At 40.9% G+C, this 288,358-nt stretch overlaps 4 protein-coding genes and 4 long non-coding RNA genes across 10 annotated transcripts; 5 read left to right on the top strand and 3 right to left on the bottom strand.

Annotated features, from left to right (window-relative positions):
• Positions 1-6,536: 6,536 nt before the first annotated feature.
• MAP10 (microtubule associated protein 10) lies at positions 6,537-9,103 on the top strand (the record flags this gene model as incomplete). Its single annotated transcript, XM_084512156.1, has 1 exon — positions 6,537-9,103. The coding sequence occupies one exon, from the start codon at positions 6,537-6,539 to the stop codon at positions 8,931-8,933; it is 2,397 nt and encodes a 798-aa protein (XP_084368282.1). The 3' UTR covers positions 8,934-9,103.
• A 7,333-nt stretch (positions 9,104-16,436) lies between these two features.
• Positions 16,437-24,789, bottom strand: LOC311434191. Its single transcript, XR_014691310.1, has 4 exons — positions 24,675-24,789; positions 24,428-24,488; positions 16,814-16,907; positions 16,437-16,659 (listed from the first exon to the last, which is right to left on the bottom strand). It is a non-coding gene; the product is annotated as an uncharacterized lncRNA (long non-coding RNA).
• Positions 24,790-48,944: 24,155 nt separating this feature from the next.
• Positions 48,945-61,418, bottom strand: LOC311435154. Its single transcript, XR_014691965.1, has 4 exons — positions 60,804-61,418; positions 60,240-60,434; positions 51,086-51,160; positions 48,945-49,911 (listed from the first exon to the last, which is right to left on the bottom strand). It is a non-coding gene; the product is annotated as an uncharacterized lncRNA (long non-coding RNA).
• Positions 61,411-73,199, top strand: NTPCR (nucleoside-triphosphatase, cancer-related). Its single transcript, XM_084515827.1, has 5 exons — positions 61,411-61,559; positions 63,857-64,019; positions 64,936-65,032; positions 67,940-68,149; positions 72,619-73,199. Exons 1-5 carry the CDS (start codon positions 61,526-61,528, stop codon positions 72,685-72,687), a joined length of 573 nt encoding a protein of 190 aa, XP_084371953.1. The 5' UTR covers positions 61,411-61,525; the 3' UTR covers positions 72,688-73,199.
• A 238-nt stretch (positions 73,200-73,437) lies between these two features.
• On the bottom strand, positions 73,438-231,885 carry PCNX2 (pecanex 2). 2 transcript variants are annotated; one of them, XM_084515825.1, is made up of 34 exons: positions 231,698-231,885; positions 225,522-225,727; positions 223,603-223,720; positions 221,356-221,392; positions 218,998-220,287; positions 210,541-210,688; positions 210,227-210,372; positions 208,811-208,904; positions 194,955-195,090; positions 191,509-191,651; positions 190,027-190,180; positions 189,901-189,933; positions 182,963-183,134; positions 177,436-177,546; positions 175,751-175,842; positions 165,998-166,107; positions 163,774-163,870; positions 157,871-157,963; positions 157,237-157,387; positions 153,702-153,843; positions 147,973-148,150; positions 134,196-134,304; positions 129,435-129,564; positions 117,871-117,929; positions 115,459-115,674; positions 104,150-104,403; positions 99,789-100,022; positions 97,496-97,599; positions 91,004-91,148; positions 89,530-89,760; positions 88,943-89,217; positions 88,255-88,436; positions 83,427-83,875; positions 73,438-81,375 (listed from the first exon to the last, which is right to left on the bottom strand). In XM_084515825.1, exons 1-34 carry the CDS (start codon positions 231,848-231,850, stop codon positions 81,202-81,204), a joined length of 6,366 nt encoding a protein of 2,121 aa, XP_084371951.1. In that variant the 5' UTR covers positions 231,851-231,885; the 3' UTR covers positions 73,438-81,201. The 2 variants fall into 2 exon arrangements, with proteins under 2 accessions (XP_084371951.1, XP_084371952.1); XM_084515826.1 differs by having other exon boundaries at positions 73,438-81,372.
• Positions 207,370-213,650, top strand: LOC311435153. Of its 2 annotated transcripts, none has more exons than XR_014691963.1 (5): positions 207,370-207,461; positions 209,128-209,219; positions 210,700-210,761; positions 212,437-212,573; positions 213,009-213,650. It is a non-coding gene; the product is annotated as an uncharacterized lncRNA (long non-coding RNA). The 2 variants fall into 2 exon arrangements; XR_014691964.1 differs by having other exon boundaries at positions 210,861-212,573.
• A 599-nt stretch (positions 231,886-232,484) lies between the features above and the next one.
• Positions 232,485-234,002, top strand: LOC311435150. Its single transcript, XR_014691962.1, has 2 exons — positions 232,485-233,102; positions 233,623-234,002. It is a non-coding gene; the product is annotated as an uncharacterized lncRNA (long non-coding RNA).
• A 343-nt stretch (positions 234,003-234,345) lies between these two features.
• Positions 234,346-274,802, top strand: MAP3K21 (mitogen-activated protein kinase kinase kinase 21; the record flags this gene model as incomplete). Its single annotated transcript, XM_084512155.1, has 11 exons — positions 234,346-235,171; positions 252,378-252,558; positions 257,724-257,872; positions 258,629-258,804; positions 263,839-264,079; positions 265,932-266,054; positions 268,560-268,676; positions 269,235-269,385; positions 270,428-270,522; positions 272,252-273,037; positions 274,109-274,802. The coding sequence occupies 11 exons, from the start codon at positions 234,346-234,348 to the stop codon at positions 274,531-274,533; spliced, it is 3,270 nt and encodes a 1,089-aa protein (XP_084368281.1). The 3' UTR covers positions 274,534-274,802.
• Positions 274,803-288,358: the final 13,556 nt, after the last annotated feature.

Below are 288,358 nucleotides of genomic sequence, written 5' to 3'. Positions count from 1 at the left end.
CTTTGAGCTGCTCAGGACACTGGTTGGCAGAGTCCCTTGGGAGGCGTTTCTGAAGGGCAGAGGAGTCCAGGAAGGCTGGGTGCTCTTCAAGAGGGAAATCTTAATGGCGCAGGAACGGTCTGTCCCCACGTGCCCAAAGACGAGCCGGTTTGGAAGAAGACCGGCCTGGCTCAACAGAGAATTGTGGCTTGATCTTAGGAGAAAAAAGAGGGTTTATAATCTTTGGAAAAGAGGGCAGGCCACTAGGGAGGACTTTAAGGATGTAGCGATGCTGTGCAGGGACAAAATTAGGAAGGCCAAAGCTCATCTGGAGCTCAATCTGGCTACTGCCGTTAAAGATAACAAAAAACGTTTCTATAAATACATCAGCACAAAAAGGAGGACTAAGGAGAATCTCCATCCTTTACTGGATGCGGGGGGAAACCTAGTTACAAGAGATGAGGAAAAGGTGGAGGTGCTCAATGCCTTCTTTGCCTCAGTCTTTAGCGGCAATACCGGTTGTTCTGTGGATACCCAGAACCCTGAGCTGGCGGAAGGGGATGGGGAGCAGGATGTGGCCCTCACTATCCATGAGGAAATGGTTGGCGACCTGGTACGGCACTTGGATGTGCACAAGTCGATGGGGCCGGATGGGATCCACCCAAGGGTACTGAGGGAACTGGCAGAGGAGCTGGCCAAGCCACTGTCCATCATTTATCAGCAGTCCTGGCTATCGGGGGAGGTCCCAGTTGACTGGCGGCTAGCAAACGTGACGCCCATCTACAAGAAGGGCCGGAGGACTGACCTGGGGAACTACAGGCCTGTCAGTTTGACCTCAGTGCCAGGGAAGCTCATGGAGCAGATCCTCTTGAGAGTCATCACGCAGCACTTGCAGGGGAAGCAGGCGATCAGGCCCAGTCAGCATGGGTTTATGAAAGGCAGGTCCTGCTTGACGAACCTGATCTCCTATGACAAAGTGACGCGCTGGGTGGATGAGGGAAAGGCTGTGGATGTGGTCTACCTTGACTTCAGCAAGGCTTTTGACACCGTCTCCCACAGCATTCTCCTCAAGAAACTGGCTGCTCTTGGCTTGGACTGGCGCACACTTCGTTGGGTTAGAAACTGGCTGGATAGCCGGGCCCAAAGAGTCGTGGTGAATGGAGTCAAGTCCAGTTGGAGGCCAGTCACTAGTGGCGTCCCCCAGGGCTCGGTGCTGGGGCTGGTCCTCTTTAATATCTTCATCGATGATCTGGACGAGGGCATCGAGTGCACCCTCAGTAAGTTCGCAGATGACACCAAGTTAGGTGCATGTGTCGATCTGCTTGAGGGTAGGAAAGCTCTGCAGGAGGATCTGGATAGGCTGCACCGATGGGCTGAGGTCAACTGCATGAAATTCAACAAGGCCAAGTGCCGGGTCCTGCACCTGGGGCGCAATAACCCCAAGCAGAGCTACAGGCTGGGAGAGGAATGGTTGGAGAGCTGCCAGGCAGAGAAGGACCCGGGAGTGATGGTGGATAGTCAGCTGAATATGAGCCAGCAGTGTGCTCAGGCGGCCAAGAAGGCCAACAGCATCCTGGCTTGTACAAGAAGCAGTGTGACCAGCAGGGCTAGGGAGGTGATCGTCCCCCTGTACTCAGCTCTGGTGAGGCCGCACCTCGAGTACTGTGTTCAGTTTTGGGCCCCTCGCTACAAGAAGGACATGGAGGTGCTTGAGCGGGTACAGAGAAGGGCGACGAAGCTGGTGAGGGGCCTGGAGAACAAGTCCTACGAGGAGCGGCTGAGGGAGCTGGGCTTGTTCAGCCTGGAGAAGAGGACGCTCAGGGGCGACCTTATCGCTCTCTATAGGTACCTCAAGGGAGGCTGTAGCGAGGTGGGGGTTGGCCTGTTCTCCCATGTGCCTGGTGACAGGACGAGGGGGAATGGGCTTAAATTGCACCAGGGGAGTTTTAGGTTGGATGTTAGGAAGAACTTCTTTACTGAAAGGGTTGTGAGGCATTGGAACAGGCTGCCCAGGGAAGTGGTGGAGTCACCATCCCTGGAAGTCTTCAAAAGACGTTTAGATGTAGAGCTTAGGGGTATGGTTTAGTGGGGACTGTTAGTGTTAGGTCAGAGGTTAGACTCGATGATCTTGAGGTCTCTTCCAACCTAGAAATTCTGTGATTCTGTAATAATACTTACACCAATTTTAGTTTAACACGCTCTGGTCAGATCTGCCATTATCTCAACCTTTCGAGCCCCACATTGGGCGCCAAGAAGGCTGTCGTGGTTTAACCTGGCTGGCAGCTAAACACCACGCAGCTGTTCGCTCACCCTCCCCCTCCCTCTCTGGGACGGGGAAGAGAAATGGAAAGTGAAGCCCGTGAGTTGAGATAAAGACAGTTTAATAAGACAGGAAAATAATAATAATAATAATAATAATAATAATACAATGGTGATAATAGTACTACTACTAATAATATGTACAAACAAGTGATGCACAATGCAATTGCTCGCCACCCGCTGACCGATGCCCAGCCTAACCCCGAGCAGTCCGGCCCCCTCCCCCCGGCTAGCCACCCCTATATATTGTTTAGCATGACGTCAGATGGTATGGAATACCCCTTTGGCTAGTTTGGGTCACCTGTCCTGGGTCTGTCCCTTCACAGCTCTTACTGCACCCCCAGCCTGCCTGTTGGCAGGACAGAGTGAAAGGCTGAGATGTCCTTGGCTTGGTATAAGCACTGCTCTGCAACAATTAAACCATCGGGGTGTTATCAGCACTCTTCTCATCCTAAGCCAAAACAGAGCATTCCACCAGCTACTAGGAAGAAAATTAATTCTGTTCTAACTGAAACCAGGACACAGGACTAGAGGGAATGGCCTCAAGTTGTGCCAGGGGAGGTTCAGGTTGAAGTGAGGAGACATTTCTTCTCAGAAAGAGCAGTCAGGCACTGGGACGGGTTGCCCAGGGCGGTGGTGGCGTCACGAACCCTCTGGGGGGTTTTAAGGAAAGGTTGAACGTGGTGCTTAGGGACATGATTTAGTGGGTGACAATGGTAGTAGGGGGGTGGTTGGAGCAGATCATCTTGGAGACGTTTTCCAACTTTAATGATTCTACAATTTTATTCAACCAACAGCCATTTTGGGGCTTTCTTCTTGATAGGGGCTTCCGCTCTGCCCCCAAGAGGGTTTTGAGGAGAACTGTGCCACGGCTGCCGAGCCTGGATGTGGCTCTGCCCACGGCTCCCTCTCACTGAGAAATCCAGGGCACAGTCCCAAACACGGGGGGGCTCAGGCCCACCGCCCCGCTGGTCAGACAGACCCCCTCTGCAGACTGCAGTGGCAGCAGCAGGCTTCGAAGCCCAGCTGCCCGCGTCCTCCCCGGCCTCGCCAAGGCCTTTGTTGCCTGCCCGTCTCCAGGCGACAGGCCCTGTGACCTCAGACAGGGCTGGGTATAAAAGCAGGCTGCGGCTGGGCACCGCTGCTAGTGCTGTTGGTCACTGCCGCTAGTGCTGCTGGTGATTGCCACTGGTGCTGTTGGTCACTGCCTCTAGTGCTGTTGGCCACTGCTACTAGTGCTGGTAGTCACTGCCGCTAGTGCTGTTGGTCTCTGCTGCTAGCGCTGGTGGTCACTGCTGGAGCTCTGCTCAGCGTGACAGCCATCCCAGTGTCGATTTGTGTTCATCAGGAGAGAGCAGCATGAAGTTCATCCTGGCTCTCCTCCTGGTCACGGCTCTGGCCGTGGCTGTGTTCCAGGCATGTGGCCTTGGCCTCTGCGGCCACCACTGCTGGGAAAGGGTCAGGGTCAGCCGGAGCCTAGGCGCCAAGCACCAGGTCTCCAACTGGCCCTGCAGCCTCGGCCTTTCCAGCTGCCCCAGCTGGATCCGGCTCAGGCTGAACTCCGTGGACCCTTCAGAGGGCCCAAAGCTACGTCCCGTCGGCACCGAGCGCCAGCCCTCCGACCTGCCCTACCCCCTGCTCCACTTCTGGGAACACCTTGCCCTGGGCGGGAGAGTCTGGCTGCTGTGCACTCACTGGGACACCATCTGCTTCCTTGGCGTGGGGCTGCTTGCCCACAGCCTCTGGAGAAGAGTAAAGAGACGCCTCAGACAGGTGAGTGCTGGAGACGCCGCGTGCAGGAAAGGGCCAGCTGTTGTGAGCCCCCACGGCTGCCCGGAGCAGTCCTAGGAGGCTGGAAGCTCCGGAGGAAGCCGAGCCCAGCAGGACAATTCGCCACCTCGTGAGCCCTCATCCCTGCCCTTCACTGTGCCACTTCTCTTGTTGCTTCCAGGGCACGGGCCGGCGGGCCTCAGTTTCCTTTTGGACAGACCGCCGGGGAAAGGACGCTCTGGATGATGGAGCCTTGCTCTGCCGGATGGAGGCCAACGCTGCCATCATGGTGAGGTGCCTGAAGCGCCTCTACCAGCTCCGCCTGCAACAGCTTGGGCTGCCACGTCGGAGGAAGAAGGCGCAAAACAAGCACGGGAGAAGAACAGCCCCCGTGTGTGCCCTCTGCAAATTCATCTAGAGCGTGCGTCCCGTGTACCGGTGACAGGAAAGGCAGCGCGGCAAGTGAGTGCTGCTGGCCATGGGTTTGGGGAGGCTGATGCTCCAGGAGAAGGGGGGAGAGGAGCTCGGGACCCGTGGCTGGGGGTTGCCCCATAGGAGGAGCCCATGACCCAGGGAAAGGGGCGCGTGGCCCGGCCACCACCCACGGCCCTGTAAGATGGCAGTGGCCAGGGAATGCCCATGACCTGCTGGGGTAGCCCTTGGGCTTAGGACCTTCAGGCCCGTGAGAGGGTAGGCATCGCACTGGGAAAAGGGGCAGGTGGAAGGAAGTGCCTGGCTAATAATCGTGGCACAGCATTTTCAGCCACCTGACGGTCAATTCTCTTCAGATTGACAGCGAGCCGGTGAGGCAGGACACACCTCAGCCCTCCGAAGGCTCTCGCTGCGCTGAAGGCATCTCCCCTGACAACTGGATGCCGACATCGCCCTGAACACCTCCTCCCTGCGTGGGCACCACCGACAATGCCAGCTGTCCCCTGCTGGGCTGCCCACGCCCAGCCAGAACAACAGCCAGCGGGGACTCGCCATTCATCTCATGAGGACCTCTGAGGAGAAGTCTCCTTTTCCATCCTCCCTGAGGTGCTGCTGGCATCCCAAAGGACGTGGCTCTGCTTTGTTGCTCCACAGAGGACAGCAGGAGCACGCGTGTGCAGCAGAGCTGGCTGGGAGACTCTGGAAAATTTCTGTTGGTAGCAGACCACTTCTCCCAGCTCAATAAAGATCATCCCTACACAACCTGTGTCCGTCCTTTTGGTACCAAGGGGCTTGGGGCAGCAGCCACATGGGAGGCAGTGGGGCAAGTGAGGGCTGCTGGGTGTGCGTTGTAGAGAACACACCTGCAGAGGAATGAGGGAGCTGGGCCGGGAGAGAAGAGCTGTGAGGTGCCGCCCAGGCGCCCACGGCCCAGGAGGAGAGACCACATCCTGGCAGGGTGCCTGTGTCCCACTGAGGTTTCCTGGGGGTGCCCATGGCCCTGGGAGGTGGCAGTGGCTGGTGAGTGCCCAGGACCCCGAGAGTCATGGCCCTGGGGACTAATTCCAGACTAACTCCACTCCTACTTCACAACACTGTACATTTGGAGGCTCTGCATAAGGACCTGGAAAGTTTGGATCAATGGCAGAGGCCAAGGGGATGAGGTTCAACATGGCTAAGGGCCGGGTCCTCTGCTTTGGCCACAACAACCCCATGCAGCGCTACAGGCTTGGGACAGAGTGACTCGAAAGCTGAGCAGAGGAAAGGGATCGGGGAGGGTCGATGCTCATCTGAACATGAGCCGGCAGTGAGCCCAGGTAGCCAGAAAGACATCCAGCATGCCTGGCTTGTATCAGGCATGGTGCAGCCAGCAGGAGCATGGAGGTGATCGTCCCCCTGTGCTCTGCTCTGGTGAGGCCACACCTCAAGTGCTGTGTTCAGCTTTGGGCCCCCCACTACAAGAAGGACATTGAGGCCCTGGAGTGTGTTCAGAGAAGGGCTACGAAGCTGGCAAAGGGCCTGGAGCACAAGGCCTGTGAGGAGCGGCTGAGGGAGCTGGGGGTGTTTAGTCTGGAGAAGAAGAGGCTCAGGGCAGACCTCATTGCTCTCTGCAACTGCCTGAAAGGAAGGTGTGAGGAGCTGGGGGCCGGCCTCTTCTCACAGATAACTAGTGACAGGACTAGAGGGAATGGCCTCAGGTTGCGCCAGGGGAGGTTCAGGTTGAAGTGAGGAGACATTTCTTCTCAGAAAGCAGTCAGGCACTGGGACGGGTTGCCCAGGGAGGTGGTGGCGTCACGAACCCTCTGGGGGTTTTAAGGAAAGGCTGGACGTGGTGCTTAGGGACATGATGTAGTGGGTGACAATGGTAGTAGGGGGTGGTTGGAGGAGGTGATCTCGGAGCGCCTTTCCACCCCTGAGGGCTCCGTGGTTCCGTGACAGGCCCGTGCCCAGGACTACAGCTCCCAGCGCGCCTTGCAGGGGCGCGTTGCTGGCGGTAACAGCCGGCGGCGCGGAGGAGCCGCGGGACGGGGGCGGCCATGCCGGGGTGCGGCGGGCAGGGTCTGTACCGCCTGGAGCTGCTGGTGGCGGCCGTGCGGCTGGCGGCGCCGGGCCCCGCGCTGCGCCCGGCGGTGGCGCTGCGCTTCCTCGACTTCCCCCCGCTGCTGCTGCTGCCCCCGGCCGCCTCCTCCCCGCGCCGGCCGCCGCTGCCGGGCCGCCCCTTCCTCTTCCCCTTCGGCCGCGGCAAGCGCTGCCTGTTCCGCTGGCACCGGGGCTCGCTGCGCGCCGCGCTCCGCCGCCAGCCCCTGCGCGCCCTGGTCCTGGCGCTGCCCGGCCCGCGGCCCGCCCGCCTGCTGGGCTCCTGCCGCCTCTCGCTCGCCCCCGCCGCCGCCCGGCTGCAGGGCTCCCCCGGGCCGGGCTCCTGCTGGGGCCGCCGCGGCCGCTTCCCGCTGCGGGACGCCGCCGGCCGCCCCGTCGGGGAGCTGGCGCTGGGTGTGCGCCTCAGCAGGCTGCGGGACGGCGGGGAGGGGAGCCCGGCCGCCCCCCCTGCTGCATCCCCGCACCTCTCCTCTTCCTCCTCTGAGGAGGAAGAAGAGGAAGAGGCAGGGGGCAACATCATCTGCCCGCCCGTGCTCTACTACCGCTGCAAGCCGGCCCGGCCGCGTCCCCCAGCAGCAGCGGCGGGGCCAGAGGAGCGTGTGGTGGTGCACAGCCCGCAGGAGCACGGCGAAGCACAGAGCCCCCCGCAGCCCAGCGCTGGGCCCTCGCTGCTGCACCCCTGGCAGCCCCCTGCCACCCTGGGGCAGCTGCCGCTGCTCAGCGCCTTGCTGGCAGAGCTGTCGCTGCTCACCGGCCACACAGCACCTGCTGCCGGCCACCCAAATCTGGCCTCGCTCTACCAGGCCCCAAAGGACAGCAGCACCCATCCGCAGCCCCCCGGCTGCTCCCCTGTCTGCAAAGCTGCAGAGGAACCTGTGAGATCCCAGGGGAACAGCAGAGCTGCCAGCGTTCCCTTCAAGCAAGGCCAGCAGGCAGCTACCACCCAGGAGTCTGCACAGGCTGTGAGAAGACCTAAGCAAGCTGCACCCCAGGGAGAGACGGGATCTGAAAGGAACTGCGAGACTAAGGAGAACCGAGCTCCCAGGAGGAAACTGCTGTATGGGCTGACAAACACGCTGAGGCTACGGCTGCAGCAGACCAACCCCGATAAGCTGATACAGCTTGAACGGAGAGAGCAGTACAGAAAAAAGCAAGTGGAGATGTTGAAGGAGAGGAGCCCTTCATCCAAAAGAAAGCTGCTCAGAAATGCTGGAGAAAAACACCGGGTTCCTTACAAGCACTGTAGCAATGCAGACAGTTCAAAGCAGGATGGTCATTTGGATGAAATTGTTGAGACTTCGTTACAAAACAGCACTCTCAAAGAGGACTTCAGCAGCACAGGAGATGTTTCCCCTGACCTGCAGAAGCAGGCTGTTGAAAGGCTGTTGAGGAAGAATGAGATTGCAAATGAAGAACATACACGCAAAGTAACTGCAGCCCCCTTACTGGGAGAAACCATATTAAAGTCTGCTTGCAAGGAGAGGGAATTGAAAGTCCATCTCCCAGCAGCTGTCCCATCAGATGCTAATGGGAAGGGAAGTAATGGTAATGAGGAAGAAATACACTTACGTCATCGTAAAACCACAGAGCACGATGATGTTTTTGTTGTAAGTGATCACAAACCAAGCCCCAGCACAAGTGTTGAGAAGAACTCTGAACTCATATACTCAGACGACTTTGTTGTTAGTCCTGACAACACAGCCTATTCAGAAGATTTCACCAGTGCTGAGTGTACAGGCAGAGACTTGGAAGCTTTTGACAGCAGTCCTGAACCCCTTTGGCTTGAAAGCCCAAAGCAACCTTGGTCAGATACAGAACCAGAATCCATCAGGTCCAGAGGTTCAAAGGCAAGTCAAAGAGCTGAAAGTACATCAGATCTTACTCCAGTGCAGTCAGCTTCATCCCCAGTCCACTCTTTGAAGAGAAACCGCAAGTTAATAAACAGCAAAAGAACTAGTGGTGAATCTGTTGATGTACTTAATGATGCCTCCATTCAGGCAAGGTTATTAGATGAAGAGCAGGAAGCCGAATGGATCAATAAGGACAAGAACAGAGTTGATCAGCATATTAAACAAGCATCTACACCGAGAAGCAAGCAAGTTAGCACTGATACTGATCAGAATGCAGGAAAGGGGCAGGCCTCCACAGAAGAAAGCCAGTCACTAACTCAAGTTAGCTCTTACTTGCCACCCGACTTGTCTGATCTTGAACTTCATGTACTGGAAAACAGTTTGTCAGACAAAGACGGTGATTTCTTGGGACAACTGCATGTTCCTAATCAGTATAAAGACATCAGTGAACTTGTAATAAACAATCTTCCAGGATATACAATGTAATCACACTTTGTCACTGCCTGGATTAAAATATGATATTTAAACTATTTGTATGAAGTGCTACATGTAGCTACAAGTAATACAAGCTAATTTAAGACCACATCATGCACATTTAATATATTGGTGAATTTACTTAAGAGCTTTTCAAATAAACTACTAGAATCTCTTAACAAGTGGATCTTGGTTGGTATTTAGAGCCCGGCATCAACATCAGTATCCTAACACAAAAGTAATCTGAACAGCACAGGAAAAAAAAAACTTGCTGTCAAAAGCAGAAAAGAAAACAGAAGCAGCAAATGCAGCACTCATAAAACTTGTCCAGGGTAGAAGTAATGTGTTACAGAAACAGCCAAGTACAAAATGCATTCCTAGCTGAACATTAAGTTTTTCTCCCTCATGAAAATAGCTCCATGCTTCATTACAAATAGTTGCTCAAAACAGTCACAGCCAATAGCAGCACATACTTTTATCAGCTAATTGGTATAACGAGGCATTTGTTTCACTGTTCTGTCACTAAATATAGTGATCAGAACTAGGTGAGCCCTTTTTCCATTATTGTAAGTTGAAGTTTCTCATTTAAGTTAGATTTTCGTGATTATAAAATAGTTTAAGAATTATTGATGACTGTAAATCTATATTATCTGGGAGAGCTTCGAGGAGTTGATGGAAGCTACTTGACCTTGAAGAGTAAGGGTGTGCAAAGAGTAGGAAAGAGAGGGCAGTAAATTTTCCACGCTTCACAACTCCCTGATTGCATTCTCTGACAGTGGAGAAGGAGTGGAGGGGCTGGACCCACAGTCAAGAAACTTTGAACAAATGAGCATATTACATCTTGATTTAAAGATTCATGATAATGAAGAATTTGCCACCTCTTTTTCTGTTCTGTTGGCTGAACTGCTGTATGCCACATCCCCTTTTCTATTACAACGGCTGAACTACCACCTGATGCTAGCTTTTGATTTCTGGTTTGGTTTTTGAGTTCCTGTTTAATCACTGGACTTATGTCTTATCTGCTGTTTTACTACTGAGTTTTTATTTATTTTAGAGTCTGTCCGTATCCCTGTTACAAATTTCAGAGACAGTCTTTGACTTGAATCTGATGAGAGCTCAAGCTTGCTGCCTTTGCTTTTACATCTCTTTCGTTGCCTCTTGCCACTCCTTGACGTGTTCACTTCCTTATCCTACTTTACATTCCCAACTAACTCACCATTTATGACATTTATCCTCAAGACTGTAAATGACGGACTTACTTTTTCCCCTGCCATTTACAATCTGACTTCTTTCCCTGGCTTTTTTGTTTCTCACGGTGCCTTCCTAATGTGACAATGAGTACTCCATGGACTTATCTCAAGAATCTGTTTACACTTGAACATTTCTGAGGGATTTTTTTTTATTTCCATCCTACTATGTATTTATTTTGTAGCAATGACAGTACCTTTCCTACATGTATTTAAATTACTAACATCTGTGAGGATTATTCAAGTATTTGGTGTTGACTTCTGAGAACACTACCAGTATATTTAATCTAAAGGTAAGCAGCTGAAAATACCTCTACATCAAAGCAATCTCTATGCACAGCAGTTCTGAAATGTTTGTCTGGATGCCTCTGCTTCATCAACTCCACTTCCAGACAAAAAATTAACTTTTAATGCCATGGACCTCTGATACACATTAACTCAGACTGTCATTTATACACATACATGGCAATAATTCTGATTTTATTGATAAGATCCATGCCGTTCCCATGCCACTGAAATACAATGCTGCCCAGCCATTTTTACTGCTTGGCTATTCAGATGAGTTGCTAACACTAAGAACCCAAGATTTGAAGATTGTTACTTCAGAAAAGTTTATTTTAAAGAGATTTGTCAACCCCAAACAGCTTGAAATTCAAGGGCAAATTCCCAGTCCCCTTCTATCTCCTATCCCACCTTCATTTTTCAAGTTCCAGTAGTAAATACGTTAGGAACAATATTTTGTTAGTTTAAATAACAGAAGTATCCGATCTATTTTCATCTGATTTTATCTGGGATAATTTTGTGAAGTTTATTCTGCAATAGCATTTATAATTTCATTAGGAAAATGTTGAAAAGTGACAGAAAATGTGTACTAGTTTTCTGACACAAGAGCAGAATGTCAGCATAATGCTCATGTGCTTTAGTAGGTTTTTGTCTTTTCAAATACAGACTCAAGGTAGTTGCTATTGCACAGAGAGGCTCCTACCCTCTAGAATAATAATCTTTTCAAATATTATCTATGTTGTTATGAGAGAAAACTATTTTATTTAATATACAAACAATTCCCAGTCAATAAAAACGGGAAGGAACTTCATGTCATTGATTTATCACTGAAAAGTCACAAACCAATGTATTTGCAAGAAGTACCTGTTAACGACAAGAAGATTCAATATCTCAGCCCAGCAGCACAAAACAGAAATGTTTACTATTGGTATAAAGTATGGAAGAAAAAAAAAGCCAGCAACAAATTCCCTTTTGTACAAATCCTATAATAATCTACACTCAACTACATTAGCCAGACAATTTTGTCATTATGACTTGCTTCCTGTACCCCTGTGATCAAGTTGTTAACATCAGAGGTTTAATAAGATTTCCCTACCTTAATGGAAGTACTCAACCAATTTTTCATAAAGACATCAGTTGTGAATTGTAGGTGCCAAATTGCATGGATTACAATTGTGCAGTGGACATGACAATATGGTGGGAAAGGCAAGTAATAGTAGCACGTCCCCTGCCGAACCAGAGCCGTAGAGCTGGGGTGTCCAAGTGAAGCAGTGGGATCAAAGACAAGTGCTGATACTCCTGCACTTCTGCACTACTTCTCTGCCCTAAAAGGTCTGATTTAGTCCTAGGAATGTCAGTGCATTGGAAAACTGCTTTCCCAGAAACATCTCAACCCTAGAACTGCTCCCTAGAGACTGCTACACAGTCTAGAAAAGGAGCAGAGAGGTAAAGAAGCAAATCCTGTCCCACTGCACGCCAAGAACATGATTTGAAAACTCAGCTTTTTGAGCCAGAATAACTAATTTTTCCACATGCATTCAATCCACAGTTCTTTGTCACTGTTCCTGGAAAAATTATTAATTAGTACTCATTACAGCAGGGGCACTTGCCCACTGGGAGACAGACGTAAAAACAAGCTGCTGTCTTGGAGGCCCCCAGCTATCTGCTCAGAGGAGCTTTAAATAGTTAATCAACATCGAGCAATCCCCACAACCACACAGTCTCCTTTACCGATGTGGTATGTGCTTGAACAGCTAGTCACCAGGTAAAGCATGACAAGAACAAGATATTTACTAAAAGCTACTGATTTCCCACTTTCTGATAGCCCTGAAATGTGGCACACACAGTATTTTGACTGAATTTGCTGTAGTTTTCACTTCAATCCAGTAATTATAAAAAGTTCCTTGCTCTACAGTATTAAACACTATACTACACTATAGTTACTTCAAAATCAAATTTCATAGTTTAGTTACACTTTAAACTTTACTACAGTGAAATTAAAATGTTAATATTAATTACATAAATTATAGTTTATCACTACAGAAAGCCATCTAGGTTTTTGCTTTTGACTTGCTACTTTAACAACTGATCTTTGAATTTGCACTGTATTCTAGGAATAGCACAGATGGGTGTTCAAAACCATACTCTGATTGCTTAAAAGCGGTTCAATCAGCTAAGATAAAATTGAACTTAATATTTCACTCCAAGTCCCAAACTGAGAAACAAACTCATAGATACATACATTTCTTTCTTTCAAAATTTATGACCCTAAAGCAATAGTTACTATGACTGTCTTTTAGACATCATTTTCACCATACTGTATTTATTCAAATAAATGTAAATAAGCCAGCATTATATAGCCTTTGGGGCCATGGGGAGAGCAGGATAACAGAGTGACAGCTTGGGTCACTCTTTTACCTCTTCTACTGTGAAGTTTTCCTGCTGTAGGGTAGTTCTGGTCAGTCCTCCACCCTTTGTGCTGTCAGTGGCTAAAAACATTTTTTATTGTTAAAGACCCAGCCAAGCATCGATTTCCTCCACTTCATTTTTTATTCCTCAGCTCTCAACACCCTGATTAGATGATGCTGTTTCTTTTCTGTTTGTGATGTTTTTTTTTTTTGACATAGTTCCTATTACTTATTTCATAATTTGTAATCCCTTCATTACATTGGAGCTCCTTTTCTTCTATTTTCTAAAGCTACATCTAGCCTTGGTAACTGCACAATTAACTTTTTTGACTGGGTAACTAATTCTCAGTACTTTAAATTTTCTGTGTCCCAGTATTTTATGATGCCTGCAATTGTAATCATTTGGTTTCTTTTTTTTTTTTTTTTGTGCAAGTGCTACTCAGAGTTAAATGCTAGTCATCATCTGGAAACCTTTGGGATTCTGCTTTCCTTTTCTCAGCATTTGTCACCAGCAGCTCCTTTCCTGCTTGCTCAGCTTTGGCTGTCTAGAAGCAAGTCAAATCATTGAATCTTACATTCACATCCTTAACAGGTTGTGTTGACTTTTAAATGCTCACTAGCTTCTTTAAACGCTTCACTAGCTCCTGTGAAATATAACCCTGCTCATTCAGAGCTGCAGGACAGTCATCCACAATCCCGTGGTTGAACATTTACCCACGGTTATCAGACACCAGGTTTCTCTACCTCTCCCAAACAACCCTATCTTTGATTCTAACTTTTTAATTTCCCTCCTAAAATCAAACATTTTAGATGACCAAGGTGATCCCTGTGAGAATGTATTCTGGCTTTAATTTCCCACCAATTTCAAACTAATGGCAACACAACTGCTCTTGCTGATGTTTGCTACCTGCTAGCTGCTTCCACTTTCCATCCTTTTAGGCAGTACACTGCTGGATTTTAATTTCAGTTTTGTTCAGATTCTTCTCATTTTAAATTCCTTTTATGTATGCAGTTCTGTTATGTTGAAGTCACCCTGATGAGCTACAGCTTCACTGCCTTTTTCTTGTTTGGCATCGACACTCACCCGCATTAAATTGTTTTTGTTTTGTTCTTATGATTTCACTGAATCGCTTAAATTCTTGCATGAATTTTATATCACAATTTAACGTAGACCTGCCCTGACTTTACAGGCTAGCTTACATCTTCCCGGAAGGGCAGTCAGTTCTCTATTGGTTTCTAGAGGATGAATTTGGATGTCTCGTGCTGTAGAAGCTGGTATTAATCTTCAGTTCTGCAGAGACCTCTGCAAGCGATTCACATACCAGTTGTTTAAAATAACATGGCTTGGCAGAGGAAATGTTTAAATAACATCTGAGATACACATTACTCCTAACTAAATTAGCATTTAAAGCTTGAGTCAGTTACAGTTAATTACTAAAATACCTTGAAAATATTAAGTGAAAAAAAACAGATGTCTATTATATATATTTATTCTAATCACAGACTTTGAAATGTTTTGAGTGATAGCCTAGGAGGTTTCCTTTATGCACTGCAGTATCTGAGCTACATCAGGTAGGAATTTGGCTCTTTGTATCCATTAACAGAAGGCAGCAAGTTTTCAGAAGGAAGTGCAGGTATTTACATGGTCAAATCCCCTGAAATTCCATGGGAATTAGTCACCTGAAAAAAGTCAGAGAATGGAAAGGCGTGCGGAGGGCTCTAACAGCATTATCTCGTGGAATGCAAAAATGTTTTTGAAAGAAGATAACTCATGCTTCAACAAATATTTTCAGAGCCATTTGGAAAGTTGAGTGGTATCATGACTGAAAGAAACTCCCTTAGTGTCAAGGAAATTCCACTTCTTTTTCTCCTGTCTTTAATTGTTGGCAGATTCAATATTTTTCCTGTCCCTGAGGCTTATGTACTAAGAGTAACCTTTGACTTTCCCCTAAATTTCAATGCCTCCATGCAGTCCTGCCTGTTTTTCCTCACAGTATCTCCAGAACCTCATTGCAGAGTTGTTGAGCAACAAATCCTTGTTGTTCCCTTGACCATGATGTCTTGGCTGTTCCAGCTTTTCCTCAGGACATACCTCATGCCATCTCTAGACCTCAGCTTGCCCATAAAGTGCTATGGTAGTGAAGGAAACCCTTCACAAAACAGTCAGATCTTGCAAACCTAAAACACAATGTAAGGAAAGCTCTGACATACCATGGGACGCAGTTTTAATTTGTTTATACACAACTCTAACAAGATTCAGCCACAGAATCACTGTACGTAAGAAAATATGCTTTCTGATTCGTCACCACAATTCACATCCATTGCTGTCCTCTTCTGAAGCAGTTACAGCCTTCTGATTGTTGCAGGTCTCTTATCTCCTGCTCCCATAGTCCTGCCTTACAGCACTCCTTGCATTGTCCAGTTGCTTTTGCAAAGTGGAACAGATACCTAAGGGTTTTGTTCAAAACAAGAATCTAACCGCTTGCTCAGGGTCCTTCAGGACAAAGCTAAGAACCCAGAAAGCAAGGTACTTCAGTACATTTCCTATACGCCCATTTCTAATAGCAAAACATTGGAGCAGTTTCACTGCTATCAAAACCTTTATCAACGTGAAAATTGGTTGTTTCAATGAGCAGCATATTTGCCAACCCACTCCTCCATCACTGTTTTAACACCACGTTTTAACTACATCCTTTTTCCACATTTAATCAACAATTAATGTTGATTAAACTCTGCCAAATTACACATGTGCTGTTTCAGTTCAGTTTGGGTTGATGCAGTCAAGGGCTATATCAAGGAAAGCACTAACAGTAACAGAGTCCTAGCTGAAATTTGCTTTCTGTTTTTGCAAAACTTTACAGCTATATATAAAAACAGGAGTCAGGCAAAGAAACATCCCTTGTCTGCTGCTGGCATCACGTTTTTATGTCTAGAAAAGTGAGTCCTGGGCAAACTTAGAGAAGTTTGATGTGAAACAGGGGACTAGGTTCCAAATGTTCCTCTGAAACTTTGCTTCTTTTCATTTTCTAAAGCAGAACAGATATTTTATTTGCCAGCCTCTGCGATTTTTAACAAACCCAGAACTAATCTTCTAGAAAGTGTGCATCTTCTTAATCACACAGCAAGCCTATGCACAGGAAAGGTATTCAAGGAATGTTTACAGAACCCATTTGAGAAGTATTTTGAAGCACTTTCCCATTCCACTTAACATCCCAAATAATTTGAGAACAGCTTCCCTTGCTGTATTTATTACTTCTACTTCTGATCCCAATAGGAAGAACTGTGGAGATATGCATTTTGTTTTTGTTTGAGTTTAGCAATAGTTTAGATCCCAGCAGTCCTGCTTTTACTGGAGCCACCTCACACAGGCCTGCCAACAGTTCAGCAAGCGGAGTAAATACCAAAGCTATGGATCAGATGGACAACATAAAGCAAAATAAAGCTGTATTGATGCAATACTGACAACAGGAGTTTGCTCCCCACACACCAGGTCAAAGAAAGAATGTCTTTCTGGGGACGGCCCTGCAGGCCTTGCGTTTTGACCAGTGGGACATTAAAATGAAGTCAAGAACAGGAAGGAAAGTCTAAGTGACAGCTCCCACTTGAAACCGCAGAGCCTCTAAACTGTCCAAATAAAGAGAAGGATGTCACCCAGCTAATGGGTTGGATCACGGTGCTCGGTTACATACTTTGTGAATAACGTGCTCCCTTCCCGGGTTCTTGGGCACAAATCGCTCGTGCAGTTGGATTTCTGAGAAGAGCTGGCCATATGGCAGGTAAATTGGGAAGCACTGCAATGTACTGAGAACAAGGCAATACAATCAAGGAGTCAATCATCTCCCAGGTTTGACAAGCAAGGATTGCATCTCGTGCAAAATAAGAAAAGCCCAGCTGGAAAGCTGTACTCCAGCAGTAAGACTATGCCGGTTAACACTGCAACTGTGTTTGGATTTACCTGCAGCTGTGAAACAGAACTGAGCAAGTCTTCTCTCCTACCCCAAAAGCTCACCTTCCTGTCAGACAGTCATTCAGATGGTTGTCTTCAGGATCTCAGAAAAAAAAAAAAACAGCCTATCAGCACATTTCAAAAGAGATTATTAATGGTACAGCAAGGACTATAAAAGACTCGCAGTCTTTTAGCTATGAAATACATTCCCACACTGGATGAACAAGCCCTAGATATCCTGTCCTTTCTCAGCCATTGCTAGGATTGCTATCTTTAATATTTAGTGTATAATACTAGGGGTCTTACAAAAAGTATCCATCTCCTCATCCAAAAAGCTTCACCTTTTCCACATTACGGTTTAATTATAATTCTAAAGAAATAGACTCTGCAGCTACCGACCCATGAAAGTTATTACAGATTTCAATTTTATAGTCAAGAATCCGACCTGTGGTACTACCACAGCGCCTGGAAAAGATCTGCTCTGTTTCATCCAGTCTCCAGTTCTCTAAACTAGGATCAGAACTTAAAAATAAAAAAACTTATATATCCAGATTGTGACTCACTGCACTTCGAGCTCATTCAGGAAATCCTCCACAGACCCCAACCTCTGGAGAGGGTTGCAGTCTCCAGCTCTGGACAATTTCTCCAGCATACATTCACAGATATGGGGATACACTTGACTTTGCAACGTTACCCATTAGCCTCAAAATATCTGCCAGTTTAAGAAGGAAAGCAGAGGATTTCTATCCGTTCATTTTTAAGTTTCAGAATTCTTTTAGCAAAAGGGACTGCACAGCTATCACTGCCACCAATAATACTGGTTGTTGTTTATATTTATGCTTTTTGAGCACTTCACATGAATTGAAACATGTCTCCCTCCTAATACAGTTTCTCGCAGGCCCTGTTTTCAGTAAGGCAGCGAGCTTCGTGCAGACAGAAACTATTAATGGCGCTGAAAAACCCTAACAGAAGTTGACGCTACTGAGGCAAAACATCAGTAGCATAATCCTATTCTGAGAGCAAGCTCTGCTTGGAAACTAAATGGCCAAAGTGCTCCCAAGGGCAGCAATTAGTATTTTAGCCAGTGGATTCATTTGGGGAGACTCTTGTAAATTTAATGAATTCCCCCGTAGTCACTCCATCATCATCGCTAATATGCTGGCAGTGCTGCTACAGATAATGCTGCCAGTACATTACAAGCCCTCCCTTACTGCCTGAAATTTTAATTCAATGGCTTCTGCATGCAACCTCCTCTACGATGGAGCTGCTTGGTGTTAATGCCATCACAGATGGGCCTCTTGGGAGCACAACAAGGCTGAGCCTGGTACATGGGGCAGGACATTTCGCACCCAGGCTCCTGTTCTTTATCCCTCCCCTCCCTAATACTTGTGCCTCTAAACTAGACCATAATTAGACCTATCCCTCCTGGGCTTCATTTTCCAAATTAGAGAGAAGTAGAGGGGAGAGGCCTGAGAGACCTCAGGCTCCCTGTGTACTCAGCCAGAGCTTAGACATGAATATGGAAGTGCTGAATTCAGCAGCGACACGCAGCTACAGAAAACAGCGCTCGGAGGACTCGAGGCTTCAGCTAACACATCCCCATCCCCTTAGGCAGAAATCAGCTCGTAGCCACGTCATTGCTGACAGATCTTGGTCTCTCTCCTTCTTAGAAACCCCCGTACGAGAGATCACGCACCTTCCCCAGGCAACATGTTCCAGTGCTTCATTGTCCCGAATGGTAAAAGTTTTTTCCAGAGTCAGACATTAGTGGCTCGTGGTGCTATTTAAGTCCCTCATTTCCCAGCCTCTACACTACAGAGAGAACAAGTTATTCCCTTCCTTGCTAAGGCAGCTTTCTGTGTGCTTAAGATTTGCCTTTCATCCTGGTTTCTCTTCCCTGGACTAAGCAAGCACAGGTCTTTCAGCCTTCACAGAAGGGCTGAGGTGGGAGGGGACCTCTGGAGCCCATCTGGTCCAAGCCCCTGCTCCAGCATGAGAGAGCTTTCCCTCTCAGACCAATACTCTCTGGTCCTTCTTGTTGCTTTCCAATTTCATCTTTAATTCAAACAAGAAGTGTAAATTACCTTGACCTATGTACAATCACACCAGTGGAAATTCTCCTAGGATCTAGTAGCCAGAAAGAACTACCTCACACACCTTCCAGTCTCTCTCTGTTTAACATTATCTGCAAGTTTAATACACATCCTTCCTCTTCCATCAATTAATTGTTAATGAAAATATTGACTATGCCCAGAGTCACTACAGACCCTTACGATGCCTCGCTGCCAACTTATTTCCATTTTGACAGTGACCCATGGAGAAATACTTGCTGAGGACACAAAGCCAACCACATCAGAAAATCCACATCCAGAGCACGTTCCCCAGCTTATCTGCAGGGATGTCAGAGCATCCTAATGTCAGGACACATGACATCATCTGCCTCTTCCCTACCCAAACAGCCTGTTACACTGTCACAGAAAATAATAGATTAGTCTGATACGATTTGTTCATGACAAATCCATGCTGGCTATTACTCATTTCCTTGTTATCTTCCAAGCATTTACAGAATGTTTACATGATTATTTGCTACGGTATTTTTCCTCTTGGATTTCAAAAGGAAAACATTCAGGCACCATGCAGGTAATCAGTAGTAAGGACAGTCTGTACAGAAAAACAAATGACGAGGAAGTGAGCACAATATACCTCAGTGGCTTATGTCTGTAAGCAACCAAAACTCTAATAGATCAAAGTGCAATTGAATAGGGGAAAAAAAAAAATAAAAAGCCTGTGAAGCAAGGTTAAAGAAACCCTTTATGCTCCTTACTCATCTTTACTCACTGGTTAGGCAGATCCACCAGAATCTGCAGAAACCTAACGACGACAGCATTAAAGCACAGTGATATGAGCAGACTCATTCAGCCCCTTGACTTGCCAGGATGAGTTGACTGCTACAAAACCACACGAACAAGAAAAGCAGTTCAAGGTGTTCTGAAGAGGAGTATTTACATGAATTGGAATAGAAGTTGTGTTTCTGATGCATTGCATTACTATATAGGCTGGAAATGACTTATGGTCTAGACTTCTTGTGATCGGTGCTTGGAAGAAGCTTCCCTCCAGGTGTAACCAAGCAGAGGATAAGACCTTCCGTGAAGCATCGGGCACTGCAACTTGCTGGAGAGAGAAGAGCCCAAATCACGAAGAAAGTCAAATGCTTTTGTGGATGTTGTACTCTGGCTACATCGAAAATAATAAACTGGGCAAGGCCGTAGCACAGGCCTACGCCCCGGTAAATGAACAACCACGCTGTTTAACAGCCCACACATCACCTCTTGGGCTTCACTTGCATCCAGTAGCCTGATCCCAAGTATGCAACCTTCCTTGGAGGACATCACAGGCTGAGGCAGTTCCCAAGAAACAGACTTGATAAGACCTCTGTCTTGAAGGGAAAGAATTTGATGATCTCAAAATGACCAAGGCTCTGCCACATGGTGATAGGCTGGAAGATAGACTGTGGGCTGTTGTATTTACAATATACACAAAGCCCTGGAGAGCAGCCTGGAAACAAAAAGGTTTCCCAGAGTGGAGTAAAGAACCTTCATGGGAATCTGTGACAAGCTCCAAGCTTGTCTCTGCCCAATCCTTCATCACCATATCAATGTCATAGTTGTGGCTTAAGCTGGTGAGCAGCTCTCTACTCAGCACACTGAGAGACCAGGCTCTGCCCAAATCCCTAAAGCACAAACCTTAACCCTAGACACTAGTGCATGCTTGAGTTGAGAAACACAGCTCCCTTTTCTCCCCACGCAAGAACATTATGAACCTGCTCATACCTTGGCAGATCCCTGTTTGCAATTCAGGAGAGAAAGGTATAACCCCTTTTCCCTAAGGAGGAGCATTATGTAGAAGTGACCTCCTTGTTCCCAGAAGGACAGGACCCCCCCATATCCCAGCTTTTATGGTAGACAGTCTTGAATGTGGTTGGAAGGGCAGAGATATTTCAGAACTTCACAAACTTCAAAAGTAAAAGAGAAGGAAATGCTGAAATGTACTTTAAGGATTAAGGAACCAATTCCCTTAATCATTCTTTAAACCTCTCTTCACCATTCCTTCCATTCAAGTATCCTTATTTGCATTTTACCTTCCCACCAGCAATTAAGCATTTTCTTTTTAAATTTGTAAAAGCTCTTTCTGAATTTTAACAGCTGGACTCGGACCACATTTCCTCCAAACAAAAAAGCTGCAGCATCCCTTCCTCCCCTCATTTTCAGTACTGCTTGGATTTAAGCCTGCACTGAGTTGTGCACTTCATGCAAACAACGACAGCTTTGCAAAACTTTTGAGCTTTTGATTCATTCATCTTGACCATTTAATCTGCACTTTCACACTTAAATCTTTTAAAGAAATTATTTTCAGTTTATTGTTATCTGATAAACTACAGTGTATTGAGCACCAGAAGGAATAAAGTTGAATGACAGACAGCTTGAGCAAAGGCAAAATTTAATCTTCACGCCTCAGCAAAGACTGGTGGAATCTGTAAAATCTAAAAAGACTCTTTTGAGTGCTACAGGAAAGTATCTCAAGAACCTTTTGTTTAAATAACCTCAACTTGAAACAATAATATTGTTCAGGAAAGCGACCATGGCATATCACTGATGGACCAAAATTTAACTAAGATAGATCATTAAAGGAAAGCAAAAACATAACTGGACAGGAGTAGCTTTAAAAAAGTTAAGATCAATACTACGAGCAGAATTAGCAAATCCAGAAGAGAGCTACAACATGCCTTGCTTCATTGCTTATGCATGACTGCAGCTTTAGTGTGCTCAACAAATCATTCTGAGCCTGGTATTCACACTGGCTTTTTAGGAAGATCTATCAAACAGGTAATTCTTTAACTTTTGTATTTGGAATTAATTTTGCTTTAGCCAACCAAAACGTATCCTTTAAATACAAACTTAAATATGCAACTACCAGGGTAGGAACTGTCACTTTTAATTATAAATTTGCCTCCAAATCCTATTAGTTCATTTCTATTCTATTCCAAAAGGGTAAAAAGAAAAGAGACACTACCACCCATAAATCTACTTTTAATTTGCTGGTTCAGTTTGATTTCACTGCTCACGGATAAACATTAGATGTGATACAAGAGGTTAATGTGGCTTTTCTTAACACTTTTCCTGCAGAAAGCTATGTCACAGCAACTGGGGCAGCACAGGAGATGTTTGTGTGTCATGCTCGTTTTTCGCTTAGTCCATGATAAAAAAGTAAATTTTGACTCTAAATTTGGTTTCTGTTCTCAAAGTACAGCCAAATCAAAAGTGGATTTGCTCCATAGTTCAGGATTTCAGTAAAAATAGTTGTAAGTATATGGGGCTTTTAACACTGTAACTTCTACATTTTTCAGTCTTAAGTTTTTTACCAGAAGAGTGAATTTGTAAACAAAAGAGCAAGAATTTCTTTACTGAGTCAGATTTCCCAAGGACTTGGGCTGTAGGCTTCCTGGCAACAGTTAGAGCTTTGCCCTGGGTCACTCTCCCTTAGACAGACTAGATGAGCAGCATGCTTTACAGTGCGGAGATGCACTCAATTCATGTTGAATTTTACCTGGAACTTACCATATTTAACAACTAAGACGTCTTTGAACACCAGGAGTAAATCTTTACTCAACGCAAGCAGTGAGGGAAGGAGGTGCAGATTTCACTTACAGACTGGGAGCAACATGGCAAAACTATCACCTTCCCAAATACATTTGATAACCTTCATTTTTGAGTCAGCTGTTGTTAGATTAAGGCTGTAATTTGCTTTGGATGTACCATATTTAAAGGTCTTTACCCTCAGAGCATAAAAATTCAGGAGTAAGAGCTCCCTTCAACAGAGGGCAAACTGGGAGAATTTGTAACAGAGCCAGAGTGCAATAAAGCCCTGTCTTCCAAAGATAAGCTGAAAAGACCTTTCCGCTGGGAACTAACCACTTAGTTAAATAATGTTATGCCAAGTTTTAAAAGCTGCTTTATCTCGGACTTTACAGAGTGGCTGTACAGGGTATAACTAAAGGGGCAGTAAAAAGTATAAGAGAAGGGCACACGTACAGCAGCTCCTCTCACTATACTCTCCGTGTTTGCTAGTATGTAGAACCAGTGATGCAGCCCTCACAAAATGTTGCTGAGTCCCTGGTGCTAAAGCAATTGCTTCAGCCAGCTGCATCTGAGACATCCTTGCTCCATCCTTTTATTCCTGTGGGAAAGCATGCAAGGGCTCTCTCAGATCTGTCTGACTTCCAAGGGTGTGCGGTGGCAACATAACCCTTCTTCCAGAAGGGAGAAAGCAAAGGATGATAGATCACTACAGGCACCTTATAATTTTTTTAAAAAAAGGAAACAGATCAGGCTAAGTAAATTTGTAACACTGGAGATAATTTAGGCTGACTTGATGGTCAAGATACCCCAGATCAACTAGGAAGAATCATCAAACTGAAATTAGGTTCTGTTAAGTGATAGTTATTGTCCTCAGGATTCCTTGCATACCATTAGTCAGTTTTTATTTCCAGTGCCACTGCAGTGAACTTTGGAGCTTGAGACTTTGTGCTCGTCCAGCATTCATTCCTATAATGAATGGACAAGCACAAAGGTAAGCTGAGAGCCTAAGCAGCATCTCTTCTGCACCTCTCAGCTGATCAGCCCACCCATCTCTGGGGCACCAAAAGCACCGGGCACTCCAACCTTAGCATTATTTCTAAAAGACTGATTCTCATCATAGCCCCTATTCTGGCATTAGCAAAGACAAACAAGGCAAAAACCAAATTGTTTTCCCAGGCTCCCCTGAGCATGCACTCCTGAAAGCAGGAGGAGGCTGTCTATATGCATAAACCAAGGAAATCAGGAGCTGGAGTTGCTGTCAGCCTGCTGGAAGAGCTCTGGTTTTAGGTGGGCTGCTGGTAAGGGGAAGGCTCACCCATCAGCTCTTCCCATCCCTAGGTTCCCCTGTGCCCTGTCCTACCATGGGGTCATGCAAGGCTGTGAGGTGTTACAAGACTAGCTGAAGGGGAAAACAGATCACTGGGATTTTAAGATGTCTGTGCTTTTCTCCAGGCTTTGTTCTCCAGCACTGTTTCTCCAGAGGAGCTGACTACGTGGCTTTACCAGGCTCTTGTAGCCCCCTGAGAGTCCCTCAGGCGCAAAAAAGAGGACATTTATTTTTCCCATAGATGCCTCCGAATTCAGAAGTAACGCAGGCTATTCATCAGTGTCAAGTTTTGAGCTTCTTCATAAATCTCTTCACAACAGATTTTTCAGATAATAAATATTTATCGACCTGGAAAATCTGACTTTTTGCAGACTTCCTCACTCATAGCAACCCAAGTAAGTACCGCATTTTCATACAGATACTCTCCACCTGCAAATGTCTGCTCTCCTTGAAAAATGCTAGGGGTGACATTGATAATAACGCAGAAGTGGCCCCCAAAATAATCCATGCACACCCCACATAACCCACAACAAACCACAACAGAAGGGTTATTGTGGGAAAGGAAGCAGACTAGGAGAGACCAAGAACAGGACGACAGGATAAGCCTCCCTTGGGTAAACATCCCAAATGGTTACTGAGTCACAAGGGTTTCATACTTACTCATAAAAGATACTCGGAAAAACACAGAATTACACAGGGTAAGTAGCCATCTAGGTAAGTGCTCTAAACAAAAAACAGACTTTTCGATAGCTTGTTTTCAAACCCCACTCATCCTAGCAGTATGGAAGGATCAGCTCTAGCCTAGCTCCCTCCAGGCTCCTCCAGTGCCCTCAACACATGGAAGCAACTAGCCTAAGACCTACAGAAACACCCACTAACCCTCCAGTCCGGTTACCGCCTGCCCTACCTTCACTGAAAGCAGCAACTTCTTTGCTGGGCTTGGACTGTCACCACAAGGAGAAGTTGGGATGCACCCAATCCTGCTCAGCAGGGCCGCCACCAAGGCAGATCCACGAAGAACTGGAGAGCAACCCTGCTGCAGCGTCAGCAGAAAAAGGACTGCTGGGCCAGGGGGCTGGGCTGTGGGCAAAGTGGTCTCAGGTGAGGCTCATCAGGGCCATTAAGGCCTAGCAGAGGCCCCAGGGCCCTGACACTCTTCCCAAATACCTTTATCCAGGGCAGTGTGGATCGTAACCCTGCAGGCACAATGGCGTGATGTTCACAGACAGACTTTGGTGGAGGTCTTACCTCTCACCTTTGAAGGGTGACCCCCCCCCAAGAGGTCTCAGCGCCATGTACCCACACACACAGCTCTCCTACCATGAGAGGCCCTCAGCCAGGTGATGGGGAGCAGCAGCAGGTCATTCATCCCTATCCAGACCCACCTGTGGGTGCATTCACTCCTGCCCTTTCCTTGGGTATGGTGCTGGCACACAAATCCCCCTCCGCTCCTTCCCTGTAGCCTGAGTTGGGGTTTGATGCAGTGTCCAGAGGCACCACTCGGCAACACATCTGCAATTTAAACATTGCTGCCTGCCACCTAACATGAGCTGGGCTACAAAACCCTGCAGCAGAACAATGCAGCTCACCAGTGCTGACCCTTGAAATATCTGAGCACTGACCCTCTCTGCATCACTGCAGCACTCGGTGCATTTTATCAGCGCTTGCTTTCTCTACAGCTTCCTGCAGTCCCAAGCAGGGGAACAGCTGAGGCAGTAGCCATTTGCCACCTAAGGGCACAGGGGGACTTCCCACAAACACAGTTTACCCAAGTGCCATCTGCTCTCCCACACAGTCAGGAATGTTTTTCTTGTGTAAGGAGTTTTCCTGATCTCATTTATACAACTCTCTGAGGCACATTAAGCCCAAAGCCTAATTTTTTTCGAGCTGAAGACATATTTAGACAGGCAGGGTCTAAAATCATGCGTTCTGAAATCTAGTTGTGGTTAATTGCCAAAAACAGAGCAAGGACTAAAATATTCTCTGCTTTCCTCTTGCCTTAGCCTCTGTCTGAACTCCTCCAGTTTGTTTTTGCTAGCTGTCTTGTTTACAGCCAAGGCGAGGCTCACACTGCGTCGTCCCAAGATGCACGAACAATTTCAAAGTACTTTGTTCTTCTGCAGATTCCTCACCCTTGCTGGAAGAGCATTATTAATCACCTAACCATCCCCCGGGCCTCCAAACCAAAGAGCCCATCGCTCCCTGCAGAAGCATCTTCCCAAAGCCTCCCGGCTGAGCCCGCCCGTTCCCCTGCTCCTTCTTCTGCTGACCCCCCGAGTACGTACGGATTGTGCTGACTTTTGAAAAGAAATGACTGCAGGTGCCTAGCACTTTGTTTATTCTGGCAAGGCTGAAAATAGCAACCGCTAACAAATATTTTGCCCTTCACAAGACTCCTCGCAGAGATGCAGCTGTTATCTCATCTAGTAAAAGTGCCAGCCCTGAGGGGAAAACAGACACTTAATTAGGTTAGGATAAGCTTCAAAAAGGTGACTATCTAAAATTAATACCCATAATGCTGTGTGGGCTTGGATCCTCGAACTGAATCCTCGGTTGTGTGGTAGGGAACAATTATTTTCAGCTTTGTGTTTCCCGTGCCTGTCTCTCACGGCCTGATGATTCTGTTTAATCATCAAAACCAGCGTGGAAGAGGAAAAAGCGTGGCTTTGGCAAGGTGGACAGACCCCCGGGACATAAAGTTGGACTTCTAGGGAATATGTCACCCTCTGGACTCCTGAATTTACCAATCTGCCAAGGCACAGAGCATCCACAAAGAGTCCGTTCGGGTTTTACAGTGAGACCGATGCGTTACGCAGAACTTTGGGATTTTTGTCTGTGCCCTGTGAAAATCCCCGCAACAAATGGTGGAAGTTGAGACACCTTTTCCCCATCAAACTTTAGCACCTTAACACAAGAAGCGTCCTGTATTAGGGACATAGTGCCAAAGAACAAGTCCAGGCCACATTAAATTATTATTATTCATTCCAAAATAAAAAGGGTTTTGGACAAAAAAACCTCCAAAGTGAGATAAGGAACTATTTTGAGCCTCTACCATCCATACAAAAAGGAAAAGTTGTTCAAGCACACTGCCTTTTTCATAAAACAGCAATTACAACAATCATAATACAAAACACATTTTTTGGGGGGGGAAATTGAGCCACAGGAGAGCCTCACCAAGGCATTTCTATCTCCCAGCCCACTGCAAGAGCGTCACTGAAAGAGCTCCAACAGAGAGGCTGCGCAACAGGTCACACTTGGACATTTATAGTGGCTCAGTCTGGAGGGTCGCAAAACTCCAGGTACAATCCATTAATCCATTTTTTTGCAACACCCCATCATCCCTTTTTATTGAAATTCAAGTAGAAAGACATAAATCATGGGCCTTCCTACTTCTTTTTTTTTTTTTTTTTTACATTAAGCCTGCTCTGAAGGCTTGAAAGTTTGCCTCAAACGTTTATGAGGACAACCAGGGCGGTCTGTCAAGGCTGTTTCCCTGCTCATGTATATAAAACTATTTTTAAAATTATGGGGTAGTACAGTCTGGTTAAGAGGCAGAAGGGATTAAGCCTGATTTAAAACACTTGAGGCTAAACAATGTTTGATATTTAAACAAAAATACCTTCCTGGGATTTCGTACAGGGCATGTCAAGTTATATCTGCAGCTTCCCACAAGCACAGAGCCACACTCAGGAACTCACTGCGATTAAAAATAAATAAGCCATGTCCTTGCATCAAGCCTTGAGAAAGTAAATGTAAAGGAGACTGGAGCCAAGAAGTTCTGGGACGGTAAAACATTATTTTTAACAGCTTTGACTATGAATGCACAGGTAGAGAGAAGATCAGAAAGCCCCAAACCTGCAGCAGATAAGAAGTGACACCTCACAGTTAAGCTTCCAGTGTAGATGACCATCCAGTTTTTCCTCAAACTTGCAAATTTCTCTGCCCCATTGCTCATGAGGCAAACGGCTGTTGTAAGAAAGATGGAAATATTTCACTGCCCCACGCAGTAAGGAAATAAAAGAAATCGCCTTCATTTCTCTGGATGGATTCCAGCCTCTGTACATTTTGATAGTTAAAACAACAATAAACATTCAGACCCATCCATAAAATGAATCATTAAAATTCCACCGTTTCTCCCGTCTCACCAGGGGAAGAAAATCAGCCTGAAATAGGCATTGTTGTGGAAGACTCCAGGGTAAGTACAGCAGCTTCTCTTCCAGAGAATTTTCTGCACATGCCCTGGGCCATGGCTCTGCTTTTCCCATGAAAAGCATGCAACGTGAAACGCGTGGACAAGCCAGGATCCGGGGCCACGAGCTACAGAAGGGTGACATCCATCACTGCTATCCCTTTTGTAACGCTCCAGCTCAGACAGCAGCAACAAGGGCTGGAAGCAGCTTCGGCTCAGAGCTCCCTCAGGCCAAAAGCAACACCTTGTGGGCTGCTCTACAAACTTACCTCACGCTGGATGATGGCTCATGGATAGGAGCTGGCTGGCCCAGTCTGTATTGCTCGTGCAGACAGCAACCCACAAGTGCTTCAGTTGCTCCAGCTTGTTCTCCGTACTTCATTTCTCAGTTCATGAGCGGATGGCACCCGAGGCTCCCAGCTGTAAGGTGGTACAAAATCACAAGCAGGGGCTGTTTCGGTGAGCTCACCCTGGCAGAGCAAGAGCAAGTTCAAGAGCAAGAACAAAGCTCCAGGCATGGCCCGTGGTGAGCACACTTCACGAAGCTCCTGCAGCTGCTGTGCACGAGGACAGACAGGTCCAGGTCTTGACATCACGAAACCCCAGAGAACCAGGCAGGACACATCTCCTGCAGTTTCCAAGGATTTACCTTGAAGAAGTCACCGTGTCACAGAATTTGAGAAATTCAATAGCAAATATGAAGTCGGAAGCACTTATATTTACTTTAGTCAAGGAAAGGAGCTGAGGGAAAGTAAAGACCTTGAAGTCTTATGCAAAAAGTAAACGCTGCTGGATCTTGTCTGTAAACGCATTGCTGAGACCACAAACCTTTCTGAACCTTTCCCAAAACTGTATTGAGTTTCGGACTTCAGGACGAGTCTAGCTGAACTTTCCCTGATTTCTAAATTTTGGCAGAGCTGTTGGAGTTCTGATTATCAGTTGCCAAATAATCATCCTTTTGAGATAAAGGGTAACTCGAGTCATAATCATTCATGTTGCAAAACTACAGAAGTAGCTGGAGTTACACGGGGGAGCAGCCTGACCCACCATCTTCCAACACTAAATGAATTACAGGAGGAAATTTGGCATTTTTGTATTTTACTTTTACAGGTCATTAAATACCAATGTAATTGCTGTGCTGTTTCATTTCTCGAACATGAATTCTAATTAATAGCATTGCAGTCAGTTAATTTAATATGGTAATAGCTCCAGAATAGCTTAATTGTTGTCATTACGGAGCACCTGCAGATGTTCAGCCCATCAGCCCATTCATTACCTGACCACTCTCATGTATCCCTACGGAGAGAAACCTCTGCCTGCAGGAAAGGTAATAAAATGCTTCCAGCACCACTGCTGGAAAAAGCTTTGTCTTTTCCAAGGGTGAAAGGTCTAAGGGGAAGGAGGTAGTTGTAGTTAGGCAGGAGATCTTTTTTTGACATCACTAGCATTGTAGAGAATGGAAGTCTCTCTCTGAATGTCTGTAACCAGAAGGTGCTGTCCTGCACTGCCTTTCGCTTGCAGGGCTGTTTAATTCAGCCTCACGTTGCAAATGCCCACGAGCTCTGTATAAGTCAACACTGATCCGTTTCTATGTCATTTAAAGCAAATCCTCATGTAGACATGATTGGGAAAAACCAGGTGGCACTATTCTCACTGCACTTCATGGCACCCATCTAGATGAGAAGAAAAAATCCCATATTCCTGGAGACCTGGGAGAAGGGGAAAATTGACAAACATACTTTATAATTTCAGCTCTTCTCACCAAGAAACTTTTTTTTTTTTTTTTTTTTTTTTTTTTTTTTTTAGGGTGTACATTTTGATTATACCTGGGCAAGAAAGAAAACTGCTACAGCAGTGCCTTGCCTTTGCCTTCCTGAAGACTCACGTTTTCTTTATGACTTCCGTACCTCTGTGTGCACCCTGAAATCTTAAAAACCACAATGAAAACGGAGGGCAGAACCTTCATGGAAATAAAGTACTACTTCCAATCTGAAGGTAAAGAAAGAAGGGCAAACACAGCGAAGTGCCTTTCCACAGCCACATCAGTTAAACAACGTGTAACAACCTGGAATCACAGAAAAACAGAGGAGGGTCAGGACCAGCTCCACGCAGGGGCACCTTGAAGGAGAGAGCAAGTTGCAGAGGGCCCCCTACAGACAAATTTTGTATATCTCCAAGGATGGAGACCCTACATCTTCCCAGGGCCATGTGTCCCCGTACTGCACACTCTCCCCGTGACATTTCTGACCCTGTACTGAGCTGGCATCTGCCTCGCTGCAGGGTGAGACCTCTGCCCCTGTGTGCTCTGCAGCTCTGGGAAGAGCCCGGCTCCATCTCCTCAACCCCCCCAGCTGGTGGCAGCAACCAGATCCCCCGAGTTTTCTGTGGACTGAGCAGCCCAGGCCCCTTCATCCCTCTGCACGCTGCCGTTGCTTGCAGCCAGAAGGCAGCGTGCCTTTACTCAGGGCGTGAGCCGCAGAGATGTGCCTGTCCTTGTTCCCACGTCAGGGGCGGTAGCTCTTCACGGCTGGCATGCGAGGCTGTACTTCGCCTTCCTAAATTAGAGACTCTGCGTGCTGGTGGGAAGCCAGCAAGAGATGCTGCTTCTTCGGCGGGTAGGACGGTGCCAACCTGCCTGCAAGGAGCGCTGGGCCTCGGCGTGAACGAGAGGCTCCTGGCAAGTGTAGGTCCTGGGGCTCCTCTCGTTCCCAAATGCTGCGGGCCCCACCTCTCTTCTCTGCTTGGAAATCCGCCTGCAGTTCATGCAGCCCGAGCTATCTTGGTCGTCATGACTCAGATAGATGTAACCTTGTTCCCAAAGCATGCTGCGGGACGTAGAGCAGGGAAGAACTGCTCATCTCCTTGTGAAAGGCAGTTCTCTGCAATTTATTCAGGCTCTTACTCTGCAAGTTGAAATGTACAACGTTAATAGAGGCTCAGTCCTGACAGCCTTTAAAAAAGGAGGAGGACAGACGACCTCTGTGGCGTGCGCTGTAGGTTTCCATAGCACAAGAAACGTTACAGCATCATTGTCAGGAGAGGAGAGAAATTTCTGGCAGAGGAGCAAGCCTGAGCGAAACAAGCTGAACTGGCCCTGCCATGCCTCCCCTCAGTAGCAGAGATCTGCCTTTGCTCTGAGACTTGTTCAAACACAGCGAAGTAGCAGCAGATTTCAGCAGAGAACAGAGCCTTAATTCACAGCTCGGTAAATGCGCCCTTTATTCTGCTTCAGCACAGCTCATCCTTATCTATATATGTGACATCCAGGTTCACCAAGTCCAGGGACCATTGTGAAGCAGAACTATAAAAGAACATTCGTTCTGATTTAGGTTTGTAATTAAGCTGAGGTCCCTGGGTCTAATTCAAGGCCATTTCAATCTCCAAGCTTTCTAGAAGAGTTGTTCCGATTTTGTACCAGCATGTGTTAAAGAAAATACTGGCCTCTTTTCCTGGAGCTGGACTTGCACAATGCTCACATTTAAAAATAATCCCACTGAGACCCCCATAGCTGCTTTGATTGCAAAAAGCCAAATGTTCCTATCCACTGCGCAGTGAGGAAAGGAGCAAAGGGCTTTGCGAACTGGAAGAAAGGACGAGACAAAAGCGCAGATGAGATGGGAGAGAGCTTTGCCCCATATTCCTGCGAGTTTGCAGAATCCCTCCCACATAAATATTGAAAAGTTTGCTATCTGCAAGTTTCGGAGAAGCCAGCGAGCAGTCCCTGGAAAGGGCATCACCCCTAACAACCAGCAGGTTTTTCAGGCAAAGTTAATGCTGCAACCTTAGCAGGAGCTCGGCGCAGCACAGAGCACGGGCGAGGCAGCTCTGGCAGCAGGGATTTGGGGGATTTTTGAGGGCAGTGGGACAGGGACGCTGCCCTGCTGAGTCTGGCTGGAGCAGGGCCCCTCTGCTGGCTGCAGGGGGGTGCAGGTGAAGTCTCCTGAGCACTGCCCACCCTGGCGCGCACCCCAGCCTTTCCTCTCTCACTGCAGGGAAGCCTCAGTTGTGCAGCATGCACAGGCTGCTCGTGGAGGTCCTCACAAACCGCTTCCCTGTCCAAGAAGGTGCTTTGGGTTTCTGTCTCAGCTTGCTGACAGTTTCAGCTAGTTTTCCCTTTCTAACGAGGGTAGGAAGGCAGGAGGCATTTGGCCAAGATGAGCGGGAACTAGCACAGAAGCAGAGAAATGACTCCCCGCAGTTTCACGGGTGCTGAAGTCTGATCAGCGTTTGGCTGACAAGTAGGAAAAAAATGAAAGAGATGTGCTATCTTTGCCTTCTTTTGCTCTCAAGAAAGACCTTGAAAGGTTGAACATCACTGAGACTGGGAACCTGAAGAAGAGAGACATGGGAGGCAGAAAAGAGCTGACCCCAAGCTGACTCCTCACTCTCTCCTCTGTGATTCACTGCAACTCACCCACCTGACCTGCGGACAACTCCCTCCAGGAAGAGAAAATAATCTCTTTAAAGGACATTCTTCTCTGAATAGAGAATGCTCAGTCATCTACAGTTTCCTCTCTCAGCGTGTGAGAGATTGCAGTCTAGAGTGGAAACAGGAGGCCTGTCACGGCAGGGAAGGTGAGTAAGGTAAGTTATCTGCTGCTGAAACAAATGGTGTCTCAAAAAGAAGGAGAAAAAAGAAACCCACAAAAACTAAGAAACGAAAAAAGAGAGGGAGAATCATCCAGATCGAAGATGAACAAAAGAGCCATTACCTCGCTGAGAAAAGTTACCTGTGTTCTGCCTGCTATCTCGGCAATGCCACCGAACTATTTCAAAGGGAGAGGAGTGTGAGAATACAAACAAGAAAAGCAGTGAGAAAACACGGTGCAGTTTTGTTCGAGAGAAATCAGAAACTCTGAGATGTTTGTGCCAAAGCTCTAGTGAGTCCTTTGCAACAGCCCTGCTTGACATCAGTACCCAGGTGGGGTCTGTCCTGTATGCGTTCACCACTAGCTGGCCATGGAAAAGATGTCAGAGATGTCAGACTGATGGCTGGACAAATGTACCTTCACTGGCCTTCTCAGAAGTGGCTGGAGCTGGAAGGAAATGCATGGAAATAGAACTGCTTCTCCTTTTATTGCAAAAAAATTAAGCAAATAGGGAGGTGTTTCTCTTCCTCTGCTTTTCCTGGATCTGGGAGGGCAGAAAGGTAAAATAAATCTGGTTCAAAAGGATAACAGATTTTCAGCTCCAGGGAGTTATCACTATCACAAATGTCATTATTTTTACTTAATGATGTAAGATTTACATCTTACACGCATAACACACATAGACAAACCGTGTGCAGGTTAGCTTCTGTCGGGAAGTGAAGAACAATGTAACCAGTCTTCCTTAAATTTAGACATTTTGGATTTAGAAAACCTTGCAACTCTGTTCTGAGCTTATACGTGCAAGCTTTAAAATTTACTGTAGCATACTGTATTTTGCTCCTTCTTAACACAGTTGTGCCAGTCAGCAAAGAGTTTTTTCACAGATCTTCCTAGTTACGATTTTTCCAAAGGAAATTTATTTTCCAGGGTGGTTTTAAAAATATATTCTATTCCAAGCTGCTGGAGGAGTGTTTTCCTTTGAACGGATTTCCCTCTTTGTGCTCCAGCTGGCAGCCCACTCGCACGGGGTATTTCCAAGACTCACTGCTCACATGCGAGATCCCAGCGATGGTGCAGAAGCCACCACTGAAGACGTGTGATGTTGGGTCAGCTCCCCAGCAGGCTGATTTAACCTCCACAGACGTGTTGATGAAAGCCAGCTACTTCCATCCCCCAGCTAGCAACACAGGAGGAAAAATAATCCGGAGGGCTCTCCACTGTACTCTCTGGGGTCATTTGACCAGTTCCTATTTGCAGTAACACTCAAGTGACTATGGGAAGATGTGAACACAGCTTAGGTAATTGCTCAAGTGCTAAGACTGTTTTTTTCTCATTCTGCAGCCGATTCTCAGCCCCCCGTAGCTGGTGAGAATGCAGTTGGCTCTTGAGATCTAGAATTATGCCATATGCCACAGCTTCAGCTAAAAATGCCTTAGCTGCTGGACATCACACAAAGCACATGGCAGTTCCCTGAACCACTGCTCAACCCTTAGACAGACCATTCCTTTTTCTAACCATGATAACTGACTGTCGGTAGGGCTTCAAGTGGAGAGTAGCAAATACCGTGTCATGGCAGCGAGGCAAGCTAAATCTGTTCAACCCTTGGCTGAATTTGTCCCTTTCTGCTATCAGGCAAGGGTGACAGATGAGACATTGCCTTAACCTGATGTAATTAAAAGATAGACCTGGGGGGAGACAATACAAGCGACAGCTGTCAAAACAAAGTCCAGGAACAATATTCAAACACCTCTTATCGCTGTTTATTCATTCAAAGGCTGTAGTAACACAGAAAAGCTTGTACAGCTGCACATGCATGTCTGTACTTGGGAAGACAAGCAGTCCTTGCAGGCTTTGCCTGGAGCTGTGCACCACTTTGGGGATGGTTGTTAGCAGACCAGTACTGTGGACCTGTGCCTACCACCAGACGGTGTTTCACATTTGCAGCAGGTGGAGCCCAGAGATTCCTTGCTTGATGGTCCTTTTTCTCCATCCCAGGGATACTCAATGGGCATAAGTCAACTGAAATTGTGCCTTTGGTTTAGGCCGTTTCTGGCTTGGCAGTGCTGCCTTTGTAGTTAAATGTGAGTACTATAAATGAAGAGTGTCTGGCTAGATTTCACTCCCTGCAGCAGGGGTGGCCAGAAAAACCACTGCCCTATCTCCACTGCCCTATCTTACCCTGGTAGCTTGGCTGCTTCCTTGGCAGCGTTCAGCTGGCTGGATCCATCTCACCTCCTTCAAGCACAGTTGGCACCTGAGGAGTCCCACAGGATCCCACCCAAACTGAAAACAGGTCTTCCACACGTCAGTCTGAAGAGACAAATTCTGGTGTCCAAGCCGTTTTACTGGTCCTGCTCACAGGGACTGCTCCCAGGTGCCCTACAGAGCCCCATGCAGGGAAGCTGTACCTGATCCACCTGTAAACGGCACGTGGCTCCACAACCACAGGTTTGTCACTGCTGTCACAGTACCGCGCTGTCACAGAAAAGCCAAAGGTCATCCTTAGATGGATGAATCCAAATGCCACTCTAAGCTGTATAAACAGGAATACAAGTAGAGCCTAAAAGACATTTATAAAATAAGAAGCTCGTATTCAGTGGTAAGGCATGGTCTGGATTACTGCATCCAGCGTTGGTGGCCCACTTCAAGGAAGAGATTCAGCGAAAGCGCGCAGCATGGAATGATCAAAGGGACTGGAAAGATTTAATCTGGAAACGAGAAGGCAGAGGAGAGACCGGGGAGCTTCATGTACACAAAATGCTGCTGCAAAGCAGGGAACTGGCTCTTCCCAACGCCTGTTGCAATAGGCCAGAATTAATGGCTTCGGTTGCACAAGGGAGATGCAAATGTGACATTAGGAAAGCTTTCCAGTGGGAAGGTTTGGTTAGCACTCAGAGACTGCCTGGGGAGGCTGTGAAGTCTCCATCAGTGGAGGATTTTAAGAAGAGGTTAGACAATCAGCTGGTCAGAACAGTTAGGGGAGTGGATTCAGGGAACTCTCATACTCTTTCCCAGTCCCATTTTTATAGTCCTATAGCAGATTTTTTGGATTGTTTTAGCTGTAACTGTCCTTTACAGACTCACGCTGGCAGGGGCGACATTTGAGAAAAGTGATGGGTGAAAGACTTCAGATGGTGTTTCTACATTTGCTTTGCATACTACCACGCTCACTGAAACTCCCCAAACTTTAATGAGTTAATCCATCAAAACAGTTGTTTCCAAACCTGTAAGATTTTAGTGGGAGTAGGGGTGGGTATTAAGCATAATGAAACCTTAATCCGAGGAGCTCCTGCGTGGTTTGCCTTTGATTTTGTGGTCGTGGTAAGGTTTAGACACACACGCATGTAATGCATGACAGAATAACTTAATGGCATGATTTTATAGCATGGCAAGTTCACTCGATCACAAAGCATTCATGGTTCTCCTCACAAAGATCTCGGTTCCTCAGGCCTCACTCCTGCAGGTAATTCCCTTGAAACAAAAGGTACAGAACCCACGAAGGAGGCAGCACAGCTCATAAAAACCAGAGCCAGGACTATGAGATTTTCAAGGCCAAGGCACCAGTTCATACCAGTTAGCTATTACTCTCGCATGACATCCTTGTAACTACTGGCAGCTGGGAAAAGGAAGATGTTATCTGTAATGAAAATCAGAGATTAGGCTAAATTTATATTCCTGCTGCCAGTAAAAACACCAACACAGGAGGCCAGATTTTAAAAAAGAACATGTGTCAATATGCGAATATGCATGTGTTATCTTTTAACACTGGGTGTTCCCCGCTGCTGTATGTAATTTAAAGATCTGTTGCCATCAATAACTTCTGTATCCAGCCTTGTTTGAGCTTCACTGTTACATCTTACCGTTCCTATTTTCTAGCACAATTCAAGATTTTGATATATATTTTTAAAGGGAAGCTGTAATTTTTCCCTAGTGTTTTATTTTCTTCTGAATTTTTGACCTAACTATAAACAGATCTTAGGTTTCCACATTTCATGCATGTATCAAGACAAAGTCTCACTTGAACCTTCCTCCCATCCCTTTCTCACACCTTTCCCTCTAGGCTTTACCTGAGATTTCAGGGTTCACATTTTTGTATAATACAAAGTGAGTCACTTTTTGGAAACTCTTCTTGCAGCGGTATGGGAGTTCTTGTGGCAGCGTGATGTGCCTTCACAAAGCACAGGCCAGGGGAATTTCTGTTCTGTGTTTTGTGTTTGCCCACGTGAGACACATTTCAGTGCACATTTCATGCTGAGCCAGGGATCCTCTGGTCTTCGAGTTCAATTCCCACTCATAGCTGTGGGCATTAAATGAAGTTAACAGGTGACAAGTTCAAAGCAAACAAGAGATTCTTGATGACACAACACATGGTTAAACTGCAAAACACCTTAGCGCATGAATACATGTAAAAAATGCGTGTATGTTCAAAAAAGGGCAAATTCACATGAAAAATCATTTAAGGACTCTTGAATCCAAAGGTTCTGCCACTGAGCCTAAAATCCCTGGATCTCTGGAGCATTCTGGGGAGGGAGCACTGCAGGCTTGCTTTGCTCTTAAACTTTTCTCCAGGCTTCCCCATTTGGCTATCACTGGAGACAGGACACTGGTTAGGTGAACTTTTGGTTCTGAACCTGGGTGGCTCTCTCGTTTCTTCCACAGAAATGCCTGTACATGATGTGGGGTGGCTCTGCCCTGTAATTCCTAGTTTCACACTGGCAGGTGTGTCTCAGCTGCAAAGCTGGTGCTATAACGCAGACCCCAGCAAATCTCAGGTGCCGAGCACAGGACCTACTCTTTGCCAAGAGCACAGCCTCTCACATGGTTGCAGTGCAGAGCCACGTTGTGCTCAGGGCAGACACATCCACTCACCCTCAAGGGCAAAGGACACCGGGATGCTGCTCTGCAGGGTGGGAGGCGTCTTGGCAGGGGACGCTGCCCAGGAAAGCACACAGCACTCAAAGGCATGCTCCCAGCTGCAGCCTAGCACGTGTCCCCACCTCATCATATAGTCTGGTGTAATAGTTCCCTGTGGTCCAGAATCTGTGCCTTATTTTCTCCTGAAAGTAACATAGGTATGAATTAGTGGTACCACTGGTCCAGCTTGATACCCTTTCAAAGACACTCAGAAAGACAAAAACCAAAAACCCTTGCCATAGCAACTACCCTGTTGCTAACCCAAAGTTGAGGCTGTTGAAATCTGTAGTCCTTGATATTCCACTCCTGCTTTAAAAATGCTCTGATTCCTACTGAAACCAACCACATCCCTTCGTTCCAGGTCATGTGCAGACCAAGCATGGTGGGTGGAAAGTACAAAGAGATCAAGGTCTCCACAAAGGAAAGCAGAAAACTTTCCTTCGGCAAGCTGCAATGGGTCTGTATCAAACAGCAAAACTGCAGAGGGACAGACAGGTCTCTCCAGATCTGTTTAAAAAATGCTACAGAGAAAAAAAGCTAGTGCTCTCAATTAGCTGCCTGCCCTGCTGGTGCTTGTCTTTTTCTCAGCTGCCTTCTCCACTGTTATGCAACAAATGCTGTGGAACAAAAAGTGGAAGCAAAGCAAACATCAACTTAGACCGAGAGTTTGACCTAGCAGAGTCACAAGCTAGGCTCCCAAATTCACAGCAAACTTCTCCCAGATTTGCAGAAGCACCGCTGGGTTGGCTGCTGGCTCAGCTTACAAACAGGGAACTGCACTCCACGCCACCAAGAGTTAGGAGGCCAGCCCTGAGATGAGGAACCAGGTGCCCGTCGCTGGGGCTGTGCTGCATCATTTCCATGGGAGATCTGCAGCACAGGGCAGGCACCCACCTCGTGAGCATCTGATGGCTTTTACTAGAGAATATACATGAGCCCCAGATTGTTAACTCCAGAGACAGACAGTGAGAACAGATAATGTAAGCCTCTGCTCCAAAGTCCAAAGCATAAGTTGCCTTCATCACTTCAGGGGAGTTAATTATTCAGGGGATACGGCGTCAGGCTGTACTGAGACCCGGAGCCCTGAGCTCCTAGCCAAAGTGTGCTATTTGGGAAAGCCAATTTCAAACCATTTCCTAAAGAACGGACTCTGATTTGTGCGTACTTGCCCAATCAGACTTAAAATGAATCCCCAAGTCTTTGCAGCCTTCACACAGTTCATCAATTTCTCATGATCAGTCTAGGGAGGTGCAGGGGAAGGCTCATGGTACTTTCATGTTTTCTCATTAAAAAACACCTATTGTTACATTAATAAGACAAGAGCATCTCAGCAGGACATAGAGCTATGTGACATTTCAAGGCTTTTGAAGAAAATGCACAGAGAGGAAGTGAACCCCAGCAGCTACAGCCAGCAAGAAAACAAGTAAATGAGCTTTTGGTGTGGAGAACAAAGAGGAGGGAGCCAGGGAATAGATGAAGAACGTGGAAACAACAGAGAAGGAGAGATGGTTCTGCCTGGAAGCCTCATTAGTATCAACAGCCATGAAAGAGCGAAAGACTTCAGAGGTCAGACTGCTCTCATGTGTCCGCCTCACTGAGGCTGGGATAAAAGGAATTGTCCCGTTCCTTCCAGCGCATCACACCCTGCACTGAGCCCCGCTCTGAATGCACTAAACAAACTGGCTACATTTGCTGAGTGTATGTATTACAGCCTATTTATTTCTCTTTTATTTTTCCTTTGGAGGAGCCCGCAGAGCAGGACAAGGATGCAGAGAACCATGCCTTATCATGGGGCCCTGGGAACCAGGACTCCTAGATTTAGTTACAGTAAAGCCAACGTATCTCATCATTTTTGCAAGCACGCCTCTCCATTTGGGCTCCTTCACCTTCACGTGTTTCTCCTTCCCTCCTTCCAAACAAACTGCGTCTGAGACCATGCAAACCGCGCCTTACAGGGGAGCAATAAATCCTCCCTTTGATGCTGCTGCCACGCCGCCCAGCGCCTCTCCGCTGGGAGCAGCAGTTCGGCCCCGCCAGACTGAGGGAGTGAAAAGCATCTGCACATCCTGGCTGCGCGTCTCAGCACCGACTCCCCTGCGCTGGAGCATGAGCAGCTGTTGGCAACAAAAGCAAGTCAATGTATGCTTTACAGAAATATTAGCAGTGAAGAGCTGTTTTTAAAAGTTAGGGTTTTTTTCCTAACTGTGTGAGGTTGCCTTTCCGTGAGTCCCTATTTTAGTGTGTACCTGGCTTAAAGCATTTCCCACCACACGGAAACCACTCCACCTTTATGGTAAGGGTATCTCCCTTTACAAGAGGAAGGCATAAACCTTTTATGTACTGACTTCAGTAGATTTCACTTATCCCTGTGTGTTTGAGAAGCTGTCCTTCCAAGTAGCCTCCACACCGCACTGCGTTATTCCCCCCTCACAGTTTGCTGAGCTCTCCCCACATCCCTTCGCTTTGGCCAAGCAATTCAACTTTTCTGGTCTAAGACAGAGAAAACCTTAACATCATCATATATCCTCAGGCCTTTTAGATATATTTGCATACTTCTGGATTATAATTTAGGGGAAAGTCTCCATAAAATGCATAATATTCTTGCTTTTAAAACATTTTTCTAAATTATATTTTTGAGGGTAGGAATGAAATACTTTCACAGAGATGCCACATAGCATAATGAAATCTTCCAATTTATTGTATTGTTTTGGAAATTTTCCTTCAGCAAACCAGACAGTGTCTGTTTTAGCTGTCTTAGAAATATGGAAGTTTATACATTTCCAAAACATTTTCCTCCTGATCTAAAAATACCCAGTCTCTGACAAAGGACAGTGTCATTTTATTTGCAAGATTTGGTCAAACTGCCTTCAGGTTTTAAAAATGTTAAAAAAAAAAAATCATGCTGCAGTGTTGTGGTCTTATAAAATATAACAAACTCCCAAGTAAGTTGATACATTTCTTCCATATGAAGGAAATCCGAAATTGAAGTGGCTTGAACTCACCATAAAACAAAACAACAAACAGTGGTAAAAGGTAAAATACAGAACTTTTAATTAAAAGATCTGTTTTTCCCCTTAAAGAAAATCCCTACATAATTTTGGGATTTGTGACCTTTTAGGGTTGTTTGATTTTCATAAGAATCAAGCATTTTCATTTATCAGAATCTTTTCACAAGGAAAATAAGCAATTCCCTGACCAGTTCGTTGAAGCATCTTGGATTATCTTCCCATATTTGTCACGTGCAAGAAAAGAATAAAAAATATCCCACAGGTGGCATCTTCCAAACTGACTCTAATATTAGTAGGCAGATGCAAAAATTTAATTTATGAGCTGGCATTTATCGTCATTTCAAGGTGATTAGGAACACGTGTGTGAAGTGATGGATCTCAGCAATAAGGAGCAGTTCTGCCTAAGCACAGCACTCACCTCCGTAAGCCCAGAAACAACCAGCAGAAATAAGTACCATGAACAGGAGGCGTTCTTAAATAGTATGCCTCAAAATTAAGCTGGTGGAATATATACAGTCTGGAGGAATAAACAGTGTCTTTTATTCCTGTATGACATTAAGAAGCAAAGGAGTTTTGTTAATATCTAAGTGCTTCAAGCTGACCCTTTGGTATTTAACTGCAAATAAACTTTGAGTAAGAACCCCACAACTTTAGTTTAGCAACAGTTTACAGTTCATTAGGCTGGTAGACCAGAATTACAGATAACAAAGCATATTTCCAGCACAACTATAACACGTAAAAACAATTGTTTAGGTAGTACTTTTGTTTTTCTCACATGCACAATCAGAAAAGATTCTTTATGAAGCCAACTCTTAGAGAAAAAGTACTCACAATTTTCTTCCTAAAAGTCATGCTAATAAGGAGATGTTATGATTAATAACTTTCTTCTAACAAGATGCTGCATTGTCACCAGAAATTTTGTATACGTACCAAACATGAAACTTGTTTTAATGAGTAATCAAATTTAAAAGTTCACTAATTTATTTTCTTTCTATTAAAGAAGTGAATTCCACGATAACTTAAGGAAGTTAAAAGTCCCTTTCTACTTGACCACTACAACACAAAAAGCCTCTGCACCTCTGATAAGTGGTGATAAGCCCGGGAAAGACTTCTGTTCCTAAGCAAAGACTGAATGAAGAGATTGTCTACAAGGCTGCCAAGCTGTGCAGGAGCGTCTGATAGTTTGGATATTTGACCTAACACTTCCAAACTGTTTCACATTACCCCAAGATGACATTTTTTAGATAATATATTGGAATCCAAACCACCTGTACTGTCCTTACATGGCTTGAGATTTTTTGCCAAAATTGGCCATGATTTCCTGTGGAAAGGCCACACCAAAACCCATGATCCAAATACCCTCAATTTATCCTTGCGGCAATTTGAAATGGCTGCAGAAGAAGCCCAGAGCAGAGAATTAATGAAGTTTGCTAAAAAGAAGGAAGGAAAGCACTGCTGAGCATCACACAACCTGCTCTGGAGAGCAGCCGCTCTGGGAGGAGCTCCATCAGGCCAATGCTGCAAGCTGAAATAGGGGGATGGGGCTGTCCCAGAGGGGGAAGAGATCAAACAGCAAGAAAAAAAAATGGGCACAAAAACATATTGGTCTCAACCACCGTGTGCAGCTGAGAGTACCACAAAACCACACCCTTCTGAAGAATTGTTGTATGCTTATTTCCCTCTGTTGATTTAGTTTTTGACTGTTGACACACTGCAAGTTTGCACTCTCCACAGCCAGTTTCAAACCAGCCACCTGGCTTACCTGCTGAGTTACCTTTTCTGTGCATGTCAGTTTGTCCTCAACCTCTCTTTTCAATGTCTTGGACGGTTTAAACAGAATTTGACAGAGATGCTGACAAACAAAACCAAACAGGTCGCTGAGTAAGGGAGGAAGACCACCAGGAATGTGATGACCAAGGGCAATCCCAGATGCTAATGGACACCAAAGAAGACACACAGCACCCAACAGGACAGAACTAAGAAGAAAGGCAAGAGGCTCTTTGAGACCCTTCTCTAAACCTTAATTCAAAATGTTTTAAGGGGCAAAGGTGACCTCTTTTTACTGCACCACGCTCTTGTGTGATTCCAGGCAGCCTGGGGAAGCTGCCTTACATAGCTCTGAGAACTAACTCATCTCCCTGTGCTGGGGACTCTTCCACAAACAAGCTCCCCCAAGCCAAACCAACAGGAAAAAAACACTGGTTTAATGAAACCCAAGCAAACAAAGCCCTTGCTGTCATAAACCACCAGCAAGTTAGTCCAGCAACCACATTATTAGAGGGTTTATGGTAGTGTAGTCACTCACAGAAGCAGGAAGGCTTACTCCAGCTAAAATTGCAGCTAATGAAATGATTCCCTTGGCGGGCATTTCTCTGTGAGATGGAGCAGGTGCAACCAGACCTTCTACAGCAATGCACCTGCTGCAGTGATGGACACTTGGGTACCTTGAGATGACCAGTTCAAATGAGGTCGCGTTCAGATTGCTTCCTGATCCTACCCGAACTTCCTCCGTGCCCACTGATCTGATGATGCGGGGACTTTCCTGGCAGTTGGCATCGCTTCAGCGCAGCAGGGTTGAAGCAGATGTGCAGTAAAATAAAGAGGAATAAGAGAAAGGTAGGCATTATGAGACACGTTCCCCTTGCAAAATTAAACACGATTTTGATTCTCCCAGAGCTCTCTCTTGGACTGGTGAGATGCGAGACAGGTCGCTTGTATCAGACACAAGGCAGTCTTTGGGAAAGCCACCACACACTGCATTTAGACCAGTGCAACGCAGGCAACAACGGTGTCACAGAGCAGAATGTGCCCCATTGACAGCCATTCTTTTGGGATGAAGGGTGATTACATGTCTTCTCCTCACCACTGCAAATTACGTGTGCTGAAGTAACTGCAGCTCTTTGTCTTTCATTTTGTTGGCAAGTTTAGCAAGATACACACTTTTACACTGGACAGAGGTCCGTTGAAATCTAAAGCTCTGGAAGAAGGAGTTGAAGAACTCCTTAATCAACAGCATCCAATTCCCCTACAGTTGTCCATACAGTTTAAGAGGATTGGATTCAGAGATTTGGTGGCTTGTACTTTCTGTAAAACTGAACCCTGGCACTTCCCGCAGAGCAGGACTGTACCTCAACTGCAAGTAAGTTTAAAGCAGAAAGCACACACATAGCCAGAGCAGATGCCCTCGTCCAACAGTTCCCACGTCACTTTAATAAGCTGTAGTCAAACCTAATTGTATGGAGAAGTGCACAGTCAGATATAAGGTTTTATAAGTGATGAGAAATCCATCATGACTGCTGTGTCCCAGAAGCTAATTACCAGCCCATTTAAAAAATTTGGCACTCTATTTCCAGTGTGAGTTTGTCCAATTCCCCTATTAGAGCTCATTAAAACTGCCCTACAAACCTTCCTGCGTGTATTAAGAGTGATTAAGTCACCTCAAGTCACCTGAATGGATGAATTTCATTCTGAGAGACTTAATGACTTTCTACCTCGCTGTTCTCTCCCGTCCTATCTGTATTAGCACCAGCCCAGGACAAAGAAGCCCAGTAACGTGCCCACTAATGCTGCACAATGGCAGAGGGAGCTTCTCCATCCCTGCTCTGGATTCCCCCAGCTATACTGCCAAGGACGGTGCCAGTTACTCAGCTTTAGTGTAGGACCAGGAATGCATCTTCAACCAATTACCATCAACCTCCACCCTTCCTCGTCCTTTCTGAAGCTTTCTTTCTTGAGACATAGCTTCCAACCTGTAAGTGGGATCTACTTTTTCACTTCTGATGCATGCAGGCTTTCATTTGGCATACATAAATGCACCTAGCTCATCAGGCAATACAGACTGCTCTTCTAAAACGACCTACATGTGCCTTCCTCATTTTTACGGCTCCATGAATTTTTATCATCTGCAAACTTCCATGCAATGGCCTTGTATTTGCCTCATGCTACAGACAAAAAACATGCTAATCCTCTATATGAGATATTGTACTTTGTTAGACTCAAAAAGCTGTAAGCAAGCAGGTTTGTACCTTCCCTGTACACAGGATGGCCAGAGGCTCAAAGCAAATCAATGTTTCTATTGATCCAGACAAGACATGGTTCTAAGATATCAAACACAGTGCAGCAGCCTGTTCCTCCACCCACCCTTCACAGCTCCCATTTTATTTTTTATTTTTAAAGGAACAAATCTAGCTTCACAGTTCTTCCTCTGACTGAGGACATGGCCAAAAACGATGTCTGGTGGCTACAGCCTCCAATAAGCATACAAAATTTACAGCTGATAGTAATTGGAAAGAGCTTAAGTTTTAGAGCTATGCATTCTCTGGTATTTACTAGGACCATATGATATTTAGGAGAGAGGTAAGGGGAGAAAAATGACTACCATCTTTATTGTGCATTATGCCCTGAAATAGCATTTATATAGAGACTTCAAAACCATGAGCTTATAAAAAAGAGGATTGTTACAATTTTATCTCTGTGGGTTTTGTTGTTGTTGTGTGTTTTTTTAACTAACCTACATTTAGCAAATCCTTTTGGCAAACAATTCCACAGGAAAGGCAAAGTTGGTTTCCTAAAATCTGTGTGTTTTCATATAATAGGAAAAAAACAAACAGGCACACAGAATTCACTGTCTCTCTGCCATTATGTTAAGTGTACCTTGCCACCCGCTCCCCTTTTCAGACTGTGTTCCATGACGCATGAAGAAGCCTGGAGCAGCAGATTGGAATAGACTGATTGTCCCCAACACAAAGCTTCACCGATCTGCATTGCTGTAGTCTCACATTTCCCTCTCTATTGAAGTGTGTCCATCAGATTATTTTTCTCAAGTCTGTCTTTCTCCAGATTATTATTTCGCTTACCTGTCTCTTAAATAATTCTTCTCCAGTGCCAAGGACAGCACTCTTTTCTGACAGATCTAGACATTTAGTTAGCAAGTCAGGTGCTCTGTTTGCAGATCTGGATAAATAGTGTGGTTCCTGGTGGCTTGCTGCTTTCCAGCGTTCCTGTGCATTCCTGCACGTGTGCTTGTTCAACACATTCATGCCCAGGTGCAGCTCTAAGGCAGAGCATGAGGCACCACAACAGTTGAGAGGTCCCCTGGCGCATGACCCTAGGTGCTCAGTGTCTCAGCCTGGCACTGGCAAGAAGAGAGAGAAGCTGGGATACAACCTTGTAGGTCCTAAAGCTGTTGCTCCACTTCACGGGACAAAATACACAGAAGAAAGCTTCCTCCTGTTCTGCATGAGTAAAAGGCAGGGAAGAGAAGAGGCCATTCTGTCACCCTGTTGGAATACAGTGAGACCAACTCCCCGCTCTGTTTTACTCCAGAGGCCACAGTCTGCCCCTTATTTTTGGCTGCAAAGCACACAGGCAATTACTAGGTTCAAGAGAAGGAAGCAATTTTTAATCTGACGTTTTGTGAAAGGAAGAAAAATTAAATGAGCCCAAGCACTGAAGTGTTTCTATACCCCGATGGAAGATTAAGGAGCAGAAACAAGGCTGAGAAGGAAAACTGACACCAAAAATAGTTTGCTTGGCTGTTTTCATTTCAGAGTGCATCACCACAAAGACAAAGAAAAGTCAAAGAAACCAACTTCTCACACACACCACAATTCTTCTGGGATTTCACACATACATCCTGTGTACCATCCACTGTAATTGTGGAATAAATGGTAATCCGTGGCTTTGTTCATTGCTAAGCAAGGGAACTTCTCTCCACATGTACCCCCTCCCTTGCCTTTCTCCTGATGTTGGCTGGAAGATATAGCAGAGAAGCAATGAAACACAAGAAGCATAAAAGGAATAAGAAGTCAGAGTTCAGTGGCTCCTACAAGATAATCAGTGCATCGCACTTGCTAGAGACTAAGATCAGAGGATTAAAAAAACCCCAAACCACAGTTTTGAAGTGGGAAGTCATTCAGAAAAAGTGACTTTGTGGAGACTGAAAGCCATTTGAAAAAATTTCCTCCCATGGGTTTTGATGCTGTGTCTAGGTTCAGTAAATTACTGAGAATCTGTATGATAAATGTCAATATATAGAAGAAACGGGGAGATCCATCTGAAACTTCAGCTGCAAAGTTAAAGATTGCACTTTCCAGCAAGGAAAACACAGCAATCCAGTAAGTTTTTACAGTGAAAGGGGTGAAAGACTGTTTATATTAAATGGCACTGGGCTTGTGCACTATTTTAACCTCTTTAATTGTTTAAGCATGTGCAATACTTCCAAGACTATCCCGACAAAAGGGAAAAAGGCTCCCTAACATCTAGAGATTTCATTTTAATTATTCTTTATGTCTAAAATGAATAATGAATATTGCTCAGCACTCTGTGATCTATGCTGGATTCTGCCCCATTTAAATGTCACCATGAATTACTGACACATTGTAACACTAATTTTCTGTGTATGATACAGATAAAACACAACACGCACTTTGCTGACTCATTTTCAAAATTCAATTCATCTTCTTAAATGCTGTCTGCTTCGGAGGAAAAGTGAGGGAGGAAAGAGAACGTACGTCATGATGAGGTTATTTGAGCATGAACGCCACCATTAGGGAAAACAAAGTGGTCAAAATGCATTACACATACCCGTATGAAAGTGGCCATGCAGCTTTGGAACTTGACAAGCTAGAGATACTGTTGCAAGGCTAAAAAATGTTAAATTTGGGGAAATCGTCTAGAATCTGCATTGCTGGCTGAGTCCTGACCTGCAGACCACTGACACTGTGCACTTGATGTCTTGGATGTAAAATTAAACTCTTCATTAGAAAATGGACTTCCCTAGTGCTGACCTGGATAACAAAGGAAGGTTTTAAAGAACTTCTCCCAGGAGGACAGGGGAACTGAATTTTATGCCTCTTTAGTGAGGAGAGACAAAAGAAAGAGTTGATACGTTGCATAGAGTTGATATGTTGTTTTGAGGATTGGCATCTCCACTGCCAGTACTGGGCTGTGGGGCAGATTTATCAGGACACAAGATGCATAGACTGAGCGTTGTTACGAATATGATGTATGGAGTGGAGAGTGCTGAAGCTGTGTCTATTTCATTGCATCTAATTGTATGCTATGACTAGTTAACCATCCATTTTCCACTTCAGGAAAACCCTCCAGTATTCTGATCTGCAACACTCCTAGGTAGATGATGATACTCAGCTAATTACGAAGGTTTTCTCCAGTGACAAGACAATCCTCACCCAGTCAAATCGTCCGTACTGACTCCGCAAGCCAACACAGATATCACATTCATGTCAGCCTTCTTAAGGGGAACAGAAACCTTTCAATTCACTAACTTTTCCATCACCCGTTACCACAGCAAAGCAATTTGAGCCATACACTGCAAATCAGAGTTGAATTAGTTTATAAATGTACTTTAACTTGTAAAGAATATTTTTAAACTGCAAACAGACAGCTGTTTAGATACTGGTGACCATTCATTAGCCCTGGTGTTTGCCAACATCGTGCAGCAGATGTTATTTTCTCGTTGTATATTTTCCTAAGATGCAATCATTGTTTAAGCTTCATTCTAACAAGGACTCAGAGTTAAATGGAAGCAGCTAAATTGAAAATGGAATGTTATTCTCCAATGCGAATTAATTACAATGACACACTGAAGTGAGAAAAACAATTCATGTTCTGCAAATAGCTGCAAAATGATTGCAGTGTTAGCATTTGGCTGATCCTTATGCACAAGTGGAAGTATGAGTACACTGGAAATGCTAGTTGTTGTGTCTCTCAGAGTGTATTTTTATAACAAAGGTATGTGTGAAAATATATATTTGAAAGAAGTATATATATGTACATGCAAAGATACACACAGTCAAGTATTTAAATTCTTGATCTTTGTGCAAACCAACATATTTAGTGGGAAAAGACAAAATAACTTGCAAACAGAAAATCTCTCACTAAACTGAAATCCAGTCCAGTATGTTAAAGACATCTTTGAAAGCTCAGGTAGTTAACTTCCCTTTTCTAATACAAAAAAAAAAAAAATGGGCAAATGTACCGAGGAAAGTTCATACTATTCCAGTTTGGCAGCAGAGAATAGTAAACCTAGGGAAGATATCTTCTCAGATGTGAGATGTTCATATATGTACCTCACAACAAGCTAAAGTTGGATGCTCATTTGCACTGAATGTTAAATCCCTGAAGGCTTATCCATTACCAGCCTACAGTCTGCAGGAACAAGAATGCTACTTACTTTTTATGTTTTAATCTTTGATAAATTACTCTAACTGGAGACTAAGGTGGATAAAAAGAAAGACAGTCTCTTTATCTACAGATAAACTGCCCTACCCCGTCCTCTCAACAAAACTTAAGTCTGAAACTTAAAACCAGCTGCCAGATTCTGACTGCTAACATGTCTTTCATCATCGTGTATTTTACAGATCCCTTGCAGCAGTTTGAAACCCCCTGTTCAGTACTCAAGTAAAAGAGAATAGGTAGAGAAGTCTACAGCGTAGGACAAGATAAAGTTAGTCGGTAGATTAAGTTCTTTTATTGAACCGATAGGTATAGCTGTTGGAAAAAACTGAATAAGCTTTTGGGAATGCAAAGCCTTCTCGGAGTATAAAATACAGAAGAGAAGCAACCTACTTAAAAACTGCATAACAACAGAGAAAACTGAGATCCGTGACAATTACAGTAAAACAACACAAGAACTCCAAAGACACTAAATTTTGGTATCTGAAATCTAGACTATACGAGATAAAGGCAGCAGCCAAGTTAACATGACATCTCTTTCCTCAGAGATCACAGAGGCACTACGATTAACCTACAGTTAAAAGCACATGACTAAACCCCACTGTATGTCCCAGAGTCTGCAACTGTGCTATTCTGTTACTATCTGCGAGACTGGAGGATCAGCTTTCTACCTGTTCCACCAGAGCAGGCTCACACCAATTACATTAATCTGTGTAAAACACATGTACGACTTCAAAGGAAAGAACTGTAAAGTACAAAGGACTGTATAATGAGCAACATTTGAAAGAAAAGCAGGAAGAACGTGTAATGTTAAGGCCAAAGAAACATCCAACCTTCTGTTTTTAGTCTCAGGCTAGAGTTCTGAACAAAACCTTGAGAGAAAACAGAAGTCATGGCTGGCATACTGTGAATGGACTTGAAGACCATTCCGTTTTTTTGAGATCACTGGGTATAGCTGAAACTGCAAGATCTGAGCCAGTGCAGGTAAAAAAGGGAGGAGAGAGACCTAAAGAGGTCAGCAAGTTTATGTATCAGGCTAGGTGGAGGGCGAAGCAGGTTTCAGACTTGCAAGGGCAGGGGCAGCAGCAAGCCTGCTGTCACGCACAGAATGGTGGAATTGCAGTCACCCGGTCTCCAGACTTCGATGCAGGCAGTTTGAGTCTGAGGTGAAGCTCATCCTTTTTTCTGATTCTACTTGCCAGGAAGGAAAAAGTTTCTAGGCAGCTTTACTTCTAAGCAACTAAACTCCTGCAATAAAAATTAAAAAATTCAGAAGAGGGGAAGTAAGATTCAAGAGATAATGGAACAAGTTAGTAGAATGATAGCTTGTAGGATATGTTTGCATTTGTGTGCCTGTACCTCTGCAGTACCAGAGATTCCTGTAAGACTAAGCTGAATGTCAGTACTTGGTTACTGTTGATCATCATTTGAGACATCAGTGACTGGTATCCTCAGAGGACATTTAGCATCCTTGTTCACTAGGCGTGATGCCTAAAAATCATTCCATTCCTTGAGGAATTACATGCCAGAATGAAGAAGTAAAGTACTTTAAAGAGTGGTATATTCTCTGCATGCAGCTTGGGTTGATACAAAATTGTTAACAGCTAGTGGCAACTCCTTGAAAAGCTCTGGGACCAGCTTGTGTTGAATAATGGAGCTGGGATTCTCAGATTATTCTCTTTAAACAAAAACAAAACACCACAAAACATTAAAACTAAAGAAAAGCAAGAAAAGCACTAAAGATCTATCACTACCACCAAGGAAAGAGTGTCAGCAGTACAGTCAGAAGTATGGAACTACACTTTTTAAGACCTAAGACTATACTTCTATACTAAGCAACATTCAGGCTTTTACAAGTGTTTAATGATCTTACAGAGCACCTTTCATTCAGACGGATTCATTTCTGGGCTGCCTGCATACCAGGGGAATAGCTGTCCTCCCTCCTGCCAACTTACACAGTGAAACGCTGCTTACACCTCTGGGGGAGAATGTTGTGCTGCGTGAGTTGTGACACCACAACCAAAATGGACTGGGACAGGCGGTGCCAAGTGCTACAACAGTCAAATACATAACATAGCAGGACATACGAAAGAAACAGAACATAAATAATCCAAACCACGTTCTAGTCAGGCCGCTGAGATTAACAAACTTTCAAAACAGATGGTGGTATTAGTCACTGAACTTCTGCTTTTGGATCTCCTTTGGACCTTTTGGCTCTCACACAGATTTCTACAATGTAGAGTCGTAACAGATGTTCTCTAAAACATTAGCACCCAGCCCAACAGAGCCATTTCTAAAGGCTTAAGTAGTTATATTAGGTACAAAACACAGTAAATATTGAGTTTGATTGCACCCAACATAAAACAAGAAGGATTTAAAATCAAATAGCACAAACAGAAACCATTTATAGAAACTTACTCACATAAGTTGTTCATTGCCATAAAGGTGGAAAAGAACAGGAATGGCCATGGAGGTCACATGAACAAACTTGAGACTCCTGCAACAGAAGGAAGATAACATGAAAGTGGCAATGACTGTGACATTATATTCAAGGCTGGAGTAAACACACTTATCAGCCTGCAGTCAGGCTTTGTGGGGCTGGATATGGGCTGAGGCCAGAGCCCCCAGGGCTGACAGTACATAAAGCAGAGACTGAGCTCCTCGCTCTGTTGCAGGGAAACCAACTTGATGGTAGAATAAGGAGGCTGCAAAAAACCCCAAACCCAGTCCTAGCTCCTTTCTAAGTTTCCAAGAGTGAAAAACATTCCACACTCACTCAACAAGGGGAAAGCAAGACCACATCAAACCTTTTCTGGCCTTTGGTCCAAGCAACCCAGGGCTACATCCTTCCAACCAACTTAGCCACTTCTAAAGGCCCGAGCCTCAGGCTGGGACACGAGGACAAAAAGAACGGTTCCTGCTCTTCTTTCAGCACAACAGTAGTTTACAGTTCAGTCCAGGTAAATAACATGACCATTCCTGTTTTCCTTTAAGAGTGTGGGTCAGGAGACTTCTGACTGGGGAAGAAGAGAGCATCTTCTTGACCTCTTGCTGTGACCCCTGCCCCCACATTTTCTTCCTTTCACAGTTGCCCTAACTAAAAAAGACTACTTACCACATCACCTCCCACTAGCTCAACATACAGAACAGTCAGCTTTTATTTTGACACCGACTGCCCAGGTGATCCTTAAATGCTACTTTCCAAAATGCAGTTTCCAACAATTAAACTTAATACCAGGTGAACATAGAATTAGATTTTTTCCACCGTGGAACAGGAGTAAGACTGAATGGGGAAAAGTTTCCTAGCAGAAGAGTGTTTTATATGAAATTGGAAGGCAGGTGTCTTCCACCACCCCTGGGAACATGCCTACCATGGACCGGCTACAACAACTAGCAGGAGTGAGACTGAATACCAACCTACATGACAGCAGGACAATCTCTGACACAAAAGTCATAAGGCAAGGATCTGTCCTTTATTAAATTTTAAATGGATTGCCTTGTTATGATGCTTCTACCCACATGGTGTTTATCCACTTGCTTCAAAAGATAATCACTCGGGAAGGATTTTTACTTGAAAGCCACCTAAACTACAAATGGATCCGAGCAGCAGTCATGCAGGCAAAGCACGTATTACGAACAAGTAAATAACAGCTTTTCTTCTGGGAAGAAAACAAATCCTCGATTCCTGGCAAGGAGGCAAACCTCTGTTCCTAGCAACCAAGACTCCAGCACGAGAACCTGAACTGATGAATCAGAATTTGTGATGACAGAAACAGAATTATACACAGCCCTCCACAAAGGTTTGTAGGAGAAATTAAACATAACTACATTACCAGTAACATGACAAATGCAGCTAAGCTAGAAAACACATGACAAAAAAATAGTAACTAAAGCAAATGGTAACCATGAAGATGGTTTTATCATTTAAGAAATGAATTCCATCCACCTGATTGTTCGTGTTACCTTTTTCCCAGTGATACTGAACTGCATTGGCTATTCAGCAGCATCAGGGCCATTTACTGCTGGTACCAAAAGTGGGTTTGTTTTTCACATCAGGCAAGAGATGACTGACAGCTGTGCCAGAGTTTGTATAGATTTTAGCACGGGACAGACTGTTGACTCTGTGACTTTCTTCGCTGTGGCTGGGCAAAACCACGGGTGGCACCAAGAGGAATTCAGCAGGAAGAATTTATTTCCTTTGTTCTTTTCTTGGTAGAAAAAGAAGGAGTAGAAAAGTAACTACCAGTGACTGGCTCGCACTAGGAAAACAGGCTTGTTCCTGTAACAAGAGCAGGGGGAGAGGAGAGGATCTCCCTTAAACTGACGACTAATGTGAGGGGGAAGATGTAAAGAGAGAACATTTAGGCATTATTTTCATATCGACACAAATGTAGGCATGCATAATATCAGATTTCCTTCATTAAACAAAGATCTAACAAGACTCACTGGTTGAAAACCAAAGCTAGAAAAATCTGAACAGGGAAGAAAATGAAAATTTTAAATGAAGGTAATTAATTACCGGAATATTTTCTCGAACTGTGTTGGTCGGTTTGCCAGCACCCCACTTGGATAGCTCGCTAAAAGATAAAGCTTCAAACAACCCGAATGCATTACGCTTCACATGGAATAAGAGGGTAATATTTCATGGTGTATGCTATAACATAGATATGAGTGCATGTGCTTAATGGTCTCTTCTGACCTTGAATGACCTAAAGCTTTCACCAAATAGACAGAAGAACAAGAGGAACTTATGGACTCATCTGCCAACTTCATTTACAGTAATAAGTATCGTACTGGATAATAAAATCCAACTGGAATCATTTCAAGATATCACCAGCAAAAGGATGGAAAAAGGCATGTTTGATGGAAATTAGATTTCAGAGTTATACTGTCTCTCTGTTTCTTCAGACTTAGCAACTTTTGAAACTAATAACCAATTTGAAAAACAAATGGGGCATTACATGTCTGAGAAATTAAATTATTGAAGCTGAGGGACCAGGTGTATAATTTGCTGAAAATTTTCAAAAAGGCTTTTGAAAAGGCCACTCACCTAAGGCTCCTGAAGAGGTAAACCACCATGGAATAATCTTGAAGATAAGTAATTGCATAAAATAGAAGAAATAAAATGGAGGGGAAAAAAAAGGGCAATCTTCATAATGATGTTCACCACTGGTTGTCCATCTGGATCTACAGTAGGGCCTATTTTATTCATCATAAGTATACAGAGAAGACAGTAGTCTAAAGTTGCAAGGTTTGCTGGTGATGCTAAATTATTTGGGATAGAGGAATAAAAAATTGAATGGCATGAGTTACAGAAGGACTTCATGTGACAGCAATAAAATGACGGAGAAAATTCAGTGTAAAGTGATGAACTAGAGGAAAACAAGTCAATTTCTTGTAAATACACAGTCACACCAAATCTAGCTTGGTGTAATTTTGCCCCTTATTTCATGAAAGACTGAAGTCGTTTCACAGAGCAAAAGGCAGGATAGACTGCATTCCCTCCTGAAATGCTTTGTGAGGGCAGAGAAAAAGCTTGTCTACTCACCTTATCTGTCAGGTTGTGATTAAAGGCTTGTCACCATACACACGCAGGATCAAAGATGCACACGGCGGAAAGGAGAACCCCAATAACCTCATCAGAGGTCCCTGCCTCCGATGGAAAGGAAGGGATCAAGGTGGTTTGGGGAGGAACAAGCATGGGAAAATAGAGGGATAACAGGATCAAAGGGGCTAGATGTCACACTCATCTGGCCATGTTCTGTACCTGATCATCATAGTCTATCCCACGCTATTGATCTCCAAATTTAAATATTTTCTTTGTGAGGGGACACTGTATTGTCTGTGCAATTGAGCCCAGGGGTCCTCGTGCTACCAGCTGGAGAAACTGGGTGGAGTGAGAGGTCTTAGTGGCAGGAGAGGGTGCCATGAGACATAAGGGCCACTGTGAGTAGGGTGCCAGTGACAGGAGAAAGCAGAGAACGTGGAGGTGAAATTGTCAGCATCTGAAGTGAGGACCACAGGTCAGAGCAGCCCATGTGTCCATGGTGTCAGCAAGCAGAGAGAGCAGAGGCTGTGCATATTGTGTGTGTACACATCAGTGTGATCGCTGACACGAAGCTGCATTACCAGGCAAGGACAGAAAGGCTTGGGAACCGGGTATCAAAGCAGCCACGAGTCTGTGCCAAATACTGGAAAGACCAAAGGATCTGAAACCTGGCTACCAAGGGATCAGCAAGTGCAAGCCAGCTCACGGACAGACTACGAAACGTGGGGGTCAACTAAGAGACCCGTTTGCATGGCAAGTGCAGACGAGAGGACCCAGCTTCTGCATGGATCCATATTGTATGCATGCATGTATGTGTGCATTTATACACGTATATGTGTATATATATATTGTGTGTATATATATGTATATTTATGTATATTTTCCATTAATGGGATCAGACAGAATTAATCCTGATGAGACAGAAAAGGGACGAGGATGAGTCTACTGCTGCTGTTTATATTTGCAAGTGTGTTGTGTTTTCTGCCAGCGCTGATCTGCCTGGCCAACTATTTGTGCATGTATATAGGTGCTCTGCGTGGGTGGGTGTCTGCTGGGAAAACATGCTCGGTCTCGCCAGCGGCTGGAAGGGGGAAAGAGGAGCCTCTCTCAGGCTGCCACACTCAGCAACTTCCACCAGCATCTACATGAGACCGCTCCATATTTGCCCGAAGAGACACGGAGGCTCTCCTTGAACATCTTTGCACCTGTCCAGCAGCACACTGCAGGGCTTACCCCTGCATCCTTTGTGAATAAAGGCTGTTCATCACAAAAGGAGCGTCTCTGAGGAATACAAATCCGAGAACTCAATTCTTCTAAATACATATGTATCTAGCCTGTCAGACTGGCTTAGTTTTGCTTTGTATTCTCTTAACTATTCATGCCTGCTAACTTTGGATTTATTTTTTTTCATGAATTTGAGGAGATTAGACCCCCTGTGGGAGATAATTTGCTTCGCTTTCCTGGGATTTTTGCGTTCACTTCATCCTGTGGTTTCTTTGAACTATCTTCCTGGAATTGCTGCCTGATGCACTTGTATCCTAGCAGCTTGTACCAAGCATTCAGCCAACTGTCACTCGAGGTAGTATAGAAACTCACTTATGTTCACATGCCTATGTAAACCAACAATCAAAAGAATGACATTTGCTTGACAAAAATGTTACACCTTAAAAAACAGCAACTGAGAAATCTGGCAATATGATCAAATCTGTTCCCTGCCGCAGTCAAGTTCCACCTCTAGTACAGCTTATCCCATTGACATCTACCACAAAGCAGAACTCAGCTGAAATCTGAAACTTGCAGGTGAGTATTTAAGTCAAAATAACAGATTAACATAGGAAATCTATTTTCATCATCCCACAGCAAGCTGAGTTGCTTTTTTTTTTTCTCTTTCAGAGTGAATGCTTCTTGCTATTTATACTAAAAATGTAAGAATCTCATGCAACATGTCATGCAGTTTGAAGGAGACTATTTTCTTTTTGAAGAAGTAGGAGGTGGGAGATCACTGAAAAGAGCAAACAAGCAAGCTGTTTCATCAAGAAAGGAAACAGTGAAACCTGGTTTCCTAAAGATTTGTGCTACTGCTTGAACTCTGCGTGGCTCCTCTCCTGCTTAATAAGGATTCTATTTATGCTGCACATTTCCCCTCAGAGCATTCAATGGTCTTTCTGTTACATCCAGACATGCATGTTAAAAAATGTATCTCAACTTATTAGGCTTTTGACTCTTTCCTCTCTGCTAAATTGTTTGCAGTTGTCCAGGAGGTTCAAAGGTTATTAGAGGTGAAGTGACATACATATCCACACAGCATGATCACGTTGGTTTCATTTTCCTAGGACCAGGCCAATATCAAGTATCACAGACAAGTATGCGATGCTTTAATCAAAGAGCAAGAGCTACAACTACGTGATTCAGAGGACCAGACAATCTTAAAGAGCACCCAGGCCACCCATTAGCCTAAATGGCCCTGAGCAGCCTTACCTGGTGCCTCCACTCACCCTTTTCCCTGTGTCCCCTTGAGAGATTTCAGCTTGGCCCTGGACTTTCAGTCCATGCTTGAGATATTTTGTATGGGCATCTGTTCTCCATCCTGTCTCTGGTCCTGCTTTCTGGATGGGCCTCTGACCTGCGCTGTACGTTTGTCTCCTGCCCTGTCTTCTAGACCAGCTGGAGATACTCCAGCTTTGTTGCCAGTCCTGTCTGGCCCTATCTCCTGCTGCTCCTGACTGGACTACCCGGATGAGTCCTGGACCTGACTTGTCCTATCGCCTTGCCTGGGACTGTCCATGGATCCTGGTACCAGCACCTGGCACTACCCCCAGTGTTCAGATACAGTGGGATGGTGGCCTGGACAACAAGGACAATGTCTGGAGTCATTGTCACCCTTGGCTTCTGGTTCTGCTCCACTGGTCCCCTGACAATAAGCTTTTCTACAAGAAGACTGCTAGATGAGAAAGGTGTTTGCATTGGACTAACCCATGCGCACATACCTTGTCTCAGGAAGAAATAAATAATCAGGCCATGCACATGCATGAAAACTATGAAAAAGGACATGCACAAACTATGAAAGAGGAAAATCTTGCATGGACATGTTACCCATGACAGATCTGCATGTTCCCATTTCCAAGGCAACACCTACACTTGATGCTGATCCCAGCCAGAACTAGGCTGTGCTATTTAAGCTTTCCTAGCAAACCAGCTGCCTTGTGTCAGCCCCTTGCTCCTCCTGCCTCTCTCACACTGACTCTTTGGAGCATCACTGTCATGCTGTCATGATGGATGAATTCCTCTCAATGTCACGCCATGCTGACTTTGAGGCAATTAATCACAACCCCAAATTACAGGAGGACACTATATCTGGAAATAGTGATGCATTTTGGTATCAGCTGAAGGAAACATCTTTTAATGGTATAATTTTTGTATCATCAGCGAGGAGAAGTGTATTATTTAAACTTAAATCCTGTAATGAGACATACAGGTGCACCCTGTAGTTTTGAGCAAGCTCCAACAAAATCAGTGGTGTGCAGAGGTTCTCAAGAGTATGCTGCTTTTATTCCTGATCAGTGTGAAATCATCACCCATTTTCCTCCTCAGAAATTCTGTTTGGTTTCTCACCTACAGGGTATGCTTGTACAAATTTGCCTGTTCAGTCCTATCATACGGACAAAACATTTTTATTGGTTTCCCCCTGATTGTCTTTCTTAACACCATACATTTCTCTGAACAGTCTAAGTCTTTATAATCAGAGCAGCTAATCCCCCAAGGTATATGTTGCCAAATACAGATGCATGCATGTAGACATGTGTGCGTGTTTACAGTGGTAAGGAATATAACCATATGGATTGATAGAAAAATACCATTTCTGGTGGATGATGTACTGTGCTGGTAGAAACACAGAACTCTGTTCTTTGAACGCTGGTCTCTACAGTAGCAAATTCATGTAAGTTTATCCATAAGTATTCTCCACTTCTATTTAGAAGGTGTTTATAACATTTGACATGACTTTTTTCTTATGCCTCTATTTTCAGGAAATACTTCAGGAGTTTCTTCTGTTCTGGGGAGCACAACCATTGCTGGAACATAAAGAATTTCTACTTCGTGAACCACACAGGAAAGATTCATGAAGAAATCACTGACACAGAGAGCACCAGTTTTCATCTAGAGGAGGCCCTGCGTGTAGCTAGTGGCTTATCTCTCTGGGAAGTCTGAGATTAAAGACTGGCAGGCCGTAGATGCTCAGTGCTTATTCTCAGGCACCTGCTGACGCCTTGTGTACTCCACAGACAAACTAGAGGCAGTTATAAGAATACTGCCACTAATGTCATTAGACGCCTAGTGGGATACAGCTAGGTCCACAATCTGTGAACAGGAGCATTCTCTGCAAGTGAGAAGAAGGACAAAGTAAAGAACTCTCTAAAATTAAATCCTTTAAAAAATAGCATGTACTCTACCCTGACCTAAGCAAAATGCTGTACAAACTCAGGGCACTATGAATCAAAAAGAAAAGTGCTGGAGGAGAGAAAGAAAAGTGTTTCAACTTAAACTTTCTCTCTTCTCTAAGAAAAGAAAAAAAAAAAAGCATACCAGATATAGGAAGGGCTAGAATTGTAACTGTGTGCTGAGCCTTCCTTGAGGCAGGGTGCTGAAACGTAAACTACTGCCCAACCGGGGGTGCAGGTCAGAGACGGTAGATTACACTCTCATTCCTTCCAGCTTCTGCCCTAGGGAATACCATAAATATCTTAAATGACCTCTTTTCTTAGCCACTGGTCTGGAAACTTGCACTTAATTAATTTTTCCCCGTTCACCATAAAGATCTAGGACTCTATCCAAGTTTTTTTTTTTTAGTGAACATCCAGCAATAAAAGCAGGCTTCCCCAGGCTTAGCAACAGTTCATAACTGTGATTGGCAGCTCCTTCCAAAGTCTCTGCAGGTCACTCGGAACTCAGAATCACAACTAATCACGGGTACTCCAACAGGGGCATTTTCCAGGCACGAGACTTCTGCAAATACTTCTTTCATGGTCTTGCCCAGCCATACAGTTCAACTCAGCAGAAGCTGAATTTAACCGACACCCACATACCAAAAAGTTTAGGTAACTGGACAGGACGATACTTTGAGCCAGCAGACTGTTAATCATTTAGAAATAAATTACTATTAATTAAGCTACCTATTTCAGAACAAAGAGCTGTCTTTTTCTCTCCTCATCCGAAAAGGAGTAAACCCCATATTGTACATTTTCTTTTAGCTACTGACACTACTAGGCTATGTGTTGCTTCTTTTACTTCAGCTAACCACCCCTAGCCAAGAATGCAAAAATCCCCTGATCAGGAGAGCAAGCAGGCTACTCCAGACAACTGGTTATAGCACATAGCTACAAAGAAGACAACTTGCATGCTGCAGTTCATGTTTCTTGAACAGCTTGCGTTCTCTGCAGTGACTAGATTATAGAATAAGTTTATCAAAGGGAGCAGACCTAAACAGTAATTCTTAGAGGAAATGTACATAAAACTTCAAATGCATTTAGCAAATATAAAGTCCCCTCAACAGCAGAACTCTACAAAGGCACAGCCGGCATAACTACCTCCTGTTCTTGGTGCATTTGAAATAACTTCAGCCTAAACAGAGCACCCAGAAGGGGAGAACACTTTATGTCAAAAATACATAAATTATAATGGAAATCTAAGTGGAATGCTAACTAATTTAATCCCTGATATTGCAACTGCTTTACTCACGTTTGTTTGCAAGACCAAGGTCTTAGCCACACAGTGAAGTAACTGTCAAGAGTCCTCTCTCTGAAAACAGGGTGAAATGGTTCTTCGATTACGGTACAAGAAACCAAGGGTTCTGTCAAACAGTAGTGATAGCCCTAAAATTCTCCACATGCACTTCTGAAAATGAAAGGTTGATTTATAAAACCTAGTAAAACTGTATGTTGAACAAAATAACATTGTATGGGTCTCTTTATGTGGCTTGCCTGGGCAACCAGCCAGTAGTCTGAAATAGCTTAATATTATACAGAAAACCTACCTGTAAAATCAATCACAATAAGTTCTGTGCAGGAAGCCCAGGCCAAGGGTGAAGTAGCCAGTTATAAAGCATTGTGCTTGTGTTAATAGTCTAGTCAATATGCAGTTCTTTGCTGTAGTTCTTTCTTTAGATTAAAGGTGCCTGACAAACCCCTGTAGGAAGCTGTAAGTTAACATCATGACAACTTCACTGCTCCTGAGGAAAAAAGAAGAAGAAAAAAAAGTACTGGGATGTAAACTATGAAACTTTATTTTTCATTTTTAGGTGATATGGAAAGCTTTGTTCCCTCTCCACCCTCCTACCCCCCAAGAGGCATGTCAGAGTTTTTTATTTTATTTTTTTTTTAATGAAGTATTGGAGCATGATAATTGATCAGCTTGAATCTGTGGCTGTGCCATGCCTCAGCCTTAACAGGAAAAGCATGTGAATTTGGTTATAAGGGCACTCTCCCGGCAAATGGACAAAATGGATTTCGACTCCCTCAGCTTGAGGCTGCAGTTGAAGAGAATATGCCCTGGTTCTGAAAGCCACCTGAGGGCCAAATACCTGATTTCTCAACCCTACCTCCTCGCAGCACTGTGCCGCAGTGTCTTCTGAAAACGGCGGTGACAATTTCCACCTCACGGAAGTGCTGACCCTTGTGTGTCTGGAGACTGGGCTCCAAAATCCCCTCCCGTGCTCTCCTACAAATCTCCATCTTCAGGGCCTAACGGGTGTTGACGGTATACGTTTTTTTGGGATGTGGTCAGATGTCTGTCAGCATCTTTTTTAACGTGCCAAACACTTTCACTTGTGCCCGAATTCGCTCAGCTTTGTAACAAGCCAGTTGATTAAGCCCCAGTCACCCTTCACTTGGTGTCCACACCGAGGTGTCAGGACAACTTGTTTGTCTTTTTGTTGACCGTTTCCACACATCCTGGACCACGTTGTTTACTGAACTGGATAAAAAAAAAATATCTAGGGAGATATTCAGGGATATCTAGGGAGATATTTCAGAGAAGTAGGTCAAGCTGACTAAAAAAAACGTGTCAGAAATCAGCTTTCTCCCATTTCACCTCTCCCCTAACTTTAAACGACACCCCCCTTCTGGCAAACGCCACGGCAGAGCCAACCCCAGCGCGGGGCAGCGCCAAGCCCCGGCGCCACCCCGGGCCCCGCCATTTCCCGGGCGGCCATCTCAGGGGGCCGGGGCCCGGCCGGCTCCGTGCTGCGGCGGCGGCGGGGCCGAGGCGGGGCGAGGGCGGCGTGAGGGCGGCGTTTCCCGGTGCGGAGCGGGGCCGGCCGCCATGGCCAGGCACGTTTTCCTCACGGGACCCCCAGGTAACGGCGCTGGCAGCCGGAGCAGCGCGGGGCGAGGGCAGGCCCGGGGAGAGCCGCTGGGAGCCGGGGAGCGCCTGCGGGGGGCGGCCGGGGCTGAGCTGTAAGGGTGGTAAATGGCCGGATCTGTTGTTCCGGCTGCCGAGCTCGCTTTAATAAAGCCGTGGGCCTGGTTCTCGTTCTTGTGAGCCTTCTCCTGGTCCTGGTGCTGGCTGTAATTACTCTCAAACGCTGCTGCTGGGCTCAGGTAGCAGCACACGCTCACTCCCCGCTTCGTGCTGCCTCTCCGCCCCCATAAATAAAGGCAGGCGCTGGAGGTTGGGCCGACCCTGGCCTCGCCTCTGTTCATTTAATTGAAATTGAATGTACTCTTCTGATTAGATAAATGTGTAATTTTAAGCTTTCTTAAACTCACTTTGAATCATTTTAGCTTACTTTGGCAATTAACTGAATGAAGGTAACCAAATCAGAGAGATCACATCCACCTAGCTGCATCAGTATCAATTCCCATGCAGAGACAAGGCCTCAGAAAGACGGCGGGTACTGATGGTGCCACTGTTGTTATTTTGTTGTCGTTCAAATGCCAAGGGTCCCTCTGGCCTTCAACTTTAAAAGTTGTGCTTGGCTAAGGTGCCCCTGAAGCCACAGAAGGTTTTGCCTGTGGTGTTTTAGCCTTGAGAAGGCTCCAGGGAGACCTTATAGCGGCCTTCCAGTGCCTGAAGGGGGCTGTAGGAAAGCTGGAGAGGGACTCTTTATCAGGTAGTGTAGGGATAAGACAAGGGGAAATGGCTTTAAGTTAGAAGAGGATAGATTTAGATCAGGTAATAGGAAGAAATCCTTCCCTCAGAGGATGGTGAGGCCCTGGCACAGGCTGCCCAGAGGAGCTGTGGGTGCCCCATCCCTGGAGGTGTTCAAGGCCAGGCTGGATGGGGCTTTGGGCAGCCTGGTCTGGTGGGAGGTGTCCCTGCCCATGGCAGGGGTTGGAACTAGATAATCTTTAAGGGCTCTTCCAACCCAAACCATTCTGTGAGACTGACAGTGAAGTAGTTCTTAAATCTGCTTAAAATCTAGGGAAGGAATTCCCCTATTAAAAAGACTTCTGTTGGCGTCTTTACACATATCACAATCATCTATATTCCTTGTCTCCCGCAATTTAAAGAGTTACTCTGCAGGATAATTTCCATCTTCTAAAGCAGATTTTCATAATAAGAACGATAAAAAATGAAGTGCTAACAATAAATTCTGAGAGGCGACTGGCTTCTTTTATGCTCAGCTTTGTTGAGGGATGTTCTTCTAAAGCAGCAAAGAAGGGAAATGGCTCCTTTGTGAGAACAGAGGGTGCCTGGAAGATGGCCAACATTCACATAAAAGGTACATTAAATTGTGCTAGGAGGCATCAGATGGGAAGGGTCTTAATGATCTTTCTTAGATCTGGGAGAATTGGTTATAGGACCTCAGCATAATTCACACAGGAAGGAAATTCAGGGCCAGCTATGAGACCAGGTTGCTCAAAGCTTTATCCAGTCAGGTTTTGAAAACTCCTGAGAATGAAAACTGCACAACCACACTGCTCAGCCTGTGCCAGGGCTTGATTGTCCTCACGATAAAAAAATAAAAAGCCTTTCCCTCCCCATATCTAGTCGGAACCTCTTTTGCTTCAATTACTGTTGTTGGAAGTATTTTTTTGCCATGTGGGATCTGACATCTTGGGGGTACTGAGTGCTTCCAATTGCTAGGACACGATACAAGTATTGCATGCTTAATCCATTGGAAGTCAGGCTTCTGGTAATAGCAATCAGTTTTGACCTAATCTAAAAAGAGGATGAATTCATCTCTGATCTTAAAAGATAGTGAAGAGCAGTGATAAAGAAAAGGAGATTGATCAGTCAGCCTTGTAGCTGGCTTGGATATCAGTTGTGTAACGGTGTGGCTCCCAGCATGGGCTAATCTCCTGCGTGTTTGCCCATCGTAGGGCAAGCTTCGTGGCCTGTCCAGACACTAAGCGAACAAGTTCAGTGTAGCCTGGGATATTTTTACCATTCTGCTGAGACTTCACTGTAGGCATACTTCTTAAAGACTAATAAAACATGGTGTTGGTACAACGTGGACTTCAAAAGGTGCTTCTGTACTTGCTTTTCCTACCACTTTTTAAGTCTGTAAATTTTTCTTAAAAATAAACACTGGCTATTTATTTATTTATTTATTTGTTCTAAATCACGTCATTGCTGTGGTATTTAAAAAATAGGCTTTTTCCAAAGAAGATTAATCCTGTGTACCTTTTGTTCCCCCTACGGTTTTAGGGATTGGAAAGACTACTTTGATTCAGAAAGTCACTCAGGCACTAAGATCCTCAGACGTTCCCGTTGATGGATTTTACACAGAGGAAGTTAAAGAAGGTGGCAGAAGAAGAGGATTTGATGTTGTCACTTTATCTGGAAAACGAGGTCCTTTATCTAGAGTCAGGTACTGAAGTTTTAATTGTTATAAGCAGCTTGTTGTTTTATGCCTCTCTCATGTGTCAGCATGTTAAATGCTCCTCCAGAAGGTGATTACCATTGCACATATGGCTTTCATGTCAGGTTCTTTGTTCAGTTCTCATGACCTGGCTGATCCTTGCATTGTTGCCTATGTCTATGGCATAGTGAAACATGGAAAATATGCTAGAGAAGGATGGTCTCTTTTAGTGCCCGTTTTACACCAGTAGAGGAAGCAGTGCTCAGCCTTTTCTCACAAGTCCAAGTCTCTTTGGGATACAGTGAATAGCTTGTTGTAGACAGAAAGGAAGATTATTTGTTTCCACAAGCTAATTGATGGGTACAAAATCTGAAAATTGAAGTGAAATTGCATGCAACATCTTTTAAGGAGCCACTGACTGGCCCACAAATCCCACGTGTGAATTTTAAGAAAAAGAATGATGTTTGCATATGTGATGCAGCACGTGGAAACCTTCCAATTATTTTCCCAAAACCATTTAAGCGTTTGGGAGCCCATTCTGAGCCTTGGGCTACTGCTGTGCTGCTGTCTGTAATGTCTCAATACCTAATTCAAAGGTAGCTCACATGCTTCCATGAACTGCAGGTGTTTATTTTCGTTTCAGTGCAGATATATCTGACAGCTTTTATATTCCTTTATTCTTCTATACAGCGTTCAAATTTAAGCTTGCATAGTACTGAAGGTATCCTATGGTATGTTTATTATCTGAATTATGCTATCTGCCGCATGACTTAATGCGTGGCTTACAGAGTTTCTTTCCTTTGAAGAATTAAGAGGAGTTTGACTTAGTGGGGTAACTCTTCTAATAAATGCACTTGAAATGACTGCAGTCAATTCTCATTAAATTTACTACTTAGAATGATCTGTTTATGTCTTTCAAATTCAGTTCTGATTCTTCTGCTTCAAGACGTGAATATCGAGTTGGACAGTATGTTGTAGAGCTCATTTCGTTTGAGCAGTTGGTTCTACCTGTGCTGAGAAATGTGAGTATTACACTAAAGCTGCTGAAAAATGGATGCTTGATGATAATGAGCGTTATCAGAAGGCCCTTGTACAGCCCTAGTTTTTGATGGTAATAAAGGGCCTCTTTCTTGGGTGTCACTGATACTGATCGACTTCAGGATCAGGAAGCTGAAGGGGCTGAGTTCACTTTCCATTTCCTTGATGTGACATCGTCCTGTGACCAGGCTGTCCTTGGGCTGAGGGACAGCCGATAGGAAGTTTCTTCCCATACCACCAGATTCCATGTTGTAAGGTAAACAAAACGTACAGGTGGCTTAACACACAACTGGCAGGAGTTAGAAGGTCCAAGAAAAAGGATTTTCCTGCTGCTCCTCTTATATCTCTTTTTTCCCCTCTCACTGATTCCTTTCTTTTTCCAGTAGAAACATTGTTTCTTGAATCCAGTGATTATTTTTGTTTACAGCTACATAATTACTATTAGGTTTTAAATGTTACAGCAGTCTATAATTTGAGACAGGCTGCTGCACACTGAGTGTTTTGTGGCTTTTCCATATCTTTCTATTATCCTGTTACAACAGTGCAAGCAATATTACGCTTGTGTCCCTTCTTCCTTTTCCTTCTTCTCATCCCAACCTTTCCCCTCTCCAAAATTAAACAAGAACAGACCTGACTTTGGCAATAACATATCATAAGCTGTGCAGCAGCTGCTGAACAGTACTGCTAAAAATCGTGTTGTGATTTTTCTACACTGCCAAATCTCAAGGGGCCAAGGGAGAAGGGACTTCTTAATGAACTTAGGAAAATAAAAAAAAAAAAAAGAAAAATAATAATAATTATAAAAAGTAATAAAACAGAAGGGTGCAAAGGGGCTAAAAAGAGATTGAGGGTCAGATTGCTTTTGTCAAGGAAAGCTAAAGGCTGAGAGGAGGAAAGTAAAGATGTTAGGGGCAAGGAAGAAAGGGAATATGAATAAAATGGGACTTTTAAAATATTTAACTTCACTGTAACTTGATCTACTGGTAGTAAATAGAAGGATAGTTTAAAATAAATAAAAAAGGCTTCATTAAGTCAGTGCTATACTCTGAATCCTTTTACTGCTGTCTTAATATATTTGAAGTTCACGAATGATCTTGCTAGAAGGGTATTAGCAGTGTTCATTTTTTCTGATTGTTTTATAGCTTTCTGGAAGTACAGGAGAGCGAAGAGAGGAAGAAAAGGGGCCAAAGGGGTAGGACAGTGCACGACCCTGTTCTCACTGAAAGCACCATTAATCCGTTTTGTGGGGACGTGGTCATGCATGTACGTGGTACAGAACGGGGAGAGGACAAGAGAGGGCAAGGAAGATCACAGACCTGAGACGAGAAGAGGAAAATGAACAAGGCGTGGTCTGGTTTGATCAAAGAGCAGCAGGGAGTGGGAAGGCGCCTGGTTAGGCTGGCAGGCAGCTTCAGCTCTTATGGTTTGGGTCTTGTTCGCTCCATTGAGAACTGGGATAGATCCTACAGTGGGTGAGCTCTTTGGTTCTGGAAACATTACCGGGCAGGACTGAGGATTGTATCCAAAGCAAAATGTTCTGTTTCTCTGGGGGTGACCTAGAGACTGTTGGCTTTTTAGCTGACTGATCTGTGAAAGCTTTTTAAATAAAACAGCAGCTCAGCAGGGACTTGGCTTGAAAAAGTTTTAGGATGCATGTTACACAGCTCTTCCACTTCTCTGGAAGTAAATAGAGAGAAAAAAGCTGGAAATGTCCTGGTTTAAAGATAGCTTTAAAAAAAAGATAGCTTTTTAAAGATAGCTTTAAAAAAGTTAGTTTTTTTGAGGGAAATGCTGTTTTTTGCCCTTCTTACACTCTTTCTGATTTCAGTTTTATTTGGTGTTTCTTTTAGTTATGTTTTTTTTTTTTCAACTCTAGAGGCTTTCTATCACAATGTGCCTCTGCATTGCTTGCTGTGCTGTGAGGTTCTAATCACAAATCTGATGTTCAAGTCAATTTTGTGGCAAGAGACTATGCCAGAGCAATAGATCAGACAGAAAAGGGAGGCACAATGTGAAGGTGAATGTTACCGTTGCTTCTGGGGAGGTCAGCACAATTCTGTTTGCAGTTTGGCTACTGACTTCTTGTTCTACTTTGGACAAACATTTTTCACCTCTTGAAATTTTACCATGATGCTACAAATTCTGGAGCCAGAGGTAAAGTCCTTGAGACCTGCCTGGGTCTGTCTGTTCGCTTCTCTGCATGCCTGAGTTTGCAGCATTAGGGGCTCAGCTGGCACAGGCAAAACTGCTGCTGTATGATTTGATAATGGAAGAGTAATCTTTATAAAATCTGAAATCTTGCTTACAACTTGGAAACTGAAGATAAGGGTATAAAAATTTGATTTAGCATTTCTTATGCTAAAATAACAAGGAGCAGGCTTCTCAATTTAAAGTTGTTTTTCGAATGGCATCGTGTAGCTACAAGAAGACAAGCTTCCAAATCTAGATTTAATGCAAGTCTTTTTTCAATAATTGTGCGGTGTGGATATTGATCTATTTGAAATGCAGAAGCCAATGTTTTGAGAAACAGGAGTCCCTCAGGTTTAATGAGAGTTGCTAGGTAGGCAAAGTGCAGTTCTGAACTGTCACATAGCTCTTACAGGGCCAATGCTGCTTTGAAGGAAAAACTGATATGAATATTTCCTATTGTAGTTGGTGTTTAGGTATTTACGCTGTCCCTGCATTCTCATCTTCCAACAATCTTTGCTGAAATATAAATGACAAATTTAAAGCCTGTCAGTCACCAACAGCGGCTTTGACTCTTCCACTTCCCCCAGAATTACAATGTAATCGATTTCTTGTGGAGGTAATTTTTATTAGCACAGAAAATGTTTCTGTTGCTGTTTCTAAGCTCTGTGTTGTTTACAGCCTGCCGATGCATTTTTCCACAGATAAACCACGGCAGCGATTCAGAGAAAAAGATCTGCGTCATAGATGAGATTGGTAAGATGGAGCTCTTCAGCCAGGCTTTTATTCGAGCTGTTCGGGAAACGCTGACCGACCCTGGCACCGTGGTACTTGGAACGATTCCAGTACCGAAGGGAAAGCCACTGGATCTTGTTGAAGAAATAAGAAGTAGGAAAGATGTTAAAGTGTTCAACGTGAGTAACGTTAAATGTTCTTAAAGAGCCTTCTGTGCTGGGCTGCTGGTTTGTATTTGGCTCTGTTTAAAAACTAATTGTTACTACCAGTTGATAGCTGTGGGTAGCTTGTATGAAATAAGTTTTTTAGTTTCCATTTGGTTCTTAATGGGCAGGTGTTCACCTTATTAAAAAAAACCCTCGCAGTTGGCACTTACTGTAGCAGTCTCACAGCTGGCTTTGCTTGTGAGGGGCCGTGGAAGTAATGATGTAGTTGTTTTTAAAGGTTTTCTTGCTGTAGTATTATTACCATCTAAGTATTCATTATTCCTGAGAGTTAAACCTTTTAAAGTACAGTCAGATTTTTTTTTTTTTTTTTCAGACTGGTTTGCAGAAATATTACCAGTAATCGTATTCAAGGAAAAAAAAAGCAGCAGTGGGGTTTGCAGAAATGATTTCTAGAAGAAAGACACTTGTAAATGGAGTGTGCTTTCTCTGGAGTCAGTGAAATAACTTTGGAATTCATTATGTTGTTTTACAGACATAATTTTCAGGATATTAGGGCCTCAGAGTGCATTTCTGATCAGTTACAGAGAAATTCTCAAAAACTCACCACAACAGATCAGCCTGTCCACAGGAATACGTGAGAGGTTCCCTTAACATTTCTAAGTGCCCTGGATACATTGCAAAACCAAGCTAAACACAGCCCCCACTTTGATTTGTTTTTTCTGCTCAGTGTTACTGTTTCTAGGAGAGAACTAAGGCATATATCCAAAACTGAACTCTCTGGATCTATAAATTAGGGATACAGTAAGTGGGACTCGCTAGCAGGGGCAGTAAGCTGTAGAGCAGTACGGTGCTGCAGCCTGGTCTGCAGTGGATGCAGGTCACAGTGACAGCGTGTACTTGGTTGTGATTTGTTTTTTCCTTCCTCCTTCACTTGGATCACAACAACCCTGTCCTGAATGATCTTACTTTCTGCAGAGAAAGAAAAACCTCCATTTCCTTTTTTCCTCTTCAAAGTGACATTAACAGAACTGCAGTGCTCAGAAAAGTACCTCGGCTTTCTCCTAGTTGGTGGTCCCCTCCTCATCTTTACTTTCTGCTTTTTGAATTAAAAGCCTGTCTAAGTGCCGAAGCAGCCCGAGGAGCAAAGACAAGAGAATGTTCCTTTCCCCCATAAACATTTGGCTCCTACCTTTCCCTTCAGACACTAAACCCCGTGTTTCCCACCCTGCAGCTGACGTGCTTGCTGTGCTACTGACCAGGGATGCACATGGGTGTGAATTCTCTGTGACTTGCCTTTTGGTGGAAGAACTGAGGGAGAGTTGGTGGCAAATGCCTCACTGAAGCAGCAGTCACTTGCTGCATAGGATGCAGGCACGGTGAGGCTATTCCTTCTTCTCAGGGAAGGAGGCAAAGTGCTAGAAAGCACTGCTTGGCTTTTCAAGGAAGCTTCAGAGCTTTCCACTGTCTCTTCGTGTCAGGTGATGTTCTGAGGACACGTGCTGCTCAGCCCCAGGTGATCTGCCAGCGCGTCTTTCTCTTAAATGTCTACAGCCAGCTGAAGTCTTGCTGTACATTTCAATGGAGCAATGTTTTCTAACACAAAAAAAACTTTACTAAAAAAAAATAAAACGAGCCATCCTGTTTATGATGCTGAGATTAGAACGTGCAGGTTTCTTTGTTTTAGTACAGATTTCTCTGGCGGATCCTTCAGCCAAAAGCAAGAGTGTGAAACGTGGCAGGTTGCAATAGTTCCCCGATGACAAGAGACCTGCTACGCTAAAGTCTTGTGCAGGAGAGCATCTGTCTAGCTCCCGTGACACGCTACATGCTCTTTCCCAGCTAGTTAAAGCGTGTGCATGAGCGGGAGCAGAACCTGCCCTTGGGGAGTCGGATGTGTTACTGCCTGAAGTAAATGTCGGATCACCAGCTACCTCACTGAAGGGCTGTGGCACGGGGAGAGCCTGGAGTGCCCAGAGGGCCCACGGTAGTTTTTTCTTGCTAACTTTTATGATGCCTGGAAGTGTGTAGAAGTAGGTGGCTATCTTCCCAAATAGCTCTGTCTGCTTTGTCACTTAGCGTGGAGTTAAGCTGCATTCAAGTAACTCAGCAGGGTTTTCTGATCCTTCTTTTATTGTCACAGGGATGGTTCTGATGTTTGACACTAAGTGCCTGGACACAGCTGTTTTGGGTTTTACAGCCCCTTCTGTCTTGAAAGCATATTCAGTTGGTGTAAATGGGTCCAGATGCCCTAAAAGCAGTTGAGATTTGGTCCCCAATGTTTAATTTATTTTATCTAGAGCACTTAACGATAGGGGATCTGATATTTAACACATTTTTTTCCATTGTTGCCCAATTCCATTTTGCTGAGAACTAAACTTTCCAGTGAAAGTACAGGGGCTCTTTTTGCACTGCCTGGCTCTGCGTAGTTTTGCAGACGTGGAGTCATAAATAGGATCACTTTATCCCTAGCAGCTGGCATGATTCATTTTCTCCCATTTTCCCTTCTATTAATTTTGCTTCCATGAAACCCATGAGTGAAGTTTGGTTATTTCTGTCCTTTGAGACAGGAAAAAAAGAGTTAAATGGATAGTAGGTGAGGTTCCAGTTGGATGCTCTCTGCTAGCACTGTTTCCTCAACAGTTCCTGAATTGTGAGGGGACGAAAGCTTCTGTCCTTTTGCATGCTTGGAGTTTAGGTGATCATTTCTTCCAGATTACCTAAATGCTTAGTCAAAAGCAGTATCTGCAGTTGCTTTTGCTCCCTAAGAAACTGCCCATCTCTTTGTACATTCAGCACAGATACTGGGAGACTGGTTCTGTCTGGGAAAGCTGCCTGCACAGAACGTCTCCAGATCTGAGAGGAGGCTGGTATCTATCAAGCAGCCTTTGCAAAACACTCGTGAGAATTTCCCAGCACTTGGCACGCGCTCTGGTGCTCTCACTGGACTTCTGGCATGTAGGTATGGAAGAGGGGCAGATAAAATGCAGTATTGTTTTTGTTGGCTGTGAGACAGTGGGAAGAGCTATTAAATGTTCAGAAGGTCCTTTGAAAGTCAGGATGTCAGGACACTTGCTGTGAGATTTAGAGTTTGGCTCGTCTGTGCTCTGTGCCTTGTTTACCTCGGGGTGTCTCAATAGCCTTACTGAAGAGCAATTCCATTCTTTATTGTCTTGCTCTTTGCTGTTGTGGGCCTTTCTTTTTATCTTATAATAGCCTTGGAACAATACTCAATAAAAACAGCAACTTCCAGGCAGATCTTCCCAGTCCTTTCCTGTTGTGTTTTTTTTAACATCGCTTTTTCATCAGTCCCATGTTGATCTGCTCTCTTGAATTCAGGTGCCATAGGTGAGACCGCTGTCTCTAGGTTTATAGGGCAGCTTTCCAGCATTTGGGTAGGATGTCTGTGACTGAATAGCAATAGATGCCTGGGGTTAAATTCTTCATGTAGGACTGTCACCAATTTGTTGTTGATGATGATAATAATAACAGACTTTCTCCTGTTCAGTACTGACCATAGTTCTGGAAGGAATACAGAGCCACATGCTCAGGTATTAAGTGCAGCTACAGGGAATGCAATGAAACCTTGCTGGTGGAGAGCTTCATGCCATCTATACTGGGGTTTCTTGTCTGCACCACCCCAGCCCTCTCCCCAGGTTTTGGTTGGTGATGCTGTGGCCACGCACATACATAATGTGGGTCACCAGGCTCTGCATGAGGGCAGGGTCATTCAGGAAGGGGTAATTTGCACCCCCAGCCCCACCGTTCTGTGCTCTGTCACTGCTGTACCCAGGAGCTGAACTGGCAATGTTTCCTTGGCAATTCACAGCGGTCTGCAGGTGCTGCGACACTGATGGACCCAGAAAAAACGCTGGACTGTGGATTTCCACACGGGCTCTTCTTAATGCCCAGCATTGCCACAGACTATTAAACCAAGGACATGCCTCAGTGCACCACGGAAGCCCCCCAGCTTCTTCAGGTAGTCTGAGTTCTCTTTCAAGGAGCTTCTACCCTGCAGTGCTAAGGTTTCTAAGTACACAGTTGTGCTGTTAAGCCTGTTTTAATTTTTTCACCGAAGATGTTTTTGACTCAGGCTGTCATCCCTGGAAATAAAATCTTCTCAAGCGTAAGAACTCCACTTTATAGTAGAAAAATGATGCTTGGTAATCAAAAAGGATTTCTAGTAATGACAAAAGTACACAGAGCTTCTTTGAGCAATTCTTGTTAGTTATTCAAGCCCTGAATAATACTGTAAAATGCCATGGGTAATTAAATCAAAAAGATCACTGAATATTCAATTACATGTGCAGGTTTGTGGCTTTAGCTTATTGTGTTCTCAGTAGTACAAGAAGACAGGTGTTCGACACTCAACATTCCTCCACCAAGAAAGAAATGCATTTGAATTTCTGCTTTGTTTTTTGGAGTAAACAGTGATGTAGAGGTTATTCATCAAATTACATCAGTTTTAATTTCTCTTTCTCTAGGTTAGTAAGGAAAACAGAAACAGCATTTTGCAAGACATCTTGGCAGCGGTGGAGTCCTGCAGAAAATGAAGATCTTTTCTTGCCCGTAAACACTAAAGCCTTTATTTTTACAAAACATAATGCTTTGTGGATATTTAATCTGCCTTTCCTGCTGAAGCTCCTGGAGGCATTACTAGAGCTTCCAGGGTAAGCAAGGTAAAGCTGGTAATAGTCTAAACTGTGAAAACGAGATGGAAGGGTTCTTGTTCGTCCAGGTCATGAGCTGATCCATTCAAAACTTCGAGAGATCCATAGTTAACATGAAAATCTGACCTGGGTATTTGGAAGTTAGGCAGTCTGACTCCAATCCTAATTACACCATGTAAAAGCAGTTAGCTGCCAAATCTGATAAGAGATCTGAGTCCTTCAGAGCGATGAGGACTGTTCTGGCCAGAGAGCAGTTTGGGGTCTGTAACATCCCATGCAGTAATGCGCATTGAGGAACCAGAACTTAACCCCAGTGTAACAGAATACAACTGTGCCCAAAAAGTGTGTGTGCTCTGCCTGGCTTGAGTGTAAATAAACACTGTTGTTAACTTTGACCTGGTTGAGGTGTGTCAAAATTTCACCAGGGGTGCTGACAATTCATGAGGTGGAAGGAGGGAGTGGATTCCTGCCCCCTATCCAACCGGCACCTCTCTCCTCAACTGCGTGGTAAGAAGGGTTATGGAGAGTTCCAAGGAAGTTTCCTGTAATCCCAAATGCTACATACAGAATTCCATTTCAGGGGGAAACATAACCAACTATACCATTTCTTAAGTGGCCCAGACAGTAGTTATGAGGGCTGCCTTTTGGGTTAATTTTAAAGTTTTAGATGGCGGCCTTGCTTCACACCCCTTTTAAAAAAAAAAAGCTTTAGGTTCATGGAGCTGAGTCAAATCTTGACAGTTTATGAGGTCAGGATTGACTTAATTCTGCATTTGTCTATATGGGTTTTACAAGCCATCATGTTTACTGATACTTTTTTTTTTTTTTGCTTTTTTTTTCCTTATTCAATTGTGTACACACTTAATAGTTGTGATATAAGATGTGTGTGACAGTGTTAGACAATGTCTTTTTCCTCTGAGGTTTGCAAATGAGTTAGGAAAAAGTACTTGCACATAATCTGTTTTTGCATGTTACAAAAACAGAACTCCCTCCCAGGTGCACTCCTGTTCCTTGTACAATTTATAGTCATCTCTGGCTGTAAGATGTTAAGATTTGAGTTGTTCCTTAACTTTTTTCTGTTTGGTTCAACGACTGTTAAAGTGAGCAAACTAAAGGCATTTTCAAACATCGATTTTGTTTCCTATTTCTGTGCAAACTGACACCAACATTTCTAGGGGGCTGGATGGGGACAAGAATTTTTTTACAGGTGCCCTGGAAACAGAAGGGAGCTTGCAGGGAGCGTCTTTTCTTTTTCCTTTGTTGGAATGCTGGTCTGGTACAAACCTTGTCCCTGCCCGGATGGCAGGAGGGACGTGCCATGTTAAAGGACACCGTGGCCCTGTTCCCTGACAGCTCCATGACAGTGCCATCCTGGCCACAGCCATTTGGATAATGGGGTTGCCTTCTTATCTGGGGAAAAGAGAATTCCTCGCAGAGATCCCCTCTGGGAACATACAGCTCCTGCCTGCTTTTCACAAAATAAGACTGAGCCCTGAAGGTATTGTAAATCCACAGTAATTACCCCAGGCATTTTTCTCTGTTGTTAGACAAGATGGATGGATGGCTCCAAACCCTGTCTGTAAAGGACTGGCACTGAGAAATGCAACCTTGTCAATGCAAGATCATGTCTAGCTCTTACCCCAGCATTCACCAGTCATTGCCTGTGGTGGTGGTGGCTGCTGGGTTCTGTGTTTTGGATGTGAAAGGTCCCATCTCACCCATGTGAAAGATCCCATCTTACCTGCTTGAGTCTGGTGACAGCAGTGGTACAGCTCCATTGCGCACCTTGTGTGACAAGGAGCCTGCAGGGTGTTTGTTCTCTCCTTTTTGTAGAGGGCACTCGTTGTGCTTGCCTCTTGGCATGGCAGCAGCTTCTCTGTGTCCAGCTGGAGGCCACTGGCTGAATGAAACCATCGCGTCAGGATTTGCAGTAAGAAGAGCAGAGGCAACTGCGCTGTGCTACCTGAGGGCTACTGCAGGGCACTCAAGAGGAAGCTCAAAACCCAACCTCTTTGCCCTTTCTGCAGCAGCCCCAAAGCGATCTCATGCTGATGAGAAAAGATAAAACCTCTGACTGTTGCCACCCAGAAATCTGAACAAGATCAAGGCCCAGGTGAACCATGAGGCTGGATATTGCTTTTCAGTTTTTGTGCCTTATGCTGGCACAACTCAGGGGGAATTTGCCGTGCTCTGCTGCAGTACTGGTGCTGGGTGGTTTTGTGACTGGCTTTCCCATGCTGCTTGGGCACCTTATCCCACAAACTTGTATTAATATGGGGTTTGTGCAGCTCATTTCATGTGCTTGAGATGCACAGATTTACGCAGTCATCCATATGTGCTCATGTGGGCTTTGTTTCAGATGTCCACAAACTTTTAGGAGGAGTTTGCATCTGCAACTTTACGTGTACGGGAGTAACAGTGCTAAGAGTATGCCTTCTAATGGGTGTGAACACATCACGCTTGAATATACTGAGAATTGTACTGGAAATTGCCTCTCATAGTTAAATTGGGAGGTAAAATGAGAAGGGTTAGAGAAGATCATTATTTGGCCTGGGGAACAATTTGCTCCTGCCTTACTCAGGTAGTTTATTGAACAGCATAAAGCTGAAGAGACCCTTATTTAAGAAAAAATACACTGCCCAGGATTTTGACCTCATGAAATTCTTCTTTCATTTCACTGTGTTGCTTTAGTTTGCTGAACAAGAGGACGCTGACAACTGTGGTTTTATTTTAATATACCACTGTATCTGAAATGAAGTTATTGGAAGGAACCAAGGACCTCATTCAGAAAGGTGACTTACATAGAAGCCATAATCGAGGTATTTCTGAAACAGATATTTAAACCATGAAGCCTGAAAACTCCTGCAGTGGTTGCTTGGTGCTTTTTTGACTGCTTGTTAGTGTTAAATGCAAAGCACTGTTGAGGCACCTTGTTAGAGGTGAAAGATTTGAGACCAAAGCAAACTTTATCAGGGCTACGTGCCATAGGCTTTCAACAATAATTCTTTCTGCTCTTAAAGGCTGGATGTCCCATTACTTCAATCAAAGAAGTTAAGCTGTAAAATATGCTGGAAAACATTTCTTTCAATGTTTACATAATTAGCAAAATTCTAGCAAGCCTTAAGGAAGGACTGACCTTTAAAGCTAAATAAAATGGGGGTATTTGACACTTCCATAGAGGGTGGGAAGGGGTGTTTCTTCAGGAGTGATGGCAGAGCTCAGTTCTCCAAACTCCAGTTGAGACAGTTCACTTTGTCACTGTTAAGTAATGCTAATTCCTCATACAAGGTGTATTGCCCTGCAAATAATGCCGTGATGCCTACTGTGGTTCCATAATTAGACTGGAAAAATCTTCAGTTCTCATAACTTTTGAGCAGTGTGCTGATGGTGCCTTGCACATGGTCTCATGGTACAAGGAATACTTTCTGTAGTTAGGTGAGGGGAGTTAGTCAATGGAACGACTTACCAACACTGGAGGTGGATTTTTCCTTCTCTCAACTGTGAATGAAACATCAGCCCCTTTAAATCAAAGGGTATTTTTTGCCACTGACATCAGGGGCTCTTGCCTTCAGTTACCTGTCTCAAGACGGGTGAGTCTTTATTTTGTTGATCTTACTTTAAGTTCATTTTCTCTCCAAGATACACCATGCTTTTAAGAGAAATAAAGAGACATTTTGTGATCTGTGTTCAGCAGGAATTCCTAGATGATCTTACCAGTCATTTCTGGCCTTTAAATCTGAGACAGGCAAAGAAATGATTTGCCTGTTTCAAATACACACCGAGGGAGAAAGTAATATTTCCAGGTGAAGTTAGTTTTTATGACACCTTGTGTTTACTTTAGAGGTAAAAAATTTATTGTCTGGTCTTGCACTAGTAAAATATTTGGAAAGCCTTGAGAGAACTGTAACAACAAACAGAGCATTCCCAATTCCCCTGATGGGCTAATTTTACTAATAGCACACATTTGGTGAAAATAACCTCTGATGTACCAGCAAGATTCCAGATGACAACATTAGTGCACCTGCAGGTTTTAATTGGTGCAAAAAAGGAGGGAATATGAGGTACCAATTATTCTCTCAGAGCCTGAGAATCAAGGACATTTTTGGCAAGGAGGCTTCTAATCCCAACATAAAATTGCACACAGCATGGCATAAGCAGGGCCTGCATTATTTATCATGCATTAGACCACTTTTGACTTGTAAAACTCTGAGAAGGCTGAATGAGAGGTGAATCTTTAACACTGGACCTACTGCAAAGTTAATTATAAGTAATATGTCTGTCTTGCAGATTTAAGGATGTACAAGCACTAGTGAAAGACTGTAATTAAATACCAGCTCCCAATGCAGGGAGCAATCTAAAAATGGCAATAATTGAGTAGTTTAAAAAAAAAAAAAAAAAAACACACAAAAACACCATGCATTGATGAGAAGATGCTTATTACATGCTGGAGAATTTCACTGGTAATTCTAATCTTCTAAAATGAGCTGCACAGAATTCAGCTAATCCTTAACTTAAATTTCCCAGCAAGAGAAGTGCAGTCACTTGGTGGGCTCGAGCCAAATGCAAGTGACATTTCTTGCTTTATTCTAGTAAATAGCTCTTTAAAAAAGCTGTGAATAGCATTGCAGAGACTCCTAAGAACTTCATAGTTCCAGAATGTTACAGATGGAGAGTACCTGGCCATCTTGGTAGAGAAACAGACTCAGCGGTAAGTGCTCTTGCTAACGTTTGTTGTAATTGCAGTGAAGGTCAAGATTTTCTGTTTGTGGAAACAAGGCGAGACTTTTCAGTGACAGTTCACAGCACACGTGTGTGTATTTATGGATATATATACATAAGTTTGTAAGATGCTTCCAACATAGCTGGTGAGTGCAAGCAGTTGAGCAATCTCTGGTTGGTTTTGGTAAAATGTTACCAAAATCTTTTGACCAGGTCTGGGCATGTTTCACCCTTAGGAGTTTTATTACCTGCTTTTACTGTGCGATGTGAACTAGAGCCTCTCTTTTGTGAAAAGACAGCATAGGAAAACAAAATGAGAGCAGGCAGCGAGTATCCCCCATTTAATGTGAGGGCTGAAGTGCTGTATTTGTGCTCGTTTCACTGTATGCTCATTAACCTCCTGCCTGTAGCCTGCTGTACTGTAGGTGTTCTCCCAGCTCTCCCATTGCGAGGGCCCCATCAAGGCAGCGTGCAGAAAATCATGCCTGGTGTTTCTCTTCAGCAGTGCTGCTGTTACCTGGGGGGGGCTCTGTCTCTTCATCCCTTCTGCCATTTCCGTGAAAGAACCGTGTGGACTGGCTGCTCTTGCGGCTCAGGTGATCTCCTCCAAGGGTGAGTTCAGCCCACCAGCGATGGGAGCATCTCTGCTCTCTGGTATCAGAACCAGAAAGGTTCTGGGCTGGCCGAGTGAGCACCCAGCAGGCTTCTCTCTTAGGACCCTGACAAGCGGCAGCCACTGCCACTGGGAAAACTTAGGCCTAGCACCTGGGATCTTCAAAACTGACACAAACTGGAACTGCTCATAAAAGGTGCTGACATGTTGGCTGTAGCCCTCCTTCTACTGCCACAGCTGCAGTAAGTGATCAAACATGTAGGGTTAGCAAGTTGCTCAACCTGAGCGAACTCAGGGCTGAGTTTTGCAATGGTGTTGGGCACTCCAGAGCTGGTCAGCGCAGCAGCTGACACTGGATATAGCAGTGGTCTTGATAACATTTGACTATCTCCAAAATGATGTAGAAATGGTGGAGGAAAGTTTGTGCTGCCATCTGTTTCTGATTTTATTTAAATGTGATACTGTTAGTAATGGTCCCTCTTGTTCTTCAAGTCACCATTCTATTCAAAGTTATTACTTTGAAGTAATAACTTCAAAGCAAAAGAAAACTTATAGTATGTATGGATACTAAAAGTAAATTACTTGTGTTTAAATCCTCTTCTTTCCTGCTTGTGTGCTGTGCCTGAACAAAGCAAGGTGAGTTAGGACAGGCCTCTCCTGGTGGCCACCCCACGCAGCAGGAGCTGGGGCTCCTTGCACCCTCCTGTCCTCACTGGTGGCTGGAGCTGGCTCAGGAACTGTAGGGTGGCTGCAGTTCTTAGGGCACAGGAACAGAGACCATGGAGATGGGCGAGTCTTTTGAAGTGGTGCAGTCGGAAGGCGTTGTCACTGTTGATGTTAAAGCAGGTGCAGCAATGGAACAATTTGTGTAGCTGTTTCCTGGTCCAGTTTAGTTTGCTTGAGTTGGATTCACAGAATAATTTAGGTTAGTTGGGACTATTGGAATTAGTTATTTTTTATGGAAGTTAATTCAGCTTTAAGTTACAGATTTGAAAATCATAGGCCTATGTGAGGCTAACTTAACAAGGAGGTTTAGTGCTTTCTGCAGCTGTTTGTCCTGCCTCCACACATAGCAGGGTTTAGAAAGACAAAGTGGTGATGGTTTATCTTGGTAGACTGCAGTGCAAAAGCTCCCAAGGCAGAAACAGGGCTGGTGGCTGTCAGCAGGAGCCCCCCACCTATGCCTGTAACCTCCACCTGTCCCACATAAGAAGCACTCCACTCATGGGGTGGTGGGAGGCGAGGCAACATCTGCCAGGAGCAGCTGAATTCAGTTTCCTCTTCCACATCACACCTGGATGCTGGAGGTGATGCTAATGGGGCCTAAGCCACACTGCTGACCCTGTGCCTCAAGGACTTTACATTAATAGTCTGTTTTTCCCCTTGTAAATGTGAGTAGAATTTTGCCTAGATTATGCTGAGCATTATAAATAATCAACTTGTCAAGATCTGAAGTGAAAGAAAAACAAAAGGTTTCTCAACTTCATAAAGCAAGTGAAAATAATTCAATGTAAGAGAACCCCAAAACTGCAGCCACACAAAGCAGACTTGGATGGTTTTCTTTTCACTAGGTGTTATTTAGTTTTACTACGTATAATTTCTAGTGCGGCACAGTAGGAAGCTGAGAATGCAACTGTGCATCATCTAATGGTAATAAGACTTAGCTACAGCAGCCCTTGTTAAATCTTTCCTGTTAATTGGGACAAGCCAGCCTGGCTGCACATTGTGGTGAGGAGAATTAGAAACAATCTATGGTACTTACAGTAAAGAGGAATAGCAAGACACTGATAGCTGCAAATTTTTTAATTAAAAAAAAAAAAACAAAACAAACAATAAAACAAAACGCGCTCGCATGTGTGTTTATGCATTATAGTACAGTAAGGAGTTGTTGTAGCCTTTTGGCTTCCAAAATAGTCATGGATTCCTGTAAATCAGTGTTTCTCAAACTTTGTGAAAGCATGACTTCTCTTTTTGCCTCATCCATCTTTATGCAACTATTAAATTGGCAGCAGCTCAGTTTCTCTGGGGGAGGGAAATCAGAGCGCTCTGTAATTACTGGCTACAAGTGTTTATGGACACTGAGTTGTGTCCAGCAATTAAAGGCATTTAGCTGCTCCCGGCCCACTACAAATGCAGACAATAATTACAGTCTGCTTTGCACTTTGCTGCCTTTGAGGAGAACTCTCCCGGGCCCTTTTGCATCTCCCAAGGGGGCTGTTGCCTGGAATTTGAGAAACACTGCTGTAAACCAAACAGGAGCATGAGATTATACCTAAGAGCAGCTGTTAATACAAAGCTGCTTTCTTTGCAAATAAGGTGCACCATATGCTTTGTGAAGGCTTTCCATGCACTGGCTAGTTTCTTTTCTCACGTTTGACTTCTGTTAATGTTTTTAGCAAGGTTTGTTCACACAATGTTTCAGTATAGCTGCATGCAGTGTATCAGTCTGTGTGATGCTATGTCGCTATTCATAATTAGCACCTGCATAACATGTTGAAGGAAAATAAAGATTTGCTGTTGGGAAAAAAATAATCAGATTTAGCTCTACGGTTACAGTACGTATTGTACTGTCCTTTTATGCATTCATTGCTTCTGTTCAAAGTTGTCCTTTGCTATACATTATAATCAAGTGCCAATTAATTTGCATGCAATCAGCTGTCTAGCTATGGCAGGAAAGATTTCTTGTGTGCTTTTCACTGAATTGTAATAGTATTTCCCATTGTATTCACTCGCGATGCCAGCTGTTATGCTTGCTTTTTCCCACCACAAGCGTGTCAACACCTCTGCAGGGGAAGGAATGTCAAACAGGTTGTGTTTGTTGTTCTAGCATTTACAAGAACCTGAGATGAAGTGGCACCGTGTTTTCTGACATCTTCCAACCCCACCCATGCCAAGGCCTTTAGCTGAAGAACATGTGCCCTGTGTATTCTTGCTTAGAAGTTAGAAAAATAAACATTTGGAGGTTGCTTGTTACATTTGAAAGAACTTAAACCCACCTGCAGCTCCCTGACCTAACTCTGTCTTTAATTCTGAGAAGCGTGTGGCCCTTGCGCTAGCGGTACTCCTCACTGCTCCTCAGAGAGGCTTTGCTGAGAAGCCGTGTCTTCCAGGGCCATGTCTTCTTGGCTGGCCCTTCTGCACTCCAGGGTCTGGCTCATGAAGATGGCATGGGCCGGGCCTTGCTCTCGACGAGGTCTGGATTCTGTAGCTTCCGTCGCATCGCAGGTCTCAGTGAGCTGCTGGAGAGAAAGAAAGGAGGAGTCGAGGAGATTATTCTAAGTAACACTTCAGCTGTTTTTTGAAGTGACAGGTGAAAAAGTTAAAAATTGATTTAGGAATGTCATTCTGTGAGACTGCATGGGATTCTTAACATGCATAATTCACAAGGGACTTCTGAAGAGTGAACAGGTACTTGTAATGCATAAATTTGGAAAGAAAATTAGAGGAGCTAGAGGTTTAGTACCACAAATGTACATGTATAGAGAGCTGTAAAATACTTTGGATTGAAAAGGACTTCTGGAGGTCATCCAATCCAAACCCCTGCTTTAAGCAGGGCTAACTTCTAAGAAGTTAAATAGGTTAGTCTGGGGCTGCTTTTATACACCAAATTTTAAATCCAAGTTACAAAGGCACCTTTGCAGCAGAACTGGAATGCAATTATGAACCTGAAAATGTTATGCACTGTGTCACCCCACTGCAGGATCTCACCAACTATGAAAGCTTTCCAGAACTGTGCTGTGTTAAGGTTTAAGTAAAATGCTTCCTCCTCAGTGCTTTCAATCAAAGAAGCACCTGGACTCCAAGCAGTTACTTTTTGGCCAGAGCTCACCTCACCTACATATAGCAACGCAGTCTAAGTGTATCATCCAGGCTGCCAATGGTTGGCAGGGACTGATGAGTCTTCCAAAGGAAGCTTTCCTCCTGACAGCTCTAAGGATGGACTGGATCGTCCTCTCCTCCAAGTACAGAGGCCACACCAATGGTCTACTGAGACTTCACACCCAAATTTTACATGGCTGAAAGTCAGACAAGGTGAATCCCACCACTGGTACTCACCACTGCAGACTGGCTGAATTCTTGCAAGTTAGACTGTAAACCGTTGGAAGTTGGCGTTATACCTTGTCATCTGATATGTTCAGCTGTACGTATTGTTAAAGCTTATTAGAGTACTAAAGTGTACTAAAGCAGGATTGAACCCAGATGAGTAATGTTCAGTCAAATTCTGTTGAATTTAATGGCAAAGCCTCATAAACTGTACCATAAAGGGCATTTTTGGGTTGACAGCAAAATACACAAAGGCTAAGGAGCTTTTTTCACTTGGGAGTTGGAGAATTTTTTGAAAATTAGGGAATTTATACATAATTTGGAATGATATTAGCCGAAAAGTGTTTTGGACTTTCCATATCCTCAATTTTCCCCTGTTGCCAATTTGATTTCCATTTTGATAGGCCAGATGTGAAAGTCAGTCTTAATTACTTTGCCAGCCTCTAGTTGCAGCCACCCTTTATCTCTAATCCATCTTCTCCCATTACTGCTCTGTAGTGTAAAGGTTTTAAAATACAGGAAAGCCGTAGATGGCAACCAAAGTTAAATACATTTCAGTAGACAATGAAACAGTAGCACTAGTATGTGCACTGAATTTTCCAGGGAAGAATGAAACAGAACTGGAAGCCTACTGGGATGAAGGCTGGAAATTGTTTGTGTGCACTATTTTTCTGTTAGAAAATGCTGATTCAAAGTGCATGCAGGTTTCCTTGAAGGCTTTTTAGTTTCCTTTGGGAAATATTTCCTGCAGCCTTCCTTTGACTAACCCTTTCAGTAATAAGGTTCCAAGGTTCTGGATTGAATTTCAGGTCAAAGGAGGAGACAGAACAAGTACACTGTTAGTGGGCGCCATTCCTCTTTGTACAAATAATCCAGTCCTGAGTGAGCAAGCAAGAAACGTACTATTTAGTCTGCTTATGCTGGTACTTACCACCTGGGCTGCATAAAACAGAGACTTGAGTCCCTAGTCTCAGTAAAAGGAAGAGCAACTTTTTGTCCCTGTTTGCAATTTCAGGTGCATTCTTACCATTACCAATGAATACATCACCCATATACACACAAATACTAAACAGTCTCATCTTCATTGTGATGCAAAATCCAAAACAAATACCAAAATAAAAAAAAATAAAAATAAAATAAAAAAAAAAAAACTAGGAGGGAATTAAGAAACCAGTGGTTCAAGGACCTGACAGGCGAGCAACACGGCAGCTCACGGCCAGTACTGCTGCTCTGGCTTCAGCCTTACCCGCGTTGCCTGACTCGCTGCTCTGGCAGAAGGACCCATGGCGATGTTCATGCTGCTGGATGACTGGGTGTCACTGGTGTTACCTCCATCCGCAGCTGAGAGCCCAGAAATCACCAGAGCACTTGAAAAGCTTCTCTTGCCAAACAGCAGGCTGAGAGTTGAGCTGGTGGACGAGGCCAGGCTGGACCTGAGCAGTGCAGCAGCTCGGTCCTGCACAGTCAGCTGGCCAGCACCGGGAACAGCAGGGGACTGAGAAAACACAGATGTTGCCGAGTTGTGGAGTGACAGCTGGCTACTTGAAAGCCTTTGGGCAATTTCGTGGGCAGATGTAGATGTTTGGATGAAAGGCTGGCGGCTTTCCACAATTGGTCCAGAGTGACTTGAAACAGGGGGCCTTTGGCTTAAAGCAGTGTGTGCCTGGACAGACTGACTCCTGTGTTTTCTCCTGCCTTTAAAAGAAAAAGTAAAATATTTAAGTGCTGTCTTCTGTGGTATCCTAATGAAGTCCATGCTATCGACAGTGTCCTGTGTATACGTGTTACTATGGGTTGTATCAACGTAAGAATCCAAGAATCTCAGACATGAGAAACAGCTAAACCTATGAACCTCTCTATTTTTTCCACCACAATAGTTCTGACTTTTGGTCAGAATTGCTCCAGTGGTTCTGCACTGGGTCAAAAGAGAGGAAAATGAGAAAAGACACGAAGAAAGGTACGCTGATCACAGGCTCTCACCTCTTCTGCCCTGTACGTTTTAACCTGCCCAGTGAATGAGCAGCATTGCTCTAACTCCACTCCCCTTTGACAACCACACTGAAGTAGGGGATGTCGAATATCCACCTTAAAGGGCTTGGTATAACTTAGCTGCGAAAGTAAAGCATAGAATTGTGAATTAAAAACTGCATATAAGGAATGATAATTTGAGGATTCAGCCAAGTGGAAGACAGTAACTCCATCTACAAGACAGTTTTTAAGCCTGACAGTTTGACTGAGATCCAAGACTGGTATTTACAGTACATCACAGATTGAAAAGATAAGAGCACCCCTACTTAAGGTAAGCTGTTGGAGGTTTAAATGAGATTCACGTACAGCTCTTGCCCCATTCTGTGAAGCGTCTCGATGCAGCCTCTGTTGGGTAGAGTGGATGAACTGTTCTGACGGGCCTAGGCAAATTCTGTCTTCCTGTACATATACCCCCTGCTGCTTTTAGCATTTACATCAGCACCTTATGTCATGCCAACAAAACGATTCTGTATTTCTTATGCTTGCATATTTAAATAGCCACAGAATGAAAAATAAAATCAACTTATCAGCCAGTGAACCCTCCAGACACCTGCTTGCGGACTGGCTCTAACCCAGGCCTACGCAGCAAACACCCGGTCATGCGAGTGCCTTGGCTTTTGGCTTTCCAGGAAACTCCAAACACTAACACAAGCCAGCATTTTGTCTAGCTATTGCTATGGGTTAAAGGCAGGTAATCTGTTGAGACCCACCAACACAGAAACAAGTCTGAGGCATTTCCAGGTTGTTGGGGTTGCTGGTATTTTTTTTTTCCCTTGGTTTTTCCCAACACAAGTAGTATGGAGGGGACAGAAGCACTGAAACCCTTCCAAGTATTGAAATGTTGCAGGCATAGAGCAATATAAATCCCACACTGTGGCTCACAAATATGATTGTTTGCTCAATTCACAAGGATTGCATCCAGGAAGGCAGGATTTAATATCCAACCTATTTACATGATATAGCTGAACCATGCTGTTTTACATCCCCAGGCCTGCTTTCTGCAGGCTGGTACCATTAGCCCCATTTTTCAGATGCCGAAGCAAAGAAAATTTAGGAACCTTGGCACAGAGTCAGATGGCAGAGCTGGGCCATAACCTACCTCATTGAAGCCGTTCGGCTGGGCTACAACCTAGGTGGTTTGGCAAGCACTGGATGCTTTTCCACCCCATTTACAATACATCATTATTTCTACTGTTAGAACAATAAAAAAATAATTTTCTTCGGATGGCATGCAGCGCTGCTGCCCTGGCAATAAAAGCCCCGTGATCTCTGAGAGCAACAGGACAGAGGTGCGTGGCTCCACGAGCGTACTCTGCCCTTCAGCGTGATGAGCAGGGAGGACGTGCGCTGCCACTGGGGCCATGCAGGTTCTTCAGACCCAGGGGCTTTGCTTAAGTAAGCGCTGCAGTTTCTGCATCCGATGGTTATTTTAATACATCATGTCTCTAAATAAAAGGCACCGATTCAAATTGGGAACAGAGGGGCTGCGGTGCGTGGGTTTGTGCAGGGGCTACCGCGGCCAAACATCTGTTTGTGATTTCAACTGCCAAGCTGACCGCTGTCCAAAAGTACTTGATACTCATCCCAAAGGCGGAGGTTAGAGCGTTGGACAGGACCACCCATATCTACACAGAAATAAGTCTGTCCATGAAAACAATTAGGAAACAAAGAGTGTTCCCTGAACCGCATCATGAAATAAGGACACTTTGGGGGAAAACCCCACACATTTCCAATGCTCCCGATTTTTGTCACACTTTTATATAGGGTTTTAATTGCATTTTGCAGACTCAGTGGCACCAGGCTGCAAAATGAAATATGAAAGCATTAAATGCACTTGATTCATAGATTATGAGACTAGAAGGATTTGCTGTGATGACCCAGTCTGCCATGCTATATAGCACAGGCCATGGAGCTTCCTGGAATTAACTTCTATGTGGCATTAATTACTACTATTACTTTTAAGAAAGGCATCCAACACCTGCAGTCAGGGAGAATCCATCTTAACCCTTTGCCATTTATTTTGCTATTTATTTACTCTCACTGTTAAAAACGTGTACTTGACTTCAAATTAGAACTTGTTTAGCTTTGTTGTACCGAAGTCTGCTAGAAGCAACTGGCTTTGGTCACCTGTTGTTGCCCGGGTAAGTACATGCAGACTACGATCAAAGAATCTCTTACAATAGAAATTATTTGAAAGCTTTTAATCTTTCTCTACAGGACATTTCCCAGATTTTTGATCTTTTTTTTTTCTTTTTTCTTTTTTTCTCTCCTTTGAACTCCTTCCAAATTACAAAGGTCTTTCTTAAATTAGGGCACAGGGATTGTGCATAGGAGGCCAAAAGAGTACTGACCCACAGACAGACTGACAGACATGTACTAGTCAGGTGACCCTATTCGTTCTTTAACATCTGACATAGTATAAGCTTTTTGCTAGTCCTCTGGTATCACCGTACTGTCCTGATATTTACTGAAGATCAAACAGAGCTTGCTTTTTAAGCAGCTCCTTTAAAAACCTTCTTGAATGAGAGTTATTTGGATTTGCTCAATTAAGCATATAGCTTTGATAGCTGCTCTTTAATGGTCCCCGTAGCCATTAGGATGCAAAGACCTACTTCATGACCAGATCATAGATCATCTGCATCTTTCCCAAGTATAAAATGGATGTGTTCTTTCCCCATTTCTACATTATTGACAACTTAGCCTTTTTATATAGTGATGGATCAAGACTACTGTTAAAATTTCTTGTGCTTCTAATATTCTTAAAAAATAAACAGCAGCAAATCAGCTTTCTTCCTATTGTCCCTAATGGTGCTAGTCAGAAAGTTCTCTTTGTTTCATCTTCTTTCTCTTACCAACTCTCTCTCAGGACTGAATACTGATTTACATTTGCTGGTTTCCATTTTCTTGCATTTGTTGTGCATTTCTTCATTTTACCTCAAAGCCAGGTAGCTTTTCTTAATTAAGCGTGATCTCTCTTGGTTGTGGTTTTCTAGGCACCCAATACATCCTTTTAAACAATTCACAATTAATTTTCATTATTGCATGGCATGCTCAGGATCATTATTTTACAATTAAGTTTGCCATTCAGATTACTGCAGTGTCAAGTTATGAGTATGCACCTGGGGATTAGTCTAAAGCTAGACTCAATTAAAAGCAGTAGTTATTTTATCCTTACAGCCTGATTTACATTCACGGCAAGATTTTCTCCATTCCTGTCCATTATTTTTAATGGTAGGTCAAAATGATCTTAACAGGAAACAAACAAGTGTTGTACCCTCTAGTTATCTGCCTTAATTGATACAGTAGTACCACAACTTGTAATGCAGTCAATTAACTTGACCTTTCAACAAATCCTGGTCCCTTAGTGACAGGTGCCACAGTGACCCACTGGCAAACTTAACGTATATTTCCAATGTGAAGGCCAGTACTTCTACCTTACGAACGCATCTGAAGTACTTTTGAATCCATAATTTAATAAGAAAAAGGCTCAGCTGTTAACTGACAGAGTGACTGGCAACATTTAATTTTCTCCTGGTAACTGATGTATAGACGTAGCGAGTTATTTGTTATTTGTTTATTCTCCACAAGTGCTGATGAACAGCCAAACTAATTCCTCAAATAAATCATCATGCTTCTTCTAAGATAATTAAGATTTTTGCATATTTTTAGTTCTGCTATTCCCAGCCAACAATAAGCACAGGCTCAATGTGTGAACTGAATGGGCATCACACACACAGACTCCCATCTGAATTTCTCATTCTGCCTTTGTTAGTAGTACCTCCTAGTCCAAAAATAACACAGTAAATAGTTTGACAGTGGAACCTTTGGTGAGCCACACGAATCACATTTGTCTTACACTCTCCCTGTAAAAATCTGAAACAATATCAGGAAGCCATCTCCTACACATGCTTGTCCACCAGGAAAGACAAAGGTCCCCCTTTCTAAAATTAGTTTTCCACTGGATATGAGAGAAGCCCAAAAAGCATCTGTCCATGTGGCCCCTCAGGAGAAAACTACAGAAAAAGCCAAGTGATTTGTGCAAATACCTGCACGCTGGTGGACCTCATGTGATGAAGCCTGCAACTGAGGGGTTCCATCTCTGGTGTGCTGCGAGCTACTGCTCTGGCTTGAGTTACCTGCGGAATGGCCACTGGATGACCCCCCTCCATTATCCACTTCTTCAACGTTGCCTCTGTCATGGTGAGCTGCATGACAGTCTTTCCGCATCCTGTTTGCAGGAACAAACACATGGTCAGTCTAAATACACGGAGAACTTGTGCCATCCATGTCAGGAGATGTTGCAATGTGTAATTATTTTTACATGTAATTTGGTCAAGAACAATGATGATCATCATGGGATGATCATCTACATTGCTGAAGCTCTGGAGCATAACCCACCAACATGTTTCCTCATTTTCTGACATGTCACTGAGTTACAGAAAAGAGACCTCTATTTACAAGGACTAAACAGTAAAATTTCTCTGAATAAGGGAAATGTCTCTGCTGACAAGTGATTTGATAATGAATTTTGACTAACATACAGAAAGCTTTGCTTAAAAGCTGCAAATGCATGTGTTTTCTGCCATATCTGTAGGGCTGTTCTATTACACTCTGAGTTGTCTGCAATTAATTTTTTACTCATAGATAACAGTATGCAATTACTCTCTTAACAGAGAATACAGTGGAACTGAGACTGCAGAGTGTCTATCTGCATGACCAAAATTTAACACCTACCTTAACCATTTGGATCTGAACCACTTTTTAATGTTGTCCAAACTGACAGGTCCCCCCCAGATGTTCCTCAGTTGGCTGTGTGTCCCAAGGTACGAGGTGGTTAAAGGGGAAACGTACATTGGATATCCCAGTGGCTGATCGCATGAAGAATTAATTAGGTTCCGCAAGACCTGTTTATTATTCTGGATGCTTCCTCTCTCTGGGTTACGATTGCGCAAGAAAATCAGTTCCTGCTGCTGCCCAGCCCACAGTCCTCTGACACACTCCTTGTTGACCTACAGGTAGGTAAAACACAGTGTGGACCACAGGAAAATATTTGTTACTTAAAATACAGAACTATGTGGTCTAGGTAGAACAGCAGTAGGAGTGTGTAAGTATGCCGTGTCTTTGTACCTACAGGTTTTATGAACTGCATGAGCAGCTACTCCCTGGTTAAGCCTGGGATGTTGCTTTTTATGCACAAAATTAAGGGTGCAAAACAGAAGTGAACTGAACAGCGCTCCCCTTGGGGCCTCCAGTCCCTACTCTGACAAATACAATCAACCTCCTCCTTTTTTACTGCAGTATTAGAAAGATGGTTCATGTACCTTGATAACCTTGAAGCTCAAGTAGCTTTTGTGGAGCATGATAACTTTATATTCATCTGCTCCTTCATCTACCACGTGCCTCAGGGTTAGCAGCTCTTCTCTGTTGGAGAGTACAGCACTGCGCCAGGCAGGGTCCCCTTCATGACAAATCACAACCTTTTCTTCAAAAGATTGGATTGCTTCATACAAAACTGCCGGGTCCTCATACTCATCTGGGCAGGTGAACTGGTCCTGGTAGTACAACAAGTATTGAAAAGGTCAGGTATATTTATGAAAACACAAAAACTATTAACAAAAACCTGTATTTTTTTTTGTTTGTTTATTCCTTTCTTTTTTTTTTTTGACAGTCTGCCAAAATCTGTCCCCCAAAATGACTTGTGTCACAGCATGTGTTGGAGGAGGTAGAACAATAGATTTACCAGTAATACATAAAAGTGTTCTGTTGTAACCTGTTCTGATTTTGTCTCCACTGGACAAAGGCAGAGAACGAGAGCTTATCCAGTTACAAGTTATAATGTGGGAAACCACAGTAGGCAGAGGTTTTGGATAATCTGGAGGGAGATCAGAATTACCTGGGACATTCCACAGTTCTTGTGGAAATCCTTCTTTTCATTCATGTAAAACCACAACAAAGCACAGACTGTGAATCCATCAACAAGTATCACAATATTGTGTTACTTCATTAGCTGTCACAAAGCAATACTTGCCAGGGATTACATTCACAACATTATTTTGTCCAATTCTCTTGCATTAATCAGAGCAGTTCCACTTCAGTTACATTCAGAGCAATTATAAATATCATGCATTATCAAAGTGTATGAGACTAAATAATATGCCAGAGCAAGAACAAAATCAATTCCAAGCTATACAAAGGTTGACCAAAAGAAACTGGAGTGACTTCAATGGAGGTGTGCCAGAGTTTTACAACTGAAAACAGAATGGGGTCAGAAACAGCATGACATAATCAAACACAGCTGTGACACTAAACCCTTCAACCCACTGCTCCTCTCAGCTGTGACTTTTAATATATGGAAGTGTTTTTCATGTATCACCTATCATCAAAGGACTGATAAATTAACAGTGAAATTAGCCTAATCAATTTATTGATTTTTTAAAGTTACTGATCAATTTATTTATTTTCAAGTTAAAAACCATCATTATGGTACCTCTGCAAGTAAAACATGATGTGACCATCAGTTTTGTTCTAATGAAAAATGCAGGGTCAAGCTCTGCAATAAAAATAGTTAAAAAATGGACAGCTGGGGGTACCCCATGTCAACTGAATGTAAAATAAATACATGCTGAGCTTTTCCATTTTGGTTAAGGAAGTTTCTCAGAATAAGGCAACAAGTACTCCACTTCCCTCTCATTTTTAATTTGGACAGTTTCCAAGTCTTCCTTTATTTCCATAAGAAAGCAAATACAACAGAAAAAGATAAAAATTAAAATTAAAAAAAAAAAATAAAGACCTTACCTGATGTAGCTTCAGAGACATTCGGATTGCTGGGGCAACCACCTTGTGCAGCAGATCCATGTCTGCAAAGACCCACTCATCTTTCGCTGCTATCCTGAAGTCTCCTTTGAACAGCGCGTGGAGGCCATAAAGAAAGGAGTCTAAACTGCAGGACAAAGGCAGCAGTCAGTCCCAGAAACCATCTCTGTTCCACCAAGCCAGACCCCAGCCGGCTGCCCACCACAGGGAGAACCAGGACATGGACCTGGGACTGTACACGATGGATTCTTGCGGTTGGTATAAAGCAAAGGCTGCATGTTTCTACTGAAAACCCATTCCTTTGGGTCGGTGTTTTTCCTTCTGCTTGCACTGCAAACATCTGGCCATGAAAGGATCGTGGCACTTGGAAAAGAAGTCCTAAGGATGGGAGAATCACAGGGTGCATCAGGGTGCTGCATGGCCATAGTGCCAGCTGCTCGACAATGCCTAGTCAGGCAGCAAAGGCTGCCCCCTCGTTTGAAAAGGTATTGATCAGCCCTGTCACTGTTAGCAGTTCTGCTCGCAAGGTAAAAATAATAATTAAAATAACAGCTGTAAAATATACATTTAGCAAATCTGAGACTTCTGCCATGAAACTCAAAACCAGACAAACGTTAAACCAGACGTACTGAAAAGAATCCCGAGTTTCACAAGCTGTTCAGCAAACCAGGTGAGAGCATGAATTAAACCTTTGGCATTTCAGACCGAAACAATAAGCCTTAAAGCAACCACAGCTGGGCTTCTTTCTTCATACAGGAGACTAGATGTAACCAGTTCTGCCTGACCTTGGAGGACGGTTTGCCTGGATCTGAGATTGAAGCGAGATGTGAACTGGACAAAATGGAGCAGCTGCTAGAAGATGGTTGCACGAGGGCTTTGTGAAGAGAACCAGTCAGCCTGCAGCTCCAGCCTGCACCATGAATTGTGAGCTCCACACAGCTACACAGCAGCCACTTAGGTAATGTTTATAGGAGGACCACAGACCTAACACTGTTCTGAAGAACTCATCTTGAAATTGAAGAAAACAGAACCATCTGTTAAAAAGCAGGCATCTCTTACAAACCCACAGGACATGGTTTCATCTACCTGCCAAGATTTTACTCACTCTTACAAGAGTTGATTTTTTTAGATTGTAAAGGCTCTGAGGAGAAAAAGCATTAAGATGTTAGAGTTTTTCATTACCATCCACACTTTCTCCAGAGAATGCATCTTTCCACTTAATTGAGCTTTCTTAATTATTTTGGAAAAGAAAAAAATATTTTACATTTTTTTCTCTTCAGAGAGAGGGAAGAGAGAGATTAGGAGGCTGCTTGGCCTACCTTCAAGCTCAAACATTCTAATTTTGCCCACGGTGGGTCGCGTGTTTTAGAAATTAAAACAGAAGGATATATATGTTGTTACTGGAAAAGCAGCTGGATACTGATTTTCTCTGCAAAAGCACCGTGTAATACAAATCAACTGATCAGTGGGACTGAGGCCACTCAGTAAGGCAGGGCTTCTCTCACTGCTGGGAACAGTAGGAGCACAGGGAAGCTCTTGTGAATTCCTACCTCATTTGCATTTATTAGTACTAAGTTGCATATTAAAACATGCCTAGGTTTAAGAGGCAGGCACGTACACTCAGAGCTTCAAAACATTCAAGCACGGGTTTCAATGGGAGTTGTTATGTGTCTTCAAAGAATGAATCCCTGCTGACCCTTGATCAATCATCTCTGGAGTATGGAAGATGATAACGTACCCAAACCCTGCTTAATAGGTAGGAAAGCCCTAGAATAAACCAGATAGAAAAGAAAAAAAAATGGTGGGTGCAGCCCATGCACCCACAAATCATCCTTCCAGTCGCCCCCCCATTAGACAGCATGCAGCATATGTGAATGAATGAATCCCTGCCTGGAAAAAAAAAACACTTCTGTACCTAAATAGATTTTCCAGGATGAAACTGAAAAAAAAGGACCCCAAAACGTGCACCTACTGATGGCTCAGTGGTATAGTTTTTCCCCAAGTAACACTGCCCGTATTTGCTATGACAAGTTGGCTGGGATGAAGGAAGGAGCAGGCAGGAAAGAGAACTGGTTTTTACATCATTAGAGGCTTTCAGACCAAATATGAACGCCAGAGTAGACAAAGAGTTTGCATTCGCATCAAAGTGTCTTACAGGCATCAGCACATGCTAAACAGGCTGCTGTGAACAGCAGCATCTGCTGAAAGCAAGGCCAGCACTAGGACAGCTATGAAAACTGCAGCTGAGCATCAGCAGAGGGAGAGGACGGAAGCACGTACAGCTCCCACTGTGCTCAGTTTGGGAAGACTCAGCCATTTCTCATCCCTCTGCATAATAAGTTCTCTAACCAGCATTTTTAAGAACAAATGTGACTGTTACAAGGAGCAAAGCAGTGGCGGGAGGCTGAGAGACAATTATTTTATGTATTGTATTTCCCACCAGAGAGGTCTGAAGGACATTGCTGCGTTCACAAAACCATTCCCTTTTTTTATTCCTCTGCCAATTGTAATGAGGCTTTTGGACAAGGCTTTCCTACCTATAATGTGACACTAACTCAAGCCTGTAACACACAGCCCTTAATCCACATAAAATACAGCTGTTGTTATTCCTTTCATTGTTATGCTCTCTCCTGAAGACTCTAATGAGATTACAAGGAAGCTATGAGCCAACAGCTTTGATCTCTGCTCTGACTCTAGGTTGTTGCTACTTTCTTGGCCCGGTTTGAACATAGCTCAATTAGTCATCTGCTGCAGTTGCAGGCTCATTCCAAGTGTTTTAAAAACTAGTTAAGGTAAATTCACATGCCAAAGAAACTATGTTAATCAGGAAAAGACACAACTGCTATTTCTGGCAACACTTCCAACTGTCTGAGCTAAGACCTGAAAACTTGCTATCACAACAGCGAGCTGTTTCTAAAAATGCAGGTGTGGGGGATGCAGCTCTGGGATGTGCAGCAAGGAGGGGATGAAGCAGCACCACAAGGACTGGGGGAGGACAACAGAGCCAAAGCAAATGTTCCCCCCTTCTTCACTCCTTACATTGCTCCATCAACTGGAATGAAAAGCATTTGATACAAGCCTCCAAACAGTACAAACAGATGATGGCTAACAAGCTGGTGAATATGTATGTGTATATTTTGTACCCCAAACCCAAACCTCTGTCTGCAGTTTATAGACCCCTCCCAATGTTAACTGTATATTTATTTCAGCAATAAAGACATGTGCATGCCTGTGAATCAGTAATCACCTGTCCATCTTAGCTCACCTCGAAGAAATATCTTCACTGGCAGCCCCTTTCAATTCGATATTTTAAATGTTTGTGGTTGTGTGCTAAGGGTCAAACTTTTCTCCCCTGCTCCTGTTCTGCTCAGCTCTGGCACACACAAAGCTGCACTGCCTGCTCCAGCTCCCACTGGAATGATGAGAGACACTTTATTAAGAGAATTTCCTATTTTTCCAAATTTGAAACATACACTGAACATTTATTTATTAGTAGGTCTAGAGGCTGAATAACATTATTAAGTATTTTATCCATGGATGCACACTGAAACATATCACTCACGTTTGAATAAATGAATGGTAATGTCATGTCATTCTTCAAATTGCATTTTGTGCAGGATGTCTCCTAATAACAGTTTAAAAGAGCATGTGATTTGCATAGCAATGTTCTGCCTTCCTAATGAATGCATTTATAGTATAATCTAGTGTTAATGTTGGGTTTCTACTGACATTTCCATGAACAGGTACACTGAATAATTATTTACATACATTATATAAGAGCATTTAAAACCTTGGTTTACACAGTGACATTTACTGATTAATAGATTACACAAAATCATGTGTAAATGAGTGCAAATTGATAGTTTACATACACAATGTAAACTTGAATCTCAATTCTGTAGCGCACGGCTCAATGTAGCACGTTACCTTTGCATTCCTATTTTTGTGAAGCAGTTGGATGACTGTCACTCCTCAAGACACAGCAAGGGCTAGACTTTGTCCATACAAAGTTTCCTCCTTCCTGCACAGTCACCCCAGAGAACAAAACACGGGCACCAGATCACAGATTCTTGGACTGTTTGCTCACATTGAACATATCTGAAATTCTTCATGGAAATAAGCACGTGGGGAAGAAAATTACAACACCTATCTGCCCATTACATCCCAAACTCATCAAGAAATCTCTAGCAACACTATAGACCAGGTGCTTCACAGCCAGAACTAATAGAAAATCCAAGACAAAGTTCAAGGTCATTTCTAGGTGCCAACCAGATTAACCTAAATAATCATGATACCTTTTAAAGGAAAAGGAGTTAAAAAAAATTACCTAAGAAATGATTCCTCCAACTTCTGATGCTCCAAAGTACATCTCTCCCATCTGCCTTGAATATAGACCTGCAGCAAGCTGAGAGTTGTGGCCAAGGACCAGCAATTATGCTCTAAATTACCCTCTGCAAGTACTGAGTCTCTCCATCAAATACAGAGCGAGAGGAGGGAGACCTGCCTTCACTGCCAAAAGTTAATCTTCGGAAACATTTTCTGGCCTTACGGGTGTTACATGTTTTGGACAAAGTCTCCTCCTTGGTATGCCATGTAATTGTACAACTATCAGAGTCTGGCTGCCTTACTGCTTCTTCATGTTTAAATAAGCTGCGATGATCTCTGTGAAGCAGTATAAGGATGGTAAGAACTGCTCTCTGTCCTCTACTCAGATGAATTTGGGGGATTTTTGTTGATAAAGGTCTTGATGTCTGAGGGCAAAGTACCCACCTTTCTCACTAGGCAATAATTTATATTGAAGTATTCTTGTGAATTAAAATAAATATATAAATTCTTCAGAGACAAAAATAAACAACATTCACCAAGCTCAAGTCATGTTTTGTAGCAATAGCAATTTATAACTTGAATTGTGCTATTCAGATTCCTATTTTTTTTCCAGATATTTCTGACAGTTGAAAGATACTGAAGATATCTTACCCAAGTGGGTAAATGACACAGTTTTTCACAGTGAAACTTCTCTAGCAGAAGCTTTTGTGAAGAAGTGCTGAAAAAGATTCCGACAGAAGCTTCCATTTAATCCCTTTTATGACATAAGGTACATTTTAAAAATACAATGATTCAATACTGCCTTGGAGCACTTTCTTAATAGAAAGGAAAACCAGGACTTAATTAAAGATAAAGGATTATATATAATAGAATCAGAAAAACAGGGATAGAGCTATGCAATGCATATGACTACCACAATTCTTTCCCTTCTACAGACCTTTTCTCTGCAAGAAAAGATGTTTTTAAATACTTGAGTGTCCACTTCCCAAAAGACAGAACCTGATTTGGTTCACTGGTTATGTTCCAGATTTTAAAATGACTTCAATATAGCTGACTCCTGCAATTCTTAAAGTCTTTCCAAATAACTATCCTCAACATTCATACTTTTGAGGTCAAGCTTTGGAAAGTCTCTGATAATATTATCTCTTTGCCTTAGCTACTAACCATGTAAGCCAATAAAAATAGGCGCCATTGTTACTGTACCTGTACTAGTGCCAAATCGTCATAATGAAGATTTTTAAGATCCTGTGGAAAGTACATGCAATGTGTTGACAGTTTTAGGAAGCTTTTGTGATATTTTTAGAAGCATTTCTAGTATCACTGTGACATATCTATTGTGGGCCCAGATCAAAATCACTTTAATCTTTTCTGTAAAAAGACCATAAATGCTCATCAACTTTTCTATCATGTCCCCATACTTGAAAATTTTGATCATCAAAAAATAGGGCACATTTACTAAACACTTCACTAATCTGAATATATAGAAATTAAGGGAAAATAAATTCAACCCAGAATAAAACTAATAGAGAAAGGGAATATGCAAAAACAAGCAGAAAAGAGACGACAAAAGCCACTTGAGAAAGCAGAAAAGAGCAGCACACCAAGAAATAGCCATGTGGGTCATGAACATTTTGCATGACTGACTGAAAAAAGATGTGAAAATAGACATTACAAACGTCTCAAAGGATAATAAAGCTAGAGTGAATGTTTAAAGGTCTGATTTATAACATAAAGTGCATTCAAATTCACACATGCTGCCTTTGTTTACTTGTTAATAAGACAAATTGTCCCTAAGGATTTGCTGATAGAAGGCTAGCTAGCTTTATTCATAATTTTGTGCCAATACAGCAAGGTCACTTAGAGACTCTATATTTACTAAACTTTTCTACTGCTACTAAACTGTGAATACAGGAATTTCAAATACAACTAATAAAAAAAAAATAAAATTAGGTGAGAAGATAGACTTTTTTTTTTTTAAAAAGTAAAGATTATTAATAAAATGCCTTTTTTATGCAATTATTTACTCAGGCTGAACACCTAGAACAGCATAAAAGGTACCTTGATCTAAGGTTCTGCTGAGATTCTACAGTAAGTGAAAAAAACACAAACAGATCTTCATGATGAGGAGAAAGGATTCCCAAAACTTACCTGATGGCCATGTTGTGAGCTGCAGTTCCCAAAGCTCTTCGGCCCAGTATGCACAAGGCAAAGGAAAGCGTTACTAGTGGAGAATCCTCATCGCTGTCCAAGTGCTACAAAGTTTTAAGAGTAGCATGTAATTCTAGACACAAATACGGTCTTGATAAGCATTTCAATACTATAAATAGCAACATTCATAAAATATGTCTGTAGATGGATCTGTACACACAAACACTCTTTGCAATTAAGCAGAACAAGAAGGAAAATCATTGCAATCAGAAGCTTTCCGCAAAATGCAGCTTATTTTGCCCACTGAGTAGAAACTGAACATTTCAATCTCAGGTAGCGAGATCAACAGGGAGGGAGGGAATCTCTGCTGTTTGTTGTATTTGTTTATTTGTTTTGCTTTTACTTCCTCCAGACATGACTTTCAAAAACAGAGCGGATTATATTATTGCTGAGAGACACTGCAATTAGAGGCAGCAAAACCCCTCTGCATGGGACAACAGGTGCATGTGAGGCACCCTGACACATTTCAGAACAATCTATTTAGAAAACTGCAGGGGAAAACACTTCTAGCGAATACCAACATCTATCTAAACTACATGCCATTGATGACACTGACCTCACATTTTATCAAGTAGTCAAAATGTTTAATTTATATTTACTAGGTTAGGAGTGAGTTGTTGTTTTTTTTTTAACTGAAATTTTTGGAAAACAAATGCTTTGCTATCAAGCAGGAGGAAAAACTTAGACTCCCATGAATGTGAATCTTTAGGAGGGTACATATTATTATTTTGGACCATGCAATCAGTGATTCCTTTGACTCTAAAACTGAAGCCAGTTATAACGGAGAATGTAGCTGATACTGATTTTCAGGGCACACGCTGAAGCTTTTTTAAATCTCATCACATAGTTGACCTTTACCTCTACACAGCTGATGAATTACAAAAAAATAAAAAAAATAAAAAAAAAAAAAAGAGGAAAAAGAAAAAGATGTAAAAAATATATATATGAATTGTGCACACAGACATGCACTGGTGCAGGCATTAGTTTGCTCTTTTATCTCTAACTTACAGGATTTTAAAGTTTATTGGACATGCCTAAATCTACCATCTTATTTTGAAAGGTACAGCCACATAACAGGTGAAAAGGTGTCATTTAGCAGAGACTTTCACTGCACTTTGGGATGCTGTGTGTGTCCAAATTTGGGAGCTAAGACCTGGAGATGAGCAAGAAAAGAGATGAAACATTCCCAGCAGGAAGAGCTGGTGATAAGGCTCGAAGGACAGTTCAATGAAAACAACACCAAATATAGTGGCATGCAGAGGAACTTGTGGAACTGTATTCAGGTGCAGAGACATGAGAAGGAACTGAAGTGGTGAAGAAACATTAAGATTCAGTGATGTTACACTGATCAGCTAAGGTCAGTGGTAGCACTTGGGATGTTCTATTAGTGATCCTGAATGAAAAATGCACAAGTAACATTGCATGGTGGCCAGGAAAGATATGCTTTTCATTTTTTCCCCATTGTCAGCAATAATAAGAAAATTAAAACCGAGGAATATGCTTGTCTGCAACTGTATTCCGCCTCTGGGTTATTTTGAGTATTCCACGGAAATACAGTAGGGCATTTTTGCCAAATGACTGCTGACCATCAGTAATCTTATCAGCTGAAAGCATGTGAATGTGTGGCAGCAAACCTGTCTCTGACCTTCTAGAGCCGCAAGGTCATTTCACACGTTTTTCTGGTGTAGTTCACATCTGAATGTCTTGCTCTCAGGGGTGATCTACGCTAGCAGTTAGTTTGCTGTGCACTTCCCTACCGCTTGAGGACTGTATTCAAGCACAGGCAGATGTTTGGAAAGGGCGCACAAATGTGGACAAATGTTGGGCAACGGTACCCAAACACTGCTAACACTGAAGGAACAAGAATGCTCTGATGATACTTCCTGAAGAAAGCCCACTCCAGCTGCACTTCTGTGAACACTTGCTATAGGCACACTTTCTAGAGATGATAAAATTAACAGTGTTGGAGAGTATGCACAGTACAGAATTGGTTCTGTATTCAACAATGACAGCTTTGAAGCTGCTTGAGGTTCAGTTTTTTGTACAACAGTAGTATCTATTGTGCTTTTTTCCATTCTATGAAACATAGATTTTCCTTTAAAAAGTTATATCTGACAGTTTAAATGAAATACATTTTCCTCTATTAATCCTGAGGAAGAAAAAGAGTAACCATGCATCAGTTAACTCCTAGCTCAGGAATTAAAACTTACTGCTGAAAAAAATGAGAGCTTACCTCCACCCTTTTCCTGGCACAGTACTGAATCCAGTCCAGATAAACACTGCAGAAACTAGCTCTTGTTATTCCTTGGAGACAGGGAACATAATCTTCATCTATGTTAATGTTAAACATTGCAAGGTCACGTTCAATATAATGCCACTTTGCATAAGGCTGCAGTATCTTTTGGATGGATTCGTCCTTTATCCAGTCAAAAATTTTGGGAGAGCTTGCTGTAAAGTATATTATACTCTGTTGACAAAATGTGCAAACATCAGTTAATCTCTGATTAATGCAGAATTATTTTACACAGAGAGATTAAATCAAAGAGGACAACACTAGCTACCCATAATGGTACATATTCTTCCTATTTTTTACTGCTTGGCATCATTGCTGCACCAAACTGTTTAGTTAGATGATAATACTTGATATCTAAATAGCAGACAACAGAAAAAGAAGTCATGTCTTTAATACATTGCTGCCTTATAGGAAAACTAATACAAATCAGTAGACTGCAATAAGAACATGGAATTCCTTTGTGAATACTGGTGGGGCTTGTAGAGCCTATTACCAAGAAAGTGATTTTGATAAAAATCCAGGGAAATTTTGAAAAACTAGCAGTAGATTCTCACATGGTCAGAACAGGTTTCTTTTTTCTGTGTGAGCGTCCTGTTATCTGGGGAGAAAGCTTTCCTAAGTCTTTAGAAAAACATTTCCACCACAATTTAACCACAAAGGTGAGATTTGACAGATGTGTATAATGTAAGCCTGAAACCCCATTTTAATTGTTCTTTTCCCTCTGCATTTAGTAACATTATTATTTTTGTTATTTGTCAATGTGGACAATAAATAATGATGGAGAATCTATTATACATAATGTTATGAAGCTTGTAGCTGATCTGACTGACCTTACTTTTAAAAAGCACTGAAGGAGGAAGAGCATTTAAGCAGGTGTTCTTTTACTGAATACATAAATAGAAAGCAGCAAGACTCATATCTGTGCCTGAGTTCTAAGCTTAAGTTCTAACCAGTGGGTCTGGAACCATTAAAGTAATAATAAGAGAAACCTATCAGTACTAAACTTAAAGACTATTTGCAAAAGAACACGGAACTTAAGGAGAAGTTCCAGTCTTGTCAAGGAAGGTGACAGCAGCAGGGAAGTCCATGTTTCATGGACAGCAGCAGGGAAGTCCATTTTATCATAAAACATGATAATGTTTTATGACTATAATGTTTTGGTTTGATAAAATACATTCATTTAGAATTGGATTCCAAATCAAACAAGAGGCAAGTGAAAATGGCTGAAGATGAAGTGGTTCTACTTCATCCACGCAACAGAAATATTAAAAAGCAACTAAATGCATAAAATGAAAATATGATGGATTAAAATGAAAAAGGACAGAAGCACCACCAGCCCTCAAAAAAAATTCTAGATACCATTCACTATTTGTCTTTCTAACTGTACAAAAATACACAGGCAAGAGGGAAATTAAACTCCAGAGGAAAAAGACAAGGAAGACTGATACAGACTGGGGACAGACCTTTAATTTCTTGGCATGTGGAGGACAATAAGCTCATTTAGAGAGTCACGCAGAAACAATAGAAGCCGAAAAACACAGGACTCAGCGAATGCAGATTTCTTAAACAGTAGAAGACGTTTAAATAAGACTAGATTGGAAAGATGGAGAAGGCACAAGGGAAAAATATCACAGTGGTTGGGCAGGAAATGATTTCAAAATATATGCAGGAGGACTACAGGAGCTGACCCACTTTATTTGTGGAGAATAAAAATCCTTTTATAAGGAAAAATAAGGGCTTTTCTAGGCTGTCAGTGAAACTGCAAATGAAATACATACATACAGAATAAGAAGCTCAGTGCAACTCACTCTTTAAAAGACCAATATAATACTTATTCATGAAGCATAGGAGAACTGAAACAAAGCATGCATTTGCTTTGCTGATCTTCAAAATACAGTTTGCTTTTCTTATTATTCTCACCTGTGTTTACAAAGAAACAGATTCAGCTGGGAAAATAATCAGACTGGTAATCAGACACAGAAACAGCAAAAACTTCTGCCACCTAATTAAGTTCTGCTCTTGGTAGCTCTTCATGGGTATGTTTTGTGTGTGAGTACATTCTCAGCTATATGGCAATTCAGAAATGATATGGTAAATATTTACCATACTGTAAGCTACAAAGAATAAACTAGAAGCACTCCAAGCACTTAGTGTGATGGAAGTGCAGATGTTGCTGAAGCTCAAATCTACGGCTTCTCTGAGTTTGTGATTTATCTGACTTGAACACTGCATTAACTGGAGTTCTTCATAAAATTACCTTCCTGCTCTGCTAAAAGGAAAGTGTCAGAGCTTGAAAATGTTCACAGCAAAGTTGCCCAGGGTCTTCACGGCTCAGGACTCCTCGATAAGGGCAAGCTGGGGAAGGAGTGAATTCTCACTTCTGTTTCTGGTATCACTTATCCGAAGGTAAGTTCTAACAGCACTAAACAAACAGGGTGATAGCTTATCTGATACATAACATAATCTTCTCACCTTCCCAAGCTGTAACAAGGATTTTATCAAATCCTATCAAAGCTCCTGATTATGGAAGAAACTACTAACATGAAGAACAGGAGGAAAAAAATCTTACAAGTTTCTTCTGGGATGGTCATTCTGAGGAAGGGTTCTCCTGAATTTAAGGGAGCGCCAGCACAGGTTAATACCAAAGCTGCCAACTGGTTATTATGATCCTCTGTTCTCCTTTCACTAAGAAGGGAAGTAGATTAAGGGACTGGCACCTTTCTAGGAATGAAGTTCCATAAAAGCAGTACAATGACATTGGCTCGAGGAAATCAAAGCAAAATAGATTAGATTCCCACATCTTGCAAGTCATAGGTGGTGAACATTACAAAACCTGCACCCAGTGGGTATGGAGCCACAGCATACCTCAGTAGCATGGAGATCATTTAACCCTCCTCCCTTTCACTTGAGGCAGGATCAAGTGAATTAACCTCATCATTAACATAGGGGACAAAAGTTTGTCAAAGCAACTTTATATGTTGGCAGCTTCTCGGATACTTCAGACCCAAAACTCTAAAGCACACTTAGTTAAGTTATACTTCATATGTCATAACCTCAAGCTTTCCACAAGTCCTCTGCATTTTAGTTGACTTAAAGACACTTTAAAAGTTCCTGTTTACAAGGCACAACTCTGTTACTTTAAACTAATGAACTGCCAATTTTACTCCAGCATAGGCTGGGATGTTTTTCAACCTCATTCACCCATTCACTATCAAAAACTGAATCATAACAGCTTGCATCAATTTAAATTTAGGTTACCTTTTAAAGTAAAGTGAAACAACTGTAGCAATGTTTTAATTTCAGTTTAAAGAAGTGTTTTTGCTTATATACTTATAAAATAAATAAATAAAAAACATGCTCACACACAGTTTTGCCTCTGAACTTATTTAAGACACCCCAGTCTGTGTTTTACAAAGTAATCAACTGCATGACCAAAGCACCTTTGTGAGGCAATGATATTGTTTTAACTGCATGGGTTTGCTTGCAAAAAAAAAATGACTAATTTATTTAGAAGAGGTGTCTCTCTAAGGTTGACAGGATTTTTAAAATTGCAGAGACACAGGTAGGGAGGAGATGTCAGAAATGGTTGGGAGCTTTGGTAATTAGCTTAATGGAAGTACCAACAGCATAAACAGCAGCCTTTGGCTTTTGTTGCTTCAGCAGAAGACAGTAAAGCATAGTGATCTCTTCATTTGCTGGGTTGAAAGGGTTTGGCTTTTCTGACAAATAAGTATCTGTGTGGTCACTGTGATCTTAATAACACTGCAAATATAGAAGTGGTATGAATGAATTGAAGTTTAATCAATGGAATTCACTAACTTCAAATGTGTTGTGATACTTACATAAACCCTTTTTTACCTGCTGTTTTATGCTGGTAACAAAGTACATTTGAGAAACAGCTCTTCAGAGAGCTCCAAAGATCTTTATGCTTGTTGATTTTTTTCCCAGAAAAAAAATGGTAAAAAAGGCAAAATCAAGAAGAAATAACAAACTGTGAGTGGAGTTTTGCTTTGTAAGAATGCTTCCTCTGCCTTTATCAGCAGATGTTAACACCCCTTCTTGATTTCTGCTTAAGTGTGTCCATGATTTTCTGTACTACATGTACTGGCCAGAATCATGTGCAGCAAAGGGAGATATGAGTTAATTATCCCTACCTGATATTGAGTCAGTCTGACTGCCAGTAGTGGAAATGAATGAATACAAAGCCAGCTACTTCAAACTCTATTTCTAAAAGCTAGCCAGAAAGCTAGCTTTTAGACACTCCAGGATAGGAATACAGTCCACTTTACCAAAGAGTTTACCTTTATATAGTATCTGATAAGTATTCTCCGCAGATCAAACACTTGCAGCATTGTTGCAGCGTTGTTATCAATGATGCTATATCCTTCCAGGATGTACTGGGTTCGTGTTATTTCCCATGTCAGCCATCGGAGGTTAAAGGCTGCATTACACGATAACAAGTGAGGCAAGTGTCCGGGCTTACAACAGCAGCAGCCTTCATTGTCTTCATCTCCTTCTGTTATAGCCTCCACTTCTCTCTGCTGGCAATATGTCCCTTGGCAGTGAGAAAAAGAGAATATGCTGCCAGTTATTGTGGGGGGAAGAAACAAAGGACTTCCTTCAAGCAGAGGAAGTATGATTTAAGGCTCTACACGCTTAGCAAAAATCTAATAGAAAGAGCTATGGCAACAAATTAGATGTGCCAATTGATCCATGTGCAGTAGGAAATAAAGCGCTATACATCATTTATTTACTACTATTTACTACCGCCTATAAAAGCCAAAAGGGCCCAATCTGATGTTCTAGACATTTGGTTCTGAGCTGAGCCAAACTACAGACCACAGCTTCTGCCTTAATAAAAACTCACCAGGAAGCAACACTAAAGATTCTTGCTCCATCAGGCATATTAAGCAAATTGATCCAAGTCCCAGTCTGCTTCTTCAAATAACATACAGGATGCAAACAAAGATTTTACAGTCTGTCAGAGCACTTGTAAAATCTGGGTTAGAGCAAACTATCTTGGAAAGCAGGTTCCAAAAATAACGTGCAACTGGTTGTTCTCTTTCCCACTGGAGTAAAAGTTACTCTGGATCAAACATTTCTAATGAATAGCACTAGTGGCAGTACATCACGAGGACAGAGCAGCTCTCTAATTAGCCTATTACACAGGCCTTTAGATCAAAATGGAAGAAATCTATCAGAAAAAAGTCATATTAACTCAAAAAGAAGTTGTGAGGCAGATGCAGCAACAATAATATTTCTGCTTTGCAGACTGCATTTCTGGCCTGTGCTGTGCACTCTTGATGGTCAGCCTGAGCCCTCAGGATTTAAAAGCTATAAATGTGGTTTGAAAACCATGTAGAGCACTACAAATCAAAACCAGAGGTGGACATGTGCTCCCCGCACAGTTCTCAAAATACACGAGTTATATTTTCTTGACATGTAGACCTTCTTAAAATTTATTCTCTGTGGGTTGTTGCAGAACTTCCTCTCCCCCCTGAAGTTCTACAGAAACTATCTTTCAAGGCCATGCAAGCTACACATACATCTCACATGGCCTTTCCACCAGTGGTTTCAGTGTCACCCCATGAGAGAGCTGGCTCAGTCCGCTTCCAAATGGTCTCAAAAGGAGAGGAAGGTGCTAGACACTGTACTGTAGTTTCTGGAGAGGGATACACTCAGTTAAAGCCTTAGCTGGCATCAAAGACACAACACTTACCAGCAGGCTCTCATCTGCTCATTACATGTTCCTTAACAAGCATGTCTCTCACATACTAATTCGAGTCTGCATCTCTGCTACCACTTACCTTTCATTCTGGAGGAAAGTGTGGTATGGCGTATAAATTTAACATATCAGCAAATACACTTCAGAGCACATCCTGTGTTCTCACAGTCAAAAATAGCAAGAAAACCACATGATTTGAAACACATAATCTCTCTGAGAGCTTTATTGCTAGAGATTATATAAAGAAAAATAAGCAGCATCTGCCAGGACCAACAGACCTGTTCTGTTGTGTCAGTGTAAATGAGAGAAGAATTTGGGTATGTTTGAAATTGAAAACGTACTCTGTGTGTGTAAATCCAGCATTGTTCACATACTCACGTGTGTTCCCCCTTGGACTTCAGGTATATACCATTATGACTAATTATTAAATGGCTTAAGTAACCTTAGTATAAACATCTATCCGATCAAGACTGCCACAAAGTGCAAAACATGACCTATCAAGCTGACATTTCCAGCAGGACTGGACATGAACTGGCCTGCTTCTGCTTCATATTTCACGGATTTCTACATGAATTAACACTTAATGCTCAACAGCAAAAAAAAAACAGTAACTGCTCTGGGTCAGTGGATGCTTTTCTGAAGTCAAGTCAAAAGACATTGTACTCAAAGCAAAACAGGGAGAGGCACATTCCTCTGTACAGAGCTTGAAAAGGGTAAAATAACTACTCCTTTCTGGTGCTGTTACTATTGCTGTTATGTCTAGTTTTTGAAAGGTTAAACGTCTTACAGTATTAAACTGAATTTAAGAGAAGATCAGTCCTCATCCCAGGTGCTAAATTAAACATCGACAAGTGTTTATATGTGGTGAAAAGCACAGGCCTAATAAACAACTGCCACTAAACCCCTCACAACTAGTGGAATTAAAGATGTGTTTGCTTACTCTATTCTTAAATCTAGTTTTAATTTGTAAGCAAATATCACATTTCATTCCTACCAAATGCTGGCTATGCTTTTAGGTGCTCTCTATATTGCCTATATATCTCTATAATATTCTCTATATTATTAGTAGAGACTGTAATTACCAGTCTTCTAAAGCCAAGTACTTAGTAAAATATGGGCCCTAAAGAGGCTGATAACTGGTGAGTTCAAGGGACCCTCAGTGTTTGAGGGAAGCTGTCATCACATGCATCACAAACAGAAGAAGCAGCCAGAACAATTATTTCCATTCTCAGCTAATTCAACAGGTAAAAATGTCTCCAAGTCATCTTTGCTAGATAGTTTTAATCAATGAAACTTCAAATTATTCTACAGTGAATACAATCATCAACTTTGAACCTGGGGAGCCAGAGGCCTTCTAACTGGGCCTGTATTATTACAAAACCTCTGGGAACAAATGAAGGAGCTCATGTGGTCATTCCACAAAACTATTCCCAAGAATGGAATTGGGGCTGTGCTCTGTCAGCATCTGGCAAACATGCCCTTGCTTAACAACAGCTGCTTGATGCATTCAGGTACTATCACCCCAGGGATTCGGCGTCCTGATTGCTTGGAGAGCCTCTGTTTACTTTAATGTGTGATCTGAGGCATGGCCAGTGTTCTGCCAAAATACCAAATCCCTGGCTCATGTCCTCAGTCCCAACTCATCTGCTGATTAATATTTCCAAGCACCATCTAGAAAAGAGACTCAAGTCTGCAAAGACAAATGCAGACTTGATGCTCAAGTTCGTGTTGGTTCCCTTTATTTCTTACAGCCAGTCCTAGCAGGACTGCCATGAATTTTCTTTCACCTTTAACTGAGCCTTGCTTTAGGCCATGAGGCACTGGCTGGATTTCAATGTCACAAATTTAGACGTTACTGAAAATTTTCATTTTACCAGTGCCTGCCTCAATCCCTTTTGGTTCATTACTCTAGACACTGGTAGTGCAAGGACTACGAGCATGTGCTCAGTGTTATGCATGGAGCCAAAAGGGACAAGTGGCAGTAAATGAAGTTAAGCATCTGTGTGCATCTTTTACAGAACAGTGACCCCAAAGTTTCATATATATTATGTTATAAACTGATGATTAAAATGTCAATTTTATATTGCTTCTCCAAAAATGATCAAGTTCAAGCAATTCTGAGAGAATTATTCATAAAACCGAAGAGCAGGGTGCAGAACGTGCACTTCAGTTATGCAATATAATTAAGTGTAGTACCATTAAATATTAAAATACAGGAAAATGTTTTCACTGGTAATCAGTCATTTCGAAATCTGAAGGAAAACATTTTTTTAACGTTTTTTTCTTCAGCAGAAAGAAAATAAGCTCTCCCACTCCGCTCGGGCTTAGTCATTCACTGTGACCCTTGCTAGCACAGATGAGGCTGATTCATCTGTAAGATATCTAACACTGGATGGTTGCCAAAAAGTCATCAATGCAAGAACACGTGCCAGCTCAACAAAGCAAGGTCAATCTATGTGAGCTCAGGAGAAAACCAGTGTGAGAACTTGGAACTCTTTCTACTTTCCGGACACGTCAGGACCCAAAGACCAACTTGTGCCCTGTTAGCATGATCCTAATGGAAATGAGAAAATTGGAACTGAAAGCTGTAATCTTACTTCAAGAGGATTCAGAATATATACCTAAACTAATGACCATCCAACCTTCTAGAATTTAAGGCTGAAATCCAAGTATGCTTTTGCATCTTGCAAACTGAGTGAGTGAGAGGAAAAACATTTCTCAGTACTGAAAAGCCAGAAAGAGGATCCTCTAACACAGCAACATACTTCTAGAAGCAGTTCTATAAACTTATTTATAAAACTAAAACATTGCTATAAAACACTCCAGTTTAACAACACATCCAGAATGCACATAAATTATTGTGGCTGAAGGCTGTCATAGCTTCAGCATCTAGGACTGCTGACATACAAGCACCCAGGGTGCAAACGTACTACAAAAGGGCTCACAGGGCTCACGCACTAACTCCGCCCCACAGATATTGAGATCATAAATCATTCTCCTGCACTAGGCATTTCAAGCTCTAAACTCTGTGACCCCAACAACCAGCTTTGGACTGAGGGATTTAACTAGGTGTTAAGTTTGAGGGATGGAGCCAGACACAGAGATGGGAGCCATGAAGACAGACTGAAGCCCAAACTTCACAAAACTGCCTGTTTGTTCACTATTTGTTTTGCAAAATCAGTAGCATTTTACAAAGAAACACATTACAGTGGAAATAATACAGTGACCTTGTTCCATAGAGTTCTGTAAATCTGTGTGTTCTTAAATTCTAATGGACGAGGCTCCTTTACCCCTGACATGTCTTTTCTACTTAGCATAGCAGCTTAAAAGGTGGCAAGTTATCACCCAGAAGCAGCATAAAGAGCTAAAAGACAGCAAAAGGCTATTTGTCCCCAAACCAAGCATTGTATTGTTCTAGAAACAAAAAAGAAAAAAAAATTCAAAAAGGGGTGAACTGAGCTCCCAGATGAAAACTCAAGGATCGTGGAACTGGACACTTCTGGAAACTACCAGCTGTTTTGGTTCTTTCCAGGTTGTTTCCTTGTAGAATTGGTATTAGAAATAGTAATCTATAAACTGTGAGAACTTCAGGTTGTTTCAAGGAAAAATCTCAGGACTCAGAACAACAACAACAACAAAAAAAAAAAAAAATAATTCCTCAAACATCAAATCTATTGGTTATAAAACTGCTCTGGTTTTCACCAGCTTCAAGTCCTTTATACCCAAAAAATAACCCATTTTTCAAAACAGATCGGTTGGTCTAACAACAGACATTACCTCTCCTCAAAAACTTCTCCTCTTCTTGGTCCACCAAGACACACTGTGAAACCCCAGGTGAAAGAAAGCATTCTCAAGGGATGTTGGTTGTTAAACTTGCAGCTACCAAATACCGTGAGAATCTCCCACGTCACCTCTTTTGGAGTGCAATGCAGTGCAATATTTTGCTTTTGACAAAGAAATATTTTCAATAAAAAGGCTACTGAGCATCTAAGAACATTTTCCTTCTTTCCAGAAGTCTTCCCCAGTACACCCATATACACATGTAAGATTGTGCAAGGGAGGAAAGGGAAAAAAGGCATCAAATATTTATTCTAGCCTGTGTTAAAGAAACTAAAGTATTCTCAGCCTATTTGAAATGCAGAGTTGGTTTACACTGCTGGAGCACTACTGTACACCTAGAAAGGCTTCTACATCACAGATTTCCTGCATTCAATGTAAAGTATTGTCTTCCCTGTTTTATATCTTTTCAAGTACTTCACCGTAATTAAATCAAAGAAATCCTTCTGCATCCTTTCTGTTCATGCCCATAATATTTCTGAACATCATGTCTCTCAGCCTTTGTTCTTTCCTGCAAACAATGTGCATTCAATTCTTTTAACCTTCTCTCGAAAGAGACATGTTAAAAATGGCTGCTTTTCTCTGAACTCCTTGTAATTTATCAATATCTTTTGATGGTTTTGTGCAGTCACCAAACATACATCAAGCATGGCCTCATGAAAGACATAAAGGTGGCAACTTTTACTTCCCAACAGTATGAACTGATTTGAAAAAGTAAAAAGGGAATGCTGCAACCAGTCTTTAAATAATGATTGATTCTCGCTCATGCTATAGAGCCTTCAAACACAGAAACCAAGCACCAACAAATACTCCTTGCACTGATAATGTACTTGCTACTGTAACAAAACCATACAGCATATCCACATGCTGCCAACATGAGTAACTGTCCTTGTTTCTTAGACATCATTACTGTGCCTAAAGCATATACCTTAAACTGGCTGCATTCGTACGCCATTTTGCGTGGCAAATAAACTAGCTAACAAAGAGAAAGCCCCACCGGCAATCCCATCCTGCTGCCACAGCTGCCTGCCACTACGTGCAATTACAGCTGTGCTTGCTCTGTGCTTCTTCCCTTGCTTCATCTAATGAAGTTCCAAGTGAAGCGTGAATATTGCACGTGCAACGTTCAGTAACAAAATCACGGCAGAGATTTAGAAGTTAATTATATGATTGAAGAATACCCGGAATGAGTTAGGAAACAGCTCCTCAAGATTTCAGCAGCATCATCCACGAGTAATTTCTGCACATGCTACGCCTAACTGGATGTTCTCCAAAAGACATTTTGTCGAGGCACAGACTAAACAGGAAAATATTTTAAGGCTTCCTCGTTCTACAGGGAACTTGCGGGAGGTAGATATTTTGACATTCTTTCTGCTTGTTCCTTGATTGTGGGTTTTCCCCTGTCTCTCCCTTTCAAATTAAATGATACATTATGTATTTCTTCTGGCAGGTTGCTTTTAGTGTACCACTGTGGTCTAGCACAGACAGCATCGTTAAGTTACTGAAGGGCTTGATTCCCCCACACTAATGTGCAGCTGCACAATCCAAAACTTGCAGAAAGTTTTCACCAACCCCAAGCTCATCAATACCCTCTCTATGTTTGGTAGTGATGAGCATCTCCTCTCGGTACCTGGAGGTATTTAAGCCTTCCCCCTGTGTTACACACAGGACAAATGATGGAGGCACATCCCCTCTCCATCACTTGAAAGGAGAGTGAAGAACTAATTCATACAAGATGCTCAGTTTGAACAGGACTAAAGATGAGAGGAACGCCAGCTTTGCCAACTCTGTTCTTTCAGTTTGTTCAATCTGTGTCTTCTTTCTTACCCGACTGCAAAGATGCTTTTCATTTAAAAGCTGAGACACATGCTTCAATTATACACAGTTAGAAAGGAATCTGGATCAGTCATTTTATAATGCCAACTCTTAATTAAGCTGGATGCAAATACGTGAAGTGGTCTCTCCTGCCCTCAGTACACTTAAATCAGGAAGACACTCTGACCTCTTCTTTGGGCGCTGCTGTGGCAGCATTGCCAGTGCATGAGAAACACTCACAGGAAAGGCTAGAGCTCCACAATGCAAATATTGCTTTTGGTTTGCTCAGAAAACAGTTGCAGACACAGAGAACATTGTTGTGATTCACTCGTTTCCCAAGCAAATGTGAACTTCTTATTTAAGGATCAGCAGATTTTTAGGGCCCTCAATTAAAATTACACTTGAAATTGAAGTAGAAGTCAAGCAGCCAAAGCTCAGAAATTACAGACCTCAAGTTTGTCCTCTAGCCCTTTTTTTTTTTTTCCCTCTTTGTGGGAAACCAATCTGTACAATGAATGAAAACAGGGTCCTATGTAAAAACCAGCACATGACCAGACAACTAAAAATAGGAACATGAGATGCACAAAGCAGAGGAAATGTGGTTGTACGTGGACTGAAAGCCTAGTGTTTATCAGCAACTGCCTCTTGGCTTTGTAAGCTCCAAAGTTCCAAAGAAAAAATCCTACTCTGCTGAGTTGCACCCCACACCCACCACGGAGCATTTGCAGGAGTTGAAATGGGATCCTACCCAGCTGGGGCAGGAGATGGTCGGTCCTTCCTGCTGCTTGGGGCAGCCTGGTCTGACTTCCTGCCCTAGGAGGCAGCGATCCTGCTCAAGGAAGGAACAAAGAAAACCTCTAAAGAAAGATTTTCTGCTCACTTTCAGCTTTCACAGAGCTGAGAGCAGCCCTTGACTTGTCCCGTCACATGGCTTCTGCCTTCAGGTCAGACCTTCTGGTTCCTTTTAGTCAGACTCTGTCTTCTCTATGTAACTCACAGCCCCACTAGAGCAGCCCAGTTCCTTGATGACACAAGGATGTAACCTGTTACACAAAGGACACAGTCCTGCAGCACGACTTACCTAAAGCAAAGCAGCCCTCATGGGTTAGCTGGAGACAAAAGCAGCACCCTGGTGTCAACACACCACCTCAGCCCGTCCACGGGGCACACAGCAGACTACCTGCCCACAGTCTGGAGTCTGCAAAACATTTGTTACTGTCTGCATCAGGCAGATCCATCTTATCCAGCTTGTGCCTGCTTCCCCTCTGGGCTCATCTGTTTCTGCTTAAACAGCCTTGAAATTCTTGTGGTTTCTCTGGCACCTACTCTGCATGGTCCTGAGGGGTTTACTCTTACATGTCCAATGCTACTCGTTCAAGCTGTTCTCTCCTCAGGTATGTTCCATTATTCCATCCTATTAGTGGTTTTTGTTTGTTTGTTTTTTTTGTTTGTTTGTTTTTGTTTACAATGTAATCTGAATCTTCAGACACCCAACTTTCTCTTCCCAATGTATCCTTCTCTATCTTGAGAAAATATTCTGAAAGATAGAGAAACCTTCGCATACCTATCACGTCCACAAAGACAAAAAATAATCATACGTTTTTTCTCGTAGTTTAGGTGAGATTTCCATTCCCATTTTTGTCACTCCTCTCCTCCTCTTCCCCCCTCAGTAATTTGTCTGTGCTTTCCTAGTTCATGTTTGCTGCTGCTCTGCTGGTCCTGTGGATTGAGGTCCTTTGAATGGTCGGTAAGAATACTCCCTCAAAGGCTGCCGACCCCCTCCTGAGGAACATGAGAGAGCTTGGGGAGGGGAATATTGATGAGAAGAACTCATCTGGCTCCAAAAGGCAACTCAAGACACATGACAGGCTGCAGAGGCTCAGCCCAGGCTGAATTTAAAGACCTGCTGCAGAGAGCAGACATGTTAGATCTGCTCAAAAAGAGAAGCAGTGTTAGGCAATCAGCATGGAAATGCCAATTCACAGACCCATTTGTTTGCACAAACTGATTTTAGGGAATACAGAGGTGGCACACTACAATTTTGGAGCTTTGCTCTCAGACTCAGACACAAAATGGCACCTGGCTGGTAATAAACCAAGATGGCTCAAAGTCCTCCTTGCAACACACCTATGCAGTTATTCACTACTCAACTTTCAGCTCATTAAGCCTGCCTGCTTTTTATCTAGCCAAAGTGTGGTTTGAGCATCTTCTCATATTTTTCATCTGTATTTGCAAGATTTACTTTTCTTAAACTGCATGGGGGAGAAGGACTCAGCAGGAGGTGGCAACTGCACAAAGAATAAACTCTTACAATTTAAGCATGAGATTTATTTATTTCAAATCCTATAATGAACTATTTTAACACAAAAGGATGATGAGCAAAGATAATTTGGTGAAATCGGGATTTTAAAGGAAATGTGCATGGTCCTGTTTATTCAAAGTCCTGTTTACTCAAAATCCCAACAAAAATAAACTTAATGCCAACATTTTCCAAGGTACATCACTTTTTAGACTATCTTGGAAGTCACTTTTATTTTCAGATCTGCAGAAACGAATGAAACATTTTCTAACTTCACAAAGCTTCCATAAAGAATTGTACTTTGAGTAACCTAAGAGGCACCAAAATGACAGATCCACTAAAACCGTCTTCAAAAAAAGAAGGAAAAAAAAAAAAAAAAAGCAATTATCTTAGAGATTTATCAGCCTGTGAAATCAGCAGGACTGCAACTAAGAGACTTGAACTGCCACAGTATTTAACTGTTCTTGTAGAGCAACACAGATTTGCATTTGTCTGGCCTGGACATGAAAGAAATAATAGCAAGTTCCAAAACTACCGAAAAAAAACCCTCTCCACCTGTGGCTTTTATAAGGTATTAACCTCAGTACCTATCTCAAACATAGGAGCACCACTGCGTGCCCTGGGGGCGCACAAGAAGATTATACTTGCACAGATGCCTTTGAAGTTGAAGAAAGCCACAGATACACACATACATCACCATCATCACGAACAACAAGAAATTACTAGGCTGATAACCAAATTCTTTATCTCCCTTTCTAGTGACTTTTTCTTATAATTTGCCTCTGTACTGAGTAAGTATCCCACCAGCTACCACAATACTGAGATTTTTCAGGTATTTACTGTTTTCCACATAACTTTTCTTATCTTCTTCCCCAGCATACAGAAAGGAAAGTGAGCATCAAGCATGTACCACAACCTGCTCAACATCCTACGGAGAGTCTGTCGCAGAGTCAAGACCTGAGCCCACGCATGTTATTTCCTATTTCCCTCCCACACCTAAGTGCATTCAAAGAGCCAGTCTGTCTCCTGTTTTCTCATACTCAACCTTGCTGAAAAGTTGCCTTGATTATACACTCCTCTGCATGTCGCCCATTAGATGCTCAGCCCCTGAGCCTGGGAAGCTGTTTATTCCAGGATTTGAAAACTCCTGGCATCTGCGATTGCAAAGTGGTATCTTTGAAAGGTTACAAACTCAAGCAACAGACACAGCCACTGTGTATAGCATGCAGAGAATTTAAAAACTGTTTAAAAGCTTTGTGGGTTTACTCCCTACTTGATGCAGAACAACAGAATAAAGGACAGGAGCATGATACCATGAGCAACTGACCTCACCAATACCACAACATTTAGGAAGGGGAATGCAGTCATCTTTTCCTGAAGAGGAGTGCCCTGACAGAGGAATATATTGAACAGCTGAAGTCAGATCTTCCTAAATAAAAGAGAAATGAAGCCCTGATTCACTTGCTTCTCCCTGCATGGTCCGCTGTGATGGAGACCATCTCACCACCAGCATCTCGCATGATCTCTCACATGGGATAGTTTCCATGAGAAGAGTCATTACACTATTTGGTGGTTTTTTTGAAGACCAGTTTGTGTGGAAGTTGAACAATTAAAGAGAAACTTCAGTTTTCATGGTTATGGAAGGAGAGAAATAATCTTAATACATGACTAAGTGTAACCGAAAAGATCTGTGACTAAAGAAATATGTTTCTGAACATCTTATGATCCTTCAGAACATGACTCTAAATTTATTAATATCTAGGTTTCAAAACACTGTCATTCAAATAATGATGGAAGAAATATAGTATTTTTAGACACAGACAAATATCTACAAAAAGAAAGAGAGAAAATATCCTTAAACTCTTATGTCCTACTACAGAGCTGTGACAGGTTAAGAAAGGCAGACAGTTTTTGTCATCATCGGGGATCCTTACCTCGAAATTCCAGCCCTCTAAGCTGAAAGGTGACCAGGCCGTTTCCAATTTCAATCAAGTGCACAAAGGCATTTAAATAATCTGATGCCAGAATAAAACAGTCTCCTGTGCTGTAGTTTCCCCAGCGGCCCAGAATCAAATCTCCACAAAGAGACTCCTGCAGGGATCTTGTCAAATGCTCATAAAAAATGGAGTTGAGATTATTGTCATCATTTCCTGTAACCAGAGCAGTACACATTTGTTAATTAAGCAAACAAACAAACAAACTAAGCCGTTCTGCATGGAGTCCTACGTTCTTTTTTATTTCTGCATAAAGCATCTTCCGCTGCCTAGGTGGTATCTTTCTGATGATACTTTATACAGACTGCATGTCCTAGATGCCTTTTAGACCTTTAGAGAATCAGGACCAAAGCTTTTGGTTAATATGAAGAATGTAATAATTTGAACATCAAACTAGTGATGACATAGTTCAGACTGAACCAAATTACCTCCTTCGTGTTTTACAACAGCAAAAGTTTTTTCATCTCCCTTGAAAGACTCTGCTAAGCTAAGTTAATAACTATTAACTTATGTTCTTGATTTTAAGTAACCAGAAATCATATTATTTCAGAACATAAGCTTAAATGTAAATATCTAAGACATTTAAATTTCTGAGATTTTTACTGACTAAAGAACTTGTCACACACTTTCCATTAATTTACTGGGAGTTACTTCTTTTAGTCCTCCAGGAATTTTTCATTAGCCATGAAGTGTCTTTTGAGTATTTAAGATGGTGGCACATATCTTAAAAAAAAAACACACATTTATTATATTGAAAAAGAATGAAACTCACTTTATTCAACATGAGAATTGCTACTACTCTCTTTAAAAATAGCATCAGCTCTCCAGTTATACATTGCTTTGGCCAACTGTCTAGGTAAGAACATGTCACAGTCTAAAAGTCCAATCTCAGAGGTCTATGGCATTTATCTGTATTAAAATTAGCACTCTACGATGATAATTAGAGAAAGGGAATAAACCTTTCACAAATGCTAACATAGTGCCACCTAATCCAATGTGGTATTGGTTTGTGCTTGTACTATTTCACATAATATATATGCTTGAGGTGAGAAATATATCTTTTTTTCTATAAGGCATCAGTGGCTCACCTCTAATACTTTTTAAATGTAGGTGCATCTTCATCACCATGGCCATTATGCATGTAGCCCCAAATGCATGGATACACAGGTGTGTATGTCCATACAGATACACTCAGCTCTGTAACTTCTGTAGTATGTTTGTCAAAAAATATTTTTTAAAGCACACACAAAAAGAACACGTTGCTTGAGCTATGCTTTGAAAAATACAATTAACATATATAATTAGCATATATAATAGAGATTATGGCTATCAGATGACAGAATGACCTCGAGAAACATCTTAACACTTCGCCTTGAAATGATACATAATGAAAAAGCATTATATATGCCTTGAACTGCTAACACTTCTCTTGCCCTCTTGGACACCCTGGATTACACCTGAAGATGTGTATTTGTACATGCTGTTGATCTAATGGATAAGCATAAAAAGGGAGGTTAAAAATGTGACAACAATAATTACAAGGTAAATATCTCCACAGTACAAGCCTCTGACAACTCAGTGGAAATATAAAATCAGCTGCAGAACATGAAAGAGGAAGAACCCCCCTTATGAAATCCTGGCCTCTCTCAGTGGGACCAGGATTTGGCAGAAAATCTGGGTGTCAGATTCTGCTGGAAAGGACCCTGACCTGCCAGGTGCTGGAGAGCATCAGCTCAGGTATCAACGCGTGTGCACTGACTGGTCAAAAAACTCTCTCATTCCCCAGTCTCACAGGAATTGCATGGTGCAATGCAGGAAGGTGTTTTGGATTGCCATGGATCAGAGCTCACTTAATGAACCATTACATCGAGGAGAGGCCTACTCACTTGTTGTTTTTTTTAAACCCTTCTGATTTCTACCTCTCTTCCTTTCCCACACACCAGAAAGGCTTCTCCCCAGTGAACAGGAGATACCTGTCTACCCAAACTGCTTAGTGGTAGGGGTGCTGTTAATCTGCTGCTTTTTTCCAAAATGTTTTCCTGACCACAGCTAACCTTTAAGTCTAGCTAGGATGTCTGCTGTATGCTCCACATAAGGAAAAAGGCTGTTTCTAACCATATGATTTGCATGCCAGCACCTATCTAATCAGTTTCATGTAACTGAAGAGCAAATTTACTTATCAAGGCACACGACTTAAAGAGGCACTCTATTACATTTAAAATGTTCCGGTTTGTTCACACAACATTTAAACCCTTTGCATCTCTTTAACTTTTCAGCTTAAGTCTTATTGGAGTGAATACATCGTGTTTTGCAAATCAAGCAAAACAAATGTCCCAAACTCCCAGGCCATACCTGCATCCTTTTCGATCTGAATTGCCAGTCTTGTGTTGGAATGGTCCGACCTTTTGGTGCTGGAAACAAAGACACGTTGTACAGTCAGTTCTTCCCAAATACATGTTTTTATTTTATTTTAAACATATCTTTACATTCTATACCATTATGCAATTCATACTCCTAACCTGGTCCTCAGTTTATTCCAAGTGTGCCTATACAGTGACTCCAGAAACACATCAGCCAGGTGCCAACACAACACTGAATAGGAAGAACACTAAATCAGTCTCTCTTCCCTTCTAAGCCTTAAGGGCAATAGCTCAACATAAAGGGTTTTGTTTGTGTGAAAGTGTTGCTGTGGGTGTATAACATCTACAGAAGGAAAAAAACAAAAACAAAAACAAAAACAAAAACACAATTAGCTTCAAATTTACCTAGACAGCAATGACAAAGTCCTTGGCCATTCTTGTCTCTTAAAAATGAGTGAATCCTATGCTTCAGTCCATACACAGGGAACTCTGTCTCCCTTAGGAATGGCACAGTCCCTACTCAGAGTTTTCACTCTACCAGTAGAATATAAAGTACATGGGAAAAATGGTCACAGAAAGGAGGGCAACTGTAAGGTAGACTGGATTGAGATTTTATACCTACCTGCAACAAAAGATATTTACAAAGTCCACAGATAAGGAACAAGTAAACCACTGTGGGCAAAATGTGTCCAACAGGGGTTGCTGTGGTGGCTAGGGATACTCAGCACCACGAGTCCAAAGCATCTCCCAGGCCTTCAGGGTACAAGCGAAAGCCTCAGCTAACATGTATGCTACAGTAAACGTACTTTATTTTCCTGAAATACAAGTCTGGTAATGGTGCTTTAAGATTTCATGTACATTTTCTATATACAAATTACTTAAAGGGCTGGAAGATCCTGAGCTGAAGCTATAAACTCACGCTGAAGCTGCCTGGGGAGAAGGATGCCACCGATGTCCCTAATGTCAGAAAGTCTTTTCATCCAGCTTCTGCAGCCCACCCACCCCGTTCCCAAGAGCTCTGGAAAACTCACTGACAAGAAAAAGTACACACAGGCTTTCGTGTAGTACAGAAAAGAGGAACAGAACTGCTGTACTTCCCTCCCTACTGATTTTTGCTTTTAAAAAAAGCATGTTCTTAACTGTGCAAGAAATACAGTTGGTGAGAATATGAGTGTTAATTAGACTTATTTGTAATTAATATTAGTACATTATCTACATACATTAACATTTTATTTGATGTATTATTTATCTTCCTGCCTCTGGTTGGCTGAGCTTATTGTAACGGCAATTTTCATTTCCTATGCAACAGAGAACGGTAACGCTGGGGGGCCTTCTGAGCAATTTGGAACATAAAGAACGATTATATTTCAAAAAGGTTGTCAGAATTCCTCTACCCTAACATACATCCACCTGCAAATGCAACATATGCAAGAGTAAGCATAAAGATTAGGTTACAGAATTGAATCAATTTTCTATTCTCAGCAGAGAAACGCTCCTGATTTCAGAACCGCGTATGTTTTAAGGTTATGAGGCTCTTTTTTAACTTTCAGTCTCTCTGAAATCAGTGTGGCAGAATGGGGTACAAGTCAATACTATTCTTCACTCCAAATTTCTATCAAGCCGTAAAGCATTTATGTTCTTGAAGCATACTGAAACCAACACAAATCAAGTAATGTTTCAGAAAATTCCATTCTATATTAGCAGGAGTCCTTTCACCCAGTATGTAGCTCTGGCTCCATTTCTTTCCCTTTTTCTCCTTTTAAGAGAGATATGTGAAACAATCAGGGAAATTGCGAGTGCTTCAGGTCTTTCTGTGAGAGATAATGCAGCCTGAATAGGAAGAAGGGAAGGAAGCAGCGCAGTTCTCCCAAACCAAATGAAACCAGGCTCTGTTGTGGCTTTTCCCCCCAATTCCAAGCACAGTATTGATTTCTTGAGGAGGGAAAACATGGGCCTCGGGACACAAGATAAGAAAGGATTCACCATTTTGGATAGTACTAGAGAAACTCAAAGCTTTATACTGATATTTTGAAGCATAGTTTTAAATTTTTATGAAGACCAAAGGCAATATGTACAGTTGGAAAAGCAAATGGTGAACTACTTTTGTCCTGAGATTCAGTTTACTTCAATAAATTCAGTCAGGTAATACACCTAGGTAAAAATCAGATAAAAATCTTCCACAGTCATTAGTAACCAAAGCTATGTTTGCACCTTCTTGAAGCCAACGGGAATTTGCATAGCATTAAACTCTAATACACTGTTCCTGATGCTCCAACTGCTACACCTTTACTCCTGGGCTTTTTGCTGTCAGCTAGGACCCCCTAAAGCGAACTTCTGGGACAAGTGGGTGATTTGGGCTTGCCTCCAGTGGCTTCTGGCTTGAAATCTGGTTGTTACCACTCATCCAAGGTGATAATTAGCTCAGTAATTGGATTTCTTCCTGAACTGCATTATTCTATGCAAACCAAGCACAGGTCCTTGGGCACTTGCCCCTGAGAGCAAGTGATTGTCTTTGAACATCTTCAATTTTCAAGTCAACGTCCTTCTTAGATATTTCAGGAACTGGCTCATGCTCTTTTAATCTAGCATCTATATGGACAGTGAGATAATCTACTGCCTTGTGTACCACTGTTTGTGTCATTATAACTATTGCTTCCTTTGCAAAAAGATGAAGTCACTTCCTATACTTTCCTTGTCCAAAAATACTACCTCATTTTTCAACCTGGAAAGACTGTCTTCTTCAGCTTTGCTCTCCGAAATTCCTTAGAAAGGTAGAAAAGAGTCTGAGGTGGATTCAGGCAGCCTGGGAACATACCACAGATGGTGAGAATTAAGCAAACTAAGGGAAAAAAAAAAAAGATCATTGCAGTGCTCATTTCCAGAAGATGAACATAAATGAACACAATCTGCCTTGATGTTGCTGGATTTTGCCCCAAACACAAAGTCAAGATTTCCAGAATTCCTGCTGTGAAGGAGTGGATCTCTGCTATGAAAGAGAACAAAACAAAGAAAAGCAGTCCCTCTGGGGGATGCACGAGATGCATTTCTAGGGTAGATCCAAAGTTCTTCGTCTGTCTGTGTCCAATGAATTTTAATCCATCTTTCCATGACATCTAACAGACAAGTCTAACAGGGAGGAACATTACTATGCTGCAGCCCTATGACTATTCATGGAGTCTGGAAAAAATCCTCAGCATTTCCATTTGAATGTCTTATGCTGCTGGCACTATAAACGGAAGGCTTAACATTAAAAACACAGTAGTAGTAGGCTACGATAGCAAGGGGTGGGGGGGTGAACAAGGAAATAGCAGAATAAGCAAGCATCCATGAATATTTGAAGGACACCAGAGGCAAAAATGATGGTACTAATTGGACGTGTGAGGATGCCCAAGTAGTTTTAAATCAATTTCATCTAAAAGGCAGAACACTTTCAGCACGATTATAACAGCAAAGGCTGATAGCCCCTTCGTGCATAACCATGGCCAGGTTTTCTGGGCAGTTGCATGGAAGACATGCCCTAGGTTTAATTCATGTTAATAAGGAAAGATCTTTCAAAAATGGAACAATTTCTCCTTCCTGATCACTCACTCTAAATTTTATTCTTCATGCTTTCTTCCTCCCTTCCTTCCCTCCCTCCCCCCGTGTTTTGTCTAGCAAAATAAAAAGTGGCTTTGATTGCATGCTAGGAAACTGGGGGAAGGCTAAGATGTAAAAAACTTGTTAAAGACTGTCCTGCTGAAGGTTCCTTTTAAAACATGGGGACATTTTATTATCTATCATGTTTCCTGTTGTGCTTCCTTCCTTTGCTTTCTTAAAAGACTTTTATAATTCATTCTGAGAGATTCATGGTTGTAGGTTTTTTGTTATGGTTTGGTTTGTGGCCATTTTCTGAGAAACTATTTCTGAGACTGTTTAAGACCTTAGCCTATTCTGCAGCCTGCTGTTCCTGCAAACAAGGCTTGTGTCATTCTGCACCAAAAGGAATGCAAGTGAGAGATGTGCATCTGAGATCAAAAGCTGAATGGCCAAACATGAATTTAAACAGCCCACCTAAATGCTCTGACATTCAAAGGTTTAGCAGGGAAACTCACCTCTTATTTGTAAGCTAGCTATTTGAGTATCTGTGTACTTCAAAATATTCACAAATGCTTTACCAAAATGTCACCAATACCCTTTTTCATCTTAGCTGTCTACCTTGCTACTTAATTTCTTTCATATATATATACACACTAATTCCACGGACTGTGGAGAATGTTGATCACTTCCAGCAGTCATTATGGCAGTCCCTGCAGCTTTTCAGACTGAAAAAATCTCCAACACGTGGTTGAACTAGGTGGTGTTCTGAGAGCAAACTCTGGTAGCCAAAGGATAGAAAAAGTATTTCTCCAGCACTCATCCAATATTTACCTATTGCCAATTCACACAAAGCTTCAGGGACAATTCTCAGTGGCAATGTGGTATAATTCTGCATTTTGCATAATCTCAGAGCCAAGTGAGAGAGATTTTACATTTTGCTCTTCTAAGCCCTCAGGCATTTTGGGTCTAGTATATACCCTTGCATATCAGGACACAACCAGGACTTGAGCAAGCCGTAGCATTTCCCTGCTGCAACCTGTACACAACTTGCACATCACCTCAGTTTCAATGGTTACACTCCTGCTGAACATCTCCTCTGGGATCTCAGCTTTTCCCATCTTTCCATCTTGACAGAAGCTCGTTGAATAAGCATCTTCTTGAAAGAAAGGTATGAGTTTACTGCTCCTAACTTCAGCTTGCCCCTAAACATTTTATTCAGTTAAATCTAAAACAGGAGGCAATCTGCATTATCCAAGTGAATAGGATGAACACTTTCTGAGAACACTTATTCTTATTGAAATTCAGTAAATACATTTCAATAGGTTTCCAATACTCAACATGACAGAAATTTCATGAGTTCATTTATTCTCATTGGATTTACATAATTTGGAAGCTAAGCATTAGAAGAATAGCTTATAAAAATGTAGTACCACTGTATATCCATACAAGCCCTTAAAATATTACTTGCTTCCTATTTCTGATTTATGAGTCTATTCTCTTCTGCCTTGTTCCTGCTTTCCTTTCCAAATATCTCTCAAAGTCTTCTTCTATTGTTCTCATGATTTTTTTTTCTCTATAGGTCTGACTTCCTGATTATGAATGTCTGTTGCGCTATCCTCTCTGCTGCACGCATTTTGCTTCTTTGCCCATCCCTTTCCCTTTTCATTTATCCTGCTTGTGGTTTTGATCTCTGCTTGCGTTCCTGCATGGCCTCAGCATGCATTCTCTCTCTGATGCCTCCCTTCTGTCTTTATTCTGTCCTCTTAGAGTGATTCAGTGAACTGGAGTTGTGAATGCATCTTTAGCTCGGCAGGGAACTACAGAGCACTGAATCAGAATGCACTCCCAATTAATTATCACACATATGGCTCCTATTCAATTAGCCTCAATTTGTTTTATTGACTGCCACAGGCAAAATTTGAGAAGACGAGATGTTACCAGTTAAAGAGATACTGCCAAACAGTCAAAATGCAGCTTTGAATTTTGTCTAGCCTCCCTTGTGTGTAAAACTCTTGGCAACTTAGAAAACATTTATCTTAATGCCAGTTCTATTTGGCTGAAGGATCCCATTTTTCCTCACCTGTCTTTTCCCAGATAGCTGTGACTCTTGTTGTGGAGTCAAGCAGTACGCCGAGGGCTGGTTTGGAGAGGACATGTGCATACATCTGTGCTACAGCAAGTGGCCAAAGGGGCATGCACACACACGAGGGCACTTGCTAAGAGGGAGATGGCAGGTCAAGACATGGAGCAGGACACGATTTCTTGTAGGACTTCTTTTAGCCTGGGGCTTTACCTGAAGCAGCACCTCAAAGCCCTGCACATCCACTGAAGGGGATTAAAGACCAAGCCAGTGCTGTAGGTACAAGTCCAGTGACAGTGCTTATGGTGTGCAATGTGAAAAAAATGTACCATACAGGTACAAGAGCAGGGAGGAAAGGGTCCTGAGAAGACAATCAGATGAGCAAGTACAATGAGTAACATTCAACTTCAGAGCTCATGAAGAGCTAAAACTGGAATACAGACAAAGATGTTCCTCACTGTTCAAATGTTTTGTTTTCCTCTATTCTCTCCCCAATGCCAGAACTGTGACCACACATGTGCCTGAAGAACAGGGTGCAACTTCCCAGAGAGCAGTTTATATTCAAAGTTTCAAGAGAGAAGCTTTTTTTTTTTTTTCCAAAAAACATCTTTATTGGGGAAATTTTCCAGTTATGAAGGAAGAGTAATGAAGGAAGAATAGCAGCAACCTGCTAATGCTTCAGCTTTTGCATCACTGCCAGGTGGGGAGTGCCACTGCCATCAGCAGGAATGCTGTATCCATGGGCAGACCTCAGGATCCCCTAGTAACAAGCTAGGCTGAGGGTTCAAGGATCTAAATCCCTTTGCATCAGAAAGACTCAAAGAATTCATTATGCTCTATCAGGTGACCCATTCTGATTTGAAGACAACACACCAAAAATTCAGACTAAAAGCCATTCATTCATTGATCCTGTTTGTTTCGACTTGTAAGTCCCGGGCACTAATGAGTGCCCACTGTGGTTTTTATCTACACGCTGAAACTTATTTATACTATTTTGCTGAGTTTTAAATTATCTTAACACTCAATACAAGCCTGGAGAAGCCCTGAGGTCAACCCAGTGAAGAACGCTCTTAAAAGAGCTGTGGTCACCAAAGGGGCTAACAGAAATAAAACCGAATAGGAACTGATAACAAAGGAACTGTAAGCCCAGTACTGTAAAATCTTTGAACTGGAATACAGTGCTTCTTTCTGCTCCGGTTATAAAAACAGAGAAACAGAAGCAGCCAAACACAAAAATTAGCAGAGAAGGAGAAGCAGTTTAGAAGAAACTGAAAAGATTGCAATGAGCTGCAGAACTGCTTGGTGCAACGTGCCTTTCATGCCAGGGGCTGAAAGCATTCAGAGAAGATTGAATTCTGAGTAATGACAACTGGCAGCGACATAGTCAAAACAAAATATTTCTGAAATTATATTTGAGGAAGTAAGACAAACAGTAACTCCTATAGATACGGGGAAAAAAGGGTTTTCTTATGCTTAAGTCATGCTATAATTGTTGACTTCAGAGGTTAATGTACCTTTCTTGAAAGTATTCATTATAAATCAATGTCTCAGACTACTGAACTATAAACATCTGCTGCAGTTGTTCCTCTGTAAACATCACCACTACGGAGGTCTAAGAACATATGAGAAATTAAACAACATAATGAGAAAAGACTAAAGAAAAAAGAAAACCAGCCTGAAAAAGGAGAACGTGAAAGGTCTGAATATGCAGCTCCCAAGCAAGGCCCACAGACAGTTGTGGGTGAATGGCATTTTGTATTCAGATCAGGGGGTTCAGCAGCTGTACTAGACAAGCCGGATCACAGGGAAACCAGATGCACTAGGGTATGTTAAAAAATAACCATTTGGAAGTGGAAGGCTTGTTATTTTATGGGAAGAAGGGAGGGAGCAGATGGGCACATTTCACAGCTTTTTTCCCCACACACGTGCATGATGTGGGGTCAGTCCTGGTTATGTCCACACTGGGAAAAAGCTCCCCACTCCACCTGCAGGCTGTGCATGAGGAACAAGTGATGTCAGCCAGTTGGAAAAAAGAAAATGGAAACTGCACTAAATCTGAGACAGGGCAGGTCTTCCTTGCCCTCCATCCCCAGCTAGAAGAACCTTACCAGCAGCTATTTTCCAGACCACAATGACAGAGCAACAACATACTGATGCACTTGGAGAAAAGAAAGACTTGTTCACATAGTCTCAGACACAGAGAGGCATCCGGTAGTGCCATTCTGAGATAACTGGCAACTTAATCACAGCCTCTTTAGAGACACTTAACTAATTTAGTTACACCACACGGTAATTCACTAGAGACCCTTCAAAGCAAACGCAAGCTGTGCCTTCCCCAAAAATAGGCACCAAACCAGATGACCAAGAAAGAACAGAGGCAGGAAGGAGCAGGGCAGAGGAGAGAGAGGCGTGTAGGCACTGAAATCTCTGGATTGCTGCTGGCAGTGTGCTCTTTATGGGGACAAGTCACAGCTGCAGCAGAGAAGGGGCTGCTCCGCATGATCCAGGGATTAGACCCACTGGGGAATGAAAGGAAACTTTCTACTCGGTTCTGCCTGCTGCCGTGTCCAAGATACAAAGCAAGATAAGAGGACAGAAGGAGGGGGAGAGGCAAAGTGTTTAAGAAAAAAAGCAAAGCAGTGGAATGAAACAACAGCATTGGAACAAGCACTATGCTTTAAAGTGCCTATACATTAAATAAGATTTACTGCTATTTCCTTTTCTCTCCCTGCCATCTATGGCCTAATCATTCTACCAGCTGTGAAAATACAGAGTAAAACAGAACTCTTCAAACTGGGAAGCAGAACCCAAGCTAACGACAGGACAAACCCAGTGTAGCATCAAACCTATTTTTTTGTTGACGTTGTTTGTTTGCTTTAAAGAGAAAATTTCTCACAGTTGGACTCCCATGGGACAAGCAGCTCATGAGAGCAGGCCAGCTTTCTGAATTCACGCCCCTCTCTTTTCAACAACAATGGCAGCAAAAGCTGTAAAAAATGGTTGCATGACAAGTTGTTCTTTCTTAACCTCCCCCCTTATTGCCCTTTTTTTCTTTTTTTAATCTCTTCTTTAAAATCACCCATCCCTATCCCCCCAGAAAGGTCCACAGAAGTGCACACACTAAACAAATAGTGTGTGTTGACTCCGGGGAAGAACACCCATGCTCTGCACACACGCCGCCAGAGCACAAATAGGCACAGTATGATTCCTGAATTTTGAAGAGCTTGCTAGGAATTTCACAGTTTGCTCACTGTCAAAATGAGCTTTTTTTTACTTTTTCTTTTTAACCTACTTGAGTTCCTCCATCTCCTTGAAAAAAACAAACAAGCTATTGTCTCAGTTCTCTGAGACTTTCAGCTCCAGATCACATCACCTGGAGTGGCAGATGTCCCATCAGAAACCCAAGGAATGGGGTGTGTGCTTCATTGGGTTACACCCAATGTTACCCAGGGGTGTACGCTTCCTTGAGTAAAAAACTGGGTGCGTGGCTGGTCTCAAAGAGAGCAGTGAATGGAGTTAAATCCAGCTGGAGGCCAGTCTCTAGTGGTGTCCCCCAGGGCTCACTGTTGGTGCCGGTTCTCTTCAGTACCTTTATCGATGAGGTCAATGGAGGAACCAGAACAACTTCCCCCTCTAGTTCAAGTTCCTGAGCCTATTTAACTCCATGGCTCCGATAGAAAGCATTCATGCCATCTCTTTGAGTTTTCAGATATGGAAGAGTCAAGATCTAAGGCAATAAAGCAATGCTAGTCTCGCTTTATTCAATTATTTCAAGTGTTTTGTAGGAAATTTCCCTATTCTTAATACAATATTACTCCCTTCCCCTATCTTTTTGTCTTTTTACTGAATTCCTTTAATAACCCAGGAATTTTTCAGTCAAACTCTAACTCTTCTCAGTTCTTCATGTGAGGGACGAAATACTGAAACTCAAGTGAGGGAAAGGAGAATCAGAAGTGCTAGAGATCAAATGAACATAAATTTAGGAGGTGCACGTTGTGGAATGCCACAGGTTCAGACAGTTATTTTGCTTTGATAACTATCAGTCTTCTACAAAGCTGTTTACTACTTCTGAAAGGTTTTGGGGGGCCAGGTTGAGGTTTCTGTGTTTTAAGTGAGAAGACCATAAAAGATACATTAGAATTTCTAACACCCAAGCACAATTTTTTTCAGTCTAATGTGAGCATTCACATTGAAGACAAAGTTGTAGTGAATGATTATTTTGAACAGACAAATGGGAGTGGTTTAAAGCATTAAAAGTGTTTGTTTTTCACACTCAAAAATGATTAGTGCTAACTTCTTTATTTCCTTTGATGGGGATCACTGACAGTCACTACTGACAAAAACCAGACCCCCTTATTTAAATATCAAGCACTATATTTTGAAATTCCTTTGAATATCTTCTGTTCACATTGTCCCAAAAGCCTTATACCACCAAAAGCAAATGAAAATGGTCCCAGCTATTTCCATGTACAATAGCCTACAGATACCACACTAATCTAACACCATGGAAGAAATGTACAACCACTGAGCTTGATTCTCTAACCTGTACCTAGAAAAGAAGCCACATGCCACATTAAAATGTTCTAGCTGAAGTAAAATGCAGCAGATGTTCAATTCTCCCACTTCCTACTTAATGTGGTTCAAGGTTTCTGTCAGAAAATATAAAGCTGTCTGTGGGATTGGCAGTAGCTTCCTGCTTTTCCAAGCCTGCCCTCAAGTTTCACTCCAATGAAATAATGAACCTGCTGACCCAGAAAAGGATGTGTGAGAAATAACTTTATGAAGATCTGACGCCAGTGTACAAAACTTGGCTCACCCCAAAACCCTTTCACAAATCTCATCATATCCAGAAGCTTTATGTAACTTGGCTTTGTCTCAGTAGTTTCTGTACAGAGGAGTACATGTGCACTCACTGACACAAGTCAAATTAAAAAAAAAAAAAAAATCTTCAAAAACTCATCAGACCATTTCCCCTAAAAGATGGAAGAACCAATTACTACAATTTCAAGTTCTGAATTCTCTGAAGGTGCTCAGATGCATCAGTGGTATTGATACCAGAAGTGTGATAAATGTACAACACTTCTCAACGGTCTGGCCAAATCCTGCTTTGGCCAATGCAATTTTTACTTTGTACCTTCTGTTGCTGTTCTGCAGCTGCCACAACTTACTCAGAGCCCGGTTACATGTTACTAGGTATTTGCTCTGAAAACTCTCTCTACTTGGAAAGGACAGAGTTCTCCTGCCTCTACCACTCTTGTTGGGAACCCATTAGATTCCAGTTACCAAGAGCTTTGAAATCCTACAGGGTAAAAGAAGCAGAAAGTCTTTATTCAACCTGTTCAATATTCTAAGTTTACCTCCTTCTGAAACCAAATGAATGATGGCTAAATTCTGACAAAATCAATTCTTATGTCAAACTCTAAGATCAGATGTAGCAAGTAATTACAATGCACACTCATCATCACTTCTCTGAGAGTTACCTGCCACAGCCCAAGTGCTACTGTTTCAGCAGGCCAGTATAAAATATATTAATGCAGCCTGACTTTGGTGCCAAAGGCTTAACAGATTTAGTTGCTAACAGTAGCTAGCAAGACAAAAAGGGCTGACAACTGGGAGTTTCACCGTGTTTGTTTTCACAGCTTCATTACTGTATGCCTGCACAACAAATGCAACATGACACCTCATCTGTAGCGTGCTGATAATTGTTTAAATACACGTTCAGAAATAACTAAATAATCATGAAATAGTAAAGCACCAGAATCAAGATTCAAAGGTTAACCTCTCAAGGCCTACAAGAATTTAAGGAATATCTTTGGAAAGAAAAATATCTCCACAAATGAAATGAATGAGAGCAAAACCTTTAAAAATAACAAGTGTAGAAAACTTTTGAATAGTCTTACTTGTAGTTTTTCTCCCAGAACTTGATCGGTCTTGCATATGATGCGATAAAGATGACACTACCAAGAAATGGACTCAGCGGAGTAGAAAAGACTGAAGTGGCCAGAGTTTGGAAAAAAAGCATAGCAGAGTCTGAAAACTGCAAGTTAAGGTAACACAAATGATTTCATCATACTATCAAAACATTGTTGAGGCAGCTCTTCAAACCATTTTTGCCTTTTTATTATTTATTTTACCAAAGAGGTGGAGGGAGGAGAGGAAATGAAGGCAGGCAGTGCCAAATTGCCAATTACCAGCATGTAATCTGTGGCTTTTCAGTGCTACGCAGCTGTAATGGAGGTGACATGTCTGAACAGAGTATGGTATTAGCAGGGTGACTGTCTAATCTCTGCCTGAGGACAGATCCAGACTGTAGCCAGAGCAGTGAAGTGCCCTTTTCCAGCAACCAAGCATATCTTCAACACAAAGTGGCTTTCGAGAGGTCTGACAGAAAGGGTTTAATTCACACACACACACAAAAAAAAACCACTAATATTAATTTCCTTGGAAATTCTTAGTTCTGCGCATTAGTCTTGCTTCCAGTGAATCCAGCATTGCCTTCTGTGAGTTTCTGCTTTTTCTAAGATTATCTAGTGTATAGAGAAATAACTATGCCTATTCAATCCAACATGCTGCCTCAAAATCATGCTTTCAAGTTAGTTTTTACTGACCATTTAATATTCCATGCTGACTGAAAGGTTAAAAAAAAAAGTGTAAAAGTGTTCTGCATTTCATGCTTTTCAAAACATATACAAAATGAGAAGGTGAGGGCAGGGGAATAAAAAACATCACCCAAACACCATCATGAATGCCTGAATCCATGGCTTACTTTAAATGTAAATTCCTATTCCAGGCTGCTGGAAAGCATCTTAGAAGATAGACAAGGATACGAAAAACATGCATGTTAAAAGGAACATGATTTAAAAACAGAAACACACACACACACACAAATAGGCAAATTAAATGTTAGGGATCAACTCTTCTTTAAATCATACCGGGACCATGAAAGCTTGGGAAAATAGTTTCCAAGTTGGCATAAGAGACCAGTTGTCCTTCCTTATGCTTCTCTTGGGAAGAAAGTACTAAATAAAAATGCCAAGGACAAAGGAGCAATGATCAAAGTACTGCAATTAATTGCATCTCAGACTAAAATTACTGTCAAATCACACAGTACCCACAGTCCTTTAGCTTACTCTGTTCTAATAATGTGTGTCCCACAGTCTGAGACTTTACGATAATTATCTTTACACGTGTAGCATCATTTGCAGCACACTATTTCCATAAAACAGCTCACTAGCCATGCTTTCAAAGTAATTTTCAAAATCTAGAAACAAATATTTGCCAAGAGATATCTCTTGAATCCCTCAAACGTATTAAAAGAGAGTGGTCCTGAATGGTGTCTTTGTGCATTAGTGAACTTGCAAAATGAGCTGCCCTCAGAATCTAAAGTTCAAAAAGCAACAGAGAGCACAGAGCAGGAAGCAAGTGCATCAAAAGTTAAACTGTCATGTTATGCTGGAGTCATAACCACCATTGGCTGTAAAAGATGAACAAGTATTTACAAGTGTCAGATAAGGGAAGGAGGCACTGAAGCTGAAGAGACAAAAAGAGAGTAAGGAGGACAGATAAGGACAGTAAATCAAGTTTTCTTAAGAGGGTTCTAATGCCATTATTGATTTTAAAACTGCCACCATCATGAGTTAAGACATTTAGGACTCCCCTGTGAACTGCTTGTGTTAAAGGCATAAGCAGTAGCAACATTTTTATTTTTGCTGAAAGACATAATGCTCTGCTGTATGCAAGTTGGAAGCCATTACCCATTAGACTTGTGAAGAGTGGTTTTAATAAAGTGTTTCATGTATGTAAGCATATCACAGGAACAAGTAACAGCACCAGGCCGACTTACCTACAGCTGATGTGTACAATGGCATACAGATGTATATACATGGTGTATGCAGATATATATACATAACTGCCAAAAAGGTACAGGCATACTTTCCTGTTCTACGTCCCAAGACAGTTCTCCTGCGTGCCATCTTTGTTATGCTATATGCTGCAGAAGCAGAACTTGTTTCTTTGAGAATAATGGATTTTCTTTTTTAAGATGGCCAAAATCAAATTTTGAGAATTAACTAAAAACCGTTCAGCGTGAAATAAAATGTTCCGTTTGAAGATTACGTATTATTTAACAATCTGTTTGAATTCAAATTAGCTTCAAAACAAGTGGCTGGAAAGGTTGATGGTTTCAACATCTTCCACCCCCTTTTTTCAATACAAAACTATGGGATAAGCCCAGCCCAAACCCTCTGATGCCTCAAACCCACATTTTTAATTGCAATTACTATGGGCCAAGACATTTGGTCACTACCAGGCACAAGATCACTTAAGAGAGTGGGACAACCAAGTTTCAAAGGGCTTCCTTTCCTGACGCTAGAGCTGTAAGCCTGAAACAGCCAAAGCAGGAACTCTTATAGATAGAATAATCTGAACTACAAGCACTTTTTTTTATTATTTATTTTCTTCCAAATCTCTCTGTTCATTTATTAGGTATTCCTTTGACTACAAACTAGACTGACTTTCTCAGTGTGCTGACAATTTAAGGGGTACAGACACATAGCCTCATCTTACCCATTTAAGCATTGGGAAGTGAAGCAGCAGCTCTCAGCTCCAGCCAGAAGCCTATTCCTGTTCCCGGTGTTTCGGTTCACAGAACCGCAGGATTAGGAGGGACTTTAAGGGGTCACCTAGACCATCTAGCGGCCACAGCCAAACACATATGTCTCCTGACAGATGTTTGTCTGAATTCCTTAATGTCTTTAATGGTGGAGACTCCACAACCTCCCCCAGGCAAAGCTCCAGGTGTGTTGCCCTTTGTACCCTGCACGCCTGAATTAAATGCACTAAAGTGAGAGGAACTTCTCATATCACTGAGCTCTATGGCAAAAGCTCACCGAGGCACTTTGAAGTTTAAAAATTGATGTCCTGTTTGCAGAAGTGATCTAGGCCATTAAGAGCCACAAATAATTAACTCTGCAAAGAAATGGTAGGCTTAGTGCCTCTGCAAACTGCAATACTTATTCATTAGTACTGTCTGCAGGGTTATGGTAACAACAAATAAAAATACTGTGCAGAAAGGCAGAGTTATTGTTGTTGTGGGAATGGTAACTTTTACATTTAACCAGTATCTTAATTGCAACATTGCCTTGAAAGACAGATTTGCATTTACAAAGGAGATTGTAAATATAAATAATAGAAAGCTAGTCAAGATCACTTCGGTAATAACTGTGTACATAAACTGAATCCTGCTTAGTTAACTGCTTTCCATTTTGCAAAGCTTAATTGGTACTTTCATCAAGAGTAAAGTTATCACTGCACAAAATATACGACCAAAGGGAAACTTGTTGAAATATAATCTTAGTTGTTAGATGTTTTGCTAAATAACGTTATATGTACATTCCTGCAATTCATACCTACAACGGAGATGAAAACCAATTTTCTGTTGTGAAATTCCGTAAATTTGCTACAAATCACTCCAAGTGCTCTGATGGATCAAAACTTTTTAAAGTGTTTTCCTCTTGTAAATAGCCAATTTAAAGCTCTCCTTTTGGGAGTTGTTCTGGCTTCACTTCTCTCTGTTCAAGACTCCCATTTATATTTCTTAACTCTAAACAAAAGCATAGCTACTCAATGCAGCATATAATTCAGTATATCACAGCAAAGAGCAAAGGGGAAAAAAATCACCTGAGGGGGAAAAAAAAAATATACTCTCTGTGAGATGAAAGGGACAAAGACTTAAACTTATATATCTAATAAGCAGCACAAAGTAAATTCTTCAGTACATCTGAACTAAAAGCACCCAACTCTTTTTCCACAATTTTGGTTGGAAGGGAAGGAAGAAATGAAAAGCTTGTCTCTGAAAATGGTTTACATACCAATAAAATTTAACTGATCAAATTTTATTATTTTTTTTTTTAATAGTCATTTTCCCATGTTACATCAATATTCTAACTGAATTAGACCTTAAAGTGAGATGTTTTTGTTCAGAAAATCTTCTCTGTGACAACGGTCATAGCCCTGGAAAGGGCACTGAAACATTTTCTGAAGTATTTTAGCATTGATGAACATACTTATAAAACACAGTGGAAATGTAAAAAACTGTAAAAAAGGAGAGTGCTTTTCAGTCCCACAGTGAAAAACATACACAGAAATAGTAAAATCCAGCTTCTGAAATGCAATAAGTAAATAAATCAGGACAGTTGCAACAGGAATTAGCTCACTGACATGAATTTGTATCTGAGATACTAACTGGAAGCAACTGAGGAAGTACTTAATATTTTAGAGCTCAATCAGCAATATGCCCAACACTTTACAAAACCAGCTTGTGTATACATAAAAGTCTACCCAAGATGAAGGGAGTATGCCAGCCATACCATTTCTTTCCAGACGTGTCAGAAGTTGGTGCTCTGAACTGTCGAAGTATGTGACTAGGTGAGAAGTGGGCAAGCATAAATAAAGCAGTCTGAGTCAGAACTTGGTTTCCCAGTTTCAAATCCCATACAGTCAAAAAACAGAGAAAGCTAGATTCCCCAGGAGGTGATTTAAGCATTTTTGCATTTTAAAATACAAGCTACCTGGAAACTTCACACCTTGTTCAAACACTGTAGCTAAATTATATACATGAAAAGGAATTTGAGAATAAAGAAGAATAAATTTATAAAGGATATGAGGTATTGCAAAGAGCTGAGCAAAAACATGGAATGACGACCCCCACGCAATCTGCCAGGGAGCGATGTACGTCATGATGAACTGTAACTTTTGCAGTAGGTCCCACAGCTGGAAAAAAAAAAAAAAAAGTGACATTTTAGGCACTGAGGTAAATTTTAACTAATAATATCTGAAAATAACACATCTTTTAAAACTGTGCAGCAGAATGAATGTGAAATAGCTTATATTGCGTTATCTTTCATTGGCATTACAGCCTTACTTTAGTAAGGTACAAAAACCTATTCTTCATTTGAAATTCACACTTACAATTAGGTATATTCTTAACCACCATACTGAAGTACCAGATTACCTTTCTGCAAAAACATGTCTGTTTTCATTGGGAAAACACGTTTCCTACTACTCTGAATAGGCCAACAGGTTCTGATTTTTGCTGCATATATCACATTGCCAGGAAGAGACTCCCGTATTACAGAAGAGACCCCAGGATAAAGTGGATATAGAAAAAAAAGGAAGCTCGAAGTGTGATGTATGTGGCTCTGCACATGGAAACTAGGCACATTTCTCTCAAACACAAGAATTTTATTTGTTGAATCAGTAGGAGATGCTATCTCTATCTGAGCATATGCTTGGCATTAACCATGAATTGTAGCTGCATTTTCAAGATCAAACCATCCTACCATAAACATGCTGCACTAACGTGATTTTTTATTGTGGCACTGGACAAATTGGAAAACATTGAATTTGCTTTTGCTTCCTGTAAAATATGCTTGGTGCTGCAACTAGCAGCTTCTGATTCAAGAATGATGTGTACTTATTTCCTGGAATACATTTTTCTTTTCTGCCAGCTCTCTTGGCATCAGGCCAGAACAGATCTTTTGTCTTGCCTGCACTGGGCTATCAGATTCATATTGCAGTGCGGGTTCCTGACATGCTGTTGGGAAAGATTTGGCCATCAATAGTCATTAGTGCTCAAGACACACACAAGTTGAGAATGAACCAGGAGTACACGCAATATTTCATGCTCGCATAGCAAATGCACACTGAATTTCTCGTAATAAATCTTCTAACCGAGTTAATGAAAAATAAGACATTGCCAGTATCCCGAAAGACACTGATGATATGTCAATACTGGTATATTAAACACTTCCAGGCAACACACCCAGACATGGGTATTGTGTACATTCTTAAACTGGTGGAAAGGTCCGTAAGCAAGGTTTTGGGCCAGTCCAGCCAGCACTCTTCAAGCAATTCCCAGGCACGGTTTGGAATGAAACTCCTCCGTGGCTCACATCCAGTTGGCAGCTCTGTACCTCCACCTGCACACAAGCTGGGAGAGTTGACTAGCACGGACACAAGCTTCTCCATGACAGCTGCCTCAGCAGCACAACATGGTCCTAAGCACAATTTATTCACTACCGTGTTGACAGCCAGCAAGGATGCACCTTCACTGGTTAACTCATTTCATCTGCCTCTAAGTTTCCACCCCCAACCTAACGCTTGACCATCTGTATCCACATCAGTAAGGCACTTACAAGATGTTTCCCTGAGCTTCCCTACCAATTCTGTTGTAAATAATTGCAAATGAACTGGGAGGGTGGCACAGAATGACTAATAGCATTAAAATGTTTTGGTCTTTGTGTCACCAAACAATTGCACAGGCAGAGCACACTCCAGTTTTAACTGATAAACCTTCCAGTTGCAGTGGACGCAGTGCTTCTCCTGTATTCTGTGCTTTGGCACAACTCAAAGTAGGTAAAATATGCAAAAATACAGTTTCTGTTAACTCTGTGCAAGCATATTATTTAAAACCACCAAAGCTCAGATAAAAACTAGCTGCATGATCTCTTCAAGGCACTGCCTGGTTACCCCTGCTTAATTTAACTATGAGAAATTCATATCTTGTCAACTTTGTTTTCTCAGAAATACTACATGTGACTCAAAAACTACAACATCAGATAAAGTAGGCAAGTAAAACCGAACTGAAACTAGAACTGACTCGTATTTATTTGAACCCTGTTTAGGAGGTTGGAGGATTGCTTTGCATTGTTTTCATTTTTATTTATCTGAAATGTCTGAATGAACAGCTGGGAGAAAAGTTATATCCACTAACAATTTAAGTGAAGGGCTGAAAAAGCTAATGACTGAAGTGAAACCTCAAAAATTCAGAACTGCTGCATAACCCAGCACAGTTCTGCCCACTACAGATTGAAATCACAAAGTCATAAATCACCCCAGCTGTGCTCAAAGCTCAGGGTTCATCAAAAGGTTTTCAAACCTCAAATAAAATGCAGGTTTTGCATTTGCTAGGAAACCAAATCCAGAAGGAGACCCTCCTGGCTTCTTGTTCCATTACATCATTTTCATCGTTCTTTACTATTTACAAATTCTTGCAAAATAGGCCATGGAGCCTAAACTTCCCCGCTGCTTACAGCAAGCCCTACTATTTCTTCATTCACCACTGCTTGAACTTGCTGTTGTTTCCTTCAGCATTTGCCTCTGAGCTACTGCTTCTACAAAACAGGCGACTGAGCTTGTTTTCATTCGCAAGAACGTGCATGTAAGAACACTCGAGTGAACCTCTCTTGGTTTTTGAGAGCCTTGTGACACTGCACCTAGGGGCCTGGAAATGTGTGATTTTCAAGCTATTGCTTTCATTAAGAGTTGTCAAGTGCCTCTAGTACTTCTTAAATTACTGTTGCCAGGGCATGCTCTGCAAAACACCTTAAAGGAAACTTGCCATCACCATTTTACATATCTAAATATACTTACTAAAGGTAATGTCATATAGAGACTACAGCACAGAGATTTAGGAAGGCGGGATTTGGGTTTACTTTCTCTCCCTTTTTTTCTTTTTCCTAGAAACATATGAAAAAATATTGCTCCTTAGCAGTTTTAGCCAATTCACTACATATTTTCTTCTCTTTCTGATACAGGAACTCCAAGGATCGACAAAGTGCTATGGCTTTACTCACAGAAAAATAGAAGCTGCTAAAGTTTGCCTACATAAATACAAGGAAGCTAATCCTCAGAAACAGCTGTAGTTGAAATAAGTGAATGACTAGCCACATTTTGGTCTTCAGTAATCATAAGACATTAGTACATATATAAGAGGAAAGCCTTCAACACCTTTTAAATTGTCAGAACCAATTAAAATTAGAAAGGGTTAGGAAAGCCAAACCCATCTGGAGTTGAATTGAGTGAGGATGGTAAAAGGGCAACAGGAAGGATTTCTACATGGCTATCCGCAGTAACAGGAAGACCAGGGAAAGCATGGACCCACTGCTGAATGAGGCAGGGGACCTGGTGAAGGACAAGGTACTCAGTGTCTTCTTTGCTTTGGTCTTTACTAGGACAACTTCAGGAATCCCTTTGCAGCTAACAACCCAGGGATGAGTGGTGTCACAGGTTGAGGAGGGCAATCATTTCACCCTCTATTCAACACTTGTGAGACCATATCTGGAATGCTGTGCCCACTTCTGGGCTCCCCAGTACAAGACAGACATGAAGCTACTGGGTCGTGTCCAGTGAAGGGCCCTGAAGATGGTTAAGGGACTGGAGGATATCACGTATGAGAAAAGGCTAAGAGAGCTGGGATTGGTTAGCCTCAAGAAAATAAGGATCCTTGTGAAGGCAACGTGTATAAATGTATGATGCAGGGGACTAAAGAAGGTGGAGCCATACTCCTCTCAGTGATGCCTGTGACAGGACCAACAGGCAGCAGGCACAAACTGAGATATAGGAAATGGAACACGTGAAGACTTTCCACTGTGAGGGTGGCTGCGCATTAGAAGAGGTTGCCAAGAGAAGTAGTGGGATTTCCAACCTTGGAAATATTCAAAACTCAGCTGGACACAGCTCTGAGCAATCTACTGTAGCTGAACCTGCTTTTAAGCAGCTGGGTTGGACAAGACGAACTTCAGAAGTACCTTGTAGCCTCAACCATTCTGTGATTCTGTGAATCATGAAATTTATGCTCAGTAAAGTTTGTTCTGAATGAGGGTAATAACTTGCTCTTGATAGATGTAAAGTATATTTTCAAACAGTGCTAGTTACAAAAGGGGGAAGCTTCCCATTTGAAGGGAAAACGTTAAAAAAAATCTGTGCCAAGTTTTTCCCATCTTCATAACCTCCTTAAACACATATAAAACACTAATTTTTCTTTGAGACCTCTACATCCCAGTTTAGGATGATTTATCAGTGGATATTTATATTGCACTTTCTTAGAACTTCAATGTTTTCTACAGTTCATTAAGCAGAAAAATGATATATTTTTTTAGGGTATAAAGTTCTAATGCTCCTAGATACCTCTACTCATATGACAGTTTTGCACTCTAAACAGTTTTTAAGTCTTTGATAAAGAGTTTAAATTATCAGTATACTTAGTGAATTTAAACTACCGCTTTCTTACTACTGTCAAGTGAAAATGCAGAATATGCATCTGCCTTTTATATTTATTTTATACGGACACAACACATTTTATCATCTTAATCATCCTTAAGTCTTCTGTGCGTTCTGATGCCTCTACAGAATGTTAGTGCATAAACTAGTTTTCTATGTGTCTATACAAAAAGTAGAAGCAAAGACTAATTTTTTAAGTATTTCTTTTAAATCTGGTTATTCTTACTTAACCAAACTTAAATAATACTACAAATTAGGAACATGACTTGAAATTAATATTAAAAAAAAGATTTGGGAGTCGGAAACACCACTAAAATGTCATCTCCTTTTCCCAGTTTGTTGTATCTCAATGATCTAGACAGAGATTAACAGCTGAATTTAAAAGACACTGAATGTGAGATGGAGACTATGCAATGCCTTCAGCCTTTGGCAGCCTGTCTATCTGTCTAGCATCTGTTAGGACTCTGTGTGGGCAGACTCCTTGGCAATACTGGGACTAAATAATGCATAAACATTAAAATTTTCTTGCTAAGCTTGAATTTTGCTGTGTTTTAAAGAAGTATATGCACACATTGGTTTTAAACAAAAATAACTGTCATACACATATGGCTCCATGCGCTGTATGCAACACAAAAATGAGAGATTAAAAAAAAAAAACACAATTATTCATCACTTTGAGAAGTTATTTCTTTATATTCCTGTTTAGATCCTAAGAACTTGAGCCTTGAACTAAGATATTCAGATACTGAGGGCCGGGTGTGTGTGTGGGGGAACTACGACACAGGCATTTAATTTTTCACGTTAAACTAATTCCAGTCAGTTGGTAGCTGGAGTAGTCTTGGAAGTAAATTCTGATATCTACTGGTACATTTTCTTTATTTGCATTTATATGCATATTTATGTCAATAAAATTTAAGATATATTAAAATTGAAACATTATAAGTATGCACATATTAATGGATATGAAATTAAACTTGGGTGAAATAATTTTATTCTAGTTTGCAGGTTTGCTTTGCAGATCATTGACTTTCTAGTTTTTATTTAATGTTATTTGAAACACTTTTCACCTACAAAATCCTAAAAAACAAGATTTACTAGAAATATTAAATCTTTTTAATGCTTGTGCATAAATCATTATGACATTTTATTGGTGTATTTGAATAGAGCTAAGTTTGAATCTATGACAAATTCTTTCCAGACTGTCTTTATTTGCTTCTGCTTACAGACATTTGAAGCCTTTATATTGTGGAATTTCAACATCGTTGTCTAATGCAACATATATAAGAGGATGAAATTATAATCAGTCCAAGGCTCCAATACCAAATCTTGTAGGATTATACTCCTGAAACACAGTGTTCAGCACCTCACATCAATGGTATACAAAACAGGTATGTTTTAAACAGGTGGAGTAACAAGTCTCTGAAGCCTTAAATTTTAAGTTAAATGTTAAACATCAGGCATAAATATGATGAGGATTATGACAATATGAAGATGATAAGACATACCAGCCCTGGATATGCTCATGGCAGAGGCTGCTGCTTCCAACATTGTCAGCTGACAGCAAAAGCCCAGGGAAGGAGACTGTGGTACTAAAAGAAACCATCTCCCCTGTTTCCCAAGATGGGCAAAAAGGACAAGATCACAGATAATCAGCTTAATTTGCAGAGGACTGAACAAGTGAACTAAATCATCCAGGAGCTGTACCGATCCAGCTTTTTCAGTGAAGCCTTCACAGGCACGGCTGCAACTTTCTAGAGATTTCCTTTAGATAATGTAGACATAAAAATGCACAGAGTTGTGTGTTGAAGCACCAGATACTCAAGATTTCTCTCTCAGTGCTTGCATCAACAGATACAGCACAAGGCTCTAACAGCATGAATGTAAATGAGTATTGTCCTCAATATGTAGTGAGCCAGACAGATCCAGGGAGCAGGTGTACATCCTCCTGCACCCGAGACTGTTTGTCCTAATCTAAAAGAAAAACACACCCAAAAAATAAAAAAAGGAGAGAAAATTAAACTGGGGAATAGCACTGGGGAGTAAAGGCTAACAAAGAGGTCAGTGACAGAACACTGAATGAAAAATCAATTAAACCACTTCTCCAATATTCAAAGGAAACATGAACTGTACAATGCTCAAGAGAGTTAAGGAGTCTACAGAAAATACCACTGGGATTATCCTGTCAAATATCAGATATAGCCTTGGGTATTTTACTCAGCAGAAAGTGTCTTAACAGGGTTTATATACCAGATATCAAAAGTTGAGGAAACAGCTGTGAGCAAAGAAGGTGCAGCTGATTAAGACACTGGATTTCAGTATGCCTGGATGGCAAGAAATGGATTAAAATACGAATTAACAACTTAATGCCAGAAGCTTTGAAGTGAAACATCAGATTTAGAGTAGGATGGAAAATCAGAAGGAGACAGAAAAAAGAGTGCGGCTTTTGACTTATAAGTAGCACCTAAATCCACTGGAACACTCAGACAAACCAAGAGTTTTGTTGCCGCAAAGGTTAATTACCTTAACAAAGCACTAAGAAGGTCAATGCACTTGGCAGTGCTTTCTCATAAAATGAAGGAAAATAAGATGACATGCATAATTTCTTCCCTGTCCAAGGGACTGTGCTGTAGATGTTGAGCTCTTACAGAGTTAAGCCTGATCAACACGTCTGGCAGGTTGCTACAAGCCGGTGTCTTAGCTAGAGTTACTTTGACATTCAGATGATCTTTCATAAATATGTGACATTGGATACTATGGCAAAAAGAAGCATACAGAAAGAGAAAGGTTTGTATAAAATACAAAGTGAATAAAAAAATGGACTCCTTATTAGCTGGAAAATGTATTCTGGGAAGGAAGAAGAAACATCAGACAGGGAAATTGTATTCTTAAGTGAGCTCAGCAGGGGTAACAGTATTTAGGCAAATGAATTCAGTGTTAATGAAGGCAAATTTAACAAGCTCTGGTTCTTTGATTATTTTGCCTTATGCATGAAGACAAATTCAGAGCCCTCAGTGGATTTGACTATCAGAAAATATAAGGTGATTTCATATTTTAGTATTGCTAATTAGTTCATCCACACACACAAATTAAGAGGCCATTAGGCTGCCTGCCAGTAGCATACAAGGCACTGAAAGAGATATATTCCTATACATTAGAGGGTTAATGGCAGTGGGTCTTATCATTCCCTTCAGGATGGGTGTGGTAGATGTAAGCTCGGCGTGGTTCCTTCTCTGGGGTTTAAAGGAAGTTGAATGGATTTGTCAAAAACTGATATTCTGAAGTGCAGAATTCAACAGGTTGAATATCTCAGTTGTGCTCTACACATGAAAGATACAGGTAAAATCACAGAATTTCTAGGTTGGAAGAGACCTCAAGGTCATCGAGTCCAACCTCTGACCTAACGCTAACAGCCCTCCACTAAACCATATCCCTAAGCTCTACATCTAAACGTCTTTTGAAGACTTCCAGGGACGGTGACTCCACCACTTCCCTGGGCAGCCTGTTCCAGTGCCTCACAACCCTTTCAGTGAAGAAGTTCTTCCTAACATCTAACTCACCACAGCCTGGCATACAGGAACCTCCAATATGCTGCTTTTTGCTCTGAGCTGTGAGCAGACAGGCAAAAAACAACAAAAACACCCACAGAGATCGCCAGAAGCAACCACACAGTTTACAGGGCAACCAACGCTGATTGCAATGGCAATGCCAGCTTAGATGCTTACAGATTGAGGGGATCAGAACAGCACTTATGATCTTGGCATAAGTGCTATTCTTGCAGCAGCTATTTCCATCCTTGAAGTCCTGTATCATGAAGTTCAACTTGAATAGCCAAGAAGTTGCATGCTGAAACCCACTGTCAGGCACATAAAATCCAATTACAGTACAGAAGAAAGAGGCAAGATGATCAGCTTGCTCCAGGCCTAGATGGGTGCTGCAGACCTAGTGCTGGCCTACGAGAATGGCTGTAGCACAGGTATAAGAAACTCAAATATTTTCAAAGTGAATTGTAAACCTGCTCCATCCATTTGTACTGGCAATCTGGTATGAAATACTAGACAAGATGATTTTATCAAGCCAAAAAGGTATCTGTGTAGCACAGCATGAAATACGCGGGCAGTTTCTTTAACCAACTAGATCACGTAAGAAAGCGAATGCAGGGAAGAGGCACTCCAGCCAATAGAACTTATAATACTTTTTGTCTGCTGATGGGGATTCTCCCTCTGTATTAAAATATGGCAAGAATTTGAAGTTCTCAATCTGTGTTACTGGAGAAGGACCACTTTTTTCCATTTACATGCATGTAGATCTTTTCTATGGCTCTAAGAAAGATATAGCTGCAGGAAAAATGGAAACAGGTTGATTTCCCAGTGTCCCCATTCAGGTAAGTTAGATAATGCTACAGGCTCAAGATTCAAACTGCTCACCTATGCATGTTTCCTTGAAAAGGATTCACCCATACAGCCAGACCACTACGAACAGTAGAGTGACGTCTACTTTGGTAGCAATACCCCAACATTCCTAAGCTGTTTTAAGAACCCAACTAAGTCCAATTGAGAGCTTGCTGGTGTCCAGTTTGCCCTGAGCTTGTGAATCTTAATTTATGGGGAAGCAGCATCGACTGATCCTTGGGTACCACCTTGTTTTAAGACATGGTGACTCTTTCCGTGGACCACTTTGTTACTTCTTCCAGGTGTCCATCCACAGGCATGAGGGATGCTGCTGTTTCCTTGTTGCTATGGTCAGCATTGCCTAGGAAGTCTGCAACTGCAGAAAAGTAAACCAGACGCTGTTTGTTTTTTTTGTTTTTTTTTGTTTTTTGTTTTTTGTTTTTTTTAAATTGCAGACAGGCAACTATGTACACTGCTGGATATTACAGCTGAGGGAGAGTTGGCCTTAGTTTGTACACTGCCAGATACAAACATCACAAAGAAAGAAGTGGATATGTCTCTTCTTTCCTCCCCAGCCATTTCTCTCTTTGCTTCCTCAAATCAAGATTGGCACCAATCGAGGCTCCAAAAGTAGTTCAGGAAGACAGCATCACACTTCTCCACCAACAAGAGTTAAAAGATGCACACGGCACTGGATGAAATGCAAAGCTGGATCTTTAGAACACAGAAGAGAGTTGGGGACAAGCCTTGCCCTAGGCATTTTTGTTAACACTTAACCAGTTCCAAACCAATATCCTGGCTGTTCTAAAATTATTTGCATTGAGTTCTAAATCACACTTCACAATACCTCTTCATTCTTGACTTCAACAGCTGTTATTCCAGACATCTTTTAAAAGCAGCTCACACAGTTGCCAAGGAGGGCAGTGCTGGGCACATTCCTTTTATTATTATTTTTTAAATTGCATTGAAGAAAGATGGACTTGGTGAGTTATATCACACTTCATATGCTCTCCCTTTTGTGTGTGTTATGTATGTTAGAATTTTTCCTCAGTAGAAATCAGAGATCCATCTTTTCACCATTTTAAGAAAAGTCCATCTTTCCACCATGTATTCACTGTGTGTTCTTCCATATCCCCTAACTGGTTAATATTCCCATGGTTTCTACCCTACTATAGAAAAAAAAATATTACTGTTAGGTGTCTACAAAGAAACTTCCTAAGTCCCGGTATAGATTCCATCTTCAATGTGCCTTGTGAAGAATATATTCGCAATTACGTGTGGTTTTCCTGTTTCACCTAGTATGAACATACTTATTAAACTTCACACTGATACTATAGCATCTTCTCAAAAGACCAAGAGAACAACTGGCTTATATCAGAAGTTTACATGGAATCATGAAGACCACAAAGACTGTCTCAATTATCCAGTTCAATTTCCCATGGAGTATACATACAGTTTTTGAATGAACTATCACATTTTTAAAAAGACCAATTAGCTCTGATTTAAAGACTATAGACAATGGGAATTTCAGACAGGAGAATCGCAGGCTGTAGCCAACAAGACAAACCGTGGGTGGCTACATGGAATGTCCTGAAATAAGAAAGATTGAGAAGTCTTGTTCCACTTGATTTGAAAGCTGTAATCATTATTAAAAATAAAGTCTTTTCTAAATGTTTATCTTGCTCCCTTCCTACAGTAATTTGAAAGACAAAATAGCATACTCAACATATGGCTAATGAACTTCTAGCATTAATTTTTCACATTCTGAAAACTGGTCAGAACGTGAACAGCTGTTCCAAAAAAAAGTGAATTAATCATGTGGTATTAATAATCATGTTAAAATAGACCAAAAATTTATGTTGGTTAAAAAAGCCTCAGGAATAGAACTGAATAGACTCTCTTGTTCTCTCTATCACCCCAGTGTGGGTGGTTTGGATATTTGCAAACGGATAGTCTCAGTGCCGTGATTCGGACTTCCATGCCTCAACTTCTTCAGAGGGCAATATGCTCATTTGGAGCATCTGATTTTACTAAAGTACATTAAATCAACTGCACAATGGGGAAAATGAGAGAAGCACAATCAGATATTCAGAAATATCCCAGCCAACATTATTAGCAGAGTTTTATTCAACACAATCTGCTTCAAGATTCACTAGCACAGTTGTGAATGTCTGTTGAATTTAGACACTTTCTCCAGTGGCTGGCAGAAGAAAATAAATGCTTACTGCTGCATTGCTCTGACAGCATGCAAATAATTTATTTTTTTTTTTTTGCGGGGTAACCATGCTGAAAAATTGCCATCACTATGACTAAAGTATAGCACTTGTAGGGTTCCATGACTCTGATGGTAGGAAGTTGACACTTTCAACAAGCAAGCAGATAAGAGCCATGATTGTGTGATAACTTCTGCATAGCCAAAGGTGAAGACAACAGGAACTATTCTGGTTCTTGTCTTAATCTTTTTAAAAATAGCTTCAAACATAAAAATGACTGAACTACAGATGGACAGAATTTGTGAAAGCCTGTAATGCTTTTAGCTACAGATCTGGATGCAGTTTGCTCAGTGCCTATAGTATGGAATACACGTATCATCTTTATCCTCAAGTGAGCATATCCTTTTAAAAAGTTCCACAATATTGAGCTAATAAAGGCTCAGACCTTAATTACAGTAAAGAAAATATGTTCTTTACGATTTGAAATTAATAGGACTTTAATTGCTATCATCTGCTATGCTATTTTTCAGATTGGCTTTAATGATCACTGTGAAACAGTGCGTGTGCTTTTGTAATATAAATAATTCAACCACTTAATTTCATTTTTTTAAAATGGAGCATGGAAAGTCCACTTGATGAACTAATGACCTGCAAAATTTCAGATTTAATGAGATATGGAGAAGATGACAGATCAATGCTAAAACTGCATTTTAAAAACACATCTCTACTAGGTTGAAAGCCTGTATTAGAAAGTAGCAGTTATTCCAGCACACATCTCTACTCAATTTGGTATGCATCCTTCATTATCTCATTCCTATTGCTATAACTTTCCTTTGTACAGTGAACAGTAGATCCAGACTAACGAAGCAACTCCAAAAAAAACCACACGACCAACACTGAAAAGCCTCTACGTCTCTCTCTTCCAAAAAATATATAATAGCCCACACCAGTATTTTGTGATACACTCACAAGGTCAACATTTTCAAAAGAATTAATGTATTCTGAAACTTCCAAGTCCGATGCTCATTTTTTGATTCCCTAAGGAGGTTTTTGGAGAATTAGGTTTAGGGCTATATAAGTTGTTAACTGGACACAGGGTGTCTGTTGAAGCACATAATCAACAACCTGCTTTGGTGGTAAAAATGCACACACACCCTTTCCCTAGGGAACACAGTAGTGCAACAAGTACTTGAAAAACTGCCACGACACAAACAAGTTCTGCATCCCTTTCACTGCTCATCTTCCCTCAGAGGTAAGAAGCTTAAAAGTTACTCTGACCCTATTTTAGGATCACATAGTATGTGGTGGGGAGTGGTTCTTTCTAAAGCGGTGCTTCTTAAAAGATGGTTGTGAAGCTCTTCTTGCTCCTTTTCTTCCTCACTTCATCCCTTAGTCCCTGCCTTCTCACCCTAGCACAGAGGTGGTGCAGCAGAGCAACAGTACAGGACTGAGGATTGGAGGCTTTAAGAAGGTGAAGCTGCTGCTGGACAGTGGCCCGAGGAAAAAAAAAAAAAAAAAAGGCCATGATGACTCACAACCTTACTGTTAGTCCTCCCTTCCCCTCCTACCTTCCAGCAGCACAGAAATAAGTGAGGAGAAAGCCTTCAATTTCTGCTTTGCACTTTGCCTGAGTGACTGGGAACCACCAACGTAACACCAATAAACTGGGCTTTTCCTCAGGAAGGCTGAAACTTCGTGTGGGTGGGAGCAGCAGTGTTAGCTGATGCTCCTTGTAGAGAAGGGCTCAATACATCTACGCATTGATAGGCATCTCCCACAGAACATACTACAGTCAATATGGAACCGTGCCTTTCTTCTCTCATAAAAGAAGTCATGTTAGCTGGGTCATACTCACACTTGTAGCAGGAATATTTTAGTGAAAGAAACCCACCAAACAAAATCAACAACAAAGGACAAGAAAAAAAAGCACCTCAGCAGAATTACCTCTGGACCGTATTGTATGTTACAACAATCAGGGACCAGAGAATTTAAAAGCTAAATGCAAAAGAATTGGTAAAAGCTTCAGGCCAGTCTTCAGTACTTTCTCATGTTTTATCTAGGTATCAGTTAAATCTACTTTTTCCAGTGAAACAGCATAGATAGTCAATCAAGGCAGGATATGATCCAAATGATGCAGAAAGTGTTTTTTTGTTGTTGGTTTGGTTTTATTGGTTTGTTTGTTTTGGAAGTTAATGCAACTAGAAAACATTCTATACTAGCCAAGGGTTAACAATGAGAAAGAGGAAGGAGCTTTGAGGTTAAGGTTAAGGGCAGCATTACAAAGATAACGCATAGAAACTATGAAAAGAAAAATGTTAAGTCTGACATTAGGAAAACATTTATTATCCTGAGGATGATTATCTAGTGGAATAATTTCCCAGAGGAAGTTGTTGAGTTGAATACAAGAGGCATTCAAAGGAAACATAGATAAAAAAACACCCAGGCGATTGATCTGGAGGGCAGCCCTGCACTAATGACCCAAGAGGCTCTTTCCAACCCATTGAGGATTTTGCTCTTGAAAATGATAGTTATGAACTTCTGTAACAACATGTGAACAAAAAGTAAATGCAAAACACTGCACAAAACCAGAAGACATTTAACTGAAACCTTGGTTTTAGCTTACAGATTTTTTTCCTCTATAATACCAATCATCTGTGCCTATATATGTCTGCATCATTTCTGACAAATACCACCACATATTGATCAGCACAGTGACATTGAGAAGATAAATCAAAGCTATGAAATACATTTTTCCAAAGAAATGACAGAAAACTTGCCTTGTGAAACACAATGGACATCATGAAGAAATCCAGCAGGAAATTTTCTGAAATGTCTCTATAGTCAAATCGGAAGAAGATCACAGTAAAGCTCAAAGTAACAAACTGATTAATAGGATTACAGAATGAGGAACGGAGGAGTTTCATCCCAGCAACTGTTATCAGGATAATATCACAGCTGTAAGAAATACAGAAAGAAAAACCTAATCAAGTCAAAGTAATAAAAACATTGAATTATGAAGCTCTTAAATACAAATAGCTGCACCAGATGTGTTTCAGATTGCTTTGTATATCTAAATCTACACATCTTATTGATTTCTGATGTTAATCCTGTGTTCTCTTAATAATCACATTACCCATCTGCAACTTTTTATTTTATCACACACTTGTAATCTGTGATAAAGAAATAATTATGTACCAAAAGAAGAGTATTGGCTACTAAAATCCAAGAACCTAAAAAGGCTATACTATATACAGCTCTTAAAATAAAATTTGTTTCGGAATTTATCTTCATTGTTCCATTAATCCATTGCTGTAATTTAAGAAAACATCTTGAACCCACTCCAATTTTTATGACTAGAAATTTAACTTGATCACAGTTTATAAATATTCTCCTATTACATACTATGCCTAAATTATGGATAGAAACACCCATGGATATGAGATGCTTGAAATCTTTAATATTGTTGTTTTGCAGGTCATCTAGTCTATATAGTAATTCCTTCATCAGATGAAAAGAAATTGTGCATTGTACCTATATGTTGTAAAACTCACGCAATTTGCATTTCACTCTACTTTATTAGACAGTGAACTTAAGCTGAGAATGCTAAGTACTAAGTGACCATACAGAAAACCATGAAGCTCTCCAAAAATTAAAGTGCTTGCTACTGCATCTCCAAGACAATAATGTTCCTTTTTTTTACCATCCAGAAAACTACACAATAAAAAAAGGTAGTAGAATTAAATTAGAAGAAAAGATGGAGGTAATGTGTTAGCACACCTTAAATTTAGAAAATCATTCCAGTCTCTGGATATATATATCAGAACTCTGAGACTTGAGGTTGTTTTTTAGTTTTGTTTTTAAGATACTTTACAGAATTAGAAAGATGATCTTAGCAATTTTGATCTCTTGATAATTACAGCCCACTTAGGGGGTTACACACTAGGAAGGTCTCAGACATTAGTTTTAGATCACCCGGGTAGAATCAAAACCAAAGGCAATGCACTTTGGCTCCTCCTTCAGTGTGAGGGGAGAGTCAGGCAACAAGCAAATGTCTAAAGTTAGCCTAGAGGAAATCCTAGAGGAAATCACCAGGATGGTGATGGGTTTGAACACACTGCCCCGTCTTAACCCACACTGACCTAAAACTGCAGGTGTGGAAACTTTGTCTCCTTCTGTTCCTTTCTGCACAGTTAAGCGTTTTTGCTCATTCTTGAAGGTAACTGACCGTGGCTGTATTCTTTCAATAGAGCGGTTGTGACACCACGCTTTCCTGCAGCACCCTGCTGTCTAGAATACTTGCATGGGAAGGAAAGAACCCAAATCCATCCACTTTCCAGCCCTGGAGGAATTGAGACCTGCATTCCATCCTCCAAAGTACCCTCAACTCCTGCTGCATCTGTTTAAAGGCTTTTTGTCACCAGAAATGCAGAGTAAGATTCCACATCTTTGTTGGCAAGCACTCCCCTGAGCTGCAACACAGTACTGGGCTCCACACAGTAAACACTGGCATGGTCCTGTATTTTTATCTAACAACCACTAGAAGACACGGTGATAGGGTTTCAAGCAGGAATTGGAACCCATGATTCCTCACCATTACAAGAACTTCCTTCCCAGCAAAGCAGGAGGAATCAGGAGCAAACCTTCCATAGCCTCCACTTTCCTGGCAGGAGCTCAGCAGCTGGACTTTGGTTAAATGAAGTAGGCAACACCGACTGCGCCACCAAGGTCTTTAAAAGGAAGGAAACAGAAGCAGTATTTTGTGACCCCAATCCTGATCACATGTTGGGCAACACCTCTCAGCTCAAAACCTTTGGGTGTTTGCTTCCTAGTCAGGGTAAGGTAAAAGTTATTTATTCAGAAAGCTCCAGGCACGTTCAGAAGTACACCTTGAGCCTCCTAATGAACCATCAAGTCAAGTTCAGGAGTATTTAGTGATATTAGGCATCCCCAGGGCTTTCTGGCACTTGAACAAGTACATTCGGATTGCAGTTTTACATGTTGATGCCTAAAAGCTGAATTGGATCTATTCCTGAAAAGACAACATAAACTTAATAGACATGTACAAGTAACTCCCTGTGAATTGAGAGCCAGATGACTTCTCCTATGTAAATTAAACACAAATACAAATACTTTTGGGGAGATGTGTTGTGTTTTGATGCTGGAAAAAATAGATGGGGATTTTAATGAATACTGAGTGACTTCATAAAGTAGGCCACATATTTGCAAAATGCACAGGAGGTTCTCCTCCATCCTGCTGCGAACCAGGAGAATACCTGCTGCCATGACTGACATTTGATGGGTCAGAAAGCTCCAAACAGGTTTTCATCATTCTAGGAAGGCTCTCAGCCTGTGCATTTCCAGGTTGATCTCACGTGGCATTTATTCATTATTGTGTATTTTCCTTAATGAAGATACAAGTTTCTCTGAGTGCAGGTCATTCTAATGAATCACCAGGACATCACTCTTTGAATGAATTACCAAGCTGACCTTATTTCTCGCCTTGTCAAAGCTGCGGTTTTCAATTTTCCCCGAATTCCTGAAGGGCTAACCTAGTGCCTAAATCGAACAGATTCTGAAGTCACCAGAATCCATCCCAATATGTCACATGCAAACCATTTGGATCTTATGTTTCGCAGAAAGAATAAAATTCTTACAACGTGGAAGAATTTTCACATGGAAATTTTAGAGATGATAGAGCAAAAAGACGACTTTTTCCTTACCAAATCTGTTAACACCTGGAAAATTTCACAAAAAGGACATTTATAAAATAATGCTCTCAAGGGGTAACAGGTAATAAGCTGCTCATTATCCCTCTTCTTTAAAGATACTGTCGCACAAGATGCCTTTCCCGGTGCCTTAACTCCCAGTAGAGAGAAAGCGGGAGAGAGAGAATGAGAAATAAGGGCTTATTTCTGAACTCTCTGTGGCAGGTAACATGAGAAGGCATTTCAGCTTGTCAGCATGAATCCCACTAATAACCAGCACATTAGGGTCTCCAAAGTTGTAGCGAACTTCTGGCTATGAAAGCAGCTGTGCTGCCTCTCCAAGAAGCAAACCACTTCAGTCCTTTTAATCATAAAACAAGATGAAACTTACTTTAAGAAATAGATTTGAATTGAGAAAAACTCCAAAATAAAATCAAACGAAACTTACCACATTGGGTATTTTCAGACACATAAAAGGAGAGTGCCTTCCCTTCTCTGCAGCATGATACAGTCTGATCCTCGGGTGGTAAATAAGTAAGGAGTGTTCCAACAAAAGAAAATAGCTATCTATATACTGAGGGTTATATTTTCTCTGTGTTAGCAACATGGCATATGAAGGACAAAGGAGAATCTAGGACTCCTTCAAGGGCTTACAGAGTTGAGGAGAAAGAGATAGGATCTGAGGACAAAGGTCTTGTGCGTGGCATTTACAAGCTAGTCTTAGTGGAAGAAAACTAAAGAGGAGTACGAGAGAAGGGGATACTGGGAGTGCTGCAACCTCAGTTACAAGAAAAAGAAGGAAAGACATGAAGATCAGCATAGACAAAAAGCAGACAGAAAACTATGTGGCAACTTCCATCCTCTCCTGCCTCTGTGCTCCTATTACCAGAGGCAGCAGATCAGGAGAAAGCCAACAAGGGGCAGGAAAGGCAGGTTCTGTACCTTATGGACTAAAAAAAAACAAAAGTTCATCTTCCTTGCAGTCCACTAATACAGTTGTCACATGGGTAAACATAGCCCAAACTGATTTGTACCACCAAGGTCAGCAGTAGTCTTGACACAGCAGCATTCACCCATGGGCTTTACTGTCTGAAAGGAGCTACAGCTCTATAGCTCTACCACTGTCAGCATAGGGTTTAGCTCCCTAAGTCAACAGCATCTCTTTGATTGAAGTCTGGGCATACCTGAGTGGAACTTCTTTGAAATTGCAGTCAGGAATTTTATTTTTACTGGCATGCTAAAAGGTAGATTTAAATCCAAGGTGATCACACATACACACAGAGGATGGGGAAGCAAAGGATTGTCATGTAATTCCCCTACAGGCTAAACAATCAGAGGCAGACAAATGTAATTGCTTTCTTTAATCTCAAGATTTTTGGACAGACTCACTACATCTGAAGGCTTCAGGGAGGTGATACTTTAAAGTGTAATTTAGCTTTGAGGAATGACTATGCAGAAATAGCACCTTTTAAACTCCACGTATTTGCTCTGTGCATGTATTCACTCACGTCTGCTAACTACTGAAAAATATCATTTTGATTATGTTTTAGTTTTCCCAGCCCTGCAGAACCAAATACAGTGATGGTCATCAACACAGACCTACCCTGAATAACACACCTAAACCCCTGAAGCACATCAACCTTAGAATCTCCCAAGGACAAAAAGGTCACTGGGGAACTACACAGCCCATCTGAGTGACCATTGAGAGTCTCTCTGGAAAAGCAGCTGTCTGGGAGGAATATATGGAAAAATCTGTTTAACAATCTATGCTAGTTTTAGCCACTATAAGCAGAGAATATATTTAAAAATATATATATAAAAAAATTAGTCCTTAAAGCTGTGTTATTCTTTAAGAGAAGAATAAGCAAAACATGCATTTGTACATTAATTTCTAAATCTAATTTTTAAAGTCAAAAATCTAAATTATTATTAATACTGAGGAACTTCTCCCTGCCCCAGCAGTTTTTCCTGGTACTGGAACTTTCCTTCCTGAACACAAGCTGTTTCTTTGTTTTTATCATCTGCATCACTGTCATTCTGATAAAAAGACTGCAGAAATTCTGCTCACTGGGGATACTGCAGTCACTAAGCCTGCTGAATATCTGCAGTAGGTAAGTCACCAACCAAAATATTTACCATAAAAGGCTGTCTCTGCAAGAATCATACTGTGAGTCCATGGATCACTTCTGCTTAATATCAGAGACAGACTTGGGAAAAAAAAAAAAAAAAAAAAAAAAAGTATATCCATATCTTTCTAAAACCACTTTTAATGCAGGACTACCTGCCATTCTACACTATTGAATATTTTATTCAGTTTAGTCTGACTTGAGTGGTGAAGCTGCCGATAATTCCTCTGGGAGGCTACGCCATAGTCTTAACAATCCTCAGTTAGGAAATGTTTCCTGATATCCAGCCTCGATTTCTCATTTTCATCTGATTAATTCTAGTTACCCCACTGTGTTTATACCCATCAGACACCTGCAGCCTAGTATAGATCGTCTTGCTTTTAATTGACATTTAGACATTCCATATATATCTATATATAGCTCTTTAATCTTTTAATTTCTCTGTCTCTCACTAGAGTCATGCCTTAGCATGTGCTATGGTAGCTTTTTTTTTTTTTTCTTTTTCCGCAGAGCCAATGATTATTGTATACTGAACTAATACATTATTAGTTCAGGCACAAAGGAAAATTGTGAAAAGCAGACTTATTTAAGAAACAAATTTCATTTCTCAGTCTTTAGTGTAAATCTGAATAGTCTACTAATCACATGCCATGAGTTATAAGCAAATCAACTTACTGTGTACCAAGCTTCTTGTATTTACTAATTGAGAAAGCATCAATGGTGAGGGCATTCAATATTATAGCTGGATACAAGATGTATTTCTCAAAGCACTGAAGCCACACATAGAGTCTTTCAAACCACATCAAATGAGCAGCATCTGAAATAAAAAAATCAGATAACACACCATTTCATCAAATTATCTGCATTTTTGCACTGCAATACCATAGAAGTAACAATATGAGTTAGCTCATATTAATACAATAAACCAACTAATTCATTACACAAAGAAATCCTCTTTTTTTTTTTTTTTCCCCAGAGAAATCATTTTTCTCTCCGAGTTCGGAGAGTATCTGTTTTGCTTTTTATAATCATATTCATGAGAAATGCTCAGAAACTATAAGAGGTGGCACATGCTAAATGGCAGATTCTACCTAATTCAATTACTAGTCACTGTATTAAATAGCACCTTTAGTAATGCAATGGTTCTGGAGAGGCCCTCTCCAGCTCTGGCTCTGACCAGGAACCTCATTTGAACTTTGCGCCTCTCTCTCCAACTGGCAAAATATTGTTTATTTGACTGCAAAGTATTACTGACCTCATTACTAAACACGCTTTGATATCTAAAGACTGAAGAAGTAATAGGAGCAAGACATTGTCACAGATGTTTCTCAAGACACTTTAAGAACAGCTGTTGTAATAACTATCTGCCAGGATCACATCACCCACCAGTAAAGAATATCTTTTTCTGCAGTAGACTTTTCTAACAAGATCACAGGTTTAATGGGAATATTAAATAAGAACAGAATGTTCTGTACAACTAAAGTGCTACGAGAACTTAGGTGAACTGAGTGCAGAACCACTTGTGTACTGAAAACAGTAGCATCTTTCTTCTTAACTGAACTCATCTACACAAGGTTATTGGAGAAACAGAGCAAACACAAAAAGGCAGAACCTGGTATTGACTCAGAAATAACAATGCCAGCTACTGAATCTCCAACACTTTTTCCTGCAGAAATGAAAATAATTATGTATACACACACACACAGCCACACACCACCTTCTCAATGACAAAGAACGACAACATGCTGACAGGCTACCTCCTAAGATTATGCACACACAGTCAAGATGCCTATTTTGGAACCTAGCTTTTATTCTCTATGCTCTCTCCTTCTCCTGATCTACAAATTGCTTTCAGAGCTCCTATGCTCTACAAAACTTCATCTGGCTGGCCAAAGCCAATTTCTGTGTAAGAACTTGAGCTTGAATAAAGAGATGTGCATATCAAATAGACCAAAAGGAAAGGTAGCCACAGGAGCAGAAAGACATGGCAAGGCATGTATGGACAACGCACAGAGAAAAGAATAGCAAATATTGAGGGGGCACCCAGCGAAAGAAGTGGATGGTTTGAAAATGGCTTAGATGAGTCTGTGGGGTATAAGAGCAGAAATGGGGAAGGAGGAGGAAACAATCTAAGAATCTTTTGCTTCAGGCCTTCTCACACAGTCTGTCGTTACTTTCTACACATCTGTTGTACCATAAGCTCACACATCTTAAGCTCAGCCTTTCTTCTTGCACTCATACAAAATAATAACAAGAAATATATCAGTTATCTCATAGGTGCATCATGAGAACTGTTCTGAAAATTGCTATATTGTGGAGGGCCTGAAAGTCCAAATGACTCGTCTGAAGTCTGTAAAACAAACCCAAGAATAAACTTGTGGAATTGTCATTACCAGCTGCTCATCTAATTGCTAGCAATCATTCATCCTTACCATAAGAACTGCACTTGTCAAAAATTAGGAAGCTGAAAATTAAATTATATGCTGTTAATAGTGCTAACAGAACCCTTGCTTTGTGTATTTGTCCTGTTACTGTTCACGCCTGAAAATATAGAATACAGTTCTTTTCCAACCTCCTTCTGCTATACACAAAGGTAACCTTTAAGTTCTGCTTCTACATTTTTCTTACAGGGTAAAAGAAAGAAGACAGCCTGTCAGACATATCTATCAAAGGGATTACACAACTTTTTCTCCTCAGCCTCTCATCTCAGAACATGATAAAAAATCCTTTTCAGCAGCTCGAGGGACCAGGGAATAAATAAATAAATAGACAAAAAAATAAATAAATTAAACTCTTGCTTTCTACACAGAAGACCATAGCATTCCAATAATATTTAAACCCCAAAGTGAGGAAATATAAATTATATAAAATGAGGACTGCAAAGGAAGCAGAAAAGCCTGCTGCCTGTAGCAGGTACCATGTGAAATGCATCTGATCTCAAAGTAGAAGGAAACCCATCTGTGGAGATCAATCTGGCATCTCTTTATGTAGACCTCAACCTTTTCAAAAGCTGAGTCATTGCATTTAGGAAAATAACGTTTTCTGACAAATGAAGACAGACTTAATAGGGGACAAAGCAAAGAAAACCTACAGTAATGTCTTATGATTAAGTTAATGCAACAACGGAACTTGGGTACACATCAGACTTCATGATTATCAAGGAGAGAAAGCCCCGAACAATGTTTTCAATTGGACATGAACCTTAAAAACATCTACATTTCTACTACGCTTTCCTTGCTGTATTGCAGTAAAAGTTAAAAGGCAACCTTCAATCGAGTCTCTGGGGTACCTTTTCATACCCAAGCCTTGTTTGGAAAGTAATCATTTTGAAAGACACAATTTTTAAAAGAAAATTTAAATCCTTAATGCGTATTTTTGCAGAGAGTGATCTGAACTCTTTTGTTGCCTAGCTGAACAGATTAAAGTCCCTCAGCAGACTGTGTTCTGACAACATTGTCTTCAAACACCTCAGGAACATATATTGAGAATGATTAAGGTACAGGATCCATCAAAAAATGACAAGCAAGCTTTTGGCTGGTAGCAAATACAAGATGAGAGCTGGGGGAAAATAACTGTCCTTCTCAAAGTATACTGTCTGCTCCTGGAAATAACTAAATCAGAACAGGAGATCAGACCCCAGTATACTAAAATATTTACATACACTGGTGTCAGGGCACCACTGCTGAAGCCAGCAGACAAACAGGAACAAGTCATCAAGAAATTTTCAGTTTCCTTCAATTTTTAAGTTCCTCTAAAAGTGTTACGATGGAAATTAAAACTAACTTGCATTATCCATGCTGTCCAAATGATGCATAATTGTAAGTCAAAAAGTAGAAATAATTCTACCTCAATTTCATTCATAATCTTTCAATTCAAACTTTTAAATTATTTGTAATGCCAGTGTATCAAGCAACACAAGTAACAGTATTGTAATGTAAAAGCAAAAAAAAAAAAAGCAGATCAAATGATGGCTCATGAAAGGCCACTTAGAGCCAGCAAGATGTTTAAAGGACTGTTGTGTTTGGCATACAAGGAGAGGCTGAGAGAGCTGGGACTGTTTAGCCTTGAAAAGAAAAGGCTCATGGGACATCTTATCAAATATAAAACATAAATTATCCCCTCAGCCCTGTTCCTTCTGGATTTTTGTTTTTAAATCAAGACAAGCTGCAAGCCACTGCATCCATTGTTTAGATAAGATTTCATTACAAACCTCTCACTTCCCGTTGCCGGTGCTCTTTGCTTTTAAGTATGGGGTGGGAGATCCACAGCCAGGGGTGATGCTTGCGAAGCTGAGGAAGTATGTAATGTGTTACGAATCCCACAGTCCACGCTAAAGCGAACAGGACAATGCTGAGAAATGGCTGGGCCAAGTGAGAAAGAAAGAAAAACAGTTATAATTTGCAGATATGTAACAACATTTCCTAAAATGGTATTTCTGCGCACTTAGAAACTCATGTTCAAACTGACTACACAGGTGGATGTGTTTTGAAATATGTATTTTGCATGAACAATTGTTGAATTGTTGTTTTCTTTTCCCCCTAAATGGAGGAGAAAAGGTAAATGATTAGGTTTGTCCTTTCTGTCTCCCCCGTTGCATATCCTAAAAGAGGTGCAGATATGCAAAGGATTAAAGGAAGAAACACCAGATAAGTAATACTTTGCCTAATACAGATATCCACAATCTAATTGCACTGCAAATCAAAAAGCATTAAGTTATCATGGTCAGTAAATACATTTTCCCTAATTTCTCTTTCCACAATCTCTATTTCTTCCAGCTAAAGTATCCTGTGGTTTTGCATAAAAGAGATAATACCTTAGAAAAAAAATAAAGGACAGATACATACCCTTAATGATAGAAACACAGTGCTGGCACTGACAGCAAATGACAGAACAGCAGCCGCTGTGCAGACAATGAGATCCGATTTCAAAATTTCTTTCTGTGAAAATTATTTTATACAAAATTAGCAAGCCAATACTATTTCAACTAGGCAAAGTAAGTGACTTGCTTCCCAAGTACTCGCAGTCTGCATTGTGTTGAGGCTAATCTTCACTTCCTGATAAAGTTTTTTCTCCACTCTGCTTTGTGAAATTATTTCTTGGTATGCTACGTTTGTCAAAGTAACTATGTTTAAATTCATCGTGCCTACATTTAAGATACATTTTAAAATCTGGTTTTAACACTGCAGAAATAAAAGTAATACATTTTCATACTGAGTCTGATCCTGTTTAAGGAATATAGTTCTTTCGCATTACAGTCTTTTGGTTTGGGAAATCAAAATTCTGGTTCCTTGACCTATTTGCAAGCAATACGATTGCTTCAGTTTTACTTTTTCTTGCATTACTGAAATGACTCATGCTGTTCCATAATGTTGCAATAAATATATTAACTTCTGTTTCTGATGTTCTAAAGTCACATGTCCCATTCTCTGATTTTCTGTATCAGAAGCCAAATTACAGCAAGAGCAAGACCTTACAGATTTCAGACAAGGCGTTTTCTGGTATCACCGAATGATAACGCAAGGACAAGTCTGCATTTATATAAAGATCTATAACTACAGTAGGAGTAATTTTGTTTTGAAAGATTAGAAAATATCACGGTCTTTCCAGCCACCCATTTTTCTTGTGATTAAAATGTCATTCTCGGTAAACAAATAAACAAGATAGCTTTTGAGCTCTGTGATCTTCTGAATTGTACTTCAGAGGTCACTCAAACGTCTTTCCCAGTAAATTAAAATCTTGTCCTAGATTTATAAGAGGGATGGTTAAGTTCAGCACTCAATACTTGCACTAAGTTATCATATGAGTAACTATTTGTAGCTCTTGGTTTAAATACTAACTTATATTTTAATTCAAAGGCATCTAGAAACAACAAGTGGAATACAACACTTTTTTAGAATTTGAAACACATCCAATTTCCTGGTGCTGCAATCTAGGTAGCCTTCATTCATCTCATCAGAGACAAGAAAAGGAAACATAAAATAATGCTGCGATAGCAAACCTAAGAATAAGGGAGATAAACAAAGAAAGTAGAAGCAGCGAACAGAAGGGTTGTGAATTACAGGGGAAGCTGGCAGCAACCACTATATTTAGGCTGCCTATCACTGTCTGTTTTGAGAAATGCTTGGTAAAAGGTCACCAGCATCAGCACTTCCACTTGCTGCAGTAGGCCTTTGAAATTCAGCAGGACTAAAAAGCCTTCAGGCTCAAAAGGTACTTTTGCTTTGTCCCATGAAACTCCAATCCAGTTTAGCTGAATTCTCAAGCAATAAAACCTGCCCTGTGTCTTTTCTCAGTTTGCTCAGAAAGCCATCCTTGCAAATGAGCAGCGCTCACTCCACTCCTCAGGCTGTGCCCTCTTCAGGCAGTATGGTGCTCAGGAAGGACTACAGATGGGAAGAAACACGAGGAGAGTTAGGCTGGACTCCTCCTGAACCATCTTTCCAGAACCCAGCACTGCTGGCCTTGTCCCTTGCTTGTTGGCCACCATATGCACCATGAAAACCACATTAGGGACCTTTCAGAGAAGGTCATCTTCAATGAACAAACCTTTGACCCCTACACATCCCCACAGGCTCTCTACAGTCAGTTTTAGACCTTCTCTCACTAGCAAACATTGGGGATTTAGTATGTGTAGCAGTACTGAAAAACTGTGGTCAAAACCCCAATAAGGGAATTATCGCCAACTCATATAACTGACAGAATTTTGTAACATTTGCAAAATTTTAAAGCTACTTCACACAAAGCCAATAAAAAGCAGCAGTACTGAGGTTATAAAATTCAGTATCTGAGAAAGTTGAGCAGTGCCAGGTTTATGCAGCACCGTACTCCAGCCCTTTTGTGGAGATGTATTATGAAAAGTCTTCATCAAGTATCATTTTTCTGTGCAGCTGAACCCAACTACTCAATAATCTAAAACAAGCTTATAAGAACAAACACATGCCAATCATATTTTCAAGCTCTCCTCCACAAGCAAAAAGGATTACTATTAAAATGACAGCTGAGTTGTTTTCATAACCATGTGACTGCAGAAGCTGCCGTTTCAAGAACTATATCAAACATTAAGAACTTGGCTATAAAATCAGAAGTACTGACAATAATAGATATTGGGGGCAGGGGGAAAAGGCATCCAAGCTTTCCATTCCACGCTCAGGCCAGCTCACCAAAGAGAGCAAACTGTATTACACAGACTGTACTGCATGGTATTTGCATGGTATTTCTCATCTTTCCCATCTTTGACTTTACAAGTGCTCTTTTTAAGGTTCAATCACACTGCTTTTGACACATTGCAACACATACAGGAAAAGGTCTGTGGTTTTAAAGCAAGACTTACTATCCAGGTATTTGAATCCAAATTAGATAGTTGCATTCCAACTTCACTGATATCTGCAGTGCCTAAGGTTTCATTTATGCCAGGCACACGCCCTTTGCACGTGCACAGAACTGCTTCAAAATGTAAACATACTGCTCAGCTGCTGACTTGCACAATGGTCCACACAGGAGGCAGAAGCTTGATGTGGCAGACACATTGAAACTTTTTTTTTTTCCCCTCCCCTGTTCTAAAACAAACTGGGCAGGAGCAACTTTGTCTTATATCAATGTATGATGGCCAGAGCCTGCACCAAACTGCTGACCCTAGGCAGTTGTCTCTCTGCCTAAAGGGAATTCAGAGCCACTTTCCAGGAAAAGGCCCTGGGCATCCACCTACAGGTTGCTGCGGGTGGGTCTGTGGCTTCCACCCTTCCTGCTGAAGGCAAGTCACTGCCTAAAGGCTCTGTGGGAAATGCAAGGAGTGTGACTCGACCAGTAGAGCTGTCAGCCACACAAAGGGAGGCAGATCAGGAAGCAGAGAAGTTTTGGTTCTTGTTTCTAGACTGCTTTTTCTGTAGGTTGCACAATGGTTGTTCCATGTGAATTTGAACAGCTCACTTCACTGTGAGCTGCTTGATGAGCTGACTATAGCACCAACTGTTCAGACTGTCTTGTAAGAATGAGCCTTGTTCAGCTCACCAGAAGAAAAAAAAAAAAAAAAAAAAAAAAGCATTTTCAGGAGAGGACTGAAAGTTGTGAAACTCAAAATGAGTGAAAGCATCTTCCTGCAGTCTTCATGGATGGGACACAGGACCCTCTCCTGCACTTGGCATCCCCTGACCTTGCTAGCTGTTGCAAAGCACATGCCTCCCTCTACACAACTCTGTCCTCCATCCTGTATTTAAATCCAACTGTCTAAAGCAGGACTTTGGATTCCATTCCCAACCACAGGCACTTATGAATTGAATGTTGAATCGCCCTACAATGCGGCGCTTAAATCCTTTGTTGTATTTGATCCAATATAGGAAAGTTAGGCTCTGATCACAGCTAAAATCTCTTCAGTGAGAGTCATTACCACTGTGTTACCACATGTGTTATGGTTTGGGGTGAAAGCAGGTGTTCTTTTTCTTTTTCCCTCCATTTTACACTCAAGGCAACAAAGAAATACTGACTTAACAACACTGCATTTAATGCCTCAGAGATTTTACATATTATAACAGGATTTTTTATTATTATTTTTGATTACACTTTTGGAGCTTTGTACAAAGCCTTTCACTGATTATCTAAATGTTTGTATTAAAGGCCAGGAAGGAACCTGGGTTTGAATGTAACACATTAACACCCTCAGGCCACTGGTTAATCTAGCAATCAGCCATGTGGATGCCTATAGAAATTAATTATAATGGTAGGAAGCTCCATTCTCAAAGTTGAATGGTCAATTATCCATCACAGCTGCTTTATAATTCAGGCTTCCAAAGCTGGCAATTCTTCCACAGCTATTCGAGCAAAGGGAAATAGTAAAGGTCATGTAACTAAACATTAGAGATGTTGTATTTATTACTGCTAACATTAATATGAAGCCACTACAGAATACAACAGATTAATTTTTGGTATTAACCTTGTTTGCTTTCAGCTGCTTAACAATGCGAATTGGTTTTGTATGCCTCAGAATTTCTGATTTTAAAGGGCCTCATTTAAATGGCTTGTTATGCACACCATACATGTACATACAGACCTGAGCAGGGCTGGCTGTTTTGTGTGGCATTTAAACATCACTAGCACATTTTTACAGCACTGGCAGGGATTATTCTACTTGCAGAGGAGCACTCAGATTTTTTTTTTTTTATTTTAAGTTAAATTTAAATTTGCTTTTAAAGTCAGTTGCCTCCTGACAAGCACATGATTGTTATTGCTTAGGCCAGGCAGTAGAGACCATGGCTTGACTGTGTCCCTCAAACTTGAGGTAGATGCATTTTTTGCTAGTTCAATTCTTCACGACTTGCTATATTACTACTGCACTTTGAGATACAGGAGGAGTCTCCTGGCAGCTGGAGGCAGAGTCTCCTGGCAGACTGAGGAGTCGCCATCTTCAGCTCCAGTGGCTGAAGAGCCCCAGTGCAGTTGACCCACATGGTAACTGTGTGAATATAAGACATCAGACCCCTATCCACATTACTGGCACAAAAACAGGTCTGGAGTCAGCAGCATAACTCCATTTTGAAAACACAATCAGGATCTTAGATGTGAATTTGTTCGTTCTTTTGTTGTGTAGTTGTGTTACTCAATGTATTGAAGCATTGCTCAAGGTTTCCCTCTGCACTGTGAAATGAAACCAACTAAGTGGACAGCTGTATTAACTGCTTCAGTCCCTTGGCAAGAGTCCCTCTGCAGAACAGATGAGATCAGACTCTGTACTGCTCCAAGATGGGTGCTATCAGCAAAAGATACAAGTGGGATATAAATACCAGGGAAAGAGAAGCTTTCCATTGCATCTGCAATACAGTGTCTGTGTACAAGAATGGACTGACAATGACTTGTGGCAAAAGTCTACACACCAAATATAGCAAAAAAGAAAAAGTTTTTTCTTTTTTTTATTCCTGTTACTACATTCATATTGCAATGTGGCTCAGTTTGCAAGAAGCTGAAGCTCAATAAAGCCAAGGAGGAACAGACATACATGTATCACTTAATCTAATGTGGGCCTTATTACAGTAAGCAATTTAACATTGTACTTGGTAGGAAATAATCTAAGCAGCAGCTAAGCAATGAAAAGCAGAAAATACTGATATAATGGATTAAACTCATATGCTTAATTTAGGCTACATAACACCTTATAAAATGTCCATCAAACATGATACAAGATATAGAAGAGAGATGCATCCACATGAAGGGACACCTGGAGGCCAGGCCAGGCACCATACTAGTGACCTGTATCCCTTGGCACTTTTGACTCTCAGGCTGTGTCTTAAGGTCAAAAAAGGCGGTCTGTCTCCCAGACACTCTGAGCACTCCCTGGTTCTGAAAGCATTCAGGACTTTAGGAATAATTGCCTTTGCTGTAAATGCTCCTAAGCAGGCATTAGGATGTGATCAGGAAGAATCACTGTCTGAAAGCTAAGAACATGACAGTTCATGACTCTAGGAAATCCCTAATGCCCCTTAACACTTTGAGAAGCTTGATGATCTTCCCACATGAACTCTATGAGATCAACCTCTCCAGGGTACCAGTTCTCCCTTCAGGACTCTCTGGAGAGGTCTGGAAGTACTTCCCACAGTTTCAATCTGTGGATTTAAAGGAACAGGACAGATATCCTTCCATTTTCTGTTTTTAGTAGTTTAAATATTTAAATTGCTAATTAAGAATATTTAGAAGATTTCTCAATGTGGAAAATGGATGGGAAAGCACTTCACGCAGAAAGTAATGAAAGAAAAGGTCTTACCACTGATTCTCTCATCTTTTCTGGGAGTGGATCTGCTGATGAATCTTCAAACTGTTGACGTAGAAAGTGAGGCACATATTTGCATTGAATAAGGGACCTGTTTAAAAAAAAAAAAAAAAAAACACAAACTAGTTAGGATACTTCTTAACATGTCTAACAGACATGAATGTTTGCAGTGGGGGGAGCAGGGGAAGGAGCAGAGGAGGTAGAACAGCCTCAGTTTTCCTTCCTCATGTATGCAGTAGCTATCTTATCTTTGTATAGCTGGAGATTGATACAAACCAGCTCTACCTTTGATCAGGGTACAGCTTCCTCATCAAAATGTCAAGGAGTCTCAGCGACCAGAGCAGTCCAATCAATGTGCCTGTGTCATTCAGAGGAATGAGCTAAGAGGGTACTGTGGTATTCATGCCCTTTATTAATAATTCAGCTAAGCTGAAACCAATATGAGAGCTCTCTAGACCCACATTAGAAAGGCCAGAGAGGCCATTTCTGTATAAATTGCATATTAATCCCCAGTTCAAGATTTATGTGCTACCTTCTCTATCTTGAAGTTTATGCCACAGGCCATCCTTTAAACACTGTTTCCAATCCCCTTAACTTCCTTTAATTAAGTTTAAGAGCTGTTTAAAAAAATATCTTAAACCTTTTTTTTTTTTTCCCTAAGGATTATGCATTTTCATCACGATTGCGTAAAGAACATTTGATGTTGCTGTACACATAAACCTAAACAAGATATTTAACAACCTTTTCAGCTGCTGAGGATTTGATTAAGAATATTATGGAATCAGGAGCTGGATTTAAAAGTTTAAGGAAATACAAGTTTTTACTTTATTAAGGAAGTTAATGAACTGGTGTGTCTTTCCTGGAGAGTGGAGGAGAAAATATACATTTAAATTACTCCAAAATTGAAAGAGCTCACACTCACATGCTGATTTGCAATTTACCTGCGTGTATTCTACTCCAAAGCTAAAAAAACTTCCCCAATACAGCACACAGCTTTACTTTCATACTTCCGTACCTGATTTCCATCCTGTAATGGCCTATGAACTACACGCTACCTACACAGAACTTGATCCAGGTCTTATTGATGCCAGTGCAAGACACAGTAGGCTTCAGATAAAGACAGTAGATACAAGCAGCTCTTTTTACTTTGTCACACTATGACCTAGTAATATCTAAATTTCACATTCCCTCAATCTTCTCAATGTTGAGGAAAGAACTTCTCAGCTCTTCAGTGAGATTTACCGGGTAGCCCATTTCTGTTAGTATCTCACTTCTGCCCTCTCTCCTGCATTACAAAGTTGTGTGGCCAACCAGCCTGACTTACCACATGCCTACTGCAATCTTCATATACTTCAAGACTACATATACATGAGCCTCACCTCATGACATATACAGCACACCTCACAGAACTGAGAGAAGGGAGCCTCTGGATTTCCTCATACGCTCTCTGCACTATGCCAGGATAAGACCGAGCTGCCTGTGAAGCAGAATCCTAGATGACATGGTGATAATGGCAGCATGAAATCCGCTTGCTTGCTTAAGCCCACAGCCATACATGTAGATGCCCAGCTGTCTGTGCACAACCACAGCCCCCATGACAGTCACATAGCACAACTCCCACACACGAAAGAAGTTACAGATCTAGAAGCCTCTCTCACATCACATCAACTGTCAGATCACGACGTTGGGACTTCTTTGGATCTCCCTTGTTCCCAGCATCCACTCTCAATACACACAAACTCTCTTCTGCTACCTTTAGCAGAGTACATCGGAGCAGAAAAGGGTCGATCTTGAAGAGGCACTGTCTACTGATGCTCACCCTAAGCCATCTTCCCCACAAATCAGAAGACCTTTCTCCTTGTCAAGGTGCCACCCAATGAATGTTCTGCAATTCCAGAAGTCTGCAAGTCCCCTCAACTAAATCACTATCCTCCGATATGGCAACCATTCAATTTCCCAGAGGATAAAATCTGCCTTAAACAATTTGGAAGAGCTATGTAAAGAGCACCAGCCTTACTGCTGATCTGACTGCAGCACTTCATTTACTTAACAGGACTGACACGAACCATGCAAGCAGACATGCTGAGGAATTTCTACCTCACCACAGTAATTTTGGGAGACAATCCCCACAGTTCTGAAACACAGATATGACTCCGAGCAAACCACATTTTTTGTGCTGTAAAGGTAAATCAATAAATAACAACTGCAGGCAACTTACATCAGTACAGATGGGTCACTGCTTTGTCTGCTGAGGTGATAAGAAAGTGCAACTAGCAGACCACAGAAAGCAGAAAACAGTGCTGGAATGTGCTGTGCATCCCAGGGTTCCTGAACAGGGGGACAGAAAGCAGAGCATTTGCAAGTTAGGAATGCAGTACTACTTTTTTTATTTATTTTTTAAGTAGGCCATGCTGTGCATGTAATGTTAAATGCACATCACCTAAGTCTATATGCCATCTACCAAGGTTTGACAATCCTTTATCTTTTCAAAGTTTATCATTGTGAAAAAGACAGCAATATTACAGACACGCTTTGTGATTATGCTACTGTAATTCCTCTATTATCAGCAATTAGCTAAGAAAGCACATGAAAAGCATGTTTTCTTTTCTCTTTAATGAAACTCTAGAGGCAACTTTTCATTAAAATGAGATGCGAGTGAAATCATTTCCACTGTATTTGTCTAAACTCTGAATTGATTCTGTGATTTACTTGACCTGTGGCCAAACTGCTTGCAACAAATGCCCATTCCACCCAGCTGGGGTATAGCCCTGGCAACTCACTCCTAAATCTTTCTGCTGCTTTATATGGTCCATCTAGGCCCTGCATGTTTAGCCACTGTCCCTGAGCAGGGGGGAAAGAGACAATTTACACACTCACTAGCATACTCTGAGCATAATCAAGATGAGAAATTACCTCTGGGTGACTTAGGCAGCTAAAATTTGCTAGAGATAATAAAAAGAGGCATAGGAAGCTTAATGAATACTTATGACCAGCCTCATCTGTGGCATCCTCAGCTACAAATTAATCTTAAATACTTGTGAGTACTGGCTGCAAAAGGACAGAAATTTTGGCTGTGAAGGACACAGAAACTTGGTGAAATAGATCCATAGCCATTTCACTCACTAGGCTTGTTCCGTGCTTCTACACAACTTCTACCTGATCAAGTTAAACTTTGCCATCCAATTCTATTCTTTGGTTGTTCCCAGGTACTGAGCCAAATACATTTCGGTTTAGCTTTTCCTATGCTCAGTCTCAGGTCAGAAATTCATATTCTTCAAGACACTGCAGAAAAGTAGTTGAAGTCAAAATGGTCTGCAAGTGGCTGGATCAGAGCCTATCCCAATATCCACTGCACTTCCAGGACAGCATAACCACATAGTGCGTGACTGCCCTTTTGCCCTGCAACTTCTTACAAAAGCAAAACGTTATAAAGAGCCTATCCATACATCTGGTGTTGAAATGTATCATTTTGAGAAACCATTCCACGCTCTTTCTACTGTAAAACCCTACACGGCTGATTCCCATAGTAATGGCTCAGGAGCTCTTTACTTCCCAATTTTCTCTATACTATGAGCAGCCTCTGTGTTTGGCTAGCCTGGGCTCCACTTCCAAAGCACCTCTCCCTCATCTCCTGAAAACTCAGCTGTCAGGGAGCTAGGAAGGCAGACAGGACAAGCATCAATATTTGCTGCCTAGGGAGCAGGATTTTCCAGAACAAGGCTACGCAATGTTTTACAAAAGCTGAGAATGCACAAAGGTGTCATTTCTCCAGCATCAGTGATGCACCCCGCTCCATTTTGTCATTTTCCTCCCCCTCTAATGATGCCTGGTAGAGCTTTAAATTAAAAAGATGAAAAAAAAATATAGTCAATAATTGGACTATGATTCTTCTCAGTAGGAAAACAGGAATGATAGATTTCAGTCTCGGAAACTGGTATTATCTGTCAACCCAGACATGAATTTGACTGCCTACTCTACCTCATTTGGTTGAGGTGACATGTAGTGCTTTCACATAGAGTTTTGACTTGGATGCAGATACTCACGTAGTCATTTCTAGAACAACTCAAATGGTCTTACAGGGTTAAGGATGAAAGTGGTGAGTTAAAACAGATACAGTGTTCGGGGGTGGTGTTCCACTTCAACCACAGAATTGCCTAATCCCCAAACAATCCACTAAAAAGGAAGATAAAGGTGGCTTTGAACTTACAAGCCTTTTACCACTTGTAGAGGTAGGAAGGAAAGTGTATTTTTAAAAATAAGTGGCGATAGTAGCTTTCTGTCCTACATGATTTATTCTTTTTGCTTCTTCCTTCCCTTAAAAAAAAAAATGCATGTAGCAAACCTTTATCTTTGAAAGGTATGTTAAAATAAATCACGTGTCCTACTCCAGAGACAGAGTGCTCTGAACACAGCAGAACCCTTGTAGTAAGTAGAATTCTTGGTGGTTTTTTTTTTTGTGGTTGCATGGTTTCTGTATGTGTGTTTTTTTTTTTTTTATTCACACACACACCCTTTTCTTTTTCCTTTTTTTTCTCTTTGAAACAGAATAGTCCTCTAAACTCAAAGACTTTATAGATTGCTTGAGCATTAGCATAATTCAAAAATGCTAATTCAAGGAAGAAATAGTGAAGGTGTTTTGCATTGTGACTTCTTTTTTTTTTTTTTTTTTTTACTATAAAGAACAACTGAAACTAGTCTCCACAAAGCTCATAGACCTTCTAATTTCCTGCTCTCTCATCGTTTCATCCTTACTCAACTGATCTTCTTCTGTTCTTCTCTTTACTTCTACTCCTCAGCTGCATCATGGATCTATGCTATTGCTTACATTATGTAAAATGCAGGACAGCTGTTGTCAGCCATTCCACATGTGTATGTTAAATAGTAAATATTTTCTAAGTTCAGAAATAAGATGATAGCATTTCTTGCTATCTGAATGAAACTGTAAAAGGGAATAAAACCCCGCACCCAAAGTTTTAAGGAAATGATAACCCTGTAGAGAACAAGTCCACGGTAACTGTAAGATAGCCATGTATGTTACCATGGATACTCTGTTTCCATTGAACACTAATGACCAGGAATCATTAATTATTCACAGTCCTTGCATTAAACTTGCTAGAAACATGTTCTTGAGAGAGATGCCCACCAGCCTTATCTTCCCATCATCCAAAGAAAACAAAACTTTGCTTTCCCAGAAGACCTCCAAAGCCTTGGAAAGTGATGAACTACCAGAACACAGATAGCGCTCCCCATTTTGATTGATGATGTCTCTTTCTTTGCACTCTGATATGCTACAGCCATCCGTATGGACGTGCATGCACGTGTGCATGTCACCTTACTCAACAGGCTCTCAGTCTGTGACTGGAATTCCCGGGCTGGAGTGTGAGATGGGCAATGACTTTGGACAGGAGGCATGAATGTTCACGTTTCATGTCATGGTGAGTTTATCCTAAACAAGAATCGCAGTTTTCTACATTCCTATGCAGTGACATACTTCTAAAAAAGTAACCTCAGGCCACGTTAGATTCTGCAGACAAAATACACTTTTTCTATTATGTCTGGACAAGAAGCTCCTATTATACACACAGAGATCTAAGAGCATAACTACTGAGGTTACAACTGAAGAGCAAGTCTGACTACAGCTGCAAACATCACTCAGTGAAATACGTGATATCTGACAACTCTCCAAAATTAACATTCCTAATAGTTGTTGCTTGAACCTCAGGGGTCTCCAAATTGGAAAGTACATAAAATTGATGAGCCTTGTCTTGAAAACCTCCAATGGTGCTGGAAGCATTTTATCAAATAGAAATAAAGCTGTCTAATAATCCTATACTTCTATTTTTGGTCACTTACACATGCGGGAATTCTGTGTATACACATGGGCCCATTCAGTGCTGTTTAGAAATGTTTTGGACAGTCTTAGCAGACAGAGGGAGATGTATGCTTGTAATACTTTCCCATTATAAAACCATAAGACGCGTATTTCAAAATTATTAGTACACAGACGAAGCCTGTGTTGTTGAAAACAGGAATCAAGAAGCATTGTTATTCTGATTAATGAGTTTAAAACTCATTAAGCAAGGAAACAAACTACATCAACTGTAAGATGTGAATGGCTTAAAATACTCTCAGGATTTTTAGTAACTGCCCATTGAAGTGATAAATAAATTACCTGAGAATACTTTCTTCAGATTTAAGGTAATGAAGAAGGCGGAAGAGAAGGACTGACTAATTCCAGAAAGATTTGAGGATGTGCTCCTCTGCCTCAAAGCAATACACTGACACACTGGGTGCTAAAGACAGGTATGAAGATGACTAAATTCCAGAATGAATGTTAGTTGAAAAAACAGGCATACCTGATTTTATTTAACAGATATTTAAAAAATAATATTTGCACAAAAAACACAAAACAGAGCAGGAGACAAAAATCAGCACATCAGGCAATTCTACTCAAATGAAATAGATGGCATGGAAGTTCCTGTGTCTCCTATCTGATGGATATAATATCTGAAAATAAAAACTTCTCCTCCAGGAAAAAGAGATAACCCTTTCATATATCAAAGCCAAGGTAGCTATTAGAGCTGCCAATTTCTGTTTAAGATTACAGGACTGAAGCTGAGATCAGAAATAAAGCCAGGCTGAAGTGAATGTAGATAATTTTAAACTAAACTCTGTTACCCAATAGCTTCAAAAGAGCAGAAAGCTGAAAAAAAGTGATGCTATTACATGTAATAGTGCAAGGACTGACAAAAAAATAAGTGATGAAACTGTATCTAGAATTGAGAGCTTTTTATTAAACAACAACTAAATGAAAGTTCTTAGTGGACCTGGAAAAAGAACTGGAGTGGGGAGTGATGACATCATTAGACACAAGTCTAGGAGATGAAAAAATCTCAAAGCAACCAGGAGAAGCTCAGGTCTTTGCACTTCAGAAGCAAATACCTTTTGCAATATGTGCCTTTGACTGACACCTGTGATGAATATCATCCTGTCCTGATGGTCAAACAAGTCCTCAAGGTTTCAGACACACAGCTGGAGACCTGAAATTCCAGCCACTTTGTGTTATGGGTTTTTCTGGAGCAACTGTTACAGTTTTAGATGCAGTATTCTATTCACAGCAAAATGCACAATTTTTCTTCCATCACATGCTTCTAATCAAGTCATACGATTGGACATGTAAGCAGCCTGTCATATGCTCCAACTTGCCCAGTCACTACTAGCACAAGACTTGAGAGCCAACCATCATCTTTTAGGTGCTACATGTATTTTAGCCTTTACAGAGAAACCTCTCCGGTAATGTGACGGCAAAGCAGCTGCAAGGTCATTCAGAAAAAGTTTGAGAGCCACGTGACCTTTTTGGGCAAGCCAAATTTGGTCTGCAAATCATAAGATGAAATCCCAAGAATATCATATAATGATTTCTTCAGGAGACTTTTCCAAACAGAATTGATGACAATTAAATTAAACTAATTATAGTTTATCCTGCTTTTTCACAGAGCCCCTCAGTTGTTTTTGTACAACACAGTTCAACAACAAAATCAGTCTGCACAAGGCATGGGATTTCAGCACAGGCCTATTCACCTCAGTCCTTAGAGCTTGTGTTTGCGTGTTGAAGTTAATGTGATTACTTGTGCTGCTTTGTGGACATACCCCAAAACAATTCTTATTTTTGATTTTTTTTTTTCCTAAAACAAGAGCTCTAGAGGAAAGAATTAACTGATGTGAATTTGCTACTCTAAAATAATGCAGCCAAATTTAGAAATTAATTCATTCTACTGTAGGTGTGTGTATATAGTTTCTGTAGTTCTAAACATCAGCAAAAAAAAACTTCACTTAACAAATGTTTATTCTAGAACTGTTATTTGTTTTAATAAAAAAAAAAAAAAAAAGCCATGTGATAAATTATTCTTCTAATGATCTTCCTCAGAAATGATCTTTCCTTTTGGAATAATTAACATGCACAGAGAAATTAGGCTAGACTATGTTACACGGCAATATAGCAATTAGAACACAAGAAGCACTTCAGGAAGGAAAGGCTAAAGCCTGATACTGCTGGAATGCATCTTCAGCCTGGGCATTTGACGTGAGCAATTGCTCACCAGTAACAAGCACGCAACCACTTAGATAGAGATCCATTCTGCTCTGCAATTTACTTCAGGAAATGGAATTCTGCTCGTTATACCTGCTGAGCTATACAATATTCCGCCAATAAACAGGGCTTACATTTGAGGATGTTACACTTCAGCCAAAAAACAAGCTTTGCAACCCAGAAATCCTTTATCAAAGATAGTCTGTCATGTTTCCCTTCCTGCATCTTTTTGATTGGAATAATTTTACCTCCATGAACTATTAAAAATTTTGCATTAGTCTGTTTTTTTGCCAAATTAAAAGTGAAGAGACTAAAAATAAAAGCTATACAATAAAGAATAGCTGTGAAACATAAGTGTGGAGGAGATGCCTTTTTCTACCGTAAGACAACCACATACTTACCTCTCTTGTAAAACCACTTAAGTGAGACAGACTGTAGCACCTACTTGATTTTGAATTAGACTCTGCAATTTCTAAGTGCATCAAAAAAAAAAATCTTGATTTGATTAGGATGAGAAGTTGTAGCCCACTATATATCAAAACAATTCCAGTTTCTTACAGAGGTATTACGCTGCCTTTCACAGTTGTCCCTATTCAGGATCAGATTCTGCTACTTTTAATTCTTCCTCTTCCTCCACCGATGAAAGAAAAAGTCTGACAGAATTATTTCCTTGACATGTTATCTATAACAGCCCAAAAGGCAAAAAGCTCCAGACCTGACTGAAGAACAAGGAAGGAGAGTGCAAATGCTCTTTTCTAGTAGAAAAATACATGAAATTTCAAGGACCCCAGTGGACTGAGATGATGAGCTGAATCAAGTGGAATCATCTTTACATGCTTTAAATTAACCTCCTCAGAAGTGTCTTCACAAGAACAGTGCCATAAAAATTCAAATTAACTGTAATTTCTGTGTGAACAGAAAGTCTGCACTTAATATTGGCAATTTACAGCAGATATCTTGTAAATCTTTCACAGCACTCTGTAACTTCAGGGTAGCATTAAAGCATATTTTTAACCAGTTTGAAGTCTAATCCATGAGGAGAGAGATTGCTTATCTACAAAGCCACCTGCATCTTGTAATTTCAACTATTATGCTGAGAAAGGAGTTTGTAGAATATTTTAAGAGGCTTTTCTTTAATACTATTTACAAAACTATTTTTTAAAGTATCCATCACACAACTTCTCTGCCCCCAAGTAGTGAATTGTCCTCTGCCAAGCTGAGTGGAAAAATGATCATTTTTGCAGGTATTTGCCTGTCAGTCATTCAACTCAATTCCTTCTTCCATATAACTCTCTCAGTTTTTCTCACTGCTTCTGCCCCCCAGCTCCCCAACCCCCACCACAGATTTTTCTCACTCTTTTCAGCCTCACAGACACACCCTTATCCCATTTGCTTGTTTCTGAATCATCACTATAGCTGGAAAATGGTAGCAGGAATACCAGATGCTTTACGACACTGCACAAGAGAAGCAGTTAAGCTTTCTAGCACCACACAACTCAAAGGTCAAACCAGTAGAACTGATATACTGGGTGAGCCTGGTGACCAAGAGCCCCTGAGATTACACCCTATTTTCAAAGATACTCAGAGTGTCTCAATGGAGCACTGTTCAGCAGGTGACTTACTGTAAATTATTCTCCAAGGCCAGGTTGGATGGGGCTTTGAGCAACCTGATCTAGTGGGAGGTGTCTCTGCCCATGGCAGGGGAGGGGTTGGAACTAGATGATCTTTAAGGTCCCTTTCAACCCGAATCATTCTGTGATTCTCTGATTGCGTATGGACTCAAACCATAGAGGGGCAAGATAAAACAGTGGCTTAACACGTTTTACCTTACTATTGTGAGTGGTTGAAAACTCAAGCACAGCTAACTATACTCACTTGTGACAGATAATTAATGCAGTATAATTGACCAGTTTTGATTTAAGCCCCCCTATTTAAAATTTTAAGTGGAAAATTTGTTAAAAGCTGTTTTGCAGAAATGTTTGTGTTCCTTAAAGAAATCCCTTAAACAAACATCTGATAGCACCTCTCATCTGTGTAAACCACCAGCCTGAGTGGTGACATGATATGTCTTTGGCTGTTGCAGAACCTCATATCAGGCTCTCTGCGTGCGCTGCAGATGTGTAACACCACAAAGCATCCTCTGACGTATGCCTGCAAGATGTTGAGAATAGCTCGTAAATCACTGCACATCCTGGTGCATCCCTGCATGGGCACTGACAACATCTACCTTGTAATGAAACACCGTGAAAAGATTATTCCTTAAAGAATAAATTTTATCACAAAACCAGGAAGAAATTGTGGTCTCACTGTGGTCACTGAGAATTTTACAGAAGACTTGAAGACATTAGCTTCAACATTATCTTTCATTTAAGACAACAACTAAAATTGCAGGTGATATACATTAACACGCAAAAAAAAAGAAATGCTGTAGATTAAATATGGCTCAAAGGGCAGCATCTGCCAAAAACAAAACAAAACAAAAAAACACATCGAGCATCATTAGAAAGGGTACTGAAAGCAAGTAATTTTGTGACCATATAGAGCTATGGTACACTCACATCCCGAGTACCATACAGAGTTTACTCTCCACATTTCATAATGAAATCATAATCCATTATGGATCATAATGGAATAATGGAAGGCACACAGCAGAACAACTAACTTAGCCAAGGAGGAGCTGCTTTACAAGAAGACACTAGAAAGGCTGGCACTCCGGTTTAGAGAGGATATAGCTGAGGCAGATATGACTAAGGGCTACAAAACTAACAAGACAGTGGATACGGTGAACGCAGAACTGCTTTTCCACAAATCCTGCAGTACTAGGAATAGAGAAGACTTGGTGAAATTAGTATTTCTTCACACAGAGCACAGTGAAATCTGAAACATGTTGCCACAGAAAGCTGTGGAGGCAGGTAGCAGCAGCACATTCAGAAAGGGTTTAGGCAAATTCATGGACAACACTGAATGAATGAAATAGGCAAAGATGCTCTTACTAACAGCCTTAAACCAACAGTTGTGGATACTGGTGGAATATTTGGGGAATGAGTGGCAAAATAGTAGTCATTAAATTCCTAAATTGCATTTGCCTTTGCTATTGAAGCAGGAAGTACTGGGCTAGACAGTCTGCTGCTCTGCCCAAGCAGGACATGAAAATTCTTATTTTTCTCTACTTTCTTTTCAATACAGCCAAAGGAAGGGCATGTATAAGTTATACACTTTACACTTCTTTTCTGACTGTGAACTTTGTATGCCAAGACTTGCCTGCAATGATGTCCCACAGTGAATTCTCCATACCAAAAAGCATGTGCAATGCTGGAGCATGAAGAGATATAGAGCTGATCTAGCACCTATCTGACTACCAGCAACAGGGCTGTATGGTTATGTGGCTGCTGGCTCATCACATGGCAGGTGGAACACATAAGGGCCATGCTGGCTGATACCAATAATGATGGTAAAGCCCACTCCTTAACAGGCTTCTCAATAAATCCATGCATGAACCTTGCCAGTGTACAGATGTGTCAGCAGCCACTGGTGTGCAGAAAACAGGCCAAATTCAGCCTGTCTCAAAGGAACTAACAGCAACTGTTTTTAAGCAGAAGACGTAGTCTTCAAAACTGGAAATTCAATGGCCCTTTTCAGACATAAATGCGATATAAGTAAGGAGGCAAACAATCACAAGTATCAGTGAAACATTTACATTAGTATTTCCACTGCAGTTTCAAGGTATTTCAGTGTAGCTAACAGGCAGAAAATAAAACATGGATTGTAAAGCTTATCTTGATAAATAATGATGACCACGTAGCACTAAACAGTTTCGGTCTTCCTAGACTACAAAAACTTTCAGCTTGAAACTTCGAATTTTTTTTTAGTGTTTCAACTTACCTTTACTGCACTAAAGCAGAAAGCATATAGGACAATCAGAACCACAAAGCTTCGGGAAATGCTGTAGAGTGCAGACACAAGCCCAGCAGCAGCTGAAATAAAGACACCACAAGATAACTAATTTCCTCATATATGAGGAAGTGCATTAAAAAACAACAACAACCAGTTCTTGCATCACAATAGATGTACAAATTAATAAAAGATATTACAAAGCTGTTTGTTGAGAGAACACCATAGTGTCCCAAACAGTGCCCCAAATCAGCTCACAAAGCTTTACAACTAAGACTGAAAGCTTGATGTCACTGTATTCCCTGTCTCTTCCATATATCTGAGGTCTCCCGCTATTGCTTTCTGTGCTGGATGCTGCTTTGCCAAAATATCTGTATGCTTCTTCATGTTGCTACAGAGGAGGAATGAAGTTATAGGCAAATCAGGCAACTTTCTAGTCAAGCTCTATGTCGAATTTTCTTCCTTCCCTCTGCTCCTGAGATTCAGGCTCTGGTATCATCCAAAAGCATCCTAACTTGCTTAGTAAACCATGATTTGCACTGTATTCAAGATATGTGAATGAACTTAAAGGAAGAGAGAAGGATGCCATCTCATCTCTACCTTCCTGCAAAAGCTTCCAAAACCAGGGTAGGAAACAGTCTCAGACAGACTTAGGAGTTCAGCACTCTCCACAATGGAGACACATGGGCTGCAAAACAGTCCTCTAGTTAGGTTTCAGCGTACATTAATCATGGGATGGGGACTTTATCAAGTTATTTCCTCCAAGTCTGCTCTGGTATCTATGAGATAAGAACCAAAGCACGCCTATATCATCAGTACAATCTTTAACCACTTGCCAAAGGCTCTGCCTACAGTAGCAGTAACAATGCAGTAACTGTGGGTATGTAGAATGAAAAGAGCTGAGGATGCCCTATCCGTGATACATGTGCTTTGAGATGCTTTACTGCAGAGTATCTCTCATTTGGTCCCACAGACCCTACACTCGTAAGTGTTTGGAGTGCATTAGGTGAACCCTAATAGTGAACCTTCTAGTGAGCCCTTTAAGTTTCATCCAAACCAAATCCAGGCTGCATACTCACACATCATTTCATGATGCAAAATATGGTTAGTGGGAAGAAGGATATAGTTTGTTTCTGATACAAACTTAGATGACAGTGTAGATCTTATGTACGCCATTTTTCTCTGTTATTTAAACAATAATGAAAACCAAAACACCACCACCGAAAAATTATGTGCTGTCTCTCATTCACATGGGTCTTGTTTAATCTCTGACTGAAATATCATAATAAATCATAACCAGTGTCATGTCAACATGCCTTACACCATCGAACAATGTGAAAAAAAGTAATTTCTATTTATAAATGGAGTTTTGAGAGTGTGTTTTTTTTTTCTATTCAAAAAGTTGTGGGGGTTTTGTTTGTTTTTAAAATAGTGATTCATATTGGGCATGGCAGGGAAGAGCTCTTTGGTGTTAGCCATATTCTACAGCCTATAGCACAATTTGAATACAACCATTTAAAAGAAAAAATAATCTAAGTATTAGTATTCACCACACTGTTAAGTTAATACCATTAGCTCTTTGAACTCTAACATACACTGTGCTCTAAAACATGCAATAATATCCTTTACGGAGATGCACTCAGAAAGTGATAGCTCAGGCTCAACAGGCTACTTACCAGAACCACCAAAAAGCAACATGTCTATTTGCTCCAAAAGATATATACAGAAGGTGTTGATTTGAGGGAAAAGACCAAGAAGGGAAATTGCAGGAAAGCAATATAAAAACACTAAAGAAAAGAGAAGGTGGATGTTAGAACACAGTCATACATCACAGCAAACAGAGAACAGGCATAATACTGGAATAAAACATTACAATAAATTCTGAGCATTACTCAAGTGAGCATACTTTAACCTTAGTCATGATTATTATATTTTACTTATTTATACTAAATAAATTATTCAATTTTACATGCAAGGAAATAAGGCTCAGAGGTTAAATATATTTTGGATAAAAACATTGGCAGAAAAATAGCGTTATGTAACCTCCTTACTGCTTCTCAAATACTTGGAAAGTTATATTTAGTCAATTTAAAATACAGAAAGAAATCTTAATTTGCAGACTTTAGAACTTCTTCCTTGAATCTGCAAAGGTTTAAGCACACCTACATGTATAAAGTTTCAATATAAGCAAACAAAAATATTTTAATAGCTGAGACCCTCAGTATCTTGACTATCACTGTATCTTCCTTCTTCTGGCAGAAATCAACAGAGAAGACCTATGGAAGTATGTAAAAATGGGACAAACCTACAATCATACTTCCCCAGAATATTTCTCTACCTTCCAAAAGTGTAGACCTTAACTTTGCAGTGGTGAAAGAATATTAAAGACAGCAAAGAAACTTAGGACTTAAACCCACTATGCCATCTTCTCACAGCTTCATCCTATACAGAAATGCTAATTGAAATGGCTGCCTTACAGTCAATGAAAAGCAGGAGCCATAATTTGGATATCTGTGCTTCTAGTCTTATGTTCTGTTTATTTCCAGCCACTCCTCCATCTTATCCATTTCTCTTAGCTCCCCTCTAGAAATTGCTAAGCATAGCTGTCCAGCAAAGCGTTTAAACACACAATTGACCTAAGTCTCTAGCAGCATCAGCTTTCAAGGATATATGCACATGATTAATCATATCCTTGGTGCTTTGTCGTACTAGTACCAGAACATTCTCCAACTTGAAGGACAGAGACGTGTGTCAGCCATTGTTCCTCATAAACAAGTATGCATTTGTTAGTTTACAGGCTACGAAGGCTGCAGTTTCCTCTTATTCATTCTTTTAAAGAGCAAATTAAACAAATCACTAGTATTACTTAATCCCACTCCCACTTCAGTCAAATTTTAAGAAGGTAACAATAGGATTTGTGTTCTTTGTTGAATGCTAATTTCACATTTTACTTCCAGCTCCTCTTACTAATGCACATCATGCTAAAATAAAACAATACACTGAGTTTAATCTGACAGCTTTTATCTTCATCCTATTATACACTACTAGTATCTAATATTGTAAATCTTGCTGAGGAAGTCAAACACAGGAGAAGAAATGACATACTTAAAGTGTTAAACACAGACACAGCTCACTTACGTATACTTGCACTCGCAATGCACCCTTTCTCATGAATTCTTGCCATGGAAGGAGTTATACTCCTCCCATATATAAAATTGGGATTTCTTTTCTTTCTTTTTACATGCAAATGCCACTATCAATCTTCCTGTACCACTTTGTTCTTTTAGGTATTCCACCAATCCACACCAAGCCAACCAAAGACTCCTGAAGAGGGGCAATGGCATGACAGCAAACTGCCCAGCAGGCCACACGGCCTCTCCATGTGATCAACTAAAGATCCCCAAAACTCACTGTTGAAAACTAGCTCCTCAGGCAAAGGAATGGCAAAACTGACAGAACTCATCTCAGACTACTGACTAAAATGACAACAAAGATGGTGAAGAGTCTAGAGGGCAAGACAGATGAGGAGCAGTTGACATCCCTTAGTTTGTCCAGCCCCAAGCAGAGCAGGCTGAGGGGAAGCCTCATGGCGGCCTGCAGCTCCCTCACGAGGGGAGCGGAGGGGCAGGCGCTGAGCTCTGCTCTCTGGGGACAGTGACAGGACTTGAGCATGAAGCAGTTTCAGGGAAGGTTCAGGCTGGATGCTAGGGAAAGTCTCTTTACCCAGAGGGTGATCAGGCACTGGAACAGGCTCCCCAAGGCAGCAGTCATGGAACAGAGCCTGATGGAGTTCAAGAAGCATTTGAAAAATGGTCTCAGACACATGGTCTGATTTTTGGGTGGTCCTGTATGGAGCCAGGAGTTGAACTCAATGATTCTTGGGGGTCTTTTCCAACTTGGGATATTCTAGAATTCTGTAACTTACAGTTCAAATGAATGCCCTTGCTGTAGCAACCTCAAAAAAACCTGCATGACAGTAGGAAGAGGAAGGACAAGACCTGAGACACAGTACTGTCAATGCACCAAAATAAATAGTGGTGACTAAACAAGAAGAGAAAAGTTGTTTGACTACAGCTATGTCCTCACCTCACTCTCTCTCTGATAATAACTTGAATAATCCTAATTACTTCTGTAGCTAAGGTAGGTTTGTTTATCTCCTCCAGCATGAAGGAGCACACCAGAGAGCAAAATAAACAGTTGTCACTTACAAGAGGATTGAATTTAGGAACAGTACTTTCTCTTGTGGGAAAGTGACAATAAAAGGAGCTGATTAATCAGTTGGAATTGCATTATGAATTCCAGAGAGAATGTTTAAACAGCACACATTTCCACACAGAACACCTTCAAGAGTTTGACCACTAAGAGATGCTATTATGAGCTGCTGGCATTTAACACTGCAGTTTGGAAGTTTCTTCTAAAGGAGGATCAACCAGATAATAGCCATAGGAAAACACAAATTTTGACTTAGAGAACCTTTGGGTCTTTTGAGAAAGGAGGAACGATAAATAAGTGGCAATGTCACTGCAAATATTTTATTTTATTATTTTTTTTTTTCCAAAAGGGTGATTTCATTAAAAAGATGCATCTGGGTACTAGTCCACTTGCTATGTGATAATACATATTGTCAAAGGAAAATAAATGTGTTATTTGGTGAGAATTAGTCCTTCTGTTCTCCCCTTCTGAGTGTAGCTGAAAAGAATATTCACACAAGCTTTCTCCCCCTGACAAAAGCTCTGTCATTACTGGAAGTAGCAAGTTGAGGACTTCCTACCTCCAAATTCTGCCAGTACCTGATACTTTTCCAAGATTTCCATCAAATAATTTCACTCCTCTCTCTAATGCTCACGTGGTCTCATCATAAAAACTACCGTGCATGTAGTGCATGATGATTTTTGCCACTGCAGCACTTACTGACCAATGCACCTCTGTCTGCACCTTTACTTGCACTACATATGTTAATCTACCACAAACATCAACTGAACTAAGAAATTCAAGTTGAAAGCCATAGTTAGAGTGAATTAAAGGCATGATCCCTCAACTAATATAAATAAATAGCAGAACCATCATCAATTTATAAAATAAAACAGAATCTGATCCTAAATAGATTGCTTCCAAACAACTGGACCTGTTAAGAGACATTTCTTAAGTAATTAGGTTACACATCTAATACATTTCCACTGATTTTCTTCTTACCCTCATTTCAAGACTTTGATCATAGCATGCTATACAGCATCACACCAGTTCCTTGGTGAGTCCTTTCTACAGTTTTTATCACTAACTTCTTACCATAGTAAACACCTGAAATAGAAAATTTTTCCTTTGCTTAGTGCTCTGTGGTGTAGAGTCAAAAATCCATTGATTTCCCAATACATCAGTTCTGAGTACCACAATAAATTATGAGTAAAATACAAGCTTTAAAGTAAATGTAAAATGACAAGCATACTACTTATTTATTATTAGTTATATGGCTATATACATGTACATATATCTATATAGATAGTTATTGTTAAAAATAACCAGCAGATGGGTAAAAAAGCAAGAGAACAGCAACCCATCATTGGTATGTCGTGGGGCCAACTTCCCTCCTGATTTTATTACCTACAACAAATGCTCCTGTACCTTAAGTGACTAAGGGAATCTACTCAAAGTGCAGCAAGAGGCTGGAAGATGACAGACTACCATAGCTTAGGCAGAGCTGCATTGTGAACACCTGCAAGGATTCACAGGAGCCAGAAGTTGTGACTCCCAGAGAGACAAAGCAAGGAAGAGCCAGAGTGTGGCCTCAAACATCACTTGAACAAATATACCTGCAGATGTGCCAGCTCCCAGAGCTGGCAAAATAATAATGGGGGAACAAGCAAAGGGAAATGGTTTCTTCTCCCTCTCCTGTTAAACAGATGCCAGCTGGTGAGATGCGCCTATATTTCCTCTCTCCGCTCCCCCTCCAGGATGTTTCAAGAATCTGCTCCAGGATCTCTTTTGAGGCCAGTCAAAATTAGCACATTTATAACCACGCTTTTTTTTTTTTTTCTCTCCATACTGGTTGCTATAGTTTTTCATTTATCTCTATCCCAGGAGTCATTTAAGATTCTTGTTGAATTATTTATCAGCATTTTTACTGTTCACCTTTGATAGGCAGAGAAAATAAGATGTAAGAAGAAACTTTAATGAGACCAAAGGAAAGTAATGAAAGAAGCTAATGAAAATAAGTGAGATGCAGGTCTTCATTATTCCCCTGTTTCTGGTGAGAAGGATTGGGAGTCAATGAACCCACATGAAGGACCAGAAGACTTTTCCTAAAAATAGCAACCTTTCAGGCAATAACAGCCTGACTTAAGTATAGCAAAATGCAAGTCCGATAGTCACAGGTGAACAATGATCTCAAAGGTCATACACTCTCTAGCACAGTTTTTTTCTTCTAACACAGGACATTTTTCTGGTTCTAAATCCCAAGACTAATAACTTCTCTACTTCATACCTAACAGCGTTACACAGTTTGACCCAAGTCCAGTTCAGCATTCATACCTGTAACACAACTACAGCAGCAGCACAGTTATAGACTGAAAACGCACAACTGGAAGAAGTGTCCTGACAGAACAGGGTATTTCCAGCTCTAGCTACCCCAAATTAGTGCTAAGGACCATAAGTACTATTTTGGGGCAATACCTGGATGCCCTTAGCCACTTCAGGATACGATTCTAGAAGGAAACAGGTTGGAAAGGCTACTGCAGATTGGCGGTTCCACACCAACACATCATGTGGACAGCAAGATTAAACTAAACCAAGAAAAAGCGTGTTCTTCATGAGCAGATGAATGTTCATCTGAGGACTTGGCAGAGATTAGCTTCCAGGCATTAAATTTAAAGCTCGACTTATTCTACAGTAACTGCTCCACATAGACAAGCCCTTACAAAGATTAACTGCATTTCACAGATGATGTCTTTTGCTAATAACATCAGTGACTGTTAGTTTTCTATAGAGAATTTTCTATGAGCCTCATTTCATTAAGAACTCTTTTTACATGAGGGAAGGTTGCCAACTGCCCCCCTCCCCACGTGTCTTAAGTCATTCCAAATGTTTCTATCAATTTGACTCAGAGTTGTGCCTCCATAACATGCATTTGATTGCCAACATGGGAAAACACAGACTTCCCCAGCTAACACTTAATTCATTTTTACAGTCTTAGGAAAAATATTGACTCACCTATTACATGGTCTCTGGCTGACTGGAGAAATCTAGGCGAAAAGAGCTTCAAGCCATACATTGTGTAAACTGAAGGATTTGTGTCTTTAGATCCAGCATCTAGCAGCAAAATAAGGCCACACAATATACAAAAATATACAGGTCTGCTGTAGGTTATGATTTTATTGTGCCCCTGGCATGGAAAAAAAAAAAGAAAAGAGCATTTGAATTTCGTATTCACTCTCCTACTGTGTGCTCTACATTAAACTGGAGAGAGTTCAGGAGTCAGACAAAATATTTTAATATCTTATACATACTAATTAATAAGAAAAATGTAACAAGGCATTTTATCTTCTCCAGAGGAGACTTTCAAAAGGCACAAAAAGCAGTTAAGACTAACTCTAGCAATCATTTATTCTTTCGAATATCTAACCTTCTGGACCTTTCAAAACACGCTAATTACAAAAGAAGTTATTTTCTATAGAAAAAAAAATCTCCATCTGTCTGAACCTTTCTTTTCAACAGAAAGATTTTTTCTCTATATTACTTCTATTTTAATGACTGTCTGCTTCAGTCAACTTGGCTAATACTTATTACTATTTGAAATACAAGAGTATTCTGGGAAGCAAAAAAAGAAAGTCATAGAGCACCTGCTAGTTGTATTATGAGGTGTGGCACTTGATTTTGGCAGCTGTGGGCATGCTGTTCTCCTATGAAACTTTCTTTAATCCATGTTGTTCCCTTGCCTCTGCCTTTGCACTAACTGTCCCTTGGAATCAGCTTTGTCCCCACAGCCAGCTGTACAGGCATGCCTACAGCTCAAAATGAACTTGTGTCCACTTCTGTCAGGATCCTGCTCTAATTGTTCATATGTATGCTGTTGGTCCTTGGTTTTAAATTGCCTTAGTTTTTGAGCCTACCTAATGCCATGGCACTTCACTAAACCCCATGGTGAAGGCACGGAACATGTGCAGTGATGGTCCCTGGTACGACCATTCACAACACTGACAGCAGATGCCACCATGAGACCAGACGAAGAAGCTAACGGCATCTTTTCAAAGAGAACCTTTTGTCTCCAGCAAGGCCAAAAATACATTTAAAAGGAACATTCACCATTACAGGCATTTAGAAACACATTTTAAAGTAACAACTGAGTTGGCCTTCTTCCCAGACTCACCCTGAAAGGGCAATGTGTTAAAAAGACATCTCAAACCCTTGAACAAACTGTCAGTCTGCTCTCAGGACGATCTTTTTTCATGACTACTTTTCCTTCCATTGATGTCCTTTGCTTGTCCCCCTGCTGGCATGGGTAAAGCCAGTACTGTAGTTTTGTAAGTCAGGGCAGTGTTGGAGGTGACTCAGCAGGTAGAACCTCTTCTCTCTTGATTAAACAGATGCATCACAACGGTTTCAAAGGCATCACACTCCCCTTTAGAGAAACTGGGCACGGTGCAAGATGCCAGGTTGAAAAAGTTATGGAAGTTGCTACTTTTCAACAGGTGTCCCATAACAGTGCATAACAGAGTTAGAGCAGAGGTCAACTGCCACTGGTTACTGTCCCACACTAAATTGCAGCACATGCACATCATGAAGCCATGGTTTTATGACAGTGGAGGCTAACACCTTCCCACTCCTGCCCTAAAGCAGGTACACTGTTTATCCATCTGCTACTTTGGAAAAAATACATTCTATGGAAACACTTATTCCTCCACCCGCAAGAATACAGAATGCTTGTGTGCGTGGATGCACGTGGTACTAAACATCTGCAAAATTCCTTTCCCCAGACAGCTGCATTTCAGCGCTGCATTAAGGGATTCCTGTTGGCCACCTGTCTCCTCAGTGCCATTTTGCCCGCATAAGGAAAGCAAGACAAGACTTCTGCTGAGGGGAACCTTTCAAGCAAAAGAACACAAACAGGCACATTGCACCAACTTTTTTTTTTTTTTTTTTTTTTTTTTTTGTTTATCTCAACTATTTGACACCATTGTGGTTCCTGGAAGGGGTGACACCAACAGCTCCTGGCCTTTCCGCTCCAAGCGGCGCTTTGAAATGCTAATCCAAATACAAGGAAGGATCCTTACCTTACACCTTCCATACTCATCTCTAGTATGCTTGATTCAAACTAATCCTACAAAAAATTGTTGTGGGGTTGCGGGCCAGAGAGAATAAAAGACACTTAAAAAAAAATCTTACTAGTTCTGGTAGCAAGCTAAGGAGTAAGTAAGACATTTCAAATGCTTGCAAGTCAAAAAAGATTTCTTCAGTGTGAAAAGCCAGGAGCAGAGTGACAAGGATTTGTGTTTGCCTTGCAAAAAGTTGCTGTGAAAGTGTTCTTATTTGTGAAGTGTAATTTAAGTGAGTATAATAAAAGGTCGTTTCTTTCGAGTCTACTCACTGATTTGAAACAGCAACTGTATTTGTTTGGCTGCCAGCCAAGCTTATATGTTAGCACAACTATTAACAGATCTGTACTCTCTTTTGGGATCAATCAGTTAACAAGGTGGCAGATTGCTGGGAACTAGCGTGCTTATATTGCACCTTACATTCATGGAATATGAATCTCGTCAGACTGACAAATGCTAGCTGGTGTTTAATAAGAGTTTCAGTGTTACTAAAGTACTGCGTGTGTAGCTTGATTTTGTTTTTTAAATACCGCACGCATCCATGAAAAAAATCATAGGAGAGTTGGGAAAAAAACTGACTTTAAGAACAGACAGGTTATAATATTATAAGCATATTTTTAAACTTCAGTTCATTTATCTTAAATACAAATTGTGCTTTAGGAAAAGAAATTAGTAAATATTGCATCTAAACTGCTTAATGACTTACAGCCTGATGCACATTCCAAAGCAAGGACTTCTGTTGTGATATTACAGTCCTGTCTTATCTCTGGATTTACGGAACCCAGATTTTACTTTTGCATGGTAGTTATTTGAAAGCAGTTGGGTAAGACTGAGGTGATGACTAGAAGTCCAGAGGTTCAGATCTAAACATCTTTCAGTTCCAAGCAGAACACCAACATACTCAATTAGGTTTACATCAAGTATTTAACTCTTATGGCTAAACAGATCAGTCTTAACATGCTAATAACAACAATGCTAGTTAGGATTGAGGGAAAAGCTTTGAAGTGTTGTCTGAACAGTCTGCAAAATGTGAGTAAATACTACTTTCCTTATTTTTCAGGTGGCACCAGGGGACAAGACAGAATCCTGAACTGGAGTTACTGGGTACTTTTGGACCAACAGGAGCAAACCAAAGAGCACTGATGCATTTGGAAGGACACTGGCTGCACAGCTCTTCAAATTTTCACATACAAAAATGATTTTCATCTTGGTGAAACTGCTCTGCTCTGTATCCTCCTTCAGACGAATTTAAATAGTAAATCTGGGTTTCTCTTATATTTTACATCTAACTTATCAAACAGTAGTTTCTCAACTAAGAAACATCAGTGAAAACTCTTGCTTTCCCTTAACTCTGCCAAATAAAAAAACACACTGAGTTTTTCAAGGTCACATTTCTTAATTCAGAAACACATTCATGTCCTACAAACAGAGCTGGTACATCTCATGTTTTGATAAAAATATGAAAATTTTCAACAAAGGTAGAACAATTTCATCAATACTTCAAGTGCAAAGTAAAATAGCACTTCTGACTGCAAAGCATTTTGATGAGGGAAATTTCAGAAAGACATTAAATAATTTTTGCTTGTGTGCAAACATGCAAGAAGACAGACGGAAAGCTTTATAGAAAAGAAAAGTGTGTGTCCTTGGTTCTAACAAAAAATCATACAGGAATAAATTAAAAATAGTTTTTCTAAATCCCATACAGCACTTTAAACTGACTACGGTAGTTACCAAACTGAGTTAGATAACTGCTTTGGCAGGTAATAAGACCAGGACAATGAAGTTATAAAAGTGATTCAGTAGATCTTATTAAGAGCTTGATCATAATCCTTCAAAGCTCGAACGCCTTTGTAGACCTGAACTAGATCCTGAGCTATACAGGTGTCTTAGAGGGATTTACAGACAAGCTCTCATGATCCTTTTATATAGCAATTTACTACAGACACAACCTTTATTGGCCAATTTGCCACTGCTGCTGCTAAACAATAACAAGAAATTTGCAGTTATCAAAGCCACTTGACTATAACCTTGAAATGCACACAGCTAGGGTCTCTTGGATCTCTGAATTCAATATGCTGCAGTCATTGGTACCTCCCTTTCATTATGCTGTTAATAAACTGGTTAAACTCACATTTGAAATGGACTTCATGTTTTGCTCCCCATCACTCCAGTGAAAAGGCTATTCCAGACTTTCACCAGCACAAAACCACATACCCCTGTGTGAAGAGAAACCTTAAAGCTCCCAGCTCCCATTCAACCAGACCCGAAGAGGCTAAAGCACAGGGTGACAGGAAAGTTATGCTCTCATCTTGCAGCAGGAAACACTCCTAAACCTACTGCTATGATAAATGCTGGTAGCAAGTATAAGCTGTAGGACTGGTGCTGTACAACATGAGAAAATTCCAACTTCAACACTAAGGTTGATCAAAAGAGAAATATATACATTTTTACTCAATTGTGATAACAACATAAAATTCAAATTATTAGCTGAGTTAGAATTATTTCTTGCCCCATATCATGCTGTGACAGCTACAGTCTCTGATTTAAACACTGATTATTGTCTTAATACTGTCATCATGACAAAATCTGAGTTTCAGTAGAGAGAAAAGATCCTTTCTCAAAAAAAAAAAAAAAAAAAGTACCAGACTTTACAAGGATTAGTCAGCAACCTTTTCCTCAATACCATGATGTGAATACACTGGCACTTGGAAGGAGTTTAGCCAAAGATTTATGCATTCCTAAACACTGTTTTCTGAATTCACCGGGTGGTCTTTAAAAAAAAGTCTTTCAAAAGGGTATAAAACTAAAGATGAAAAAGTCCCATCAAGCAGTAAGAAAGCCTGCTTGTGAGAGTCCCAGAAGAAATTTCGAACCTCCTGGGTACACAAGGGTAACATAAGGCACTAGAGGCTACTCATGAATCCAAGACTATAAACTAATTCAGCGTGCGAATCTGTAGCTGCCAATAGTTCATTTCACCCTGAAAATTCTCATCTGCATTTTCATTCATGGACATGGTACTGATCATTCAGTAATCCCCATGCTGATCTGTATCCTCACATTAACATCAAGAGATGTTATTCTCTTTAATTTTAATGTAGTCACATGTATCATGAAACAGTACAAGGTGTATCTTTTCTTGCCTTCTTGTTCTCTTATTCTTCATAGTAGTCACTAGATCAAGCAAGCCTTTACAAATACCTATCGTATTATATAATGAGATGTAAGATATAACGTAGATATAGCTAGTCTTCTATTTTAATTTATTCTATAATGCCTTCCATCTTTAAATCCTGCGTGGAAACAAAATGCATTTTATTTCCATTGGCTTTCTATAGTGCACTAAAGAGTATGCAAGAAACTGTCCATAAGTTTTAGAGAAGCCTATGAAAGACGGAAATATGTCTGTTACTTTGATGCAGTGTTACATGATGAACAGAATACAATATGATGAATAATACTTGTAACTGTAGTGTTGTGCAAGTCTGAAATGCAAACCCAGATTCTGCATAAAAAATATTATTATTAAACTTCATTAGCTACTTTGTCCTTAATGCTATAAAAAATGTGGGCTAGGTACATTTATAACGAAGTTTTGATTACAGGTTTCCCACTCATTTTAAGCAAATGTGCATGTTACTAATGTCTGTGTAAGTGCAACCTATTTGATTATGGTTCCCATTAGTATGCCTTCACATGTGCTACTTGAACTGACAAATTGATTTTAGTGTAAAGCTGTTTTTTGTTGACTAAGATAGGAGTATTTCTTTAAACTAATTTAAAATATTACACCATAATGAATGCAGTGAATCTGTAAATAAGTTGCTGTGTATTAGCCTTCCCTACTCTTCACAAAGACATGAATTTCCTGTGGATGTGCAGAATACACTTGTAAATAACCTCAATTTCAAGTTCAGCCTGTAGTTCAAGCTTCTAAACTGACAAAAATAATTGCTCCCTGCCAAAGGGAAATAATCCAACAGACCTGCAGTTTTCAACATGCTGTTTTGGAGCCCTGAGGGAAGAGAGGGATTCCTCAAAAACATTCAAAGAACAAAGTAAGAAACATTAGTATCTGGGCAGAGGGTGTAAAAGCAAGTGAGGTACCACATCGTTACTGGAATGTGTCCCAAGACCAGCAAATCAAAAGAACTGAGAAACCGTGACAGATGTAGGGGTCAGTTTTCAGCAGTACGTTGATGTTCCAATCAGTCTTATAATGAAGATAGATTTGAGTAAGGAACTGGCTCCATTCAGGGTGGTGTCACTGTCAGAGTTCGGTTTCTCAGAATATACTCAGCAGACAAACTTAACAGATCTTTAGAGCCTGCATTTACCCACAGATTTGGTCCTTTCTCTACTACATAGGCACTGAAGCAGTGACCATATTGTAACAAACGCAAAATCTACACCATTTGATGAGCTAGTAATACTATTGAAACTTACAACTGCAATACCAAATTAAAATAAATAAATAAAATCCCTTATCTCAAAAAGTCCCAACCGACCAATGACCAAGGTTCTAATCCAGAACAATGGCTGTGTTCAGCCACTGTTTCCAAAGCAAAGTGAAGAAAATGCTTGCCTGATGCCACAATGTTGAATTTCAGAAAACTGGTTCAGATACATTGCTTTAACCATGTATTTTAGATTAAATAAAAATCACTTTTCTAATTGCAGTTACAAATTCAAATGACTTAAGGCGGTGTCTTGTTCATTTTCATAAATCACCTAGAACAGCAAAAGACTTATTCCTCTGTTTCACTGAACAACTGACTGTTTTACAATACATGTTATAACAAAGGAGAAAGACTTGTTCTTCTGGCAGAGACTTACGTGTATTGGTGAAGCAGGATCAGGCTGAACGCTCTGAAAACAGAACAGAAAAAAAATTGCTTACAGGATTTTGCCTTCAAAGAAGTTAAAAGAGAAGTCAGCATTGGCTATGAACTTGTTTCCTACCTTGAGGAGAGAATACTGGCAACTGGCCATAACAAGGCAGAACAACAGAACCCAAATGTCTTTACAAAAGCCTTGGTTCAGAGTCATGAATCCAAGAAGTGAAACGAGAACTACGAGGATGACAGCAAGTACGTTCTCCTTTATATCCTCTGTCCTATGTGAATAAAAAAATATATATATTCATATACTCATTACAGCAGGGCAGGTCCATTTGCAGCTGCTATAAACTGGCAGTGCTGGAGCTATCAGACTTTAAAAGACCTGAGGTTTTGTTCCCAAACCTACATCTCCATGTTTAACAGTCTTCACCCCTGTACCAAAGACCTAAGCCATAGTGACAGCTAAAATGGGTAGATAAGACATGCACTGAAGCCCAGAAGAGACTATCAACACCCTCCGACCTCACCTCCCAGATAGAATTCCACAATGGAGGTGATTTAAATGTATTCAAAATACCATTATCAAAATAAATAAATAAATAAGGAAATAGGACATTCATTTAATGAAAAAATATACTCCTGACAACAAAGAATTAGATCAAAGACCAAAATTGTCACCTTACATTTTATTCATTTTATCTGTTCCATTAGAACATGGAAGCTGACTGAAAGAACAAAGTTAATATTCAGGCTCTTACAAAAGAATTTATCAGTATACAATTTTCTTGCAGTTGAAATAGTGGTAAGACACCACAGATTAAAAAAAAAATATCTGCTCTGGACCCAAGCTCCCTGACTGTATAGCCAGATTTCTTCAGCATGTAAAAAGCTGTCTTCTGAGACTTCTGCTGTGCAACCCATATTACCATACAGGGTAGAACAAAACCCAAACCCAAAATGAAGAATCAAGCAGAGATAGGAGAGTAATGACTATGAGGCATGCAGGCTAATATGTCTGAAGGTTTTAGTAGTCCAAAAGTTTACCACATGAGGTCTTCTAGCAAAAAGTGCTGCCAAAAGAGTTGATACAAAACAGAGGGACTGGAAGGATGCGAGATGCCAAGACAAGAAATTTTCTCTAAACAAATAAAACTGAAGTAGAAGAGAAGCAGTCACTGAAAGATTCTCTTCTGAATACTACTCAATTATTATTATTTTTTAATTTCAGATTGGAATACTTGGCTTACAACAACCTGGAACCCTTCCACTTCCACATTTTTGCACAACACGATGATTTTCTCCATAGAAAGCTCACAACCATTGGATCCTACAGCTGAGAGACAAATTTAAGGACTCTTCTGTAGGCCTGGTGCTCACATGAATCAAAGCCTCTCTTGAAGCTGAAGAATAGTGAGAACCACCAAAAACAACTCAGAAGGAGAATATTTTCTTAAACTTAAGAAAAACAAGCATTTACCTGCTCAACCTGAATATGAGACTAACACTATGCTCATTTTTTTTTCTTCTTCAGTGGTCTGCATTGTTCTACAGACACAGTGCCCCACACTGCAATACTACATAGAATTGCATGAAGAAAGCTTACCGGTCCAGCAACGCCAACAAGGTCAGCCGATCATACCAGATTTTAATCCATTTACCAGGGAATATAATAAATCTGTAAAACTGCCTGTTCAATTTCCGTTGTGCTGAAGAACATGAAGAATCCTCAGGGTCCTGACTGGGTTGCTTTAAAAACAAACAAACCAGAAATACACAAAACATTCTTTCACATTGACATATGGCTGCCAGCAAAACACATGCTTAAAAGGCCAAATTTACATGAAGTTTCAGATATTTTTTTTCTCCTACAAGGGATAGTGAGAACATATTTATTTTCTTCACTTCAAATTATAAACAAAGATATCACACCAGCTTAATTTCTTGCAGATGGACAGAAGCTGTATCAATTGTGGAGCTCAACAGTGATATATACTTTAAACATAAATATCAAATGTTCCTTTTAAAATATCCCCTTTACTCGCAACTTCCTGTCTAAAGTTTGTTTTTAAAGTTTTTTTCCACGTGTCAGGCCTATTACAGCACAACACAAAACTACCCCTGATAGGACAAATACTTGGTTTTAACCAACAAATTCAAGTAAGGTTTAAGGTCTAGAGCCATGACTTAACTCTCCTTACACAACACAGCTTTGTTTATCTTTCCTGAGATGCTTCTAACAGCACATCAGGTGAGCATCATCACGTTGCTCACCACTAGTTTAAGAGTCTCTAACCTTACCAACATAATCATAAGTAATTCTTCTTGAATATTGCTTCTCTTAGATTTCAAGACCTTTTTTTCTTGCCCCATTTGAATTAGAACATTTCAGATCTTCTCTAACCCTACCACTGCACTGCTTCACCAGCAGTTGTGAGGAAGAAGGCTTATCTGCAGACTTCCAGCCAGTCTGCAAAGCTAGACAACAGGAAGAAAAAAAGAAACAAACAAACAAACAAACCTGTGCAAACTCCAGAGTATACCGATAATTGATTTTATGAAACAAAAATCATTTATTTTGCCTTCAAGGACTTATCTGAGATTTCTAATCAGTGTAAGGTCCAGAAGTGTTCAACCTTTTTCTAGCCACCACTATTGTTAAACATAATTAAGGAACTTAGATGATAAATATATTATGGATCTCCATGAAATGTGTACATTAGAATTATTTGTGCTATGATAGAGCTCCTTCTCTAACCAGGAAGGTTAATACTATCCTAAAGGCAATCAGTAGTTTTAAGTTTTAAGCGGTCTCTTAGGTAATATCACTTTCCAGAGTTAACCACTTGGTGTTTGCCCTCCCCATTCTAATCTCAACATGCCTTTTAATTTGTGTGAAATAATTGATCACCATCTTGAATTGTAACTATTAGCAAAATGCAGACTTTTAAATGACCTATCTCCCTGCACAAAGGAATTATTAATTTTTTATTTTAAATTATTGGAATAATTTATATTCTTCCATTTCCAGAAAAAGGAATTTTATACATAATTTACACATGGCTTAATGTATGGCTGTATGTCAGCCAAGCCATAGGAATAGACTCATTAATACCCTCAGTCTGCTGGCAAGAATGAGGTAAAATGCCCTAGATTCAGAGAAAAATCCAAATTTATGCTTTTATCTCATGCCCCCTTGTCTAAAAGTGCACATCCACACAACGCCTAGTAACACAGCTGGTAACAGCAAAGAACAGTAATTCATTTATGTTGCTCAACATTCAGACTTTCAAGGGGATGCCAGACTGCTAAGCACTTTTTTGTTGTTGTTTTTAAATAACTTCCAATAATTCCAAAAGCAATAAGACAAGTTGCAATCCCTCCATCATGGTGATTAAAATCTAAAATAGTTTAGGTATGCAAAATTTTAGTATTTCTATTATCACTCAAAAAAAGTTGCTAGATGACTTTCTTTAAGGAAAAATTTACTTGAAAGTATTACACTTGCTTATTCTGGCAGTCTTGTTCCTTTCTTCATTCTCTGTCCCAACGGAAAGTAACATGAAATTCAATCAACTGCAGTAATTAGCTCCACTCTTCTAATCTAGATTGTTCACTATAACTAAATCAAAATAAAACAAAGTGGCAAATAGCCTATTAAAAAGATCTGAAGAACTGATTGCTTGCTCCTCAGAACAGTTTAACATGTATTAAACTGAGTGCATAAGTGAAAAGTTTTGGCTCCTTAGGAGGCGTAATATATTTGGATAAAGTCAATTACACGAGGCTTGCAGTACTGGGGCTGGAGTCAGAATTTTGAGCAGCATTTGGGAAACTGAGTAGCCCTGAGCTACTCACTAAGTGTAGTTGTGCCTCATATAAAAAAAAAAAAAAGTTGTAAAACTTCATAAATTTATATAGTGTCAGAGACAGCATGAAATCCTAGCTTCACTGAAATCTATGACAAAACTTTTTCTGACTTGCATAGGCTCAGGATTTCATGTTTAATAATAAATCATAAAACAGGAAGTTCTGAAATTACTGCCTGACCTTGTTACGAACTTGCTATGTAATCTTGAGCAATATGCCTTACTTCTTAATAACGCTGTTTTCCTAGAAGCAAAAGAGACTGATAATTTTTCTCTAATTTACAGGCATTTTACAAGATTACAAGTAACTGGAAAATATATTAGCCTTTAGATAGAAGTCTGTCCAAATCTGAAAAGCATATAATGAACAGGGACAATTACCAGATTTTTAATTTAAAATAATTCCTCTATATAATTTGTATCTAGCTTAAAGTTGCTGTTCAAAATCCAAGATGAAAGATAATTAACTGGCATTTTGAGGTTATATATCAAATTAGAACTTGCTGTGGAAGAAAAGAGAAGGTTAAAGTTATCAAAAAGGGAACAGTAAAAGCAAGACCACAGCCTCAAGCCATTGGTCACAGACCCCAAGCACTGTAAAGTTCAAATATGTCCACATATTAGCATGCAAACTGAACTCTGAGGGCCTTTTTCTTTTAGCAACTGCATTGAGGGAGGTGGCTTTGACATTCCGCAACAGACATCCAGAAGCCTGGCTGCCAGTTTCAGAAAAGGGAAACCAGACATAAGGTTTTAGGATACTAACGAATCCAAAGTAAACATGTCATACTATTAAAATCTGGTGGCGTGTCTAAAAACCTAACAGCTGTGTGCTCTTGCTTTCAAATGAAGTTAGGCAGAAGATCATCTTTGAAGGTGATGGAGTCTCTAGTACAGCTTGCAGATCTGTATTTTGCAGAGGAATTTCTCCCTTGCTTACCCTCTTTTTCTACAAGGAGCCCCTTAAACCAGTAACACCACTCTTCTCTTAGGACACCCCTCAGTGTCAGTAGAAAGCAGCTCAATTGCATCTATCAGCGTAAAAATAAATCTTCTCCCACGTGAGCTGTACCAGGCAAAAAAAAGCACAGGATAGCAACAAAACTGGCTCAGCAACAAGCCTGCAGCATTTGTTTATAAAGCAGTTTATCAAAACGCTAGAAACTGAGATATTACAATGTACCCGTGGGGTTTCTGAAAGGGTCCTTCGTGCTACCATGAGGAGCAGCTGCTGCTGAAGTGCACTTGCTGCTTGATCCCCCGAAGATGGATCTTGGCTCTCTGAAGTGGTAGTGCTGGAGGAGCTGAACTGGATCTCACTGCACACAGAGGAGAGAACAGAAAAAGACCGTTTTACAAAGCAGCATTTTCCTAGTATTACTGAAACATTACCGGAGGAAGACAGGTTGGCTCAAAGGACATGGAGTCTTCCACCTCCATACCTGAAGTCTAGCCCAGGCCCACAGCAGTTAAAACCCAAATTTAGATACATTCTCTACATCCACTGCAGAGAAACGGACACTTCCATACCACGGTTTTTCTCATCCTGAGATGAACACCTACAATGAATCACACTTCAGAAGTGCCTTTTTCTGACCGCTGACAATGGAGACCATACGTTAAGTCCAGATTTGGGTATCTGTGCAATAAATACGTCAAGTTACCTGATGTGACTCCGAGTCCAGGAGTTATATTCAGAAACATCAGTGTGGCATACTCTAAGACCACTAATACTGACATAAAACTCTGGAAGAAAAACACCATTCCTTTTTCTGGTTGTCTACAAATCTTTACTACTCCCAAGCATGCTACTCTACTATCAATAATAGATTATTTGTCAAAGTTTCCCTCTTGTTTACCTGCTCTCATAATTCAGGTCAAAAGCTGGGTATCCCCAGTGCAGAACACAGAGTAGCTGCTGTGGAGATACTGGATTAGCTTTAAACCAAGTTTATTTAGGTACCAAACCAGTTTTGTCCCAGTCGCACAGAATTTTTTAAGTAATAACTTACCTACTGAGAATTCAGGCTATAAGAAACTTCCTTCTGCCCTCACAAGATGGCAGTACATCAATAATTCACATAAGGCTAGCTCAGATATCCCCAGCACCAAGCCTAAATTCACCCTGGGAGGGCCCTGAGCAAGATGATTCCCCCTCACCTTCACATTTACTGCTTTATGCTATAGATACAGCATTGAAATAGTTTACTTTAGGAAATCCTCTGCAGTTACAGCAGCAATACCTGTTGGTTTGCAAAAATGGTAAGCCACTATAACATGACTGACATGGTCTCAGCAAGAACTATACTGAAATTAGATCATGGTTACTTGTGGAAAAGATTTATTTTGAATACTTGTTGCACATGCAACAGTAAATGGGGTTGATACACTAGGGACCCTGCTCAGAGCTCATTACTCGCCTGCCTTGGGCTCTTAGTACTTCTGTATCCAAGCAGCTCAGAGCTTTTACCTGATGCAAGGTAGTCAATATCTACTGTTCCCATTTGCCATGAAGGAAAGACAAGCAGGAAGAAAATGAAGTCATTTGCCTACAGTCACCCAAGAAGTCTGTGCCAGGGCAAAAACAAAACTCATCTTGCATATCCTATGATTGCCCCCAAGCAACTTTATTAATTTTAGCAAACTCAACCTTCCCTGCTTTTGGGGACAATTCCCAAAGCCTGTCTTGAAACCCTTGTTAAGCCCAACAAAAGGAGCTTCGCAATTGTGGCTGTCCTGAATATACCTGGGTGTTAACTTAAGCTGCAATGGCTAGTGTCGTGCTAGGACAAGGTTCAGTGCCTGGACTGCTTAGAAGCAGGGCTGAACTATCACACCAACAGCTTGAAACACACATACTCTCTTTTTCTCTGCACCAGGACTTGCTAGCTCTGTCTGGACCAACAGGAATATCAGCAGCTCTGATTGTCACTAGAGGAATCATCCTGCCTTTGGTCTCTGAGACACACAGTGGGTTTTTTGTTTGTTTTTTAAACCAAGGCCTTGACTGGTAGCAGGTTTGGATACCAGACCTAATATTTGCCAGCTGCCACTCCAGCAGAGCTATCAGACGAGCAGACATGAACGCTCCCCATGTTCATAGCCCTAATGACTTCCCCTACACTCCCCAATCTTCCTGCTACAGGCAGAAGCAGATCTGTTCCACATATTCAGGACAGCTGTCACATTCTCTGTGGGCAGTACTAGGAAATGAGGACTTGGCTCAATTCGACCCAGCTGATGGCCCAGCCCTCCATAAGAATATATCTCCTTTATGGGTTCTGTATAGCACCTTGCCAACAGACAATAATGAAACCGTACAGAAGTGATGCAAACTGACCCAAGAGCCTGGGTCTCAACTGACAGATTCAGGGAGGCAGACAGGCGAGCAAGCCTAAAGGCACACTTCCCAGGAAAAAAAGTTTCTCAAAACAGCTAATGAATGAAGCCTTTTCCATATTTTGAAGTGCCCTACTGAAGGGTGACCTTGTCCGGTTTGATTGCCTTGTTTACCTAAAATGAGCCGTCCTGTTCCTTGCCATTGTGAGCACAATCCTGGGGTTCCCTGTTCACAGCAGGAAAAAGGCAAACGTAGCTGAGGGCTTTCAGGAACACTGCTTCAGGAATCCCTGCCAAAAATGTGACTTAAAACACAGCAAGTGAATAGAATAGTGTCTACTTATATCTTCTTAAGAGAAGAGTTATCTTCAATAAATTTCTGCGTTGTTAGTTATCTTTCTGCAAAAGCCAAATAAGAGTCAAGAGCATTTTTTAATTGGCCCATGTCTTTTATCCCATGTTTACCAAGAATGGAACTGGCAGAGCGATGGATGGATACGCCAAGATATTCCCCTGGTACTATCCTCTACTAGTTCTCAGAAATCAAAATCATTTTACTCGTAAGACTTCTTCCAAGAATAATCTTGGAGATCAAATTCTCTCCCACCAGACTTGAAGATAACTGAAAAGCCAGGAGAGCCCACAGTCTGTTTTCTGTTTGCTTTCAGCAGCAAAATTCACAGCTCCACCTACCAGCAATTGGCAGAAGAGCCATAAGCAGCTGGGACACTAACTGTGGGAAAAAGCTGAAACTTTAGATTCCTGACAAGGCAATCAGGGCACTGGGGATGGAAAGACAGAGCCACCAAAGCAATAATTTCAAAACTGGGAGTTGTCTTCTAGCATTTGTCTGCTTCCTATGCCTTTTATTTAATCAGCCTCGTATCTCTGTATCTTTTCTTACTCTTCCCTGATTTTCTGTTCCCCTCAACTCCTGTTTACTAGTTGTTTGTTGTTTTTTTTTTTATTATTATTCTTTTTTCTTATTTTCCACACAACCTCCTCCTCACATTCACCTGCTAACTCCCCGATGCTTACACAGCTACTTAAATGTCATACTTCATCTGATGACATTACCACACTGAAAGCAAATACCAGAAAGAAATGTGATGGTGGTATTTGTGTTTTTGTAAGCCTGTAAAGTAGATTCCATAGATTTATTACCATACTTGAATAGGGGCATTCTCTAATCATAAAATCACTGTAACAAAGCTGATGTCAGTATAACATAGAATCTTACTAAACAGAAAATCTGTTCATTTGCAGAATCAAATTAACGTTATCAAGATCTACTATGGTAAACCATACTGCTAATGTAAGCAAAGGTATAATTGAACCAAATTTTGAATAATAAATTAATAACTAAAAATATCTTTGGTAAACATACAACCTATGCAGATCGAATGCAAAAGATACATAGCACCCTCTACTGATAAATGGTCATAAAGCCAGGAATTTTTTCCTGGCTCACAATTCAGTTTTGTAAGAACACAATAAACATAAGCTAGTTGAGCAACAGTACAACAGTGGAAGTGTTTTAGTATCACTACACAGCACTGGAAAAATCTTCCTTCTCCCTTTCGGGTTACTGTTTGACAGGACGTACGTGTGCCTTACACTGTTGTCAATTTAGCTCAAGCTATTCAAATATAACCCAGCCTGAGTCATCCCCTTCGTTAGGGATTAGCTAGCCTCGAGTCTGAACACCTCTCAAGGTAAGCTCATTACAAAGACACGTTACACAATTACAACGGATTCTCTGCTTAATAAAGATGTTTTGCAGGGCTTGGCTAAATTTCATTTTAACCTCGATAGTTAAAGATAGAAAGTTAAATTAGGACAGGGAAGCCTGTAACCAGTGTCACAACAGTTGCAATAGCAGCCATACTCCTGCATACAAAACCATCAAAATCCCATCAAACTGCTTCAGGAAGCTGTCTAGGTCACTACAGAGTGTAACAGCATGCTACATAAATATCCACGGCTATAATAATACAGTTGAAACCATTTGTAATAACCACTAAAATGCCACTCTTAAGTCCAAGCAGCTATGGCTGTGAACCAGAGCGAAGTCCAGAGGTGGGAAGCTCCCTTTCAGCACATCTGAGATATTCATCTGAGGTGCGTTCAAAACACCTCCAACTGATACCGTCATAATGACATGAAAGCACAAACACAGCTGTCGGAAGTGAGATTGGAAGTCCCGGATCGATAGCAGCCCACGGCTCCCTGACGGCACCTCCACTATTTGACCCCATTGCTGACGTCTTCCTACCACCACCTGAGCAGCTTTGCTCCTTCTCACCTCAAATGCCTTCCTCGCCATTTCATGTCCTCATCATCTGTACACCTCACCACCCAGACCTCTTGCTACACGTCCACTCGCCTGGCCTTCACCGCAGAACTACCAGCACTAACCTGGCCAGACTATTGCATAACCCAGCACTGAGACCAAATCCACAAAGCCAACTGTCCTATGAAATAAAGACAACTTAAAAACTAAAAGGCAACCTAAACTATGTAAGCAAATTGAAATATGCAGAAGTGAGAGCAGCATTAAAGACTGGATGATTATGTGAGAAGCCCAATCACGGCAAATAGGGAAAAAATGAATAAGAAGCAGCAATCTTCACTTATTTTGGAAAGAAATTAGCAGTTTCAAAGAATAATGTTAATTCAGAATGCATACTTTAACTTCCCTTAGTGATTACAACTGAGGGGAGTACAAGTTAAACATTAAGTCTCTCTTAAATCTTGTTCACATTTTGTTACTCATCCAACAGGACTTCAGGAGTGGTTTTTATTATTTGTTTAGCTAACAACAATACCAATCCTAACAGTAATAAGATACAGTACACAAGTTGACAGAATGAGAAAGCTGGATACACTAATTTACTGACATAACAGACAGAAAATGATATAAGGCCACTGTTAAAGTCTTGCAAAGTACTACAAGAGGAGCAGCAGCACACATTATATTCATTAAGTGAGACACTACTGCTTGGTTCACCCTCGCTTCTCTCTTTTCAGATTTTATTTTTTAAGTTTTTGTATCAAGGAGGTAAATCAATAATTTGTAAAACTATTACTGACAACACAAACAGCACAGACTAGTTAAACTAGAGGATGAGAAGAAGTAACTTTACTGGAATTAAAGCACCCACATTAGCAAGCACCCACTGCACCATTATTACCAGTCTTTTAGAAGATCCTCTTGAGCTCTCAGTCAGAAAGGTGGGGTAGACACCAACCCCAGAAACTACAAGACTACTGAAGCTCCCATTCCTGAGCAGGATTTTGCTGCCATCATGTGGCAGCACCTCCCCATTCTGTCAAAAGCACTTTCCTGCTCTGTGTTAAAAGAGTGATGGGGGGATTGAAAAAAAAAAAAAAAAAAAACACACCCACAGAAAAAGATCTGAAGTGGCCACACTAACACAAATGTTCTCTCCTGTACCTAGCAAGCCAGCAGAAAAAGGAGAGGCTACTGAGTTTGCAAAGAGTGTTTTTTAAGAAAATCATTAGCTTTATCAGAATTCAAACATCACTGTCTTCAGTGCATGCACATACCCTATACTCATATATAACACATTCAAGCAATTTTACACTTAAAGCAACCAGCTCATCTGAAAGCACTGAATCCCAAAAGGAGCTACAAAATATTTATTGAAGCCATTTTTAAAAGTGCCCAGTTGCAGAACTGCACGGCCTGCTAAGCAGCTTTAAGAGTCCTTCATACTAAGTCAGCAGCCTATTGTCAGAGCAGGAGTTGGTCTTGGTAATTTCGGTCACATTGCTGAGAAATACAAAGATGTTTTAGTCATATAGTATTTTCTCATTCTAAAATGGCACTTTAAAAAAGTTAGCAGTAAAAAAAAAAATAATAAAATAATCAGAGTACTTTCTCCTATGATGCTTATTCCTCATAGGTTTAGAGAATTTTCCAGTGGTGAACATACTAAAGTATTAATGGGTTTATACAGGAGACATACAGTACTGCTAAGGCATTCAGATAGGTGCTTTCATAGAGTATAATGCACTCAAGCAGCTTATTCATGGATATGATTGCAAATCAACTAAGTTAACTCATTGATTGGAAGCTCTCTTTTGCCCAGGGCCAGAAACACTGCACTCTGTGCCACATAAAAGCTATACTGGCAGGTAACTTGAATTATTTTTTTAGTACTTGCTAGTCACATTTTTGCTGCTATTACTTCTTTTTAATCTATTGGCTCAGCTAATGCTGAAAAATGCTCTATTCTCAAAGAAACAAAAGAAAATAAGAAACAAGCAGATTTTTATTTATTTATTTTTTCTGTATGGAATTATTTACCTATACTGGAAAGCATTTTAAAATCAAAAAAGAATATAGCTTCTGAGAAGTTTTGTTTTAGTGCCAGAGCTTCTGTAAATGCTACATCGTTTTAGATGGACTGATTGCTCAGAACATGCAAAGTACAATATGAATACTGGTATGGATGAACCATATGTAAAAAACAACTACAATGATATGGGTTACATTTATATTACACATAAAATTATTGTGTAATATAATCTATGTAAATGACAAAACATACATTATGAATAAAGCCGACAATGATTTATTTTTTTTTTAAGGTATAGAGCAAGCTAAGTTCATATACGCACAACAGATTTCATGTTGCCCAGATGTCATCCAGGCAGGAGGGGGAAACTGCAGCTAAGATAAAGATGTGTTTGTTTGTTTTTTTTCCTCAGGGCTGGGCAAGTCTAAAAATTCTTTCTGTTCCATCTCTCAAATATTTTCAGTTGTGTGCCATATATCCATGTCTGCAGCATTACATATTTGTTTTAAACTCTAGTTTATATTACATGCATACAGCACATCAGCCTCCTAATGCAATTTATGGCTGCTACTGACTGTTGCCAGACTCAAAGTGATTAACTGCAACAAGAGGACAACACTTCAACCTATCTAAGTATTTCAACGAATCAAACACTTGTATCACAAGTTGAACTGCTGTCAGTAAACATTTGGATTGCTCTAAACAGACACCAGCTCTATCACTTCGAAACCAATGCAGGTGTATGATGATACCATCTTGCACAGGGCTTGGGAGTTTGATTTCTTTTCAGGAGCTTAATACAGGAGAGAAGGAAATGGGCTCAAGAATACAAGCACTATTCTCATAAATTGGATTCTCTTAAAAAAAAAAAAAAAGTATTTCTTAAAGGAAATATAAACGGAAATATAAGTATAATGCTTCCATAGCTTTTTTGGGCACAACTCCAGTTGACTTTATAAGAGCTAATACTTGATTTGAGAGAGAAAATTGGCCCTTCCCTAAAAAGTAGCTCTTCACTTTTATTCTACTTGAGAAAAAAAATAAATAAATCACTAAAATGTTTTTCCTTGGAGCTACACACATCTGTTTTTCACACAGCAAGCACTGCCAGGTTGGTATGGACATTTCCACATCAGGATTGTGTGTGGTCCACTTTCTGTATTTTTGGAACTGTAGTTAACCGTAGCACATCCATGTTTGCACACACATTAAAAAAGCTCAATGCTTTAAATGGAAACAGACATAAGGAAGCATAGCAAAATGCTCAAACAGCCATAGATATTACTGAGTATCTACCGCGACCCTACACTGGCATGTTCTTCAGGGATATTGAATGATCTGTTCTCATCTCAGATCTGAACATACCAGGGATGCACTGTAATATACCTGAGCAAAACAGCCTAGGAAAAATGTGACACTTTCTGGAAATGAATCCAGCCCTTCCTGAAACTGAATTTGTTCACTTAAACTGTCAAAATGACACGTTGAGATAAAAATCATGATACATCATTACTAAAACTTACAGAGGAAAACAACCAAGTTTTACAGTGCCACCATGCTACCATGCCTGTGAACTGCTTCAGGCAGTACCATGGAAGCTTTGGATAGTTTCTTTCTAGCTAGGAATATCTGCAAAGTTATTTTAAAAGGCAAGGCAGGAAGAACAAATGATCTGAATGTATAAACATTAGGCCATTTCAGGAATTGTCACAGCTATTTAACAACATTATACTTGACAATACTGTATCTTAATGTAAGATGTTGTGTTCGAGGTTTCTTCAAACACTAAGAACACAATTTTAAACACTGGAATTACCTTTTTGGTAGGAGAAACTATCAAAACAGTAAAGCGTATCACATCAGTGCCCACAAGTTTAATGTAAGCTTACTTTTTCTGTCTTTTTTCAACCTAAGTTAAGGAAGCAGACAGGGTTCCAAGTCCCACCACTGAATTGTAAAATGACTGTCTCACTTATTCGTCACCAAAGAGTGCCCATTCAAATTTTTAGGCTACAGATTCAGGCAGTACATTATTTTAGCACTTGGTACTTGAGAGAAAAAATGGCAGCTATACCTAGGAAGGATAACATGCCTATCTATCAACCTCTGGCATCCAAGCCATTTAGAAAGACAGAATTCTTAGAGGGCAGTATTTCAAACACGTTGAGGAAAGCTGTGTTACTGAGAAGTTACAAATACTGATAGATTTTTCTCCAATACGTACATGAACTCAAACACACTAGAGGGTGCATGATCTTCTAAACAAGAAGAGCAGCATGCAAAGAAAGCACATGGAGAAAAATAATCAAATGCTTAAAAAAAAGAGTAGCCTGATACAGCAAGTACACACAGAGTATACAAGTGCACTATAATTTACACATTGACGTTGGTAGCTTATGGTGCTACTGACCTCCGTACTGGGGACAGGTTGTGCTGCTGATGCAGAACATGTTAATTCTATTATTATGATTACTGTAACTTTAGGGAGGGGGGGCTACATTTTTACTGGTACTTATTAACCACTTTACGTGTCACCCCAAGATAGCATGATAGCTCACATTTATCTTTTTCACTGCTAATCAAAACTGATTCAGTTATTTAATTATTTAATAATTTAGTTATTTAATTACAAGAGACAGTCAAGGTAGTTAAAAGACACTCTTTTGAAACATCTGCTTTCTGTCACACAGTGACAGACAGAAGAGATGCATCAGAGTGACACCTCCTAATAGGTAAGACATTTCCCAACTCCAATGCATTTGTACTAACCTCCAAACCAGCTATACACCTCTAACAATGCTTTCACTTGGACATCCTTTCACTCCATGTTTTTAAGGATGTGTTATTGCTAAGGACAGTAGGTTTTACTTTGTATCACCAATCAATGGGAAGATTATTTTTTTTTTTTAACTGGAGATTGTAACTGTTGTATACAGGTAGGGTTTTAAACCTTGCAACCATTTTATCAAAAGAAACTAACCATACAAAAAGGCTGTTTGAGTTTATATTAGGCACCAGTTTTACACAAATGCAAACTTTGTCCTCCTCTACCTTCTCAGAAGCCATCCATATACCTAAGCCACATGGCACAGAAACATTAAGGATTCACTGTAAAAGAGACAAAGATTGGTAAGGAGCATAATGTAATGGGGCAGAAGAAGGGTTTTCAGGATGAGAAAGCTATTTCAGATTTTCCACTCCAAAACAAATCCAAAAGGTCTTTCTGCAACTAGGTTCTGATGTAATCCATGAACTTCAAATACAGTAAGCACTTTCTGTCTTGTCAAAGTCTGTCACAAAGCACTTAAGGGCTAGAGGTGAAGTTGGCAAGGTAATGGGAGCATCAAAGTTTGAGGCAATTAGCTCCACAGGGAATCCATTCCAGTGACTGCTGGCAAGACAACAGACAAAAGTTGGGTCAAGGTAATTACATGGACAATTGGGGAATTGATTAGCTACCTGCCAATGTTGAAGTAATTCACCAAACTCATTAACAAGAATCACTGGCAAAGTGAGGTTAGAGATGAAAAAGGCATCATCTTTTTTTTTGTTGATCATTACAATGCAGGGATGAACTTTAACTATTTAAATATTTAAGAAGCTGGACTGGTGAGAGAATTTGGTGAGACACAAATACGAAGTTAATGTAAAACTATTCTAATTTTCAACAATCTCTGGCAGAATTAAGAGATAATTTTAGAAGTTACTAATGAGTGTTTATGCTATCTTTAAGAAGTTCTGAAAGTTTCCAGGACAAGGACTAAAGGTACAGGTAATGTCTTTTTTTAGGCCAACTACTATAGCATCTGGTAGAATATATATTAACACTGATAAACTGGAGAATACTCCAAGGACCATCTCACAACAGAGTAGAGCCTAAAAGAGGTGATGAGAACTGGTATTTGAATTCAGCCAATCCCTTCAGACAAAATTGCTTCCAATGTCAAGGAGCCTCTTCAGGATGAAAGCATTAATTTCTTCAAATTTGGACATCAGCTTTCTATGGCATATTTTAATCCATTTTTATTCTCTCAGGTTATCCACCTAGCCTTTACAAGCGAAGAACAGAAGAAATCATAACACTGCATCACTTCTGTGAGAGAGTGGCAGTGCTAAGACTCTGCATTATTTGAGAGAATTGGATTTCAGAAGCCATGCCAAGCAGTTTAATCGAAACTGCTCACAGGCCATACAAATACCACTTTAACTTCCGTTCCTAACAATTGCTGTTGTAAAATGCCAGACTGGTTAAGACTTTACTCCTGGAGCAGACAACAGTGGGATTCAATAGACAGAAACAGTGAGTTGTAATTTGAATTTAAGATTGTTAATCATTAGTTAGTCTGCCTCAAGGCTCTCTTTAATGGTTTCTTTCAAGTCATATTTAAATATTATTTCATAGACTTAAATACTTTATCCAGTTTTGCTTGACTTAGTCAAAAGGTATATTTACCTTCTGCCAATTCATAAGTTACTTACTGTATTCTCGACAGACCAGTCAGGGTTCACACCCTCCTCAGTCAAAACCCCTTCCCCTTTCACAAGCTGCAGCACTGCCCAGAAGTCCAACAGCTCCAGGAGTGACAGCACCTCTGCTCTACTGCTTCTCCCCAAAACAGCCACAAAGCCAGGGGCCTCTTGCCACCACCAGCTTGGTGCAGTGTCCCTGGTTCTCCACCTCACAGAGGTGCATCAGGGCACAGCCCATGTACGTCCATGCAGTTACTTCACTGGCTTAACTCAGTTTGACGTTTTTGCTTTAGGAGCAGCTTAATCTTCATAGTAGAGACAACGTGATTTGTGATAAGTGTTTTAAAAGCTTATACACTTCTACTGCAGATTTGTTAGATGTTTTCTCCACCATCTTATTCTAGCTTCTGCAATCTGAGCTCACTGAGATCAAAACCCTATCCCTCCTATTCAAGGAGGATGCTACCTCTCTTATGTCCAGGTACTAATTTTCTCCCACATCCTTTGAGCACATAAAATTTAATTTGGATGGCTCACCATTGCATTCATATACAAATTTTAAAGCTATTATTTCTACATCACCTCAAATACTCATGAAGAAGCTATTTTCCACTACTCTTCCATAAAAGCAGCCTCTCCTGATGGTATGGACTTCTCACGCAACATAAGAAACAACGCAAAAGACACAGGGGGTATGTAAATGATACCAGGAAGCCCTACTATCCTTCACAATGACAGTACAAGAGATAGCTTGCTATTGGCTTGGGGAAATGTATACTAGAATCTTAATCTATTTAATACCGAACATTTCTATCAAAGGAGGGCCAACATCAAGTGAATAATTTCTCTGGAGAGCTCTCCACAGAGACATACAAAAGAGATTGTAACTGAAACATGAATTGATTAAGCCTTGAGCTTTTTTTTTTTATTATTATTATTCTATATATTTGCCTTTTTGTGTAGTAATGAACAGATCTTTAGTTGATAACTGTGACTATTTGGCTTATCTTTAACCATAGCCAAGAAACCAACCTGACATAACTGGTGTGCATGCCTGCTGGTGGAGGTAGGAGGGAACAAGGTAAGAAAGATGCCTCATTCCTGAACTGTTTTTAAGGATGATTAATCAGATTTGCCCTCTATTTTCTATAGGCAAGAAATGTTCCATAACATCTAAGTACAAGCTTACTTGATGGTGAGCATCTAAGGAGAAAATGAAAACCCTTTCTTTCCCATGCTACCCTTAAATCAATGCACAGATGGCAGGAACTGCCACTTGAACAAACAGCTCTCATTAATTTCTCTGGCCTAGTCATATTACTAACTGCCCTTGCAAAAACAGCTTTGGGCATGCTTCATGCTTCCTGGTTCTCCTTCCTTGTTTTTCATGTGAACTTCTGCTTTGTACTTTCCTTCATGCTGCTCTGTTCTTAGAAAAGCTCTTGTGCTCTCCCTTCCCATTCGTATACAAAATCAGTCCTGAGAACGCACTGATCTTTGCTGCTTTGTTCTGTTTCAGTCTGAACTGCTACTACACTCCAAGATTTCCAGCAAAGGTACTGGTCTTTATAAATTAAATGCATGAAAATGACTGCAGAGAACATCTGGACTTGCATTTGCTAATAGTATTTAGCAGACTCCTTAAAAGTAACTCACATTTCTAGAGGTCTGCAAACCACAAACTAAAAAACTGCATTTAATGTGGTAGATGTTACATAAACATCTAGTAGACAGCTTTAGAAGGACTTTGCATAAGAGAAGGAAGATTGTTCTCTTTTCAAAAAAGCAGATTAACTGATAGATGTCAGGGGACCTTAAACTATTTGTGAATTTAGGACAGATTCAATCCATGTAACTATGTTGGGGCTGGGGAGGGGAAGGCATTATCCTGTACAAGGTGAATTAAAAAAAAAAAAAATAAGTCGCAAGAGTTAAATAACCCCAAAACAAAATGTTTGATATTTAATCAAAACAGAATTCTACCAGTTGTTTATTTTTTTTTTTTGTCCCTCCATTTTGCTAAATAAATGGAACATATTGTGGATGGAACCAGTTTTTTTTATTAATTTGTTTTTTAAGTCTTCACCTACTGAAAATAAAAAACATCCTCATCTCTTTCCTAACAGCATTCTATCTAAAATGCTAACATGTTCTTAACATACTCCTGAGCTTTTCAAAAGTCTCCACCAAAAGCCAAGCATTTTAAGAACAATACTTGCTATTAACAACAACCCTTCTCACCCCCTAGCTCGACGGCTCCAAATTCTCTATAACAATATTAAAAACATATAATTTAATAAAAATACTTACCAATAGTTAAAATTCTTCTTGCAAACATGTGTAACAACGTAATACATCAGAGAACAAAAACCACAAAAGCGAGTGTGGGATTTATGCCATCACTCCGAAAAAAACCTTGAAAATTGTTCAGATACCTTTTTCAGAATGGCGAATTATCATTAGAGATTTCATGCAAGATGAAAGGCTCTGCTGCTCGAGTTTAGAGGAAATAGAGTCACAGGCTGATACTGACAGAACACAACAAGTAAGGGAAATGAGCAAGACAATAAAGTTGAGAGAACACCTGATAACAGTCTCTCACCTTGTTTTATTTACTGTCTTGTCTTGTTTATATCCCCACACTTGACTTTGGCTTTTCCCAGATAGTTATGAAAACCTCACTGACTTGTTCTGGTTTTCCTTTTCACTTTTCCTTATCGATATTCTTATAAAGCAGTCATTGTTCTAGTACAGAATAAAATTGCATGTTTTGACATCTCTAGAATAGGTTAACACATTTATCCTCCAGCTCTCTTCTTCACACGCATCTCTCACAGTTACAATCTGCTTCATAGCTTCCAGCAATGAAAGCTCTTAACGTTTCTAAAAATAAGGGCTTACTTACTGAGCATTTGAAATACAATCACAATTTGATATCTGATGTCGAAAATTTCCTTCCTTCTGACAGCCAGCCTTTAAATAACAGGATCTAATTTCCCCTTTACAAAATAAACAGAAAAAAAAAATACAACAGTTAAGTTATATGATGGTTTGTTTTCCACATCAAAATATATCTTATATCAGGCACATTTCTAAACCTAAATATAGTTTTTCATAATAGGCTTATTTTGAAGTTCAGAAATGAAATTAACATTTGAACAAGTAAAAACCTCAGATAGATCAGAGCACAGATTACAGTGAAGATTTGACCTCTTTTTCCAGTGCTGGGCACAAGAATGATGTGAAGCCAAATTAAAACAGCATCCATTGAAACAGATTCATCGGAGGCTTAAGGACTACACCGTCATTAACAGGTACGTGAAGTAAATGTAAAAAGCCTATATATGAACTCACTACAAAACAGATTTGTTCTTTATGTTCACAAAGGTGAGGTCAGGAGGTACAAAGCAGTGAAAAATTCTGCTAAAAGCATAGCCACTGTTACTTTCCCCTTGCACACGCAACAAGAAGCGAAGGGTCACTGTTCATTCAGCCAGAGGCCATGATGTTCTGCTGCTCTTAGACACACAACACATCAGGAGCAGCTGTAGGGCTGCGAGCAGGGCCATGAGGAGTCGGCAGAAAACCAAAAAACTCTGGGATCAGGATCCCAGCTATGAGGAGTATTCATTCCACACTGGTTTTGAAGGCAGCTTTAAAGGAAACACAGCTTTTGGGATGGCTGCCATTCAGAGGTATTGGCCAGGACCTCACAGGGCTCCACGTGGAGTTCAAACAAACCACCACCACGCATATTACAGCTTCAACCTCCAGTAATAGCAGCAGAGCAACTGTGCTCCAGCACAGGCATTGAGAGAAACTAGTTCACTCGTCAATTCACTTGAAAGAGATGGCAGACCACGAATCTGAACAGGAGCAACCACAGCATTACCAGAGTTCAGCCTGAGTCAGCACCTAATCATGCTCAGCTGGAGAACACAACAGTAAAGAAGAGAAACATTTTGCCCTGCCGTCCTCGTACAGACCCTCCTCCCTTCACACCCCCGTCCTCCCCAGGCAGAAAGTGCCAGAGGTTCTGGAAAGCAAAGCTAAACCTGCACTTCTCGAGGGTAATGTTTGGAAGACAAACTTCTGGCAGATACAGCACTGTGCATACCTCAGGTCTGTGCTAGTTGAATTTTGAACTCTCTCATTATTGCTGATCCAACAGTAAATTTACTGATCTTACTAAGCCATTTTCTTTCATGCACACAGAAAACAAGCAATCAGTAACAGATAAGAAGAGAAATACAATTCTAGGGAGTCTAAAGGTTTCAGAATTGTTTCACATATTGCACTTATTCCAACTAGAGAAACTCACCGTTTTCATCTATGAACACATGCATTGCATCCACGGACAGCTCATCTTGTACAGATGCTTCAGGTCCACTTATTACTTGCAAGACAGAACTGTCCTGCTGAGAAGTTACCCGGTAGATTATCTGCCTTTGCCTGTTGCCCTGGTAACTTGACACAAAAATGTTTCAAAACTACTATGAGGAACTTTTTTCTTGTTCTCAATAAAACAAAAAGAAAGAGAGGTTAATTAAAAGTTTATGTCATTTCTACTCAATGAAACAAAACAGCTTACATCATATCTTTGAAGTACAAAATTGTAAAGTAAACTGGCCTTACAGTGCTGTAAATTTGGCAGACTCTGGTAGCACCGGACTAGTACTAGCACGATCTTGGCTTTGTACATCTGATCTTTCCTGTTTAGGAAGTTGCTCACGGAGCTTTTCTGTTCCCACCACTTCTTCTTTTCTCTCTGTCGTCTGGCTATCTGGAAAACAGGGCAGTGAAGTAGAGCCACTCTCCACAGATGACTGTCAGGAGCTTTGTTCATTGACGACTGGGTAAGAACATCTAAAAGAAAAGCTAAAACACTACAGCCAACACTTGTGTTACAAAAAACATTAACATGACAAACAATATTGTTTAAACAACTCCAACAGAACATTGGATGAGGAGGTACTCTGACCTGAGAAGGACAAACAAATGGGTTGTTTCAAGAACCACCTGCATGATGCTACAAATAAGAGAATTTCCTTCCCTCTGGATGAAGATGAGAAGTAATCTATCCCTACCCTACAGTAGTAATAGGTAACTTTCTTGGGGGCCACAGTTTTTTCCCTAGTCTTGCATACCGACAGCAGAAAAGCAGCAGCACTGGCTCATTCCCCTTTTACAAAAAGGCAGGCAGTACCTTCAAAGGAAAGCGAGCTGTTGCACTGGAAAGTAGGTAGCTGCCTAATCTCTCTTCCCTACCAGCTGTGCTCCTGATACAATGAAAAAGAACAAAGGGGCTAAACAATTTCTCAGTAGATTTCCCAAGGCTTAGAAAATACCAAACCAAAGATTTTAAAATACACACAATGTATATGTTCAGTTCCTAGCAATTGCATTACTTTTTTACAGATATACCATTCATATATATCATTTATCCATATGCATACAACTTTCAAGTGGTGATCTCTTTTAGTTACTGATGTTCATGTTGAACTGTGAAATATGTTGCAACTCAACTGTGTTTTGACTGTAAACTAAAAAAATGTATTTGTTGGGATTTTGAAGCGCAACATATGTTGGTTTCATCACCATGAGTAGTCACACAATTAAATGTTTAAGGAAAAAAGAGGTTTTGTTTTGCTTGCTAGAGATGCTGCAGTGTGTCTGTAGCTTCTTGCATGTTGCAAGGTGCATTGATATGTACTTACCCAGGTCTCTTGCAATACATGCTGTTTAAGCGTCGTAGAAATTTAATCATCAAGAAAAAAAAAAAAAAAAGCACAAAATCCCCTTACAAAAATGCCATTTGCTAAGCTGCACTTCCTGCCAATACGATTACCATCCTAACCTGCAAGAGTCACCAGTCAAGAATTAATGTTGTTATAGCTAAGATGGTCTGAGGATAAAGCAGGTTCAAGGCTTCCAGAGAAAAACGTATCTTTTTATTCAGCCAACTGATATCATTGAGCAGACAAGCTTTTGGATACACAGACTTTTTAGATCACCTGTCTGCATTTTTTTTTCCAGCCTGTATCAGCTGATCTTGTAACACCTTACTTCTACAAACCTACCTACCTTCAGGAGTTAGGACATCTCTACACCAGTTTCAGTTCACATGGCACACCCCTAGAGTATCTTAAAGCCTCAGACACCTGCACAAATTCTTCAGCCTCATAATCACATAAGACACTGTGCACTCTTATTTTTCTTCAGATAATTAAAATCCAGAAGTATACAGACAACTTTAATTGTCCCATGGCATCTTGGTCCCAGCAGGTCTCAGCCCTTCAGGTGAAGCACAACAAGCAGCACCACACCTGAAGAACCTCACCAGGGCCACAGACTATGACTACAGGTCTAACCAGCTGGGGTACCAAAAACAACAGAGTGGGCAGCAGAAGTAAAGACACCATGTAACTCTTGCTTGAAACAGCAGTTTTCCTTCAGCTTCTACAAAAAAAATAAATTAAAAAGTCACTATGATACCAATGATGTTCTGAGTCTCTTGCTCTCTTTCTGTAGCATGCTACAACCATGGACTTTGACTTCTTGTGCAATAATAAGAGTTTGGTTTAGGGAAAAGTTTTACATCTGTTGGATATGGAGACAATCTTCAGTGGGCCTTCCAGACCTACTTTCTCCTATTAAAAAACAAAGGGGTGAGTGTTTGTGTTTTGTTTTTTTTTTTTTTTTTCCTTCCTATTTAAAGATAACTTCAGCTAAAGTAGTGACTGTATCATATTTAACTGTGGCATTAATGAAGCATCCCCTTAATCATGCAGCTACCAGAAATAGGTGAAAGGGCTGTAGATACCTAATCAAAACCATCTTCCCAAAGGTTCGGGCTGTCCCAAGCAGTAAGAATAATTGATAGTGATCAGAAATTGTGGTTTTAATAATCTAATTGGCCCCATATTACCCAAAACTGGCTCTAGGGCTGGAACAATTAAAATATTTTTTAATTTGATTATCTAGTGGTTTCAGAAAATGCCTCTCTTTCCCGTTCCAAACCACAAGTCTTTCAGATTTTTCCCCTGCAGTGCAGTGGTAAAAAGTCAGAATAATGTAAACATAAACAGTACTGCTTCTTACAGGCTATATACGCCGATCAGACAACACCGTGGTGATGACTATTTCCAGCACTGGAGAGATAAGCTGCGATGGACTTATGACTGTTTGTCAGAATTATCATTCCTTTTCTTCCAAGTGACTTACACCTTCAGCATTTAAGCAGAGATAGAGGTGTCTAGACGGGGAGTGTCCTGCCAGGGTGCATAATGAGCTCTACATCACTGAAATGCTCCCTGCGTGAAAATTTTGCTGGCAAAGCTTGACTTTAAGCTATGAGAAGAAAACACTCTACAGGAGCGAAAGCACAACACTTGAGTATGTCTGCACCTTCACCATGGCCTTCAGCCAGAGCCACCGAGACAGCGGCACTGCTCCACATCTCTGATGGGCAAGCAGCAGGGCCAGCAGAAGCCTCAAGCACAGACGTGGGCTCAACAAGTAACTTGGACACGTATCTGGAAATTATACACCACGTCTTAAGCATGCGAGGTCAAACTATCAAGACTGATAGCCACGTCAGGCTTGGGGAAGGGTGGAGCAGAAGAGTCCCGCACAAACGCCTAGGTTTTGGTCTGTACACTGCTTTCATATTTTGGTTGAGCATAACACACATCCCTTAGTCATCCTGGCAAAATCCTTACCAAAATAAACATTCTGGTATGTCCCATTGGGGAATAAGATACTCCCTGCACTGAAGAGTTGTAGCAGCATAGCGATGTTACTTCGGGATATAACAAACTGAGGAACAAGCTCCTATTTTAAATGCAGCTGCACTATCAACAATTGCCTTTGCCATGCAACTTGTTCATTTGTGGAAGTGATTTTAGGTATCACAAATCACCTTTGTCAACATGCCCTTACTTCACACTGGGAAAAGACTGGGAAAAGTTTTACAGTTTAAGTGGAGCAGCCTTTATACATGTAGTCACAACACACTGACAGCTGGTTATCACAACTTTAAAGATGCCTTGTTTCATTAGGTGATTAGAATGAAATGTTATCGTTCTGTAAATTTTCTCCAAAATACTTTACTATTTTGTCCCCTTTCCCTGTCTCCTAGACCTTGTTCCCTTGTCTTTTATCTACATATCCCTATCCCGATCTCCACAACACACTCTTGCAAGTTCGAATGCCACTGTTGTCATAATTTCAAATGCCATCTGTTTTGAAATCTGGTCAAACAGAATTAAGCTAATTAAGCCCGAGCCTCTTCTGTTCTTTAATTGCTCTATTGCAGAATCTACCTCTCCCCACAACGCTATGATCCAAAATAGGAAGTTTCACTTTGAACTATATTTGTTGCCTGTTTGGATGCAGAGATAACTAATTTCAAATCAGTCTGTGCTCCTGTAAGTACCCAGCATGAAACCATAACCGTCTGAGTTGTGAAATATCCTATTCATATCTGTGGAGCATGTATCATAAAAGCCAACAGAAGACACTTTAATTGCCATTCCCAACCCTTTCTTCACTCCTTCTGCTTCAGCAGTAACATCTAGCTTACTCACGATCCAAATGTGCCTACTATGCTACAACTACATTAAAATAGAAAAGCAATATTAAAGCCAGTCACCCTCTAATAGGAACAGTGCCCAGTGAACCTGATGCAGTCCAGAAATTGCTATAAAGTTTCACCACAGGCACTGAAGAAGCACATGGGATTATCTATCCATTAATCAGGATTACCATGTTAATCCTGAAGCAGTAGGAAAAACCAACGGCACTCGCTCTATCTGTTACAGGACAGGGAAACTTAAGCGCTGAAGTGACTTGCTCAAAATAATCACCTAGGCCAGTAACAGAGCAGGGAATAAAACCCCATTTTTGAGGTCTCAGGTAAATAGACTGAACAGTAAACCTAACAATTATGTCAGAATACCAACCTCTGAAACAACCTCATGATTTCTTTACAGGTGCCAGCCCTACCCTTGAGCACAGCAGCACCACTGGCACTTCAAGCCTGAATTTCTTAAATCACAGCCTGCCAAGCCTTACCCATAAGACTGATGGGTGCTTTGATGCATCTTGAGCATCAGATTTAGCAAATCAAGTTCTGCACCCCATCAGTCCCTGCCAAAAAGTGGCATCAAACTCCACGTGGTTCCTGCACGCAGCTGCTCTGCCGGGAAGCTCTCCTGCCCCTCCCAGGGCAGCAGCTAGCTGGGCTAGTGGCTCTACACACAAGATCCTTCTCCCCCATGATTATATGTTGTAGCTTTCTTTCTTACATGTGGGGGAAAAAAAAAAAATGAGGAGTCTAAAAATATCGACCTAAGTATGTTTCAGCTTTTTATAGGAGCAGGGTAATTGCTTCAGATCCAGAACTTGCTCAAGGTTGTGGTTTGTGCGCTGCCCAGGATGATGAGTGCCTTTTCTAAAAAGAGCCTGCAAAACATCCAAATTCAGGCCACGCAGTCCTGGTTTAGGTTCTTCTGTGCGGGTCCCCACCACTCCCACGGCCAGCTTTGCTCCCCAGGTGATAACATTAGCTGTCCTAGAGTGCGAGTCACCTGTGTCAGCAGGGACAGCACATACACGAGTCCTTGTCCTGCACAGATCAGATGTACAGCTCCTCTTCCTCAGCTCCAGGCATGGCAGAGGAACTCGAAGCAACCCAGCAAACCTGGCTTTCCTTATGCATCTCAAAGTATAAAGAAAATTTGCAGTTGCCCTTCCACAGGCTTTCATTACGCTGGTGGTGAAAGTCTGGTTCAGAACTGAAAGGACACAGGCCCAAAAGCCATTTTTAGCAAGTGTCAGTGGTACTTTCTCACGATCTAGAAGAGACGGGGTGGCAACAGAACAGCTTTTTAGAGACAGCTTTTTTTCATCCTGTATTTTAACATGTTAAATCTGGCATCCCTGCTAGTGTTAAGTAAGGCTTTTATTTTCTTGTACTGCATTTTACTGAGCTGGTACTGGCACAGGCTGCCCAGAGAAGCTGTGGATGCCCCCTCCGTGGAGGTGTTCATGGCCAGGTTGGATGGGACCAGGTTATATGGACCTGGGCAACCTGATCTAGCGGAAGGTGTCCAGGCCCGTGGCAGGGGGGCTGGAACTAGATGGTCTTTAAGGTCCCTTCCAGCCCAAATTGTTCGGTGATTCTAAGGTTTTAAGGGCTTGTTGGGTGAAGATGATGCATCTTCTGCTTTCACACAGTTCACAAGTGTGTTGAGGGAGCAGACAGTGAACAAAGAACCATCTATGACATTTGCTCACTTTCAAGACTGTTGCAATTAGCACATTTCCCTGCCTTTTCCAAATTATGCAAAACGTCAGCTTTCTTACACACAGCCCTGAACACACAACTTTCCAGGAATTCGCCAAGTTTCTCACATTTCCTAATGAACACCTTTGTGCGGTGCATTTCATGATCGCTTGGACCAGGCATCTATTATTAGCTTTTGCCAATTAAGTGGTTTGCAAGGTCAAAAGAACAAAGAAACAAAAAGACAAACAAGCTCTTCCCTCAAAACAAGTGGTGCATAGCTTGTCTTGCTCTATATTCCTTCCCCTCCATTTTTCTGAACAACCACTTTAATGTGGGAATAATGTTTATTCAAATTTACTCTAAAATGCTATTTTGTTAAAAAACATTCGTAATTGCAAGGCTGTAAACAAATTAGAGGCTTTCTCAGTCCTAAAATCAAGTCTTACTGTGGGGAAGCTGCCAGCAATGACAGTAATTTATTTTAGCAAAGAGCTCATTCTGACTAGGCTCGAAAATAAAGCCTTCTTGCCCGTAAAAGTAACTGCCTTTGAACTACCTCTCGCTAGCTTGAAACAAACAAACAAAAAAATCAGCTTGAAACTCTTTTTTCCCACAGCACGAACACAAGGTCTGGGAGACACCGTGCAGTGGTAGAAGCCGCTGCTTGCCCCCATCCCACTCCCACCTGAGACATGAGCAGGGCAGCTTAACCATGCATTTATGATGCTCAGCTCCACTGGCTTCCAAACACGTGGACTTACAGAAACAGGAAAGTAGGGGATTCCGTTTTGGTCACTTCAGGTATCAGATTGGTTTGAGGGAAGGTCTTGAATCCTCATTCAAGAGGATATAGAATAGCTATTCTATACATGTATCCATAGATATTAAGAAGTACTTAGTTTGCCAGATCGAAAGCCTAATAACTATACACACATTAATAAAGTTTTTTTGTGTGTGTGTGTGTGTGTGTGTCACCAGGGAATTTATGGATTATCTGATTTATTCTGATCAGCCATTGTTCCTTCCTTTATGAAGGCAGTCATGTTATCTGAAGGTGTTTGTCTGAAAGCCATTTTTAAATTAGCTGCACTTTTTGTTTTAAGCTTACCTCTGAAATATTACCATGTGGCTTTTCCCCCACGTTGTGGGGAGGCAATGATTTCAGGTGAGTTAAAGACAGTGGAAAAGCAACAGTGTGGAATGCTAGGAAGAACGGAGGGAAAGATGAGAAAGATGAGAAATATGAAACAGAATAAGGAGGTGGCACAGTAGGGAAGTCAAGCACCTATGCTGAAAAGGGATAAATAGTGGATGGGAAATATAAAAGTGGAAGGAGAAATAAGCGTAGGGGGAAACCGTGATAAGGGTCTAATGCTTTTTATAGGACAGAGAAGAGAAAAAAGTTAGGAAAAGTGAAGTGAAGGCTAAAGGCAACCGACAGGAAACGATGCACTGAGAAGAAATATCTACCATTTTTAAGCTAAAAATGTGAATTTCATATTTGCCTTCATGAAGCTTACAACTTTGAAATCACTTGTACATTTTCCATGTAATGAGAGGCTTCTTGGGGGAAGAGGCAGGGAAATTCAGGCTGCTGAGGGCCAGTCTAGGGAAGAGATGTCATTCTGAAACGGGGGAGAGGAGATGCTCTGCTGAGCACCACTAAGTTAGTCAAATTCAATGCAAAGCAGGCATTTAGATTGCCTCCTCTTAGGCTATCTTAGAACAACCTGTTACAGGATCTAAGGTGAACAGAACATTCTGGAGAAGGGGAGAATACAGGTTGTCTTATTTGACTTTAGCCCAGATCTTCTAAACCAGGGAACTACAGATCACTTGGCAAGTACCTCCAGACTCCACACAGCTCCACTGCACCTCATCTCACACACTCACAAAACAGGCTCGCTAGGTTTGTCTGCACAGCAGTTGAAGATGTTACAAATACTGTTCCTTCAAAACAGAAAGGGGTCACAGATTTAGGTGTCAGCAATGAAAATGTTGGTTAGAAACACTTACTTCTTTATCAGAACTATAAATCGGATTGCGTATATGTTTTTAAATGAGTTGATTTTGTTTAAAGAAATTAAAACCTTTTAATTAAGTGGACAAGTTGGATGAGAAGAAACCATTTTTCATCAAAATACTGCAAAGTTCCAATGACCCCACCCCTCCAACTTTCCTCCTTAAAACCTGAATATATTAGTTTTAAGCAACCAAAAATCAGAACTCTTACCTACTGAGAACAAATACACGTATTTTTTTGTTTGTATGTTTGTTTTGTTTTTAATTAGAAACCAACCCACAACTGTAGAGGAAGTTCAGGAACACACGTGCACGTGTGTTAATTAGATAGAAGTTGAACTACCACCAGTGACACTTCCAGTTTCTACAAACCCACAGATCACTAGTAACATGCACCAGGTAAGACGGGCAAAGGCAGCTGTAATGCTGTAGCTACGCACAATTTAAGAACTCTTTCTGGTATGCCTGCAATCGAGGCCTGCCACATGCAAGCTATTCTAGCATGGAACACTAGATCCATACTGGACACCTGCTGAGGTTAGCATTAGCTTTTTCAAAAGGAATCTTTAAGAAAATTAAGTATTCAAGAAATTGCAGCTGGCACTACCACACTTTCACTAAACAACCTTATCCCACCAAGCCCAGCCCTTCCCTGACCCTATTAACAAAACCAGTTTTCCTCTGCATTCACTGTACTGCAAATCTCAGGCAATGTTGCTATAAATAATGTAACTAGTTGCAATTGCCTTATTCCAAGGGTTGTAAATCATGCACCATACCTCCAACAAGCACATTTTCTTTTGTAGTCTCTGTTTTGACAGTGGATTGATTAGATGCCTTCATCTTTGAGGTATTAATGGATTCCAGGAGGGAGACAAACTCCAGAAAGTTAGATTCATTGGGCACCTGTCCTTCTTTAGCTTCTAAATCAGATTTAGAAGTTGGTAAGGTCTTCTCTTTCTCAGATACCTCCATGAAATTCTTACTCAAAAGCACATCTGTCCCACTGTCTACGCTCAGCACCCGCATGTGCCTCTTTTCATGAGCAGTTCTACAGGACTGCGGATCTAGGTTCTGCGGCTCTTCTTTAGGATTTAAATCCACTTTCTGGATGTTTTCCGAAGCATTCTTCTGATTTGGATCTGAACAAGTGTTAGTTTCCAAAGGACTATTTGCTGGATTGCTGTGTTCCTTCACTGCATCACCAGATTCATAGCCAGAACAATGGTTGGACGACAGATCTGCCTTTAAAATTTCTGGTGTTCTATCACTTTCACTAACTTCTGGATAGGCATTACCTTTACTGTCATCAGACAAATCAAAAGTTATAACAGGAATTCTGAGCTGTTCATTAGTTTGTTGACTTTGCCAATCTGCAGTAACTATACCAGACTCGAGGGCTGAGCTCGTTCTGTCAGTCCCCAGACCCTTTAGATGGACAGAGCCTGCTAGGTCGCTGAGGGTGGTGGTTGGCGTGCTGCTCATCGTGATGACAATTTTAATGGGCTCACACAGTTGGTCTCCGGGAAGAGAGTTGTCAACAACTGCAACAGCAGTCTCACTGTCTGAGCAATCAAGGTCCTCATTGGTATTACCAGCATTGCAAGAACTTTCCACGTGCTCAGGATCTTTGGTTGTAAAGGCACTGCACTGTGGGCAGTTACTGCTAAAGCTCGCCTGCAGCGAGCCATCTAGCAATTTCTCTCTTTTGTGACTTCTAGGATTACTCAAGTGCTCTGAAATAATTGAATTTTCACTGTCCCACGGCTCCAAAGATACTCCAGTCCTTAAAATATCACCTTGCGATGAAGAAACATTGGAGAAATTTTTAGCTACATCTCTCTCCACAAGAATACCTCCTGATCCATGCTCTCCATATGAGTGTCCATTCTCTCCTTTTTCGTTTATTTCATTCCCAGAAAGTGTTTCCATAGCAGCTGGTTTTGTTGCTATTGCTGATGCAGTAGAACCTGAAGCAGAAGCTGTAGAAACAGGTAATGTATCTGCTTTGACATAGGGTGAGGTAGATGAAACTGTTGGTACAGCCTGGTCTTCTAGTACCATAACCCCTAATAAAGACATAACAGAAGTTCGGTCTCACAAAAAAAGGACAACTATCTATTATCAAGGTCCATTCTTTAGCTAGGAAAAACTGCTCCAGAGCAGAGCAAATGGAAGCACAGGTGGCACAGCTGATTACAGCAGTTCTTAAGCAAGGATCCTTTTGGTTAGCTGCATGTGCAATACTATGAAAGCAAATACAGTAATATTGATAGTGCTTTATATGAGAATAAATGTCAGAATGTCAGACCAAATGAGCCCTTTTTTTGTGATGACAAAGATGAATTAGTTTTATGAATAGTTGTGGGCATATTATAAGTTGTACTAGTAGGATTGTGTTTGAAGATTAAAATAGGGCTCATGTGGAAAAATTGCTGTTCTACTCTATACCCAGAATCCTTTCAGATCAGAACAGGTGTAGCAGCATGTCTATTTTATTTAAATAATCAAATTAGCTCAAGAAACAGCTAATATCAAAAATAAATACTTTACACAGAATTATCCCCACTTAGTGAGAGAAGAAAGTATAAGCCAGCATGGCTGAATTTTATTGTAATACTTCAGGCAGTTCTTAAACAGTTCCATAGGATATGGTGATCAACCTAAACCAAAAGGAGATAAACTGAAATATACTGAGACGTCTCAAGCACTGGAACTGCAGGCAAAGCAAGGCGTACTGGAATCTACCCTACTGAGCTAAAGGTCAACAACTGCAAAGGTATACAGTCAGAAGATGTATGAGGGCTTTAAGATGTAACCTGAATATTGGCTTCCTCTTTTAATACTTCCCAGAGGCACAGAGCTCCCCAAGAACGTGTGAAGAAGGCTCTTTCACTTCCCCATGTCAAAAGTGGGGAAGTTATCTGTGCGCTCATGAAAAGGCTGTGGTCCTAACAGCCCAACTGAGAGCTGAGAGAGTTTATTCTGCTAGAATTCGCTTGAGATTTTGTCTTCTTGAGTTTTTCCACTCAGCTCCTGACATGAGGCATGATAGAACCCGTTGTGGGGACTTGTGTGCCAAGCAACAATTAAACAAAGGTTTAAAGGGGTTTATAAAGCCTTCAAGATACATGTACCTTTGAGATCTTCAATAGTTTCCCGTGTTGGCAGCTCCTAAAAATAAAAAAAAACACACAAAGTTAGTATGGCTACATGTTAAGTTCTGCTGAAAAAAAGCAATAAAACAATGATGCAATGTAACAAATCAATGCAACAGTTATCTAATCAAAGGTTACTTACAGCACTGGTATTACTGCTAAACATCACTGAAATCTGGATGCATACCTTACACAAAATGCAAAGGGTGGGTGAGGGAGATGGTTATAGAATAGCCATGCTCCAAACTGCATCATTGCAATTGTGTGCATGATGTTTGGGGAAAAAGAAAATCTAAGATCTTTAAAAAACTTTTTTTTTTTTGCAGTGCCTACTCTAGATTTTTTTAATTGTTAAGGAATAGAATGCATTCACCTGTTCCTCTTTTCATTTTACTGTTTTGAAAACATGTAGCTGAAAAACTTTGATCTCCATCAATTTTTCAATGAAAAACTAGAGGAGAGAGCCATTTAATTACCCTACAATCATTCAGATTGCAAGGAAGCTGTGGAGGTCATTTAGTCCAAACCCTTTCCCCCATACATACACACACTCAAAGCAGGTACATTTAGAGCAAGTTGCTTGGGGCCACCTCCAGCAGAGCTTTGAATATCTCCATGAATGGAGATTTCACAACCTCTCTGGACTTGTTCCAGTATTTGACCACACTCTCGGTAAATAAATAAATAAATAACATCTTTACATTCAATTGTTGTTTGTCCATTGTCTCTTATTCTATCTCAGCACACTGCTGAGAAGAGTGCTCAATCTTCTCTATATTCTTCCATTAGCAAGCTGAAGAGAACAGAAAGCTCTTCTTTTAGCTTTACATGGATTTTGGCCTTTAGGATAAAAACATCTAAAACAGGAAAAAATCTGCCTGTCCTCATTCATCATGCACCTTGCTCCTCAGCCATCTTGGTAGCCTCTGATGCGTTCTCATCAGCAGGTCAATGTCTGTTTTGCACAGCAAAGCCCCAGACTAGACAATACTCCAGAGAAACACTTTGGGATTAAAATTCAACAGCCTAAATGGAGAACTAGATAAAAGTCATTGGGAAAAAATAACATGGATTTCTTCAGGCTAACATACACCAAACCCAAGAAAAAACAGCTGTTATCTCCCAAAAATCTCATGGGGGTATCCTGTAGGCAAGAAAAGGTTTGACTAGTTGAGTAGATCCAACCTACATGTTTGGAAATGGGAGACTCAGACAAGATCCCCAGAAGAAATGGGTTTGCAGACTGGACAAATACCAGAATACTGGGGACTAGGACAGAAACAAGGTAGAAAATAGCTCATAAAAGAAAAACCGTTAATGTTTCTAAACCAAACAGATGCTACAGAAAGGTAAAAACACTCTAGGGAAATGAGAGAGTTTTGATTCAAACCAGGATTTGAATAGTTTGCTATAACTAGGGACACAGAGGGAAAAAAAAAGGAAGACAGAATGAAGTATCAAATAGCTACTTATTCAGAGATTGCTAACCATCCTCTGTACTGACTGAGGCAGAAGTCCTGTAGGAAAAAATAGCATGGGATCACATAATTAAAGATTTTATCACAGTGTACGTGGGGAGTAGCTTAAGATCACACAGTGTTCATTCTGTTTCTTAATTTTTGAATACTTCCTTTTTCAGACTTCAAGGATATCTCATTTTTTTCCTTTAATAACAAGATCTACAAATATCACATTCATTATTTCATACACTAATTGATTTAGAAGCATGGACAATGGCTTGGAATACATGCATTTTTAAACTCACATAGACATCCCCTAGATTAAAATCTGTTTTTATGCTTTGTTTAAATACTGAAGGTACATGCTGAATGTTTATTGTATAAGCATAAGTTTAGTTAAACAAAAACAAGTTATTAATACTCCAGGAGCAGATTCGTTCTGAGGTTACGAGAGACCGCTCTGATTGCATTAGCTTCTCCCTTCTCTCAAAGCAGTCATGAAAACTAGTTGCTCTTAGCAAGATTTTCAAAGGTTTCTAATGACTTACAGAATTATCTATAGCAGATATGCCTTTGTAAACCCGAACTTTTAGGACAAAGCCAAGGCTGGCCAACAGCAGTGGTTATACACAGTATATTCATGGAAGTACCCTTCCAATTCAGGGCAGATGTGCTTCAAGCAGTCAGCACCTGACCATAAAAAAGTCTATGTGGTAAGCTGCGTAATGCACAGAGTGAAAACTTGAGTACAGAGAAGCGTACTAACCATTGGTCCAGATGAGTTCTGCAAGTGGAGATCCTGTACCCTTGAACTCTCATGAGTTGTTGGGGTAGAGTCATTCTGGTTGATCTCGCCAACTACACCATTATCCCTAGTGTTATTGCTGAAAAAGGGGAAAAGGAACCAAATGTTTATAACCACAGAAGATCACCCTAAGTTTTGAGAAGCTAAGGAATAACAATGGAATAGGAAGGAACAGCACAATGTGATGAAGTGCCAGTATATTTTTCCCCCTCCAGTTTAAAAGTACAAGGCTGAAAAACACTGTGATCTATTTTGCCTCTTCTCCCTCTCCAAGAGAGCTTGCTAAATAAATAAATCACTCAATGTAGAATGTTCATGGTGCCTTCACAAGTAGTAGGACATTGCTATGAGAAATATAATGACATCTCTCCAAACTCCCTATGTGCATACAGTGTCATTCAGCCTGCCTGCTAAATGCACAGACTTATTGGCACAAAAGGCTACTTTTTTTTAATTATTTTTTTTATTAAATGTACAATTCCTTGCTACTCCTTTTGTAATTCCTGATTTTTACATCTTTTTACTGTACCCTTGAATACATACTGTTTTATCTGTCTACTTATTTACAATCCCCCATAAAACAACTGTTTGAAATGCAATGCATACTGTGCATTAACATAACCATCAGATGACAAAATAAAGATGTTCCTCTCATCTTAAGCAAGAGAAATATATGCTACAGGCAACTTGTTAATCATTTTCTTGGTGGATGTATTCAGCTATTCATTACTCTTTTCACACATTTTCTATTAGATTTTCCATGGATGTAAGCAAGTATTTTTGACCAAGACCTACTAACAAGAACAACTAAGTTCTCTTTCTCTGGTATAATGCAACAAAAATTTAGTTGGAAAAGAAAATCACCACTATGACAAAATGTCAAAAAGTGTTTTTTGTTATTCCAATTTTAGTTTTAAGACCCTACAGCTACCCATAAGCTACAAAATTATTTCCCTGGGGTCTCAGTTCAGTTACCTTCCCCAGAATTTTTTTTTTTTGTAGCTAGCTGGCTTCAAAAACTTGTTCAACCAACCTGCCTGCTACCAAGGCCTGTTTTAAAACTTCTGTCATCCAGCTAGTCAAAATTAAGTCATTTATCTTCTGATCAAGAGATAGATAACATACGGCTGTGCCTGTGACCTCCTATAAGGAACACCTTATGTGACTTAACATGCAGGTTTCAAGGGATGCTACCTCTAATTTGTAACCAAAACAATGGCAGGATAATGAAAGTTTACATTTATTTCATTAGCCAATGAAAAGGAAAACACACAGGGAGGTTCTGTTTAAATTTGAGCCAACATAGAACACATGAGCCTCCTAAATTACTGTATCAGACACCCGTAAACAGGGAACAGCTTTGCGGGCTGGTGAGAACTAAACAGAAACAGAGCCTGAAAGGCATCCTTCAACTATATCAAAACCTCTGTATGGTTATTTACTCATAAGAAGCATTTCTCAGAAGAGTCTTTGTGCAGGCAGACTTCGACACTCCCAGCAACGTCACTGCTAGGAGCGTGCCACAGACGTGTATACATGTATGTAAAGACACAAAAGAACAGCAGCACAGAGGTACAAGAACAAATCCTCTAATACATAGCTCGCACAGAGCAGCAGCAGAGCTTTCAGTAGCAACTGTAAACACACCAAAAACAAAACAAAAAGTTCATTTACACAGAGCTCTCAGTTGAAGTTCTGTAGCTGTAACACAGTGGCTGGAGCCACTGAGAATTCAAGCACTAAGCAGGTTTTTAAGTGACATTCCTCACAAAACCATAAGGAGTTTTCTTGCAGTCAGCAGGCATTTCTGCTATGCAGAACCATAGTACAAACCTACCAGTTTTACAAAGTGTATCATTAATGTACAACGAAAACCTTACCTACGATTTGAGGGCTGAACTGTGTTTCCTTTTGGGACCTCTGCATCTTTACATTGCCTTCCATTTTTTCTTGAGATCTGCTGTTGAATTACTTCTCCTTTATCAAACATCAGATGCAGACGGTAACTGACCACCTTAATTACTGTGAAGAACACCGTCACTGAGCTGCAGTATGCGAAAGCCGTAACAGCATTTGCTGGAAAAGCCTACAGAAAGGAATAATAAAGACATCATCATAACAGTTTACTTTAAGAAGATGCTACTAGAATCTTTAAAGTCATTTTCAAAATCTTTAGTTCTTGTTATGTTTTTTGTACCCCTACTGAGTGTTGCAGACACAAGAAGTACTGCATCTCCATGCAGCAGACGTGAATTCTGCTCACCAAGAAGTTCTAAAGATTTGTACAAATTCCAAATCATACTAGAAGGTTTATTCTTCTTTTGATTAGCTACGAGTAGTATTATTTTCTGAACAGAATCACTAAAAGCATACAATTAACAAACATTGTTCAAACACTCTTACAATACTCCATTCCCAGGATAATGCAGCCTTTCCTGAACTTACAGAAATGCAGGCATAATGAAACGTTAATTACTCACAAATGGGGACCCCCTTTTGAAAAAAATCTGTCATCTTACCCTGCTTCGAAGCTACGATTTGGAAGTAAAATGCTGTAGTTTCGTCTGCTTTTTCCAACACTTCACAGCATGTCTCCTATTATCTTTACTTCTGAAGAATTTTAAATAATTAATCAGAACTAGTCATCACAAATGAATAAAATGCATCTGTAACGGCAGCCTCTTTGATTTTTATTTTTATTTTTGAAGTTCATAATTGTTAATTCGCAGCTGTCTGATCTGTGCCTGTTGATCCATGATGGGCACCCTCTCTCTTAGTCATTACAGTGAATTATAGTTCAACTACAGACATTGGTGCTGCACTGACATGACGTACTAACAGCACTTTCCTATGTAAATACTTCCTTACCGTAAAGAGAAAGTCACAGCAATAGATACTTGCAGTTACATTTGAAGGGCCAAAGCCTTCATCATTGTACTCATGAAACACCCTTACATATTGTTTTAATCCAGCTGCACTCGCACAGCATGTTTCATCTCCTTTCTCTCTTTTTTTTTTTTTTTTCCAGAGCATTATTATATCTCTGCACAATTTGTCATGGAGACTAAAAAGAAGATTTCCAATGCTCAGGGCATGCTAAAAGTTTATTGAAATGAATTTTTAAGAATGATCCTCACTCTGTGCCCTAAATCTATCATTTTTAAGTACCACCTTTGCAGATCAAGGAGTCTTTGGATGCAAAAAGAATTTCAGATTCAGAAATGAATTGCACTACCCCCACATAGTTGGGGAAGGCAAGGGAACAAGGCACGCTTAATTCATCTCTAGAACATGTCACTGCATTTATCCTGACCTTGAAATGAGTATATTGAATCATTTCTGTGTTATCGTAAGCAAGGATAGCTACTCTTCTGCCACTTTTGGCTTAGCAAGACTTCCTACCTTCAAAATACACGAGGGAAAGTTTTCAGGCAAGTCCTTTTTAGGACTATTCTGATTCACATACAAAGAGTCTATTGGATAGAAGCAGAGAAGCTACCTAGCAGGTAGGTGTTACGAACGATACCTAATAAGAAAGACACGACTTTCTACAAGTTGAGGCTTAGTCTGCTAAGAATGCTTCATGGCACTGTGTGTACACCAAAACAAAGCATACCCTTCAGTCATTTACTGAATCTGGGCCAGAAAGAGGATCCGTTTGCAAGCCAGAGTTCTCAAGGTAGAAGGTTTGGCGGATAAGGTTCAGGAATTTGAATCTTATGACTAATGTATGACTAACGTATTTGCAAAATACAAGTTAAAAATCGCTTGGTTCCACAAAGAATGTCATCCAATTACCTGTAACTATTTGTTTCAAAGAGATGTGTTCACTTTCCAGGAAATCTCTTCAACTATACGCTAAAAAAGCGTGGACTAAAAAACTCATTCTTAAATAACATCACAGAATGAGTCACTAGAAAAGAAGTGCTTCGTAGGTGACACTTATAAAGCTTAATAAATATGATATAACTTCAAGCAGACACAACAAAAATCAACTTCCAATAACACAATCTATGCTTGTACAGAGGGCGCTACAGGAGAGAAACCACCAGAGGCTCCCAGGTTTCTGAGGGAAGGAGAGGAGTGCTTTGGGCTAATGGTAAGTGCCACGTGTCCACGTCCCTGCCTCATGAGCAGACCCCCCAGCCACACATTCTGTGCCTCCACCTGTGCTCCCCCTTGCAGGTCCACCCAACATACAGTGCTTCCCACAGAGCCCGCAACTCAAAACCCATGCACATACATAGATGTAAATACGGCCAGCAGATCCTTAATATTCTGGATCTTGGCACAAGCTAAGTACTACAAACTGGCAGCTTGCTCCCAGCCCACGTGGGGAGTCAGGAGAAAGATGAAGGTGGGAATGGAAAGCTCTGGGTTTTTGGAATCAGGCCTCTTGCATAAGGTAGAGGTGTCAGGAGTGTGCTTGGTGTTCCCAGGTACAGCTATGTGAAAGCTACCAGAATGAGCTAAGGAGGAATTAAATTATAGTCCACTGAGGAATTACATGATAGATTTGCTTCTGATGTACTATAGTTATAATTAGCCTCATTTCCTATGGAAACGAGGTTTTATAATCATACCATGTGGCTGTGTATTCATCATCTCTCTCCACCCTCTCTGCTGAATGACTTCTCAGTTCTTTGGGTACTTTCACCTAACTGCAAGAGACGACAGCCCCACCGGGAGCAGGCCCCAGCAGCACACCTCCCCTCCCGTGCTTGCGACAGGAACACGCATGGCTCTTTTGCCCTTTGAATGTTGCCCCCATGACAGGAAAAGCTTCAGCTGAGCTGACATCTTATTAGAAGCTAGAAAAATATACCAAAAATACAAATTAATCAAAAAGCAATCTTATGGCATCCCACGGGTTTCTGTGGAAGCTGTAGCTTTTTTTTCCCCTCTTGTGCAATTAAATATTCCACTATAACATGCTTTTCTGTTTTCCAACAGTTCCCCAAACCAGAACATTGTGTGGCCATGGGCAACAATACAGGTTCACGTGTTCAGAATGTGACCTTACTATTGCAAATGCAACAGGACTGTCCTGCCCATACAGGCAGGACACTTGCCGGGGACTTCTGCCTGCCCAGAGATCACTCCCAGAGGAATGGCCAACTTCTCGGTGCGTCTGCTAACGTTATCTGGGTAGCACAAAGGTAGAGGTGACTGAGGTATTTCCTAAGTTAAAGGCATGTAACCTTTGAACAAATTACCACACCTTGTAAATCGGATGGAATATTTTAGAGTTGGTTAGACCCAGATGTAACCCACCTGGTGCATCTAAAGGTACACGGTGCTGCACCTGGGACTCGGCGTGCCACAGAACTGAAACAAGTCAGCTGCCAAACAAATGTGCAGTCAGCCACTACAGTCACACTTGCTGAAGAAAGAGTGGGAGATAATAGTATTGGAGCCAAAGATAAATATTTTGATGTTCCTTTAGCTGAATTAATAACTAAGGTACGTCCATAATGCAGTATAGAGCATGGAAAAACAGGTAGCACATCAAAGCCCAGGGGTGTAAACTCAGATTTCAGTGTGCATTCTACCTCACAGTAAATAGGGTAGGAACGGTGTAGCTTAGCTCTCTGTCCTAGAGGCACACACTTCCTTACTTTTATGGAGAGACAAAGAGATAAAGTAGGGACTGAGAGCAGCCAACCCACTGCAACTTTTATCACAGTTTACCTCTGAGTAATTTGTTTACATGCCCACACCCTTATACTGCCATGTTCTATGTATCCTATCATGGCATGATTTGAAGACCTAATGCATAAGAAGTCACAGCCCTTTAAGTTCAAGAGTTTGCTGTCCAACAAAATGCAGAAGAAACTCTCACCATTTCAGGGACTCGCCAAAATGTGAACTTGCACTGCCTTGCAGCTTGTACAATAGGCTACAGTACAAGCATCCCCAAAGCCATCTCTCTGCTTCAGTGGTGTTGCACTGGGGCTGAATGCAGCCCCGTGGCTTTGTTTAACATGCACCACTTCTTTCCTGCACACGACACCTGGGAACCCTGGGCTATTCGGTGGAATAAGATAACTAATTCATAATCTGCTATGAGGTTTGACACAACATGGTAAAAAGAGATCTCACTAAGATTTTGAAAGTTGATTTTAGCAGCAATGCTGCTCCAAAGAGTTTTCAATATACATTTTTAATTGTATATTTACTACTACAAAGGAAAACCGAAAAAGAAGAGGGAGAGATGGAAACAGAGATCTGCATTTTCAGGGATGGGGAAGTCCATACTGGAACAATTAGAACCAAAGTAAGCTATGCTGACGGTGCTAGAGAATGAAATCCTCCATCCACACAACAGAAACAACTTGATACTATAAGCTCCCTGATGCTACTGTCAGCATATCTCACCCGAGCCAGTGTGAAAAACCTAAAAGGAGACGGATGAATTTTGCCAGTTCATTCAAATCAAACCATTCCAGAGAGACTTTCTGACTTTGACAAAGGCATGATTGAGTCAATCCAATTCAAAGGAAAATTTTTAGTACTAGTACTCTATTTTGTTCTGACTTTGCCATTTCAAGAGATATCTGTGACTGCTTAAGCTGAATCCAAAACTACTAATGGTAAGCATGTAACAAAAATACCACCCCAAACACTGTCAAACATTATAAATAAAATTCCCCAAAGAAAACCTTTAATTAAATGGCAGGTTCAGTTTTTTAAGTGGCAAGAATATGTGGCTTGCACAAAGTTTACAAAGCCCAACCACTTAAAAGCAGGAAAGCAAATACTTGAGGACATCATTACTTGAGCAGGCAGCATAATAAATGCGTTATTCTTATCAAGGATAAAGAACTCCCATTGCGATACATTAGCTCAAGAACATAAGTCCTGCATTTAACCGGATGATTCATCACAAAGTTGGCCAGTTTGCAGAAAAAGCAAGTCCATCAGGATAGACAATGATGAAACCCAGGAGAGAGAAAGTGAGAAGTTCAGTAGATAAGTTAGGTGTCCTTCTCTCTCTTTAAATAATTTCCTATGTTACGTCTAACCTAGAATCTGTAGGTCCAGTGTTCTTTTGTGCACCCCTGCACGCCTTCTTCCAGGGGATTAGCACAGAAATTACCCACAAGGCAATACACATTCTTTCAGACACAAACCTACTAGCACCAACTGGAAAAGTTAACCCTTACTTTTTTCTTCCCCCTTTTTTTTTTCCTTCTTACAATCGCACATACCATTTTGGCAGTAAATCCTACGACTTCAGGTTCCTGCTGGCTTGCAGAAGGCAGAGGTGCAATTAATCAGAAGAAAATACACTGTTACCTTGGTGCAAGAACTCCGCGAACCATTCTTACAGGGAGTGAGCACAATCCATGCCACAAAATAGAGTACACTGATTGATTTTTAAAAAACACAAGACTGACTTTTCCCTGGGATTGCAGAGGGAGTCATGAATGCTCATTGCTTTTGAAAATGAAGCCCATAGCTGACTATGTAGGGTGATAAGACCTTTTTAGAATGTTTGCACCCCCCAAAAAAACAAAAACAAACAAACAAAAAAACTACAAACTTGTTAAGAATTTAGTAGTCAGTGTGAGATGAATGGCAATTTTCACCAACAGAAGCAGTACACAGCTACAGTCACTGAAGAACACACCAATGAACAGATGCAATGATCCAGCAAACTATTTTTAGGCTTTCCTAGCACAGGAGGAGAACACACCTGGAGTAAACTTTCAAGTTTTCAAGGAAAGCCGTACTAAAGTCAGGCAAACGCGCTCCGGTTATAAAACTACCGCCTTGCTACGTCGAGCCCAAAGGGCACGGTGCATAGTAGCGCTGTGACAGCAGGGTGACACACAGCAGGGTGACATTCAGCAAGGCGCACACGGCTCGGCCCCAGCCTCCCCCATTTATCCTCCCTCCCCAGCAGCACAGCCCGAGCCAGGTGGGGATGCGCTGGAGCTGTCCCCGCGGGGGTCACCCCGGGCACAGGCCCGGCTGCTGCCTTCCCCTCCCCGCAGCCCCACGCCGGCCGGGGGTGCCCTTCCCGGTCCCACCACGGCGGCGGGGCGCTCACCAGGTGCATGGCCAGCGGCAGCGTCAGCAGGAAGAGCCACAGATAGAGGTGGCAGCTGTTGGCGAAGGCGCCCAGCTCCGGGTCGTGGTACCAGCCGCCGGTCAGCGCCGCCCACACGCCCTGCACCACCAGCCGCGCCGCCGGCGACACCATGGCCGCCCCCCGCCTCCCCCGTCGCCGCCGCCGCCACCACCACCGCCAGCGGCGCCCCTCAGCCGCCCCCCGCCGCCGCCGCCATGCCGGGGGCCCGCGGATTCTCCCATGGTGCCCCGCGACGCCGAGCATCCCGCCCGCCCCGCCCCGCGCCCGCCTCCGGGATGCTCCGGGGGGGGGGGGGGCTCGGGGACACGCCCGGGGGGGGGCCGGGAACGGGGCCGGGGCCTCGCCAAAGCGACGGGCAGGGAGCGGGGAGGAGGGCGCAGTCCTCCTGCATCTGCAGTTAGCCCCCTATAAATACCGGCTGTGCTGCGTGACAACTCACGCGGTTGGCTTGGCAGAAAAAAAAATAAAATAAATAAATAGTAAAAAAAAAAAGCTCGCTTTCCCTGTGCATCCTGACACATGACATGACAATGCGCGCACCTCCGAAAAGCAGAGATGGGGAAAGAAAGGCGGAACTGGAAAGCTTCTTCCGAACTTTTCTCCTTTTTTTTTTTTTTTTTTTTTTTTTTGAGACAGCTGACTCATGTCGGGCGTGATTTGGAAGCCCCAGGTTTTTTGCGAGCGCTTCAGTGCAGCTGATGCAATTTGTGCCCCGTTAGGGCGGTGTGTCCATCCCGTCCTCAAATCCTGCCCCTCTCCTTCATCTGAAGTTCGCTCACGTTGGCACCGAGCATTTGCTGGTGCATTGGTACTTGCGGGTACGAAGGGCGCTGTCATTTCCAGCCCAGGGCACGTGTCCCGGCCGTGGCGCAGCTGCAGCGGAGTGAGGAGGATGAAAAACGTGACCGCAGAGTCCTCGACAGAGCTGAGCAGCGCCCTTCACCTTCAGCAGCCCGCGTTGCCTTCTTGGGAACCACGACTCCACTAGGTGGTGCCATGGGAAAGGTTACAGCAGCCTCCTGCCGTCCTCTGGAAAATAATTTCCATTATTAGAGCACCTGGGGACAGCAATCACACACCGAGAGCCTGGAGTGCCCGGTGCTGCAGAAACAAGAAGAGTGACCCGAACGCAGGGTGACCCGAGCTCGTGCATCGTGGTACTTCGGGGAGCAAATTTTGGAAGAGCAGCTCTAAATAAATATTTAAACTTTTCGCTCTGCTGCAACCAATACCTCGCCTGACCCAAAACATTCCACAGTTAATTAGTTCCTGCAGATTCCTTCGGATAACAGATAAAGTTCAAGGTGGAATTTGTGTGGCAGAACGCTTGTATTACAACATACTTTATGGCTTTTATAATAAGGCAACTATGCAGATAAGGAAAAGGCTCGCAATTATCTCTCTGAATAGCTGCAAGGCATTCTCTTATATTAAAGGAAATGGGAAAAGACTCGATAGACACGCTGGTTCTGCATTCTTTCTTTTTGGTTAGCATGGTTCAGTAAGTCACTGTCTAATTTTCGCCTTTTGTGGAGAGCTGCAGACATGGTTAAGGCTGTGGGATAAAAAGGAATTTATTAACTTTGTGTAATTTTAATTTTGCATGACTATTTTGGAACCTCAGCCTTGGGATACCCAGTTGCAAATTTTGTGTTTACGTGCACTACTCGGGGTGCGGGTTTTGGTGTGAAAACTCGAGCAGCATTCATCGCGCCTGCTAATTCTACCGGGCGATGTGGTTTGGCACCTTCCCCCAGCCTCTGCTAGCCACCTCGGTTTCCTCCTCTGGAAACCATCCCTTGGCTGCAGCTTCCTCCAGAACGTTGGGCTTGGTGGGACAAAGCGGTGGGCTCCAGAGATGAAAACAAGTTTTTGTTCAACAGCGCTTCCCACAGCGTTGGTGAGAAGACAGTACGTCCCTGAGACCACACACTTCCTTCAAGCTTTCAAGACAAGTATTGGTGCTTCGAAAATGATTTTTTTCCAGACGGGATGTGGAAAACCTGGACCCAGGAACAGCAGGTGTGGCGAAGGTGCTGTTTCCAGGATTTTTTTTCCCAGAGAAGCCGCTGAGCCACGCGGGGCCTCACAGGGTGGGCGCAGAGCAGGGCTGGAGGAGGAAGCTCGCCGCGTGTAAGCCACCCGTCCCCCCTTAGCGGAATTAGGGAAGCGGGGGCTTCCTCAGCACCACCTCAGCCTTTATTCCAGCGGAGCCCCGAGCACCGCCCGCGACTGACGAGCGGTCAGAACCCTGATGCTGACCACCCTCCCTCCCCGCCCGTTGTGGCCGTTACCCCCTCCTCAGCCGCACGCCCCCCCCACAGCCCCCCTTCACGTGCCTCCCGCGGGCCAATCAGCGGCGGCAGCGCGGGGAGCGGCGCCGCTCCGCTCCCCCCGCCCTCCACCGCTCGGCGCTTGCGCCCTCCCGGCCGGCGGCGGCGGCGGTGGCGGCGGCGGCCAGGCCCCGCCCCCTCCGCGTTGTCCCCGCCCCTTTCCCCCTCGCTCCCTCCCTCCCGGCGGGGCGGGGCGGGGCGGGGCGGGGCGGCGGCAGGTGGGGATGCGGCCGGGCGGGCGCCCCGCGGGCGGCGGGGGCTGAGCGCGCTGCCATGGCCGCGCCGGGGAGCGGCGGCGGCGGTGGCGGTGGCGGCGGTGGCGGTGGCGGCGGCGAGGAGCCGGCCCCGGCGCCGGCCCCGGCGCCGTTGTGGACGGCGCTGTACGACTACGAGGCGAGCGGCGAGGACGAGCTGAGCCTGCGGCGCGGGGACGTGGTGGAGGTGCTGTCGCAGGACGCGGCCGTGTCCGGCGACGACGGGTGGTGGGCGGGGAAGATCCGGCAGCGCCTCGGCATCTTCCCCGCTAACTACGTGACCGCCAGCCGCCGGCCGGGCGGTGGCGGAGGCGGCGGAGATGGACGGGAGGAGGAGGAGGAGGAGGAGGAGGCAGCGGCGGGGGGCAGCCCGCCCGAGATCGACTTCGAGCACCTGCGGCTGCGGGAGGTGATCGGCGTCGGGGGCTTCGGCAAGGTGTACCGGGCCACCTGGCGGGGCCGCGAGGTGGCCGTGAAGGCGGCGCGCCGGGACCCCGACGAGGACATCACGGCCACGGCGGAGAGCGTGCGGCGGGAGGCCCGGCTGTTCGCCATGCTGCGGCACCCCAACATCATCGCCCTGCACGGCGTGTGCCTGCGGGAGCCCAACCTCTGCCTCGTCATGGAGTTCGCCCGCGGAGGGTCCCTCAACAGGGCCCTGGCCGCTGCCGCCGCCTCCTCGTCGTCTTCCTCGTCCTCTTCTTCCTCCTCGGCCGGGCCCGGGGCTGCCCGCATCCCCCCGCACGTCTTGGTCAACTGGGCGGTGCAGATCGCCCGCGGCATGCTCTACCTGCACGACCAGGCCATCGTCCCCATCCTGCACCGCGACCTCAAGTCCAGCAACGGTGAGTCCCGCTGCCCACGGGCCGCCGGGCACGGCGCTGCTGCCCAAAAACCAGTGGCTTGCCCACCAAGCCGGCCTGGGCGCCGTGCCCCCATCCCACCTCTCCCAGAGAGCTGTCACAGCCCGGTGGGCTCGCCCAGCGCTGTCCCTGAAGCTGACAGCCGGGTAGGTTGGGGAGAAAAAGGGCTCGCTGGAAAAACACGCGGAGCAAAGTCCTGGCCTCTCGGGCGGGAGCTCGCTCGGAAGGGAAGCGGGATGAAATCTTTGCACAGTCACGGCTGCAGATTCACGAGACTCCTTTGCTCGCTCGCACACGTTCGGTACTTCTGCTTTCACAAGGCCGTGGCTTACTATGACTTCCGAAGGCAGGTTTCGCAAAGTTAATCGCTTGTGAACATTTGCACGTGGTTTTGTTTTACATTCTGTGTTTCTAGCTTTGATAAAGCTCACCTGCGTAGGGAGCATTGCCGCAGAAAAGACAGTAGCTTAAAAACAGTAAGAACTTTTGTGCGGTTGCCAGGTTGGCTTTCAGCCTCTGGCATGGACAAGAACACCTGAAAGAGTGAGGGAGTAACTCGGTTCGTGCCTAGTGAATCCTTCATCCAGCTGCTGGAGCTGAGACAGGAGCATATAAGAGAGTTGTGCTTGAACACTGGTTTGCTGGGGTAGAGGTGTTTATGACTTGCCATTGCGGTTGTTTCAAATTAGTGACCAGAAAGTAGAAATCTTAGTCCATACAGAAATGGCTGAAGCAGTCTCTGCGGCCTTTCCTTTTTGTTCTGAGCAGCCCAAATGTGCAGCGGTGTTGCTTTTTTTTTTTTTTTTTTTTTTTTTCAGTTGGGCATCCTTAAGTAGTTAAGTCGAAATGAAAAAGCTTCATTCAAGTTGGAAGCACTTTGTTTAAAAGGCTTTTGCAGTATGCCTTGAAGGTCATCATGCATGGGTTGTTAAGACAAGGCTCAGTCATGGGACTGTTCCCGAGAGTACTTTCACTATTTGTTTGATAAAGAAAGGACCTAGCTCAGCTGTATTTGTGGTTCTGTTTGTAGTGCAAGATGATGAACTCCTGGAACGTTGCTTTAGGACCTGGCAGACGTCACGACCAACGCCTTAAATCATATACAGCTGACAGTAGGCAGCTTGTGTCCTCCTAGTTTGCTGCTCTGTTCAGACTGAGCTGCTTCACCTTTAGTACGTGTGCCTTTCCTTAGACAGAATACACTACCCTCCTCGTTTGACGGTGGCAAAGTCCATATCTGAAATGAATTCATAACCCTGTGGTTTAGCATAGTGCTTAGAGCTGAGTTGGTGACTGCTGTGAACTGATTACCATTATCACCTCTGTGCATGTAGATAATGGCAGAGCGTTTTAAAAATGTGCTTTTAATTACAACCTCAGTATATGCGCTTATTCACTTCTTTCATTATTAACCACTGTTGCACATGCAATTAACTTTAGCCACTTAGTTTTCTCACCCGCATTTCTTTATCTTGGTGAAGCTTGCAGACAGCCTTGATCATCAACTAAAAGATAACATTGGAAGTCAGTAATACGGTAGTGATGCTGTAGTCATTAGGTTCAACAATTTTACATGAATTTAAAATGGCTGCAAATCCTGACGCCGTGTACTGTTACGGCCCTTGTCCACTCATCCAGGACTTCCCTTCATTCTGTTACTGCTGCCTTTTCCAGCCTTACACGCTGGGAGTAGAAAGCTGCAGGGGTGACTGGCTGACTTGCTAGCGTGGATGGCAGCAGCTTAGCAATGGCTGTAGCCACAGACAGGGCTCTGCCACAGGATCTGTCTGCTCCTTGCTGCTATCCATGGACTGTTAGCCGTGGGGTTCACTGCTCTCCATTAGTCAATGCCAGGTACTATGCCAATGTGTCCGTTTCGTTCTGGCTTACTGATTTTCACTGATAAGGGATTTTTCTTCCTTAGACAAGAAATTGGAAAATTTACTTCCCTTGATATGGAGTGCTACAGGATGCTGACCAAACTTCTTCCGTAACAAATAAGTAAGAACTGTTTTCTAGCCCCTTCCATCAGCTTATTTGATCCAGAAAGGATATATGTCTGGACTTGTGGTTGGCAGGCAATAGACAAAGGCAAGCATGTGATTTCTCTCCAAGCCATTCCCTGGAGTTGGGATCTGTAGGACAGTATATGTAGTGCTGTTCACTGACGTGACAGTTTAGAGAAGGTGCCACAAACTGAATAGTAGTAATAAGATCAGTAGATTTTTATTATTATTATTTTGTGGACATTAGAGGCCAGCTAGGTTTGTATGCACACGTTTCTTTGGGCTCCTTTTAGGAGGTGGGAAAAGGTTTTGTTTCTGACAAAGCAATAAATGAATACACATGGAAATGTTTTCAATATTTGAAAGAAAAACCAGCAATGTTTATGAGGGCTGGACAAGGGATTAAGGGGGTTACTCTTGGCTTTTGTTGGTATTGGAGTTTCTTCAATTCTGGAGTTCCTTACTTAGTGGTTATTCAGAAGTAGACAAAACAAAGCTGTAAAGAGCACTCAGCTTTTAAGTAGGTCTGATGAAATTAAATATAGTAAGCATAGACATGGCCGTTAATGGTGATTTGCAAATTAGCTGTGGGTGCTTTATAAAAACTTGTGCAGGTGACAAGGTGAGAAGTTTCTCTGGAAAAGAACACACTCTATTTTGAGAACATAGTTTACATCTTCCTAACAAGCAGTTCTTATGTTCTTAGATATAGTTTACAGGTTAAGAAGATGATCTAAAAGAAGGATGAAAAGGAGGACTTTACCTATCTAAAATCTGAAGAAAAATTTAAAAGAAAACTTGAGATTTTCCAAATCAGCATTGAAAGTCAAGGAATTCTGAATTACAGAATAATGTGAATGAAATGCAGGTATCTTAAGGTGTGAAAAATACAAAAAAAAAACCTTTAACATTCTTAACTCTTAATTCTCCTAGGTACAAGTATAATCTCAATTAAGCGTGCCAGTTGATCAAGAAAAAGTTGCTTTACTGAAAATAAAATCATTCATGTACAAGACTGGATGCTAGTAATAACATGAGTTTTTTTTGGGGGGGTTGCACTTCTCAGTGGGTTTGATGACTCTTTCAAAGGGCAACTTTTTTGTTAACTGGGGTGGTTTAGGGGCTTGCTGCCACCTCTTCTGATGCTTTTCTTGGAGTCTGAATAAAGCTACTAATATGTTCAGGTAAAACGAGCTAGGCTTCACCTTCTGAAGTCTAGAGAAAGCAGAGGTTTGTGGTTTGGGGCTTGATTGCAGATTGTGCAGTACTTCTGCCTAAAAATGTGCTTTATCTCTAGTGCAGCAGCTTTGTGTACTTGCAGAAACCATTACAAAAAGTTCAGAATGTCTTGCTTATGGCATGGACACATCCATGAGTACAAGGTAAAGCACAAAGTTGATTAGGTGCAGATTCAGTGTACTGGCATAATACTGATAAGTCCTCCGTATTCGTTTGTTAGAGATGGATATGTGAGCAGGCTTTGGTTTGCTGTGACTTCCACTAGTTTTTCCAGTATCACAGGGTCCATTGCAGCCCTCACTTCTCTGAAGTGTGCTGAGTTTGTATGGCTTTTAGGTATCGTCAAGAACAGCTTGATTTGCAAGGATTGTTGAATAAGGCTGTGGATGTGACCGTGCTAATGAAAGCAATACTTGAAATCTGAAGGAATCAAGCATACAACAGAATAGCGAAACTGCAGCTGGACAATCCACTTCAATGTAGCATTCTTCAAACTAATCTCACACAATAACTTTGAGGGAAGGTGTACTGGAATTTGAGGAAAAGCAAGGACAAATAACCTCTGGTTCTTTTTTATAGGTTATTTGTGACGAAATTGCTCACGTCATGCTGCTAAAACTCCCTTAAAATAAGATGGAGATGTTATCAAGGATCTGCAACATGTACTTTCCCTCTAGCTTCTTTACCCAGCAACATTATGCTAGCTGTTGTGTGAGGGGATTAAAAGTTTTACATCAGATTTCTATTTGGTATCTTAACCAATTTTATTCTGAAATCACTGGGGTGCAGAATTTGTCTTCTAGCTCTGTTTCAAAGAGGGAAGACTTAGGACATCACAAGTAAAGCTGTAAGGATTGCTTGTACATTAGAGTGCTTGAATATGCAGTGTTTTCTAAGGAGCAGTTATGAAGAAAAAATCAAAATGAAATTAATACAGTTGGTTTTGGTAGTTTTGATGAAGGACTCTTTTCTGCAAATTCGAGCTTCAACCTAACTTTCTGTGTCTGTAAATAAAGTCCCAAGATGTCTTCTAATGGCAGCAAAACTTGGAGTTGTTTCTTTCTGTAGCCATGAGACAATTACTGCTCACCTGATATAATACATTTTTAAAAAAGTGTTTTTGTTTTTTTTCTGCGGGCATGTGCCCCGCATCTTCTTCACCTCCCTGTGATGCTCTCACTCATGATAGTTTTGCTCTTCTGCTCCCTGGGATGTTCGCTGCCACAGACTACTAGGGCCTTCCTGCTGCCTCCTGTAGCAGCCTGCATCTGCTGTCATCAGTATGAAAACAGCTCATGTAGCCTTGCTCCCCACTCAAGTGGCAATACTGGCTGGCATCTCTAATGTCTGGAGAGGAAAGAACATTTCTCTGGTGGACTTGACGGGTGTCCTCTTCTGTAAGACGTCTGATTTCCATGAAGCCCGAAGGAACCTGACAGCTCTGAGAACATGGCTATGCTCTCAGTATTTCATCTGACAGACATAAAATAGTGGGGCCAAATTCAGGAAGGCTGGCTTAAAGAAGACCCTTAGCCCACAGGTAGTGGACCGCTGATCCTAGACTATATGCTGGATCGTCCTCTGGTTAGGAAGATGCTCAGTCCATAGATAATTCTGTAGATGTTTCATGAGCCACTTATTTGTTAGCAGTTTAAAATTCTTCTGCCTTAGTGTTCAGTGCTGTGTTCATATAGGAAGTCATGGTAATTAAACGCTACTCTTCTTAATTACTTAAATTACATAAAGCTTAGAAACTGTTCCAGGTCTACCAGCTTCCTAGCCCATCTGTATGAGTTTAAGTAGCCCTGCCTTGTGCTGTGCTGTGAAGATAATGCTGCTGCATTGCAACAGAAAAACTGGTCGTGCATCCTGGGTATGTGGAGCAGGAAGGAGCTCTGGTTTTAGCAATCTTGTCTGATTAGTATTCTTAAAAAATACCCTCATGCAAACTGTAGGATTGCCGGATTTCATCAGCTTGGAGAACAGCATCTCTTTTGAAGGTTATGAACTATAAAAGTTAGCATGTCATTGAATTCAAGTATGTTTTTCTCTTCGGTATCGTTATATCACTTGAAAGTGTTCTGCTTTGTTTCATAAAACCTTGCTCCCAGTATTTGATGTGCTCTGACTATTGTAGATAGGGATTTTATTTTCTCTATTTTTAGAGACCCTGACAGCCTGCTGGAGTCTGTGGGAGCAGCAAAGGCCTAGCAGCCTTGAGACACAGTGTATCAAAAGAAATGTTTTGTGTTATGCCCATTATATTTTCACTTGATACATTTACTTGCTGCATGTAAATACTTTCTATCTTTTGTGTTCAGAAAGAGATACTAGAATTCAATGAAGAACAATTTTAAATAGCTGGTTGCTGTGGCTTTCACCATCTGCAGTAGAAATAGCTAATGATAAAATGTCATAGAGGTTAACTTCCAAGGGAAGGAGGTGTTTTGGCTTTTAAAAATAATATACTGTTTCTTTCTCTTATTTGGTGTAAAGATTCTGGTCCTTCAATGGGTAGTATAGTTAATAAATATATATATGTGTGTGTATATATATGTATAATATCTCATTCTGAATCTCACATCTCTCATGTCTTTCTCCTCCCCCTGTCTTTTTTCTGTCTCCTGTAAGACACCAAATGAGCTGTTTTACAGCTGTTGGAAGTCTGTCTCCTCCTGCTCCCTGTTGGACTCCTCCCTGGGAGGCTTCTGCAAGAGGTGCATTTGGGCCAAGGTTTCTGGAGACCTCTTCTTGCCCAGCATGGGCAATCACATCCTAGTCTGCACCTTGCAGATTTTCTGATTGTTTTTTCTGAAATGGCAGTTTTGGGGGTGGAAAATCAGGCAGCTAAATAGCTCCCACATGCTGTTAAAATAATCATATAATTTTGTTCCTTCCCCTAAACACTAAGAAAAGAAATTTGCATGCAGACTGTAAGGCTTGTGTGTTGAGGTATTGCATTAAACAAACATAACACAGAAGTATAACTGCAATTTGGGCATTGATAGTGTTAGCCAACATTAGAAAAATGTGAGAGCTAATTGAGTTTTCAGCTCCAGTTGTGTATCTCCCCACCGCTTTTGGGGACTGCAAGCACAGTACGTGTGTTTGGACCTTCCGATTAAATATTTTAAGTTCATAGTTATGTTCTGCAAACTTAAAAGAATGAAGAAGTAACACATCATTGAACTGTACTTGGATGTTGAATGCTATTTTGTGGTTTCTTTGACCTTAGAAGATAATGGCTTTTTGTTTGCAGCCTCTTATTTTTCTTATCAGTAAGCATAAACTTTCTTCTAAACATGCTTCAGTGTTTCAAGTTCTGTGGCCTTGTAGAATGAATGTTTGCAAGGAGTGTTTGCAGCATGGATGACTTCTGCCCTTGATTTTCTTTATTTTTGATGATCTGTTTAAATTTGAAACATTGAACCTCAGTTCAGTGGTCTTCTGTAGTAATGCTTATAAAAAGTGCAGATTTGTTTGTTTTTAAGCTTTTTTTTTTCTTGTTAGAGGTAAAATTATGGTGTTGAAGTCAATAAAAATGTATGTAGAAGTACATTGAAGACCAAGTGACTTAACTGTTTATGGTAGCAGTACCAAGCTAATAACTGGTGTCATAAACTTACATTCCTGACTTGACCATTTAAAACTAATTTCACCGTTTTTACCTCGCTTTAACCATGTTACCAGAGCTTTACCCCACATCAGTAGCTGCCAGTAAGTGGTTTTATAAATTTTGACCCACTTAGCACCTCTGAAAGCCATGGGTTTATATATAAAGCAAATTTAGATATAAGTATATATAAAAAATAGTGTATAATGTCAGCACATAAGTATTCTTCCTGCCAGGTTTAACCTTTTTTGTGTGGGGTCATAGCTCCGGTTAAATCAATCCTAGACATGCCAGTGTTGGCTATATAATCATGCTTTGTTCTCTTCGTAGCTACTAAAATCTGTGTTTTGGCAGGTGTGCTATTAACTCGGAGCTGATAAGCTGGCCCTCCCTCTGAAAAATGCAGGAGTAACTGCTTCGTTTCTGTGGTTTGTTATGGGACAAAGTAACTCCTGGAACTGGATGTGTTTTGGTTCTGTATGTTTGGGTTGTTTTCTCTCTTTCTTTTCTACTAGGATTAATGTCATTGTTATGCCTGAAACTAATTGTATTTCTTTTCTCCTAATGTATCATACAAAAGGAAAAGTTATCATTTTTAACTTGTTGCTGAATCTACACTAATTGAGATAAAAGAGCAGGTTTTCTCTTCCCAAGAGTGCTGCCAAGCTTGCAAATACTCATTTTAAATTACACGTTTTGCCTTTGCTATTAAAGAAGATTAGAGTTCTTGGAAACGCACAGTTGTGAGAGGCTGCTCCTCAGCTACTGAGGAAGCCGCAAGGATTTAACAAAAACTTGATATATTTTTTTCTGCCAAGTTTTGTATTTAGAAAAACAAAGAAGTGGGCTCAAAATTTGTCTTTCTTTTCCTGATTTATTTTGAAACAGTCTGAGTTTAGCAAAAAAAAAAAAAATAAATAAAGTTTTAAAACGACAAGACTCTTTTAAATGTTCTTTAAAATAAATTGCTTTAATTCTCAGATGAAACTGATGATCAAAGTTGAAGACCTTTATGGAATGTAGCTTATTAAAATCTCCCATAGAAATGATGTTAAAGGGGTTTCATTTGTCGTGATGAGTTTCTCAGGGAACTACGTGACTACACTTGACAAAGTGTCTACAACCAGAGTTTGTTTGGGTTCTTGGACTAATTTTTCATAGTGTAAGCATCTTCAAAGGGACAGGAAAAAATTCTTTTGTCTTGAGTTTATTCAGCTGATTCTTTTCAATAGTAAATTTTATCAAAGGTGATTTTATAATACATTCCAGCTTTGCTGCTTTTTCCATCTTTATACCTAGTTGTAAAAGAGTTGGATCTACTAACTGAAATAGGTGAGGGGCCATTACTGAAGAGGAGTTTAAGATATGTATTGTAGTGATAGGTAGCTCTTACAGTCTTGGTTTTGACATCAGCCTACACCCTTATACTTCAGTTTCATTAGTAAGTCACCTTTAAAGGTAGAATGTGTTTTGATTTAATTAATTTTTTAGTGTGTATGTCTATACATTTATTTAAAACTTTTCTAACCTATCTTTGATTTCAAAGTGGTACTTCTGTGCATAAAGTATCCTAAAACAAGCACAGCCAATGCAGCTTGATATGGACCACAAAAAGTAAAGTAACAAGGAAGTACATAATTTACAAGTATAGTGTGTTACACTCAGGAAAAGTACGTCAACTATGTAAATGCTTTCATGTGTTCAGAAGCTGTGGATTTTCCTGATTAGCTTGAAATAAAAAATATAGCAAGTGATTTTGTATTTACTGGAAGAAGATAATCTAAATCCAAAAGAAATTTGAATTAAATATTCTTGCTTTTTAAAATTAACTATTGAGCAGGTGATTTGACTAATGATAGCAAAGTTAATTTGTTAGCATGGTTCCAAAAGAAGGTAACCTCTTGCTTCTGGGTGTCATTTCTGAGGTTACAAACCTCAGCTGCATTGGCCTTGTGAATTTGGTATGCTGCATAGCATATGTTGGTTTAATTTGAAGAAAATGTCCAGGTTGTGAATTTGGAGTAAGGGAGGTATTAGCACATTCTCTGAAAATTTATTTTGGAGGGAATTGTACCTCATGAATTCAGTACTGGCTATGACTCTCCTTTTGCAGTTTGAGTATAATAGCTCTGGTTTGACTTTTTTTTTTGAATAGAAAGGAATTGCTTAAGAAAAATAAATTATTCACTATTTCCTAACAAAGATGATTATCTTTAAGGAATGGATAAGCACTCACTCTACTCTGTAGAGCTTGAAACTAAAGAATTCTTTTAGTCAGGAATGACTGATTTACCACCAAACTATTGCTCCTAGTTGCTCTTAGCATTTCTTTCTAATCTCCCCGCATTTTGGTCACTGTTTTTATTGCATAGCTGCCTTTTAAAAACTAGTAACAAGCAAAGAAGAAAGACCTTAAAAGCTCACTTGAAAACAAAGTAATTGCTGTGTTTCAAATAAGTATGGAATTTCCTGGTAGGTACAGTGTAAACGAGTGCTGTGAGTTTTAAAAGTAAGCTTCAGTGTGGACTGATTTCTATTGAATTGTAAAATTGTGGAGGGATTGCTGTAGTGTGGTAACCCTTAAGTGCAAAATTTAAATAGAATTAATCCTGGTATTTTACTAAACAAAGGACTTGAACGTTTAGTGTACAATCTGCTTTTTTTTTTTTCTAGTGCAACGTCCAAATCCTCAATTTTCAGAATTTACTTTTTAAACTGGTAATTATTTGAATGTCTAATTATAAATGCTTGTTACCTCTGGTACTTCCTCTTAAGGCATAACAGAAATTTCTGTTTTGTGTTGCAGAACTATCAGAATAGCAGGTAAAGCACAGATGGCAGGCAGGAAAATAACTTGCAGCATCTGCAGTGTGTGCCAATAACTTGTTAAAACTGCTTCTTTCTCTCAAGTTTCCATTTGCCCAAAGTTGCTTTAATAATGGTTATTAAAGAAGTGAAGGGGAAGCAAAAAAATGGTGATGTAAGGTATGTTGCAGTTGCTGAAATCACTCCTCTCTCTTCTTTTCTCCTCCTTTTTTCCAGACACTCAGGCAAGTCTCCGTCATTCTAATGTTTTGCCTGTTTTTTCTGTGCCACATGGCCCACTATGGGATGTGTTTTTCTTATGTGTTTGGTGTGTATTTGTAAATTCTTGCTATCAAGGACATTTTCTGTCAAGTCTTGTCTTGTTTTGGCTTTCCAGTTAGGAACACTTTGTTCAGGACTTCTTAAATATATGTTGGCTTGTGTGAGGTAGGGTTTTTTCTAAGCTAGATGTTTTTAAATAAATATACTTAAGAACAAATTGTTGAGATGCTTTCAATTCAGTATGAAAATTAAGAAGTGATTAACTTCTTAATTAAAGAATGTATGTAGCGAAAGGGCATATAGGATAGTGGAGCACAGTATCCTTATAATCACAGAATGGTTTGGGTTGGAAGGGACCGTAAAGATCACCCAGTTCCAACCCCTGCCATGGGCAGGGACACCTCCCACCAGACCAGGTTGCCCAAAGCCCCATCCAGCCTGGCCTTGAACACCTCCAGGGATGGGGCACCCACAGCTTCTCTGGGCTGCCTGTGCCAGGGCCTCACCACCCTATAAGGGAAGAATTTCTTCCTAATATCTAAACTAAATCTACCCTTTTTTAGCTTAAAAACATTAGCCCTTGTCCTGTTACTACATGCCCTTGTAAAAAGCCACTCCGCGGTTTTCCTATAAGCCTGGAGGTTCGGTGCTGGAAGCCCACTATAAGGTCACCCTGGAGCCTTCTCCTCTCCAGGCTGAGTAACCCCAACTCCCTCAGCCTGTCTTCGTAGCAGTGGTGTTCCAGCCCTCTGACCATCCTCATGGACCTGCTCTAACAGGTCCACATCCTTCTTATGTTGAGGGGGGTGTCTCAGAGCAGGATGCAGTACTCCAGGTGAAGTCTCACAATAAGAGGTAGAGGAATGCCTCCTGCATATGTAATCTTTATGTAAAGGATAAAATTCTTTTGCTGATGGTGAGCTCTAAACTTCATCCAGTGAGATGATCACAATCTGACTGATGCTGGCTGCAGAGGTGAGGGGCTCAGCTCTTAACTGTTATATTAAGAACTCGCAGGAGAAAAGCAAGGTGTCTAAGAAGTAGTGCTGTGGATCACCTTTTGTACGCATTGAATACATCCTGATCAGTTAATGTTTTCACTCTGATAGTTAATTTGCAGTTGAAACACTCAGTAGAGCTGGACGTGGCTTCTATAAACAGTGCTGAAATTTTAATGTCAAATTGTAATTGAAACCAAATAACAGCTAGAAGGAATGGAGGTAGGTCTCTTAATATTGACAAGGTAGTGTGTTTCATAAGCTGAATATGCAACGTGATTAATCAGTTTTTTTTCCTGCTTGTTAATTCCCAGGTAAAGATACAAGGTTGCCCTGCTGGTTTTGATGCATGTTGATTTAGTGAATTAACAGGAACCGGATTAATTTACAAACAGATGGAGAGGGAACTGACTGGGGGCATGGGGGGATGACAGTAGCAGCATTGTCTACACAATCTTCACTTGCAAGTAGAGCTGTATACTGTAACCTATTTTTTTTCTGTTTGGTGTTCTTGAAGAATGACTTTATCAGTGGTAAATATAATGGCATGTAGGCACTCAACCTGTAATCATATTAAGTTAAATAGCTATACTATTAAATAACTTGCAAAATGCATAATGAACTTTTCAGAGAACTGTAGATAAATTGGCAAGAAAAGGTGGCAAGTAACTACTAATTCAAGAAAGTAAGACTGCTTAGCATTGTATTCTTAATAGCAACAAAACAGATGTTGAAGAGAGTATAGTATAGTAGGAACTTCAGAGACGGTAAAGATAGGAGTAATCCAAAGAAGTTGAGCATTTCAGGTTAGTTTTTGTAAATCTAAGCACTAAAAATGCATCTAAGCTTCCTATGTGCGTTCAGTCCTTTAACTTGGCTTCTTTTTGTTTAGCCCCTTAAACCAATTGTGTAACCCAAAGGGGTCTGCCCGAAGTGTTGGAATGCATTATGAAATTAAAATTGATTTAATTGCATAAAGTCTTTGGATTTCAAGAATCTTGTCAAAGATTGTATTAAACGGGGACTTTCAGATAGTTAACAAAGTTGGTGAAATATAATGATCTGTGTATGTTTAGTAACAAAAAAGAAAACTAACACCGTAGGAAATAACATTAAAAGAATAGCATTGAAAATCTTAGCGCTAGGTGGAAGTTTCCTAGTTATGCTGCCAACTACAAGGTCTGTCCAGACTTCCCTCAGGCTTGCTTTAAATACTGTTACTTAAACTATGTGAATTTAAAAAAATAGAAAGGGGAGAAAGTGAGCTTTTTTGGTCAAGTTGTGCTTTAAACAAAATTCTTGTGATTTAAACAAATGATTTCAATTACTCTTTAGAGTTTCAGCTCAGTACTGGAGGTAGCACTGGGGGTGTTGTCCTAGATCTGAGTTTGCATGCACCCCAGGAATCTGACTTGTCTAAATGTGCTCTTTCCCATTATTTCTTAACCACTTACAGCTAGTCTTGTAGCCAGGAAGTATCTGATGGCAGTAATATTTGGTGCTTCAAAAAAAAAAAAAAAGAACTGGGTCCCGTCTCCCCATTTGTGTAACCAGTTGGTTCCTCTCATGTTCTTTGTTCTTTTTTTAGCATGTGGCAGAGCCCTGCACCCAACTTTCAGTTCTCTGTTCTGTGGAACACAGCATCTATGTCCTGCCTCACACTTTGTGTTTTTGTTTTGTTTTGTTTTTTTTCTCAGAAAGATTTTCAACTCAACTCAAGCCTGAATTCTGTTCCTTTCCTGATGGATGACAGATGTATGGGAACGATAGTAGTTCTGTGGAGGTGCTGCCAGTCCAGGTTTAATTAGAGAAACACTGAGCTAGCCGGTGCTTTCTGATTCTGCAGATCCAGTTATAAAAAGTACAGAACAACTTATCTGCATAGTGCTACACCATAAAATATTTGCAGTACACCATCAGTAGAGAAAGACTCCAGCTGTAACTATGATAATGCAGAAAGCAAGCGGGACAGATTTAATGGCATTGCTATTTTAGCAACCATTAGGTTTGACAGGAAGATTGTTGAATTTTGTGACTTTTTTTGAGGAGCAAGCCAGAAGGGGTTGGTGGAAGAACAGAGGCAATATCTTGGAATCTGGTATGAATCTCTCCCCACCCCTGTAGCTCCAGTTATAAAACCAAGTTTAGTCATGAGCATGCAAGTAAGATGGGCTGGGCAGGGCACCAGGGAGAGCATGCTATTGATAAGAGCACTAGTGCTTTAGACCTGCATCTTATTTGTAGATATGGCTGATATCTGTTCTCAGCCATGGTTTAGCGTAGTGAAGAGGACAAGCTCTTCTAACTTATCTAAATTAAAGGTGTTACAGGCTCCTAATTGTTCTATTTTCTGCACCTGCCCCTGTTTAGGTTACTTTTGTTGAACATATATATTCAGTTCTAGTCATCCAGTATTTCACGTCTTATGCCTTGTACAACTCTAATGATACTTCCCTGTTTCTCCTGAAAAAAGCCTTTTTTTTAGTACCTCTTAGAATTTCATGAGCTACTTCTGCAACTCTGTGCAACTGCTGTTTTGGTTCTCCTTCTGTTATCTAGAATAGCCAGACCTTTCTTCTTCCTTCACCTTTGCTTTGTAGCTGAAGAGTGTGGTATCAATCACTTTTACCTTTGCGTGTTTTCCTAGCATGATAATGTGGCCTTCCTCAGAGTGGGCACTATTTTCTGACTTTGCTGTCCATTCTTGACGTGCACTTTGTATTTTTCCTCAGGTTGCTAATTGGCACGTGAAGCAAACTTGCTTCTAATAAACTCAGTGATGACTTCTTTTCATCCTGGTAACTAACTTGTCTTTTGAGATCTTCCTTTATATGGCACTTTTATAGAATTCTTTGATTAGTTCTTACCCTGTCTTTATGATTAAACTTCCTAAAAGGCACTTACATCTGCTCAGGTCTGCTACCTTATCCCTCTCTTAAAAACTATTTAGCAGGAAAAAAAATGGGATTAGCGTGATGTGAGCTGTTTGCAATATAACTCTGCTGTAATTTTGTTCTGTTCTGTGTGCCTCAGTGTCCTTAATTATTGTCCTGAACTAGTGTTCTTGAAGGTCTATTCCAAGATGTCATTTAAGTCAAATTAACATCTGTTGTTGAGCGAATATAGATCTTTACTGCCATCACTTTACAGAGTCATAAAAAGGATTGATAGTAGATGTACATTTTTAATGTTAGCCCTACTCTGAGTGGGGGGTTTGAGGTCCATTTCAACCTGAATTATTTAAAATTCTGTGAACTACTTCCTTAGTGGTCTAGAATGAGTTATGCCTGGATTTCCAGTTTTTCTTCAGTAACATTAGGTAGCTCAAGAGTATAAGTTCTTATCTGTACGGTTAAATAGAAATTTACTAGGGATGCTGTTAGAACCCTTGTGTATCCTTGCTACACTGTCAAAAACTTCTTTAATTCTTAGGACATCCACTATATCATAGCTTCCAATGTTAATACCGCTCAGCCATGTAGCAATTACATTTTTTCATTTTTCTCTCTAACTCTAAGGATTTTTTTGCATTTATCTTCAACCTAATGATTTATATTTCATGGAATTATTGAAAATAGCATGCAGTGACATCTGTGTTCCCCAGTTGTAAATAGTTCTGGGCACATGCTGTCTCTTATATTCAAGCAGTGCCTGGTGTATGGCACTCAAACCTCAGGTACTGTGATGTTAATAAATTTTTTGTCTCCTTGATCTCTCTGCAGAAGGGCAGTCAGGACAGAAGGCGTGGTAAACTCAGAATAGAGTTGAAAACAGCGTAACCAGGTGGAAAAATATGAGGCCTTAAAATATTTAGTCAAACGTTTATTTCTTGCCGTAGTACATGCGATGTTTGAATAACAATCCGAGATAAAGTTTTGTTAGTTTGACTGACGCAAAGCGTTCTTATCACATCTGACTTAGTCTCCTTCTCTTAGGTTTTGAATCATTCGGAAATAGTCACGGTCTCTGGTTTTGCTTGTATAAGCCTGACCTTTACTCTTTGTGGAAGGCATCAAGTCTGAAAAACGTTAAGCTAGGGAGCGCTAAGCTGGCTGTCACCCAGCCCCGCATCGGAGGTGCACGGGAGCCTGGCAGAATAACTTGAGGGGTTTGGAGGAGTGATAAGTGGGGGCTGCGTGAGCAGGGCGAGCACAGGGCTGCCCGAGTGACTTCGGACGGTCAGACGGGTGGCTGGTGAGGGCTGTGAGGCTGCAGAAGGACGAGGGGCCGCAGGCTGCCATGTGGGAAGCAGCGCGGCTCCGCTGTGTTGCCAGGCCGCACGCCCTGGGGCCACTCGCCGGACCCTGCAGGAAACGGAAGCGCGGCTTGCTGAGGAACGTGGTCCCTTCCTAGGATGAAACCTGGCCGTCGGCCAGTTATTACCTGTTGCAAGACTGACTGTTTTTGGTTTCGGTCACATTGACTGACAAGGAATGTCAGGAATTCTGCTGAGCATGTTTGAAATGGAAGAGCAAACAATAGGTCTTTCATTCAAGTATAAAAGTTATAAAAACCCGTGCATGAATTTAGCTTGTTCTGGTGGTGCCGGCTTTGAGCTCGGTGTTTGTCTGTACCATTTTGGCCTCCGTTTCTTCCACTCCGCGTTAAGAAGCTTACTGAAAATGGAATGTGGGCTCTGTCTTTTTTAATCTGGATTTGACATCATTTTTTGAAATGCTCGTAAGAGTGCAATTAATCTGTACCAGTAAAAACGATTTCTTGCAATTGCAAATACAGGCTCATCGGTTTTTCCTCTGTAGGGCAAGGTCATTTTTCATCTGCTTTTTCTTAATGGGTTCCCTTGAACTGTGCTTTGCACTCCATATGCTTGGAAAACACGTGCATTGCTGATTCTTCTTATTTGCAATTCAACTTTTGATCTTCGGCCCAGGAGATCGTTTTAGCAGAAAATTAAAATCGAGTTACTACCGTAGATGGTGACAGAGGCACTGAATATGAAATTAAAATTGTAGTGTGTTAATAACAATTCCTTTGCACCCATTGGCTTTCTCTTTGTCAGCTCTAGCACAGCAAGCCCATTCTTTTCTTTTAAGGCTCTTTTAAGAAGCTTTATGACAACTTCGCCAATGCTCTTGTGTTAAGAACAGGTCAGATGGTGAGTACACAAGCTGTATGAGGGAGCACCAGAAAGAAAGATAATTTGCCAATTCACCTTGAACAGGCGTGAAGTTACAGTGGATCTAACACAATATGGATTTGATCCAAGTCCAGGGACTTGCTGCTGGTTGTGTATTCCCAAGGCAAGCTAACCTCCCTGGTATAATTTCCCAACCTCTAGTGATTTGTGGCTTGGGGATTTCTTGAACCTGAATTCCTGTTGTGTTTTTTTTTTTTTTTTTAATGTAATTGCTCTTGATGGAGTTGTCTTTTGTGAATTTGTGTAGGTGCATTTTAAATCGAAGTAAAATAATAGTATTCACACGCTACGCCAAAAATTCCAAAGTACACCTACAGTATTGTGTGAACAACTGCCGCGTGTGTTTGATTCTTATCGGCTAATTTTGTTTGATGTTGTCCACGTCTCGTGTTGAGAAGCTGTGAACAATTGTTACCTGTAGCTTGCTTCATTCTCTGCCTGTTATCAGAGACTCTTTTCTCAGCTGTTTCTTTCCCCTGCTCACAAGCACCGGTCTATCAACCGTCCCTTGTAACTGAGGGCGCGCTGCTCGGAGCACCCCCAGTTGCATCTTTCTCTGTGTATCTCAGTTTTATGATACACTTTTTGAGATGATGAACCAGGATTGAATATAGTATTAGGGACGTATTTTTAATGGTGATATATGGGTTCCTATTGTGTTGAGAAGAATTCTTAACATCCACCTTTGTTTTACTACTACTCCTGTTTTTACTACTTCAGAATCTTGTTCCAAAGTGAATACCATTTTCATGGCCTGTCGTCATCTGTAGGATGGTAGCATTCTGTGCTTTCTTAAACTTAAGTGCTTTGCTTTACATCTCTTTCCACTGGGTTTCATATACTAGCTTAATGTGTACTTACACAATTGCAGAAAGTGCTCATGACACCGTATTTCTCCCTTTCATTGCTCAGAGTAGGCTAGAATTATCAGTAACCTTTTTCATTTTTATGTAAAATTTCAGTAATTTCACAACATTTGTATTAAACAGTTATTTGCGAAGTGCAAGGTGTATGTGAAATTAATAACAAGACTAGATATTTTAGTTTGATTCCAATTCAACTTATCTACAAACTCGATCTTTTGCAGTTTTGTTGCTAGAGAAGATGGAACATGATGACATTTGCAATAAAACTTTGAAGATTACAGACTTTGGTCTGGCTAGAGAATGGCACAGAACAACCAAAATGAGTGCAGCAGGGACTTATGCGTGGATGGCTCCTGAAGTTATCAAGTCCTCCCTGTTCTCTAAAGGAAGTGATATTTGGAGGTAAGAAGTTTGTCTGAAGACTGTTCAGTACAAGTATGTTGATGGTTTTGGATGGATTTTTAATTTACTTTTTCTTTGGTTGTTCTAAGTTACCTTCTCATTATATGGCAAGCATAGCTGTTCTAAGAAAAATATTAATATCTCAGCCTGTACTTCATTTCATCTACCTGTATTTGTGACTTACAAATTTGGAGGAAGGAGAGGGAAAATAAGCAGGAAAAACATATTTTGGAAAGAAAGCAAGGTCTCATTTAAGAGAAGCTTTTTAAAATACCTGTTGGCTAAGATACCCAAGTAATTTATCTGGAGTATTAATATAAAATACTCTTGATATACTACCGCATGATCAGTTTGATAATGTTTGTATGTTTGCTCTGTGTCAGATGTCTGAAAAGTCTCATTGTGCATAAAGAAATGTGACCAGCCAGTTATTACCTTGTCATGTCTGATAAACAAAACTAACTGACAAACTAGAACTTTGCCAGTTAACTGAAATTAGTGCCGCTTTCTAGGAATCTAGAATGTGGTTATGCATAAAAGTAAACGGATCTGAGTTTTTATGTTCATAGGGATTTTGCTTCCAGTAACTGGAGTGAAGAGAGAGTGTTTTCACAAAACTGTTTTAACCTACTGTCTAATTTGGGAAGTGAGGAACTGCCTATGTTAAGTTTTTGAATTTCACATTACAGACATTATGGTGGATCATTAATAAATGATGTCTCTCAATACTGATGCTATTTTTGAGTGGTGTATCACATGTATCACAGAAAGGTGATTTAGACTTCAGTTTCAGTTTAGTTTTGTGAATGGGGAAGAGTTGTGATTGCACAACAGGCTTTAAAAGCTGCAGTGCCTCACCCTGAAAAGTCTACATTTCTTTTTAAAATGGTTTCTCTGCGAAGGATCTATGGTAGCTATTTAGGGAAGGAGGGGAGGACTTTAATCTGTTTTCTTATGCCTTTTATGCATGCTCAGTGTTGTATAGCTCTTAAATAGAGTCCTATTTTGTGTAGATGCCTGGTATTCTACAATATGAAGTAATGTTTCTGGCATTCTCAGGATTATTCTGTATCTGCACTACTGTTTTGTGACAACCATTTGTTTTGAACTGATTTTCAGCATGTTGTTTACATCAGTCTGAGTTGATGACCAGTTGAGAAACATCATTGGCTTCATTCTTTTTTTTTCCATTCTTTCTTCCTTTTTTCTCTCTTTTTTTTTTTTTTTTTCTTTTGTGGGGTGGAGGTTGGGTGTAGGCGTTTCCCTAATCAGCTGTATTCCATGCTTAATTACAGGTCCTGTCCAGTCTTGTTGCTGTGATTTTAGGTATCTGAGGGGGTATGCTTTGGTGCAATTATTTTATATTCTGCTGCAACATTAGTTTACATTTTTGGAACCTACAGTATTTCTCTTCTTCGCCTTCTCTCCTGCACGCCTCTCTTGTAAAAATGTAAGTATTTAGTTCAATGATGGGCTTCTAACAGGAGAGGTTTTTAAGTATAAAGACTCTATTGTACAGTATAGTTTAGTCCTCCTTGGCTTCTAAAGATTTCCTGCTTACTGCATCTTGATCTATTCTGTTGCTTACCTTTACTCTTTCTTCAAAAGAAAACCAAATAATGAATATTGTAAATCTTGTAATGCTCTGGTTATGGGAGTGTTTTTTATTTTAAAACACATTCAGGTTATAAATTTAAGTCTGTGTCTTTCTACGGCAGTAACACAACAGATTTTAGGAAAGTTCTAAAAAGTTGCACATTCTGAGTCTCCAGAAAATGTCTCTATGCCTCTTAAAAAAAAAAAAAAAAAAAAAAAGGCAGGGGAGAAGAATTCATGAGCATTTGAGACTGCTCACCATGATTGCACTTACATGTGGGCTCTCAGAATTAGCCAATGATGGGAATTATTATGTCAGTGTTTTCATGCATAATCTTCCAGGCAGCATTTTTTCAGGGGTCATCCTAGGTAGCAGAATGGGTGCTTTCCAAGCCCTGCTTGTGTATCCTTTTGCTTCCCAAACCAGAATTATAACTTTAAAAAAAAAAATGATAATAATTTTATAATAATAATTTCTCAATTATTATTAAAATAATACATATCTTATATGTAAGTAATATGATACACTTACATGTAAATAAAACACTAAAAAATATAAATTTGTATTGGTTTTGATGTATAGTTCCAAATTCCCAAAGAAGAATTCTGCTCCTTCACTCCCACCCCTCCATCATTTATCATGCTTTTCAGACTTGGTATGTTGGTTTGTTTTTGTGTATGTAGCCTGAAAGTGCAAATGCATTCACAGATTTCCAAGTGATGATGGTGTTCTTCAGCAGTGATTTTCACAATAACTCATGCCTCCATTGTACAAGCTCTTGACAATATGAGGAGCATTTGCTGAATAGCAGAACTAGTAGCTGCTTTTGCCTTGCGCATTCATATAATTTTCAAGGGATTTGTGTAGTAATGCTTAGGGACCTCTGCTTTAGAAAATGGGTTGTAGAGTAAAATAAACTTTGAGAACTTTACCTACATTTTGATCAGCTTTTAAAATATGCCAAAACAGCAAGGTATTGCTGTAATGAGATATAGTAAGGCTTAAATTACATTTGACAGCAGGAGAATAAATTTTAATAATGCAAATTTTTAAAGGCTATCTTATTGAAAGTGTATTAGGTTACGTGGTCTTACTGTATAATGCAAGCATATCATGCCTGCTTTTTTTTTCCCCTGAAGATGTAAAAGGAGATGTTTTTTGCTCTTAAAAAAAATAAATATATTTCTTAGAAGCTTTGACTGTATACATAGGATGACTATATGCGGGCAGGTGAAATTTAATGCGTGAAGTAGCAACATCTGTAGTTGAAAGAGTTAATAAGCAGTTGTTGTCCTACATAATGATAGGATAGTACCTCCCAAAAACTCCACCACAGTAGGAATAGGACATCTGTAGGATTCCTCCCCACCCTATACTGGCTCTTGGTACTTGAGTTTAAGACTTTTCATTCATTACAAGAGGTACTTTAGGCTGTTATGGTGTTGGTCTGTTAAAATTTTACAAGGTCTTCTTTGGCACTGTTGAAAGTTACCCAGCATTAAAGGCCAAAATTGTAAATATAATTGAAGGTAATGTTGCGACACAGGTTTTTATGAAATATTATTTCTTTTTAGTTAGTTTTATTATTGTTCTGCTTAACTTTATAATTCATGCTAAAATACATATAGAATAGTCTGAACAAGGGAACACTTTGAATTAAGAACAGTCTGTGCTTGCTGGGAGAGGCGTAAGATCGTATTTAATGCTTTGTCTAAAAACACAGGTGAGATGTAGTTAAGTAGAATTCCTTCATCATATATAAAACTTGTATGTATTGCAGAAATTCAATATTGTCAGAAGTACCACTGTTTTAAAGCAAAATAGGACTTTTTGGTTTTATCATCCTTTGAGCATACAAGGAAGTGCAAAGATTAGACTGAAAAACATTTGGGTGAAGTAATTAAGAAGCCCAAGACTTTTCTATTTCTTTTCAATTTTTTAGGAATAGACCATATTCCTTAGCTTTTGATTAACTGTTACAAAATAATGAATGAATTCACAGTTACAAGATTTTATGATAGGCAAAACTTCTTAGATAAACAAAGCATTGGTACTTAATTCAAATTGCTTCCTATGTAATTACCATACGTGTAAAAAATCGTAAGTTCTGTTTGTGTTTGTATTTAGATTACTGTGCTTTTTTTTATTAATTCAAGTGATGTAAGGTCTTACACAGTGCTAAATGGCTTTCTCGTTAAGACGACAGTGAAAGAAAAATCTGACTAGTGTGTATGCTTCTCCCTGTCACATCTACAATAGTTGGGGTTGTATTTCTAGTACTAAGGTTTACTTGGCTGCAAAGAAGGGGTGTTGGGTATTAAGGGGTGCATAACCCTTACCTCACCGGTGCTTTGTGCATTTCTCCTCCTGTAGGAGAGTTGGATCCAGTCCTGCAAAACTTACAGATGGTGTGTGAAGAAACCTGTAGAGAAGATATATATTGCAAGAGCAATACTTTGTATTCTAATTTTTCCCTTTGCCTACTCACTTTGCTATTCAAAAGCAGTAATAGGTTGTCCTTTGTATCCTTGTTCTACAGATAGTGGTTCCCTGGCAGGAAAAGAAGGAAAAAAAAAAAAAAATTGAGAAGTCTACTTCAGGCTTACATTCTACAAGGAGTAATTCCTGCTTCCACAAAAATGACTGTAAAAGTCATCAGTTTCAGTGGTATTGGAATGGGAGCTCTAGAACAACATCAGCTAGTGTCCTGTCCTAGAGTTTTGTAGAGGGTTGGGTTGTTCAACAAGCATGGGGTATACAAACCCAAAGAAGGTAAAAGCAACACCCAGCCTTTCTTCTAGAGTAGAGAGCATAGCAGAAATTCTTATGGTTAATGTTGCTGCAATAGGAATTCCTGTGATTCTTGATTTCCATACCTGATGCTAAGAAAAGATCTCTTTCCATCACCTTTCATTGCAGACAGTGGTATATTTTCTAGTATGAAGAAATTAGTTTATGTAGCCATTTCTCAATTTTGTAGTATCTGTTGGAAAAGTTAAACAGGCCTTTATATATAATCCCTTGTCTATACATACATATATGAATATATAGAAGTGCAAACTTCTAAATAAAGCTGTCTTCTCTCTCTCTTTTTTTTTTTTTAATGTACATCTAGGTAAATTGTGAAAGGTTTGGAAAGTTGTATGGTCTGAATGCTCTGCCAAGGCTTTCCTTCTCGTTCTGTTTGGTTTTGGCAGGGAGAGGGTTGCTTGTTTTCCTGTGGTTCAGACTTTCATCGTAGGTGAGATTTACATGACACAAGCATTAATATTAAAGTGACTTCAGGTTACATTTTTGAGTAGGAGTCTTTCATGTCAATATTTTTTTTTCAGCTATGAAATGACAATGAGTAGGATGTGAGCAAGTCTTAGTTGATCCAATTTGGCTAATCACTATTAGTGGAAAGGTGTGAGATGACTGAAATAGTCAACTCTTTAAGGCGTTTACTTTTGACACGGGAAATCCTCATAAATTTCAGTACGTGGTTGGACAGGTACTTGTTTGTTCTTAAGTAAATAATGTGTCAGTATTCTGAAAATAACTGTTTTTAAAAAATTACCTTTTGTAGTTACGGAGTGTTGCTGTGGGAACTGCTTACAGGAGAAGTTCCTTACCGTGGTATTGATGGCCTTGCTGTGGCTTATGGAGTTGCTGTCAATAAGCTTACTTTGCCCATTCCATCCACCTGTCCTGAACAGTTTGCAAAACTAATGAAAGGTATCTATGCTGTTTCTTCCTGTGTATTTAAATAATTTTGGTTTGGGGGTATGTATCCTTGCCTGTAATAATCATAGGAGTTAAAATAAACACCTTATTTGATAATGTACAGCATACCAAAGTATTTTGTTCTTCTTTTCACAGCAGTCTGGTGTTACAGACAATTGAATGTGTTTCTGAGCAAGTCATAGAGTATTACGATATACCACTTAGCTTTTCAGTGGAGACAGAGTACATTTTGTCTGTTTATGACTCTATTTTTACTGATTTCTTTTTACACTCAAATTGCATAAGTTTTCATAAAATACATTATATACTACATAAATAGATAAACATGAGAAAATCTCAAGGGGAAGAACTGCAAATGGCATTTTTATCTCATTTTTTTTTTCTGAGTGTCAAAAATGTTTTTGAAATACTCAGGAGAGAAATAAATGTTGCTTGCTAATGGCTATTTCCTCATGTGTAATGAATTTCTTTACCTTTTGATAAGTATCACTTGTATGCAGTACTGCTAGTTTTGCTGTTCAAGATCCTAAAGATAGAGATGAAAAACAATCTGGCTATAAACAAAAACAGTTCTCTGAATACAGGTATGTAGATATAGCTTATGAACATGAAAAGAGGAAAGCCTTGCAGATGATGGTAATGGATTATGTAACTTAAAGTACAGTAACAAATACCTCGAAGTTTCATTTAGTTCTTCAGAAAGGCCTATGAGTCATTAAGTACTGATGAGATTCTAATAAATTCTAGAATGCTGGGAGCAGGACCCTCATATCCGACCATCGTTTGCCTTGATTCTTGAACAGCTTACTGCCATTGAGGGGGCAGTTATGACGGAAATGCCTCAGGAGTCTTTCCATTCTATGCAAGATGACTGGAAACTGGAAATTCAGCAGATATTCAATGAATTGAGGACCAAGGAAAAAGTAAGTTTATATTCCTGTTGCGTGGCAGTGAAGGAAGGGTGTATGTTTATGATACAGCAGTGTTGAACTTTTGAGTTGTGGTTTATCAAAATAATACTAGAAACCTGATTTAGTTGCTGAGACACACTTGAGAGGATAAGCTACATGGAGGAGAGGATTTACTCTCATTAAAACAGGTTTTTAATTTTGTTTCCTATTTTTATTGGTGGATGTACTCTTCTTAAATGCCATTAATTTGTTTCTGAACAGTATTTTAAGATAGAACTTTAACTGTCTTGTAGCAAGCTTACTTAAGAAAAAAAGGTTTGATTACTGGTTTTCTCAAATTTCAGGTAAGGTTGCTTTTCTCCTTTCTTTTGTAATAAAAACAATACAGTCTTGAATGCTGAGGCTGTTGTTACTTCAGTTGAAGTGAAATGTTAAGTTTGACAGGAAGCATGATGTGATGTGACAGGAAGTATAATATGTCATTCATTTCAGTGATTGAAGAGGCAGCATATCCCCATCTGCCTTCCCAAAGAAAACAGTTTCTAGATCTGTAAATGTAGCATGTAGGCTTTTTACCATGTTATTTTTTTCTGAATATTTGAGTGTATCACCTATCAAACAAACCAGAGTTTATTTACTCCTTACCTAATTTTTATAACCACTGCAAATTTTCATGGTTTTCTTTTTTTGTTTCGTAAATTTAATATGCTAATAACTGTGGAGAGATTTTTTTTTTCCATGAGGTCACTCTGTTAATAGTTCAATTTAATGTAATCTTTCTAGTTATGATTATACTTTTGAGCTATAGTAGCCAGCCTGTTGGCCGGTCTGTTCCTTTTCCATTTTATTTAGAAATTAGAGCAATACCAAATACAAGAAATTACTTAGCCGTGCAAAATAATTTTATTAACAAACATTGTCTTAATTAGCTAGACTTGTATCCTACTTAAAAAGAAAAAAAAAAAAGTTTTAGATCTTTTTAGATCTCGTTTTCTTATAGGAATGCTGACTGGCCTTAATTATATTGTTCTTTTATTTTCATTGTTAATGAAGCTATATATCAGCCAGTGCACTCTTTTATGTGAGATGTCAACCTGGCAGATGTATAGTTGCTTACCATCCTATTTACCTATTATCTATCCTGTTTTATTTTTCCCTCTCCTGAATCTTATTAAACATTAAGGTCACCAATCCAGAATCCTTTGGCTGTCTCTCTTCAAAAACTCTGGGGTGTAGCTTCTGAATCTATTAGTCTTCATGTTTTGCTTTTAGCAGCTGCTAGTGAGCATCTTCAGTTATTGGAATGAAAAGCTTTTCATCCTGTTACATGACTGTATCATGTGGCTTCCTTCCCAAAAAGGGAAAAGTATTTTTCTCTTCTTTTTCCTGAACAAACTTTAAATTATTGATCTTTCAGTATTGTGGTTCCTGAAATCTTCTTGCCAGATATAAGATTAGGTCCGTTTTATACTCATGAATCAGTGAATCAAGTTTCTCCTGTTTATTATCTAGATTCCTGTTACTGATCTTCTTTACATGTTTTCATATTATGGTATGTTCATGCTAAATGAGCCCTCACAATTAGTTCTGTTTGTCCTCTCCTTTAGTTACCTCAGCATGTTTCTTAATCACCATGAGGTTTATATTTTCCTTTAGACGTCTTGATAAAGATACCAGTTGGAATAGGCCAGTTGTCCTTTCCAGCCACTGTTAAAACGCTTCTAGCAGAAAGGGGTCCTTTGTTTGCAGTGTTCTTGCAGTATAATTATTGTCTGGCATGTATCATTTGTCATGAAGTAGTAATAGGCGAGGAAGAAGAGAACTGAGATTCAGGGACTTGCAGAAGAATTTTTATGAAAGACTTAGTCACTTAAACTTTGATACAATCAAAACCAAAACTTGCATCTTGCAAGTCACTGTCAGCTGTCTGTTCCCTCGTGTCTTTTCACCAAACATCATAAATGGCTTTTGTGGGCTAGCACCTCATGGTAGGCCTGATCTTATGGATCCCTTACAGTAATATAAGTATGTGTGGTTATCAGAATATGTTGATCACCACTAAGTTCATAGTGTCCTCAATAATAATCTTCTTTCTTTCCGGTCTGCATTTTCCTCTGCCCTCTGGTTTTCCCTCTTGCATTTCACTTCACAGACCTGGACATGTTTATCTGCGTGGTCCCCTCTGTCTGCAACAGGCATACGGATTGCTACAGCTGGGCTATGTGCCTCTCTAGCTGTCAGTTTTCTTCCTTTCCAGATGAGTTATAGTACCTCTACAGAGACTAAAGGCTCCTTCTTACTTGCTGTGGGGTCACCAGCCACTGCCAAAATCTGTTGTAGGGCCTAGCTCTTTTCTTCCCCTCCAGCAACTGCTCAAACAACCATGTTCTCCTTCTTACTGTGGGAGTAATTGTTATAAGAACAGGCATTCCCACTGATGTTTTTGTTTGTTTGTTTATTTTCTGTAGGCATTAGTAGATTATGAGATTTTCTACTGAAGGAAACCTCACTGACCAAATTAAACTGAGGATTAGATAAGTTAGTGCAAAGCTTTCTGAGAAGAGTCATATTTTTTGGTGTAAAAGTGAATTACATTTAATTAAAGAGGGAAAAATATAAAATGAAATTTACTTCTCATCTGCCAAAGTAAATGCATCTCCAAAGGCATCTACCCTAATTAGGCAAACTTGTTGAAGAATTAAAGCATGTAACTTTGACTGAGACAAGGCTTTCAAAAGTTTGTGTTTATTTAATTTGGCACATTATCAGTTTTACTGACAGGTACTAGGGAGAAACTCACGTCTCTGAAGTATTTATAATAATAAAAAGAAGAAACAAAACAACAACAACCCTGTGTGGAGTCTTATTCCCTGTGCAAGAGGAACTTCTGTAGCTGCAGGAATTTCCTCAAGGGCTTGCTCTAAATGAGTGATGGTGACACCCACTCCAGGAGAAGATCACAATCTACTTTTGATGAGCATTCTTGAGCAACTTAAATATAGAACTCTTTCCTAGCTTCCTTATAATGGGTGTTTTAATTGTAGAGTGGTGTAGAAACATTGCATAACTAATTGCAGTAAGTCTATCTTTAATTAGTTTATTTGGAAAAGAGTAAATACTAAAACCCTCAATGAAGAAACACTTCCATTTTCCAGATTGTCTACCTTTTCGGTATCTTTTCCTTGTGATCTGGAGCTTTATGTAACCTGGCTTTGAGGACAAGATAGGAATTCTCAACAATATCTCCTAATGCTTCATAGCAATAAACATATTTTCTATTTAAAATCTGAAGTATCCTTATTCTAAATTTGAAGTCCTGTGCCTTCTGCTTCCAACCCTTGTTTTAATTTGTCCGGTTTTGACTGGATGGGAGAAGGAGGAAAGTGAGAATTTGCAGTAATTTCTAAACGGTGATCAAATTCCTTTGTTTGTTTGTTTGTTTAAATAAAAAAAATAAAAAAAAATGCTGGCATGAAGACAGGCTCCCCTGAATTCCTAAGAGACATAATTACCTTTTGCCGAGTTGTGTATGTAAAGCAGATTGGATTTAAGAGCGGGAGAAAAAAGTATATAAAAAAAAATTCTGTTGAAACAAGCTCACTTAAAATTAGCAAGCTGTATGAAATGTGTCAATCATTTAAATTAAATTTGAAAACAGTGATAAGCAATGTGTATATATTAGTTGTAAAGGAAAAAAATGTCTTTCAGAGGAACAGATACTTCTCGCTGAACCAGAGTTTAATTCGGTGCTAACCTCTTTTTGACATCTGTAGTCTTTTAGGCAAGAACAGAGTTTTGGTGTGTTTTTTGTTTTTTTTTTTTCCCCTTGAAAGTACCAAAGTGATACTGTTCAGAAACTACCTTATTCAAAGCAAAGTGGGAGATGAAAGAGCAGAATATTTGTCTTATGCTTTCAGTATTTGCATAAAAGCTTGGCATGAGATAAGGGTCTCTGCTAGCATATGACGTTGGTAGATACTGATGACCAGAAGTAGGCAGTCTGCTCTTAAAATAGAAGACTGTACAATGACAAATGAAGGAATTTTAAGTAGGGGGAAAAAAAAAATATTATAAATCTAGAACTTTTAGCATAATCTAATTTCTATTTTTTTTTTATTTTCAATTGAATTTTGATTTCAATCCAGACAGAATTTACACAATCATACATTAAAATGAAAAAATATCTCTAGTGAGAAACATATGGTATCAAGCACATTGTAGCTTCTTCTTTACTCATCGTCTCTAAATTTCAGATATATTTATAACAAATTTTGTTAGTTGAAAATTAAGGTAGCTGTAACCCTACCATCTTAAAGTTGTTTACCCTTGAGAATATATTTATATTAAAAATTAATAAGCTTCCTCACTCTTGGGGGAAGAGGGAGGGCAAAAGAACAACTATTTTATGGGTTTAATAGTTGGAGAGCCCATGTGGTGTAATTCAGTGGTTAGTCGTTTGATGTTATACAGATACCTGCTGGATTTTAATTAAGAAACAGCTGTCTTCTGTCTATGACTTGGTTTATCCTATTACACTAATTTTCATTCATTATAATACTGATTGCTTTTCCAGATAGAAAAGTTTTACCTAATACATGGCTGAAAAACAGGAAAGGTTAGGAAAATGAAGATAAATGCATTCACTTGTGTCTTTGTCAGGTCATTCTTTTTTGTTTAGTGTATAGAAGCAACCCACGTGCAATGAGAGAGTCTCTGACGTGATGCAGTTAGAGCACTCTTTCTGCTAGGCTGTAAGCTGATAATCCTTGGTTGGTTATGTTGTTCCCATTGCAAGTGCTTACCTAGCTTAAGTAAAGTGACTCAAGTTAAATACTTGAAAGGAAATCTGTATAATGCTTGTTTGTGTCCCGATGCAGAATCTTGGCTTATGCAGAATGGAGGACTGTCAGGTCATATGTGCATGTGAAATATCTATAGTTCATCATGAAAACAGATAAGAAAGTACAACCTTCCTACACTTGACATATCATTTAATACAGCCTTCACATTGTTACTTAGTTTCACTTGTGTAAATCTTATTTTCAGGAGCTTCGATCACGAGAAGAGGAGTTGACGAGGGCAGCTCTTCAGCAAAAATCTCAAGAAGAACTACTTAAGCGCCGTGAGCAACAGTTAGCAGAACGTGAGATTGATGTACTGGAGCGTGAACTGAATATCATGATATTCCAGTTAAATCAAGAGAAACCCAATGTAAAGAAGAGGAAGGGCAAATTCAAAAGAAGCCGGTTAAAACTTAAAGATGGGCACAGAATTAGTTTGCCTTCAGGTTTGCAGTGTTTTTTTTTTCCTAGTTCACGGTATATATTAAGTTAAATATGCAGCCTTCAATTCCATGGTTAAAATTTTCAGTATTGGAGGCTATTTTAATTAGTTTCTGTGCTCTTCTATCCTAGTAGTGCAAAGGATACGTAAGAATTTTTTTCTTAGAAATACCACTTTCACATGCTGTATTTTGTGGAGTAGTCCTTATTTCAATTAGAAGTATCTTTCACCTGATTCAGCTAGAAATCCTTTGAATCCAGAGGGAAAGCAAATCAGGAGAGAAAGTCAAAAGATTTGAGGCTAATCTGATGTTTAGATTTTCCTGTCATTGTGTTGATAGCAAAATACCTTTTTATCACATCACAGAACTTTGTAAAATGATCACATATTACTGTTTGCCTTGAACTTGCAAATACCTAGTGGAAAAGCAGCAGTTCATTGAGACAAGAAGTGTAAGGAGGTCCAAATCTGTTGAAATACCACCTTTGCAAAGGTGGTAGAAGGTCAGACTGTTCTAGTGTCAGGGACTGTTCTTTTCACCTTATTAATGCTGCCACACGATGGCAATAGAGAAACTCAAGCTTATGCCTGTGATTGGCAAGTCTTCACGAGTGGTATTAGTATCCTGGTGTCAGTGAGCTGTGTTCCTTTCAGTCATTTCTAGGTCTGTCAGTTTATTGCTAACGAAGTGAGTAACTAATTCCATGTTGTCACAGTAGGGGCCGAATCATACACCTGGAAGATGAAGAGAGACGTGCATGAATATTTAGAGCAGTTTCAGCTCTAGTGAATATGCTTATTTTACCTATTTTAAAAATGATAATAAAAACAATAACAAAAAAATCACACTACAGCCTCCTAGAAAAGCATGTCAACTTCTTCAAAACTTGTTTCAAAACTTGCTTTAGGCTGGATCACAAGCTCAAACTAAACGTTTGCTCTTCTCTCCCCTCCCCCCCCCCCCAGCTTTGCTCATTATTTAATTTGAAAAAAGTGAGAATATGAATAGTTTTTCCAGAACACCACTTAGTTCTTTGTTGTCAAGAATCATTCAGATGACCTTGTACTTAAGACAGGTCTGTTATAACAATAGCACACAATCTAATTGTATTGTTGATGGGAATTAGAGAAGAACATATGGTCAAACTTGATTTCATAATGTTTTTCCTGCTTTCCAGTATTGATTTTGGTAGAAATATTTCAAATTCTGTATTTTGGTGTTTTGTTTGACTGATGTGTTGTTGATGGATGTGACGTCTTTGCTAATGCTACCTTTTTGTTGTAAATGAATTACATGTTAAAAAGAAAAAAAATCTTTCATTGCTGTGAAGAGTGCCCATCCTCTGTCTATATAATTCAAGCATACAGTGTATTTAATATCAGTATTAGCACAGTCAGTCATCTTTGCCTAATGATCATCTCGGAATTATCTGAATCTAAACTTTGAAATGTTCATTGAATATGGATTGATTTGAGATGAAATACTGAGGTATGTCTGTTTAGCTTTTCTTTCCCTCTGTGACAACCAAAAAGATTGAATGATGGCTTGTCATCTGGATATGTATCAGTTTGGGTCTAGTTAGATGTAGCTACTTTTTTTTTTTTTTTTTTTTATTACTGCAAAGCTATCACATAGTCTGTGAAGGTGTGAAATCCTACCTGATTAACTTTGACTCAAGATCTAAATCGTTACATTAAGGGTCAGAGTTTGTCAGCATTTTTAGCATGAACATCTCTTGTACAGTCAAGTCTAATTCACTATATTCTTTAATTGGTTTAAGTAGTACAATGGTATAATCTCCTGAAGAGTCTTTACTTAGAACATTAACACTTTTTTTTTAAATTCTCTCTAATAGATTTCCAGCACAAAATAACAGTGCAGGCATCCCCTAATCTGGATAAGAGGAGGAGTTTAAACAGTAACAGTTCCAGTCCATCAAGTAGCCCCACAATAATTCCTCGTCTTCGAGCTATACAATGTAAGTCTCCAATATTTCCGTTTGTTCACTCTGTCAATAAAGAATGTTTGTTTTATATACTCATTGAAACACTGGTGGTAAGATCAGATTTCAGACAGGTTTCTGATTTGCAGGTCACTTAACTTGTTCTAACTTTTGCAAGTTGTTGTTTGGTGAAAGGGATAATCTTGCTAAAATGCTTACTAACTTTCAATAATTCAAAATTATCATGACTACTTTGACTCATTACCTTAATAACTTCAGTAACTCATTTGTAAACTGATGTGAATAAAACAGTAAGGAATCAAAACTGGTAATAGCAAAAGGGAAAACATCATGTTCAGAACCCATGTAAGATAGAAAAGAAGTTTTTATTAGTTTTATTAGAGTTGCAAAGTTAGATCAGTTGTGGACTGTCAAAAAAAGTTCAGTGAACGTGGCAGTCTTGTAAGGTAGAAAGGCCAAAGAATCAACCAGTAACTTACCTTGCTCAGGAGAAAAGAAGCAAGCTGTAAGCAAATACAAAACAGAATAAAATAAAGAAGGAATCTTACATTATTCCCTGTATACTGATGCCAGAAGGGAATCTGTTTAAGCTAATGTAGTGGAGTTATGAATTTGGAAGCAAACTTGCCATATTGTTATAGTAAAGCCAACACTTATATTTGGGAATGCCAAATTCCCAAATAATTCTGGGAACGTAGAGATGGGTTGCTTTTATACTTTTTAATCTGTTGTGTGAAGTAGATTGTTTGATTATCCATATTTGAAATGGAATATTACATGAAAGGAAAAACCTTCCAAGTTTCTCCGTAAAACCAGTGGAACACAATTCAGTTGATTGCTTATGGACAGTGGCTGTCTGGCATTGCCGGAGTAGTTTCCTCTGAAGGAAATTATTTGAGAATCTGGGTTGTAACAGAGACAATCAAGGAGGAGGAAAAATCAAAATTTCCTTTTTATTTGAAACCAACCTGAAACGTTGTTTAAAACTTGGGTAGAAACCACATCTCTCTTCTTGTTTGCAATATCTATGCTTTATGCAGTCTTTCTCATTAATTATTGTCTAAAGGTAAAATAGTGTGTTTTCTGACAACTCACTCCAATATTTTCTGAGCTGTAACTCAGAGTTTTCTATTACTACCCATATATTGTGAGTAATAGAAAGGTGGACAAACCCCATCTTGCTTTTCTTAAAGAAAATTTTAGAGTGAAGGAAAGTGATTTTTTTTTTTTTTTTCAAGAAGTTAGCTGACAAGTAACTGTGTTTATAATGGTTCCTCCCACCTCTTCAAGGTGTTATGGCTGTGGTGGTTTTCCGTGCTTTTTTGTGGATTTTTGTTTTTGTTTTCTTATCTTTCTGCAGCAAGAAAAAAGGTTTTCTGTTATGAAATATCATAATTATATATAAACAAGAATGTCTTGTTTTATCTTTGGTTCTCCTTGCTCTGTATGGAAGTTGGAAATGAAGCTAGTTTCAGGTATTGGCACAAAACTCAAGGGTTTTTTGTTTGTTTTTAATTCATAGCCTGTGCGTAGCAGTGCCAGTGTAAATCCTAACATGTGTGCTATGTGCCACTGGAGATCTTTTTCTTTGAGCAGGCATTGGTGTTTGTAGGTCTAAAACATATGGGACAACATAAAGGCCCTCCTTTAAAAGAAGCACTCTTCTACTTTTGAATGTGAATCCCTAGGCTTTACCTAAAAGCTTATCAGATCTTTCAGGAGTATCTAGGTGAAACAATTTAGCTTCCACGCCCATCTGCACCTGTGCAAAATAAATTTTCTTTCCCACAATAATGTTTTATCTTGATTTCACTTCAAAGTGTCTTTGTTTCAAGAAGACTTACTCAAATACAGGTGATTTGAACAGGCATTTCTAACAATTGGTTGCTTGATTGCTTTGCTTTGTCATCAGTGATTCTAACTTCCAAATCTAAATGCTTTTTATTTTAAAATAAAAATCTAGTCGATTGTAAATCTTGCCATAAAACCTAATTCAGCTACTTCTGAAAGCTGTTTGAATGGGGAATGAGAACCTGGAAGATATACATTGCATAGGCCCCAGAATTACAGTTGAAGTATGGGAGTTGAAAGAAGGCAAGTAGTCTGTTGTACTACACAAGAAGTTGTGCTGGTGAAAAGGTGTACAGTGAGGGAGGAGAATACTCTGCAGTGGTGCAGGAGTGGCAGAAGACCTGGTGTGTAAATGACTACCTTGTTAATTATGCTGTTATAACAAGCTAAGTTGTTTTTCTCTTATGTCTCCATCATAGCTGTAAGTATGCTACATTGATAGAAGTTTACTTCTCCAATTGGCTGCATACAAAAACGTACTTTCTTGGGACTGGTTCTAGAAAGAGGACCCTGTAAACCTTACAGTAAAAACCCTCTATCAAAAGATGCTTAGTGCCTTTTTAGACCCAGACTTTATGACCAAAGCTAAAAATATAAGAAGGGAAACAGATCCCTGTCTGAAATCAGCTTGACTAAGATTTCTACTACATTCTCTTAATTTTTCCTCAGTGATTCCCAAAACAGATACACACACAACTAATGGCCGAAGAAACAGTGTATATGTGTACCAGCAAGATGTAGATATCACAAGTGAATATGAACTTCCCAGTGGGGTTATGAAAAAAGGCAAGATTTCATTATGTTTCAAAGGTGCTGGTTCTGTTAAATTTCACAGCTGACCTGAAGTGAAAGACTAAGCATTTAACGAAGAAGTGACACTTTAAAAATATGATCTGTTTGGATTTAATGAGAAAGAAAACATTAATCTTTCTCACATTGGAATATCCTGTTTCACTTGATAACAGTTGTTTCACAGCGTATATTTTCTTCATTGGAATTTAAGTGCTCAGTCTAATTCACTTGTCTGAATTACCTAAATATAAGGCTCTCAGTTAAAGGAAGCATGGAAAATATGATCATCTTGTGGCTTTGTCTTTAATTTGGGTGTCTTCTGAGCTCATAAATTACTTTGCTTGCTTGCTTGCTCATCTTTTTGCTTCGCTGCAGCTTGCGTGGTGGTTTTTTTAAAAGAAGACAGTCTCAGATTTTGTTTACTCCTGTATTATTGTGTCAGAATGATATTGCAGTAAAGAGTTCTGTCAAAATATTTTTTATAAAACTACTTGTTTTTGTTGGTTTTTTTGTAGAGTCTAGTTTTATTGTATTTTTTAATCCAATCTCTAGTAACTTCAGATGAAAGTAACAGAACCTGGGGAAGGAGCACAACTTATCACCAAGAAGAGTTTGAAGATGTGAAGAGAAATTTTAAAAAGAAAGGTTGTACATGGGGACCAAGTTCAGTTCAAACAAAGGATCGTGCAGATTGTAAGGACAAGTATGTCTACTACATTTTGTTTGATAATACTAAGTGTCCTTGGAAACTGAATCACTAATGTAGGTAGTGAGCAAGTTCTGCTCTCTATAGTTGTAGCTAAAACTCAGTCCTACCTATTTTTTAATTTAGGAACTACATGAGTGATGAGTAGCTCTCTCAAGCAGATTTGAGGATAAAAGGTTTACTTGTCTTAATGTTTTTGTGGCTCTTATGTATAACCCTTTATCTGCAGTTTTTGAGACTTAGAAGATACTGGGATGCTGAACTACTAATGCATACAAGGCATTTATGGCTTCTCTGTCTTTCTCGCCCTTCCTCAGACTGGCTTGAGGAACTGCAAGCACAGCACCCAGTGGGCTCCTCCAGTACAATTAAGTAAGAGTGACTTTGTGCACATGAGGCACAGTGCACACAAGCATTCACACTGACAAATACAGAGTGAAAGAGTTCTAAAAATCAGTTGAACGTGTTTACTTAATTTTCTCTCATTGCTGAAAACAGGAGGTTAGCTGTTTTCTAATGAGAGAGATCCCTTTGCTTCTAGCATGTATAATTACTTTAATGCATCTTTTTTGTGGAGTCATATGCTCATTTACCTGGTTGCTAACCTGGTTAGTTCCAGACCGTCTATTGAAACTGGCTTTATGATATTTTTGTTTCTTTGAAAATCATTATGTATAATAAATTTCTGATATTTGTGTCAGTTTGAGACAGTGAATATGTCCCAGTTTTCACCAGCTTTTTGTCTTCGTTAGGTAGCCAAGGCCTATTTTTCATTATTTTTCTTTTTAGGCTATTATGTGCTGAAATTTTCATGTTAGAATAAATTCCTGATCCTAAGTCATATGACTATGCTACTATGCTATTTATTACTTTTTTCCTTTTTTTTTTTTTTTTTTTTTAACTTCAGGAAGCTTTACTGTTTTCAAGTTGTGTACTACATGTTTGTAGTTTAAAGAGAGATATTGTAGCACTTTTCTGTCAAAGTGTATATATAAGCATGATATCTTCTGTAATATCAAAATAACTATCGTTATTTCAGAATAAGACCCCTTTCAGATGGCAGCAACCCTTGGTCAACCCTTGTAATGAAAAATCAGAAGGGAGTTCCTTTAGCTTCACTATTCGTGGACCAAGGTAAGAGCTATTTCTGAAAAAGTGGAAGTTGCCATATGATGGCGTGAAGTCTGTCTTCAGTGGTATAGAGCCATCGTTCAAGTTCCTCAAGAATTACGCTGATTATTAAGAGTTGTCATGCTACAGATACTATTCCTGTGCAAATAAATAAACAACAAAAAAGAAACCCATCTATAACAACACTAAATGGTATAATATTTACCTTTCCATCATTAGCAGCCAACAAATAGATACAGGTTTATGAGATCTGCCATATCACGCAGATTTTTTTTCCAAGATTTTGAGTCAGTAGGCTGATTTGTGTGTTAGGTATGTGCACTGCTTTGTAGCTTTTTTTTGTAAAGAAATACCTAAAGCAATAACTGTCTTGACATGTAAATAATCATTAATGATTTTTTTGTTGTTGTTGGGGGCCTCTGCATAGGCAGGGAACAAATGCAGTAAATTAAAAACTGTAAGCCCTAATATATTTCCAGATATTTGTTAACTTTTTTTTTTTTTTCTAATGCTGGTTATTCTCTAAATTTCCATGAAAAATTATGTGGATTTTAAATCTCAGTCATTGAGGCAACATATTGGGATTTACAGGAAATCACAAAGGAAAATCAGGGACATAATAGCATTTAATATAAGCAAAATGTTGCTTTTTATGTCCGTTCCTATAGTGTGCTATACCTATACAATATTCATAATCATTTTCATATCTGCACATATAATCTATGCTACAGGTTCTCTTAACTGAGAAAATTAAGTTTCCACTATCGTGGGGGAGAAAAACCCAATAAACTGATATAACTTGGTGTCCCCAGCAGCTGGTAGATTTGCACCAGCTGGAAGTGGAAATGGCAAGCTGCTTGGACACTGCTTTTCTCCCTAGGAAAAAGGCATTTTCATCTTCCTTTATACTGGTAGGGGTATAAAACACAGCATCGCAAATAGCAATTTTAAAGTTTTCTTAGCTTACTGTTAAACCCCTACACACAGAGAAGGTTGTACAAGTTGACATATTTGCATTTCAAATGTGTCCGTGTTTATTCTCTACTGTTCAGTAGTTTACAGTGAAATAACACATGCAAGTCAATTGCACCTTTCTTTTTATTTGTCATTAGATGTGAAATGTCAAATTTGCTCTTCAGATCACCATGACCTAATGAATTAATTGGAAAAATTCAGTGGATTTTGTAACACAGCTCAATTGAAAATGTTGTAAAGAAATGGTTGTAGATCTCATCTGTCAGTTTGTGTATATTAAATCACTTTACTGTAATATATACGCAGGAATACTTGAAAAGCACTACCAAAGCTGTGCAAACACAGTATCTGCTTTTCAACTGTGTTGTAACTTTTGGAAGATATATTTTGCCTTTCTAAAAACAAAACTGTCTTTCAATTCTAGAAAACACAATTTCTTCACAATTAGCTTATGTACTCAGGAAGATTGGTTGCAAGTTTCTTCTACTAGGGTTTGCTTTTGAGTTGCTAAAAGTACGACATTATAGTGAAATGGTTCTTCTGCTATTTTAAAGACTATCCAGAGAACTTAAAGGTTAGGCTAAGGGTGTGTTTCTGAATGTTACAATGTGAGTCTCTGAACTTCTGACCACATCTAAAGGGCGCATACGGTGTATCTCAAGATTAATACTTACAAGTAATAGAAAATCCTAGTGTACATATGCAGGCATGCATAGCAGCTGAACTGTATTCTTAAAGTATATTGTAATGTTTTTAGGTGTATGTACAGATAAGAGACATCTTCCTGAAGGTTTGGACAGTAAAAGACCAAAGCCAATTAAGTTGCCAAATCAGGCCTATATTAATCTACCTCTTTGGAAGGATGATCAAGTAGAGAACACAGCAGAGCACGAGAGCTTTGAAGAAGGAACCTCTGCTAGTTCTACAAATAGTACTCCTCAAATGACACCTACAAACAGTCTGAGCAGAACGACGCAGAAAAAGAAGACTGATTCGGTGCTTTATGGGTGTGCAGTCCTCCTTGCATCTGTTGCCCTGGGCTTGGATATTAGAGAGTTGAACAAATCGCAGGGTCCAGATGAGCTCTTGCCTAAAGATGAGAAGAAGAAACGCGATGGACTATTTCAGCGTGCTTCAAAATTTCGCAGGAGTGCCAGTCCTACAAGACTGCAGTCCAAGAAAGAGGAAACAAGTATTCCATCCTTAAATCCAGCTGTAAATACTGTGAATCTTCTCTCTATGCCCTCCATTTCCACAAAATGCCTACTTCAGTCTGACAGTGAAGATGCATTTATAAGCAATGTGCTTGGTGATTGCAATCCACGGAGTTCTAATGATGACTTTTCATCTGAAACTTACGAAAGTAAGAGAGAACAGAGAATACAGCTGGCTCCTAACACAGTTTCTACACGATTAAAAAATCGGCCTTTCAATCTGTGTCTGCAACAAGAATCTGAAAATGCGCCAAATGATTCCTCAACAAAGTTACGTGTGTTGGGTCACAGACGAACCTTATCAGATGGGAACAATTTCCAGACCACAGGTGGGTAATTGAGAATTTCAAATGTGGGGAATTGTTAAGTATAGAAACAGAAAACATACGGAAACTAACCGTTCAGTAATGAGTCACTAGATCTTTATTACACTGTCAAGTGTTAGCTCACCAATCATAACTGTATGTGGGTAAGTCCTCAGTGTCTGAACCCTGCATTAAGCCTTGGAATAGGATCCTATTACATTGTTGGTATTATGAAGGTTTCACTGGAAAAGATGCTTTGTTTTTCTCAAGTATTGCAAAAATAGGTTTCACTAGTCTTTTTATGTCAGTGGTAACCCGTTCTTTGTGAAATGTACAATGATGGCGTTATTTCACAATGGTGAAAAAAACTGAAGTTACATTGTGAGCTGCATGCATTATGTGGTTTGGGGACTTCATGAGACTGAGAAACATACTTGTTTCACAGTCTGTGTAAGTGAGGGAATTCTCCTCGTTTTAACACTGCACATTTTTAACTTCAAGAAAAGCAAATCTGGTGAGTTCTGAGTTGCTTGTTTGACCCAGGAATTATATTACATACTTCACAAATCCTTAAGATGTTAATGCAAATAGAAGCGGGGAAAAAAAGTCTTTATATTTGCTTACTATGTCAATGGATATGTTCATGATTAATGACTTTTTGAAAATAACAGAAGTTCTGAATTTCAATAGTCATATTCTATAGTGGCTTAAGTGTAATATTCTTTATGGTACTCTATGTGTATGTAATTATTCGTAATAAGTTGACAAATCTGGGGGGCTGTATTCCACTATTAATTAGTGGAATCCAATTAGTGGATGTTTAATACTTTCTCTTTCTTTTGTAACAGTGAAATAAATATAAATTGGTATGACCTGTAGCAGAAAGTATAGATGGAAGTGTTAATTGAGTAACGCTGATCTTTTCAAGAGATTCACCACAAATGTATATGAGACTCTTAATCTTTTTTTGATGGGGGGGGAAAAAACACAATAATGCTTATGGTAACCCAGTTTTACAAATGTCAAAGAAATCAAGGAGACGCACGGTTTACATTCTTTCTTTTGTTTGTGTGTTTGGCCTTTCCGTTCCACTAGCTAATGGATTTACTTCAACCAATGACGTCTCCAAGTTGCCCATTCTGTCAGTTACTGGAACTCTACATTCCCCGTCTCTTCAACAAAGAAGCAATCACAGTGGTATTTCAATAGAAAAACAAAGAGCTATCAATATTATACCAAGGCCTCGACCTTCTTCTGTAAGAAGTAAAATTGATTCATGGCAGATTATTCCACGTGTTAATAAACTGAACTCTAAAGACCCTGAATGTTCAGAAGGCAATACAGATCCAGATGTTAACTTCTTGCCAGATACTGAGGAAAGAACTAACTGCCACATGCCTTCATTACTTGATATTGATGTGGAAGGTCAAAACAGAGACTGTACTGTACCTTTATGTAGAATGAAGAGCAAAACTTGCCGGCCATCTATATATGAACTGGAAAGAGAGTTTCTGTCTTAAGTGCCTTTTTAAAATGTTTGCTTTTTAAAGGAGAACAAATATAAAATTCTTGTCCATCTAATGCTTTGTGCTGCTGTTTTCTGATGTACTGTGACAAGTAGTACCAAAATTATTAAAATGGGCAGCTAATTAAGAAACTATAATAGGTGCCTTTTTCACATATTTCTTGGAATCCCAACTAGTAATTCTACAAGCACAATGCTGCAAAATAGTTTTCTAGATGAAGTTGCTGAGCATATTTTGAACGATTAAAATAATGTATCCACCTCCTTTTGCAGTGTCACATACATTTTCCTTCCTTTTAGAATTTTTTATTAGAAATTCAACATATGCACATTGAAAAACTGAACAATGTAAAATAATGTTATATTCAGTGAAAAAGTGTTTCACATAAATGGGGATTATCTGCAGCTAGACTCTAGGCCCTGTAGAATTTGGGAAGGGGGTAGGGATTAAGATGCCAGTGTAGAAGTTCACTCTATTAAATTCCTTGTTTCTTTTTAGCCTGTTATACTGGAATTGGTTAAGGACCAGCAGCTGCATTTGCAGTCTTTGTCCTTGGTTTTTGAGAGAACTTTCAACTGTGTGCATTAGTTTCTCCAGAAAGTTGTACTGATTGTATAAACACTTAGGTTTCAGCCACTGTATCAATTTGAGAGGGTAAACGTTAGTATTTTGATTGGATTAAAGGTATTTGACATACTTTCTAATGTGAAACAACATTCCTGGTAGGTAAGGATACACTGGAATGTAAATATTTGTACTCTTAACGTTTTGAAGATTGCAGTGTTTGCACTGAAAAAAAATATTCTTGGTTTGGGATTTTTTTTGTTTGTGATGGAGGGGGTTGTGCACCCCTTTCTGCCTCTCTCCCTCCCCTCATTTTTTTTTAAATTCTGCTGCACCTTGTATTGGGAAAAGTTGATGGGGTTAAGGATGACTGTTTTTTGCTTTTAAGTGATATAACTGCATTTTACTGCACTCAGATTTTAGAGCAGCAAAAACAAATTAAATTAAACTGGAAAAAAAAATATTACCTCAAGTTACTACTGATTGCCCAGTTATTCATATTTAATAATTAAAGGGCAGAAAGAGATGTTCTTAACTGTTTTTCAGGGATAGAAAGGTTCCAGAAAGTTCCAGGTTGTTAGTTGTGGTGGGAGGGACATTTAACCTTGATTTTAAAAATAAAAAATAAAAAAAAAAAATCCAATTTCACTAAATGAATAAGTAAAACCAAGTGTATGGTCTACTTTGTCTCATGAATGCATTCCTTCTAGAATTAAATGAATAGCCGTTATATTCCAGTATTTGAAATCTTATTTTTGCATATCATTTGATAAATAATTTTTATAAATAAGGTTAGATCATGTTAGAATAAAACTACCACGTTCTCCTCAGAACAGTGTTTTGCTGAGGCCTTTGTTTTATATGTTCTTCTTTCCCGTGGGGTCTGGGAGTTCAGTTGTTAAGTAGAATACACAATTACTTAAAAGTTTCAAAGCCAAGGAATTGAAAAAGAAAGTTTCTATTTGAAGACTGGTATGCAGTTTGCTGGTTACCTTGAGAATGACAGATAAAATTGCACGTACAAAATCATGAATTCTTAGTCATGCAGAGCAGAACACAGACTTGTAACTTCCCAGGTCTCAAAGTGAGAATAGAAAAGGATTTCCTTAAAGTATTATCTTTACCAAAAGTGAAGACATAACCACTAGTTGTCTGTAAAGCTAGATTCATGCATAGCAGGTTAAGTTATTACATTCTGTTCAAACATGTTTTTATTTCAGTAATCTTAGTTCATTGTCAACATGATTCAAGTTGCATGCTGTTCTTTGACTTTTCTTTAAACTCAGTTTCATCAGACTACTTAGTAGATGAAATCTATTCCAATTATAATACAAAATGTTTTCATAAAGCAGTCAATTATGTAATGCACATGGATCAAATCTTAAATATAGTTTGCTAGCAGATTTATCTTCAGGGCATAATTAGAAATGTGGAACACTGTGTATTTCAACTCTTTCTTGATCAATTATTCTGATGCAACACTGAGAGAAAAGGAGTTATTGTATTACATGTTTCTGAAGGAAGTATCAAGGTCTGCCTTTCTGCAGGAAAATCTCAGGTGCTGAAGTAATTTTGACCTGCAAACTTTTGTTCTCTACTTTAAAAGGTTTATATCACTTTGTGGAATTTTACACCCTACATCTTGTAATCAGTAGTATCGGCATAAAATGCCCTTTGTGGACTCCATTATTTTCACTTATCAGTGGCTTATCTCTTTTGTTATTAAACAAAAATTTCTATTTCTGTTCCGTGGATAGTTTTGCATGAGAATGGGTCATATGTTATGATCTGCCCGGCATCTTATAACTAATTTAGAAATATGTATTCCACCTCTCATTCTGAGAGCATTTAGGTAAGCCGTCTCAAATGTGTTTCTTTTGTTATATAGCCTTTTTAAGCTATCATTGTTTTTCATAGTTTCATAGGCCAGTCTTCACTGAAATTAAAAAAAGAGAAAAAACACTGCAATCGTAGTTTAGCAGTCTCTGTTTCACTTGTCACCAGAGAAACTTTTTGTAAAGCTATGGTAATCTGGTGTGCATTAAGTGATCTGTCTTGGTTAAGGTATATTTATTTCAACATAGGTTAATAGTCTGACCAAATAATAAACTGTGTTGATTGTTTTAGCATAAAACTGAAGGTGCTCACACAACAAAGATGAACACTTGACATGCTGTTTTACAAGACCTGATGATTTAAATGCTTTTTATTTAAAAAAAATAAATGTTTTGTAGCTACTGTGTTGCAAAGTGACCTGGATTTTCTTGAAAATTATATTTTAATGCTATCTTAACTTGTACAAAGGAGTTCTTCAGGGAGTAACCAGGAACTGTGGCCAGCCTGTTCTTGGAACATTTGAATGTGATTGTTACTTTAAGATTAATTATCCAGCACAGCAATGTGAATGTTCCTGTAATTTCTTGCAGTTGGTGTGGGCAGAATCATATGGTGTATGCTCGTTCTTTCTTGTGTGTGAATGTACTTCTTTTGATGCTTTTACAACGGTGGCTGTGTATCGTAGAATCGTTAAGGTTGGAAAAGACTTTCAAGATGATCTGGTCCAGCCATCGTCCTACTACCAATGTCACCCACTAAACCATGTCCCTAAGCACCGTGTCCAACCCTTAGAGGTGGTATGGCAGTAGATGTAAATAAATTCTGCATCTGATTCAGCATCAAGAGTACAGGTAAGGATTTTTATTTATTTACTTAAGAGAATGAAGTTTTTTTTTGTTTGTTTGTTTGTTTGTTTTTTGTAATAGCTTCTATTGCTGCCTTTTAACTTCCCTTTTCCTTTTCCCCATGGGCTTATTAGCCCATCTTTGGGTAGAGAGGTGAGGAAGTATCTGTTTGCACAGTAGCAACAGTCACCATAATAATTTCTAGCGATGCAGTGAAATTAAAAGCTGTCAGGCCCGTCTTACAAACATGCCTGTGTGGAACTTTCAGTGAGGCTGCCTAGCTAACAAATATTCATGTGGCCAGTGAGTGTGAGTATAGAGCCCAGATGGGAATACTTACAAGCCAAGCTGCACAGGCTATTTATTTTATAGGCAGTGTTACAACAGTAATATTAAGATCTGCATGTAGCAGTGTGGCAAGGGAAAAGATCCTGTCTCTCATTAGCCACCTCTTAATATAACTAGGTAGATTACCACAGTGCATGCAGCATGAGACTTTATCCAGTATATCTTTCATTGTGAGCTAAGGGTACTTAAGGTTTTATAGCTTTAGATATTCTAAACTAATGCCAGAGAGTCCTTGCAAGTATGTAACAGGCTTTTTCCTGATCATAAGTGAAAATGAGCAAACCAAACTTGAGTTAAATATCTCAATGCTGTTAGAAATCCAGTATCTTCTGTGATCTGTTAGTCGATAGTTTTCTTCCATAGAATCACAGAATATCCTGAGTTGGAAGCAACCCACAAGGAACATTGAGTCCAACTCCTGACCCTACACAGGACTACTCAAAAATCAGACCATATGTTTGAGCGCGTTGTCCAAATGCTTGAACTCCAACAGGCTTAGTGCTGTGACCACTTCCCTGGGGAGCCTATTTGGTGCCTTAGACAAAAAGCTTTTTCTTCTGATAGTATGGAGACCAGATATACAGAGCTATGTGAGTAGGATGGATTTACCCATCTGTTTCACAGAACCACAGAATTGCTTAGGTTGGAAGAGGCCTCGGAGATAATATAGTCTGCCCCCACTCCCCACTTAAGTAGGATCAGCCTGAGCAGGTTGCTCAGGACCATGTCCAGTCAAGTTTTGAATATCTCTACAGATGGAGACTTAAGAACCTCTCTGCAGAGAGAAAGAATAGGGCTATTCATTCCTCTCGCAGTTCTGTAAAGCATGTGAATAATTTAAAAGTTCCTAACCTCCTTTTTATGGCAGACAGGATTAGGCAATAAAATTTTATGAAGCCTTTTTACTCTTCTACCTTCCAGATTAAAAGAGTTGTTTGTTTTTTCTGTTATGAGGCAGAAAAAAATGGCATCTAAATGTTATCAACAGTTGGAGGGGCACAAGATTTTCCCATGTGCGATGGAGAGGTAGTCGTGCTAGGAAGCAGCTGGATCAAACATCAAGTGTATCTGCCAGCAGTCTAGGTAAGTCAAAGACATCACATATATTGCCCAGTGACGTTAAGCTATTTTGAGTGTATTGTTCCTGGAAGTGCTGGATTATCCCTTCTAGGCTATTTCTAGGGGCAGGGTATTCACTGGTCAGATGCGCTCTTAACTCTTAGAGAAATGAATATGCAAGTGCCATCTGAAATGTTTAAGGCAGAGCTGATAATGGTGTTTCCATCAGCCATGGTAGTTGTCATCAAAATGCCTACTTTTCTCACTGAAGAACACCTGAAATTATCCCTACTGCTCCCTTCTTGGTAGTGAAAATCTTCGTCACCAAGGCCCTGGTTGCTTCTCATTTGGGATGCAGCTACCTGATGGCTGGTTCCTGGGACTGGCGCAGAGACACCCTATTTTACCCACTTGTTAGATGTTTGCAAGCAAGGGAACAGTCTTGTCTTATCACAGGGAAACTGCTTTTCCCTCCAATAGCTAGAAGTTTTCTGCTTCTAACTGTTAATGGGGTTAGGATTTTTGATTGTCCCTTAGCCAATTTAGACCCAGCAGAAGTGAGGGGATTTTTTTTTTTTTATCATGGGTGCACTCCTGTGGTTAAGCAAATTCTGTTGTTTTTATAGATCCAGACCACTAAGAGATACCTGTTCTGATGTTATCTATAGCTAGAAGATCTAAAGAACAGATACTGTCTACAATAATATCACATTGGATAACTGACTGCAAAAGGAATGTTGAGGGCATCATAGCACGTGGCCACCACCTATGATGTCTTTAGCAAGTTGGAGGACTCTACAGAATATATTCGTTCAGGCTTGCAGAGTTGCCATGTGAAACTCTTTCCGGAGTTATGCTAAGAATTGAATAGTATATTTAGGAGAAAAATGTACCTTAGACCATTTATTTATGTATTAGGGATTCTGAATCTCTTACAGGATATCTGGGGTACTCTGTGGTTGTGCGTTATATATTTGTAGATTCTCTTTTACCTGTAAATATTTTCATAGATGCTTTTTAGATGTTTTTCTCCCTTTACCTTTAAAACCTCTTCAGACTTCTAGAGCTTTGAAGGAAGAAGGATGGACACTGCTATTCCTATCTGGCTGCATGTGAGCCAAACAGAGGGGTCTGGCTTATGTGTCCCCCAACAGATATTACTGAAGGTAGTTCTGTGACAAAAAGCAGTATGTAAAGGTCTCTATGGTATAAAAATGTAATTTCATATTGTGGACAATGTCAAAAGATGTTCTGTAGACATCATCTGATATAGTTCAGGGTGTTTGCACTGATGTGATTGCCACACCAAGGGGCAACAAAATGTGTTCTCTTCTTGCCCTCTATATGTATAGGCAGTGTCACTGTTGACTCAAATCTGCTCTTGTTAGCAAATGCTGATGTGTTTCCTAGGTCTTTTTCTTTACCAGTTTCTCTGGTTTTTCTGTTTCTTTCTATTGCTGGCAGAATGCCCAGGAATTTGGTTCGGGACTTCTTAGGATGGATTGATCCCATAGATCAATCTGCTTTCATCAAACAGCTCTGTTTCTGTGGTAGGAGGCACCACCGAGATGTTTACTTATTTTTGTTTTAACAGTGATACCCCTACAGTAAAAACACATCAGCTCTCCCATGTTTACAGACACATTTATCGTATTCCATTTCAGCCTTTTCTTTACTAGGGAAAGCCATCCTTCAGTCCTTCCTCCTTAACAACATCCTAGAAATTACATCCCTCTCTGGGCTCTCTATTGCTTTCAGAGTTTGGGAGGGAGGCAAAGCAGTGTCCAAAAATCCCTAGCTGAGACCTTTACTGGCATCATCTGTGACAACGTCAACAGCCTTGTCATGGTCAAAATACATCTGGTACTTCTCCCATTGCCAGATGGCTTGTTATCCTGTTGTAAGAAGAAATTATGTTAATTTGTCAAGTCTTGTCAAACACTGTAGCTGCCACTTGTCACCTTTTGAGGTGCTTTCAGAGTGTCCTGATTGGATTGGGGTTGTGGGGTGTTTTTTTTGTTTGTTTGTTTGTTTTTTGGTTTTTGTGTTTTTTTTTTTTTTTTTTTAATGGAGCAGGTACATTACAAACTAGCTTGCTCACTCTGTTTTTTCAAATGTTTGAAAAAACAATGAACAAACAAAAGCCTCACCATCTGTTCTTTTCTACAGTCTCTTTCTTTTCTGTGGTTCTTAGAAATGACTGCTCCAATCAGATCGGATAGGTTCATCAAGCCCAACTAATTAGGAGTTTATTTTTCCCCACTTTCCAAGCTTTCCCTAGCCTGCTTTTTACCTACTTACACTGAAGCCTTACCTTTACTTGCTGGCTTTAATTGTGGTAGGAGCTGCTTAACATCTGATCTGTTTTAGAAAAAGAATGATGCAAACAAGATCACGAAGACTTAAGATTTCTTGGTATCAACTAATGAGGTGATGGTTTTGTCTGACTGCTGGGAATTATAGCTTCACTTTCCTTGTGGTAGTGGTGGTGGTTGATTGGTTTTATTCCTACTGTACTTATAAAATCACTTTTTTTTTCTTCCAGTTTCACATCATTTTTTCCTCCATGTACTCTTACCATTTTTCTAAACTTCCTTTTCTTCAGCCTTGTATTTTTAATTGGTAAAAAAATTCACAATTTACCCAAGTTATCTGTCTTCTGTGGTTTCATTTCTCTCAAGCTGAAGTAGCTTGAAGCCATGACCTTGATCCAAGGATTCTAATTTTTTCCCTTACACTTTTCAGCCTGTGCTCAGGTCCTTCAGGTATTTTTATTAGTTTGGGGGAGGGAGACTGAGTGTACCCTTTTTGGAGTAAATTAAGAGACTTTTAATATCTGTGGTTCTTCCTATATTTTGGACTACCAAGCGAGCATATGAATCTTTTGATAACTAAACTAAAGACTCCATCTGTTTTTTATTCTTGAATAATCTTTGTATTTTATTATTTGTATTCTGGTTATGATACTTCCTATAAATTGTGTTAATTGACTAATCATGTTTATTGTATTAAGACTTTCAGCTCTGCCTCATCCTTACTGGGGTGTTATACAACCATCTAATACCAGTTTTATCTACTCTTTTCTCTCCCTTTGCCTTATTGTGTCCATATTCATAAATAAATGTGTTCTGTCTCAACATCAAGGATGCCTTACTATTTCCCTGCATGTTAAGGAATCAACGTGATAGAGGGAGTCTAAGAGTTTGTCTATGTAGGCTTGTCCCTAATGGTGTCTGATACCAAAGAGTTAAAAACACTATATCTAAATGTTATCAATTCAGTGACCTCTCCCATGCCACTTTCAGCAATAATTAACAGTGCTGTTTCAAGAGAGATTTCAAAAATGTGCCTATGTAATTAAGTTGGATCAATGCAGCCACCTTAGTACTTCAGGAGTTGTGCAAATGTTTTAGAAGGTCAATTAGACTTAAGCTTTTAAGAACTTTTACTTACATTTGATTAAATGCTGTCGTCTTGCTTTGATATTTAATATTTAGTTCTGGAAATGCTGAACAGCAGCTTCTAAAATAGGTTTACTCCTCTGTTTTTCAGTGCAATGAGTTCAGGGAAGTTGTAACTGCAGGCAGTACAATCTGGAGATAAGGCCACAGTTCCAGGCCAGGCTTGGCATTTGATCTTGGTCGAGCCAATTCACTTATTTGTAGCTTGTAAACTCTGGCTCTGGTCAGTAAGGCAAACATAATTATTCCATCCTTTTCCGTAATGCACTTAGTGAACTGCAGCCAAAGTCACTGTGTTTCGCTGGTAAACAACAGCTACAGCAGAGTTAATACCTTAACTTTACACACACAGTAGCACTAATTCTTAGCCTGGGAACTGAATACACAGCCAGCTGTACATACTTTTATTTCAAAGCACAGGTTTCTAGAAGTTAAACTTTAACTTTGTTAAGGAATGCTTCCAATAAGAGCTGTCTGCAATGATTTAACCAGTAACTGCCACATTAGGGAAATAATTACATTAAGTTTAGTAGTTTAAGATTCTAATAATTGGTCAAAGATATTAAAACTTAGCATTGATTTCTTATTTTATAAAACAAATGCTGTTTTGTTGTTGCCCCTATCCCAAATCCATTAAAATACTAAGTCTGTCTTTTTTGTCTGAATAAAAGGACTCAACTACTGCTGCTTAATATTACTCTTGTAAAAGCTTCATCATCTAATTGCTCCCCACTTATGAGAGGGCAGGGAATAAGAAAGTCTTCCTAAAGAAGAATGATGTTACAGCCTATTGGCCTAAATGTCAGGAGGAGTTCCCCACACTGTTCTTCACAGTAGCACTTCTCTCTTGGAACAATTCTTTACCTTGGAGATGGGATTTAATACATTAATGTGAAACATAAAGATGAGGGAGGAGAAGAGATACTCCATTATCCAGATTGAGGCATCTGACTGTACACAAATAAGTACCTACTGTGAATTGGAAGAAGTAAGAGCTCTGAATGGGTCTCTGGAGGCTTTATTGATGGTATAGAAAGGCTTGGCTTATAACTGAGCTACAGAAATTGAATGCCTAAGGCTACACTGTAAGTCTCATCTCTCTGAAGTACAGATTGTGCAGTAGTATATTGCAGAGCTAGTGAGAGGAACAGCTCATTACTACCAACACTCACCGCCAAAATATCTGTATGCTATAAGGGTATGAATATGAGATACAAGAAGTCACTAACTTTGAAAGAAGGTGAGGTTTGGGGTCCTCCAGCTTCACATTCCAAAGGAAAGCAGTTGATGGAAGAGCAACTACACAACAGCTCTGCATGATGACGAGTTGGTTCTTTAAACAAGCCAAAAGTAGGGCTCTCTGCCTTTTCAAGCTACTCCTTTGAAGACCTCAACAGTTGTTTTCTTCAAAGCCTGTACTGATTGTCTTTTCTTATCTTTACTTCTGAGCATGTAGCCTTTGGTGTTACTGTGGCTGTAACCTGCTTACCATGTTTGTATATAAGTGGTGTGATATTTGCGGGCAATCAGGGATCTATGTGAAATCACAGTGGTGAATGACAGCCATTCTGTTTTCTTTCAATGATATGTTGCTTATAGTTGTTTTAGATGCAAAGCTGGTTGGGACTTTCCAATAACGCTTTTTCAAAAAAAAAAAAAAAAAAAAGAAAAAAAGAAAGGAAGAAAAGCAAAATTGCCAAAGCCAGAACTCTGTGAAAGTCTGTTTTTGATGATATTGATTCATCCTCAGTTTATCTCTAGGATCCCAAAGGTTTCCCATCACTGGAAAACTTATGAGCTCCTTTATTAAACTAGAGGTGTCCTAACATGACACCTTGTATTTACTTGGGCTTCGTGTATCACCTTGGATTTCTTACACTGAGGTGATTTTCTTATTAATGGGATATTTTTGAAGTAGTGTTTGTCACACACTATGAAATCATGTGTGACATCATGAAATACATAAATGTCAAAAGTTCTGGGTTTTGTGTTTTGTTTTTTTTTTTTTTTTTTTTTGAAACAGAAGACAGAATAATTCCTAAGAGGAATCTTCAACTTCAAGATAATGTATTTTGAATAAGATGCTAAAAACCAACAACTTAAGCTCTTTTTCTTAATGGTAGAAAACCAGCGTTCAAATCCTGGCCAGACTTATGCATACCTATAAATACCCCGATCACAAAAACAAATTCCACACTTTTTACCCTGAGCTATTGTCCAGAGCTGTTAGCTGGGACCTCATATAGCAAGGTATAACTGATTGCATTTCCACAACTACTGTTGTCATTCCTCTCTGACCTTAGTCTCATACATTTGTCTTAGGATTTTAAACAATGCTATAAATGCCTTTTGGAAGGTGTGATGGAAGCCTAAGATTTTCTAGATTTAATAAGGTTGCATTTGTTTACTCTTTGTGCTGGATGTTTTCCTTTTGACTGAAAAGTATACTAGTTCTTATAAGACCTACTGTAATCAACACTCAGATTTAACTTGAATCATCACGTGATGAATAGATGAGAAATAGTAAAGGAAAAGTGCCATCTTATAAACTCACGGACTTCAGACCAGCTACTAGAGATGAAGTTTGCCCAGTGTCACTTTGTGCATCACATTAATATGATGAGAGACTAAAGAGGAAACTGAGATATAGTCACCTATGGGGCCAAAATCAAAGTCTCAGAAGTCTTAATCATGTTCTTACTCTGGTGATCAGCTGTATTCTTTTGAGCAAGACTAATAGAGAGCAAAAAGTCTTTTGAGCAACTTAAATGCATGTAAGAACTGCATGTTCTCTGCTCCCACAAAATTAGCATGCATCTGCTTCCCTCAGTTGAGAGCTGAAATACCAAAATAAATACATTCCCTTTAACAGCTTTTTTCACTTATGATGGCTATTTAAAACACACTAATTTTCTGGTACTCAAGGCTGCAAGAACAGGTAAAAGCTGCCTTCTCTTCCCTCTGGCCCATACTGATAGTGGCAGCAGAAGAGTGGAGCTGTTACCTATTCAAATATAAATATTTGACACCTGCTTGTTCCTCCTGATTATGAGGAAAAATGAACTTCAGCCCATTCACTTAGCAAACCTAGTTAGGTTTCTAATTCCTCCAGCAACAGTGGGAATGTGCTCACTGCCAAATCCACCTGCTGCTCACAGTGATGAAGTTAGAAACAGCAAAATCAGCTGAGGGAAAAGATTGTCTTTAATTGGAAACACAAGGATCATCTTGTAGATTAGTTTCAGTATAGAACATTGAACCTCATGCTCCTAATTAACTATTTAGGCATTTAACTGTAAGGTATGGATCCTGACTAGCCCTTGAGCAGAGGGAGGGGATATGGGAGTTGAGGAGGAATGGAAACAGGTCCCTGCTCGACATCGCAGGCGATGCCCTCCCCTTCCGGCCCCACCTTCCCAGGTGCCCTTACACAACAGGTTTGAGGCCCTGGAGATTGAGAGGCCAGTGGGTGAGGAAGAGGTAGCAAGTGTTCCCAGGAGGATGCCTAGGGCGAGGAGGTCGACTCCATGCTTCAGGACTGCCTCCACCAAGAAAGGCAGAAGGGTTATTGTTGTGGGAGACTCTCTTCTCAGGGGAACAGAGGGCCCTATTTTTTGGCCTGACCCTACCCATAGGGAAGTCTGCTGCCTCCCTGGGGCCAGGGTCAGGGATGTTGCCAAGAGGCTTCCCAACCTGGTTCGCCCCTCAGACTATTATCCTCTTTTGATAGTCCAGGCAGGTATTGACGACATTGAAGAGAGAAGCCTGAAAGCTATCAAAAGAGACTTTAGGGGGCTGGGTCAGTTAGTGGATGGAGCGGGAGTGCAGGTGGTGTTTTTGTCCATCCCTACGGTGGCAGGGAGGGGTACAGAGAGGACACGGAAAGCCCACCTGATAAACACGTGGCTCAGGGGCTGGTGCCAACGCAGAAATCTTGGGTTTATCGACCATGGGGCACTTGACTCGGCACCCGGCCTGATGGCCGCAGACGGGTCCCTGTCTTTTAGGGGAAAAAGGATCCTGGGCCAGGAGCTGGCAGGGCTCATTGAGAGGGCTTTAAACTAGGTAAGAAGGGGGATGGGGCTGAAGCAAGGCTTGTTGGAGCTGTGCCGGGGGAACAATAGCAAGGCCGGGGGATAAGGCAATGGCCCAGCTGGAGTGCATCTACACCAATGCACGCAGCATGGGTAAGAAACAGCAGGAGCTGGAAGCCATCGTGCAGCAGGCAGGCTACGACTTGGTTGCCATCACGGAGACGTGGTGGGACCACTCTCATGACTGCAGTGCTGCAATGACTGGCTATAAGGTCTTCAGAAGGGACAGGCAGCACAGAAGGGGTGGTGGTGTGGCTCTCTATATTAGAGAGTCTTTCGATGTTGTGGAACTCGAGGCTGGGAATGACAAGGTCGAGTCCCTTTGGGTTAGGATCGGCAGGAAGGCCAACAAGGCTAGCGTCCTGGTCGGGGTCTGCTATAGACCGCCAAACCGGGATGAGGAGACGGATGAGGAGTTCTAAAGGCAGCTGACAGACGTTGCAAAATCGTCGATGCTTGTTCTCGTGGGGGACTTCAACTTCCCTGACATATCCTGGAAGCACAACACAGCCCAGAGAAAGCAGTCTAGGAGGTTTCTGGAGAGCGTGGAAGATAGCTTCCTGATGCAGCTGGTTAGTGAACCTACCAGGGGTGGTGCCCCGCTAGACCTTCTCTTCACAAACAGAGAAGGACTGGTGGAGGATGTGATTGTCGGGAGCTGTCTTGGGCAGAGTGACCACGAAATGGTGGAGTTCTCTATTCTTGGTGAGGCCAGGAAGGGGACCAGTAAAACCGCTGTATTGAACTTCCGGAGGGCTGACTTTGAGCTGCTCAGGACACTGGTTGGCAGAGTCCCTTGGGAGGCGTTTCTGAAGGGCAGAGGAGTCCAGGAAGGCTGGGTGCTCTTCAAGAGGGAAATCTTAATGGCGCAGGAGCGGTCTGTCCCCACGTGCCCAAAGACGAGCCGGTTTGGAAGAAGACCGGCGTGGCTGAACAGAGAGTTGTGACGAGCTTAGGAGAAAAAAGGGGGTTTATAGTCTTTGGAAAAGAGGGCAGGCCACTAGGGAGGACTATAAGGATGTTGCGAGGCTGTGCAGGGACAAAATTAGAAAGGCCAAAGCTCATCTGGAGCTCAATCTGGCTACTGCCGTTAAAGATAACAAAAAATGTTTTTATAAATACATCAGCACAAAAAGGAGGACTAAGGAGAATCTCCATCCTTTACTGGATGCGGGGGGAAACTTAGTTACAAGAGATGAGGAAAAGGTGGAGGTGCTCAATGCCTTCTTCGCCTCAGTCTTTAGCGGCAATACCGGTTGTTCTCTGGATACCCAGAACCCTGAGCTGGCGGAAGGGGATGGGGAGCAGGATGTGGCCCTCACTATCCATGAGGAAATGGTTGGCGACCTGCTACGGCACTTGGATGTGCACAAGTCGATGGGGCCGGATGGGATCCACCCGAGGGTACTGAGAGAACTGGCAGAGGAGCTGGCCAAGCCACTGTCCATCATTTATCAGCAGTCCTGGCTATCAGGGGAGGTCCCAGCTGACTGGAGGCTAGCAAACGTGATGCCCATCTACAAGAAGGGCTGGAGGACTGACCTGGGAAACTACAGGCCTGTCAGTTTGACCTCAGTGCCAGGGAAGCTCATGGAGCAGATCCTCTTGAGAG

This window comes from Aythya ferina (genome assembly GCF_964211825.1).
Source record: "Aythya ferina genome assembly, chromosome: 3".
NCBI classification, from domain to species: domain Eukaryota; kingdom Metazoa; phylum Chordata; class Aves; order Anseriformes; family Anatidae; genus Aythya; species Aythya ferina.
This window is presented reverse-complemented; position numbering and strand designations above follow the sequence as displayed.

What these genes read in the sequence shown, in the direction of transcription:
- NTPCR (XM_084515827.1), top strand. Translation starts at nt 61,526, where the DNA reads ATGGCCAGGCACGTTTTCCTCACGGGACCCCCAG. An exon ending in TTTCCTCACGGGACCCCCAG is followed by an intron (nt 61,560 to 63,856) that starts GTAACGGCGCTG and finishes CTACGGTTTTAG; the next exon opens with GGATTGGAAAGACTACTTTG. An exon ending in AAGATGTTAAAGTGTTCAAC is followed by an intron (nt 68,150 to 72,618) that starts GTGAGTAACGTT and finishes CTCTTTCTCTAG; the next exon opens with GTTAGTAAGGAAAACAGAAA.
- PCNX2 (XM_084515825.1), bottom strand. Translation starts at nt 231,850, where the DNA reads ATGGTGTCGCCGGCGGCGCGGCTGGTGGTGCAGGGCGTGTGGGCGGCG. An exon ending in ATCCTGCTTCACCAATACAC is followed by an intron (nt 183,135 to 189,900) that starts GTAAGTCTCTGC and finishes TTTCCATGCCAG; the next exon opens with GGGCACAATAAAATCATAAC. An exon ending in TTATCAGATACTATATAAAG is followed by an intron (nt 100,023 to 104,149) that starts GTAAACTCTTTG and finishes TTTTGTCAACAG; the next exon opens with AGTATAATATACTTTACAGC.